Here is a 269895-nt window from a genome sequence, read left to right as displayed (position 1 = left end):
CCCTCCCTTCTCTGAACGTTCTTTTACTTAAGCGATAGGGGGCGATGAGTGGTCACCACCATAACATATTCAAGCCCGTAAAATTATAATTTGCGTAATATAATTTGATAGAACGTCTTGTGAGTCCGCACGGGTAGGTATCACCACCCTGCCTATTTCTGCTGTGAAGTAGTAATGCGATTCGGTTTGAAGGGTGGGGCAGCTGTTGTACTGTAATGACCTTAGAACCTTAGACTTTAGAACTTATATCTCAAGGTAAGTGGCGACATTTACGTTGTAGATGTCAGTGGGCTCCGGTAACCACTAAACATCAGGTGGGCCATGAGCACGTCCACCCACCTAAGCAATAAAAATGCTGTATCGCCTTCCAACAGAAATTTCAAGTCTACTAAGCCAATACAATCACTACAAAGTGGTACAAGCCTCGTTTGAAGAAGGGCATGTGCATAGTGCTTGGAAAATACTGGGAATTTGAACTAGCAATGTTCACTTTGAATTAACCTAAATTATAGCACGAAGTTGCCTATACGCAAAGCTCTTTTTAATTGTGAATACTCATGACTCATACAACATTTTGAATATTTTTTTTGTTGCCCGTGTAGGCAGACGAGCATACGGTCCACCTGATAGTGAGTGGTTACCGTCGCCCATGGACTTCAGCAACACTAGGGACAGAGCCAAGTCGCTGCCTACCGTTGAGTACTCTCCAAAAGCCTCGTTTGAAGAAGGACATGTCATTGTATAACGTGTCTGTGTCTAAGGGTGTCCCTGGTATGCCGATGTTACATGAGGCCCAGTCGCGTCACTCCCCAAAAGGTGGTCTATGGGTCGAGAGACACGGGGCCGAGTCGCACCACTTCTAGACACGTAACCACCGGTAGACAACCGGTGAACAGGAGACTCTGTGAGGAGGATCTCAGGGCGCCACCACTTACCGCTCTGGGAGACTCACGCCAACAAATGAAACAATTACAATATATATTACACTTGAGTTTATTAACTACAGATTTAATGATTATAATTGTTTACACAGAATAAATAAGTGGTACGGTATCTTTGTCAAATATGTGTCGGTAGGTATACCGAACACAGGAGAAAGAATTTAATGAAAGTGAGATTAAATAACAATATTATAAACTAAGACGGTATCACCAGTGGTTCACAAAATGACGATGAACGATTACTGGATTGCTTCCCCGCAACTGGGGTTGCTGGATCCGAGCCAGGTTGTGTATGCAGGTGTGTTTCTTTGTTCTACGGTAGTCAAGTACTTTCTGAATCGCCAAGCCAGAGCACCTCGCTTCCGGCAGCGTCCACTCAGAAAAGTACTGCGGGATCTTGAAGGTGATAGTAAGATCACGCTCCGCACCCTAACATGTACATGTAATGTACCAGTTATTAGGACCTACACGACAAGACAAAGTGGTGTTAACTTCGATTTAGATATAGGTTGTGGACACAGTGTGGAGAATAAATTATGAAACACTTACCCTAGTTGAATAAAAATACACCAAGGAACTGATAAATTGACTTTGGTAAATACGTAATACAACTTGCACTGCAGCTCAAGAGATGTTGATTGAAAAAGGCTTCGGACAAAGTGACTTGTCCTTTTATATTAATTGTCTTACGGTTCTCGAATGTTCCGCCTATAGTGCTGTGACAATCTCACCCTCGAACCACAGACAAGATAGCACGGTCACGCCCTGCAGTGTCGAATAAATGCACTACGCAGTGATTCATAATTATATATTTCCCCACACTGCGCCACGTATACGCTAGAGGGCGTTAATTTCAAAACAAAAAATTAATTTTAATTTTTCTAGCGTTACAATTGTGCTCGGGAAACACCATGGAGGGGAGATCATTCCAAAGCCGGATGGTACGTGGCAAAAAAGACCTCTGGAAACGCACTGCGGATGAAAGCAGTGGCTCCAGGTATTATGGATGAACTCTACTCCGGCTGCAGGCAGTGCGTGCATTACATGAATTATGAGTTCGAACAAAGCACTTATCTTCATTTTACCAATAATAGACCATATAAGTTTTTTTCTATGGCGGCAGGTCACGGGCACCACATGTGACTCACACATTCCTCTTCCCCTAAAAGGGAAGATATATAAAAACATTTACACACACTACATACCATGTATTTGACCAAATATTTACTAACAATCACGCCACGTTAACTGGTCCCATGCTAAGTTCGTAAAGAACTTGTGTTACAGGTACCAGATAACGGAAATAAATGTACGATTTTTATTATAAACATACATAATATATTTAATATAGATCCATAACCCTGGAAAATACATTTTTAATATTTATCAAACAAACATATTCCCTTGGCGGGATTAGAACCCGCGACCCCTTGTGTAGTGATCATGTCTCTTACCACTACACCAGACGGCCGTCAAGACCTTAATAAGGCCTGCCGTCTTGTATGGATCAGCTTGTTGGACCACTAAAGTGGCGGATGACAGGCGATTGCATGCAGCAGAGATGCGAATGTTGCGATGGATGTGTGGAGTAACGAGAATGGATAGAATACGGAATGAATATGTTAGAGGAAGTCTGAAAGTGGCACCTGTGACAGAGAAGCTGAGAAGTGCGCGTTTGGGATGGTATGGACATGTGATGAGACGAAATGAAAATGAGGTTGGTAAGAAAATGTTAACTATGATCGTGGAAGGATAGAGGAAGAGGTAGACCTAAGAAGAAATGGATGGATTCCATGAAAGACGATATGGGTAAGAGGGGAGTGAGCGAAGAAATGGTATATGATAGAAGAGTATGGAAGGAGAAAACATGTTGCGCAGACCCAGACCCCAGGTGACTGGGAGAAGGGCAGGATAATGATGATAATAAGTTTTTTTCTTTGCTACGCTAAACGTCGAATTTCTTAGAAATCGCTACCTCTTTATACTCGGACATATGAAATACTCGATTGTTTTTATCGTTAAAAAAGTAGTCTCTGGCGGTCGATATCGTTCAAAAAGAGAAATTAAATAATATAACCAAGAGTTCTGTACAGCTATTTAACACAATTCCAGAGTCTTATATAATGAAATGAGCGAGCATAATTCACGCGGCACCCCCTGAAGTGTAATAACATTCATATTGTTTAGTTCTATTCGACCGCGGCAATGTAAAATAGGAATGTGTATTTTACGGACGCAATTTTGTGGTACCGGGTAAAGTGTACCTACTGCGTAAAGTGACATTTGCAGGACTAGAATAATTTTTTTCACAAGTTGGATGAACGCTGGGGCTTTTGCGAGTGCAGTCTTGCGGATCTAGGTGTCGGGGCACACGATGCTCTCTCTTTCTTCTCTCACTGGACCACGTATCGCCATCGAGCCGAATACCGGGAATATTTCGTCCAAATTCCTGCCACCGGTGTTTTAGGGCCCGTCCATATGCCAGCTTGGAGACCGGCGAGAGACCCCGAAAGCCGACGTATAAGCTGCTCTATCCAAGTTCTGTGAATAAGTATCTGACTACTGGACGAATAACGTACTCATCAGCCTACACACCGGTGATGATCCAGTGTTTCGAAGCTCTAAGTTGATGGTGACGTCTAGGCGGGCTCTGGTCAACGAAAAGTCCCGAGGTCGAGGCCCCGAAGATCGGCAATTAGGCGTTTTGTGGGTGTAGAGCGGCGAGAGATGATGTGTAGCAGACGGAATGCATCGCCTTATCTCCACCTTGTCTCTGTGGCGGTAGCCATCATACAAGATGCCTGAATCTCGCTTACGATATTTTCAAGTTAAGCTCGCATATATACAAATTCCGAACAACAACATCCGGACTGTCGGTCTACCGAGCAAATATCACCCGCTCGGTGGAAGATCTTCCCTTTCATCGTTTAAGCCTTCCAAATCTCCATTGTGTTCTTCTTCGTTCGTGGTTCATTTGCAGATTATTGAGCCACGAAGAATTTTAACCGGTGCAACTCAGGCATATCCCGCTTACCGCTCCCAAAGTATGAGCTAAAGGCTGATAATTTCATACTGACCCAAAATCAGAGTCTATAGAGTCATTGAGACATGATATGTCAATGATATAACAGCCCTTCAATTCGAGTCTTGCTTAATCATCATTTGACACGGCAAAGCCCAGGTTGTTGCTATTTTAGTTCTAGAGCACACAGCCCTTTCTGGTTATAGCCTATATTCATATTGTATTCAGAAATAGATTTGTGAATGATCTCATTATTCTGCTTCAGGGCTGTGTGCACGTACAAAATACGGTCATCCCGCCACTAAAGATAAGTACAAAGAACAGTTAATACACGCTTTTATTTACACTAAGACGTAATTTACGAGCACTCCCGGAACTAGGGACGAGCAATTTATCGACTATAACATTGAGTAATGATGTTCGTTGTATTTATTCTCTTAGTAACAAAACATTCTACAATTAGTTTTAAAACTCATCAAAGTAAATAATTACGTTGAAGTCTTGTTACTGGTGGTAGGACATCTTGTGAGCTGCCGCACTGGTGTCTATATTTGCAGTGAATCAGTAATGCGTTTCGGTTTGAAGGGTAGGGCAGCCGTTGTAACTATACTGAGATCTTAAAACTTATATCTCAAGGTGGGTGGCGCATTTATGTTGTAGATGTCTATGGGCTCCAGTAACCACTTAACACCAGGTGGGCTGTGAGCTCGTCAACCCATCTAAGCAATAAAAAACAAAAAAACTCATCAAAGTAAATAATTACGCTGAAGTTTTGTTGCTGGTGGTAGGACGTCTTGTAAGCCGTGGCACGGGTGTCTATATTTGCAGTGAAGCAGTAATGCGTTTCGTTTTGAAGGATAGGGCAGCTGTTGTACCGTAAAACAGAGACCTTAAAATTCATGTTCCAAAATAGATGGTGGCATTTGCGTGATTGATTTCTATAGGCTTCTATATAATCACTTAACACCGAACCCGTGAGATCGTCCACCCAATTAAGCACAAAAAAATGTTTAATCAATACTATGTAATATAAAGTAAAAATAGTTTTTCTGATGTATTTGCGTCAAAGTGCGCCAAGGTGTAAATACCGCGGGTAGGTACGTTTTTTTGTTGTAATTAAATAAGCGGGTTCATTGCCCGTCCGGTAACATGAATAGCATCGCCCATCTTGAAGCTATGTGGTTTTGGCGTAGCACCATCCCATTTTTAAGTGGGATTATGAAAGGCGACAGGATAATGAGTACGCTACTTGCTACTTCGGCAGCTACGTGCTTTCTCCTAGGGTACGATTACTAACCGCACTGGTGTTGGTATTGTAAGTCCGCATGGTATCATCATCAGAACCTTTAAACGCAAAAAGAGTTGTAGTACCGATTTCCTTATTTCAGTACGTTTTTAATTCCTATAATAACTAGTCAGGTCATAAGTATTGTCACACAGTAAAAACTTTTCTTTTAGAATGCTGGCCAAAAAAAAGTTTGTTGAATTCGAATTTCGAATTGTTCATGAAAATAAAAATGTATACTTTTAGAATTTTACTCATTTTTAAATATGGAGTGGACGCTTAAAGAAGACCGTGTTGCAGTTATTGCGTTGCATCGTTGCGGTTACGCGCCAATTCAAATTTTTAACATACTGAAAATTTTGAATATAACCAAAAGATTCTTTTATCGTACCATCAAACGATACAATGAAGACTCTAGTGTAGATGACAGGTCAATAAGTGGTCGCCCTCGGTCTGTTAGGACTCCAGCAGTGATAAAAGCTGTGAAGGCGCGAATTCAAAGAAATCCCAAACGTAAGCAGAAACTGTTGGCCCTTCAGATGGGTTAAGGAGAACCACGGTGAAAAGGGTGTTAAATAAAGACTTAGGGCTTCGGGCATATCGAAGAAAAACAGGACATCGTTTGAATGCTCGTCTAATGGACCTGAGACTGAAGAGATGCCGCGCTTTGTTGAAGCGGTACGCGGGAAAAATATATCGGGAAATTCTTTTTTCGGATGAAAAAATTTTTACCGTAGAAGAGAGTTATAACAAACAAAATGATAAGGTGTACGCACACAGTAGTGAAGAAGCGAGCAACCGTATTCCGCGTGTCCAACGAGGTCATTTTCCATCCTCGCTCATGGTATGGTTGGGAGTTTCTTATTGGGGCTTAACAGAGGTACATTTTTGTGAGAAAGGTGTAAAAACGAATGCAGTTGTGTATCAAAATACAGTCCTGACGAACCTTGTGGAACCTGTTTCTCATACCATGTTCAATAACAGGCACTGGGTATTCCAACAAGATTCGGCGCCAGCTCATAGAGCGAAGAGCACAAAAGACTGGCTGGCGGCGCGTGAAATCGACTTCATCCGGCACGAAGACTGGCCCTCCTCCAGTCCAGATTTGAATCCGTTAGATTACAAGATATGGCAACACTTGGAGGAAAAGGCGTGCTCAAAGCCTCATCCCAATTTGGAGTCACTCAAGACATCCTTGATTAAGGCAGCCGCCGATATTGACATGGACCTCGTTCGTGCTGCGATAGACGACTGGCCGCGCAGATTGAAGACCTGTATTCAAAATCACGGAGGTCATTTTGAATAAACTTTAGTGTCATAAGAATCTATGTTTTGTTAAGTTCATTTTGGTATATGAATGGTTACATAATGAATAAACTTGTTTCAATTATTTTACATTAAACATGTGACAAAATTTATGACCTGACTAGGTATGTATATAATCTGAATCTCGGAAACGACTCCAACGATTTTCATAAAATTTAGTATACAGGGGATTTCGGGGGCGATAAATCGATCTAGCTACGATTTATTTTCGGAAAATGTTGTTTTATTCGTGTTTTCAATAATCAACTGTTCCCGACATCTATTGGCGAATAATAAGACTATTTTTCTTAATTGAGGGCAACTGACCGCTTTAAAGACAAAACAAGATGGCGTTATCAAAAAAAAAACCGTCGGTCATCATCTAGTATTTAATTAAATTAAATATAATTTACACTATTTTTCTTTAACGAATAATGATTGATACATTTATTTGTTTATAAACAAATATCTGTGTTGTTCTTAAATATCATGAAATACACAATGTATTCCTTATTTGTAACATTAACTTCGGAGATATTCAGTTGTAGTTCTTGACTTGTTAGACTGAGATGGCTGAACGCAATACTCTCAAGAGGGAGAAGGATGTAAAACTTGAATTATTCATACAATTCTGGCAGTACACGTTTCGAGCTTGGTTCACATTTTACAAATCTTTTATTCAACGCTTTCTGTAAGGGAGGCGAAATAACGCAGCTTTTTTCATTCATACTATTTGTAAGGGATACACGAAAGTTATTTTATTTTGAAGTGAAAACTTCTTTAGAATCGTTGTGATTTCAAACCGGATGCAACGGAAAAAACGACAGGTAAGAGACACAAATACAAAGAATGAGACAGAAATATACATACTATTTAATACAGCGCCATCTGTGAGATTTTTTAATACTAACGTGTGTATGAAATCTCTTGTAGTGAATTTTAATTTAGGATTATACGTGAAATTAAAATATCAATTCACAGAGGGCGCTACCTTACAATTATTTACTAATGACAAAATTTTACATATACTTAAGACGTTTAGGATAATTGTATTTTAATTTTGGAAGGTTTCACTTCTACCACGTGTGAATTGCACACATGTAATTTTATTTAGGGGATGTTTTGCTTACAAAATGTTAGGACACTAAAGCCGGCTTAGATTGCTGTGAACAGAATTCAAATCCGCACACCTCATGGGTAGGTATATCCCGCTGCTTTTCTACCGGTCATGCGTTATGTAAGTAAATTATGTATTGCATAGATTTATTTAATTTATTAATAGTGAACATGTTTCAATATTTGATATATTGTGGTAGATGCCTCTGAATATTCTTAATAATAGAACATCGCCAACATACCTGCCGTATTTTTTTCCGAATTTCCCTAGTTGGAAACGATTGTTTGGAATGATATCTCTTTTAGCGATAAGACCGACTATTGTACAAATTGTACCTGTTACTTTTAATGTTACTTATATTTTGATGTGTAATAAAATATACTCTTACTTTTTCTCTCTCTTTCTCTCTCTCTCGTTCTTCTGTATGAAGAATAGGATAGCCGTTTCACAACAAGTTAGCACTACCATTTTATCATTCAAGATAGATGGCGGCATCAACGGTGTGAAGTGTATCGATTCCAATAATTACTGAATACCAAGGGAGGGCTTGTATGCTTGTCTACAGTAATACAAAATAAAATAACAGTTGTAGTTTTGAAAATCAAATGTGAGAAATTCATTTTACGACAATACTTAATTATCGTAATCGCTGTGATGACTACAGGTAGCTACGGCTACTTAATATTATAAATACGTTTACGGAAGTAAAAATTATTATTAGAAATACCTGACTACCGATGCATTGTACGGCTTTAACTAAATGATACTGAGATTTTATTTGATATTGATATATTTATATTATATATATGTCGTGGATAACGACTTTTAGTTGTCGTGGATAACGACTTTTAGTAATATTAAGACGGTGGTTTTGATTATTATTTTAAATGATGAGATGTTGTTTTGATAAATATTACAAAATGAAGGGTAGACTACGTAACGCCACAGTATAAAATGGCGGTACGTGGACAGAGTCGTGGCAAACCTAAATTGTAAACACATCAGGTGGAACTCACACACTACAACCCCGAATGGCAGGCGGCTTGACGCGTTAGTCGATGATCTCGCCTTCGATATCGTCGCTCCGCTAACACCGACTCACTACCCGCTAAATATTGCGCATCGCCCGGATATACTCGACATAGCGTTATTAAAAAACGTAACTCTGCGCTTACACTCGATCGAAGTAGTTTCAGAGTTAGATTCAGACCACCGTCCCGTCGTTATGAAGCTCGGTCGCGCTCCCGATTCCGTTCCTGTCACGAGGACTGTGGTGGATTGGCACACGCTGGGCATCAGCCTGGCTGAATCTGATCCACCATCGCTCCCGTTTAACCTAGACTCTACCCCGTCTCCTCAGGATACCGCTGAAGCCATAGACATCTTAACGTCACACATCACCTCGACATTAGATAGGTCATCGAAACAAGTTGTAGCGGAGGACTTCCTTCACCGCTTCAAATTGTCCGACGATATTAGGGAACTCCTTAGAGCTAAGAACGCCTCGATACGCGCCTACGACAGGTATCCTACCGCGGAAAATCGTATTCGAATGCGTGCCCTACAACGCGACGTAAAGTCTCGCATCGCCGAAGTCCGAGATGCCAGATGGTCTGATTTCTTAGAAAGACTCGCGCCCTCTCAAAGGTCTTACTACCGCTTAGCTCGTACTCTCAAATCGGATACGGTAGTAACTATGCCCCCCCTCGTAGGCCCCTCAGGCCGACTCGCGGCGTCCGATGATGATGGAAAAGCAGAGCTGCTGGTCGATACATTGCAAACCCAGTGCACGCCCAGCACTCAATCCGTGGACCCTGTTCATGTAGAATTTGTAGACAGTGAGGTAGAACGCAGAGTCTCCTTGCCACCCTCGGACGCATTACCACCCGTCACCCCGATGGAAGTTAAAGACTTGATCAAAGACCTACGTCCTCGCAAGGCTCCCGGTTCCGACGGTATATCCAACCGCGTTATTAAACTTCTACCCGTCCAACTCATCGTGATGTTGGCATCTATTTTCAATGCCGCTATGGCGAACTGTATCTTTCCCGCGGTGTGGAAAGAAGCGGACGTTATCGGCATACATAAACCCGGTAAACCAAAAAATCATCCGACGAGCTACCGCGCGATTAGCCTCCTCATGTCTCTAGGCAAACTGTATGAGCGTCTGCTCTACAAACGCCTTAGAGACTTCGTCTCATCCAAGGGCATTCTCATCGATGAACAATTCGGATTCCGTACAAATCACTCATGCGTTCAACAGGTGCACCGCCTCACGGAGCACATTCTTGTGGGGCTTAATCGACCAAAACTGTTATACACGGGAGCTCTCTTCTTCGACGTCGCAAAAGCGTTCGACAAAGTCTGGCACAACGGTTTGATTTTCAAACTATTCAACATGGGCGTGCCGGATAGTCTCGTGCTCATCATACGGGACTTCTTGTCGAACCGCTCTTTTCGATATCGAGTCGAGGGAACCCGCACCTCCCCACGACCTCTCACAGCTGGAGTCCCGCAAGGCTCTGTCCTCTCACCCCTCCTATTTAGCTTATTCGTTAACGATATTCCCCGGTCGCCGCCGACCCATTTAGCTTTATTCGCCGACGACACGACTGTTTACTATTCCAGTAGAAACAAGTCCCTAATCGCGAAGAAGCTTCAGAGCGCAGCCCTAGCCCTAGGACAGTGGTTCCGAAAATGGCGCATAGACATCAACCCAGCGAAAAGTACTGCGGTGCTATTTCAGAGGGGAAGCTCCACACGGATTTCCTCCCGTATTAGGAGGAGGAATCTCACACCCCCGATTACTCTCTTTAGTCAATCCATACCCTGGGCCAGGAAGGTCAAGTACCTGGGCGTTACCCTGGATGCATCGATGACATTCCGCCCGCATATAAAATCAGTCCGTGACCGTGCCGCGTTTATTCTCGGTAGACTCTACCCAATGATCTGTAAGCGGAGTAAAATGTCCCTTCGGAACAAGGTGACACTTTACAAAACTTGCATAAGGCCCGTCATGACTTACGCGAGTGTGGTATTCGCTCACGCGGCCCGCACACACATAGACACCCTTCAATCTCTACAATCCCGCTTTTGCAGGTTAGCCGTCGGAGCTCCGTGGTTCGTGAGGAACGTTGACCTACACGACGACCTGGGCCTCGAATCTATACAGAAATACATGAAGTCAGCGTCGGAACGGTACTTCGATAAGGCTATGCGTCATGATAATCGCCTTATCGTAGCCGCCGCTGACTACTCCCCGAATCCTGATCATGCAGGAGCCAGTCACCGTCGACGCCCTAGACACGTCCTTACGGATCCCTCAGATCCAATAACCTTTGCACTAGACGCCTTCAGCTCTAGGAGCAGGCTTAAGGACCTCGGTAACCGTACTCGTCGAACTCGACAAAGAGTTCGCCGTGCAACCTAACCCATGAATCAGCTCGTTGAGTTTCTCGCCGGATCTTCTCAGCGGGTCGCGATTCCGATCCGGTAGTAGATTCATTCGCGAAGCAGCTACTCTTGAGTTGTTAGGTCTCCTTTGGAGGCGCTCGGGTAGCTGTTAGCAAATCCCACCCCTCCTGGCTGAGCCTTTGCTCGCCCACCTGTCCTGGTGAAACTGGAAAGGCCTCCGGGCCACCAGTAATCCTTCAATCATAAAAAAAAAAAAAAAAAGAGTCGTGGCATTCCGTGTCAGACAGTCATTCAGTCCGTATCAGACGGTCCGTCCGTCTCAGTCAGTCAGTCAGTCGGTCTGTCGGTATGTGCAACGAAACTGTCGGTTTACCCTGTCATTGTGAAAGTTGTGTGTGTTGAGTTTCAATAATTATTATTGAAAAGTTTTATTGACTAAACTGAGTTCAATCGAATACGAGCGATGACGGAACCTACCGCTCAGCCATCCCTGGTGCCGCCTACGACATATATTTGATTTTATTGATCTAAGGTATCTAAATAAATCATTGTTCTGACGAGGCTTGGGGGAGGCCTACGTCAAGCAGTAAAGTCTTTGGACTGAAAGATAGAAGATAGAACAAGGATATTTCATTTTATGTCAAACTAAAAAAAAAAGCACATTTACCTGTAGCCTTATACGATACACGGTAATTTTCACGAACTAATCCGAAAACTAAACAATAAAACCGATGTATTCCAATGAGTATGAATAATGAATGAGAAGTTTCAATATTTCATGAAATGCCTATTCGAGCCAGTGCTGATCGCAACTAATCGCCATTCGAGTCGTTGAATAGATACAGCTCTAGCGTATAAACACTAGCGACCCGCCTTCGCTTCGCTTCGGAAACATTACATTTTATTATTGTTATTTACGTATCGCGGGTGACGCCGCGGGGCGAAGCTAGTCTAAAAAAAGTAGCCTAAGTTACTCCTTATGTTATCAGCTACCTATTAGTTAAAGTCTCGTCAAAATTGGTCCAGCCGTGCTAGAGATTAGCCGGAACAAACAGACAGACAGACAAAAATTGTAGAAAATGTTATTTTGGTGTATGTACCGTAATATGTATATATGCATGTAGTAAAAAGTGGTTATTTCAATATTACAAACAGACACTCCAATTTTATTTATATGTATAGATTATCATTCACAAAAATGAAAATGGCTGACAACTCGGAAATAAATGAAAACGGAAACTAATAGAATTTACCTGAACACGAAACCATCGACCGGGTCTAACAGCCTACTTCCCCGAAATAATTTAGTTGAAATAAAATAATGTACACTAAAAATCGAATAATTATTATTAAACATTAACTATGATTGATTTTAAATTATATATTCCACTATGTATTATGATTCTTGTTACAATTGCACAATACTAGTTTCTCAGGCCTCAGCTCTAACGGACGAGTAATGGAAGTATTCAGCCATGAAGTGCAGTCCGCAGTCGCATTTAGGAATTTCTGTGAACTAAGGGATATTATGGATTGTACATATATATGTTGGAGACGGTCATTAGTTTAGTAGTTAGTCGTCGTGGCCTAAAGGATAAGACATCCGGTGCGACACCGTTGTTCGAATCCCGCAGGCGGGTACCAATTTTTCTAATGAAATACGTACTCAACAAATGTTCACGATTGACTTCCACGGTGAAGGAATAACATCGTGTAATAAAAACCAAACCCGCAAAAATTATAATTTGCGTAATCACTGGTGGTAGGACCTCTTGGGAGTCCGCACTGGTAGGTACCACCACCCCGCCTATTTCCGCCGTGAAGCAGTAATGCGTTTCGGTTCGAAGGGTGGGGTAGCCGTTGTAACTATACTGAGACCTTAGAACTTATATCTCGAGGTGGGTGGCGCATTTACGTTGTAGATGTCTATGGGCTCCAGTAACCACTTGACACCAGGTGGGCTGTGAGCTAGTCCATCCATCTAAGCAATAAAAAATAAATAAATAAAAAGTGGCTAAACGAGGCGCAGTACGGTTCCCGACAAGTGGCAGCGTGATTGCGGTGTCGTCAGGGCTCGTCTAGCTTTGTGCTGTGACGGGGCCTAGCCGATGGAGGCGCATAGACGCCAACACACTTGCCAACCGGCCTTCTTGAGGAGCGGTGCCTCCGTCCTGGGAACTGTCATTCGTTTTCGTTTTCTAAGCTCGATCACCATATTTGCCCCTGCGGTGTCTATAAGGTGTTGATAATTGTGGCTTCTCCGAAATATATAATATATACATATATATATTTTTTTTATGAACATGAAATCAAATAAAGTTATATTATCATGTCAACTACTCACAAAAACTTCAAATGAAGTACTACGAAGCATCCGTGACATACTAGATAAGACGCCGCTATACTTTTATCAAATGATTATAATTAAGTATTTCCTTATAATATTGGTACCCACTCTAGTATCAAAATCACACTACAGTATAATATAAAATAATTAATAATATATTTTTTTTCAAAAAGGAGTGCACGGACACAGGTCTCTACACCGTCCTTGGTTGACCAGTAGGGAATAAAGTCCGACAATGAGACAACAATAGGTTTCGAGAGATCCGATAACTAGACTCTACTTTTACCAAGTACTAACTTTCTTTGTGGAAAATCCGTACATATCTATATATTAATACGTGAAGCAAAAACTTTGTATCCCTTTTTACGAAAATTGCGCGGACGGAGGAGTATGAAAGGAGAAACCCCATTTTGGGCCTAAGCGTTACACGAATGGGATATGTACCAAAAAAGTCGTCTATTTTGCTTGATTAACCTATTGAAATCTTAGCTTCATTGACAATGGCCAAGTGTAGAAAATAAGTTGAATTCAATTTTTTGTTTTAAACAATCTTTGTAAACATCCGCAACACTTATTTCAATATACGTAACTAGCTCCACAAACGTGCGGATTAGAATTAGAGCATCCATAAAATAGGATCGATTTAGTGGAAATCGAGTGTAAAAAATAATTAATACTCTTTTGCTTTAGGATAAATGACTGTTTTTATAGGTATTTTAATCAATGTAAATAGAGTATGGCCATCGAATCGTGACACAACTACTTACAATGGCGGCAATTCAAAATATCTACAACTGACAACATTAAATATAGCATGAAAGGGTAGTTTTGCATTTTTATATTAATGTGACTATGCCATAGAAAAACACAAATGTATCAAATCGTGTTATGTTATCTTTAATGTTGCCAACTGAAGATATTTTGGATTGCCGCTATTTAGTTGTGCCATGATTCGCTGGCCAGACTGTAAACTTAATTTCATTGAATAACGTAACGTAAAGCACCAAAATCTACTAACAAAAATCATTAAAAGAAATAAATAACTGTGCCATTTTGTTATGACACGAAATCATGTCGGCAACTGCGGCAATTCAAAATATTTTCAACTGGCAATATTAAATATAACATGAAAAAGTCGATATGGTACTTTGAGTTTTTCTATGCTGTAGTTACATTAATAATTTTACTGGTGGTAGGATCTCATGTGAGTCCGCGCCTCCCGCCCGCTTATTTTTGCCGTAAAGCAGTAATGCGTTTCGGTTTGAAGGGCGGGGCAGCCGTTGTAACTATACTGAGACCTTAGAACTTATATCTCAAGGTGGGTGGCGCATTTACGTCGTAGATGTCTATGGCCTCCAGTAACCACTTAACATCAGGTGGGCTGTGAGCTCGTCCACCCATCTAAGCAATAAAAAATAAAAATGGCATGAAATAAAATGAAATGGAAAGTGATGAGATAATATGGGAGCACGAAATGATTTATATTTTATATAAAAAAGTTATCATATAAATATAGTTTTTCATATAAAAAAGATTTCATTAAAATTAAAATAAGACTGACCTAAAGGTCTTAGTTACTAGGTCATAAAATCCCTTAAAAAAATCATTTCGTGCGCAGCGCGTTTCGCATTACGTTGTTTTTAATTTTTGGCTTTCGTTCGTTTTCGTAAACAACCTAACGCGCGATTTCTCGTAACAGGTTCCATTTTTATTTTCAAGCAACCTGTTGCTGCAACAGGTTTCGTAAAAAATGACTCATCTTTAGTAGGAAACAGCCTCAAAAATATCGTTTTTATTAAAATATCTCGAACAATAAACATAACCTAAAATGTAAACATTGTCTGATTTTACCAATTTGGCCATTGCTGGGAGACCTGAAAATTGGGCTCATGAAACCTTCTTAGGTATTGTAACTTATGCCCAAATTCTAGCACTGTAACGCCAGGCCTAAGTTTGAATGGATTTCGGGTTTGTCCTTTCCACACTTATCTATACTAATATTATAAAGAGGAATGATTTGTTTGTTTGTTTGTTTCGAATAGTCTCCGAAACTACTGGACCGATTTGAAAAATTCTTTTTCCATTAGAAGCCGACATTGTCCCAGATGAACATAGGATACTTTTTTTTAAACTTTTTTTTTTTTTTTTGGTTTCATGTGTGTTTTAATGTTTCCGAAGCGAAGCGAGGGCGGGTCGCTAGTAGAGAATATAGAGAAGAAGTGCACAGTGCTAATATTTTTTTTAAATAATGAATAAAAGATACATTAAATCAATAAAGAAAACATTACACACACTACATACCATGTATTTGACGCACACACGCATGCATACTATTTATTGTCAAACTTTTGTTCTTGACGTCTGTTGTCAAATTGAGAATAGATTAAATATTGTTTGTCTTTGTTAATATTTTTATAGTGTAGTCTTGGCGAAATTTGTGATTATAGAAGTATAAAATACAATCATAATAGTGTACAAACTTACAATTCCAATTAATTATAGTCGAATTTCGACTACTGCGGGACCTCTAGTTACAATAAAATTGGCATTTTAGCGTATCGCTTGCATATAGAGCGCAGCGTTTAATCTACCATCGAAATATAATACCGCAAATGATATGTAAATCAGTTCGAAATCATTTCAATCGAATTCATTAAAATGTATTATCCAAATATATTCCCAGATGAGTACGAAAAATACACAGGTAAGTACAGAATAGATCTAAATTTATTTTTGTTCGCCCACAAATTCAATCAAGCGTTATAACAGTGTTACGTAAAATGATATTCCAACTATGTACAAGCTTGTATAATATGTATACTAGTATTTATGTTTAAGAATTCTAAAAATATTTTACATATTATATTGCGCAAACTAATTTAGGGCGACTAATCTTTTAGAAAAATAAATAAATAAACAAATTCTTATGTATTCTTTTTTTTTTTCTGTTCTCGTCCTTAGACAATCTAGGTAAAAAAAAAACGTATGTGTGTGTATGTATGTTCACCTAAAGCTCGAGGACCGTTAGCACAATTGATATGAAGATAATTTTTTTAATTGCTGGCAGACGAGCATACCTGATGGTGAGTGGTTACCGTGGTCCATGGCCGTCAGTGATGCCAGGGGCAGAGCCAAGCCGCTGTCTACTGTTTAATACTCTCCACAAGCCTCGTTTGAAGAAGGACATGTTATAGCGCTCGGGAGACACCGCCGAGGGGAGCTCATTCCAAAGCCGGACGGTACGTGGCAAAAAGATCTCTGGAAACGCACTGTGGATGAACGCAGTGGCTCCAGGTAGTATGGACGAACTCTACTACGGTGGCGGGCGGTGCGATGGTAAAAACGAGATGATGGCATCATCTCAAACAATTCCTCAGAGCCCTCCCCAGCCATGCTAGTGCCGGATAGGTTGCGTTGGTGGCAGTAATTTAATTAATTACAAGATGCCGCCTATCTCAACCTCCGAGGTCTTAAGCTGGTTTTTTTAAATGTTTTTTTTAAGATCGATGCTACAAATTCACATTAAATGAGAACTTGAGCAATACCAAATTATTATGTGTGGTTTTGGTTTACACAAAATGTTGATATAAGTTCTAAGGTCTCAGTTTAGTTACAACGGCTGCCCCGCCCTTCAAACCGAAACTCATTACTGCTTCACGGCAGGAATAAGTTGAATAAGAGTTAAATAAGAAATTAAGTTGAGACTGACCATAAATCACATTTTATAAGAATGCGTATAACTTTATACGCGAATCATCATCATCATCATCATTTCAGCCTATCGCCGTCCACTGCTGAACATAGGCCTCTCCAATAGATTTCCAGTGCGACCGGTCCATTGCCACCTGCATCCAACGAGACCCAGCGCTTTTTACTAGGTCGTCGGTCCATCTAGTAGGTGGCCGTCCCACACTGCGCGAATAAGAATATGAAACTAAGACAAGTAACCTACAATTGAATATTATTATTTAATATTCAGCAAGAGTACGTGTCTAGATCGCGGGGAGCGAGCCAAACGGCGGCTGGAATTTAACGAGGGACGAAGCAAACTGTAATTTGGTGCAGTTATCTCGGTCTCCTGTAACTCCCAACCTCGAGCGACTCATTAAATTTTACTCCGGAAACTTTTACTCGAAAGGTTTTAGGTTATTCAATAAACGGGTCTTTTGGGAGGTGACTGGATCAATTTTACACCCGAAGCCTTTGATTTGTTTAATTGAATATCTATAAACGGGAGTGCTATGTTTTTTGGATTAATGGCTAACTTCAAACACGATAGAGAGATGCCCATAGACACAAAACCCAATGAGTTTTTTGGCCGGATTTCTTAAGTGCGTCGCGATTACGATCTGGTGGTAGAATCGGCGAAGCATTACTCTTGCAAGGGCTAGTGTTAACAAATTCTCTCAGATTGACTTCCTGAGCCCATTTATCCCTCCGAGAGTAAGCGAAATAACCTCTTAGGCTACCAACGATTAGGTGGGGATAAAAAGATAGAGATGAAGCCTTTTATTTTGGTCTCCGGTTCGAATAGTCATGTGTTATAAGCCCACGTTTTATAGCTGTGGTTTTTTTGGGTTTTCAGATATCGCCGGAATTTTGTATAGTATACACGTTAAGGTTTCTGGGTGAACTGGGGTTCTGTTTAATAACAAAGCCGCATGTTTCCATTCTTCTTAATTCATAACCAGCCGTGAGCATTCGTGATCACGAGTACGTATAAGATCGTTTCGCAAGTTAAGTGACTAAGTTAAGAGCCTAAATTAGTCGAGCAGACAATCTCTTCTTTTACGTAGCGCTTGAAATAACAAAGAATCCTCGTGTAATAAAGAATACGAAATTGTAATAAAAACAGTGGAAGAGACAAACATTGTTCATCTGTATCTTCCGCAAACTGTTTGTGTTTCTATCTACTATTTTATTACGTAAGCTGAATAACATGATAAAAGTTATCGCATTGATATGATTACTAATAAATATAGATTTTTTTTTATTGCTGATATAGTTGGAGATCTTTTTTTGCGACGTACGATCCGGCTTTGTAATGTGCTCCTTTTCACGGTGTTTCCCGAGCGCTATGACTTGTCCTTCTTCAAACGAGGCTTGTGGAGAGTACTCAACGGTAGGCAGCGGCTTGGCTCTGCCCCTGGCATTGTTGAAGTCCATGGGCGACGGTAACCACTCACCATCAGGTATGCTCGTCTGCCTACAAGGGCAATAAAAAAAAAATAAGCTCACGGCCCATACTGAGTTAGGTGGTCATCGGAGTCCATAGACATAAGCAGCCTAAGTCTTAAGATATCTTCGAGGACAGGCAATGCATTTGCTTGTTTAAATATAATAAAAAACTTACCTACCCGCGGAATTGGTGGTAGGACCTCTTGTGAGTCCGCACGGGTAGGTATCACCGCCCTGCCTATTTCTGCCGTGAAGCCGTAATGCGTTTCGGTTTGAAGGGTGGAGCAGCCGTTGTAACTATACTGAGACCTTAGAACTTACATCTCAAGCTGGGTGGCGCATTTACGTTGTAGATGTCTATGGGCTTCAGTAACCACTTAACACCAAGTGGACTGTGAGCTCGTCCAACAATCTAAGCAATAAAAAAAAAATGCATTCTGGCTCAGTTGCATCTTTTAACACGTGTACACCGGGCATCTTACTTTCAGCCCAAGACCCTTTTATAATTTGAAAATTCCTAAAACCTTACTGCCAATTTGAAATTTAACATTTTCCACCAAATAATGTTGGATACACTTTTTATAGTACTTAAATTGGTGGACGATCTTATGGGTCGGGTTTTAAGTGATTACGGAAGCCCATAGACATATACAATGTAAATGCCACCACCCACCTTGAGACATAAGTTCTAAGTCTCAGTTTTTACAGCAGAACGATTGTCTCATCCTTCAAACCAGAACTGTTTCACGGCAGGAATAGGCCGGGTGTTGGTACCTACCCGTGCTATCTCACAAGAATGCCTAACACTAGTAACATAGCACACAGTCAGAGTACAAAAATTCTCTTAATTCTCAATTCTGTTCTCAATAAAATAAAGACTATCTCTTAATAAAATTCTCATTCGTGACATTATTACATTGTAGTTTCGAACAACTCAGAGTATTTCACGTCAACAGGATCGTTGTAGACAAAAGTATTGAGCAATAAAATGTTTAGCGACAGTAACAATGTCTCGGAGCCCGTAAAGAATTTAATCAAAATACTAAAGAACGCGCACTAAATTGTCGCCAAAAGCCTAAAGTTGTGAAGACGGGACTTAAAAGCAAACGGAAATAAACAAAACTCAATTAGGGTTCTGTCTATTCTTCGGCGCGTACTGTTTGGTACCGTAGGGTTCGTGGGATTGGAGTGGTGGACCTCGATGGGGTTTAGTCGGTAGTCAGTTTTGCGGGGCGGGTCCTACGTGGTTGACGCCGCACAGCGCCTCGCGCGCCTTTCTCGAGGCTTAGTCTCCTGGTAGGAATTGGAAGAAGAGGAGTTCCAAGGAAGGACATTGGTCTTTCTTCTTCTCTAGAGGCGCCGGAGTCCGCCATAGCCCGATCTGTTACCCCTCTCGACCGGGTATCAGTAAAAGGATTGCCCAGCGTTAAAAAACAAAGAGTTCTATCTATGAAATTGACAACTCTGTGTATAGTTTTACTTTATCACATGTGCTTCCAGTTGGCACAGTAATAGAGTTGTACTAATGAATATTTAGAGTTATCTTGTACTGTTAGCTGGGATTTACGGATTACTGTACATTACGTTGGTCGAGTCTAAATCCTACAGTAATAATACGACCGATTTCAACGAAGCATCATTTCGTGCATACCATAAATAGATTATGTTTAATTGATTGATTGATTGAAAATTCTTTATTGCACAAAAACATTGTGCAAAGGCGACCTTCTCTTTCAGTTAATCCTCGTTGATGAAGTGAAAGATTCAAGAAGTGCGTAGCTTAGAAAAAGATAATTTATAATACATCTATATATTAATACGTGAAGCAAAAACTTTATATCCCTTTTTACGAAAATTGCGCGGACGGAGAAGTATGAAATTTTCCACACTTATAGAGAATATAATATAACTTATATAGTAGACAGGCTAAAACGGAGTCACGATCCTCAGCAATGAGGGAGCGATGGAGAAGAAGAATAGAGAATATAGAGAAGAAGTGCACAATGCTAATATTTTTTTTAAATAATGCATAAAAGATACATTAAATCAATAAAGAAAACATTACACACACTACGTACCATGTATTTGACGCACACACGCATGCTTACTATAAAATACTATTGACAAGCTTTTGTTCTTGACGTCTGTTGTCAAATTGAGAATAGATTAAATATTATTTGTCTTTGTTAATATTTTTATAGTGTAGTCTTGGCGAAATTTGTGATTATAGAAGTATAAAATACAATCATAATAGTGTAAAAACTTACAATTCCAATTAATTATAGTCAAATTTCGACTACTGCGGGACCTCTAGTTTAATGAATTATAGTAGACATGAGTGAAAATAAACAATAATTGCATTACATAACATTACTATTAATGGTTACTGGTGGTAGGACCTCTTGTGAGTTCGCACGGGTAGGTACCACCACCCCATCTATTTGCGCCGTGAAGCAGTAATGCGTTTCGGTTTGAAGGGTTGGGCAGCCAGCCGTTCTAACTATACTTGAGACCTTAGATCTTATATCTGAAGGTGGGTGCCGCATTTACGTTGTAGATGTCTATGGGCTCCAGTAACCACTTAACACCAGGTGGGCTGTGATCTCGTCCACCCATCTAAGCAATAAAAAAAAACATTACCAAAATAAAAACATAGATATACATACATAATATAAGATATTAAGATAATAAGATATAATTATAAAAAAAAATAGAATTTATTATAATAGTACCAAAAGTATTTATACCAATCCGTATATTAAGAATAAAACCATATAACCTTATTAAAAATGTACTAAAACAAATCGAATAATTTGTTTCTAGACGATTTAATTTAGGAACGTCTTTTGTGAATTATTATGAGCTATTTATGAATGAATTTAGCCTGTGTTGTGTTTTTTATTTGTTTAGTCGGAAGTTTCTTGATTTCTCTCTAAAGCGAACAGTAAAGGAGATGAATGATCTGACAATTTTCTGGTAGTTCCTTCTATTACAAGAACAACGAGCTGGTTGTTCCTTCATTGTTTGAAATAAACTATTATCATTAAACAAAAGCCTGAAAACTTATTATAATTTTGTCATGAATGTTCTTTATTTATTTATTTATTTATGAGCTCATAGCCCATCTGCTAAAACATCACTGACGAAATGTCACCATCTGTCTGGAGTTATAAATTCGAATTTTTAATTGTCTAACATGACTAGATGACCATACTTACTCGTATGGGCTTATGATCACCGGATATTATTACAATAGGTTGAAACTGTTCTCTCCGTTGAATAACCATTTCTTTTAGACTTCTACGGACGAGCACATAAGCGGTAGTAAAAGCAGCGGCTCGGCTCTGTCCCTGGTATTGCTAAAGTCCATGGGCGGTACCCACTCGCCATGAGGTGGGCTATATGCTCGTCTGCCTACAAGGGCAATAAAAAAAAGTACGGTGTTAAATCTTAATCTAACAGAATTAGACACGTAGTCTAGACCTTACTCCGGGGTTGCAGTAAATAAAGGCAGCCGCAGTTTCGTATTAATCTGATCATTGTAGGAAAGCACTAACACAAGAAACTGTAGTGTATATTTTGCTTAGGACAGATGTTATTCCACTACAGCTGTGACTTCAATCCCATAAAATAAGGCAGTGTCAATGAGCTCTGTAACTGTTGAACGTGAGATGAGATTGTTTATCCAACACCACTAATATATTGTTACGCTGGTAAGAGCAACGCCATCTATCATAATCTAATAGCAGAAACGAATTTCAAAATAACTAGTAAAATCGAGAACACTCGAAAAGTACAACGCCATCTATTATCAAATAGCGGAAACACATATCTGGCCTTATCGAGAATGTTCTCGATAATTATAAAGATGTCGTATCAACTATAAAACCGTTGCAGAGATGACGCGAAGGCAGTTAGCAATTGGAACTTCTCGAAGCGAAACAGCAAACGGATCACCTAAAGCGAATTGAGAATTTTCACGTGCTCGTTAAATGTTCTAAGTGATAAAACAGTTTTAATTTGTATTTATCCCAAGCCTCAACGCGTAACAATATAATAAGTAAAGGTGGACCATGATAATTTTATCAAATCATACTTTTCTGGAAGGGTTTCCTAGCGCCACGTCACGAACATTTCAACTGTGGTTAAATCAATTATTAAGCATGATTACATGGAGATAGTCGGTCGCCAACAAATGTTTCCAGCCACGTCGGACTCAAGAGAAAGTTTCCGAAAACAGTATTCGGTCGCAAACCTAATTGTCAAAGTTAATATTATATTAACAGCTTGTCGTCAACTGTTCACTAGACAAACTAGTAGGAAACAACTTCTAGAGCCGTAATGAAGTATCAAATCGACTGCTTGCTCTAGGGGCTTAATTGATATCTTAAGAGTATGGCAGGATGAACATCATAAGTCCTGGGACCGATGGCACTCTCTAATGTCATCTTACACTCTATGCTTGTTGTATTTTATGACACAACAGTTCGATGATTTTTAATCTTACCCAGCTATTTATTGCCTATATCAACATTAGTACAATTTATCAATATTTTATTGTTAAGTTTTTTATAACACAAGCCATATGAAATATTCTAAAAACCAGCACTCAAAGGTTTTTTTTATATTCATTTACTCATTATTTCCAAATCCATTGGAACATTATAAATACGTAACTAATTCTGTCTGTTTTCCGCCCAAACCACTGAACCGATTGTAACGAAAATGGGTATAGAAACAGTATGAGCCCTGGAAAAAAAAAAGGGTAGCGTCAGTCGCATCGCTGAGAAAGGGTTTGTGTCTAAGCTATATTAAGTGAAGTCGATGCGGACGGAAAGCTTAGTTTCATCGAGAATTAATACTCTTGTTAAACATTATTACACATTGAGTTATTGGTACCTCAATCCAGGCTTTGTCTAGTTTGGAAACTTTGCATTATTATCATTAACTAATGGCCTCGCAGTGGTCGAAATTCAACTATCATTATGGATTTAAATTATAAGTTTGAACATTATTATGATTCTACTGTCAAAGACTATTGTACTTCTATAATCACAGGTTTTGCCAAGGTTACACGGTAGATAAATAATATTAAAAACAAACAATATTAATCTATTCTCAATTTGATCACAGACTTCACCAATAAACAAAAGAGGATATATAAGAGTGTGTGTTAAATACATAGTAGTGTGTGTAATGTTTATTTTAATTGATTTAATGTATTTTTTAAGCATAATTAAATGGTATTCTGCATTCCTTCTCTATATTCTCTATAGGTGTGGGGAATTTCATACTCCTCCGTCCGCGCAATTTTCGTAAAAAGAGGTACAAAGTTCTTGCTTAACGTATTAATGTATAGATTTGGGTTAGCGTGGTATGGACATGTGATGCGTCGAGAGAAGATGCACGTGACTAGGAGATGTATGGAAATGGTAGTGCAAGGTAGAGGGGGAAGAGGTCGGCCGAAGAAGGCATGGATGGAGTGTGTGAATGAATATGAGGAGTGAGTGTTTAGATGACGGCTGATAGAAGAGAATGGAAGAGAAAAAATAGCTGTGGCGATTCCACCTAGTGGGATAAGATGGAGAAAAAGAAGAAGAGTATTAATGTATAGATTATCTTTTGTGTCTGTATTTTATTTTCCCTGTTTGATTTTCAATTGAATATTTAATTTTGTAATTTGATGTACCATTTATTTCTACCAAAAACGGTAGGCAGCGTCTTGGCTGTGCTCCTGGCATTGCTGGGGTAGATGGGTGACGGCAACCACTCACCATCAGGTGGCCCGTATGCTCGTCTGCCTACAAGGTCAATAAAAAAGAAAAGTCTTTGCATTGTTGACCAAATAGAAGCGTAGCGTAGCGTTGCGTTATGAAATTAATTTAAAGCCGCCTGGCAACGGATTAAGTCTTGAGAAATTTAATTAAAAAAGATTTAAAGAAACCCGCAAAGGCTTGAGACCAGAGAGATTTATGTTCCTCACTAATTAGTTAGGCTATTGTGTTAAATATTTTGAACTAACTTCATGTTTGAGGATGGTTGTATAACAAAATGGTGTTTTTTTAAATTTTTTTTTATTACTTAGATGGGTGGACGAGCTCACAGCCCACCTGGTGTTAAGTGGTTACTGGAGCCCATATATATCCACAACGTAAATGCGCCACCCACCTTGAGATATAAGTTCTAAGGTCTGAAGTATAGTTACAACGGCTGTTCCACCCTTCAAACCGAAACGCATTACTGCTTCACGGCAGAAATAGGCAGGGTGTTGGTACCCACCCGCGCGGCCTCACAAGAGGTCCTACCACCAGTAATTACGCAAATTATAATTTTGCGGCTTTCATTTTTATTACACGACTAGCGACCCGCCCTCGCTTCGCTTCGGAAACATTAAAACACCCATGAAACCAAAAAAAATATATAAAAAAGTAGCCTATGTTCATCAGGGACAATGTCGGCTTCTAATGGAAAAATAATTTTTCAAATCGGTCCAGTAGTTTCGGAGCCTATTCGAAACAAACAAACAAACAAATCTTTCCTCTTTATAATATTAGTATAGATGTTATTCCTTCACCGTGGAAATCAATCGTGAACATTTGTTGAGGACGTGTATCTCTAAAAGTTATACATGTACAGCGTAGGAAACATGGAGTGAAAATACGATCTTGAAAATATATTCAAAGTTTGAGCATCGACGCTTCTGCGTATAAAATTGATTAATATCCGAATTTATTAGAGATGCCCCGGAGAGTGCCACCTGTCGATGCCCATATCGTGGTTGGGGGCGTCCGGATTGGGGTCGGGGTGCAGTTAAAGTACCTCGGCCTCATTCTGGACAGTCGTTGGACCTTCCGTGCTCACTTTCAGCATCTGGTCCCTCGTTTGTTGGGGGTGGCCGGCGCGTTAAGCCGGCTTCTTCCCAACATCGGGGGGCCTGACCAGGTGACGCGCTGTCTCTACACGGGGGTGGTGCGGTCAATGGCCTTATACGGGGCACCCGTGTGGGGCCAGTTCCTGGCCGTGGGGGTAGTGAAGTTGCTGCAACGGCCGCAACGCACCATCGCGGTCAGGGTCATCCGTGGTTATCGCACCATCTCTTTTGAGGCGGCGTGTGTACTGGCTGGGACGCCGCCTTGGGTCCTGGAGGCGGAGGCGCTCGCCGCTGACTATCAGTGGCGGGCTAACCTTCGTGCCCGGGGCGTGGCGCGTCCCAGCCCCAGTGTGGTCAGAGCGCGGAGGGCCCAATCTCGGCGGTCCGTGCTGGAGTCATGGTCCAGGTGGCTGGCCGATCCTTCGGCTGGTCGTAGGACCGTCGAGGCGATTCGCCCGATTCTTGTGGATTGGGTGAATCGTGACAGAGGACGCCTCACTTTCCGGCTCACGCAGGTGCTCACTGGGCATGGTTGCTTCGGTGAGTTCCTGCACCGGATCGGAGCCGAGCCGACGGCAGAGTGTTACCATTGTGGTTGCGACTTGGACACGGCAGAGCACACGCTCGTTGCCTACCCCGCATGGGAGGGGTGGCGCCGTGTCCTCGTCGCAAAAATAGGAAACGACTTGTCGTTGCCGAGTGTTGTGGCATCGATGCTCGGCGACGACGAGTCGTGGAAGGCGATGCTCGACTTCTGCGAGTGCACCATCTCGCAGAAGGAGGCGGCGGGGCGCGTGAGAGACGCACAAGCCCGCCGCCGTCGAGCGGGGGCCAGGGAGGCGGATCTCGCCCAAGCCCTGGCCCTCTAAGTGTTTCGGGTCCCCCTCATATATCGGTCTGGGGCCCGGCGAAGGGGGCCTAAGAAGACGACGTGCAAGCTGCTCTGCACGCGTTTTACGCAAGAGCATCCGGGTGATGGAAGGCCGACTATCCTCGACCCACGCTGGTTCTGACCCAGCGGGGTATTTCGTAGGATAACCTATTCAAACCGGCGCCATCTAGGCGGGCTTCGGACAGCCTGCCGACCGAGAGGGCTGGTGGTCGTGGCGCCGACGATCGCTGGCCCGGCGTCCCGAGGGGGAGGGTGATGGAGAGATGTGCTCCGCACTAAACGCTTCACTTTCCTCCCTTTGCCTCTTCATGAGTTCTGTCTCATGCGGGGTTTGGACGTTGGTTGTTGAGCGACAGGAGGTTTTAGTCGGTTCGACTCCGACATGCCCCACCCTCCATCCCCAGTGGAGGGTGGGAGTCCGGCGATTTCCTCCTGACCAAAAAAAAAATAATTATTAGAGATAAGTCATTGACCTCGAAGGAATACAAAATGTGCGTAAATTAATGCAATTTAAAATATGTTCTGTTGCACAAACTGTTGGGGTTATTTTAATGTTTTTCGTGTGCGACCGTGATAATAGTGCATCTAAGTAGCACTACTGGTACTTTTATCACATATTATTAATCTTTTAAAAGCAGCTTCAGAAAAATAATTTTCCATTTTTTTATGTGAAAATGAATTTCAGAGTTCTTATTCTAAGAGGAGTTTCTTCACATCGTTTACAGAGAGAATTAGATCAGATATAATACATTAATTAACACATTTTGCATCTTGCTGGTGGTAGGAGATCTTGTGAGTCCATACGTGTAGATACCACCACCCTGCCTATTTCTGCCGAGAAGTAGTACTGGGTTTGAATATTGGGGCAGCCGTTGTAACTATACCTTAGAACTCATGTCTCAAGGTGGATGGCGACATTTATGTTGTAGTTGACTATGGGCTCCGGTAACCACTTAACAGCAGGTGGGCCGTGAGTCCGTCCGTGGAGTCGTCTACCAACCTAAGAAATAAATAAAAAATAATTAAATAAATCTTTTATGCGATGTTAAAAAAAAGTGTGAGTGCATTTGCTACTAAAGAAACGAATCTACGAATCTACTACGTTTTTTTTTATTGCTTGGTTGGGTGGACGAGCTCACAGCCCTCCTGGTATTAAGTGGTTACTGGAACCCATAGACATCTATCTACAACCCATTAAGCATTAGAATAGTTATTTTTATTTAGAACTATTTAAAGTTATTTTTAAATTCACCATCAATAAAACGAAAAGTAATTTTTAATGTAAATAATGAAATGAAATACATTGCTGGGCGCCAGGGAGGAGTTTACAGGGTCTTAGTTTGTATTAAACTTCGCCAAAATGTTTTCAAATGTAAGTGACTAGCTTGGTGTCTAATTCAACCCATAATTCACCCTTCATACGAGCGCAAGACGACATTGAACTTGTTCACGACGCGTATTAAAAGTGTCTCGAATTAAATGAATTTTACTGACGTCATCTCAATTTTATTACCTTTTCACTCGATTGATTTTTTTTTCTTTCTTTATTCTTTATTTGTACACACAGTTAATATAATACAGTGATTGAGATAAGATATAAAAAATGGCGAGCCTAACTCAACAATTGAGCTATCTACCAGCTAACCGTTCTTAAAGAAGGAAAGCTTTATATGAGTGGGTAGATGAGTACAATCTAATCAATTTACTTATTGATACAATACACAATAACAATAATAAAAATAAACACTAATACATGATATATCAGACTATATATATACACAATTACACACAATTTTTTGTTTGTTTCAGATTTGAAAATTAAAAGAAGTGCCAAAATGAGTGGCCCGTGCCACCAATCTATGTGACGACTGGAACTGACTGTTCGCTATAGACACGTGCGCGTGTGACGGTGACTTGCATACAAAATTCCCCCGAAGAAAACCGTTACGATGGCCGATCCCGACGCTTTTGATGACGAGGTATTTCCATACACTTTTGATTTTGTATAGAAAATTCCGAAATGGACATATCATAGGTGTTACGGTAAATAAGTTCGTTCAATATTCATTTTTGTTCATTGGCTTTAATGTTCGTGCAGTAAAAAGAACGAATTGAAATTTATTTTTCAGAGTTATAAATAAAATGAAGATTGTGTACTTGGTACAAGTACTTGGGTTTCCGGTTAAACCGCTCGTTAAAATGGAACAAACATATTGAGGAATTAATCGAGAAATGTTCGAAAACATTAAAAAAATTTAAAGTTCTTGCCGGTTCAGGGTGGGCAGTACATCCAGATCATTTAAGACGATTATATATATCTATCGTTCGTTCTAGATTAGACTATGGCAGTTTCCTTTATGATAACGCAACTCTTTATAAAAAATAATAAAAGAAAACAAAAAAAATATATATATATAATTACTTAATTATATTCCTATTACTTCTTTAGACTGTTCAGAAATAGCATTACCCACGTTTGAGCGTTATGCTCGACTGCGTTTAATAATAAAAAAAACTAAAACAAAAAAATTAATCAAATAAGACTAAAAAAAGTACAAAGATAATATTCGCGTCACAGTTTTTCACTTCCAGTAAAAATATCATAACTAGCTAGCCTCATCAAGGTTTATTAAATGAGTACTTTTTAAATTCGTCAATTCAAAATTCGAAAATGATTATACTCTCAATATTTAAAACAAACCTCCTTTCTCGAGGCTCGAGGCAATTACCAATTACATCGATACTGATGTGTTTTGATAAGCCGTATATGACATTCGGTAGAGTTATGGCCGTAAATCAAATCGAATGTTTTAAAATTATGGTCCCATTTATACCTGTTAAAGCTTTATTGTTCTACGTTGATTTTTTTTAAATAACATTAACATTATTATGTATTTGTGTGTATATGTGAGTATCGACATGATTATTAACACACACTTGAACTGCATTTTTCTAGGCCCATTTTATTCTGGAACATTATGAAGTGACTGAATATAGTTGTGTGTCGTAACAGCGTACTGCGATCGCCAACACGCATGCCAAGCGTGGCGGTTAAGGCAAACTCTGCCTCCCAACATGGCTGACACAAATTAAAACCGGCTCCCAGTCCCCGGCAGCTTCGCTTGTTTTTGAGGTTCACGGAGATCCCCTGGATGCAAGCAGCGTAGCAACGGCCATTGTAGCGAGGCTTGGGGTAGGCTTATGTCATCCAGGGTGGCGCCGCGTGTCTGGTTGTAGTGCTGACCGCGGGAACAATCCTACTCTGACCCCGGATGGAGATCGGACGTCGGGTATAAGAGTGCAGGGGAGTCGTTTAGTGCGGTAGGGCCCTAAACATCCTTGGGCCCGCGGTCTGCTCACAACATCTGCAGATCGTCAAGTCCCACATACCCCGCGCGCCCCCTAGGTGCGGAGACCTCGTAGGAGGTTCGGTCCCAGGCCCGAAAAAAAGCCTTATGTCGTCCAGCAGTTTATAAGCTGAAAGATAGAAGATGAATACGGTTCAGTATATTCGATCGCACATATATTATTGACAAAGACTTATAATCCGGGTGTCGACTCGTATTTTTCTCTTAAAAGCCCCCAAGCTGTTCTAGAATTTTCAAGTCGAAGTGCTTTAAAGATAAAACTTCTGATGGGCTAATATCGGGCGATGCGACTATGCCGCCGTTCGTATAAGACATATACAATTTTATAAAGAAAATGCGCAACTATCAATATTAGTGTGCCAGTGCTTTTTTCCTACCTATTAGTTGGTAGCTGGGGTCTATTCCAACTACGTCCGGGTGAGTATGTGAGATCACGGGCCCAACCTAAGAGAATTTGCTAACACTGATCCTAGCAAGAACCGGGCTTCGCTGAATCTACTACCAGATCGGAATCGTGACTCACTGAGAAGATCCGATGAGAAATTGAGTAGGGCTTGCCTGTGCTCATAAGATTCATTTACCACCATCTTGCCTTTTTCCATCGCGAATCAGTCTTGCGTTGTCATTGGAACAGTGGGGTAACTTTTGAACTGTACAATAAAAACAATGACTCAGTGTCTCAAGGTGGGTGGCGTCATTCACGAAGAAATATTTTGTGGAATTTGACTTAACCATGAATTTAGTGATATAAAAAAACGATGTTCATTTCTTGACCCACTGGCGTTAATCACGGATGCAATGCGAGGATAACCTAAAACTTTGTAACTGTTTACAGTATTCAGTATTACCTATTTGACGGTGAGTAGTGTGGGCTTTTATTACAGGACGGGTCGTTGTCCATGGTTAATCACGTAAATAATTCTCGGTCTGCACTCTCCGGGCTTATTTAGTACGATTTAATAAACTATCAGCTCAAAATCAACACATATGAATCGGATGGAAATGGATTACTATTAGAACGCGGTAAGGTCGGAGCGAGTTTGGAGGTACCTCTGCGCGGTTAGGTCTTCGATCCAAAAGCGTCATTAAATTTATGGAGGGTAGAAGTAAGGAGGAATATTTCAATATATTATAAAGCATTTTTTTCTTAGATGGGTAGACGAGCTCACAGCCTACCTGGTGTTAAGTGGTTACTGGAGCCCAGAGACATCTGCAACGTAAATGCGCCACCCACCTTGAGATATAAGTTCTAAAGTTCTAAAGGTCTCAGTATGGTTACAACGGCTGCCCTACCCTTCAGACCGAAACGCATTACTGCTTCACGCCAGAAATAGGTAGGGCGGTGGTACCTACCTGCGCGGACTCACAAGAGGTCCTACCACCAGTAATGCGTCTGTTGAAAGGGAAGCCAATAAAGGTGGCGCCATAGTAGCAAGTGTAAATATTTTAATAACAGTGCCATAAACTATTATAGTAGGATATTAAATTAATAAGTGAACACTTCCTATGTAAATAATAATAAAAATAAATATAGTTGAGATTTTAAATACTACATTTTTTTTTATTACATAACTCACGAAAAATATAAAATCTTTTAACCCAGCATATTTCACTCTGTTTAAAACTGCTATATTCATATTGTTTCCACTTCCTACACTATTTTTTTTAATTTTTTTTATTGCCTTTGTAGGCAGACGGGCATACGGCCCACCTGATGGTGAGTGGTTACCGTCGCCCATGGACTTCAGCAATGCCAGGAGCAGAGCCAAGCCGCTGCCTACCGCTTAATACTCTCCATAAGCCTCGTTTGAAGAAGGACATGTCATAGCGCTCGGGAAACACCGTGGAGGGGAACACTAGCGATATTTCGGTGAGTCTTCCAACAATAACTTGCTGTTTTCAGGTGGACACTATTTCAAATTGACTCCTACACAAAATGGTGCGGCTTACTTCTATCCTCCATAATTAAATTAAGAATCACAAAGTGGCAATATTATTTTACCTCTGAAACTCAAGTGACATTAACAATGACAGTGACAGCGCGTAGTGCTATCAATATCCATGTCCGAAGACGTCTAAGTTGGTTCGGGCCTATCGAACATATTTACATATTGTTTTGATGTCGGTTCTCCTATGAAGTAAATAAATAATATTGGTATGCTGCTCGCATTTTCTTATTATAAGTCGAACAGATTTAGAACAGATATCATGTAAGATCCTCTGACTCGATAAACTACAGTCTTAGTACCTAGTACCTAAACTGAACTGTTGCCAACTAGAAATTTTACGAAGTGTTGATATGAAATCTTGGCAAAGAATATATCGTTAACGCATTGACCCTAAATTGTGGCTAGCTTAAGTAGGTACATGTACTTATTTTCTCTTCTCGGTTTGTTTAGACTCCCAATGACTAGTTGCTAGGCTTGTTTGTTCTAATTTATATATACGTGAAGCAAAAACTTTGTATCCCTTTTTACGGAAATTGCGCGGACGGAGGAGTATGAAATTTTCCACACTTATAGAGAACTAGCGACCCGCCCTCGCTTCGCTTCGGAAACATTAAAACACACATGAAACCAAAAAAAAAAAAAAAAAAAAAAATTAAAAAAAGTAGCCTATGTTCATCAGGGACAATGTCGGCTTCTAATGGAAAAAGAATTTTTCAAATCGGTCCAGTAGTTTCGGAGCCTATTCGAAACAAACAAACAAACAAATCTTTCCTCTTTATAATATTAGTATAGATATAGAGGAGAAGTGCACAATGCAATTTTTTTTTAAATTATGCATAAAAGATACATTAAATCAATAAAGAAAACATTACACACACTACATACCATGTATTTGACGCACACACGCATGCATACTATTTACTGTCAAATTTTTTTTCTTGACGTCTGTTGTCAAATTGAGAATGGATTAAATATTGTTTGTCTTTGTTAATATTTTTTATAGTGTAGTCTTGGCGAAATTTGTGATTATAGAAGTATAAAATACAATCATAATAGCGTACAAACTTACAACTCCAATTAATTATAGTCGAATTTCGACTACTGCGGGACCTCTAGTTGTATTTAATATCTATGCTCATATTGTCGAAAGAGTTATTGATGATTCTTTGTTTTCAAAATACTTTTGTATGATTTGACGTGTAATTTGAAATGGTTGTGTAGAGCCGATAGTTGTTGCATGGAAGGTTCTAGATTTATGCCAACCTCACAGAAAATACAGTTTGAGACTAAAACGACAATATTTGTTGTGATTACGACTGTCCCGCTCGCAATACGTCCTACCATTAATTAATGTCAAAATCGCTAAGCGGGAAACTAAAATATAGTGTCCAATTAAAGTGGTACACGTAAGCGATACCTTCAATAAAATGTACGTACTAATTGCCTTCGTTCGGCGACTTTCCCAATTACGTAGAGCTCTCTTGTGCAAGTATCTGTGGTAAAATGTGTGCCATCAATAATAGGGTTATGTGCATTAATCTTTACCGAAAATTTCTGTATAGAATTCATAGAACAGTTGAAAGAATATAATTAAAATTATTTTTAGGGTCTAATCTCAAATATTCGAAATGTCATAAATTGTAAAATAAGAATAACTAGAGGTCCCGCAGTAGTCGAAATTCGACTATAATTAATTGGAGTTGTAAGTTTGTACACTATTATGATTGTATTTTATAATTCTATAATCACAAATTTCGCCAAGGCTGCACTATAAAAAAAATTAATAAAAACAAACAATATTTAATCTATTCTCAATTTGACAACAGACGCCAAGAACAAAAGTTTGACAATAAATAAATAGTATGCATGCGTGTGTGCGTCAAATACATGGTATGTAGTGTGTGTAATGTTTTCTTTATTGATTTAATGTATCGTTTATGCATTATTTTCCATTGTGGTTGCGACTTGGACACGGCAGAGCACAGGCTCGTTGCTGCCCCGCATGGGAGGGGTGGTGCCGTGTCCTCGTCGCAAAAACAGGAAACGACTTGTCGTTGCCGAGTGTTGTGGCATCGATGCTCGGCGACGACGAGTCGTGGAAGGCGATGCTCGACTTCTGCGAGTGCACCATCTCGCAGAAGGAGGCGGCGGGGCGCGTGAGAGACGCGCAAGCCCGCCGCCGTCGAGCGGGGGCCAGGGAGGCGGATGTCGCCCAAGCCCTGGCCCTCTAAATGTTTCGGGTCCCCTTTATATGTCGGTCTGGGGACCGGCGAAAAGGGCCTAAGAAGACGACGTGCAAGCTGCTCTGCACGCGTTTTACGCAAGAGCATCCGGGTGATGGAAGGCCGGCTATCCTCGACCCACGCTGGTTCTGACCCAGCGGGGTATTCCGTAGGATAGCCCATTCTAACCGGCGCCATCTAGGCGGGCTCCGGATAGCCTGCCGACCGAGAGGGCTGGTGGTCGTGGCGCCGACGAGCGCCGGTCCGGCGTCCCGAGGGGGAGGGTGATGGGAGAGATGTGCTCCGCACTAAACGCTTCACTCTCCCCCCTTTGCCTTTTCATGGGTTCTGTCTCATGCGAGGTTCGGACGCGGGTTGTTGAGCGACAGGAGGCTTTAGTCAGTTCGACTCCGACATGCCCCGCCCTCCATCCCCAGGGGAGGGCGGAAGTCCAGCGATTTCCTCCTGACCCAAAAAAAAAATTAGCATTATTTAAAAAAAAAATTTAGCATTGTGCAATTCTTCTCTATATTCTCTATAAGTGTAGAAAATTTCATACTCCGCCGTCCGCGCAATTTTCGTAAAAAGGGATACATAGTTTTTGCTTCACGTATTAATTATATAAGAATAATAACGGTTGAGAATAGAATTAGCAGAGAAATAGAAAAATAGAATAGCCCTTTAAAAGTGGTTTATAATAGCTGTGTAAAATTCGCGAAGACTGAAGATAAAACTCTGTGAAAAGATATACACCTATTCCCAGATATACACACACGGTAACTGTTTGACACGATTTCCCTTTTACACCGCTTATAACTTCACGGATTCTGGCAATTTATCAAAGTGTATTATGGTTGCACATTCGCATATAAATATCTACATGTCGTTGAAACATTTCCGGGTGTCATTCACATGGCAATACTGATGGCAGTAACGTAGGACTTCTTGTATTGCGAAAGGTAATATACATTTAGGTAAATATGTACCATTAATATAACTATATATGTGTGTATCTATATATTAATACGTGAAGCAAAAACTTTGTATCCCTTTTTACGAAAATTGCGCGGATGGAGGAGTATGAAATTTTCCACACTTATAGAGAATATAGAGGAGAAGTGCACAATGCTAATATTTTTTTAAAATAATGCATAAAAGATACATTAAATCGATAAAGAAAACATTACACACACTACATACCATGTATTTGACGCACACACGCATGCATACTATTTACTGTCAAACTTTTGTTCCTGACGTCTGTTGTCAAATTGAGAATAGATTAAATATTGTTTGTCTTTGTTAATATTTTTTATAGTGTAGTCTTGGCGAGATTTGTGATTATAGAAGTATAAAATACAATCATAATAGTGTACAAACTTACAATTCCAATTAATTATAGTCGAATTTCGACTACTGCGGGACCTCTGGTATACGTAAATGCAAAATAGTTCAGGACGAAGCAAGCGAAAATAAGCTAATATTTTTGACTACGAGTGCGGGTTTATATATTGGAACTGATAAATTTTCAATTTTATAGCTTATTTAGAGTCTTTACGTGTAATCTGTGCCAAAAAACCTCGACAAGAAACTGAAAAGAAGAGAGAAGTTATATTTTTGGTATTAAATTGAAAATTAAAATATTTTATCTTGCACGAATTAATGTAACAGAGAAAAAAGGAAATTATGTTTTATTTATTTTCCAAAAACGAGATTGACGTGAGTTCAGCAAGGTTTTTTAAGATGTCTTACTTTTGGTTTTATTTAATGAATGACTGAATTGAGCACTTACGGGCAATTTATTTAATTTAAATAGCATATACGGAGATTTTATTTTACACACTTTTGTCACGAACTTATCTTCAGTAAAAATAGGGGGAATAGGTGTCATTATATCTATTATATCTATATCTATATTCTATATCTATATGTATAAAAATGAATTGCTGTTCGTTAGTCTCGCTAAAACTCGAGAACGGCTGGACCGATTTGGCTAATTTTTGTCTTGAATTATTTGTGGAAGTCCAGGGCAGGTTTGAAAGGTAGATAAATATGAAAATGCTCGGAATTAAATAAAAATAACAATTTTGTTTTTCCTTTCATGTGTCGCCCGTTGGACGGATTACTTTTGTTTGTTTTAAGTTTATTTTATACAAAAGTTTAGGTCTTTTATTTATCGAGTTTTTTTTACTCTATCTATTTGCTGGTAGTCTAAGCGTCTGTTCTAGCTATGCGGTGAGTTCACGAGGTTAATGTGCTAACATCGGCCCGAGCAAGAGCAGTGGTTCGCAGGATTTACCACCTGATCGAGACCGCGACCCGTTGAGAAGATCCGGCGAGAAACTCAGTGGGTTGTGTCTATGGGTTAGTTTTGTTGTCGTAATCCACGAGTTTGAAGTGGACGGTGATCGCTGCTTGAGGTGAACTCGTCTATGAACCACTTGCAAGATCCATAGTATTCATATGTCGTTTCACTCTTGTCTGAGCGGGCATGGTCGTCATCTAGCATCATTGCTGTGGGTAGATGCTATGCGCCTCACGAGCAATCGCCACTCCTCCCGGTTTGTGATGAGCCTGGTACAGTCATGCAAACAGCCGCCAATTGCCGACTTGATCTGGTCGGTCCATCGCATGGGCAACCTTCCACGCGGTCTGGTGGCTTCTACTTTGCCATGAACGACAAGGCGCTCTATGGAGTCATTAGAAACGTATTAAATAAAGGGCGATCTCGAAATTTTCAATCTGCCTATTTGATTAAATTCTTTTTTTTTTTAATACTTTAAGTTAGACTTATACCTCGGCACTAAATAGTTGATGAAAAGAAACGGTGTTATAGGCATTGTTTGCGTTATATTGTTTAGAAAAGTGTCATTTTGTTGGTTTGTTCCCCCCTATTTTTAGCACTATTCTTTATACACTAAAATTAATTGCGTAGGCTGCCGAAACTCATAGACATCATAACGGGAATTCTGCCACCTACCTAAAACATGATATCTAAAACTTAATTGTATGGTATGAAAACATGGAATGATCATAGAATAAAAGTATAGAAGTTGTAAGCAATTGATACTTGCCTTATACTTTGTATGAAAATTGATTACTTTACATTTTTTTAATTAATGTTTTATCTTTGTTTTTTATTGTTACTACTTCTACTACTGTCTACACAAAAAAACCGCAAATACTATACTCGTTATAATATTAAAAGCGAGCTGCTTGAAAATATCTAAAATACATGTAGACAGGCAAATGATTCCATTTAATAGATATTTTTTTAGATCTGAATTGAAAAGAAAATATTTGTAGTGAAAATGAAGGACAAACAAATTCTTTAACCTAATTTATTATTACAAAAGTAAAAAAACCCCCACGCAGATTTCTCTTCATGTAAGAGAAAATAGTTTTTCAAAGTACCAGGCTGTCATGCGGCCGTAAGAGGCTTTGCGTAAATCCGCCGAAGTCACGTCCTAAAATAAATCTTGCCGCCATACACTGTTTACCGAGACTTTCTCAACTTCGTGATGTCCTGGTAAACACGAGGTAAGCTACTGGTTTTACGATCAATTTAACTGTTCGACAGATGACCTATTTGATGTTTAGCTATATAGCTTTCTGAACTACCATGATAACGTTATCGCTAAAAAGAATGCCAAGCAGACATTTTCAAAATAAAGGTTTCAGAGAAATAAATATTGATGATCTTTAGATATTATGCGATCTTACTAAAACGACTATGACCTTCAAAGAATATTCGAGTCTGTATGATTACTGGACGAAGTTGAGGCCACTTATATAATATGTATCTCGCTATGACTATTATTTGACAACGATTTTTGTGAGTGCTCGCTCTAAAAACCTTACTTTGAGTACCAATAACAATATACAAAGTATCGTTACAATCAGATAAATAGCATAAGAACGCATAGAGGATATTCATTTTGATTTAACCACTAAACACATCATGAAGATTTGTATACACGTAAGGGAGTTCATATAGAGTCCCTTCTTTATTTCGCCGTAAAGTCGTGTTTTATGTAATTAACACCACAGTTGAAACAATATAAATTTTATTGTTGTAGCGGCATAAACAATTCTAATATTACATTAGTTATTAAACACATTATAAATTATTTTTACGTTTTAAATTTTCGGCGGTAAAAAGGTCCCGCGTCACATACTATATTCTTTTTCCCACATCTCGTGCGTTCCGGCTTATGCATCATACAAATGTGCGTTCATAAACGCCACACACGTATTCAGGCGTACATAAGAGCAATATTTACACAGTCGCTTTTAAAAGCTAGTATATATATTAAATTTATTTATACCGAATATGTTTTATTACGAAACTCCAATATTACCCATATTTTGGAACTTTGCGACCTATTTCACGATTATCCCCCTGGCCTTTGTGATCGTTCGCTTTGTTGTAAAGGAGTTTAAAGCAGTCTATTGTTTGTTTGAATTGCGCCGCCCATTTATATTTGTAACTTCGTAATCCATCGCTTTAGCTTTCTGTGTAGGTAGGAGAGATAGCGATAACAACACACCACACCACGAGGGAAAGTATTAATTCGTATCGAAAACCCAGAACAAACTAAATCCGAAAAAAGGATGAGGTATATTTGTATTTAAATTTGTGGCATTCAACTTATTATTGGTGCACAAAATAAATTACAATCATAGAAATTACAAGTTATAACAATCTGGATTGCAATTCAAAACGGGTGTATACAGAAATATTATATCAACTGAACAGATACCTAAATAAATACCTTGGGTGTATATATGCTTTTTTTTTTTAGTGCTTACGTGGGTAGACGAGCTCACAGCCCACCTGGTGTTAAGTGGTTACTGGAGCCCATAGACATCTACAACGTAGACGCGCCACCCGCCTTGAAATACAAGTTCTAAGGTCTCAGTATAGTTACAACGGCTGCCCCACCCTTCAAACCGAGACGCATTACTGCTTCACGGCAGAAATATGCAGGGCGGTGGTACCTATCCGCGCGGACTCATAAGTAGTCCTACCTCCAGTAAAATGCATGTATATACATACAGACATACGCTCGTACACACACCCAGCCGCGCGCACACATGCACTCATATGTATGTTACTATCTAATTAAATTAAATCTAATGTATCATTAACTGGACAATAATAATTCACTTTTATTATTTTAAGGGATTTTATGGCCTGGTAACTAAGACCTTTAGGTCAAGTCTTATTTTAATTTTAATGTTAACTTTTGTATATGAAAAATGATAATAAAATTATGAAATGAAATGAAGTTGATTATGATGAAGCATTGCATGAAATGAAATGAGATGATATGGGATGAAGTGTAATCTCAGTAACATGGTGGTCATTTACTGAGACTTCTTCAGTGGACTTTTTGCAGGATTCCGAGAAGTTACGTCCAACGGCTTTGTTTCATTTTCCCACATTTGTGCACTTTCACAGAAACAGTTAATAAATCACCGTTATTTAAAACATTTAAACCTAAAGAAACATTAAATAGACAAAATAAAACAAATCACACAACTTCCCGCCAAAAAGTCTTCATAATAATTCACATTTATATTATTCGTACAGATTAATGCCGCTTTCCTATAGCTGTGCACAGACTAACTAACCTACGCAAGTAATGTTTCATGATGCTAATATTTTACGATCCCAACTTTCATTCATGCGAATTAATTTCCTCAACAAATACATTACAAACGAAATTAGCGGTTCGGCTGGTATTTGTGGGACCTTGTCGCCGAGAACGTATGAGTTACGACCGGGTACCTGCCCGCAGAGAATAGGCGCTTGTTTGGAATACAACGAAACGGGTAATGTTTTGATTATAAATAGACCTTATTTATAATAATTTATAATTGTCATTTTCTAGAGACTAATGTGTGTTTATGAGTACGTATTGTAAGGAAACGAAGTAGTCTGTATAAAGTGAATTCTAGCGTCTTTTCAGTGAAGAAAGCCCATTATGTTTTCAGTTAATCCTGTATACGAAATGAAAAAACAAAGACAATCGAAGTCATTGAAATAAAATGAGAATATTCGAAGTCGTCGTGGCCTAAAGGATAAGACGTCCGGTGCATTCGTATCTAGCGATGCACCGGTGTTCAAATCCCGAAGGCGGGTACCAATTTTTCTAATGAAATACGTACTTAACAAATGTTCACGATTGACTTCCACGGTGAAGGAATAACATCGTGTAATAAAAATCAAACTCGTAATTACTGGTGGTCCTCTTGTGAGTCCGCACGGGTAGGTACCACCGCCCCGCCTATTTCTGCCGTGAAGCAGTAATGCGTTTCGGTTTGAAGAGTGGGGCAGCCGTTGTTAATCTTGGCCAAATCAGTGATTATAGAAGTACAATAATAATATCTTTGACAATATAATCATAATAGTGTACAAAGTTATAATTTGAATTAATTATAGTCGAATTTCGACTACCGGGGGACCACTAGTCCTTATTAATTGGGATCGCACCCCTAGTTTGTTTTTCAAGCCAGGACAACTTCTGCGGTCTTCGGTATTAGTATAAATATGTAGTTAGTATAAATAATTAAATAAATGTTAAAAAATTCAAGTGTTCGCAATAAAAACAGTCTGAATTCTCACCAGCCAGATATTAAATTTAAAATGAAATTTGTGAATGTTTTACTCAAAACCAGAAGCGGGCTCAGCATACAATACAGTAACGTGGCTACAATTATAATTATTTAGAAATGCTAACGCTGCGTACATTTACGCTATCTCGCGATGAGCAGATGGAATCATTCCCTTTTATTAGAACATTACTGAACAGATATTTTATCTTTAATTAGAGTTTATTATTACCATATTGTGAGTCCTAATAATTAGTTACTGTAGCTCACGGAAATCATAATGTGAAATTTTGTAAGCCAAAGTGAAAGATGAGGTTTGTTACTATCTATTGATTGCTTTTTGGCGAGACTGAGATAGTGCGATACGGAACCAAAATAAGCCGACTGTCTCTTTCTAAAAGCCGATGTGCAATATTCATCGCCGGGTACTGTACGGGCGTATCGAAGTCGTCGTGGCCTAAAAAATAAGATACTCTTTGTACTACTTGTCTAATTAGAGTTTGTTATTAAAATATTTTGTGTCCTAATAATTAGTTGCTGTAGCTTACGGAAATTATAATATGAATATTGTAAGCCAAAGTGAGAGGCGAGGTTTGTTACTATTCATTGATTGCTTCTTGGCGAGACAGAGATAGTGCTCTACGGCCGCGAAATTAGCCAGTCTCTATCAAACGACCGATGTGCAATATTCATCGCCGGGTACTGTACGGGCGTATTGAAGTCGTCGTGCCCAAAAAAATAAGACGCTGTTTGTACTCGTATTGAGCAATGCAACTATGCCGGTGTTTAAATCCCGCAAAAGGATACGAACTTTTCTAGTGAATTACGTACTTAACACACGTTCTCGAATGATTTCTACAATAGAGAAATGTCATGTTGTAACAAAAATCAAATACGCAAAAAAATGATATCTACGTATTACGTGTGGCTTGTTATTTGTTGTTCGTAATCGCGGGATATTTTACTCCGAACATATAAAAGTCAAACACACCATATCAACAACAACTATAACGTGTGCAATATAAAAATATAAAACACTAGCGACCCGCCCTCGCATCGCTTCGGAAACATTAAAACAAACATGAAACAAAAAAAAAAAAAAAAAAAATTATAAAATGTAGCCTATGTTCATCAGGGACAATGTCGGCTTCTAATGGAAAAATAATTTTTCAAATCGGTCCAGTAGTTTCGGAGCCTATTCGAAACAAACAAACAAACAAATATTTCCTCTTTATAATATTAGTATGGATATAGAGAAGTAAAGTAAACAACGCTAGACACTAGAAGATACAAATTAAAACTAAAATTACGTTTTTACATTCAACTTAAATGGACGCGCGCGAATCTTGTCGCATGACGTCACGGGACGCCTGCGCGTTCGGGAACTCCGATCGCGCCCGATGACGCCCGAAAGCGACCGAATGTTGCACGCTACATACGTATTACGTAAATACTACTCACCATGGCTCCTATGGTTACCGCAAAACGGTAATGCATTTCGGATTGAAGGGTGCGACAGTGGTTATACTAAGCGACTGTATCTTATAGTTGAAACGTAAGTAAGACTAGATGTAAGTTTCGCTAAATTTTGTTGCAACAACTTATTGTTGAAATACCGTTACGCGGATTATTATATTTTAATACAAAAATATAGTCACAAAAAAAAAACAAAATAACATATTCGATGGTTCAAGTGTGACAAAACCGGGAAGAAAACCTGGAAAAAGTTTTTTTTATTGAGCCTTATTTTGTGGCCCGGAGATGGAAGACATTTCTAGCTTCTATTCAGACGGGTGGATGAGCTCAAGGCTTCAGTCGCTAAAATAATAATATAAGCAGAGGCCTGTTGAGTTGGCTTAAGCGATTTTATTCAGAGCACCGCCTCTGTTCGGCATATTCCTTAAGGCCGACTGGTATCTTTTTTTTAATTGTTTTATTGCATAGATGGGTGGACGAGCTCACAGCCCACCTGGTTTTAAGTGGTTACCGGAATTCATATACATCTGCAACGTAAATGCCGCTACCCACCTTCAGATTTGAGTTCTAAAATCTCAGTATAGTTACAACAGCTGCCCCACCCTTCAAACCGAAACGCATTACTGCTTCACGGCAGAAATAGGCAGGGTGGTGGTACCTACCTGTGCGGACTCACAAGAGGTTCTACCACCGCTAAAAAAGTATCTATCGTCAACGCGATTTTTTGCGAATTTACTTTGTTCTACGATAGATACTGCTATATAAAAACGAATACGTTAATATGGAATTAGTTGAGAAATGCGTCACTCTCTTAATCGAGTTTAAAGCGACAAGTCACAAAAGCCAATTATTAAAAGTTATATAAGTCATATATTTGTAAGTCGTCGTGGCCTAAAGGATAAGACGTCCGGTGCATTCGTATCTAGCGATGCAGCGGTGTTCGAATCCCGCAGGCGGGTACCAATTTTTCTAATGAAATACGTACTTAACAAATGTTCACGATTGGCTTCCACGGTGAAGAAATAACATCGTGTAATAAAAATCAAATCCGCAAAATTATAATTTGCGTAGTTACTGGTGGTAGGACCACTTGTGAGTCCGAGCGGATAGGTACCACCACCCTGCCTATTTCTGCCGTGAAGCAGTAATGCGTTTCGGTTCGAAGGGTGGGGTAGCCGTTGTAACTATACTGAGACCTTTAGAACTTATATCTCGAGGTGGGTGGCGCATTTACGTTGTAGATGTCTATGGGCTCCAGTAACCACTTAACACCAGGTGGGCTGTGAACTCGTCCATCCAACTAAGCAATAAAAAAAAAATTTGAAACGTTTCGTTAAATTTGTTGGGACTTCCTTTTCCTTATTCCTTCCTCAATCCCCTATCCACGCCATCTGTGTTGACACTACAAAAAATACTACGCGCGTATGAAAATGGCGCTAAAAGTGTGTAAAAAAAAAACTAAAACAATATGGTGCCGGTGCAAAAACGAATAAAATTGTGATTTGTTGATCAATCAACACATATAAATCTCGCCAGTGAGAAAATTGAATAGTGCATCAACGAACTACAGAGTGAATCCTAAAACTTATCCTTTTCCCAGTCCCAAACATATCTAAATTCAAAACAAAATTTATTTAGGAACCATTAAGACTCCTGTTTCTCACCAAAGCGCAAAGCAAAAAATTTGAATCATGCCAAACAGCTATGGAGAGAAGCATGCTGAATTTAAGAAAATCAGATAGAGTACGAAACAAAGTCATTAGAGGTCGCACTAAGATACAAAATGTTTCAACTGGAATTCGGAAACTAAAATGGCAATGGACAGGACATACAATAAGAGGCATCGAAAAATGGAACAAAAGCATAGTGTTTTGGTACCCTAGAGATAGAAAAAGGAAACGAGGTAGACAGATTCGGAGGTGGGAAGACGAGATAAAGACGGTAGCAGGAAAACTATGGACAAGGAAAGCTCTAAGCCGAGTAGAGTGGAAAGAAACGGAGGAGGCCTTTGCCAAAGTTGGGCAAACAGACGAAGTTGTCGATGTCACCGACTCGGCAGAGTCGTTAATTTAAGTTTATTATTTGTAAATATCCTTTGCGTCTGAATAAAGGCTTTTATTATTTATTATTATTATTTAAGACTCCTGTTTGTTCGCAATTCAAATTCGGAATGGACATCAGATACGGTGCGTGCTAAAAGCGAAACTGTGTTTAGATGACGCTCAACTCGAGAAACATCTGCGGTCTTCAGTGAACGTTCAATGTATTATAAAATTTAATTTTAAGGCGCGAATTCGATGTTTCGTTCTCTGGCCTACCCTCAGTTATTTCGTTTCACATCCTTCGCATAAAAGATTTTATGTGGCTCGGGGAATATTATTGTCTTGGAAATTGTAGACATCTAAGTCAGGAAAAGATACGAAGCTCCCAAAGATTAAAATTTTTATTTATAACTAGCTGACCGATAAATAAAAGACCTAGCCTTTTGTATAAAATAAACTTACCAACCTAAAAACAAACAAAAGGAATCCGTCCGACGGGGGACACATCAAAGGAAAAACAAAATTGTTATTTTTATTTAATTGCGAGCATTTTCATATTTATCTACCTTTTAAACCTTCTCTGGACTTCCACAAAAATAATACAAGACAAAAATTAGCCAAATCGGTCCTGCCGTTCTCGAGTTTTACTTAGCGAGACTAACGAACAGCAATTCATTTTATATATATAGATAGATTATAATTTGCGTTATAATCGGAGGTATTGTAGGTACTCAATTATCCTGCTTTTTTCTGCAGCGAAGCAGTTATTATATGTTCCAGTTTGCACTAAGACCGTGATGTTTGCCGGCTATTATAACCCCTTGACACCCCTATTTTACACCAGGTTTTCCGTAATTTCTTCATAATATTATAACAAAAACAAAATATTGTTAAGTGAAAATTATCACACTTATGGACATTTGTATTAGAACTTTGGCAAAGAGGAGCCGTTGTCCAGTTGTCTAGTTGAAGGATCTGTTTTATCGTCATTTGAAGTTGAGCGATTGGCTACAAAATTATATAAAATGAACTTCATACCCCGCGTGACCTGGGTTCGTTCAGTCATTTATGAAAAAAGAAAATTGACAATGAATTATCCAGCAGGTTCATGATTTAGTCCATTCTAAGTCAGTATCGGAAACGACTTTGACTTTACGATAAGTACATAGTATTGGCTTGGATTATGGTTCCTTATCTACCAATAAATAGACGTGCTTTAACAAAAACCGACTCCATATAGAAAAAAAAAGATATTCCAAAACGTATTAATATACACTAAAAACAATCGTCATCGATATCGGTCGGCGTGATATTGAGTTATTGAGTTATTCATCTATTTGTCGCGCACGTAGGTACTTAATGCAAATTTAAGATTTATATGGTTTTCTCATGGATACCATTATCAGAACTGGACTAAATTGAAATGGGATCACACGGCAAGCGTCAGCTTTCTAATAAAAAAAGAATCATCAAAATCGATTCACACAGTCAAAATTTATGAGGTAACAAACATAAAAAAAACATACAGTCGAATTGAGAACCTCCTCCTTTTTTGAAGTCGGTTAAAAATAAGTCTTCACTTTGTTTGCGATGAGATTTGGTTTCCATATGTGTCTTGGGCTCCATGTCCCATAAGAATAGAGATCATCTTTATGACTCGAATACTTTTACATTAAATTATACTCACCAATAAAGCGTCTCCAGACATCATTTCAGACAGGACTATTCTGCTTTGGAATGAACTCCTTATCCTATTTTTGGAGAGCTGTCATGACTTTCATTGAAAGAGCTTGGGAACTATAGGTAGCAACTTTGCGGTTCTTCATTGATTTGGGATTACAGATACCATTGATGATTGATGATGATAACCTTGCACGACTACTACGTGTGCATATTAAGGTAGCCAAATAGGCCGGCATTAGTTGCATAAGGCTTAAAAAACAAAAATAAAAAGGTACCAAAAAAGGCCAGTGTAAGTTAGTTGCCCTATGGCTTAAAAAATAAAAATAAAAAGGTACCAAAAAGGCCAGTGTCAGTTAGTTGCCCTATGGCTTAAAACATAAAAATAAAAAGATACCAAAAAGGCCAGTGTCAGTTAGTTGCCCTATGGCTTAAAAAATAAAAATAAAAAGGTCCCAAAAAGGCCAGTGTCAGTTAGTTGCCGTATGGCTTAAAAAATAAAAATAAAAAGGTACCAAAAAGGCCAGTGTCAGTTAGTTGCCCTATGGCTTAAAACATAAAAATAAAAAGATACCAAAAAGGCCAGTGTCAGTTAGTTGCCCTATGGCTTAAAAAATAAAAATAAAAAGGTCCCAAAAAGGCCAGTGTCAGTTAGTTGCCCTATGGCTTAAAAAATAAAAATAAAAAGGTACCAAAAAAGGCCAGTGTAAGTTAGTTGCCCTATGGCTTAAAAAATAAAAAATTAAAACTCAGGAATATTTGTCCTCCGTAAAATCGTACTAAACTATTTTAAAGTGAGAGGCATCGAAAGTTCTCAGTAAATTGCTTTAATACGGAATCCATATAAACGCCGACCTCACTCGGCATCCTCGATCCAGGGTATCAGTATTTGCATATCGAGTAATTTAAGCCTTCTGCTCGGTTGCGGAGGAAAATCTAAGCATATTGCCGGATTCCGGCACGGATAGAATGGCCATGACAAAAATATCTAATGGATTATATAAATTTATTAGTAACTAGCCGTACTCGCCCGCTTCGCTGGGGATTTAAAATGAACATTATTATTTATTGTCATTATTATTAGGGAGTCCAACATCCATATAAGTATTAGCCTATCCATTAAGTACATGTATTTTTTACATGGATACCAAGTTTCAAGTCAATCGGATGCATGGTTACATCGGAACATCCGTAAAAACTACTGTAGATTTATATATTAGTATAGATGGGGCGTTTTGCCTCACTGGTAGATACTGTTCTTCAAACGAGGCTTGTGCAGAGTACTTATCGGTAGGCAGTGATTTGGCTCTGCTCCTAGTATTTCTGAAGTGCACGGGCCACGGTAACTATACACCATCAGGTGGGCTATAAGCTCGTCAACCTACAAGGGCAATAAAAATAAAATCTGCATATTACTGGTGGTAGGACCTCTTGTGAGTCCGCACGGGTAGGTACCACCGCCCCGCCTATTTCTGCCGTGAAGCAGTAATGCGTTTCGGTTTGAAGGGTGGTGCAGCCGTTGTGACTATACTGAGACCTTAGAACTATATCTCAAGGTGTGTGGTGCATTTACGTTGTAGATGTCTATGGGCTCGAGTAACCACTTAACATCAGGTGGGCTGTGAGCTCGTCCACACATCTAAGCAATAAAATAATAATAAAAAAATCTGTCCGAAGCAATCATGCGTTCCAGTTTAAAAGGTGGAACAGTCAGTATGCAATAAGTACAATGGAGCCGTCCACCTCATTAGAGTACTAGATAGTTGGGTGTAGTCTATGACATAATAACATATGTATAACACTATCTACAATAGGCATTTATTTATTTAAACAGAAATATTAAAAAAATAATACTAGAACAATAAACTTAAAAATAAAAACGTTAAAAACTCTATATATTAATACGTGAAGCAAAATCTTTGTACCCTTTTTTACGAAAATTGCGCGGACGGAAGAGTATGAAATTTCCCACACTTATAGGGAATATAGAGAAGGAGTGCAGAATGCTGATATTTTTTTAAATTATGCATAAATAATACATTAAATCAATAAAATAAAAACATTACACACACTACCATGTATTTGACACACACAAGCACGCATACTATTTGCTTATTGTCAAACTTTTCTTATTGCTTATAGTCTGTGGTCGTTATTTCAGAAATTATATAGAACAGACAAGGCTGTATGGGCTTAGATCCCCTTTCCTTTCCTAAAAAGGAAAAATTGTACCAAAAAAAAAGTCTGGTCAAATTGAAAATAGATTAAATATTATTTGTCGAAAGTGTAGGTAGTCTTGGCGAAATCTGTGATTAAAGAAGTATAATAAATAGTCTTTGACAATAGAATCATAATAGTGTACAAACTTTAATTTCAATTAATTGTAGTCGAATTTCGGCTACCGTGAGACCACTACTATAATATAATAACTAAAATATATTATTAAAAGGCGTCCCTTTAGGCAAGGTTCTGAAGATACTGACAGCTGCCTTGAACAAAGAATTAGTCTAGCTATTCAAAGGGGGATCTACAATTACCACTACTATTGTACATTATGAACTGTACATTCAATCCGTATTTGTTAGTTTTGTTAAATTTCATTTTAAAGATGACCTTTAGCAACAAAAGCCCACATGAAACCATTTTACGTGGCCCTAACTCGTGTCAGTCTAGCTCATCAGTTTCCGACAGTTTTTACTACGACATTGCTCCATCTATTGTGTGGTCTAACCCTCGTTCGCTTCTTGTAAAATGGATACAGATTCGTAATCCTTTGAAACCTTATTCCGTTCAGTTATCCGTTCGTTATGGTCTGGCAATTTCAATTTAATTATCACTATCGGTTTGGCTAGGGCATTCTTTTCCCTCGATTTATCATTTTAACTTTTACCACTTACTATGAAATTCATCTAACTTTTTCTCCAGATTCCTTCTTTAATTTAAAATGCACCCACATTTTTAAGTAATGTTGTAAGCGTGAATTTGTGTGCAAGTAAATTCTAATTTCGGACGTGGTGAAATTTTCTTTAGCTTTTATTGGTCTATTGGGATTAGTTTGAGCTGTTACTGTGGTTTGTTTTACTAAATTAGATTTATATTATAGTATATTCTTGTGCATGCTCTAAGTGTTCGGGTGGCAAGAAAGAGCGCTTCTTAACTTCTTTAGCTACGATTATGTATGAATATATACATGAAAATAATGAACAAGTGTAAGTATATCAGTGGTGTACCCATTAAACAAAATTGAAGTCATTGTGGCCTATAGGATAAGACTATGCCGATGTTTAAATTCGCAGGCAGTTACGAATTTTTCTAATGAAATACGTACTTCACGATTGACTTCCACGGTGAAGGAATAACATCGAGTAATAAAAATCAAACCCGCAAAATTATAATTTGCGTAATTACTGGTGGTAGGACCTCTTGTGAGTCCGCTCGGGTAGGTACCACCATCCTGCCTATTTCTGACGTGAAGCAGTAATACGTTTCGGTTTGAAGGGTGGGGCAGCCGTTGTACTATAGAATTGAGACTTATGACTCTTGTTTCAAGATGGGCGGCAATATTGACGTGGCTGATGTCTATGGGCTCCAACGACCGATTAAAATCATGTTGGCCGTGAGCTTCGTCCACCCGTCTTAGCAACAAAAAAAAACTAACGGAAAAGAGATATCGGCCAACAGTTTGGTATAAATTGTGATAAAAGTTACAGTTATTATCAGCAATAGCCCTAGTTTTCTCAGTTAAACCACGAAAAATAAGACATTCCTAGCCCTCGTTTGATATTCTGGGACAATAAAAAGTTGAAAATGCGGATTTTTTACTTAAAAAATAAACAAGTTCCCTCATACATACCTTTAGAATTTGTACGGGCGTAGTCGCAAAACTTGATACTAGTCAACTGGGCAAGTCTTCCATTAGGCTTTCGCAAACATCTTCTAGAAACTACAAGGTTAATACCTCCTTGAGATATGACGTATAAGTCGCGAATGGCCCTTTGAATTCCTACAGATTCCCTTTCAGAAAATCACACATTTAATGTCAAAGAGTGCGTTTATCGACTTCAATTGGCTCACAATGTTGTACAGTTTTAAACGCCCGTAAAGAACTCTTCAGTTCTGAATAATTACTGGCTGACCCAATTTCGGTCGCGCGTTCGAACGGGCCATGTGTGATCAAAGCCTCTGTATGCAGAAACATTTACCGTTATGGCGACAGTCTGCTGGTAGCATTATGATTGAACGGCAACGCAAACAAGGCTCTGAATTCGGGAATGCGTCGTTGAGATGAGAGGCTATTACGGAAATTACGCACACAAACGCTAATTGACGTTTTGTTTACTAGGCGTATTTGATGTGAGACGTTTATATGTATTTGTATATTTTATTTTTTACTGGTGGTAGGACCTCTTGTGAGTCCGCATGCCTAACCCTGAATATTTCTGCCGTGAAGCAGTAATGCGTTTCGGTTTGAAGGGTGGCCGTTGTAACTATACTGAGACCTTAGAACTTATATCTCAAGGTGGGTGGCGCATTTGCGTTGTAGATGTCTATGGGCTCCAGTAACCACTTAACAACCAGATGGGCTGTGAGATCGTCCACCCATCTAATCTATATATATATATAAAGGAATTGCTGTTCGTTAGTCTTACTAAAACTCGAGAACAGCTGGACCGATTTGGCTAATTTTGGTCTTGAATTACTCGTGGAAGTCCAGGGAAGGTTTAAAAGGTGAGAAAATATAAAAAGCTCGGAGCTATATAAAAAAAAACAATTTTGTTTTTCCTTTGATGTGTCCCCTTGATGTGTCTTTTATTTATTGATTGAGGCACTACGAAGTCTGCCGGGTCAGCTATGAATAAATAAATAAATAAAAATTTAAATATTACCCCAAAAGTCAAAACCAATACAAAATAAGGTGTTAATAAGAAAAAAACATTTAATTTTGTTGGTCACTTCACTAAGCTACAAGCTAGAATGACGGTAAAGTAACATTGAAGACAAAGAAACTGCAGAGTTTTTGTGGTTACGGACGAACGAAGTACTACTATTCGTCGATTTATTTAATTAATTTCTAATCTTTAGCACAAAATGTTTTACCCTTATATTTTCATTAAACATTTCTGACATCACCGCAACACCTAGTTTCCTATAATCAACTGCAGTTGAATTATACCCTCATAAAAAAAATATTGATCAATCCCTTAGTGGGTTAGTGTGTGGAGTTAATCAAGACGATGGTCGTGCGTTCAGGTATTCTCATGTGAGCATACCTTTAATATGGGTCGTTAAATATTGATATGTGACAAGAACCCTCCGCTCCCGAGAGAATCCATTCTGAGCATGGAGCTAAAACGCTGTAGCCTAAATTATATAAATTTATTAGTCGGGTTAAACGTTGTTACGGCTTGTTCTCGTCTTGCTAGGGAGACGGACGTTTTAACTTATCGCATCCCGCTGATAAGTCTATGAGTTAATGGCTTTATTGACATAGACAGGTAAATTAGGCGGAGATCTATTGTAGCCGATTCAGAACCTTCTTCTTCTTCAACCTAATGTTGAGTGTAGGTCTTTTCAAATGTACTTCTAAAAGTCTGCACTTTTTTTTATTGCTTAGATGATTGGACGAGCTCACAGTCCACCTGGTGTGAAGTGGTTACTGGAGCCCATAGACGTCTACGACGTAAATGCGCCACCCACCTTGAGATATAAGTTCTATGGTCTCAAGTATAGTTACGACGGCTGCCCCACCTTTCAAAACGAAACGCATTACTGCTTCACGGCAGAAATAGGCAGGGTGGTGGTACCTACCCGTGTGGACTCACAAGAGGTCCTACCACCAGTAAACGAAAGTTATTTGAACATGAAAGTAGTTTGCTTCAAAACGCCACGCTGGTCGGTGCGGGTTGGCGAGTCCACTTATTTTAAGGGCATTTAAGTTCTTGGGGTTTGTGTTAGCCCTATCTGCATTTTTTGCAGAGGTTGGGATATGTCACCACCGCCCGATGCTCGGCGTTAAATTTTTCCAGTGGGAAGGTCACGTCCATTCAACTCTCCTCCTTTCTTATCCGTGCTTGGGACCGGCAACGACGGATGGAGATACATGACCATTATCATCATTGAAGAGTATCGACCGCTATAAAATTTGTTCGAATCTTAACCATCTTTCAACAGAACTAATTATGTTGTGAGAGTAAAAAAGAAAGAGAGAGACAGACAAATAGTCGTCTCAACATAACACTCATCATCATTATCCTGCCCTTCTCCCAGTCACCTGGGGTCGGCGCAACATGTTTTCTCCTTCCATACTCTTCTATCATATACAATTTCTTCGCTCACTCCCCTCTTACCCATATTGTCTTTCACACAATCTATCCATATCTTCTTAGGTCTACCTCTTCCTCTATATCCTTCCACATTCATAGTTAACACTCTCTTACCAACCTCATTTTCATTTCGTCTCATCACATGTCCATACCATCCCAAACGCGCACTCCTCAGCTTCTCTGTCACAGGTGCCACTTTCAGACTTCCTCTAACATATTCATTCCGTATTCTATCCATTCTCGTTACTCCACACATCCATCGCAACATTCGCATCTCTACTGCATGCAATCGCCTTTCAACATAACCCTATAAGAGCTTAATCCTTTAATGTTGTCATTGTATACAGACGTGCATACGGCCATTAGGTAGTGTCAAGTGACCGCCGCAAGTTATTGACTTCAGCGCGACAAGCCATGTCGCTGTCTACAATATAATGACAAGGGAATTAGATGAATTTTTCTTAAATACCTTTCATAAAGATAATTTTCAGTATCTTCGACGATTTAAATGTTTAATTATAATCTATATATTAATACGTGTAGCAAAAACTTTGTATCCCTTTTTACGAAAATTGCGCGGACGGAGGAGTATGAAATTTCCCACACTTATAGAGAATATAGAGAAGAAGTGCACAATGCTAATATTTTTTTTAAATAATGCATAAAAGATACATTAAATCGATAAAGAAAACATTACACACACTACGTACCATGTATTTGACGCACACACCCATGCATACTATAAAATATTATTGACAAGCTTTTGTTCTTGACGTCTGTTGTCAAATTGAGAATAGATTAAATATTATTTGTCTTTGTTAATATTTTTATAGTGTAGTCTTGGCGAAATTTGTGATTATAGAAGTATAAAATACAATCATAATAGTGTACAACCTTACAATTCCAATTAATTATTGTCGAATTTCGACTACTACGGGACCTCTAGTCTTTATAAAAGTATCATTTATTTTAACCTATAGCTGTACAATGTTTTGCATGTAATTTAAAATAAGCGTTGATATCGTGCGACCTTCAAGAATCTTTTTAATAATTCAATTAGATTCGCTCTGAATGAATTTTTAATTTACGCATTAACTGCTCAGGGCAGCTCGATAATCCGAAAGCGGAGGTGATGGTTTTTACTGGATCCGAGAGTCAGTTAAGAACAATCTTCTATCAAATACTATCTCTATTGATAGAAGAGATTATTAAAACGAAACGCAATATTAAAAGTTAGTATAGTTTAAAAAAACACTGCTAGAAGTTTTGACATGGTTTTATTAGTTTGCTTTGGTATATATATTGTATGTAACGGAATCTTTGAATGTAATTTTTTATACTAACGATTAACTTGAAAATTTGCTTTTTTTATTGTTTAGATGGGTGAACGAGCTCACAGCCCACCTGGTGTTAAGTGGTTACTGGAGCACATAGACATCCATAACGAAAAGCGCCACCCACCTTGAAATATAAATTCTAAGGTCTCAAGTATAGTTACAACGGCTGCCCCACCCTTCAAACCGAAACGCATTACTGCATCACGGCAGAAATAGGCAGGATGGTGGTACCCACTCGCGCGGACTCACAAGAGGTCCTACCACCAATAAATATACTTCAAAAACCGAAGACAGGATAATCATTTTCTAACTACACTCTAATATCTTGACCAAAAGCAACAGAATTAAAGAAACAAAAAAAAAAGAATTTAATTCTTAGTTCAGTTCGCTAGCTAAGCGCTTTTATTAAAGTTTTAAAGCTACCATACCATTTTAGCTATTATATTATTTAAATATTATGCATTTGATACGTGGTGAAACTATTGCGTCAATACGAAATAGTTATTAACGGCCATCTGGTGTAGTGGTAAGTGACATGGTCACTACACAAGGGGGTCGCGGGTTCGAATCCCGCCAAGGGAAGATATTTGTATGGTAAATATAAATGTCTTTTCCAGGGTTATGGATGTATATTAAATATATGTATGTGTATAATAAAAAATCTTACATTTATTTCCGTTACCTGGTACCTGTAACACAAGTTCTTTACGAACTTATCACGGGACCAGTTAACGTGGCGTGTTTGTTAGTAAATATTTATTTATTATTATTATTATTATTATTCGGGTTTTTAATTGGAGCCAATTACGGAGAATACGTTCAAAGAAACATCCGCCACGGAGCTAACTTTAAGAGAAAATAGCGTTTGTTACAGACGTATTTTCTTTAAATTTATCTCTATACTTTACTATAAAAGCGGGAGACGTCTGAATTCAGCAGACTCCAATGTTTCGACGATAATATAACATTATACATAGTTTTGGATGTTGTTTCTATGCATTTCCATTTCGAAATAATTGCAAATGTTTTTCATTGCTTTAAATGTATCTCTTCAAATACATTTGTTTTTAATTGTATATGTGTTCAATTTATTTATCAAATACTAGCTGATCCGGCAGACTTCGTAGTGCCTCAATCGATAAATAAAATACCTAAACTTTTGTATAAAAAAAAACTTAAAAAAAAAACAAAAGGAATCCGTCCGTCCGGGGACACATCAAAGGAAAAACAAAATTGTTTGTTTTTATATAATTCCGATCATTTACATATTTTTTACACATTTTAAGGCTTCTCGGACTTCCACGAATAATTCAAGACCAAAATTAGCCAAATCGGTCCAGCCTTTCGCGAGTTTTAGCGAGACTAACGAACAGCCATTCATTTTTATGTATATAGATAGATAGATATCTAGCATCGCTTTCTCTGGTTCATTGGTTGACTAATAAGGAATGCCTTAAGTATTAAGACCGGCAGTGTAAACAAATAAATAAAGTGTATTGTAAAATAAAAATAAATGGAGAGTTCTCCCTCCTCCAATTCATGGACTCATAGATAATGCCTTACGAAGTGCGGCAATGTAAACAAATACATAAAGTGTGATCTAAAAATAAAAATAAATGGACAGAGGAATTCACGGTCCTTTGTTACGTGACTTACGGAGATTGTAGTAGGCGTCACAGCGTAAATGTCGCCACCCATCTTGAGCTACGCACGGGTAAGTACCACCGCCCTGCTTATTTCAGCCATGAAGCAGTAATGCGTTTCGGTTTTGAAGGGTGAGGCAGCCGTTGTAGCTTAGACCTTAGAACTCATATCTCAAGTCGGGTGGTGGCATTTACGTTGTAGATGTCTATGGGCTCCGGTAACCACTTCACACCATAACCACTGCTAAGTGGTTACCGAAGCCCATAGATATCGATAAAGTAAATACCGCCACCCACCTTGAGATAGGAGTTCTGAGTCTCAGTTTTAAAGTACACTGGTTTTCTACCTTTCAAACCTAAATAAATTACCGCTTTACGGTAAAAATAGACAGCGTGATGGTACCTAACTAAGCGGGCTCACAAAATTCTAATAATTGAGAATTGTATTTGTTTGATTGCGTTTTAACGTCTTTTAGAACTCATGACTGCTATGTTGCAAAAATTAGCGGATGCGAACATTCAGTATGCCATACCAGATGTGCAACTTTCGTCCGCGTCACAGCTGAGGATCGTGACCTGCCTTTTAATTAATTATCGTTTTCCATCTAGCCCGATCACAGGTGATCGTAGCTGCGTCTCGTGTTTGAACGTAAAGGCTTTAGGTGATTTGGTGTACGATGTGTGTGATGATAAGTTGTTCAAAATTATTGCAAATGTCTTTTTGCTAATGTGATTTACGTGGACACTTAGTTGTAAGTATTTTGGTCAAATTGAATTCTTTCGGTATTGATACGATATGCCAAGCATTTTCCGCCAACGCCAAAATTTTAAGGCATCAATTCCTCTGCTATACAAATACAATGCCACCAATAAAATACAATCCAATAAAACTCTAACAACTCTTTGCTATTTATTTTATTTTTTCATTCTAAACTTAATAACTATTGCCATCTACTTATATTCGTATTGTTCTATTTTCTTCTTCATAAGTTCTGCTGGCATCTTCATTAACGCTTTTCCGTATTTCTGAAGCAACTTCTTCTTTTGTTCTTCCACGCTTGGATCGGTTGTAGTCGATGTTTTCTCTTTGGCCAAATTTTGCAAATACGACTCATACAGGCTCATGTGGGGTATCACTGAGTTATCTTCGGCCGGTTCTAGAGGTACGTTTATTGGATCAAACGGTAAAGTGAGCATGAATTTGTTTGCTTCAGCAAAGAACTGACTTGTAGTTGAGGAGATTTCGGTGGTGTTAGAAGTATTGGTGGTAGACGCTGTGGTGGTAGATGGCTCTGTAGTTGTAGGTCTGTTTCCCTCGTCCCAGATGACAGAGTCGAGCCATCTGGAGAAGCTAGAGACTTTGGGAAAAGCGTGGGTTTTGGTGTAGACTGCGCATGTGTGTAAGAACGAAGATATCGCGATGAGAGTATCGTTTTGAATCACAGCGCCCCCGTTGTCTTGCTGAAATGGGAAATATCAGTTTAAAAATCGTGTACGAACCGAGCTTGCAAATGAATTATTTCTGTTCAAAATAGAACAGAAATATAATTCATTTTTGCGCAACTGCAACTGTTGCCTGCCACGAACAGGGCTGTCACTAAACGAAAAATTTTATAAAGCCTTTTAATATATTTTAATTTTTATTATCAAAATCAAATTTATTAAATATTTTTTGTTTTGTGTACGGTAGGTACTATCAATCGTTTATAGGGTAATAATTGATACTTAGCCCTAATGTTTCAATGAGGTTGGTAGCTCAAGCGACCACTTAACTTCGGGTGGAAAGTGACTTTCTTCACTCCTCTAACCCTTCTTAACCCTGGATGTGTTAAGAAAAATATAGTTCATTGTACATCGTACGTATAATTTGGGTATTCTCCATCCTTTTTTTTTTTTGGCACTCTATCTCGCTCACTCGTACAAATTTATTCAACAAAAATTCAAAACTTACTGCTGTTTCATTACAAGGGAGAATGATAAATGGAATAACTGAATTCACCTAATTGGAGTTATCGGAGATATTTTGGAGCAGTTATTGTTTTGACAACGACGAAATTGTCTCCCCACCCACCCCGTCACGTGAAGACCTCGAATAACAATGAACTTACTCTACAGAAATGTCTGTTTGGATCTTGAACACCTCCGACGCAAACATAATGGCCGGGAAGTAATCTGGCGTCTTCTTCGCAGATCGACGCGTCAATGATTGGCGCATTCACCAATCTAATGTGCTAAAAAGTATGATTTTCTTAGTTAATTAAGCGGTTTTCTAAATTCGAAGATGTTCATCATTCATTCTCCTGTCCTTTTTCCAGTCACCTGGGGTCGGCGCAACATGTTTTCATCTTCCATACTCCTCTATCATTTACCATTTCTTCGCACACTCCCCTCTTACACATATCGTCTTTCACGTAATCCATCCATTTCTTCTTAGGTCTACCTCTTTCTCTATATCCTTCCACATTCATAGTTAACACACTCTCTACCAATCTCATTTTCATTTCGTCTCATCAAATGTCCATACCTTCCCAAACGCGCACTTCTTAATTTCTCTGTCACAAGTTCGAAGATAAATTTGAAGATGTTATTAAAACATTTTCGTAATACAAAACTAATAAAATCAATTAAAATTTATTTATATTGATGATATTTGAGGCCAGCAAGGGTAGGACCTTCGTATAATACCGTCTCTCTTATTTACGTCGAGATACAGATATAAGGATCGGTTTAAAGGGTAGAGCAAGTGTTATGCAATACAATCGAGATATCAGATTCATGTCTCGAGGTGAGTGATGAAATTCGCGCTGTGATGTGGTATATTATTATAAGGTCTCGCAACCAATTAGCACCAGAGCCATAAGCTAATGCGCCAAATTAGTGCAACTGAAGACAGTAATATGTAGTGTTTTAATCACACTAGTTTCCGTCTAATAATCGATCGATGCAACCATTATAATCAACGACACCTCAGTGCTTTGATTCATTTTAGGTATTTTATTATCTGTTTTGCTATTGTTATTTAGAAAAAAAACACAATATATTTCTATTATTCTTTTATGGTCAACACTAAAGTTCATCAAAAAAACAACAAAAGAAGAAAATCGATTGATATACCCAAGAAAAAATATACTTTTTTTTTTACTATAAATATATCTATACTGGTATGTATGAATCTAGAAGAATTGTTTGTTAAAAATAAAATGTTTGGCATCCATGATGACGTATCTCGTTTTGCATGCCAACGTCTATTCAGGCCAATTTAACGAGTAGATAAAGTGTGTTTTATTGGACTGTTAATTTGTTTTTATGCCATCAGAAACTGATTCGTGATGTCGAGTTTTATGTTTTATTGTTTTCTATTTATATAATTTCGTATATTGTAGGTGGTCTGGACTTGAGTGGTTATCAGAATTCAGAAGGAGCCCAATTCGAAGGCATCTGTAATGCCGCGCTTTCTGACCAAACCTCCTGTTATCTCGGTCTAGATTAGCTTTAGGCTACCCGTCGGCTTATAGGACTGAAGGTAGGGAGGGCGACAAACACCGCCTCTTATATTTAGTAAGGTGGCGTCATTATATGATTTAGCGATAACCGGTTTTGTGCACCTAAGATAGGATCTAGGTTGAAGAGTGACAATGTAGCTGTCACAGGCGGCTTTATCTATGGTGCGTTAAGGGTATCCGTTGCACACGACAGCAGCGGTGTTCGCAGCGCCGGTCTCGGCAATTTTGAATGAATCTGCGCCCGTGCTATGACTTCGGGAGTTATAACTCAAGCCTACGTAAAAAGAGGTGGTGGTGGTAGGACCTCTTGTGAGTCCGCATGGGTAGGTGCCACTGCCCTACCTATTTCTGACGTGAAGCAGTAATGTGTTTCGGTTTGAAAGTTAGGGCAGCCGTTGTACTGAGACGTTAGAACTCATATCTCAAGGTAGGTGGCGGCATTTATGTTGTAGATGTTTATAGGCTACGGTAACCACTTGACATCAGGTGGGCCATGAGCTCGTCCACCCCCCTATGCAATAAAAAAAATGTGTATGGTACTGTTACGAAGATTTATAGAAAAGCTTTTTAAAAAAAAGAAATTTATTTCATTCTAATAATTAAACTATTTGAAACTGACAATTGAAATTAATTGGGACAAGTGTCACCGGAAGCGCGGTTAGAATTGAACTGCGTGATCTATCGGCAACCTAACTAAGCTGCATTACGTCGTGCACCTTACATTGCATTTTTGGGTACATTAAGAATATATAACCCATATAACGTACGCTGTCCGGTATTGAATTTTGATCGCGAGCTTACTAGCGGGCGCTAAGGTAATGATTAAGATGATGGTTCATAGACTTAAACTCTAGCCAATCAATAGTCAATCTAAACACAGGTTAATGTATAATCATGTAGACGAATTGGTGTTCGTTTTTGTGGTGGAATACCACGAGCGCATCACGCCCCAAGATATTTAAATATCATTTCATGTTTCCTATACTTTTCACCAGATAAAATGTACGGATGTCGTCAAAAAAAAAAAAACCAATTATTGTGACTCACTCCAGTAGGTGTCCAAGCAGTCATCGATGCGAGGTAGCCAAGCATTACTTCCTGATCTGGACTGGGCAGACGAGCTGCGTCCACTTGCGATCCAAACTCCAAAGGGATATCAAGCTTAACGGCTGATACTTTTAGATCAAAATTGTTTATGAGCAGTTTTATCTGAAAACAAATTGTTTGTTATTATTCATTGCACATATGGGTGATTCATTCATTAATGATCTACCTTGTTTTAAATGGCGATTGAAAATTATATGCATTTGAAAGCGCCACCATAGACTGTGAGATATGGAGTTCAAGTCTACATTGTACTAAATAACAATTGGATATTTTATATACAATACAATATACAATAACAGCCCACTGAGTTTCTGGCCGGATCTTCTCAGTGGGTCGCGTTTCCGATCCGGTGGTAGATTCTGCGAAGCACTGCTCTTGCTAGGGCCAGTATTAGCAACACTTCGGTTTGAGCCCCGTGAGCTCAGTTACACGTTAGGGTGAAGCTAAAATAGCCTCTCAAGGCTATCAGCATAGGCAGGGAAAAAAATACAATAACAATTGTATATTGTATTATATAGTACAATTGTTATACGAGTATTGTACAATGTAGACGGCGGTCTTATCTCTAAGAATTCGCTCTTAGCGATAAGACCGCCAATTCTACTTTTTTGTATTTAATGATTCGCATTGTTTTTTTTTTGGTGTACAATAGAGAATACTCTCTCCTCTTTCTCTCTATAACGCTTGCCCTCTTTTTTTTTTTCGGTTAGAGGGCTGAACCTCCTACGAGGTCCCCGCGCAAAAGGGGCGCGCGGGGTATGTGAGACTCTACGATCTGCATGGTGTTGTGAACAGACCGCGGGTCCAAGGATTAGGGTCCACCCACTAAACGACTCCCCTGCACTCTTACACCCGACGTCCGATCCCCTCCGAGGTCAGAACCCGGATGAGGTAGGGGGGTTACCGCGGTCAACACTACAACCAGACGGCGCGGCTCACCCCAAGGACGCCCAGCCGACAGAGCCTTCGAGGCGAATTGAAGGCTCTGAAACGTTGGCCGTCTCGGTACGGCAGCCCGACGCTTGCTCCTCCCTCGAATCCAAAACGCACGATTACTTCATGGCAGAATAATGTGTCTACTCATAAACACTTACTATACGCTATACCACTACTAAGTCAAAGGTTTAAATTGCAAATACTTCATAGTGTTCGGTTATTTTGTGACTTTATAGTTTTCCTATGACTGATTTCCCTATTATATGTACCCATATAAATGGGACATTTAAAAAAAAAGTTTCTTTAATAGTTCGTCTAGTAAATTTAATCCATGTTCTTTGTCTTCGTAGCTGCCGGTTGAGCATACGACACACCTGATAGTGTTACCAAGGCACAAGAACGTATAAATTTAAACTGCTAAATTTCTTTCTTCTGCTTCAAGAAAATACAAACATTGCGCGTGGTTCAGTTTGAAAGAAACATTTGAATTTTACGTGAACAATTCTAAGGTTCTTAGGCACTTACTAATGTTTTTAGTATAAAAATAATAGTTTAAAAAAAAAGTGTGTGTGTCCGCTCCGACGCACGACTGGAGTTTACTGGATATAAAAAATTAAACGAAACAATACGAGAAATAGTTCTATATTACGACAACACGATACACTACAGATTATTAACAAATTAACGAGACACAAAACAAACGACTAACAAATATATGAAAATACAATAATGAGAGAAACGCGCGATCAGTACGAGGCTTTGTGGCGGACTGCCGGCGCAGCAGCCCGGCGCGCATTTCGTGTGACATGCGCATAACGCATTTCGTGTGACATGCTAGTACGATTTTGGTCCCCATAATTTTCATACCCCGGGCCTATATATGTAAATCGATTCTAAAGGAGTAAACTCCAAAAAATTAACAATATACGCTTTTATAGAAAATCCAACTAAAAAATATTTTGATAATATCCTGAAAAGCACCCCACGCTTTTTTGGGGGTGCTTTTCATATTATCAAAATTCTACTCATATCTGTTCATAAAATATTTATAACTACTGATACCATGGACACCACGTTTTTTTTACAATAAAATCTTTTTTCTTACACTATTTTTAATTCAAATTTATTAAAATTTATTTTCTACTTTTAGTCGGATTTTCTATAAAAGCGGTATATTGTTAGTATTTCTAAATTTTTATTTTTATTTTTTTATTATTTAGTTGAATTTCAATTTTTTCAAATTTTTTTTCTTTTTCTATTTTTTTTTTAACATTCAATTGTCATCGGTCCTTAATAAGCATACCAAATTTCGTGTTAATCAGACGTTTTGAAGGGGGTCAAAATTATGTTCAAAGATTCCGTTACAAACATACATACTAACATACATACGTCCGAAGCTAATAAAAGCTTAAAAAGCTGTAATATGTACGTTAAATGATGCATACGGAAAGTTACGATTTTCTCCAAAGAGAATAAATAATAAGTCCGAATATGTTTCACTGCAAACAATCTGTTAGCAGTGTCCTGTTTCATTTTACTACGCTTCAAGTACCTCGTTACTTATGTGCTGGAAACTTTATATTGCCTTCTAGACTAGACAAGTTAGTAACAGTGATAAATACTCTGTAATTTCAACTGATTCATGGTGCTTTGTCTATATCTTTTGTGCGAATATCCAACTTAATATAAAAAAAAAAATGCTTTTTCATTTGCCAATATTTTAAGTTCAAAACCTTGGAAAAAAGTATTAAAAAAATATGCGTACATACATATATGTATGTCGGAGATACGCCAGCGTTTTCACACGTAATTTTTATTACAAAGAAAATACAATACGATTCTATCAAACGTTAATATTGCGTGTTAATTACAAAAAGCCATGTCTTGATTTTTGCACAATTAGCCATTTTGTGTTGATATTGCTTATATGGGTAGACGAGCTCACAGTCCACCTGGTCTTAAGTGGTTACTGGAGCCCATAGACATCTACAATGTAAATGCGCCACCCACTTTGAGATATAAGTTCTAAAGTCTCAAGTATAGTTACAACGGCTGCCCCAGCCTTCAAACCGAAACGCATTACTGCTTCACGGCAGAAATAGGTAAGGTAGTACCTACCCGTGCGGACTCACAAGAGGTCCTACCATCAGTAATTACGCAAGTTATAATTTTAGCTTTTTAGTTACAATCAGGGAATGGGAATGTATACGTCACCTTGTGGATAGTCCCTCCTTTGTTGTTGTAGGAACTTCCGGCTCTTATTGCGAAATTCCCCAAATTCTTGTGTGTCACGTACGATGATATAATGGCCCTGCGCGAAAATGGAAGTCGAAATTGTTATCACAATAAAAATATTTCATGCTGCTGCTGCCGTATTCTCTCGGTCGTGTTAACGAAATTGAAATTTAATATCAGAATGTGTTTGGAAAACAAATGTCCGAGGAAATGTACAATATAAAGCTTAATGTTTACAATTCTTGAACAGAACAACCAAGCTAATCTATATCTATATATATAAATGAATTGCTGTTCGTTAGTCTCGCTAAAACTCGAGAACGGCTGGACCGGTTGGGCGAATTTTGGTCTTGAATTATTCGTGGAAGTCCAGAGAAGGTTTTTTTTTTTTTTTATGATTGGAAGTTTACTGGTGGCCCGAAGGCCTTTCCAGTTTCACCAGGACAGGTGGGCGAGCAAAGGCTCAGCCACGAGAGAAGGTTTAAAATGTAGATAAATATGAAAATGCTCGGTATTCAATAAAAATAACATTTTCCTTTTCCCATTAATGTGTCCCCCGTCGGATGGATTCCTTTTGTTTGCTTTAAGTTTATTTTATAAAAAAGCTTAGGTCTTTTATTTATCGATTGAGACACTACGAAGTCTGCCGAGACCGCTAGTCTAAAATAAAATAAAATCGTCACTATTTCCTTTCTGCTATTCCTACTGTCTCAATTCGATACATGTCTATTACTCTCTTTATAAGCCCAATTATGTACTACCCGACATTGCTTGAAATTCTAATAAATTACATTCATTGCTAGAGGTATCGGGTTCAAAACTTCGGATGATCCTCCAAAATCTAGAACTGGGATCTTGGCGCATAAAATAAGACTATTTATTCCATTATTGCACTTTTATTGTTCTCAAATATTTTCTATTATAATAAAAATTAACTGACACTCTTTTTACGCCTTGGTTATTAAATCGTCTTCGCCATCTTGCTTTTCTCTGTCATTCTCCTTTCTCTTTCTAAGCGTTTTCTGTCACTCACGTCTTAACGCTCCGTTCCACACTATTTTCATACGTTTTTATTTATTTATTTATTTATGTACACACAGAAAACAAGACACAGTACAGAGTAATAGGAAAATTATGTACAAAGGTACGTTCCGTTCTTACCAATTCTACAGTTTTTCTGAGTAAATAAATTTTTATAGTCTCTGGTGACAAATATTGTACATCGTCCTTAGGCAAGAGACAACTGGCTAATTAAATTCCGGGTAACAAGAATAACTTTTACTCAAAATCAATCTAAATATTGCTCAAATCAATAGCTTTGTAGGTACAATTGTTTTGTCTTTTGCCGCGTGTTTTCGTATGTGTTAGAACAACCATTGTTTTTTTTTAAATATTATTCAACACGGTATCTATTTCAAAAGTACGTGACGTCTACACCATACAGACAATTCCGATCCGGTAGTAGATTCATTCGCGAAGTAGGTAGCTATTTTTGAGTTGTTAGGTTTCCTTCGGAGGCGCTCGGGCAGCTGTTAGCAAATCCCACCCCTCCTGGCTGAGCCTTTGCTCGCCCACTTCTCCTGGTGAAAATGTAAAGGGCTCCGAACCACCAGTAATCCTTCAATTATAAAAAAAATAAAAATAAAAACATAGTTCACAGTTTACTGAGTAGAGTTTGACACGTGTCGTGTGAATTGAATCACAGTGAATTGAAACGTGACTATTTCACAGAACGCTGCGTTTACTTATTATATGTTGTGTTGTCTGTCACTGGAAATGAAGACGGGCTGTGGAATTTATTGAACGTCGAGCCACAGAAATATAAATAGTATTCCAAATAAGATACTTTGCTCATGTATCATGCTTTATTTATTTATTTATTTATTTACTAGCGACCCGCCCTCGCTTCGCTTCGGAAACATTAAATTTTATTATTGATAGTTGAGTCCCGCGATGTTACCCACGAGTGACGCCGCGGGTCAAAGCTAGTCTACAAAAGTAGTCTTAGTTACTCCTTATATCATCAGCTACCTATCAGTGAAAGTCCCGTCAAAGTCGGCATACAGATCAAAAGCTAAAAAGATACATAAAAAACACAAGTAAAAAGAAACAAAATCTGGCTTGCAACATACATTAAGCCATGTGCGCACGACTAAACAAGACAAATGTGCTGAATTTGTACACAATGTTCCTTACAAATAACTATACGACAAAACAACACGATAACGAGCGAAAACTAATCTAACTTATAATGTAAGGAAATAATTTTATTCACAATATACATTAAACAATTACACTACTTAACCTATTATTAACTTGATATTGTTATTATTTTTCTTTACTTTTTTTTTCTCAGCTGACGCTGGTACGTATTTACTATTTACGGGCTTAAACCGAGTAAATAATAAGGAATAAATATTTTTAATGTCCGTTAGTTGAGTTTTCCCACATGTTTTCTATGATCTGTGAGTTTTCCTCTATTTCTAAAAACTTACGAACAATTCTACATGTATTTAATGTTAGCAGCTTTTTGTAATTGCGTGAAAGGGGTTTCAGGTTTGGGTTTCAGATCAAATAACTTCAGGCAGTGATGGAGGGGTGCATAGGTGCTTATTATTATTGTTATTATTAAAACTTTATTATTATTGATTAATATTATTGCTATTATTGCTTTACGCGCAATTTCGTTTGGAGCCTCTGGGTCTGCGGAGGGACTTCGGTTTCCTCTGTATTTTGTACCGTATGTTCCATGGGGAGTGCTCTGAGGAATCGTTCGATATGATACCGGCATCTCGTTTTTACCATCGCACCGCCCGCCACCGGAGTAGAGTTTATCCATACTACCTGGAGCCACTGCGGTCATCCACAGTGCGTTTCCAGAGGTATTTTTTGCCACGTACCATCCGGCTATGGAATGAGCTCCCCTCCACGGTGTTTCCCGAGCGCTATGACTTGTCCTTCTTCAAACGAGGCTTGTGGAGAGTATTAAGCGGTAGGCAGCAGCTTGGCTCTGCCCCTGGTATTGCTGAAGTCCATGGGCGACGGTAACCACTCACCATCAGCTGGGTCGTATGCTCGTCTGCCTTAAGGGCAATATAAAAAGAAATTAAATGAAGTAACTCAACAGCTGCCGGTTAACTTTGCATTGTATTGCGGATTCAAAGCAACAACAACTCAACACATATCTCCATTATAATATTGTATTTTAGTATTAGATATTGAATGTTTGTATGTATGTATGTAATAAGTAATTACCCGTGAAGAGTTTAATTATTTTATAAAATATGTTTATTAATTATGGGATATTAAAAGAAAACATTGTGCAAAATAGAATGTGATACGTGCTTCAGATTGAAGAACCTCCTCGCGATAGAAGTCATCGCAAAAATGACAGCTTTCTGAAACTATATTATGTTTTTTGTCCAGGTTCGATTTTTACACGTATATGTAAGATTATACGTTTATTAATAATATTTATATGTACTGAGGCTGCGGGAATTGAACATCGACGCAGTCGCTTGATACGAATACACCGGGTGTCTTATCCTTTAGGCCAAGACAACTTCATGTAATTAAAAATGTTTGAGTGTAATCCTTATATTAGTCAAGACTTATATTAGAAAAGTCGCACCTCCCGCCTTCAGAGCAGAGCTCATTCATATTATCTGGAACCGCTGCGTCATCCACAGTGCGTTTCCAGAGGTCTTTTTTGCCACTTATCATCCGGCTATGGAATGAGCTCCCCTCCACGGTGTTTCCCGAGCGCTATGAAATGTCCTTCTTTAAAAGAGGTTTGTGGGGAGTATTAAGCGGTAGGTAGCGGTCTGGTTCGGCCCCTGGCATTGCTGAAGTCCATGGGCGACGGTAACCACTTACCGTCAGGCGGGCCGTACGCTCGTCTGCCTACAAGGGCAATAAAAAAAAAACAACTTGATTCTTATCCATGCTTGATACAACAACTACACACAAATGTACTGTACTATGCAAAGCGCACAACAAATGAAAATCCAATTCTTTCATCGCTCTCAATTTTGTTATTCTTTTTTCTCATTATAGTTTCGTAATTATAAATGAATCCATACAAAATTAATATATTATATTCACTACATACATGTATACACATATTATTATCATCTATTATTACATTTGGGCGTTTGTTTGTTTTTCTTTGACTTGAAAACCAAGCAACAAAAAATATATATCTCGTTCCCGCGGGAAACGACACTGAAACAATTTTCATAAAACACGTTGCGGCAAACATCGTTTTTGAAAAAAAATATGACATTGAATGTAAACATTCGCGTCCTAATCTGTAGATCCGTTTTCTCGCATTAAAGCGTTAACCTCTTAAAAGCTCAACGGAGTTTATCGACGAGAAAACGACGTAAAGGACTTCCAGAAACTTCCTTGGTACCAATAAATTATCTACACCGTAGAAACAATTCACGAACTAAAGTTAGCCGTGAGAAGCGAACGATAGATTCTCTGGCACACAACAGACAAACGGATGTGTGTATACGAATCGAAATTAAACTTAATCTGTACGTTGTCTTCAATTGTAAACGAATGGAACGTGCCGTATTTGCCATGTAAAACTTTCCCATTTAATGGCTTTTTTGAGGGGGCACGTGGGGTATGTGAGCTTTGACGGTTTGCTGATGTTGCCACAGGCCCAACTATATTTTTAGGGCACTTCCACACCAAACCACTCTCCTTGCACTCTTTTATCCGACGTCCGACCTTTGCCCGGGATCAAAGTCCAGTCAGAGTAGGGAGGCTCCCGCGGTCAACACTACAACCAGACTCGTGGCGCTTTAAGGACGCCTGAACGATGGCTCCTTGAGGCGATCGTCGACAACCAACGACGCACGGTCTCCGTGGTACAACAGACCGTGAGGCCGCCAGAGAGATGCCACTGGTGTTCCAGTGTACCCCGCTGGGTGACAACAGCAATGCGGTACGTGCCGCCGACGTCTCTCCTCATCATATTGGTGCCAGCACGTTAAGAGACAGTATCGTATCTTCGACCCCCTCAGATCACCCCGTGAATATCACCTATTAAAAGACTGCCACAACAAGTACACACGGACCTCGACTGTCAAAATTAAAGTTAGGCTACCTCCCAATTATTTTGTAAAGGTCTTTTCATTATGAAAGCTTCAGTTAATATTTTAAGGCGGTCCGCTGGCTTCGTTCATGTGTTTGTTCGCTTAAAATATGTCGAGAAAAGTCCTCTTTACTGTCGGGTGCTCGTGAATGCCACTTGACAACTGGAAATCGCGATTCTATTGCGTTCGTGACTGCGGCGATTCTTCGGGAAAAAAAAGACATTTTCCATTTTGTCTATTTTTTAAAACCGGTACAGTTTTCCTCGGTGTTCGTTCGAAATTGTTATTCTTCTGAACTATCTAATATATTTTTAAACAAATTCTTTAAAAGAAAATGACGTAGATCAGAATTGGGTACAAGATTATGTCGAAAAAAGGTTCCGCCCTGATTTTCTGAATAGCTTTCAGTTTCAGTTCAGTGGATTCAGCGTTTTATATATTTTGAGTCTTTTGAGGTCTTTCTTGTGTACTTTCGACCGATTACTTGAGAGAACCGCAAAAGCGTATTTTTATCAATTGCTCATATAGGTGAACGAGATTACAGCCAATCTGCTGCTAACTGGTTCCCGTTGCCCATAGACATTAACAATGTAAATGCCATCACCCACCTTGACAGAAGAGGTGTAAGTCTAAATTCTATAATATAATTGTTGAGCCACTCTTTAAGCTTGCAAGCTCGCAAAGAAACTTTTTTCTTTTTTCACCATTTAATAGCTATAAATCACCCTACTATAATTATGTTATCTTGTTTCAATATCATGTATTATAACCAGTTTCGACTAGTTGTTAAATAAAAGCAAATTCAATTATACAGAGCGCCTATCTGTATTTTCCTATGGCAGAATTTGTCTTTACTTTTACGGTTTATTTTAAGCGTTTAGTATTTTCGAATCTTTTATAAAATTCTGTTTCCGTGTCGTCGTTTGGCAAATCAGATTTAGTATTATTGGAAACTAGCGACCCGCCCTCGCTTCGCTTCGGAAACTGTAATTTATTAATGATTTTTCCACTATTTAATGGATATTATTATACATATAATCCTTCCTCTTCAATCACTCTATTTAAAAATCTGCATCAAAATCCGTTGCGTAGTTTTAAAGATTTAAGCATACATAGGGATATAATGACAGAGAAAGCGATTTTGTTTTATACTATGTAGTGATTAGTAGTTCCTTCCAATCGTATTCCATCCAAAACGTGCTCGCAAATGACCGATTCGTTGATGCAGTAGTTAGCTCCTCTGACTGTTGCGCTGGGGGTCGTGGGTTCGATTCCCGCATCGGGTAAATAGTGTGATGAACAGCTTTGTTTGCTCTTTGTCTGAGTATTTATTATCTTTTTTTTTTTTTTTTTTTTTTTTTTTTTTTTTTTTTTTTTTTTTTTTTTATTGCTTAGATGGGTGGACGAGCTCACAGCCCACCTGATGTTAAGTGGTTACTGGAGCCCATAGACATCTACAACGTAGACGCGCCACCCACCTTGAGATACAAGTTCTAAAGTCTCAGTATAGTTACAACGGCTACCCCACCCTTCAAACCGAAACGCATTACTGCTTCACGGTAGAAATAAGCAGGGCGGTGGTACCTATCCGCGCGGACTCACAAGAGGTCCTACCACCAGTAATTACGCAAATTATAATTTTGCGGGTTTGATTTTTATTACACGATGTTATTCCTTCACCGTGGAAGTCAATCGTGAACATTTGTTGAGTACATATTTCATTAGAAAAATTGGTACCCGCCTGCGGGATTCGAACACCGTTGCATCGCTTCAACACGAATGCACCGGACGTCTTATCCTTTAGGCCACGACGACTTATCTCTATATGTTTAAACATATATGAGTATGTTTATCAGTATCTGGTACCGATAACCTAAATCAGGGAATCCTAAATTGGGGCCTGATGATTATACGTTTTTTTTCCTACTTATGCTTATAGCCTTGAGAGGACATTTCAGCTTCACCTCGACGTGTAGGTGAGCTCACGGGGCTCAAACCGGGAGTGTTTCTAACACTTGGCCCTAGCAAGAGCAGTGCTTTGCAGAATCTACCACCGGATCGGAAACGCGACCCACTGAGAAGATCTGCCGAAAAACTCAGTGGGTTGTGTCTATGGGTTAATTTACTCGTCGAGCCCTTCGTCGCAAGCAACCAGTTCGGGACGGTGACCGGTGCTTGAGGTACCTAAAAGCACCGTTAATAGATCGGAAGACTGTACGTGATTAGTTCCCAGTTATGTATTCTTCTTCTTCTTCGTCGCTTTCTTCATTGCTGAAGGTCGTGTCCCTGAAACTTGACCGTTGCCTGTCTCGTGAGCTGTTTCCATCTCGTCCGGTCCTCAGCTTCTCGAATGGCGGTTGCGACTGGCAACCCAGTTAGAGCGGTTACTTGTATTACTATTATTATAAATGTTCTTCTTCCAATTTCATACAAAGCTTCTAACACCACTTTCAATGTACCTACTATATTAGTTCTTTCTAATTAATGAAAACGAAATACAAATTGATATGCGGCTGTTAAAATTCTGAATCCACTTCATTGAACAGATCGTTTGGCAATTAGCCTACCCTAATGCCTTTGTAGGCCTTTATAGGCATTAAGCAAATTAAAATTATGCAAACAATACCGAGGGCGCCAATCCTCAATAAACGAATGCTTTACCTCTAATACTACTATCTGAATTAATTTTGGAATGATGCTTTCTTTTTATGTGTTTTTATTAATCGTTGCGGCCTATTATAATGCGATTTTTTTTAAACTTATAACCGGGAATAACCGGAGACAAGCCAAGCACGGTCATCTGGCCCCAAATCAGGATTTCAGGGACTGATTTACATACAGATACATTTTTAAATATATAACATATATAGAGATAGAGAGAGAGAGAGAGAACATACTTTATTGCCCACCAAAACACAATTAACATTAGAAAACAGTCAACAAGCAGATACATTTCTACAATAGGCGGCCTTATCGCTAAAAGCACGTTAAATATACACACAGACAAAAGAGAAAACAAACTTCTCGCTGAGCTTTTGCCCACCCACCTGTCCTGGTGAAACTGGAAAGGCCTCCGGGCCACCAGTAATCCTTCAATCATAAAAAAAGAAAACAAACCTATTCATCATACGAATGCTTGCGGCAATCAAACTTACCACCCTCAGCGCGACAAGTAGGGGCGCTAACTACAGTCAAATTTTTTTAATTATTCAAGTACATTTATTGGTGGAACAGCGTTTTGTATTGCATTTTTACCTGTAGCACGTAGATTTTAGATATTTGACGGATGTTTGAACGAAATTTTCATGATAAGTTTGCTTACAAGTTCAGAACAATAATATTGGGGTTGTCGGACTACCGAGCAATTTTATACGGTTTTTTTTTTATTGCTTATATGGGTGGACGAGCTCACAGCCCACCTGGTGTTAAGTGGTCACTAGAGCCCATAGACATCCACAACGTAAATGCGCCACCCACCTTGAGATATAAGTTCTAAGATCTCAAGTATAGTTACAACGGCTGCCTCACCCTTCAAACCGAAACGCATTACTGCTTCACGGCAGAAATAGGCAGGGTGGTGATACCCACCCGCGCGGACTCACAAGAGGTTAATCAGTAATTACGCAAATTATAATTTTGCGGGTTTCATTTTTATTACACGATGTTATTCCTTCACCGTGGAAGTCAATCGTGAACATTTGTTGAGTAAGTATTTCATTAGAAAATTTCATTAGAAAAATTGGTACCCGTCTGCGGGATTCGAACACCGGTGCATAGCTTCAACACGAATGCACCGGATGTCTTATCCGTCAGGCCACGACGACAATTTGCGGAGCTTTGTGGAGGATCTTCCCTTTGTGGCTACCCCCGCAGTTTGAACAACCGATATACAATGATAAACAGGCTTTGACCTCTCGTCTTTAAGCAAGTGGTGGTATTCACATCTAGCGACTCCAGTAACCAGTTACCATAAGGCGGGTTGTGAGCTATTTCAAACTTCTTTTTCCTGCTCTTATCCGATATTATGTCGGATCGGAACATAATCTCTTTATCCGTTCAGGCCTATCATACGTCACACCTTTGCAATCAAACTCTTCTCTCGCATATCCTCTTTCAACCAGTCCATCCAAGACTATTTAGGACGCCACCTCCACATTACCGTCTAATTTAGTGAGCTACTTCAAACATCTACCAATAAAAAATTATCATTAAGTAGATCGGTTGAAAATATACGGATTGTAACAAACACTTGTCTTCAAAATGGTAAAGTGATCTTAATTAGATAAAAGTACTTTTTACTAGTGGTAGGACCTCTTCTGAGTCCGCGCGGGTAGGTACCACCGTCCTGCCTATTTCTCCCGTGAAGCAGTAATGCGTTTCGGTTTGAAGGGTAGGGCAGCCGTTGTAACTATACTGAGATCTTAGAACTTATATCTCAAGGTGGGTGGCGCATTTACGTTGTAAATGTCTATGGGCTCCAGTAACCACTTAACACCAGGTGGGCTGTGAGCTCGTCCAACCACCTATGCAATAAATAAATAAAAGTTTATTTTTGTTGGTTTTTCTGTACATTCGTGTGTCTATTATTCGATTTAGTAGAAACTGTGTAACGCTGCTCTTGGAATTTCAGGAACGCGAGACGTTTGACGTAATTAAGAAATGAAAAACACAAAAGAGATATTTTTTATTTTTGTTGCAAAAACGACAAATTTCTTCTTTTTTTTCTTCCATTCTCATCTATCAGCCGTCCTTTCAACACTCACTCTTCTCTCTCTGATATCGCTTTTCACACACTCCATCCATGTCTTCTTCGGTCGACCTCTTCCCCCTCTACCTTGCACTACCATTTCCATACTTCTCCTAGTCACATGCATTTTTTATCTACGCATCGCATGTCCATACCACGCTATCTATGGTAAATTTATGGTACCTAATATTTCTGACGGCAATGCGAGGAGTACATTTCTATAATCTGTTCTCTTTGTCAATTTACTTTCTTTAAATATATTAACGCGTAATAATGTTGACTTATAAGTATCTGTGAGAGTGCACAAATAAACCATCGCTTGAAAGGCAAACGTGTCTAAGCGACTAATTTAAAGTTCAAATACCTGAAAAAAATTATATTTTAACGAATCTAGCTGTAGGATTGAAATGATTTTAATAGACCTAGAAATATTATGTTTTTTCCGCATCGAATATGGTTATTGCCTATCATTTATGTGCAAAGCAGTTATTGTCGCTTAGTCACGTTTGCCTTTCAAGCGTCGAAACAATAATGGATTGTCTGCGAAATTTCAAAGAGAAATATACTATAGCTAAGACGTAGCTCATAGAGCTCTTACAGAGGTTCATTGAAGTCTCAGTATATTCCCGACGTTTTACTGAATAACTTTATTACACTCTCCGCTTAAAACACTTAAAGATATCGTTTCAAATTAGCTCTATCAGCGCTATTTACATTCTACGACTGAAATATGTCCGTAATTTTAAAAGATCTCTGTGGTACAATTCTACTTTCGTTTGTTTTAATTTCGCTCACCTGTCAAAGCAATCCGACAGTGTGGCCAGCCAGTACGTATTAAGGATTACGGCACTGCAAATGTACGTCCCGTTCTTGATAAGGGTCCCGACATATGGATGCCGGTTTATCTGTGTGATCGCCGGTCCTATTCTCTCTTCGCTGTCGTATTTTTCTCCTGTTCGTTAATGAAACATAATTATAATTACTGGTCTTAATACGTAACTGGCAAGCTATCGAATACAGACATAGAAACTTTTGACATTGACATCGTATATTTTTTTTACAAATTTATTCGTATCGATTATCGAATGTTCGCAATTAAATATAAAGATATTTCGTAAATTTAATAATTCGATTTTGAGTCCGGATTAGTATTTTAGTTAAAGGTTGGGTCATCTTGTTACGCTTATCTCGTATTTAGGTTTCGGTTAACTATAATACAGGAGAAAATATAGTTTGGGGTCCCAAATTCCGAGGCTGCAGATTTCAGAATGACGGTAATACTACTTTAAACGTCCTACAATCAGAATTCAAGTTTGTAATTAAAGATGGAACGAGAGAGAAAGAGAGAAAGAAAAAAGAGGAAAGAGAAATAGTGAGAAAGAGAAAAAGGGAGAAAGCGATAAAGAGAGAAAAAGAGAAAGAGAGAGAGGAGTAGAAGCTTAGTAGAGAAATCATGCTGATGCCTAGGGGAGACTTGTTTTCAGGGACAGTATTATATAAGACAGTATAACTAAAAATCTTCACGCCTTCGTAAAACTTGTTTCAAATTTATCATCAAAGGTTGAAACATGAAGTGATAAAGTTCGTAAAGCTTACTCCAATTACAATCCAAAATTAAGGAACAAAATTAATGACTTCAAAATACAAAAGTTTGAAACTATTTCGTTTATTCACAGTTTGTCACCATCCTTTGTATATATTTTTTTTATTTTATTTTTTTTATTGCCTTTGTAGGCAGACGAGCATACGGCCCACCGGATGGTGAGTGATTACCGTTGCCCATATACAGGGTGTGTGATAATCGGTATAGATGTGGGAAGTATTGCCAAGAATTATCCTAACTTTAACAGAGAATATGTTTGTGTATCTTCTGAGATCCTAAGTAGATTTGATTATTAATACACAAGTCGTTCATGAACACGAATTAGTTTACTTAGAATAGTTAATATTCACTTTATTTCAACACCCACATAAGTGCATAGAATCTATATGTTCCCAGGAAGATATTTCCCGATCATGGAATAGCATTATGCATTAAAATGATTTTTTTTTTTATATCTGTTAATAAGGCGTTTGGCACACAATTTATTAAAACTGTCTACTTTATATATATATATATTTATTGCTTAGATCGATGGTCGAGCTCACAGCCCACCTGGTGTTAAGTGGTTACTGGAGCCAACGAGTATTTATGCTGTAAAGCGGCACACATTACTTGTTATTGTTAGAAACAATACAGACGGAAAATACATTAAACCAATTGTTGTCAATTGATTTGGCTTGTTCTCGCGGTAATTTTATTTATTATTAATATTAACTCTTTATATAACAGACATTATTAATTTGTTGTCAAATACAATAAGACGGTAAATCAAAAAAGCCTATTGTTGTCAATAGATTTAGCTTGATTACTCGTGGTAATTCTAATTATTATTAACTCTATATCTAATTGCCAACAAAAAGGAAGAAATAGTTTTATACCTGATTCTGCTTCTACTTCGCTATCAATTTTGCCGTTGACTAATACAATAATACTGGCAAAAACCACAAATAAGTGCTCGCAACGTCGCATTATGTTCGTAATTATTGTTTCTAACATAATTTGTGGGTTCTCGGCTCGATTAGATTGTTTGCTTTGTTACCACAGATCTATTTACGTACAGAAGTCTTAAGCTGTACGTATTTTTTGGAAGTGTTATGTTGTAGTACTATTTTTGTACATAAGATTCAGTTTCAATTATCTCTTTTCCTTATATTTAGACTTTTGTTCATCTTTAAGTTCTATAGCCAATAAATTTTATTGTATTTGGTGTTTAAAGATTTTCTATTATTTCTTAGCAACGATGACTTCAAGGTCGACTCCGTCATATAAAGTGATGACTATGCGTTCTAGAACTACTCCAAGTCATCTCAATCTCTGGCCATGGATCATTCTGCCAGGAACAAAATAAAAAAAAAGTTGAAAACTAAGTTTTTTTATTTGAACCGATTAAGTTTTAGAACGTAGTTGAAATAAGGCACAAAAATAAGAGATTCTCTCCAGAAAAAAAACAATGCATATTTTTACATTTCATTTCTATAACAATAACTAGATCTACCAGGAACGCAGCTAGTCGAGGATGTTTTGGCTTTAACGCGTAATGTTTGTGTCAACATCGATATAATCGGCAAAAGGAAATGGCGTACGATCGGAACAAACGATTCTCGCTTCGACTCAACGGGAAATATGAAAGTGAAAAACGTTGTCTGTCCCTTTTTATTCGCGGTTAAATGACAGAGACGTAGCATTGTTCATTTACACTCCCTCATTCGATTTAGGATTCATCTTTTTAGGTTGCAAACAGAAACGGTTTTGATTCCATTAGCTGCGTGTTTTCGATTTTCATATTTTTATGTGTACACAGACTTACACAATTTTCCCTATAGCAGTTTTTTTTTAATTTATTTATTCTTTATTTCAGTTTAAAAAAACCTATAACATTTTGTTAGTAAGAATTACTTGTAATCTATGTTAGTATCCACCTTTGTTGATTCTTGTGTTGAAACTTTTTTTGGTGCCCGTATATATGTGTGCATTTCACATTTACACTTACGTTTTCATTTACGAAATACGAATTTATTTGTTGCTCCAACATACGAGTAGGCATCGCCAACGTTCCCTATATCTATACCGCGGAGCAGCACTGCCTTTAGTTTTACAATTGAGACTTTATGCTGCTGATTAATAGCCTTTGCAGTAGGCACTCGAAAGGAGAAAAAAAAGGAATGATGTAAAATGTATATAATGATAGTTATGTGTTAGATTTTTTTAGTTACTAACATAGATTATAAGTAATTCTTACTAACGAAATGTTATGGTTTAAAAAAAAAAGAAAACTGAAATAAAGTATAAATAAAATTTATATCTAAATGTATACAACAATCACGTTATGATTTCTATGAGCCTCGGTAACCTCTTTATATGATTTCTATGAGCTCCGGTAGCCTCTTTGTAGCGGGTAGGCCGTCCGCTTCGATAATGCTCTAGAATACCCTAGATCAATAAATGAAATGCTTAAACAAGTTTATGTGCGAATAGTATTAGTTAACTTCACAAACTCTTCACTAAGCTATTTTTCTTTTTTACATTTGATTTGGTAACACACAAAAAATTGTCAGTAAGTGTATTCAAATAAACTAGATTCACTTAACATTATCGAATACTCCTGGAACGCAAATGGTTCGTGTAATGTCACATCCCTATTTCATGTTTCTCGAATATCATTAAACGACACCCCTGAGTTGATCACCAATATATATCTCGAGGGCAACTCGAGTTAATGACCCCTCGGCTCTTAATGGTGCGTTATCTTAACAGCCCTCCGTTCAATGAGGCGAGCCCTATTTTAGTGCTTGTTTTGTGATATTTCAGGTGAAGTGAAGTCTAGTTTAATGGTTGACAATTTAAAGTAAGAACTTCTTTTTCTTCTTGTCCTCATCCCTGATTATCTGGACTCAGCGCAGCATGTCCTGTTTTCATTCAGGCTAATAAAAAAACATCGTAATCTTTTCTCGCACATCCTCCTTCGCACAGTCTATTGAAGTCATTCCCGATCCTGCGGAAAGAATGGAAAGCAGTCGACGTCGCCCAAAACACGTCATCTCGGATCCTCCCGATCCACTAACGGTGCTTCTAGGTACTTCAAGAACCGGTCACCGTTCTCGTCGAACCCGTTCACGTCGCTTGCGACGAAGGGCTCGACGAGCAAATTAACCCACAGACACAGCCCACTGAGTTTCTCGCCGGATCTTCTCAGTGGGTCGCGTTTCCGATCCGGTGGTAGATTCTGCGAAGCACGGCTCTTGCTAGGATTCGTGTTAGCAACGTCATCAGGTTTGAGCGCCGTGAGCTCACCTACTAGTTAAGGTTACGCTGGAATAGCCTCTCAAGGCTACCAGCGTAGGTAGGAAAAAAAAAAACCATTGAAGTCTTTTTTTGATGCCCCGTATTTGGACATAACTTATCTGTCTACCTATTCTCATAACCAGGATCTTTTTGGCCACGTGATCATCCTCTCTTCGTTATAACATGCCCCTACCCCGATCACACTCAATATTTACTCTACAAGTGGTGCTAATTTCAAAATTCAAGAAGACTTTCAGAAGTCCTCGGTTCTTAATAAGTATACCAAATATCGAATTAATCCGACGTTTTGAAGGGGGTCAAAAACATGTTCAAAGATTCCGTTAGATACTAACATATTCGCGTATGGAAAAACCGACCCAATTTATTTGTATTTGGATTTAGTAATTTTTCCCTCTCTAAGCACCTGTCATTTTTGTAAATACTTTGACATTGGCAAAATCAATGCCAAAGGCGTTGGAGCCAAATTATCTAAAAGAAGAAGAAGAAGATACTAACATACATACGTCTGAAGCTAATAAAAGCGTATTAATGACATTCATCAACTATACGATTGGGCCTACACCGAAAACCCTTACCCTCGAAAATAACGCCAGCTCATCGTATTAATGTCGCTCGCCATCAAACACGGCGATATTCTATTCATGAGTCCTTAACCATGAGTACCTGGATCATCACTCACTCCGATCTGCAGCCCGCTTAGTTGTACAAACTATCGAATGCGGTGCTCTGTACCAAAAAAGCTTTCATTCCGCTATTGATCATCGCTTCGAGTCCTTTATTACGTAAACGTGACTCTGCCGAATTCGAGCACCAGATTTTAGGGTACCTCGGGCCGTTTGATTTTATTAAATCCGTCGTAAAGTTGATTAAGAATTTATTTTGAGCATTTTTTAATGTCTGTTCTGAATAAATTGGTGCTTTTTCGTTGCTCTAGACGGGCTGATGATGTACCAGAGTTTGTAGACACATCCTCCCCACTATCTGAAAAATGACCTTGAACTCTCATTTGCTCCCATTGTATAGCGACTATCCTATTTTAAATTGGAACACATCACTGCTTTGCTTCAGGAAAACGTAGATTTGTTATTGTTAGCCACTATTATCAGAAGTAGGAACATCGCAAACCCTATTTTTATGGCTACTGTAAGTAGACGAGCATACGATCCGCCTGATGGCGAGTAATTGCCGTATATAATTGATTTCATTAGTATATCAACACGCGATATTCCCAAAGAACAGAAAACAGTTGCGAAGTAAACCGATAATACAATAAAGCACCTTAAGCTTTAAAAAAATTAAAACAAACACTATGAAATCAATTGGATTGACACAGCGATACTGATTTCAATTGACGCTCCTACTCTAACGCTTCACTTAGTGCTCGCTGCACCAAGCATCCGGTCATCGGGGCATAAACAATTATTACCATTAGTGTTGCCACGGGCATAGCCGTCAGTGTTTGAACTCTGAATCGATAACTGCCTTCAGACGCTCCCGGAAATCGCACATTTCGGTGAACAAGGCATCTGCTATAAGCGCTATTTGTGAACATAGAAAACAATAGGACTTCGAAACAATGTATAGAGCTGTTTTAGGTAGGTAAAACAAGAAATGTGACACAAAAAACCTACGGAACGTTTTCAACGTTTTAATTTCCGTCGAACATTATACATTTTGTCATTCTTCGTCTGATCTTTAAGCGTTATACGTAATCCGATATTAAAATATCGAAGACAAAAAAGAAAAACAATTTTTTTTCAATCGTTTTTTTTTCTTTTTTATTTTTTTTATTGCATAGATGGGCGGACGAGCTCAAAGCCCACATGGTGTTAAGTGGCTACAACGTAAATGCCGCCACCCACTTTGAGATATGAGTTCTAAGGTCTCAGTATAGTTACTGTTATAGAGTTACTAGTATATTTAGTATAGTTTTTTTTCCTGCATGAGCTGATGGTCTAGAGGACCATGTCAGCGTCACCGGGCTAGTAAGGGAGCTCACGGGGCTCAAACCTGATGATGTTGCAAACACGAACCCTAGCAAGAGCCGTGCTTCGCAGAATCTACCACCGGATCGGAAACGCGACCCAATGAGAAGATCCGGAGAGAAACTCAGTGGATTGTGTCTGTGGGTTAATTAACTCGCCTAACCCTTCGTTGCAAGCGACGGCTTCGACGAGAACGGTGACCGGTGCTTGGGGTACCTAAAAGCATCGTTAGTGGATAGGGAGGATCTGAGATGACGTGTTTTGGGCGACGTCGACTGTTTACCATTTGGTCCGCAGGATCGGCTATGTTGTTACCAGCGGCCACAATGGGAGGGTTCTCGTGTCGTACCGCTTTATCGAAATGGCGCATTGATGCCGACTGTAGATACTTACTGATGGAGCAGTATAGTAGTGTAAATATTTACCATCCTTTTGTGGTACCTTCGCCACCACTTCGTTCCGTGTCTGATATTAAGAAACAAGAAGCTAAATAGTTACATTCTGATGTAGATATGCAGGCATGTACGTCTATATACATCAGAATGTTGTATATAAATCGGAATATTATATTCGAGGCGAACAGTGTGGCCTGCGGGTGACAACGGCTACCCGCGGCGCACATTCGCATTGTGAATATTAGCTGATATTGTAGACAAGTTGTCTATAAATTTGGATAAAGGCTCCCTTTGTCTATATTGGAATTATAATTGGGATAAACAAAAGCTTGACTAACTTTTTTATTTATTGAGACGGAACGTGGATAGTACGATTGCTAGTTGCATATACATGGGATTGGAACATGGGATGTTATGGCGAACTCTAGTGGATTCAGATTTAAGAAGTCGTCGTGGCCTAAAGGTTAAGACGGTGCATTCGTGTTGAGCGATGCACCGATGTTCGAATTCCAGGCGGGTACCAATTTTTCTAATGAAATAAGTACTCGACAAAATGTTCACGATTGACTTCCACGGTGAAGGAATAACATCGTGTAATAAAAATCAAACCCGCAAAAATTATAATTTGCCAATACCAATATAATGCCAGTGTGATAAAGCACCAAAAAGTACCGATCTTCCCACTTATATCTATATGAGCGACGATGAGATCACATAAAAAATCTACTTTTTGCTAAGATTTCCTTTTAAGCCATTTGAGGGGTAGCTATGCCATAGCAAAGCAATGATCAAAATGTTCCCTATAAACGATGAGTCTATGCATTTACTCCGTGATCTTAGAATAAGGATAAACCTCAAGCAATTAGACTGTTAGTTCTCATGTTCTGAGTACAAAGGGCACGCAAAATTGCCAATATTTTAAAAATCGTTCATACCTGTTTGTAGGATGGGACAGTTGTTGAGCAACAAAATTAAATTTATTTCACGTGTCGGTGTCTACGTCAATACCGGGCGAGCTATTGGCCGGGTGAGTTTTTACGTAAGTATGTACAGGAAAATGGAAATAAATATGTATATAAAGGAGCTGCCTATTTATTTAAACAGCATTTGTTTAATTGAGTCTCGATCACGGATCATATGATTTTGAAATAATTATGAAGGTTTTATTTAAGTTGTCTTTATTACCAAAATTTGTATTTTTAATTTTTTTTTATTGATGTTTGGACTAGCTCACAGCCCACCTGGTGTTAAGTGGATACTGGAGCTCATAGATATCTACAGCATAAATGCTGCCACCCACCTTAAAATACTCGTGGTAGGACCTCTTGAGAGTCCGCGCGGGTAGGTACCACCACCCTGCCTATTTCTGCCGTGAAGCAGTAATGCGTTTCGGTTTGAAGGGTGGGGCAGCCGTTGTAACTGTATACTTGAGACTTTAGAACTTATCTCAAGGTGGGTGGCGCATTTACGTTGTAAATGTCTATGGGCTCCAGTAACCACTTAACACCAGGTGAGCTGTGAGCTCGTCCACCCATCTAAGCAATAAAAAAAAAGAGTTCTAAGGTCTATCTAGGTACAGTTAGAACGGCTGCGGACTCACAACAAGTCCTACCATCAGTCATTACGCAAATTAAAATTTTGCTGGTTTGATTTTTATTACCTTCACCGTGGAAGTCAATCGTGAACATTTGTTATGTACGTATTTCATTAGAAAAATTGGTACCCGCCTGCGGGATTCGAACACCGGTGCATCGCTCGACACGAATGCACCGGACGTCCTATCCTTTAGGCCACGACGACGAATATTCTCTGAGTTTGTCTTCAGGCGTCAATTCTAGTTAATAGACTCACGCTGTCGCAGCGACTAATCCGCAACGTATTCCTTTTGACGGGTAATTTGATCGCATTTTTGTTAGAGAGATGTTTGCACGTGTAACTATGTACATCTCCATCGTACGCTTCGACTGATCTAAATCAGAATCGGATTGCAAATTTTCACCATTGATTGTTCCACATTAATGTGCTTATTTTGAGTTCACATTACCGCCACACGCGGTTAATTTATCACTTGTAACAGTACTTTGTATAAAAGCCTTTTTGTGTTGCGAATGAAAGTTGGGATAATGGTTTTCCGAGACATCTTTTTCATATCTTTTTGTCTACTCATTGTGAATGGCATTCGTTAGAACGGATATACTTGTTCTATGTGAAATAAACGACGTTTTAATTCACGGAGGACGTGGAGATACTTGACTTTGTTTTTGTTCAAGGCCTCGAGGACTTTCCTATTTAATCAGCCTAGACTAGAGGAATTTAATTGTTTTATTTTATGAATACTGCGTAGGTCTCCTTAAGCTTGGAGGACCTTGTCCCTCATCGTCTCCCTCTTCCTCTCTGGAGGTGCCAGAGTCTGACATAATCCAGTCCGTTACCCCCCTCGACTGGGTATCAGCAAATGGATTCCCTAGCGTTAAAAACAAGTCTCTTTAAGCTGATCTTCTGGTCTACACACACTGTGAAGAAGAGGAATAAACTTTCGCACGAACTTTCTGCTTGTAATGTGCGACAGCAAATTTCAGGCAGCAAATGATTCACTTAATTTTATTCTAATGGTAGGCAGTGACTTGGCACTGCCTCTGTCGTTGCTGACGTCCATGAGCAATGGTAACCGCTTACCATCAGATGGGACGAATGCTCGTCTGCCTGCAAAGACAATAAAAAAATCTCTGCCCCAAGATGGTCAAGAATATTAGTCCAGTTTCGACCTGAGCACAGGTATTTAATACTTTAGGGCTGTCACTAGATCCATATTAGTTGTAGTGAGTGGTAGACTTGGATATATTTAAATTATATAATTTATTTATTGAGTCCTACTATAAAAAAATGTTAAGGTTCCGTGAACAAATAACAAAAAAAGGAACGCCTAGGATTTTATGTGTTTGCGTGCTAAAAACCAGTTATGCCGCTACATGGAAATCTCAAGAATGTCGCCTTTCACCTTAAGAGCTTAAGTCGAAATCTCAACTTTACCAATTCGTAACGTGAGGTATTATAATAACTTTTGCGTTCTGACTTTTCCGGTGACCAGATTAAACAGGCTTATTAACAAACTGTGGTCCGACGACAGGATGAGATAGGCACCACAATTAATGCTTGGAAATTCTCTGGCTAAGCTCGGACGCGAGTTGTTGAGTAAAAGTTCGAGGATTTATATGAGTCCGAAAGGGTAGGTACCACCACCCTGACTATTTTTGTCGTGAAGCAGTAATGCGTTTCGTTTTCAAAGGCGAGGCAGCCGTTGTACTGTAAAAGCTGAGACTTAGAATTCATGTCCCAAGGGAGGTGACGGCATTTACGTTGTAAATGTCTATAGGCTCCGGTAAACACTGAGCCACCAGGTTTGTCGAGTATGTCGGTATGTATACGAGAACCCAAAAATATCCTGTTTGGCGCCCCACAAAAAAAACCTTATTTCATTTCAATGACATTATGGCGTTTAAGAACGCACCATTTTTCTATGATGCGTTAGCCAGAACGCACGGGAGGCGGAAAAAAGAAGATATTTTACCGCCAAAAAAATAAGACGAAAAAAATAATAAGTGATAACTGAAAATTATGTAAGCCGCTGCAACCTGTCGCTAGCGACGAAGGGCTCGACGAGCGAATTAACCCATAAACACAGCCTACTAAGTTTCTCGCCGGATCTTCTCAGTGGGTCGCGTTTCCGATCCGCTGGTAGATTCAGCGAAGCACTGCTCTTGCTAGGGCCAGTGTTAGCATCACGCCAGTTTGAGCCCCGAGAGCTCACCTACTAGTTAAGGCTACGCTGAAGTAGACTCTTAAGGCTATCAGTTTAGGTAGAAAAATAATAATAATTACGAGTGATTCAAAAACACGATTTTCACGCGAAATAAAGAAGGGGCTCTATTCGGACTCCCTCAACGTGTTAAAAATTATAGTCAAACCAGTCCCACTTTGCTGGCCGTTCATTGATTTAACTTTGATCTCACTTCTGTCAAGCTACATAGAAGCCAAACTAGATGTATTATTACATTACAACAATAACAAAAGAAAGTTTGGCGTATAGGATTCAACAAGTTTAAATATATCATCGAACGTATTAATATATTGATAGCGGAGGCGTTATCTGAATATAACTTTATGAATGACTAATTCAAATCCGGGAGGATAATATCAAAAATTATGCTAACTCTATGATTAACTAATTCATTGGTGGTAGGACCTCTTGTGAGTCCGCACGGGTAGGTTTTACCGCCCTGCCTATTTCTGCCGTGAAATAGTAATGCGTTTCGGTTTGAAGGGTGGGGCAGACGTTGTAATTACACAGAGACCTAAGAACTTATATCTCAAGATGGGTGGCGCATTTACGTCGTAGATGTCTTTGGGCTCCAGTAACCACTTAACACCAGGTGGGCTGTGAGCTCGGCCTCCCATCTATGCATTATAAAAAACACCAGTGAAAGGCTGTACTATAAAAATATTTTTGATTGATGCCGTACTTCCATTTTTGACCACTGTTTTTCTCTCTCTACCGGTTCTTCTCAATCGTTTCGCTCTTGACTGAGTGGTCCTGAGTGGTTATCATATACTGTTTGTTCGAGGGGGCAGACTTGACGCGTCTCACGATGTCCCAGCACCTCTTCCTACCAGTTACCATAGCATACCATTCAAAACCGATTTGATTTAAAAAAACTTGTATAGATGTTTCAAATATTTTACAGATATCATGATCACTCAAGGTAAATACTAAAGGATGTAAGCTCAGTCAAGTTTTTAACATATCCCCCATGTTTCCAGAAGCTGGTTGTGGGTGGTCCGAACCAGCGCAACTGGCGCGGCATCCTGATCGCATTACTGGTCATCGTGGCTGTCCTCGCCCTCATAGTCACTTCCGTGGTGCTTCTGACTCCTCCTGACGAAGGCCCGAGGGTCAAAGGCAGGAGGTTCCGCATCCAAGACTTGCTCAACAATGAATTGGAACCGATTAGATGGAACGGGACGTGGATATCGGGTGAGCTGTTAATGACTCTCTTCTTTTTCTCCACCTTATCCCACTAGGTGAGATCGGCACAGCTAATTTTTCTTTTCCATTCTCTTCTATCAGCCGTCACCTCAACACTCACTCCTCTTTCTCTCATATCGTCATTCACACACTCCATCCATGCCTTCTTCGGTCGACACCTCTTCCCCCTCTACCTTGCACTACCATTTCCATACATCTCCTAGTCACATGCATCTTCTCTCTACGCATCACATATCCATACTACGCTAACCGTCCCCTCTTTAATTTGTTGCTTACTAGGGCTACTCTCACACTTCTTCTGATATAATTCTGTTAATGACTATTGTTATTATTGGTACGCGTTGTTGTGTCGTTTTATTCAGTCAAAGTTAAGTGGCTTTTTTTTCTTTTTTTTTTTCACGTTGTCGTGGCCTAAAGGATAAGACATCCGGTGCATTCGTATCTAGCGATGCACCGGTGTTCGAATCACGCAGGCGGGTACCAACTTTTCTAATGAAATACGTACTTAACAAATGTTCACGATTGACTGCCACGGTGAAGGAATAACATCGAGCAATAAAAACGAAACCCGAAAAATTGTAATTTGCGTAATTACTGGTGGTAGGACCTCTTGTGAGTCCGCACGGGTAGGTACCACCGCCCCGCCTATTTCTGCCGTGAAGCAGTAATGCGTTTCGATTTGAAGGGTGGGGCAGCCGTTGTAACTATACTGAGACCTTAGAACTTATATCTCAAGGTGTGTGGCGCATTTACGCTGTAGATGTCTATGGGCTCCAGTAACCACTTAACACCAGGTAGGCTGTGAGCTCGTCCACACATCTAGGCAATAAAAAAAAAGTGTGTGACCATGAAAGCCGGCAATGTAAAGCGTACAGGCCCATTGACTACAATAAACAGTACAAGACAACATGTCACCACACTAATGAACTCTATGATCCACTTTCACGTTGAATGAAGAATATAACAAAAAAACTCAATTGAACATCACTAGCAAATACTAAAAAGAATACTTAACAACGAAAGAGGGTATTATGATAGATGATCATATAGCTTAAAGCACCATTCGAGCTAATCTTGTAGGGTGGGAAATTATATCGTCCCAAAAATGGTAAAATTTATATTTTGAAATACTATACAAATATGTTATCCACGGTGTTTCCCGAGCGCTATGACATATCCTTCTTCAAACGAGGCTTGTGGAGAGTACTAAGCGATAGGCAGCGGCTTGGCTCTGTCCCTGGCATTGCTGAGGTCCATGCACGTCTGCCTATAAGGGCAATAAAAAAAATTTAGACATAAAACTTAAAAAAATAAGTTGGATTTTATTATTTTATAAGTAAAAAAGCTACAGGAAAATCTCTTTGGTTATATTGTTGTCATTGTATCATGTATTGTGTTCAAAATTTTTCAAAAACAGAAAATGTTACAGGTAAAATAGTTTCCCGCAATTTTTCTAACGTTTTCCATCCAACATAATAACTGATTTTCAACTCAACAGCGATGATCAGAAAATACATATTGCCATTGGATCCGAGAAGTTCTCGAGTGCAGAAGTTAACTAGATGTCGAGCAGCGCAAATGTCTTTGTGACAGCAGCCTACAAATCAAATCAAATCAAATAAAAAAAAATTTTTTTTTTTTTTATTCAACATAAATGAAAGTACATACTTGTTGAACGTCAAAAGAACTACCACTACCACACTTTTAGCTTAAAAACGATTAAACCTTCGATTCGACATAAGATCTTTATGACCACTTTATTACCATTTCCCATTCGCACATTGTTCAACCGAATCTTTCTCGCTTCTGGTTTCTCGTGTTCTTTCTGTAGTGAAGAATGCATAGCCTACACGGTGAGACACTCTGTCGGCTTGAGTCTGTCACGTCGACACAGCGGCTGACTAAATGTCTTTGTGAGACATTTTGAGAGCACTGCCTGAAAGCACTTACGCTAGACATTCAGTGTTTGTCTCCTAGTCTCGGGGGCTTACCAAATATACCTACGTGTCAGAGAATATTTATTATATTCGTAACTAATACACTTTGGTGAAAGGTTTTTGATATAGACGAAAACCCGTATTGTCGATGATCGAATATTTGTCAATACAAGAACGAATGTATTCAATTATTTTTGAACTATTGATATTGCTCGGAGTGCGCTCTGATTAATGTTCAAGAATGATTTCCACGGTGATGGGACAATTACGGCACGGCTCCAAGTGGTCACAGCGATACAATTTTATTTATTTATTTTAACAGTATTTTATTTGTCATCTAGTTATTAATTCCTCTGCGTTTCCAATGAAATATATATATATATTTTTTTTATTGTTTAGATGGGTGGACGAGCTCACAGCCCACCTGGTGTTAAGTGGTTACTGGAGTCCATAGACATCTACAACGTAGACGCGCCACCCACCTTGGGATACAAGTTCTAAATTCTCAGTATAGCTACAACGGCTGCCCCACCCTTCAAACCGAAACGCATTACTGCTTCACGGCAGAAGTAGGCAGGGCGGTGGTACCTACCCGCGCGGACTCACAAGTGGTCCTACCACCAGTAGCATCCAATTGAAAGCAAACCAAACAGATTAAGTCATTTATCCATTTAAAAAAAAAAACTAAATTATTACTATCGAAAAGTCAATCTGATGCCACAAATTTTCTATGAGCACGCGATTCACATAGCTCTTGTTTTTTATTAACAAAGAAAATCAATAGAAATTACCGGCTAATGTTTGTGTTAATGGTTCACAGCATGTACGTTTGTGAAATGGGCGTTTCACGCAAAACCATTTATAAGAAAACGAAGCTAAATAGTCCTTAAAACGAAGCTACTAATTTTCGCGACTGGTAGGCACTCTCAAAACCTATTTTAAAAGTATTTTCTTGTTCCTGATTTGTGAACAAACTCATAGCTTCATCTGGTATTGAGACTATACGCATAATAAGATGAAAATCACCTCTTTGAGACCTAAAATCTAAATTTTAATTAGGATTGCGGGTGGCACCCATTTCGCTCTTCAGAGCAGAACCCATTATCACTTCGCCGCAGAAATAGGTAAGACGTTGCTAGCAGTCCTCACAAAAGCAATTGAGTTAGACAGGGAAATAAACACGAGAAAATGGAATATGCTGAGTAGTTTCGTATCTATTGAATAGTAGAAAAACGATCACTATAATATTCAAACAGATCATCATATGGCATCAAAACGTTATAGTTCAATCGTATGTAAGGTACTGGTGGTAGGACCTCTTGTGAGTCCGTGCGGGTAGGTACCACCACCCTGCCTATTTCTGCCGTGAAGCAGTAATGCGTTTCGGTTTGAAGGGTGGGGCAGCCGTTGTAACTATACTGAGACCCTTAGAAATTGTATCTCAAGGTGGGTGGCGCATTTACGTTGTATATGTCTATGGGCTCCAGTAACCACTTAACACCAGGTGGGCTGTGAGCTCTTCCACCCATCTAAGCCAAAAAAAAAAGGTGTAAAAAAAACATATCGGAACCGATACATACTAGGCTGCACTAAAAGTATCGGGAATGGAATATTTCCACTGTTCCTATCATATTAAAATGTTTTTAATTGAAAACTCCTTGGTTTTAAAAATCGAATACCATTTATTTATTTAAAAAAAGATTCTCGGTCTTGTCACGAGGTTTTGTCAAACTTGTTTAGTCGTTGACAAAATGGAATTGACTCGAGAAAATTCAAGAGCGATGATTTATTATGACTTTCGAAGTGGTTTAACACAAAAACAGTGTGTTGACCGGATGATTTCTGCATTTGGTGATGAAGCCCCATCCAAAACCACAATTTATCGCTGGTTTGCTGAGTTTCAACGTGGACGTGTCAAGCTCAGTGATGATCCCCGTCAAGGTCGTCCAAAAACTGCAGTCACCCAAGAAAACGTTGATGCTGTGCGTAAGCTGATTGAGGAAGATCGACATGTGACATACCGCGAAATTCAGGCAACTTTAGACATTGGCATGAGTCAAATACAAATAATCTTGCATGAACAATTAGGTCTAAAAAAGCTGTTTTCCCGATGGATACCGCATTCGCTCTATGAAGAGCAAAAAGCGGCTCGCGTTACTTTGTGCGTCAGAACTCTCGAAAGATTCCACGCAGGATCCTCAAATGCTGTATACAACATTGTATCAGGTGACGAATCCTGGATATACGCGTACGAACCCGAAAGAAAAAACCAGTCACGAGTTTGGGTGTTCGAAAATGAGTTAAAGCCAACAAAAATTGTTCGTTCACGGAGTGTTGCAAAAAAAATGGTGGCCACGTTTGTCTCCAAAACCGGCCATGTTACGACTATTCCTCTTGAGGGACAAAGAACGGTTAATGCAGAATGGTATGCTAGCATTTGTTTGCCACAGGTCGTTTCTGAACTCCGTAAAGAGAACTGCAACCGCCGCATCCTTCTCCATCACGACAATGCGAGTTCTCACACCGCGCACAGAACAAAAGAGTTTTTAGAGCAAGAAAACATAGAATTATTAGACCATCCGCCGTACAGCCCCGATCTAAGCCCTAATGATTTCTATACTTTCACACTTTCCCTAAAATAAAGAATAAATTGCGTGGACAGAGATTTTCATCACCTGAAGAAGCTGTGGACGCCTACAAAACGGCCATTTTGGAGACCCCAACTTCCGAATGGAATGGTTGCTTCAATGATTGGTTCCATCGTATGGAAAAATATGTCAAATTTCGCGGAGAATACTTCGAAAAGCAATAAATACATTTTTAAATAGTAATGTTGTGTCACTTCGTTAATTCCCGAAATTTTCAGTGCCGCCGTCGTAATGAACTATTATCCAAGCGTTTATTAGTTAAATTTCCTATAACAATAAATCTATATTTTGAATCACAATCAATTCCTATACGCACCATGGAGGATCATTTGAGAACGGCTTGATTGATTTGATTGATTTATTTTTCGTTGGAATCGTAAGTCTCGAGAATAGTTACGTCCGAAATATTTGTTTTTACAATAAGCGATATATTAGACGATTTCACAATTAAAGTAATAAGCAAATGTAAAATAACGCAATGAAGTGGTCGTGGCCTGAAGCGTGGCGTCCGGTGACTGGTTATTAAGGGCTGCGAGGGATGTAAGTGTTCATATCCCGCAGACAGATGCTAATTGATTCTAAAGAGATATACACTTCCACGATGAAGGAATTTTTTTTTTTTTTTTTTATTGCTTAGATGTGTGGACGAGCTCACAGCCCACCTGGTGTTAAGTGGTTACTGGAGCCCATAGACATCTACAACGTAAATGCGCCACACACCTTGAGATATAGTTCTAAGGTCTCATTATAGTCACAACGGCTGCCCCACCCTTCAAACCGAAACGCATTACTGCTTCACGGCAGAAATAGGCGGGGCGGTGGTACCTACCCGTACGGACTCACAAGAGGTCCTACCACCAGTAATTACGCAAATTATAATTTTGCGGGTTTGATTTTTACTGCACGATGTTATTCCTTCACCGTGGAAGTCAATCGTGAACATTTGTTGAGTACGTATTTCATTAGAAAAATTGGTACCCGCCTGCGGGATTCGAACACCGGTGCATCGCTTCAACACGAATGCACCGGACGTCTTATCCTTTAGGGCACGACGACTTCTAAAATTAAGGATTAAGGATTATTTAATTAATTAAGGAGCACCATCTTGTACAGGGGACAAGTTGATAAAGTGTCCGTCTGTAAACAGCGAGTTGTTGTTGAAAGACTCACCGACATAGCACTAGTGTAGGAAGGGGAAATTATATTTAAATACTAGCTGACCCGGCAAACGTTGTGTTGCCTTAAATAAGATTTCTAGGGAAATTCTAGTGTAGTAAAAAAAAACCTCATTCAACCACATAATACCTCATTATAACCAAAAAAAAATTATCCAAAAAATAAAAATTTTTAGGGTGGACAACCCTTATCACTTAGGGGTATGAAAAATAGATAGTAGCCGATTCTCAGACCTACTGAACTAAAAAAAACATGGCTGAAAATTGTATAGTGAGTAAGACAGGACCGGCGTCGTCCTCATCCCTACTACGTGATGTTTGCTGGATGAGTGGTGAAAAATTATATTAAGAATAAGGATACTAAGTTTTACTAATTTTAATTACTGTAGGCGTAACGTTAGGGTATCACTGACGTATCTATTACTCCTTAGCCGATTTTGGCCATAGCGAACACTTCAACCCATCGCCGTAGAGCTAACCTAAAATCGGAGTCCTTTATATGAAAGCGGTCATTTGTGCAGGATATATTAATGTGCGCAAGTGTACGCGCTACACACAGTTGCACATACTCATTTTCATCTTTATAAACCCAGTGGAACTGGGACCATCGTGTCTAATTCTACCGAAAAGTACTAGCTTAAGTTTGAACAACAACTCTGATAAAACACAATTGAGACTTCGTCTTCATGTCAGTGTCAAGACGAGGGGCGGCTGTCAGGTTTCGATGCATATGTGATTCACTTACCACTTTACCTAAAACCGGCACAAAACCGGCCCTGGGCACTTTTGCGTGTCAGATAATATTAGTTGGTACACATTTGGCTAGTCTGCCACATCTTCCCTCGCTACAATAATCTCGCGTATCCTGATGACCTAACGAGCCTGCAATGACTGAAGAAGTTGAAAAAAAAAGTTATTTGTAACAGTATTTTTAATAATATTCTGAAGGTAATATCAAAAAATCGCACTTAATTATTTAATGAATTTAGATCAGTATTTTACACACACCTTTAGTACCGTGTACCTGCGAAAGCCATGGAAACATGCGCTGACAAACTTTCAGCTTTTATAAAATAACGAAGGTCTGGGGCTCACGGGCTTTTAGACCATTAGAAAAGCTACGCCATCGGTAATTGTTTTAATTTAAAAATAGTCAAAAGAATGATTTAAATAAAACACGAAACGGATTGAAATCAATGGCCATATAAAAGTTTTTACCGCACAGTACAACAATAAAAGAATTTTATGATGCAATATGATTATTGATCACTAGTTTATTACGCAGATACTCGATAACGTGGTTTAGTATCGATATAAAGATTGTAATACGAATAAATGATTTGAATCGGTGCGTACTGCCCTGCTCAAGGTAGTGTGGAAAACACGACACATCTTTTGTTACTGGGACATTCATTATCCTATTATATTACAATACATATACTTATATAGGTACCACCGCCCTGCCTATTTCTGTCGTGAAGCAGTAATGCGTTTGGGTTTGAAGGCTGGGGCAGCCGTTGTAACTATACTGAGCCCTTAGAATTCATATCTCAAGGTGGATGGCGGTATTTACGTTGTAGATGTCTATGGGCTCCGGTACCTATTAAAACCAGGTAGCTGCTCCATGATAGTGAGTTGGTCCATACATGCAAACAAAATAGAATAAAAAAAAACTGATTTTAATTTTTTTTTATGTCACGTGCCGTCGTTATATATGTCATCATCATCATCTGAAGCATTACAGCCGCGAGTGGACCTTAGCTTGGTCCTGTAAGTTTCTTCAGTTTGTTTCCAGTGGCTTTCCTCCTCCAACTTGTCACCTCTAAGTTTCTGGCATACATGCATACAAGCACAATTAAGTTGTTAATAATTTACCTATCTTACAATTATTGTCACTTGTGGAAATTAGCAATGTCAAGGGTTCAGCTTTCAAATCAATAGCGCTCTAAGAAATGTTTCTTTCATGCCGCGATCAGTAGTTTCAAGAAATTTGCAAGAATCACAGCGAAGCGTGATCGGGTTTACTGGTATAATTTAATAATCACTGTAGGTGAATGCATCGGTTTGATTTACTGTTGGAGGATTTCTCTAGGAGTGAATGATTCTCTGATGAAAAAAATCAGTGAATGTGACCTCAAACAGCCATACACAGGAATCGATATGATAAATCTTATCTATATATATAAAAATAAATTGATGTTCGTTAATCTCGCTAAAACTTGAGAACGACTGGACCGATTTCGCTAATTTTGGTCTTAAATTACAGTCCAGAGAAGGTTTAAAAGGTAGATAAATGTGAAAATGATCGGAATTAAATAAAAATAACAATTTTGTTGTTCCTTTGATGTGTCCCCCGTCGGACGGATTATTTTTCTTTGTTTTATACAAAAGTTTAGGTCTTTTATTTATCGATTGAGGCACTACGAAGTCTGCCGGGTCAGCTAGTATGGTATAAAAAATAGAGAGCACTAAAATTTCTCACATTACAATGAACCTAAATGTCTCGCTATAGTAGAAGAACTATCATTAAAATTATGAAAAAACACAAGCTGGTATTAATTTACATTAGTCTACAGTATTAATTCATTTTTGTTATCTTTGGTTAAGATACTGTAACTATTGGAGTGAATAGATAGCAATTTGTGAATTTCACGAAATTAATTCAGACGAAAATCGTTGGAATTGTGGTTACCATCTTGAGAGTACTTCAGAGAATTTATCATCGGGACTTCATTGTTCAGTGAAGAGATCTGATTCTCTCAATTGTAATGGTACCTATTCTTACAAATAGCCTTTTTTTATTGCCGTATAGGCAGACGAGCATACGGCCCCCTGATCGTGAGTGGTTGCCGTCACTCATGGACGTCAGCAATGCCAGGGGCAGAGTCAAGCCGCTGCCTACCGTTTAATACTCTCCACAAGCCTCGTTTGAAGAAGGACATGTCATAGCGCTCAGGAAACACCGTGGAGGGGAGCTCATTCCATAGCCGGATGGTACGTGGCAAAAAAGATCTCTGGAAACGCACTGTGGATGAACGTAGTGGCTTCAGGTAGTATGGATGAACTCTACTCCGGTGGCGGGCGGTGCGATGGTAAAAGCGAGATGTCGGTATCATCTCGAACAATTCCTCAGAGCACTCCTCATGGAACATACGGTACAGAATACAGAGGGATCCGAAGTCCCTCCGCAGACCCAGAGGTTCCAAACGATCCGTAAGAATGTAGCCTTTCAATATTGCTACGTATTTGGGAAGAAGCAGATGAAGAGTTTATTATTTATTTTTCTATTACGAAAGTACATTCTCAATCGGTGGTGAAGTCCTGACTTTTGAAAAAGTTTTTAAGTTTGGGAATTGCGGAGGAAAATGATTGCGAATAATAAGGATAAATTATGGGAAATTAGTTGCAATAGCTTGGGAGATTCTGTTTACCAGTAGCTTTTGATTAATAGCTGGACTCACAGATTTTATTAAGACGCTTTGACCTTAATGTGACTTATGCGTCCATTTCTATGCTTACTTTGTTCCCGTAGGATGTTTTCTTTTTTTTAATGCTTATATGGGTGGACGAGCCCATAGACATCTACAACGTAAATGCGCCACCCGCCTTGAGATATAAGTTCTAAGATCTCAGTATAGTTACAAGTTATGCTTAGGGAAACATAATTTAAATACATAAAAACTGTGGTGACACAGTTAATCGGCAGCGTTAACCAATCAAAGCAATTGAACGTGAACCGATCAAATATTATAGTTTCGCAGTTTAGCAAAAAATTGCAGCAGAGATACTTCCTAATAAAGAAAAGTGATTTTTCATGATGCGCATGCAGTGTGACGTCACGCCACGCGCTTATTCACACAACACTACACAAGCGCAACGTGTGAATGTGTTGAACGCGAGCTACATGGTAGGCGGAGTGAGGGGTGTTAGGTTTTTTTCGTTACGGAATTTCATGATTCGGTCGCCGCGCTCAAGGCCCGCGATAAAAGCTATGCAATAGCTTAAAAATTAATTTAAAGTTTTTGACCATATACTTTAGGCATAGTTGTAGATTTTTTTTGTGTAAAAAATACCTTATTACAACTAACATAAGGTCTATTTAATTCTTTTATAAACTTTTGACAACGTCTTTACAGAGTATATTCGGTTGGATACCTACAAATTGAAATGCTTTTTATCGATATCGATATGTCGCTATGTCCTCTTTATGAATCGCTGTGCCGATTATATCTGCGAATAGAGAAATCTTTAGCCGTGAATATAGGAATTGGGTCGCATTTTATTAATCTCCGTATAGTGACAATGCGATTGAAGGAAGCGCGAATAAGGAGCTTTTACTGTACTGACACCAAATGCTTCCTCCTACCGTTCGACACAGGCCCATACTAAATGAGCTGGAATTACAGTTTGTCCGCCAGCACAGATTAATAAAAAACAGTTCACAGTCGAATCTTCTGGTCTCATTGTAAATGAGTGGTCAAAACTCAAATGTGCCTCTGTCTCCTTCACGCTAACAACCCACATACGTTCTTCTCTAAGCCGTGCTTAATTATTCATGGGTCGGGCTTAAGCGCCCCTTGCGAGTTCCAGTTTAAAACAACAACTGCTTTTTATTGTTCAAAAATTTCTCTTGTTTCGACAAAAATTTGTATTCGAAACAATTTCGAGCGCATAATTTCAGTTTATGTGTATTTTTACGGTTTAATCTCGCATTATCTATATATTAATACGTGAAGCAAAAACTTTGTATCCCTTTTTACGAAAATTTCGCGGACGGAGGAGTATGTAATTTTCCACACTTATAGAGAATATAGAGAAGAAGTGCACAATGCTAATATTTTTTTTAAAATAATGCATAAAAGATACATTAAATCAATAAAGAAAACATTACACACATTACATACCGTGTATTTGACGCACACACGCATGCATACTATTTCTTGTCAAACTTTTGTTCTTGACGTCTGTGGTCAAATTGAGAATAGATTAAATATTGTTTGTCTTTGTTAATATTTTTTATAGTGTAGCCTTGGCGAAATTTGTGACTATAGAAGTATAAAATACAATCATAATAGTGTACAAACTTCCAATTCCAATTAATCATAGTCGAATTTCGACTACTGCGGGACCTCTAGTTTTTTTAAATTCGCATATTTCGCATAGTATTTCTGATGTTTCGCCAGGTTTCGTGGTCACGGAGGACTAAGGTTGTTATTTGTCGATAAATTGAATATTGTTTTGACTACCGTTTATTTTTCTATAAAACATAATATATGTTCTATGACTCGTGAAAAGCAAAGGAAATACTAATTTGAAGATTGATAGATGATTTACCTCAAAAATGATGATTAATTCATTATGCCCGCGTAATTTCCCGCTTTTTTGGACTCGTGAAGTAAGTGAATGTAATATGATTGAGAAGATGGAAATAAAATATAAAGAAAACAATGAGATAGTTAGAATGAACAAGAGCGTATTTAAGACTGAGAAGTAAGTAACTATTAGTTGGCAACAATGGTAGCAATACGTGACTAGGGTCGTTTTTTTTTTACTGATAGCCTATACTATTAATTTATTTATCATTAATTATTTGTCTAAAACTTGCAATAATCAAACTTGCTATCAAAATCAGCGTGAACAAGTTTCTTAGCGCTTCTGTTAGTGCTTATACTTGTAGTTTGCATCATCCGTCCGTCTTATCATATTATCTTTATACTTAACTAGCGACCCGCCCTCGCTTCCTCATATAAACCTTCCTCTTTAATCACTCTATCTATTAAAAAAAACCGCATCAAGATCCGTTGCGTAGTTTTAAAGATTTAAGCATACATAGGGATATAGGGACAGAGAAAGCGACTTTGTTTTATACTGTGTAGTGAAGAACAGTTTCTACAATCACATGTCTGTGTGCCTCTGTATTTTCGTTGAAAATTTGCTGTTTTTGTTTTAGGTGACGAGTTTTTGTACCGCGACGCATGGGGCGGTATCAGTTTGATGTTCGCAGCCAATCAGACCTCGAAGACGCTGATGCCAAATTCAACATTTGTAAGTCAATTTTTTTATTTTAAGTTAAGGATATTTCAGTGAGTAATTTTTGTGGCGGTAGGGCGTTTTATTCGGCTATGGCCACCCACAGGCCTGTGAGCCTCATTGGAGGTTCGGCTTCCGGCCGGAAAACAAAAAAAAAAGGATTCCATCCCCTTTTCATTACCATTTAAATTGAGATGGGTAGTGCAAGCGTTCGTCGAACTAAGTAAAAAAAAAAAACTACCCACAGTTTACGGGGATATACGAATTGACAGTACAATTCACAATATGCACTCAGCGTAACCGATAAAGCCGTTGCCCTCACATCTATAGCCATTTCAATATCTGATTTTGTAAATTGGTCATATCTTGAATCTGTTTTTTTCTTTCTACTTTGGACTAAAAGTTTTTCCATTGACATGTTCTTGTTTTTCACCACAATGGCTTTTAATCATAAAGCTCTCAAGGAAATCTAGAATTTTTTCTCTTCTCTAGATCTTTACAAGAAAAACAAGAACATCAGTATTTTTTTATCTTTATTATTAAGTAGTTGCTTCAACGAAGTAACATTTGCGTACGTACCAGTCGCAAGGATTAAGCTTTTCCCGATTAAAGCTTACCCAAAGCGAATGTCAACTGTGCTTTGAAGTGGATACGAAATGGTTATTTGCGTAACGTGGTTTTAAATTGTGTACAAGAAAATAACCTTAATGTCCTCTTAGAGTTTAACTGTATCTGCCTATTAACTAAGTTAATGTCACAGCCTGGAGACAAGATCCTGTTAAGTACGCTATAAGAACGGATAACTTACCCTCCGGGTAGTTAAATACAGTAGATAAATTACGCATCGTATGGTAACTGCCTTCAGACCGTATTATTAACACAGGTAGCTTACCACCATTTTGTCTACTTTTGCGTATATGGCAGTTTTTTACTGGTGGTAGGACCTCTTGTGAGTCCGCGCGGGCAGGTACCACCGCCCTGTTTGTTTCTGCTGTGAAGCAGTAATACGTTTCGGTTTGAAGGGTGGTGCAGCCGTCATAACTTTACTTGAGACTTTAGTACTTATATCTCAAGGTGGGTGGCGCATTTACGTTGTAGATGTCTATAGGCTCCAGTAACCACTTAACATCAGGTGGGCTGTGAGCTCGTCCACCCATCTAAGCAATAAAAAAAATACACACACTTCTAACGCTAGAATTCATTGTTGCAAGAATGTGAAATATGTCAGAGCGACACCAATTTACCATATGCGCCCAGGTTTATCTCTCCCAGGCGACGTTCTGCATTGATCTGCAAAGACGCGAGCGCGATATTAACATAGCAGCTTTAAAGAAACGTATTTATTCTGCGCAACAAAATTACCAGTATTTCAGTAAAATGTATTGTCTGTTCTCATTAAAGGAATTGAGAAAGAAGGATAAAAATCTCTGAGGGATTCTTTATAAATATCGAGACTGGGTTTTAAAACGGTCTGGAAATAGAAATGCAAACTAACTATCTCGAATTCGAGATATTTGTAGAAATGTTGTATTTATTTATTATGTTGTTCGTTTTTGTTGAGCTTCGAAGTGACGTTTTGTTGATGTTTAACTTTTTTTTCGCCTGTAGCAGACGTAATTTTTTTTTACATTGCTGCTATCGTTGGACGTTGTCGCGGCCATCTCGCCTGGTGCTAAGTGGTCACTGGAGCCCATAGACATTCATCGCGTCAATTCCATCGTCCATCTTGAGACATGAATTCTTCTAAGTCTCAGTTTTTACAGTATAACGCAGCCGTTATACTATAGATAAACAGAGTTTTGACGGGTTCTTATCATGATTTTTAAATGGTACACGTCATTTCGGATCCTCCCGATCCAATAGCGATGCTTTTAGGTACCTCAAGCACCGGTCACCGCTCTCGTCCAACCCGTCGCTTGCGACGAAGGGCTCGTCGAGTAAATTAATCCACAGACACAGCCCACTGAGTTTCTTTCCGGATCTTCCCAGTGGGTCCCGTTTCCGATCCGATGGTAGATTCTGCGAAACACTGCTCTTGCTAGGGCTAGTGTTAACAACGTCACCAGATTAGAGTCTCGTGAGCTCATCTACTCGCCCGGACAATCTAGAATCTAGTATAAGGTTACTAGAATAAGTAGGTAAAAAAAAATGGTTTTTATAATACATGATTTCAATTTTGACGTCTCACTGATCTTGACCATGACGAACGACGCTAAAATATCTTAGCTCATGAAACGTCCCCCTAAGGGCTTCGGACTCCACCCGCTTTGTGCGGGGAGGAACCTAGGCGTGGGGCGGCGTGGTAGGTCGCGTTCCCCCGACCGCTCCGGGGGAAGGTGTAGCGCGGCGCTATCAATCGGGCTCTTGGCTCGTCGACCGAGGGAACCGGCGGTCGTGTTGCTGGCGGCCGTCGGTCCGGCGTCTGGGGGACGGCGGGATGGATGTAATGTGCACTGCGTAAACCCTGTCCCGCCGTCTCAATAGCTCCGACTGGGTTCCCACCCGGTCCGGGGTAGGGCGCCGGCGGTGAGCGGCAGGAGTTTTTAGTGAGGTTCGACTCCCACATACCCCACCTGCCGTGCGGGTGGGGATCCGGCGATTTTCTCCTGTTCTAAAAAAAAAAAAAAGCTCATGCAACGTAAAAGTCGTGGTTAGAACGAGTTAAATAGTTTATGTAAGGCGTTTGCTGTTTAGCCGTGTAAGGTAAAAAAAAATGGAGCGAAAAGACAATATTTACGTATTCTAAATGTCAAGCAAAAAATCTATATATTAATACGTGAAGCAAAAACTTTGTATCCCTTTTTACGAAAATTTCGCGGACGGAGGAGTGTGAAATTTTCTACACTTATAGAGAATATATAGAAGAAGTGCACAATGCTAATATTTTTTTAAAATAATCCATAAAAGATACATTAAATCAATAAAGAAAACATCACACACACTACATACAATGTATTTGCGCACACACGCGTGTGTACTATTTATTGTCAAACTTTTGTTCTTGACGTCTGTTGTCAAATTGAGAATATCTATATATTAATACGTGAAGCAAAAACTTTGTATCCCTTTTTACGAAAATTGCGCGGACGAAAGAGTATGAAATTTTCCACACTTATAGAGAATATAGAGAAGAAGTGCACAAAGCAATTTTTTTTTTTAAATAATGCATAAAATATACATTAAATCAATAAAGAAAACATTACACACACTACATACCATGTATTTGACGCACTCACGCGTGCATACTATTTATTGTCAAACTTTGTTCTTGACGTCTGTTGTCAAATTGGGAATAGATAAAATATTGTTTGTCTTTGTTAATATTTTTTATAGCGTAGTCTTGGCGAAATTTGTGATTATAGAAGTATAAAATACAATCATAATAGTGTAAAAACTTACAATTCCAATTAATTATAGTCGAATTTCGAGTACTGCGGGACATCTAGTTTATTTTAATTAGCATATCTATATTAGAAATTAAGGATGCCAAAAATATGTTTTATCGCTGCACAAACATCTATGCGCAAAGATTGAACGAGCAACTTATCCTGGCGTTGACTTTGTTATTTATTGTCGTTCCAACTCTGAAATATTGCTGAAGTTGCCGACGTATGAAATACTATGGCGAACTGTATGCAAAAAGAGTTCCATGACTACATTCGTAAGTTTTTCATGAATATAGAGAGAGTCGTGAAAATGAAGAAAAGTAAAAAAATATATTATATTATATAATATTTATTTCCTACTAGTTTTAGGGGCCTTTTGTGAGCCCGCGACGCATCACCCGGCTTATTTCTGCCGTGAAGCAGTAATGCGTTTCGGTTTGAAGGTTGGAGCAGTCGTACTGAAAAACTAAGACTTAGAACCCGTGTCTTAACCGTGTTGTTGATGTCTATGGACTCTGGTAACCACTTAACACCACACAGTAAGCTCGCTCAACCATCTTGGCAATAAATAATAAAATAGTAGTATATACTATTTATTGAGTAACATAGACCGGTTCTAGTTCTATTCACGTAATTTGATAAGTATCGGTTTTGTATATCTATGTTACATACGTACCGATATTTGGATACGTTTTTTGCCTATTCTTTTTAGTGATAAAAGTGTTGTTGATATAGTAAAAAGCGGTGGTAAAACTATGACGATTTAAAAGTGGCTGAAAAGCTCTCCTCCCTAGTTTACATACTCTAGCTCTACCTACGTAAACTTAATTATTGTAACTACCAAAATTGTACAACAGTGAAAGCTTGAAAACTGTATAAACGTGTCTAACGGCCATGTACGGATGGTAATTATTATATTATTAATGACGGTGGTTACCAAAAGATAATCTTTTTTATGAAAAAATTTTTATTACCCGAGAAATATCTCGGGGAATAAAAAACGGAGACTTTAAACTAAAAGCCCGTGTCTTAGCGTGGGTAGCGGCATTTACGATGCTGATGCCCATGGACTACGGTGACCAACATCACGTGGGCCGTCTAAGCAGTAAATAATATAATAATATTCTTAATAGCGTCACTGAGTCATTGTTACGTCATTAGTTTCCGTCTTGAATAGCACCGTCCCATAGTTTCTCATGATTGACGAGCAGCTTTTTCCGCCCAAAAAAATAATCGCATTTATTTGGGCATATTGTCATGCTTATGGGCTCCGATAGCCAATACTAGATGGGCTGTTAGCTCGGCCGCTTAGCAACAATAGACAATCATACACCAACATAAGTAACAACATAACCTTTTTTTTTATTGCTTAGATGGCTGTACGAGCTCACAGCCCACTTGGTGTTAAGTGGTTACTGAAGCCCATAGACATCCACAACGTAAATGCGCCACCCACCTTGAGATATAAGTTCTAAGGTTTCAAGTGTAGTTACAACGGCTGCCCCACCCTTCAAACCGAAATGCATTACTGCTTCACGGTAGAAATGGGCGGGTGGTAGTACCTACCCGTGCGGACTCACAAGAGATCCTACCACCATTTTTTTTTTTTTTTTTTTTTTCATAGCAACACAATTGACACAATGTGCAAATGTACGTGAAATTTATTATGAACTGTACAAAGCATTATAAATGTATAGTACAAAAATAGTATAACGTGTGAAATCCCCGCGTTATATGGGGGAATACCCGTGTTATAAGTGGGATTACTGTAGCGCAATCGGTGCATTTTTATTGTCTCCACACTCAACTACATAGATGTCCCAAGAGATAGGCCGCAAGAATATCAGCGCAGTGTCTGTGTACGTGGACATTGACCGTAGGTCTGGTCCGTAAGTTCAAAGTCGCTCAGCGTGCTATGGAATAGGGGTATGCTCGGAGTTTCTTTGATGGATCGAGTTAGAAATGATTATACCGTCAAAGAACCAAAGTAACCGACATAGCCCTAAAGATTAGCAAGCTGAAGTGGCAATGGGCCGGACATACGTGTCGCAGAACCGATGTCCGATGGAGCAGACGTGTTCTGGACTGGAGACCGCGTACCGGTAAGCGCAGCGTTGGGCGTCCCCCTGCCCGTTGGACCGATGACTTGCGGCGATATGCTGAGAGAGATTGGATGCGGAAGGCGGAGGATCGTTCATTGTGGCGGACTATGGGAGAGGCCTACATCCAGCAGTGGAGAGATACAGGCTGATGATGATGATGATGCCTATGTACGTCGCTAAAAAAACATAAACGACCTTACTAAATCCGCCTATTTCATTTCTATCTTAAACACTTTATCAGTTAATAGCTGAAACTGAGTAAGCTTAATCCATGAACGATTTCCCCTTACATCAGCAAGACGGAGCTTGTAAGAAAGGCCCAAGGTTGAACTCTACATTCAATATTGAGGCCGTCACTCACAGCCGAGCAAAATAAATTGATGTCCAGCCAACAAGTGGGACCACAATTCGTAACAAAAACAGAAGGGTGGTTTTTTTAATGCCAAACTTGATTTTATAATAAATGATTAATGTATATTTTTTTCTTCTTTACGTTTGCAGTAAAATTCTGATCTGCAATATTCCTATACAAACGAGTTGTAAGCTTATTGCCAGCTTGATTCAGTGGTTTTAATAATAAGATACTGTTTCATAAGATAACGAAGCCTTTATTAATAATCTTAATTAATATTTAGGTATTACTGGTGGTAGGACCTCTTCTGAGTCCGCACGGGTAGGTACCACCGCCCCGCCTATTTCTGCCGTGAAGCAGTAATGCGTTTCGGTTTGAAGGGTGGGGCAGCCGTTGTAACTATACTGAGATCTTAGAACTTATATCTCAAGGTGTGTGGCGCATTTACGCTGTAGATGTCTATGGGCTCCAGTAACCACTTAAGACCAGGTGGGCTGTGAGCTCGTCCACACATCTAAGCAATAAAATATATATATATACTATTAATGTAATTTTTTTAACATTTAAATGTGTGTATAAACAAAGAATGCGTTTGAGTTTGGGTTTGGGTGTGTATATTTTTTTCCTTATTATAATTAGATATATATCTAATCTATATCTTTTATATTATGTTTTCACGCTCAAAACACTGAATTTATTTTGACGAAATTCGGTATCGAAATTGTCCAAACTTTAAAAAAGAAAATAGGTTACCTTTCATTCCACTCCTGGACACGGGTTTCCGCCCACGCGATGCTCATTATAATTTACGTAGACAAAGCCGCGCTTTACAGTTAGTTTACATCAACTGGTTTGATTTAGTAATTCAAACATATAAGAACAGTTTCATCTTGCTAATAATAAACAATAACATATATAAAACTAAACTATATATTATTATGTTAACTATTGCTAATAGTGGCGTTTGCGTCCATACACGGTTTTTTGAATAAGAGTCAGTGTGTTGCGCAAACGAACACTCTGAGAACGTGGTCAATTAATGATAAAAAAATATGTTATTCTTTGTACGTCATTACAAAGTTAAGTCGTACACTGTGTGCATTGCTAATAAAAATCTTACGTTACGGACGTTTTTTCCCGGTTAGGGTACCCCTCCGCATCGTCCCATAAGGAACTTCGTTCCAAAAAAAATAAAACACACGCTCTTAGCTATATATTTTTTATTGCTTTAACGAAGTCTTCGTGACCTAAAGGATAAGACGCTCGTGCTATTCGTATTGAACGATCGGATTATACTGGTGTTCAAATCCTGCAGGCAGATACCACATATTCTAATAATATACGTACTTAACGGATATTCACGTGTAACAGTCACGATGAAGGAATAATAATAATTATTATTATTAATACTTTATTTCAGTTTTTTTTTTTTATAACCATAACATTTTGTTAGTAATAATTACTTATAATCTATGTTAGTAACTTAAAAAATCTAACACATAACTATCATTATATACATTTTATACCATTATATATTTTTTTTCTCCTACCAAGTGCCTACTGCAAAGGCTATTGATCAGCAGTCCCTCGATCTTGCTCGATATGATTCTCAAAAGATTGTTGCCACTGTCACGGACTCGACGCAATAACGATGCACTTCTCTTCCATAATAATTCACTTTCATAATGAAATAGTGTAATAAAAATAGATTCCGCCAGAATTGTAATTTTTATAATTTGTTTGTGTAATTTTTAATGTACCTTCTGTGTTGCCAGGTGCTGTAGAACGCCGGCTAAGGGGAATTCTCGCTTCATTGACTTTGTTATTGACTGTATTCGGAACCGATATTTTTACTTTAAATCGAGTGCTCTGAAAGGAAAATTTACGTTGATAATAAATGAATATATGTGTGTCGCAGAATGGGTCGATATCTACATTATTTATTACTGGTGGTAGGACCTATTGAGTCCGCACGGGTAGGTACCACCACCCCACCTATTTCTGCCGTGAAGCAGTAATGCGTTTCGGCTTGAAGGGTAGGACAGCCGTTGTATCTATACTGAGGCCTTAGAACTCATATCTCAAGGTTGGTAGCTAAGTTGGTATTATTTGTTCAATTGCGAAATGAAGTCGGAAACCCATCGCAATGGCAAGAGAGCGTAAAATCGGGCGTCATCTTATTTTGAATCGTGTTTCGTTGCTCCTATCGTATAATATTGCATGCATTGCATAAAATTTGTATTTATAAAGTGCTCTTATCAGCGTAACCAGTATCAATCTGTCAATGTACGAGAATATTTCAACGCAATTTTCTTAAACTCCAAGACGTCTGATAAGCTTTAAATATGCACACGTATCAACGACCGATTTATCTCATCTACTTACTCACTTTGACCTAAAATTCTGACCATAATAAAAATCTTAATGATTTTAATATTAGTATTTTTTTTTATATTACGAACGTCTCTATGTAATTATTAATATAAATTAATTTATTTTTATCAGATATTTAAGGATAATTTTACCGGGAATCAGCCAGGGAACCATTCTAGTTCACCACAATATCTTACCGGTATATTTATTGAGAAATAAATGAGCCATCAGTTCCTAAAACTTCTCAATTTATACATTAAAAAAGTTAAGTTGAAACATCGAATAATCACGCAACGTTTACCAGATACCGTATTAATAACGAGGCTTTAAATCCAACAAGCGGAAACATGGGACGCCATTATCTGATAACCTTGCATTGGTAGTAAAATTAAACGGACTATCGATATTCGGTTACGATTTTATGTCATTACGAGATATCGATTTTGATTTAATCGAGTCATTAATCAAATGTAATACTGTTTTGTAAATTTGAGTAATGTCATATCAGTATTGATTTTATATACGCTTTTCATCGTTCGAATTGGGAAGTTGTGTTCGCGTTAACTAAAACTACAAACCTAATAAGATTTGTTAGAGCCATGGCGCGGCGGTTCTTACTTTGCAACTAAATTACTGCTTCTCTGCAAACTTAGCTAGAAATTTAGTACATTCATTAAATGGCTCCTTGCAAGTCATGATTGTTTCTGTGCCTTGTCGCTAGATGGCACTATTCTCTAGTTTTTTGAAAATTAATAGTACACGTCAATGTTATGTATTTTAAGTTATATTTCAATAGTGGCAGTTTCAAAACAAAAGCGAAAAGGACAGATATTAATGCAGAAATTTCCATAATTATTAAATGTTGTAGGATCTTCATTATACTTCATCATATTACGTTTCGTGTCATATTCTTTGTTCGCGGCGTGAGCAAATTGAATTGTGTTAGTAATTAAGCTGACCTCGTGTTAAAAAGTACTTAGTGCATTCATTCGCAGCCCGCAAAAACGCCCGAACAAAGCAAACGAAATCATTGGTGTATTTTTTTTTCCTACCATAGCCTTGAGAGGCTATTTCAGCGTAACCTTAACTAGTAAGTGAGCTCACGGGGCTCAAACCGGAGTGATGCTAACACTGACCGTAGCAAGGGCAGTGACTCGCAGAATCTACCATCGGATCGGAAACGCGACCCACTGAGAAGATCCGGCGAGAAACTCAGTGGGCTTTGATGTATTAAGAACGCCTTAATGCATCAACGAATCCAAGATATTATTATTGTTATGCCACTGTTACCTGTTACTAGCGGCTTCGTCTACTTAATAGTCATATTCCTTGTACGGTATTATTGCATAAAACTATCCACGAAGCTCTGCGTTTGTATTCGTATTCTATGCGTGGACGTCTTTTAAGATCTGTAGGCTAGCTACCATACAATACAAGCTATGTCACAGATGCCTGAATCTCGCTTACGACATTTTAAAGATAAGTTAGATTTTGTGTATGTATTTTTTTTATTTATTTTTATTGCCTTTGTAGGCATACGATCATACTAGGAGTGGGTAATATCGGTTTTGCCGCGTATCGAATCGTATCTATATATCGAGTATCAATATCGGATATTGAATCTATATATTGATGGATGCTAGTAGATTTTCTCGATTCATGATATTTGAGATTTGAAACGATACGCTGATATAATATCGTAGTAGATATAGATTTAAGTCAACGTTATACGGTTGGTTTTCTGATATCAATTTATAATATGATTTTAAAGTAATAAAAAGAACATGAAAATAAAAATATCAAAAAAACTTTCCTTCATGCTTTTATCAGGCTTAGGACTGGCTACATTATTTTCAGTTTTTAGTATTTTGTGTCTTAATTTAAAATTACAAAATATACCAAAAGAGTATAGATTTCAAAAGTTTAATACAAACACAAGAAATAAACTCAATTATTTGGATTCAACTAAAAATAGAAAAATGTGTACTTTAAAAATCAAACACAAAAAACTTTTAAGTATTTATAAACACTTGTCCAAAAATTCTAGTTCAAGGTCAAAGCGCGTGAAATTAAATTCAACGATGCAAATAGGCTATACTGCATTCAAGTTAGGGTCGAAAGTTGAAACTTCTTTCCTAAATTGTATCCTGCTGATACGCTAAGAATAATCTACAGACATATGGACTTAAATATAAGGTTTACAATTGTATGGATAATGCCTGTTTCTGTTTCATTCATCACATGATATCCCTATCGTGCGCTCACTCACTCTGGCCGATTCGATACGAACCAAACGAATATTGCTGATATTCACGAATCGGTACGATATGCCGATGCGCATCACATCGAGCAATATCGTGTATCGGCTGATATCGATATATAGATTTCGTGCGGGGCGATATCGGATTCAACGATATTGCTGCGATATATAGATATTGAATCTAGATACGATTTATATCACCCACTCCTAGATCATACGGCCCACGGTAAGTGGTCACCGTCGCTCATGGACGTCAGCAATGCCAGGAGCAGAGCCAAGCCGCTGCCTGCCATTGAGTACTCTCCGCAAGCCTCGTTTGAAGAACGACATGTCATAGCGCTCGGAAAACTCGGTGGAGGGGAGTTCATTCCAAAGCCGGATGGTACGTGGCAAAAAATATCTTTGGAAACGCACTGTCGATGAACGCAGCGGTTCCTGATAATATGGATGAACTCTGCTCCGATGGCGGGAGGTGTGATTTATAATTTAATATAAATTTCATCGCACCTACCACTATTTACTCTGCACTACCTTTGGTTGACTGTTAGAGAATGCCTCACGCATTAAGTCCGCCATTGTACCTTTGTGCATGAAGTTGAATAAATAAATAAATAGGTTTATATTGTTACAGAGAGTATTAGAACCGGCAACGTTCACAGTATCCGCTGACAGACGGTTCCTGCTACTCGCTCAGAATATTCGAAAACTCCACCGACACTCCTACATCGCTAGATACACTGTCTACGACATACTGACCACGTGAGTATTACCTTTTTTTTTATTGCTGAGATGGGTGGACTGGATCCTATAGACATCTACAACGTAAATGCGCCACACACGTTGAGATAAGTTCTACGGTCTCATATAGTTACAACGGCTACCCCACCCTTCAAACCGAAACGCATAACTGCTTCACGGCAGAAATAGGCGGGGCGGTGGTGCCTACCCGTGCGGACTCACAAGAGGTCCTACCACCAGTGATTACGCAAATTATAATTTTGCGGGTTTGATTTTTATTACACGATGTTATTCCTTCACCGTGGAAGTCAATCGTGAATATTTTTTAAGTACGTATTTCATTAGAAAAATTGGTACCCGCCTGCGGGATTCGAACACCGGTGCATCGTTACATACGAATGCGCCGGACGTCTTATCCTTTAGGCCACGACGACTTCGTATGACGACGTCGACGACATGTATGATATAAAATAATATAATGTATGTATATTATGTTGTGTGATTTTGAACAAACACCCGAACATACTAAATCCCGAACTAGAATTCTATACAAATACACAATGTGAGCTAATAATTAAATTAATACCAGGTCTCGAAGCCAAATCGAGGCCAATTGAATAATATAATACTTCACACCAACTAACTCAATAATGTACCATCTCAGTATAGTTACAACGGCTGCCCTACCCTTAAAACCGAAACGCATTAGTGCTTCACGGCAGAAACAGGCAGGGTAGTGGTACCGACCCGTGCGGACTCACAAGAGGTCCTACCACCAGTAATTACTACTGCAACACCGACTCAGTCAAAACAGTCTAACAAATATAATGAAATATCTTATATGAGTGCGGCGAAAACTCACTTTTAACCAATTAAAACAATAAAGTAGAAGTGGTTATCTATACTTAATATTATAAAGCTGAAGAGCTTGTTTGTTTGAACGCGCTAATCTCAAGAACTACTGGTCCGGTTTGAAAAATTCTTTCAGTGTTAGATAGCTCATTTATCGAGAAAGACTATAGGCTATATAACATCACGCTAAGTCCAATACAAACGGAGCACCAATAAATAATCTTTCAAAATGGTTTTTTTTTTTCTTTCTATGTAAATGAAGTCGCAGGTAAAATTTAGCGTTATGCCCAAGTAACTAACTATTCCACGCGGACCAAGTCACGGGCAAAAGCTAGTAGTATAATAAAACTCGTCAACAAGAATATTCCCAATACATCCCTTTCCACTATGAAAGGTGGTAAATATTAATTTAACAAGTTACATGATGCCCCGTGGGAAATAAAGAAAACGGTTTGATAAAACTCGGGCGGGTTCAGCCCTATAATATACGGGGTGTATCAAAACTCTTCCCGATAGCATAGATGAGTGGTTATATCGGGAGTTACTCGATAAATAATACACGAAAAAGAATTGATGCGTTTCAATTTCAATTGGTTTGAAAGTTGGAACACCGACTGTATTGTCTAAAACATAGGGTTTACAACTCGTGTCTTAAAATGAGCGGCAGCATTTGCATTGTAGATGTCCACGTGCACAGATGAAAAATATTTGAGATCGAATCATAAAAATATACTAAAAATACTTATTAACACACAATGATATATTACACAAATAAAAAAAGTTGTGTGGTGTCGTGGGACACCGGATAGGAACGAAGTTCCTTATTATAAAATATTAATTTTAAGTTCTATTCGAGGTATAAAGAAAATAAAACTGGAGGTTTCGCAATAACCCACGGTCATTCGGTAACGTGCGAACTTATTGTGGTACATTTCATTCACGGTTGCTTGCATAAGAGTTAGTGTATTGCGCAAACGAACGCTCTGAGATCGTGGTCAATACCACGTTATTACAAAGTTAGGTCGTACACTGTGTGTATTACTAATAAAAATCTTACGTTACGGACGTTTTTTCCCGGTTAGGTTACCCCTCCGCATCCTCCCATAAGGAACTTCGTTCCAAAAATAAATTATGATTCCGCAAAAACTCACAGCGCTAACTAATAATTGTAACTAAGCTAATTAAGAGCTGCTACACAATGTAACGAAGCTACAGAACTAAAAACATTTGTTAATTTAAAATATTCAGAGCATATAACATAGAATATGCAACTGCAAATGTGTAATATTTTTAATGCTATTTTAATACAGCTTGTTTGTCGAGCCCTCACAGGACAACCATATCCTGATCATTTAAATGCATTGCGAAATAAATATCCACAAGAATATCCATGAGGAGAAGAGGTCGTACAACCAGTATTATTGACGAATAATTAATGATAGTTTTTTTTATTGTTACCTAAACAGATAAACAAACGAACTCACAGGTAAATGATTACCGTGCCCATAGACATTAAAAACATGAAAGATGCTAACTTACACTGACCAAGTACTTCAAGACTTAACATGTATCTCTCAATCGCCAATTAAATACGCTCAATACAATTGATGTTATTACACGATACTATTTCTTTATCTTGGGAGTTATAAGTACGTATTTCATTAGAAAAATCGGTACATGACTGCGGAATTTGAATATCGGCACAGTGGCATCGCTCGATAAGAGTATTCCAATCGTACTTTATAAATTAATCATATTTGAACGACAGAATTTCTTTAGCATAGTTAACATAGTGCGAAAGTGCATAGTGACAACAGTAGCATAACACGGCATGTTATGCTCTAAAAAAAACAAACATTCTACATTTAATTATTCTGTGCACACAGCCGGTTTGATTAAAAAGTTTTATTTTATCGTAAACGGACTGCAGTGCACTATGAATTGCGGTGATTACATTAAAACTAGCGCCGCGCAAATTTATTACTGTTTAAGTTTTAATGCGGTTACGTGTACATAACATCAGTTTTAATAGCTGCAGCTTATTTGTGTTATACTTTTTAGTGGCTCTAAATGCAGCTAAGGCGCGTATCTTCGCCCTGGTGGTAGTCAGTAGATCTTAGAGAAAACACTGATTATAAATCTGCGTCTGAAGTGATAAGTTTATTATTATTATTATTTACACCAGTAACCGATCTACTTAGTATTAAGTGCATATCAGAGTCCATAGTCATCATGTTAATGCCGCCTCTCCCCATAAAAACAGGAGGCTCACCTCTCAATCATATAGTATAATGATTATCCCAAGCTGCAAACCGTTACGTAATAATGCTTCGCTGCAGGCACGGTGGAGCTACCTACCCTTGCAGACTCACAAGATACTCTATCAGCAGGTTATTAACAGTTTACTTCTGTTCACCACTCTATTTGTTTCCTGCAAAGTTGTTACCCGTTTTATCGTGGGCCTTGACCACAGCGACCGAATCATGAAATTCCGTAACGAAAAAAAACCTAACACCCCTCACTCCGCCTACCATGTAGCTCGCGTTCAACATATTCACACGTTGCGCTTGTGTAGTGTTGTCTGCCCATCTCTCTCTCGCGCGGTCTAGCTTATGAGTGTGAAGGGGACAGTTAAGGTTTTGCTTTTATTAATGTTTAATATAGCGTGATCTTGTTTTATTATTGTTTTAATATTGAATTATCATTGTCTAATTATAATTGCATAAGTTCATAAAAAATGCTATGCAATAGCTTTACCGCGGCAGTTCCCGAGTGCCACACGTTTGTTTTTTATTATGTTTATTGGCTCTGTTAACCGCCGAGTATTAATCCAGGCGAGGTGAGGTGAAGTAAGGCGTGAAAACGACTGCTCAATCAAGTTGTTTATAAAAAAAATAGGCCACTACAAAAATCGGAACTACTTTTGGCCTCGGGCGTACTTTGCGAGTCGTTCGTACTTTAATAATTAATTACCACACAATACGCACGGTTTGGCCGACTCGTGTAGTTTGTCGGGTCGGGGTAAATTCGACTTACGCGATATGAGAAATCCCATTAGCCCATTGAGAAAACCCACTGAGTTTCTCGCCGGATCTTCTCAGTGGGTCGCGTTTCCGATCCGGTGGTAGATTCAGCGAAGCACTGCCAATGGTCAATGATAGCAAGTTCTCTCTCTTGAATTTGATTAACTTAGCAAATTTTGTTTGTAGCCACGTACTTATTGAAAAAGAGTAAGTCTTCAAGCAACATTGCCGATTTTTTACAGTCGTGAAACTGTATTTCGAACTGGTGGTGAATTCATGACTATTTCGAAAGGCCTACTTAAATAAACAACATTAATCTTTTATTTGACAAATAAATGGCGACTTAGACGAAGTTTGAACCCCGTAGAATAGAAGTGAAGGTGACCACGACTAGATTAATGAGTTGTTTATATGTAAATAATGAAATCTTAAAAACTTCGTATAGAAACGAGACTGTCGACGATTTGCTACCAGAAGGTTCTTGGTTACTTTGGTCATATTGCTCGGCGGCCACCAGACAACCTTGAAAGATTGATTGTGGTGGGCAAGGTAGAAGGGAAAAGACCCGCCGGCCGGCCACCAAACCGTTGGTCGGATCAGATAACTGCGCTCACTGGACTCTCTGTTGCGAACGCCCTGAGAGAAGCCGAAAACCGAAGCAAAAGAAAGCTGAGGGTACAAAGAGCCACGAAGGGCTTTCAAGGACACGACCTTCAGCAATGAAGCATTCGACTAAGAAGAAGAAGAAAAAGAACAAAATCTTTTAAACTAGCATTTAGAATTTTCCGTTCCATGTTCTTGTCGTCAGATACGATTAAGATATAATTTACATATTGCATATACACATTCGAGTATTGTGTTATCTATCGTCTAATATGTACATAATTTAATTTTATAAACTTGATGCTGTTGTAAATGTGAAAGTGTGTTTGTTGTTTGTTTGTGTTTTTTTTACGAAGCGTGACGCACGAAGAATGTATAGATATGATTTTTTTTAGAAGTGATTGATTTAGGTCAGAAGATTGACACTGTTTTTGTTCTGAATTTTTCTCTTCTGAAGTCTGAATTTTTTTTGTTCTGAAGTCTGTTTTCACTGGAAATTATTTTATTATCTTTAAAAAGTATGTGGCACATTAGAAAAAAACATTTGCTTGCAGCTTTTCCTTGAAGGATATTTCGGATACGGAAGAAGATTCTATACAGTATGTTTTTATTTTATTACGTCCAACAAATATACCCTTGACGCGTAAGTGCGGCCGTTCCCAAAACATTTAAACTTTTATGGTTTTCCTTCGCCTTCGCCGAGGCATACATAAGTAATTAAGGTTGTTTTACATGCCCACACAGCGTTCACTCGTGTTAACGTAATCATGCTTGGGTAATGTTAAACACGCCTTTGTCCTTTCTGGAGTTTTCGTAGCGTCTACCTCGACCTTTACACGTCTGGACCTTAAAATAACGCTACATCAGCGAATTATAAAGGTTATCTAAATATATATAAAAGTCGATGTGTATATGTTCTCTATAGACTCCGATATCGCTACACGGATTTCGATGAGATCTTCAGATCGAACTAGCGGGATATTCAATGAAGTTTGGTAAAAATGCACCTATTGGTAGGACCTCTTATGAGTCCGCACGTGTAGGTACCACTACCCGTCTAATTCTACCGTGAAGCAGCAATGCGTTTCGGTTTGAAGGGCGGGGTAGCCGTTGTAACTATACTGAGACCTTAGAGCTATATCTCAAGATGGGTGGCGCATTTATGTTGTAGATGTCTATGGGCTCCAGTAACCACCTAACACCAAGTGGGCTGTGAGCTGGTCCACCCATATAAGCAATAAAAAAAAGCGATCAATATCATATAAAAAGTGGGTGTCATATAAAGGCGAGTTTCTCACCTTGTTTCCCTACCTATTCACTGGTAGTCTAAAAGGCTATTCCTATTACGCCCGGATGGGAAGGTGACCTCACAAGCTCAACTTGAGAGAATTTGCTAGAACTAGTCTTAGCAACAGCACTGCTTCGCAGTGTCTAAGGGATCCTACCCCTTAGAATTCAGCGGAGTATGTAATGAACGAAAATGCCTTCTCCGATTGCAATATCAATATAGTTACTACATTAATAACAGATATTTACTAGTGACAGGTTGTTTTGTGTATTCATGCAGCGAGCCAGCTAAATGTTTCGGTTTTTAAATAGAATGTCTAGAAACTGGTGGCGGCATTCTCGATATTAGTGCTGGGTTGAAAACATGCCCAGTGAGCTTTTCGGCAGATATTCTCAGTGGGCCGTGATTACGACCCAGTAGTAGATGCAGACGTGAAACTGCTACCCTTAAACTGTTAAATCTTCTTTGGACATACGCGGGCGCTCTGTCAGCGGTTAACAAACCCTACCCTGGTGTAATTGAAGCTTCTGTCTTAAAATAAAAATTTCGGAGCATCGGTCTACCGGGACATTTCACCCCCTCGGGGAAAGATCTTCCCTTTGTCTTTGACATCCAAAGGTGAAATTCACGGGAAAATATAGGCCGGTGCTATTTTAGTCCGATACAAAAGGCCGTATAGTAAAACTGAAACATCTATATATTAATACGTGAAGCAAAAACTTTGTATCCCTTTTTACGAAAATTGCGCGGGCGGAGGAGTATGAAATTTTCCATACTTATCTATACTAATCTATACTAATATTATAAAGAGGAAAGATTTGTTTGTTTGTTTGTTTCGAATAGGCTCCGAAACTACTGGACCGATTTGAAAAATTCTTTTTCCATTAGAAGCCGACATTGTCCCTAATGAACATAGGCTACTTTTAAAAAAAAAAAAAATATTTTATTTTTTTGGTTTCATGTGTGTTTTAATGTTTCCGAAGCGAAGCGAGGGCGGGTCGCTAGTAGAGAATATAGAGAAGAAGTGCACAATGCTAATTTTTTTTTTAATAATGCATAAAAGATACATTAAATCAACAAAGAAAACATTACACACACTACATACCATGTATTTGACGCACACACGCATGCACACTATTTATTGTCAAACTTTTGTTCTTGACGTCTGTGGTCAAATTGAGAATAGATTAAATATTGTTTTTGATTATTAATATTATTTTATAGTGTAGCCTTGGCGAAATTTGAGATTATAGAAGATTATACAATCATAATAGTGTACAAACTTACAATTCTAATTAATTATAGTCGAATTTCGACTACTGCGGGACCTCTAGTTATATTAAATGTAACTGTCTCGAGTTTCGTCCTTTTAGTCTTGTCTGTGATCAACGCTAAGCCTCAGGGTACACGGTTAATCGGCAGTTTGAAAACACCTGACCCTTGCAATCGGATAAATCTGTTCAGATAGTTTAAGCGTACCGTAACAATTCGTATACCCGATTAACTGGCTGTCTATTAGCTGTCCAAATGGTTTAACTGTCGCTTCGAAGATATCTCTCGTTTATTAACGAATTTGATTTATTTATTTTTATTTCATTTTATTTATGTACACACAAAAAAGAAGACACAGTACAGAGTAATAGGAAAATTATGTACAAAGGCACTGCTTATTTCTTTAAGAAATCTCTTCGAGCAGACCTGCGAGAGGATTATGAGAATAATAATTAAAAGTGATGAGTGTGTGTGTGTAGAACAGCTAAAATAACAAATACAACATGAGAATTATAGTAATGCACATACACATAGTAAATATTGTTAAACTTGTTATTTAATTAATCACCCTTTAATGATTTCAGCATTTAAGCGGATTTTTTAAAATTAAATCTACCTTTACGATTAAATCTCACTTTTCTTTGTTGTCATTAAATCATTTTACTTTATTGTCATCATATTACTTCCCAGATTTATTTTTTATTGCTTAGATTGGTGGACGAGCTCACGGCCCACCTGGTGTTAAGTGGTTACCGGAGACATCTACAACGTAAATGCCTACGCGCAAATAAAAATATTTTATTCATCCGTGACCACGAAAACTGGTTTGATTGAATTATGTCTACGACTCATGAAATTCAAAGTAAATCGTAGAATTCCTTCTTAAAGAACGAAGCTTATTCAATTAAATTTATTCACACATATACCTAACTATCTAAATACAGCTTTTAATAAGTTAAGGTTAATCTATCCTAAAAGAACAAATCAAGCGGTAAAATAGGAAGGATTTACAAAATCACACCAAGTTTTTTAGATGACTGAAATTTCCCACACTGCCCTATGCAGCAACAACATACCCGTACAAAAAAATACAAAAAATAATGTGTTTACTCAACAATAACCAAGATGTTATGTTTAAAGTTTAAGGGAATATACAACTCACCTGGCATATGATTGTTGTCGCTCTTTTAAATCGGAGGTAGCCTGCCGATAGCAATTTCTATTCGACGCTTCTAAAATCAAAGCATTGTTTGATTGGTTAGCAAAATAGGTCTATAGAATGAACTCGCCTATTCAAAAAAAATATCCAAGCAGCAACAAAAATGGACAAGTGTAAACGATATCCACAATAAAGGTATTGTGTTAATGTATTGAATACTGTAAAAGCAAGTAAACAAAGGCATTGTTTCTTACTGTTTCCATTTCACCTTTTGTTCGGCGTAAAAATTATGTATAGCGTAGCGTCATAGCATCGCTGTTACGTAGCTACGTAGCACCTATACATTAAGTATCGTAGGAGTAAAGTAGCTGCGTAGCACGTAAATTATAAGTGTCGTTGTCGCTACGTAGCGTCGTAGCATCGCCGCTACGTAGCTACGTAGCGCCTATACATTAACGCCCGGTTCCAATATCCAAAAAACGAATCGTTTTATATTACGATCCGTTACAATATCTACGAATCGTAGGACAAAATAGTTCCTATAAAAACGACTCGTTTTTAAAATTACTGATGACTTGCTACTAACGGATGGGAGGGCTAACATAACGGTTCGTACTGCGTTTTGTATGGAGAATGTCAGTGAGCTGTCAAAACTACCACGCGTAGAGCATTTTTAAACGGTTTTATTTAGCTCGACCTGTACGGAATTTGTTTTTTATTTATTTGGGTCAAAATTAGAAATTGAAATTTAAGCACCTTCCCATTGTCAGATTGATCTGAAATTTGGTACACACATTTAATTTAGATGACAATACAATATAATAAAATCAATGACATTATAAATCTAAGATGGCCGCCGATACAAAATGGCGGATTACATATTTTTCCTTAAACCCCTCAATATGGGTATCAAATGAAAGGGCTACACTAGTAAAACACGATGATTATGTCAAAATTTAAAATTCAAGATGGACGCCGTTCCAACATGGCGGACTAGGTACATATTTTTCCACAACCACCACAATATGGGTATCAAATAATAGGACTACACTAGCAGAATACTGTCATTATGTCAAAATTTCGTATTAGGTGTTACAAGTTACAAAATGGCGTATTAGGTGGGGGCATGATTAGTCGTGTCGAGAACAGTTGCGTCCAAGATTGTGTGACGTTAGAGGGGCAGATAAAAAAAAATAGGTAATTAGATACCTCCTTAGTAAGCGGTAGCTATACCACCCAAGTTAAGGTAATAGGTTAAAACGTGCCGAGGACTGTATGGCATTAGGGTGGGTAAAAATGTAATGTCGTCAGCGCTTCCCCCTCAAGATTGGTTTTTTTACCGATTTTTATTTTTGTTTGCTTTTTTATTTATTGTTACCATGTTGTTCCCACGATTAAGGGGCATTTTGACGGTCGACCCCGCCAGAAGTCCAGCAAAGGGGCAAGGCTTTATATACAACAAGATGCGCCCAATCTTGAGGGGGAAGCGCTGACGACATTACATTTGGGTGGTATAGCTACCGCTTACTAACGAGGTATCTAATTACCTATTTTTTTTTATCTGCCCCTCTAACGTCACACAATCTTGGACGCAACTGTTCTCGACACGACTAATCATGCCCCCACCTAATACGCCATTTTGTAACTTGTAACACCTAATACGAAATTTTGACATAATGACAGTATTCTGCTAGTGTAGTCCTATTATTTGATACCCATATTGTGGTGGTTGTGGAAAAATATGTACCTAGTCCGCCATGTTGGAACGGCGTCCATCTTGAATTTTAAATTTTGACATAATCATCGTGTTTTACTAGTGTAGCCCTTTCATTTGATACCCATATTGAGGGGTTTAAGGAAAAATATGTAATCCGCCATTTTGTATCGGCGGCCATCTTAGATTTATAATGTCATTGATTTTATTATATTGTATTGTCATCTAAATTAAATGTGTGTACCAAATTTCAGATCAATCTGACAATGGGAAGGTGCTTAAATTTCAATTTCTAATTTTGACCCAAATAAATAAAAAACAAATTCCGTACAGGTCGAGCTAAATAAAACCGTTTAAAAAATACTAATAAAAACTTATGTATTTTGAAAAGAGTTTTATTTCTAAAGGATCTTTGTGACACAATCATTTGCATTAACGAAACGCAGAGGGATTCGTTAGTAAGCAGCGCGCCGACGGATGCTCGTAGGTAACGCGGCAAGTAAAATAGTTGTGGAACGCTAATATACGCCTACGTATTGGTAGCATGATTACGATTAGTTGTTATAATACAATGACGATTCGTTATTTTTTGGAACCGGGCATAAGTATCGTAGTAGCAAAGTAACTGCGTAGCGCGTTTATTATAAGTATCGCTGTAGCTACGTAGCTGCGTAGCACGTAATCATTAAATCATCGTAGCAGCTTAACGATGGCGTAGTGTAACTATTCTACATTGTATGTAGGATAAGTGCGTAAGGGAACTTATGGACACCAAAGCCTGAATGCCGTTTCCTACGTATATACATATACATATGGTTGGAGCTTCAATAGTATTATTTTATATCTGGTCTAGTCGTCAGTAGGAACACAAGGCTGCTACGCGGCTAAAAATATAGGATTTTTTTTGCCTTTTTTGGGTCACTTCGAAATCCCATTCTAAAAATTGGGGGTGGTAAATCGGTACATGATGACGATGACGAACCGTCTGTGGAATTCGAACTCTGCATATTATGGGCACTCGAAATCAAGTAACAGATCAGTCGCAGAGTCCTTTAGGCCATGTTTTATATTTTTCATTTAAACATTTTGTTAATTTTTTGCGTTTTTGGACCTAGTCTGGTAAAAACGACATACCGTCCGCCAGATTGTGAAAGGTCACCATCATGGATGTCAATGTCAAGAGCATAGCAAAGCCACTGCGTGCCACTCTAGTAAAACATTTATACTAATATATAAATCTACAGTGGTTTGTACAGATGTTCCGTTATAACTACTGAACCATGCATCCTATTGACGTGAAACTTGGTATCCATGCAGAAAATACATGTACTTAATGGATAGGCTAATATTTATATGAGTGTTGGTCTCCATACACACGTTGCGGGGGCGTTAATGATGAGAATCTTTGTGGGGGTGAGAAATAATAATGTTAATTTTAAATGCCCAGCGAAGCGGACGGGTACAGCTAGTATTATTATAAAAACGATACTAGTTATTACGAATGTAGCTTATAACATTAAATCTAAACTGTCATACATACGTTCTATCTTATAAAACATATTTCACTTTAAATACTGACCCACTTCCAATTGAGGCCTTATGCGTGGAATTCTCCTGTGCCAGGATGTTATTGTACCCAATATTCTCTGAATATCAGAGAATGCTTTGAACAACTACGAAATTGACTGTGTTAAAATGAAACTATGATGATGAGGGTGAATTATTAATGTTACTCGACATGATTGGGATTCCATATTCGTATATTTTTAAGCTATTGCATAGCTTCTATCGCGGGCGGAATAAGCGCGCGGCGTGACGTCGCACTGCCGCATGCACATCATGAAAAGTCTGCCCATCTCTCCCTCGCGCGGTCTAGGTTATGAGTGTGAAGGGGACAGTTAATTTTTTGCTTTTGTTAATGTTTATAAATATAGTGTGGTCTTATTTTATTGTTGTTTTAATATTAAATTATTATTGTCGATTTATAATTGCATAAGTTGATAAAAAATGCTATGCAATAGCTTTACCACGGCAGTCTCCGAGTGCCACACGTGTTTTTTTTTTATTGCTTAGATGGGTGGACGAGCTCACATTCCACCTGGTGTTAAGTGGTTACTTGAGCCCATAGACATCTACAACGTAAATGCGCCACCCACCTTGAGATATAAAGTCTAAGGTCTCAGTATAGTATCTTTTGAAAAGTATCTGGAGATGACGATAAAGGGAAGATCTTCCACGGAGCGCTTGATACTGCTCCGTAGAACGACGGTGCGAATGCTTCGATACTTATATATACTAGTATGTAAGCTTATCTTGAAAATGTCGTTAGCGAGATTCGGGCATCTGACTAATAATATCTCGTGTTCTATAATAGCTACTCTCCGAGAGACATTTTCATCTAAGGTTCTCTAGGTTTTATATACCATTAATTTTCACTTTAAGTCTCAAGGTCAGCATTTACAATAAATTTTCTATTGCATTTGACAGCAACAGAGTTCGCCATAAGTAAGGCAAATTATATACAGAAATAGATTTGTGTTGGTAAACAGATTATTAATGGAATTATACATATTATCTCTTCTAAGTACTTATAAGAAAATAATAATTTTAATAAACTTATCTATACTAATATTATAAAGAGGAAAGATTTGTTTGTTTGTTTGTTTCGAATAGGCTCCGAAACTACTGGACCGATTTGAAAAATTATTTTTCCATTAGAAGCCGACATTGTCCCTGATGAACATAGGCTACTTTTTTTTTATTTTTTTTTATTTTATTTTTTTGGTTTCATGTGTGTTTTAATGTTTCCGAAGCGAAGCGAGGGCGGGTCGCTAGTATGATATAAATACAAACCCTCAGTGGTTTCTCAAAATCGTACATCCCGTTTTTATGAGCACAAGTGGACGATATTTGTGACTTGCCGTTCGAAGGGTAAAGGGGAGAGAATTCTATATATGTACCTATGCAATAAAAAACCACAAGAGTGAGATTTGACTCGACTAGAGTACACTTTACTGTACACTATGTATGAAGCAAAATTATCCGGGACTGTCGCTAAACTTCATACTTGGTATTCAGAAAAATGTAATCCAGTCTCTAAATACAGTAAAACTCCTTATTCGCGCTTCCTGCATTCGCGTATTCACTATTCGTCGATTATTCGGGATCCAATCCCTATATTCACGGAAATATGCAAGTAGTCAAGCAAAGTGATCAGATAACAAAGCGATCCGGGTTTGCCACTAAGCTTCATACATGATGTACAGTAAAGCTTAATCTAGTCGAGTCTAATTTCACTGTTCTGTTTTTTTATTGCTTACATTGATGGACGAACTCATGGCCCACCTAATGTATAGTGGTTATCGAAGCATATAAACATCAACAACACAAATGCTAACGCTAAAAAAAACCTTGAGACCTGAGTTCTAAGTTTGAATTTTGAACAACCGCTACCCTTCAAACCGAAACATATTACTGCTTCAAGACAGGAATAGGCAGGCTGGTTGCATTTACCCGTGCGGACTCATAAGATATCTTACCACAAGTAAAAGACGCCTTTCTTGGCGTTCTTCAAGCAGAAACGTCATAAGTAATCGAACGTCTTTTGCAGTGAAGCGTATCCCCTCACGCCGCTGCCGGATGAAGTGGGAGGCGTTATCACCGAGGGCCCTGCTCTTCTCTTAGCCGCGTGGACTCCTAAGGGTCACGGGCTGATCACCGTGAAAGACTACGATATATACTACCGCCCGGCGCCGAGATCTTCCACTGGGTATCGGGTTACGGACACCGGCGTACCCGGTACCATTCACAATGGTGTACCCGATTGGCTGTACGAAGGTAAGAGCTTTGAATCGTTAGTAAGAATATCAGCATATTTTCGCTTCGATATAAACCTTTGTGTGTGAATTTTTATTGGAAAATAGAACATGCGGTAAATTGAATTATGGTGATTTCTTGAATTGACGTTCTTTAGGTAATTGAAATGTGGAATCCATCTCGTCTGTTTACGACCAAAAACCAACTATCGGTGGATTTAACTGGTGATATTAAACTCATTTACGCTGTCGTAGTATTGATGAAAAAAGCGTCCAAATATTTTATAGTTCAGTGATTTACTCGCCACCCGTTCCCATCTTTGTGACTCTTATATGAATAGGATCCTCAGCGTCTACCATACGATGAGATACAGGTAAGCCGAGGGAAAGTTATTGTGTCCTGAAACAGTGGCATTGTAATCAATGAGAAGGCAGTTTTTAGAAAATTTTATTTAATAACAATAAGGTATGATGACGCTTCGCTAGAAAATGCGAAATAGAATTACCAGAGTAAAGAGAATGTTAGATACTCGCCGTACCTCTGGTCAAAGTCAATGGTTCTCAAAGTAGCACCCCGCTAGGAAAATATTGCTTTATTTGGGGTCTGTGCGTGTGATTATCTCATGTGTTTAGTGTTCCATCGTGATTTCTTCGCTCAGCTCGTTGACTTTGAAGCAAATCAAGTTGGAAACAATTGGTATGCAGTCTAATAAGCCTAATTGTTTTGGAGGTAAGTAAAATGTGGATGTAAGGAGGTAAATATAATATTTTCAAGATTAGTGAGTTAAGGCTTTTGGAGTTAACCATTTTATTTGTTCTGATATAATACTATCTTTATTATTAAGATACATTTATTTAAATTTAATTATAATTATTATACAATACCTTCTATCGGTAAATGACCACCCGAAAACCTGTGAAATAATACGTAAATTTATTGCGAAAAACCCTAAAATTAGGGATCTAACAAACATAATTTTTTTTTTCCGACTTCAACTTTTTTTCGGAGAATTTCTTCACTACCTCTATTTTTGACAATATCTCCAACAGATGTCATCTAAAATTGTTATTCTTTTTATTATTATTGCATAGCTATAATATTCGACTAACTGCGCCTAAATAATTTTGTGGCCATTTAAATCCAATGATCAAAAAAATAATACAGGAAAAAAAAGCATTATGGAATGTTAAAGAAAAAATCGATTGCCTTTGGTAGAGGTGTATTCGATAAAAGCCACCATCACCATCCTCCTCCATGCGTCGTATTCCTCAGTTCTGAGGGTCATGACCTTTACTGAGCACTTTTGTCAGGACTATGTTCTTCCATTCACTTCTGTCCTCCGCGCAGTGGATAGCGACATTGATGCTGGATTCCAAAGTCGTCTTGATCTGATCGGACCAGCGCATGGGACTACGCCCCCTAGGCCTCTTTCCTTCCACTTTGCCGGTGATGAGAAGTCTTTCGAGATTGTCACCCTTTTTTCTCGCAACGTGACCGAAAAACTCTAAAATCCTACGTAGGCAAATGGTGGAGAGTCTTAAGGAGACGCCTAGTTCTTCCAGGATTGATGGGTTTGTCCGATGCGCCGTCCAGGGAATCCGCAGCATTTTCCTCCAGCACCATCACCATAATCCCCCAGAATTGCTTCTACTTTCACCTCAGTGCTAACATATTAGCATTTAGAATGCTGAACATGTAAGATCCCTTGTGACTACGAAATAGATCGTGCAAGTCGTCATAATATTAATACAAGATAATATTAATATAAAACTTTTCTCAATACTGCTGTGAGTTTGTCTCATTCTTGTTTCGTTAACCCACGTCCTTTGTTCAAGTGAAAAAAATCGGTTGTCTGTAAAGTCGGTTTACTGACGATAGTTGAACGTGACAACGTCATAAGAAAATACTGATGGAATGGTTTTTTACTCATCGTGAAATAGTTCTGTTAACTTATTGTTATAGTTTTGTCAATTATAGCATAGCCTACAATCGCTGCACTAGTGGACCGATGCTATTTATTTTAATGATGAAAGCACGAATATTCGACAATATATCACTGAACATATATTTAATATCGAAAGAATCATTACTTTTATCGCCGCAATTATCGTTGCTATAAGCAATTGACACGATATTCACTTTTGACTGAACTTCATACTTGACGAAAACATGTAAATGTATTATTGTATAGCAGCTGTCCACGCGGATGCATCGCTCACTCAAGTAGGAGAGAGACAGATGTCAAACGCTGCCGAACGCGGAGGCCGATTGTGCCTCTTTGTCGCTCGTTGCGCGCTCTCGCTTGCACTTCAAGCCTTAAATGGAACGCCTCAAAGCGAGGTAACGCCGCATGAGTCATGTTTTTTCGTGCGTGCAGCCGGCTCCATCGAATTATAAGACGTTGTCACGTCAAAAATATATCGTTTACATAATCGATGCCCTTAAACATTGAACATTTTGAAATAAAATACGGCTCGATTTAAGAATAAATACACCGAGAATATTATTATGACTTTTACAATCAGATATCATCTTCAAATAAAAGAAACATGTGCAGTTCAACTAAACATTTGAAGTATTGAAAAAAATATGTTGTTCGTTCTTTATTTTTCTCGTTGTCGTCAATTTTTCTGATGAAACAATGAAAAGAAATTAACAATTGCCAACGTTTAAACCACTACGTTTATCCACAGTGCGTTTTCAAAGATCATTTCTGCCGCGTACTAAACAACTTTAGAATGAACTTCCTGTGGCGGGTAGCCATCATGCAACGCAAGATATTTGACAGATGCCTGAATTTCGCTTACGACATTTTCAAGATACTTGTAAGGTAACTTATAAATAACTAACAATAGAATCTGTTATGCAATTTAAAGGAACAAAGGAGACGGAAAATCGTGGGCCAAAAATGTAATAACTTGGAATGTAGTCTAAAAAATTTGGCATATTTTTTTATATAAGAATATAAAAAATCACCTCAATCCTCTTTCTGGGACCGGAGAAAAATGAGAAAGTTAGTTTTTATCGGTATAAAGGTGTGATCGATTTAATTAATCGATTACAGGATTATAAAAAGAAAAACATTGCACTAGGTAATTAATGCAAAGTAATTAAATGAGCGATTTATACTTGTTGTATACAAGTGCGGTATACGCCGGATTTAATTGCGATTATATACATAAATGAAGAAAAGTCTATTATTACTTAGCAAAGTAATATGATTATCGATTTCAATTATTTTTTGGCGCTTGTTGGTTTTTTCTGCTCTACTCGTTTTGTATCTTCGGACTTCGACGCATTTTGAGTGTGTATCTATCGGGCTGTTTTTATATTTTCAACGATCACTGCTTTATTATTACGGATTCCAACTCTGCCAGCCTTGTACGACAATTGCTTCTACACTGGACACCGAAGATCGCTCACACGTTTGACTTGAAATTGTTGCATTGGATACTGTTGAAATTATGGATCGCTGTGTGAATTGTGGGATAGCAATTCCATATTCCATACCTGATATATATCATTGATATTCATTCATAATATGACATTTAAAAGATTATCCAATGGATATAATAAACATTTACTTATTCATAAATAAGTTATTATTCAGCTCATTTAAAGAGATTGTAACATAACCTAACTTTTACTAAATCTTTAATATCTCGGCTCTCAGATTGAGAAAACTTTTATAATTTTCAGCAAGGTACTGATAAATCTGAATCTATTAATTCATATTAGTTTCATCACGTTACATTCGGGCCCAAAAATGTATGTAATCGTTTCAGTCTCCTTTAATTATTATTAAATTATTTAGAAATATAGAGTCACCCTATCACCGCCAGTCTTTCTGCTCCTTGATAGACGGAAATCAACTTTTAATTAATATTGTTTTTATTGCTTAGGTATGTGGACGAGCTCACAGCCGATCTGGTGCTAAGTGGTTACTGGAGCCCATAGACATCTACAACGTAAGTGCACCACCCACCTTGAGATATAAGTTCTAAGGTCTCAGTATAGTTACAACGGCTGCCCCACCCTTCAAACCGAAACGCATTACTGCTTCACGGCAGAAATAGGCAGGGCGGTGGTACCTAAGCATGTGGACTCACAAGAGGTCCTACCACCAGTAATAGTAATAGATTTTGATGCTATCAGAGATTTCATAATCATCGGTCACACATCATTATATTTCTGTGTAAAATAGATTTGATTTCTAAGCACAATTGCTTCAAAATTATCACTAGTGAACGACATTTGACCCGCGTCAATGATAATGAATATTTCGTGTTTTAGAGGTTCCAAATATTTTATATAAGACAAATGTGATATCAATACTCGTCACATACGTTGGTATGAACTGACTCGGTAAGTGCTTTATACTAATAACTCTGTACGAATGTAATGAATTATTTTAACAATTTGTGATAATATTTAAAACTTATTAACAGTGCGTGCACCTCTGATGATAAATAACGCTTAGAAAAACTTTGAATTAATTGTTTATTGGACTCTACACACTATGAGACAAGGTCAAGTCAAGGTCAAGGTTTACTGGTAGCAAACGTCTTGCGACTTTGCTTATGGATCTAGTCTTACAAAGACAAGTCTCGACCAAGTCATTGAAAAATATGTCATTTTAAATTGAATGAAGTTTAAAATAAGTTGTTATAATTTTCGACGTTTCATATATATATATATATACAGTGCAGTTTTCTTGATTACCGTGAACCTAATACATATAAGATCCGCACGGGTAGGTACCACCACCCTGCCTTTTTCTGCGGTGAAGCAGTAATGCGTTTCGGTTTGAAGGGTGAGGCAGCCGTAGTTAAGCCAACTAAGCACCAAAAAAAAGAAGGTCAAAATCTACGTTATATTGTAAAAGTTATAACCTCAGATTTCGTTCAACTACAAATAATTAATTTTATGTAAACAGTAACGAGATGCGAATGTTGCGATGGATGTGTGGAGTAACGAGAATGAATAGAATACGGAATGAATATGTTAGAGGAAGTCTGAAAGTGGCACCTGTGACAGAGAAGCTGAGGAGTGCGCGTTTGGGATGGTATGGACATGCAATGAGACGAAATGAAAATTAGGTTGGTAAGACAATGTTAGCTATGAACGTGGAAGGATATAGAGGAAGAGGTAGACCTAAGAAGAAATGGATAGATTGTGTGAAAGACGATATGGGTAAGAGGGGAGTGAGCGAAGAAATGGTATATGATAGAAGAGTATGGAAGGAGAAAACATGTTGCGCCGACCCCAGGTGACTGGGAAAAGGGCAGGATAATGATGATGATGATGAGTAACATGTGAATTTTTCGTTCTTGCATAACAGGGCATCAATATGAAGTTCTTGGTTGTTTTTTCGATGTGCGTGCTTGCTGTCAGCGGCGCTGCTTTAGAAGTGGAGCTCGACTTTCTTTCCGGTCCAGTCAGCGCCGAAGAGGAGAGACTCATAAACTCCATTCTCACCGCTGACTTCGACACCGCCTTTGCTCAGACTCTGCAACTCCAGAGACAGTCGAAAGAAAACATCATCGAAGACGCCGTCACGAAACTCGTCAGAGGCAGCAAAAGGAACGTCTTAGACTACGCCTACAAACTATGGTTCGGTGAGGCCAAAGAGATCGTCAAAAACCACTTCCCAGTTCAGTTCAGACAGATCTTATCTGAGAGCGTTGTCAAGATTATCTCTAAAAGGGACAATCTCGCAATCAAACTCGGACAAGACTTGGACGCGGAAAAAGACAGGACAGCTTATGGCGATGCTAACGACAAAACAAGCGAGAACGTCAGCTGGAAGTTTGTTCCTTTGTGGGATAACAACAGGGTCTACTTCAAGATCGTCAGCGTTTTCCGCCACCAAAGCCTGAAAGTGGGAACGGATGCAGATAGTCAAGGCGACCACGGTACTTATGGCGACGACGTAGCGGACACCCACAGACACCAGTGGTTCTTGAAGCCCGCCAATCTCGAAGGCGATGTTTTGTTCTACATTTTCAATCGCAAATTCAATCAGGCCCTGAAGCTCGGTAGGGCGGTCGACTGCGATGGAGACCGTATCGTGTACTCTCACTACGGCAATGTGGATGGCCAACCAGAACTCTACGGCTGGCACATCTCTGAATTCAACTAAGCTATAGTAAATAAATTTTCAATTCAGTACTATTGATATATTGTTTTATAATTTCCATTCAACGTTACCCAATGTCCTGGTCTTAATAACTTTTCGGATCATGTAAATTACCCTGGTAAAAAGTATTAAATCTATTTATCCTGGTAGTATTGGTTAAACTCTGTTTGTACGAACATCCTTGGGCCCGCGGTCTGCTCCCAACATCTGCAGACCATCAAGGGCCACATACGCCGTGTTCCCCCTAGGGGCGGACACATTGTCGTCGTGGCCTAAAGGATAAGGCGTCCGGTGCATTCGTGTTGAAGCGATGCACCGGTGTTCGAATCCTGCAGGCGGGTACCAATTTTTCTAATGAAATACGTACTCAATAAATGTTCACGATTAACTTCCACGGTGAAGGAATAACATCGTGTAATAAAAATCTAACCCGCAAAATTATAATTTGCGTAATTACTGGTGGTAGGACCACTTGTGAGTCCGCGCGGATAGGTACCACCGCCCTGCCTATTTCTGCCGTGAAGCAGTAATGCGTTTCGGTTTGAAGGGTGGGGCAGCCGTTGTAACTATACTGAGACCTTGGAACTTGTATCTCAAGGTGGGTGACGCGTCTACGTTGTGATGTCTATGGGATCCAGTAACCACTTAACACCAGGTGGGCTGTGGGCTCGTCCACCCATCTAAGCAATAAAAAAAAGGAGGTTTGAAAGCAAAAAAAAAGTACGAAATTCCAATTAAATACAGAGAGAGAGAGGGAGAGAAAGAGAGAGGGAGAGAGAATACACTTTATTGCACACCAAAACACAATTTACATTCAAAAACAGTTATTAGACAGATATTAGATTTCTATACTCCATGATCTTTGGTTTTCGGTGTCAGCATCTATGTATGTATGTATTGTTGTCTGGTATGTGTTACGAAGAAGAACCTTTCGTTGAATATGGAAGGGTTTTATTTTTCATTCAAGGTTTTTCTTTCTTACCACTCGATTTTTTTCTGCGTATTAATGGCCCGTCTTAACACGCTCAAGAGACGGTGGAATCTTACCCCTTAATGTTAATCATCACAGTACTCTTATCATCTAAATTCATGTAACCATAAGAAATAACAACTATATGTGTGTATATATATATATGTCAGATAACTTGGACAAAGTGATTGTGACGGGCAAAGTAGAAGGAAAGAGACCCCGCGGCCGATTACCTAGCCGTTGTTGTGATCAAGTAACCGCTCTAACTGGGTTGCCAGTCGCAACCGCCATTCGAGCAGCTGAGGACCGGACGAGATGGAAACAGCTCACGAGACAGGCAACGGTCAAGTTTCAGAGACACGACCTTCAGCAATGAAGAAAGCGACGAAGAAGAAGAAGAACCATAGTCGCCACGCTTGGTGTGCGGATTGGTGAACAAAAAAATCTAATCAATGTTTTTTTTTACAAACGCCAATTTAGTTTTTTTATTGTATTTCAATAATAACATTTGACCTCCTACTGATTAAAATTTAATGTTTTGAAATGATCGTCTAAATGGTATATAAGGAAATGTAAACACAATTTACATGGGTATTCATTTTAGAGTCAGACACGAACCACTGCGAAGCATAGAAGTGAGTGCTATTTATTTGATAGAAAATAGTTTCTTAGAAGATTGATTTACCATTTTTTCTCTCTCTCGCTACTATTACATCATCCAAAGTTCAGATAAAACGATCGTCAACATTTTTTATTAATTTAACCTTAACAAATTCCGGCAAAGCTATACTGAGATTTTTTTTTTTTTTTTCTTTTTTTTTCCCTACCTATGCTGATAGCCTTGAGAGGCTATTTCAGCTTCACCCTAACGTTAGTAGGTGAGCTCGCGGGGCTCAACCGGAGAGTTGCTAACACTGACCCTAGCAAGAGCAGTGCTTCGCAGAATCTACCACCGGATCGGAAACGCGACCCACTGAGAAGATCCGGCGAGAAACTCAGTGGGCTGTGTCTATGGGTTAGTTCGCTCGTCGAGCCCTTCGTCGCAAGCGACGGGTTCGACGAGGACGGTGACCGGTGCTTGTGGTGCCTAAAAGCACCGTTAATGGATCAGGAGGATCCGTAATGACGTGCTTTGGGCGACGTCGACGGTTTACCATTCGGTCTACTGGGTCGGGTATGTAATTTCCAGCGGCTACGATGAGAGGGTTCTCATGTCGTGCCGCCTTCTCAAAATGGCGCAGCGATGCCGACTGTAGATACTTACTAAAAGAGTCGAGCTCCAGGTCGTCGTGGAGATCCACATTCCTAAGGAACCAAGGCGCTCCGACGGCTATCCTGCAGAATCGTGATTGAATAACCTGGAGGGATTTCAAGTTGGTGCGGGCTGCGTGAGCGAACACTACGCTTGCATACGTCATGACGGGGCGTATACAAGTTTTGTAGAGAGTTACCTTATTGCGGAGGGACAGTTTGCTTCGACTACAAAGCATTGGATAGAGTCGTCCTAGAATAAACGCGGCGCGGTCGCGTACCGTTTTTATATGGGGACGGAATGTCATCCCTCTGTCGAGGGTGACGCCTAGATATTTGACCTTCGAGACCCACGGAATGGGCTGGCCAAAGAGAGTGATGGGACTAACGGCGGAGGTGTTTGCGCGCCTACTACGGAGTGGGATGCTCGAAGTGATGTTCGGAGGGCGACCCCTTTTGAAGAGCACCGCTGCGCTTTTCGTGGGGTTGATGTCTATTCGCCACTTCCGGAACAACTGTCCCATGGTGGCTACTGCGATCTGGAGTCGCCGATGAAGCAGCGATATCTTCCTACACGAGTAGTAGATAGCCGTGTCATCGGCGAAGAGCGCTAGATGGGTCTCCGGAGACCGGGGTATATCATTGATATACAAACTAAATAATAACGGGGAGAGCGCGGAGCCTTGCGGGACTCCGGCGGTCAGTTGACGGGGACGAGAACGAGTTCCCTCTACTCGATATCGAAACGAACGGTTCGACAAGAAGTCTCGTATGATGAGCACGAGTCTGTCTGGCACTCCCATGTTGTACAGTTTATAAATTAAACCGTTGTGCCAGACTTTGTCGAACGCCTTCGCGATGTCGAAGAAGAGGGCGCCAGTCGGGATTTGTTTACGCCTATTTAGTCCTATCAGAATGTGCTCCGTGAGGCGGTGCACTTGTTGTACGCACGAGTGTTTAGAGCGGAATCCGAACTGTTCGTCAATGAGAATTTTTTTCGCGGTAACAAAATCCCAGAGGCGTTTCCTAAGGAGCCGTTCGTAAATTTTTCCTATCGTCGAGAGGAGACTAATCGGACGGTAACTAGAAGTTTCGTTTGTCGGTTTGCCCGGCTTATGTATACCGATAACGTCCGCTTCTTTCCACACCGCGGGAAAGATGCAGTGCGTCATAGCGGCATTTAAAATTGTAGCCAACATTGCTATCAGTTGGACTGGCAAAAATTTTAGCGCGCGGTTGTGGATGCCGTCGGAGCCGGGTGCCTTCCTAGGTTGGAGGTTGTGGATCGCTTCTCTAACTTCGTCAGTGGTAATGGGGGGGAGATTTTTTAACGACTCACCCGCTTTTTATCTTAAGCTGTTGTTGTTGGCATTCCAGGAAAAGTTTTTGGTTCCGTCAAAGTACGATAGGTGGCGCGGTGTTACAGTGGGACCGGGTTCCGCAACCATTTATACAGTTTAACAGAGACGAGTCAATTTGTTTTCAGGAAATAAACATTATGAAGCTCTTGTTGGTGTTGGCAATCTGTGTGCTGGCAATCCCCAGAAATTCTGGCGCCGTGAGCTTAGTGACTTCGCGTGACAGGTATTTACAAGTTATTTACGACGCAGTCAACACTGAAGACTACGGAACCGCTGTAACTTCTAGCGTGCATCTTAAGAGAGAGACGAGGGGGGACGTCATCGTGAACGCAGTCAACAAACTCATAGAAGATGGCAAAAGAAATATCTTAGAGTTTGCCTACAAGCTGTGGAAGTTTGATGAGGGCCAACAGATTGTCAAGGAGCTGTTCCCTGCTCAATTCAAACTGATCTTTTCCGGGAATCTCGTTAAAATCATCACTATTCGTGATGACCTCGCGCTAAAACTCGCTGGTGCTGCCGACGAACTAAACGACAGGGCCGCATACGGTGACGGCAGCGATAAGACAAGCGAGAACATCAGCTGGAAGTTTGTACCTATCTGGGAAGACAATAGGGTTTACTTCAAGATCTTTAACATTCGGCGTCGGCAATACTTGAAGCTAGGGGTGGATGCTGATGGTGAAAACGACCACGCTGTTTTCGGAGATAACTTTGCTGATACCCGCAGACATCAGTGGTACCTGAAGCCAGTCCAGCTTAACGGCAAATTACTGTTCTACATCTATAACCGTCAATACAATCAGGGCTTGAAGCTAAGTAGAACTGCCGACAGTGCAGGAGACCGACGTGCCTACTCGAACGCCGGCGAAGTCGATGGCCAGCCAGAGCTTTTCGGCTGGTCCATCGTTTCCTTTTACTAACTGTTTTGAAAATACACTTTACACCACTGAAAGTGAAAATTAAAATTGTTCGTAAAATTCTTGTGAATTTTTAAAACTGATATCAATAAAGTCACATTCCTAAGCCGTTGTTTTATTTTTGTTTAATTTCAATGGAACAGAACGGTAATTGGTGCTGGGCCGAGTGTTGTGGTTTCGATTCTCACATTATACAGATATTCGTGTAGTAAACAAGTTTGTTTGTTCTTTGTCTGTTTTTTTTTTCTTACCTGTGCTGATAGTCTTGAGAGGCTATTTCAGCTTTACCCTAGCATGTAGGTGAGCTCTCGAGGCTCAAACCGGAGGTGTTGCTAACACCGGCCCTAGTAAGAGCAGTGCTTCGCAGAATCTACCGCCGGATCGGAAACGCGACCCACCGAGAAGATCGGCCGAGAAACTCAGTGGGCTCTGTCTATGGATTAATTTACTCGCCGAGCCCTTCGTTGCGAGCGACGGGTTCGGCGAAAACGGTGACCGGTGCTTGTGGTACCTAGAAGCACCGTTAATGGATCGGGAGGATCCGTAATGACGTATCTTTGTCTGGGTGTTTAATATTTAAATTTGTATTCATTTGAACGTATATACTTAAGTATCTATAAGACTTTTTGGTTCGCATAGAATACATAATCTCTTAGTTTAGGGCCAGATGATGATTTCTCTTCAATAATTTATTTTCTAAATTAATACAGACACAATAATGCGATGTGATTTTGACAATATGACATTTATCTACTAAGTCGATTGATCGAGCTTTAGACAACTGGAAAGCTTATTTCATACTTTGTATTGCTCTAGAAGGGTAGGGGAAGTCCTGGGTCACCTAGTTTGAAACTACTGGATCCATAAGACATTCTAAATTGTAAACATTGACATCGTAGACATTGTAAACCAAATGGTCGAAATATTGCGTTAAATAGTTAATTAGTTACATAAAACTTTTACATTGAAACTATTAATTTACAATAAATAATACATACATAAAAATATACATAGATATGGATTTTTTTTATTTGCCTTTCATGTATGTGAAATCAATTTAGTCATTTAATCTAAGACCGTAATGACTTTAATGCGTATTACATCGTGCCTGTTTACTATGCGAAAAAAAAGAGGCTTGAAGGTGGATAAGCCATTTTAAAATGCATTCACGTGGTGCTGCCTATGAGAAGTCGTCGTGGCCTAAAGGATAAAACGTCCGGTGCATTCGTATGTAGCGATGCACCGGTGTTCGAATCCCGCAGGCGGGTACCAATTTTTCTAATGAAATACGTACTCAACAAATGTTCACGAGTGACTTCCACGGTGAAGGAATAGCATCGTGTAATAAAAATCAAACTCGCAAAATTATAATTTGCGTAATCACTGGTGGTAGGACCTCTTGGAAGTCCGCACGGGTAGGTACCACCACTGCGCCTATTTCCGCCGTGAAGCAGTAATGCGTTTCGGTTAGAAGGGTGGGGTAGCCATTGTAACTATACTGAGACCTCAGAACTTATATCTCAAGGTGGGTGGCGCGTTTACGTTGTAGATGTCTATGGGCTCCAGTAACCACTTAATATCAGGTGGGCTGTGAGCTCGTCCATCCAACTAAGCAATAAAAAAAAAAAAGAGATTTAGTAACCACTTAATACCTAGTCACCCGTGAGATCAAATATACTCACCTACGCAATAAAAACCAGTATAATGATGCTCCCTGCAGATCCAACCACGGTTCTGTCTTGTTATTCCCTTCCCACAAAACCAATTTCTATTCTCACTCCTTTACTGTGCACGCGGTCAGACCGTGGAATTCGTTGCCGGCTGATATCCGAGTTTGCAAGTCTGTTCTGTTTTTAAATACAAGGTCAAAAATTTTTATCGCTCATTAACCGAATGATCATTGTTCTATACTCTTCGTATATACTGTGTTACTTATTTATTTATTTATTTAGACACACCAACAGCAATACACACAAAACATTCAAGCTTAAAATTAACATGTATAAAATTAAGTACTGGTATGTAAGCCAGTTACAGGCATGTACAGCAATCTCTTATAACACACTATGACATGTTACAGCAATATATATATTTGAAAACAACATGAAAACAAGAGCTAACTACACACACTACTAACTTTACAGATTACTAAATAAGAAATAATGCACATATTTATATAGTAAAAAAATATAAACAAAAATTATAAAACTATAAAAAAATTAAAAAAGTCGAGCGCGGCAATGCAAAAAATATAAATACATAGAACAGACTGCGCAATGTAATCAGAATGACATTCTCTCATCAATTATAAGCAAAGGAGCTTGGATACTAGTTTATTTTTGAGACCAGGACACGTGTCGTTAAAAATGTCAATGCCGTCAATTAATGCACATATTTGGTTAAATTCACTGCAAATCTTTGATAAAGGGGAATATCTAAGGAGGTTTGTTCTACTTGCGGGAATATGGAAAATTTCAGTAATAGGATGCCGTGGGCAGTGGTATGGAACGCTAAAGTTGATTTTCTGAAGTAAGTGGGTACAATCTATGCTTCCAGAAATTAGTTTTTTTAGGAACATGATATTAATTATTCTACGACGGTTGCCGAGCGATATCATATTAAAATGTTTAAGACGTAGATCATATGTGGTACGGTAAGATATGCTAGAAGAATGGAATGCCAAGTGCCTAGTGAATGCACGCTGTACGCTCTCAATACGCTGCGAGTAAGTAGCGTAATGGGGACCCCAAACTACTGATGCGAACTCAAGTTGACTGCGAACCAGCGAGTTATATAATATTATTTTAGTGTTTGAGGACATAAATCCCTTAGTATTTCTTTTTAGGAATCCCAGCATTCTGGCAGCTTTAATAACAATTGTATCAATATGTGCTTTGAATGTTAATTTGTTATCCATCATCACACCCAAATCTCGAATTTCATTGACTTGCTGCAGAATGTCACCATTCAGTACATAACAGGATGTCATAGGGATTAGTTTTTTAGAGAATTTTATGTAATAGGACTTTTTTGTATTTAATGTCATTCCATTTAAATTACACCATACATTTATTCTATCTAGATCACATTGTATAAGTTCTGAGTCTGTTGGTAAAGTAACTGTTCTGTGTATTTTTAAATCGTCAGCAAAAAGACAAAATTGACTGTCGCGTATTTCTGAAGTTATATCATTAATAAAAGCCGAAAACAATACAGGACCGAGATGGGAGCCTTGTGGTACGCCTGAAATGGCTATGTAGTCCTGTGATTTATGACCATTCACCACTACAAACTGGAGTCTTTTTGCAAGATACGAACGAAACCATTCCAACAACGACCCACCAATCCCAAAGCCTCGTAATTTATTTATTAAACGAGAATGACAGACCTTATCGAAGGCACTAGAAAAGTCCATATAAATTGTATCTACTTCCAGACCTCTATCAATTTCTCGGCAGAGGTAAGACGTAAATGAGACTAAATTAGTTTCAACAGAGTGGCCTTTTCTAAACCCGTGTTGATGTTCAGAAAAAAAGTTATTTATATGCTGTGTAATAAAAGGATACTTATAATATTTTGTATTCAAATAAGTAGTAGTAATTAACAATATTTGCTATGTGTATGTGCATTACTATAATTCTCATGTTGTATTTGTTATTTTAGCTGTTCTACGCACACTCATCACTTTTAATTATTATTCTCATAATCCTCTCGCAGGTCTGCTGGAAGAGATCTCTTAAAGAAATAAGCAGTGCCTTTGTACATAATTTTCCTATTACTCTGTACTGTGTCTTCTTTTTAGTGTGTACCTTTATGGGTGGGCCCTAAAATTCCTTGGGCCCGCGGTCTGCTCTCAACACCTGCAGATCGTTGAGTCTCACATACCCCGCGCGCCCCTAGGCGCGGGGACCTCGTAGTAGGTTAGGCCCCCGGCCCTGAAAAAAAAAAGCCTCACACGATGACGGATTAGAGACCGTCAGCGTAACAATAACAATTCGTCTCGGTTGGTTGACTATTCGAAGTTCACCTAGCGACTTACTTATCCGATGAAATGATCTGCTGAGTCAAAACTATCTGAGATAGCTTCCTACCATTACTTGATTGTTTTTTCCCGAGATCTATAACTGTATTTTTAAAGCATAGATAGATGGAAGAGCTCTCAGCCCACCTGGTGTTAAGTGTTTACTGGAGCCCTTAGATATCTACAACGTAAATGCCACCACTCACCTCGAGATATGAGTTCTAAGCTCTCAGTATAGTTAAAACAGCTGCCTCATCCTTCAAACCGAAACGCATTACTGCTTCTCGGCAGAAATAGGCAGGGTAGTGGTACCTACCCGTGCGGACTCACAAGAGTTCTTTTTATATTTTTTATTGCTTAGATGGGTGGACGAGCTCACAGCCCACCTGATGTTAAGTGGTTACTGGAGCCCATAGACATCCACAACGTAAATGCGGCACCCACCTTGAGATATAAGTTCTAAGGTCTCAAGTTTAGTTACAACGGCTGCCCCACCCTTCAAACCGAAACGCATTACTGCTTCACGGCAGGAATAGGCAGGGTGGTGGTACCCACCCGCGCGGACTCTCAAGAGGTCCTACCACCAGTAATAGTATATATATATAAAAATGAATTGCGTTAGTCTCGCTAAAACTCGAGAACGGCTGGACCGATTTGAATTTTGGTCTCGAATTATTTGTGGAAGTCCCGAGAAGGTTTGAAAGGTAGATAAATATGAAAATTCTTGGAATTAAATAAAAATAACAATTTTGTTTTCCTTTTGATGTGCCCTCCGTCGGGCGGATTCCTTTTGTTTGTTTTAAGTTTACTTTATACAAAAGTTTAAGTCTTTTATTTATCGATTGAGGCACTACGAAGTCTGCCGGGTCAGCTAGTAATTAATACAAAGTTTCGTCATTGAGCGACAACATTAAGACGCTCCCTAAAAAAACACATGTTACAATATATTATTTAAAGTATCCGTTTACGTTATCTGGCATAGTGATTAAGTTGTATGATAAATAAAAAATTTGAACGGTAATTTAATGATCATAGCGGAAAGTTACATTAATTAATTGAGAAAACTAAAAAAAAAAAAGTCTAAACAAAACATCCAGATAAGCCCAAATAGTGTCTATTCATTTAATATAGAATTTTAACTCGCGGAATCACTTTCGGGAATATGTTTTTTAAGTAGTAAGTAAAGTTTTCAGAACGTGGTAAAACTAGTTTTTAAAAAAAATGTATTGTTTTTAGATTATTCAAAATAACAACTTCGTCAAATTCTTGGCAATGCTTTAGTGAAATGCACATAATTATTATTTCCGATACGCGTGTCTGACACTAAAATTTTTAACAATTTGATTTGCTGTTTTTTTATTATTATTTTTATTGCTTCGATGGGTGGACGAGCTCGCAGCCCACCTGGTGTTAAGTGGTTACTGGAGCCCATAGACATCTACAATGTAAATGCGCCGCCCACCTTGAGATATAAGTTCTAAGATCTCAAGTATAGTTACAACGGCTGCCTTACCCTTCAAACCCAAACGCATTACTGCTTCACGGTAGAAATAGGCAGGGCGGTGGTACCTACCCGCGCGGACTCACAAGAGGTCCTACCACCGACTGGGAATAATCATCTTTTTCATGGTATTTTCTTTTTCAATATTCAGCAGCTTACTGAAATTAAATGGTCCAAAGCTATCTTCAGGGACGATTTCCAGATGGATGAATTAAGGATTTCGAATTCAAACAATACATCCACCGTGATATCCTTAAAATTTTAGTAACGCAATCTTGTGTTGTTTTTTTTTTTTTTTTTTTTTTTTTCCTACCTATGCTGATAGCCTTGAGAGGCTATTTCAGCTTCGCCCTAACGTTAGTAGGTGAGCTCGCGGGGCTCAACCGGAGAGTTGCTAACACTGACCCTAGCAAGAGCAGTGCTTCGCAGAATCTACCACCGGATCGGAAACGCGACCCACTGAGAAGATCCGGCGAGAAACTCAGTGGGCTGTGTCTATGGGTTAGTTCACTCGTCGAACCCTTCGTCGCAAGCGACGGGTTCGACGAGGACGGTGACCGGTGCTTGTGGTGCCTAAAAGCACCGTTAATGGATCAGGAGGATCCGTAATGACGTGCTTTGGGCGACGTCGACGGTTTACCATTCGGTCTACTGGGTCGGGTATGTAATTTCCAGCGGCTACGATGAGAGGGTTCTCATGTCGTGCCGCCTTCTCAAAATGGCGCAGCGATGCCGACTGTAGATACTTACTAAGGGAGTCGAGCTCCAGGTCGTCGTGGAGATCCACATTCCTAAGGAACCAAGGCGCTCCGACGGCTATCCTGCAGAATCGTGATTGAATAACCTGAAGGGATTTCAAGTTGGTGCGGGCTGCGTGAGCGAACACTACGCTTGCATACGTCATGACGGGGCGTATACAAGTTTTGTAGAGAGTTACCTTATTACGGAGGGACAGTTTGCTTCGACTACAAAGCATTGGATAGAGTCGTCCTAGAATAAACGCGGCGCGGTCGCGTACCGTTTTTATATGGGGACGGAATGTCATCCCTCTGTCGAGGGTGACGCCTAGATATTTGACCTTCGAGACCCACGGAATGGGCTGGCCAAAGAGAGTGATGGGACTAACGGCGGAGGTGTTTGCGCGCCTACTACGGAGTGGGATGCTCGAAGTGATGTTCGGAGGGCGACCCCTTTTGAAGAGCACCGCTGCGCTTTTCGTGGGGTTGATGTCTATTCGCCACTTCCGGAACCACTGTCCCAGGGTGGCTACTGCGATCTGGAGTCGCCGATGAAGCAGCGACATCTTCCTACACGAGTAGTAGATAGCCGTGTCATCGGCGAAGAGCGCTAGATGGGTCTCCGGAGACCGGGGTATATCATTGATATACAAACTAAATAATAACGGGGAGAGCGCGGAGCCTTGCGGGACTCCGGCGGTCAGTTGACGGGGACGAGAACGAGTTCCCTCTACTCGATATCGAAACGAACGGTTCGACAAGAAGTCTCGTATGATGAGCACGAGTCTGTCTGGCACTCCCATGTTGTACAGTTTATAAATTAAACCGTTGTGCCAGACTTTGTCGAACGCCTTCGCGATGTCGAAGAAGAGGGCGCCGGTCGGGATTTGTTTACGCCTATTTAGTCCTATCAGAATGTGCTCCGTGAGGCGGTGCACTTGTTGTACGCACGAGTGTTTTGAGCGGAATCCGAACTGTTCGTCAATGAGAATTTTGTTCGCGGTAACAAAATCCCAGAGGCGTTTCCTAAGGAGCCGTTCGTAAATTTTTCCTATCGTCGAGAGGAGACTAATCGGACGGTAACTAGAAGTTTCGTTTGTCGGTTTGCCCGGCTTATGTATACCGATAACGTCCGCTTCTTTCCACACCGCGGGAAAGATGCAGTGCGTCATAGCGGCATTTAAAATTGTAGCCAACATTGCTATCAGTTGGACTGGCAAAAATTTTAGCGCGCGGTTGTGGATGCCGTCGGAGCCGGGTGCCTTCCTAGGTTGTAGGTTGTGGATCGCGTCTCTAACTTCGTCAGTGGTAATGGGGGGTAACGCGTCCGAGGGCGGCAGGGAAGCTCTGCGCTCGACCTCCCTGTCGACTAACTCGGTGTGTTCGGGGTCCGCGTGTTGAGTGCTGGTGGTGCACTGCTCTTGCAGTGCATCGGCCAGCAGCTCAGCCTTGTCATCGTCATCGAATGCCGGTGGTTGGCCTGAAGGGCGTACGAGGGGAGGCATAGTAGCGGTAGTTTCGGATTTGAGAGTCCTAGCTAGTCGCCAGTATGCTTGGTGGGAGGGCGCGAGTTGTTCTAAATAACTATGCCAATTATCGTTACGCGCGTCGCTTAAGCGGGAGTGGACTTCGCGTTGTAGACGACGCATCCGAATCCGGTTTGAATGCGTGGGAAGACGATCGTAGGCCCGGATTGCCGCGTTCCTAACTCTTAAGAGATTCCTAAGATCGGGGGACAGTCTGATGCGGTGGAAGCTGTCCTCCACATCGACTTCTTTAGAAGATCTAATAATCGCGGAAGATATGTGATCGGTAATGATGTTTATGGATTCGACGGTGTCCTCGGGGGATAGATTCGAATCCGGGCCGTAAGGGAGGATTGGCGGAGCGGTGTCGGCTAGGCACGTGCCCAGCTTATTCCAATCCACCATGGTCCTCGTAACAGTGACTGGGTTGTGGGGGCGACCGAGCTGCATAACGACAGGTCGGTGGTCTGAGTCGAGCTCTGACATTGCTTCGATGGAACGCAAGCGCAGAGTTACGTTCCTAAGCAATGCCAGGTCTATAGTGCTCGGACGGAGCGCGATGTTATACGGATAACATGTTGGAGTTGGGGGACCGACTATTTCAAAGGTGAGGTCGTCTATAAACGCGTCGAGACGCCTACCGTTGACGTTTGTACGATGGCAGTTCCACCTAGTGTGGTGGCAATTTAGATCGCCTGCCAGGATGACAGAGTCTCCCATGCCGAACAGTGACTCGATGTCACTGCTCAGAAGGGGCTTGTCCGGGGGGAGATAAGCGGATGCGATGACGATCGGCTGGTGTCCCGTCAGCGAGATACGGCACACTGACGCCTCGATATGTAAGAGCGAGGGAGTATCGAGAGGGACAACGTGCAGGGCCCGTCTATAGTAAATGGCAGTCCCGCCTTTGGAGGCGGTGAGTCTGTCATTCCTAACCATGACGTAGTTCGCGACTTTCGGGTCGCGACGCGAGGGCTTCAGACAGGTTTCCTGCACTAGTAGAATATCTACAAGATTATCGCGGAGGAATTCGAAAATTTGATCGCGTTGCCGCGCGAGTCCGTTAGCATTGTAGAATGCTAACGTAAGGGAATACGGTTTTTCTCTACCTTTTTGCGCCATTGATTACCGGTAAAGATTTTTATAAAGTGCGGGACACGGACTCGTATACGTCCATGTGATCGAACGCGGCGGCGAGTCTCTGTTCGGGGGTTACCGACCTACGTATCGCGTCTGCGAACGATCGCAGACGGTCGAAGTTAACAGCGGTGACGAAGTCGCGCACGAGCGCGAAGTCGTTGACGGCAGAGGGTTGCGGGGGGCGGAACGCGGGCGCGGGGCGAGGTGCGAGCAGGGGCTGGGGCGCGGGGCGTGTCGCGAGCGGGGGCGGGGATGCGGTTTGCGTTCCCGCCTTCGTATACGGCAGCGGCTTTTTCCACGCTGAAACCGTGGGAACTGCAGCCGGCACGAAGGCAGGTTTCGGCACTGAGGGTGCCGAAGTCTTTGGGCCGACGGTTCGCGGAGCTGGGAGGGTTGAACGCTTGCGCGGAGCCCTAGGACATCCACGGTAGTTCGCGGGGTGCCCTTGCTTAAGGCATAGGACACAGCTTGGAGGTTCGGTCGCGGTTTCCCTAACTCGCGAACAATCTAATGTGGCGTGATCGCCGAGGCACTTTACGCAGCGGGGGCGCGCGTGGCAATTACGAGCCGAGTGGCCGTAAAGCTGGCATCTGTAGCACTGCCCGGGAGTGCCACGTTTATGGGGGGCTTCGATGGAGACCCCGGATAGGCCGCAAACTGTCGAGAGGCATGAGATTTTCTTTTTTGCCTCCGGGGTTGGCTCCAACGCGACGAGAATCATATTATAGGGCTGCTTGCCCCGCCCACTGTGCATCCGATGCACACTAACTATAGGGAGTGACTGAGCGGTCAGATCCTCCTTTATGTAGTCAATGTCTAACTCCTTGGGGACTCCGCGTATCACTACGCGGAGCTCGCGGTCCTCCTGAAGAGCATAGGTGTGAAAACCTATGTTCTCCTTTCGGAGGTATGAAGAGAGGGCCCTATGGTCGCCCGGCGTTGCGACCTTTATCTGAATCCCATGCGCGACGTTACGCGCATGGGTGTAATTAATTTTGTTGGCCTGAAGGGCCTGGGACACGCGATTCCACGCTGTCTTCTCTTGAAGTATCAGCGGGGGCGGGGCAGCTACTTTAGGAGCGGGCGCGGGCTTGGGACGCGGCGGTGGAGTTACGCGGCGAGCGGAGTCCGACTCCGGTGTTACGACTACCTGCGGGCGGGAGGCGGTCGCGGATTTAGTCTGCTTCGTCGTGGAGCTCCGGGACTCCACGGCGCGAGAACGCTTTTTACCGCGCGTTACGGTTTGGAACCCATCCGAGGTTCCAGGCTGAGGGCTTGACGCGGATTCGAAATCCATCTCCGATTCGGTATCGGAGCCTGGACTCGAAACGATCGAGGTCGCGACGGACGAAGCGCGCGATGACGTAAACGACGCGGGCGCGGGGGTGGGGGTAGCGTTAGGCGCTATGTGAGCCGCATCGTCGGAACGTGCGCTCGAACTTAACGCGGCGGCGGGGGGCGCGCGGCGTGCCTCCGAGGCACGGTTGAGAAACGCGGCGACGGACGCGGGGGGGGAGGGATTGCCACGAGAGGCCCTATACCTAAGATACTCGGCCCTAATTGTCGGGTACCTTTCCCGGAGGAACCCGACAAAATCACTGTCACTAACACTTTCACTATTGTCTTCCATGCTTCGGTCTTCTTGCCCGGGGGGGGCGGCCCCGGGACTTTTGTTGAACTCGCCGAAAGGCGAGGCCCCGGATAGGATTTGTAACCCCCCTGTGCTGCAGGACAGCAAGGAGCAGGGGGGGGGAATGCCTATGCCGTGAAAACGGCAATCGGCGGGGAAAAGGAAAGGAACCCGCTCGGGCTGTATAGTGCTACAGCAGGCAGAATCGCGAGCGGGGGTCTAGTCTTGAAAAAGACTGTTGTTTTTGGGAAGGGTTAGGAAATCGCTAGCCTGTGAGTGCCACAGGAAGCTGAACGTAGCGATTGGTTTTGCCTTGAAAAAGGCAGTTGGTAAGGGTGGGTTCGCGGTTACAAAACTTTAGCGCACAAAAATGGACCTCGATACGCAGATCGCAAGCGACCAACGGATCGGCACGTCCGCACTACTGAATTGTACGCACGATGTATTCACGGTCACTACACTGTCGAGCACAACTGTGAGTTCAGAGACGCAGCTCGCAAGCGGGCCACGGATCGGAAAGCACGTCCGCGCACGACCGAGTCGTGAGCGAGAATGATTGTGTTGTGTTTTCCAATACTCAATTTGTATCTTTACAGCGTTACAGTGTAAGTCATGTTTTTTATTGTCAGTAATTTTTATTTCCGATGTTTCAAATGTAACACTTTTCGTGGTCACGGACACAGCTGAAGTCGTTTCAGTATGTGAACGTAGTTTTATTTACATCTACATACAATTCTAATGCATTAATACGTTTTATTTATTAAATTTTCTCAAACTACATAATAACTTTAAAACGCATTAAAAAATCGCTGTCAAAGACATAGACATAGCCAACTTTCTCTGATATGAGTGCACACGGGAAATTCAACAAACAGACTATTCAACTGTCAGTAACGTGTCTGGAAATGCTACAAAAATTATATGTATAAGACTAGCAGCCCGCTCCGGCTCTGCTCGGGGCCTTAAGAAAAATTTCAACGATATTTGACGTTGTTTTATTTTTTTAATAAAAGAACACTTATTGCGGCATAACTATAATAGTTAGACATATGCTGTCGCGACACTTTTTGTAAATAATAATGTGTTCTACAAAATCGTAGTACATTATTTTATTCTCTCATCAATAATTTTCGCAGGGCACACGATGTAAATAATATTTTAGGTATTTTTTTTACATCTTGGGTTACATTATTGGAGTTTTAGTAAGGATCCTTAGTTTTTTTCAAAAACGATTATAGCCTATATCACTCAGGAATAGTGTAGCTTCCAAACAGTGAAAGAATTTTAAAATCGGTTCATTAGTTTCGGAGCCTATTCAATACACACAAACAAACAAATCTTTCCTCTTTATAATATTAGTATAGAAAACTTGTTTATATCTAAGCAATATTTTTCTTATTAGTTATCAGCAACGTTTGACCTACGTGGGTGATAAACTAAGTTTTTTATGTTCTGAAGAAACATTCGAATAGTATATAAGGCGATGTCTGTGAACAATATTCGTCAAACATACCTCGGTGTCAGCTGCCTAGGTAAGCAATATTTATACTATTAGACCGTTCAATAATTACAAATAAGAACTAGCATCGTTCCGATTCAATTGATTCTTTTTTACATCATCATCATCATCATCATCAGCATATAGCAGTCCACTGCTGGACATAGGCCTCTCCAATTGCTCGCCACTGAGCATGATAGGCAGGCATTTGTAGGCAGCGGCTTGGCTCTGCCCCTGGCATTGCTGAAGTCCATGGGCGACGGTAACCACTCACCATCAGGTGGGCCGTATGCCCGTCTGCCTACAAAGGCAATAAAAAAAAAAAAAAAAAAAAAATTCTGGGCTTCTCTCATCCAGCTCCTACCGGCCACCCTGCACAGATCGACTCTCCACCGAGCCTGAGGGCATCCTGAACTACGTTTGCCAATTCGCGGTCGCCACTCAAGAACTTTACTCCAACGATTATCGGTTGTCCGGCTCATATAGCCAGCCCATTGCCACTTCAGCTTACTAAACCACTGTGCTATGTCGATAACTTTGTTTCTCTATCTGATCACCTCGCTCTGGATTCGATCCTTCAGAGAAACCAAGCATAGCTCTCACCATAGCTCTTTAAACTTGTAGACCAACAGACATATTACATATTTCCGTATATTGCATTGCAGGGAATCAAGGTGAAGTTTTTGGTGTTTTTCTCGGCTTGCGTGCTGGCGGTCAACGCCGGTCTTATTGATTTGGATATTAACATTCTGTCCGCTCCGACCAGAGCGGAAACGAGGCTCGTCAATGCTATCACCACTGCCGATTACGACACGGCTGTTTCTCTAATTCTGCTGCTCGAGAAACAATCGAATGGAAACATCATCGAGGATACCGTCGACAATCTCATCAGAGACGGCAATAGGAATGTTTTAGAGTTCGCCTACAAACTGTGGATCAGGGAGGGTAAGGAAATCGTCAAACACTACTTCCCGGTTCAGTTTAGACAGGTGCTATCCGAGAGCAACGTCAAGATCATCAACAAGAGAGACAATCTGGCCATCAAACTCGGTGCTGCGGTAGACTCAGAAAACGACAGAATCGCATACGGTGATGCCAATGACAAGAGCAGCGAGAACGTCAGCTGGAAGCTGATTCCTCTCTGGGAGAACAACAGGGTTTACTTCAAGATCTACAGTGTTCGTAGGCACCAATACTTGAAACTAGGAACGGGTACGGATGATGAAAACGACCATAGCGTTTACGGAGACGATCGCGCTGACACGCACAGACACCAGTGGTACCTGAAGCCCGCTAAGCTCGACAACCAGGTCCTGTTCTACATCTACAACCGTCAGTACGATCAGGCCTTGAAACTTGGCAGGAGTGTCGACAGTGACGGAGACAGACGCGCGTACTCAAGCTCCAGCAGCGTCGAAGGTCAACCCGAGCTCTTCGGCTGGTCTATCTCAATCCTCAACTAAACTAACAAAAATTTTGAAATTACTCATCACAACTACCGAACAACAATTTTTTCAATTTAAATATTCTTTATAAATTATATAATGTAATATTTAAATAAACAATAGAACATGAAAACGTATTGTTTCTTCCATTCACAAACAAACTAGCTGAAAGAAACCAGGTTTTCAATTAAGTCAGTTTATTATTTGATTCTTGGAGGTATCTAGTAATGTATGTATCTGATGGAATATACTATGTAAGTAAAGTAATGTATGTAATAATGTGTGTATGTATTTAGTAATGTAGGTAATGAAAGAACATTACTAAACACACGGCCAGAAGCCATAGCCATAACCAGAACACAGAGGCATTCTGATGGAAAGACTGATTAAGAGGGTGTAAGTAACTCGTCGGACAGCTTGTTTGTCTTGGATATTGCAACTAATTTAATTTGAGAATAGTAAAGAAGCATAGGAATTTAGTTATCAACCAGAACCTAATAAGATAACGATAAGACGCCCTGTGTATTCGAATCAAGCGATACAACTGTGCCGGTGTTAGAATCTCGCAGGCAGGTACCAATTTTTCTAATGTAATAAATACTTAAAAAATGTTGACGAATGACTTCCACGGTGAAGGAATAAACATCGTGTAAGAAAAATTCTAATTCTAATTTGAATAATTACTGGTGGTAGACTGTATTGTGAGTCCGCATGGGTAGGTACCATCACTGCCTTTTTCTGCCGTGAAGCAGTTAAGCGTTTTGGTTTGAAGGGTGGGGCAGCCGTTTTGCTATAACAGCTGAGACCTTAGAACCCATGATCAAGGTGGGTGGCGGCATTTACGTTGTTATGCCTATGGTCTCCGGTAACCGCTAAAAACAGGCGAGCCGTGAGCTCGTCCATTGATCTAAGCAATAATTTTTTTTCTAAGGGTTTTAGTTAATTGTACTTTTGACCGTTGTGTTCACTCTCCGATATATTATAGAACGCATGACGGATTTGCGTTATAAATAGGGTTGGTACTTCCTAGCTGACAGTAGGGGTTACTACAGTAACCTATTATAATTGCTTCTAGATACGATTTTATGATATGAAATTATTTATTCATCGTGGGAGTTATTTTACTTACGCATTGTCTTAGATTAGTTCGTATACAGCTCAGTTATTGTACCAGACCATATCAACACACACGTATAAGTATCCACCACGTTACAAGCGATAGTATATTTTACTTTAACATAATATATTTGGATAAAACTAGCCCAACTTCTCGAAATGAGCGCGGAAGTTCCAACGACCGTCCAATTCGAGACCGAGGTACCGTAACCCAGTCACCCCGACCTCGACGCGGACGCCTCCAATCACCAGGTGGGCCCCGGGTGGCGGCTCTCTCCGAGCCCTGTGAAACAGCAGGGCCTGGGATTTCTCGAGGGCCACGTCAAGGCCCAGCCTTCGGATCTTACCGACGACGAATGCCACCCCTGCGCAGGCAAGACGAGCAGGCTCTTGGTAGTCCTTCCCCCGGGCCACGACCAACGTGTCATCCGCGTACACACAACGCTTAGGCCGTGCAGGGCGCTCCTCAGAGCCCAGTCGTAACCGAAGGTTGTGGCGAAACCTACAGTTTTATTACCTTTATACTTCGAATTGAACTTAAAATTAATATTTTTATAATAAGGAACTTCGTTCCTATCCGATGTCCCACGACACCACACATCTTTTTTTTACTTTGTACGCACAAGAAAAAGATACAAGAAAACATTTTTTTGCACTTAAAAATGTATAAAGTTAAAATTATAAAATGAACGACATTTGACCCACTTCGGTGATAAGAGGGAGATTTTGTGCGGTATTATGTTTGTTTATCACTCGAATAGTATATAAGATGAGTGTGTTATGTGTATTCATTACAGACCTTGGTGTGAGACGACTAGGTGAGTAGCATTATCTTTCTTTGTTGTTGAATATTACAGTTCTTCGGTACAAAAAATGATTCGCAGAACATTGTGTTTTATTATTAGCTAATCTTAGATTTGGCGATGATAATAAAATTTAGATGCAGTTTATTTTTTTGTATTGTCCTTGTGGGCAAACGAGCATACAAGCCCACCTGAGTGGTTACCGTCGCCCATGGACATCAGCAGAGCCAAGCCGGTGCCTACCATTAAGATAGTCGTTGAGTCGCTTATTTTTATATGAGCGTGTACGTTTTACCTATAGTGTGCTCCGGAATATTCACTAATTAGAGCATTATGCTTTATTGTATCTAATATATAAAATTCTCGTGTCACAATGTTCGTTCCCATACTCCTCCGAAACCGCTTGACCGATTCTCATGATTTTTTTTATGCATATTCAGTAAGCCTGAGAATCGGCTACTATCTATTTTTCATACCCGTGATAAGGGTTGTCCACCCCTAAGATTTATTTTTTATTTTATGGACTTTTTTTTTTGTTATAATGAGACATTATGTGGTTGAATGAGGTATTGTTATTTTTATATTCCTTCATCGTTCACAGCGCTACATGCCTCTTTCACTTATCTACCACATCCTTACACACTTACAATAAGTTAGTTTTTTTTTCTACACTAGAAATTCCCTAGAAATCTTATATATGGCAAAACAACGTTTGCCGGGTCAGCTAGTTTCAATATAAAATAAAATGAGCCATCGGGTGAAGGCTAGCCGATAAAATGACACATTAATATTATTTTGTACGAGTATAGATGCATAAAAGGATAGTTTACGATAGGAAATTCATATGGCATTATGAAAAATAAAATATTAGTAATATTAAAAAACAGTCACTTGCGCATGGCGACGCGTCGTCACAAAGTGCCCATTACTAAATATATATGCTATCATATAGTGAGGTGACGCGTCACCACGGTATGGGTCGCCACGTCACCAATAAGTTTTATGTGCGACTATAGATGTTTCAGATGAAAAACAAATTCGAAAGTGCAATGGTCTTATCGCTAAGACCGATCTTTTCCAGACAACCGTCTGATGAACAAAATTTGCGTGATGACGAACTTATCTAAATTTCTAGTATTGAAAGCGCTAAATTTTTGTGGATGAAAATTTGGCCTTCTAAATCATGATCACGGATGCCCTCTGCTGGTTATAGGGCTCCCTCAAGGCTTGCTGGTTATAGGGCTCCCTCAAGGGTCGCAGTTATAGTGGGTCAGGTGAGCTAATAATAGACCCGATAAGGTGAATGCCGTCAACTATCTTAGGGCAAAATATTTCTAGTTCTGATTTGGTAATCACTTTGTTGGTACAAATTATTAAATAGACGCAGCTTCCACTATGTGCAACAAATATGTGGAGTGCGTCATCTTGCTCCAAGAATGTCTTGGTTGAGTTCTATATCATCCGAGCTTTAGGCGCTGATTCATGAGCAGCAGCAATGTTCCCAAGTACGCCTAAGTGTCCCATCTAACATCCATAGTACGTTTCACATTAGATTATTTGATTACCGATCGCCGTGGCTACGATGTTGAATTACGACGAGACCTCGTAGGCGATGTTCGACTTCTGCGAGTCCACTATCTCGCAGGAAAAGGAGGCGGAATGATAAAGGGAAAGCTCATCCCTTTCCGCACCGAGCCACCGAGCTGGGAGCCGTAGAATGGCTTTCACCCAACCTCAGTCCCTGTAAGGAGACAGTCTCCTTCAAGTGGCACCGCCCGGGCGGCCTCAGTAGCCGCTATCTCGTGGAAACCGGCGTCATTGGTCGTTGACAATCGCCTCGATGAACCATCGGTCTGTTTGTAGTATTGACCTCACTACTTTGCCACTTTGCCTGTGTTTTGACCCCGGGCGGAGATCGGACGTCGGATGAGAGAGTGCACGGGGAGTCTTTTGGTGGGTAACGTGCTCTAACAAACATCTGTGGACGGTCAAGACCCACGTACTGACGCTTTGATTTAGTTTCCTCATGTGGAAGTTTCTCATGAAAGGCCATTTCGAGACGTAGTTTTTCCGATAAGTGTGATTCCATCACTCGAAATCGGTACACTGCATGTCGTTACGAATGCTTCTAGAGCACTTAATCGCCTCCTTAAGCCAACATCTCTCGAAAGCATCCATGAAAATCGTACTCAATTTTACTTCTCTATATTTTGTAAGTTGCATTTTATTTTTACATAATATCATCGAAATATTACAGGAAATCAATATGAAGACCTTGGCGGTTCTCGCGCTTTGCTTGGTAGCTGCTAGCGCTACGCCTTCGATCGACGGGGACGACAGATACCCGATTCATGCACCCAGCGGTTATGAAGATATAGTTACGAACGCCATCATCACCAGAAACTATGAAGCTGCTGCTTCAATGACGGTGCAGCTCAAAAGACGTTCGAGTGGAAGATACATAACAATCATCGTCAACAGGCTGATAAGAGAAAATAAAAGGAATATCTGTGACCTCGCCTACAAGCTGTGGGATTACATGGATGAGAGCCAAGAGATAGTGAAAGAGTACTTCCCTGTTATATTTAGACAGATATTTTCCGAGAACAGTGTTAAGATCATCAATAAAAGGGACAATCTTGCCATCAAACTGGGCGATGCTTTAGATTCCGATAATGACAGAGTCGCATACGGTGATGCTAATGACAAAACAAGCGACAACGTCGGCTGGAAGTTAATTCCCTTGTGGGATGACAATAGAGTCTACTTCAAGATCTTCAGTGTCCATCGGAACCAATATTTGAAATTAGGCACACGTATTGACGTTGACAATGACCATGGCGTTTACGGAGACGATCGCGCTGACACGCACAGACACCAGTGGTACCTGAAGCCCGTTGAGCTCGACAACCAGGTCTTGTTCTACATCTACAACCGTCAGTACGATCAGGCCTTGAAACTTGGCAGAAGTGTTGACAGCGACGGAGACAGACGCGCGTACTCAAGCTCCAGCAGCGTCGAAGGTCAACCCGAGCTCTACGCCTGGTCTATCTCGATCCTCAACTAAACCTAATTGTACTTACTCAAGTATAAACATGCAATTTCCCATGACGATTCCCGGCACTAATAAAAACCCATAACTAATATGTCATCTTTTTTTTTTTAACTTACTTTTTTTCCCTTGTACGCAGACGAGCATACGGCCCACCTGAATATGAGTGGTTACCATCGCTCATAGACGTCAGCAATAAAACAACGTGATTGATTTGCGTCCTATGTAAATTTTATAATAAAAGCACACTATTGAACATAATAAATATCTATACTAATATTATAAAGAGGAAAGATTTGTTTGTTTGTTTGTTTCGAATAGGCTCCGAAACTACTGGACCGATTTGAAAAATTCTTTTTCCATTAGAATCCGACATTGTCCCTGATGAACATAGGCTACTTTTTTATTTATTTTTTATTTTTTTATTTTTTTTGGTTTCATGTGTGTTTTAATGTTTCCGAAGCGAAGCGAGGGCGGGTCGCTAGTAATAAATAAAAATGAAGATCTTTGAAAATTCCTTATTTTACAAGTTGTTTGATAATCGATCCTATCGTCACTATTAAATCAGTCAATAATTTTAGGTTATTTTAAGTTGAATAATACCATGTTATGTGCTTCAGTTATCTGGTATATAGCCGATGGAGATAATTTCAATGATAATTGAATTCATGATGTTAATATTGACGTCGATCGAATATTAGCGCACTGAATTGATTTGAATTGAGTTACTACGACTAAAACATAGAAAAAAATGTAATAAAACAATTATTTATTACCAAATAAATAAAAATTGATATAATTTTCTTGATCCTGTCTAACTTCAAATGACACACAAGTTGCCAGATTCACTTTCAAAATCTCAAGATTATATTTAAAAATCGAAAAATATTGTTATGTGCTGGGGTTCGGGATAAATAAATAATCCACCAAAGTACAACTTGAATCAGTATTTATCACTTAGAATACTCACAGAACACCTTAAAATTCTCAATTCACTTCTTCACGGTGATTCGTTCGCTGCGTTCGTTGCGCTTCGAGTAGTTCCAGTCACTGACTGACTGTTTGCCATTTTTGCAACGCTTTTGTAGCCAATACCACACCCCTAGAATTATCGAGAATATTCCACACATTTCTAGTATTGGGTTTCCGCTATCTGACAATAGATGGCCTTGTACTAGTAGCGTTCTACGTGCTACTAGATCCTTCTATATTCGTTCGACTATTCGGCGATAGATGGCGTTACTCTTACCGGCGTAACAATATTTATCCTACTGTAATGACGTAAGCCAGAGATATTACATTAAAATATTTAACACCCAAGAGACTATTGAGGGTACATTAATAATAATTCTTACCAAGTAAACAGCGGTGACACACGAGGCACGTAGTTGTTTATATTGTAATGAAAGTCCACTGTAGTAAAACATTGTTCTTATTGGCATAACCTAGAGTCGCATTGCAGTGTAATAGGCCATTTTACTCCCAAAGGGGACGGTTGCGTGGAGTCTGGCAGCTTTAATGGCGTAAATGAAACGATGCAAACAGAGGGGGTATTATTGTGACCATGGTTCTAAGAAAAAATAAGATTTCGAATAATTACCTAGCTTATAGGGACTGCAAGGTTCGGATAATCGTAAATAATAAGTATTACAGTTAGTAATAATTTCTCAGTCAATTTCATGACAATGATATTAAAATACATGAATCTAGAATTTGTGAACCGGATTAAACATATGTTGGAGAAGCGATGACAATTTTAAAATTATTAACTCTGGTTCGTTTCTTTTAAACTACGAAGGCAAAAGTTCTAAGCAGCTGCGTGACAAAATAATCACAGACTGAAATTAAAAAAGTTTTTGAAGCAGACAAAGAAGATACGACGGATAACCGAGCAATGATAAAGATGAGCTCACAGCCCACCTGGTGTTAAGTGGTTACTTACAGACATCTACAGCGTAAATGCGCCGCCCACCTTGAGATATAAGTTCTAAGGTCTCAAGTGTAGTTACAATTTTAATGTGCTCTCCTCAAAAATCCGCAGTAAAATGAGCAATCAATTCACCGACTTCACACAATCGTTCGCCCACACTTGTTGTCAAATTCATGAAATTTGAAGCTGTTTATTTTAAAAAGTAAAACCTAAATTTCTGTTGATTTGTAAATGTAATTAATTATTATGATTAACTTAGGACGAATCAACAGCAAATTAATATTAAAGAGTATCACAGAAAATCAATGTGTAAAATAGAGTTGGTGTGGCGGAATAAACGGCGTTGGTAACATACAGTATAAATAACAATATTTTGTTACCTGTTATTATAAACCAAAACAACATGCCTTAATAGTATTTTCTTCGTTTTTCGTGAATGGTAAACATAATTAAAGCTACTTTTACGGTTTGATATTATGTAAATTTCATTTTTAATTAATTCCAATGTTTCCAATATTTTTGTGGCGTTTATGAACGCACATTTTTATGATGCGTAAGCCGGAACGCACGAGATGTGGGAAAAAGAATATAGTCTGTGACACGGTACCTTTTTACCGCCAAATATTTAAAACGTAAAAATAATTTATAATGTGTTAAATAACTAAGATAATGTAATTACTTAGAATTCTTTATGCCGCTACAACAATAAAATTTATATTGTTCCAACTGTGGTGTTAATTATATAAAACACGACTTTACGGCGAAATAAAGAAGGGACTCTATATGGACTCCCTTATTTTAAAGTTTTTGTGATTACGAAATACTGTTAGGACGTGCATAGTTAGAAGCAGTTTAGCCGGTAAAAACTATTTATTTTTAGATGAACACATACGAAATTTGACAGCGTAACTACGGACTCGCGACTGATTAGTTCGCATAGACAATCATAGATGCGTTGCTCACAGTACTTTGCCTCATTAACAAATACTGATTTAAATAATATAGTCGTGATTAAGATTTCATTCATCAACATTCAACATGTTATACATGTTTAAAGTTTGGTCTTCGAATATGATAACATTTCAGTGACCTGAATTCGGATGATGCAAATTTCTGATAGCTTGAGAGTTCAATTATGAATTGTTTTGAGAGAGCGCCTTTGTGCTCGAATGTTCTAAAGTCCGACTGAAATCTAAAAGATAACAACCAAACTATTATATAAATGTGCGTACAAAGCGGCTTCCGATGCGCCTTTCTAAATGTCAATTAGTTTTATTTTAATGGTCAGCGACATGCGACAGTACGTAATACAAATGAAATTCTTATATGGATTGTCCAAAAATCTTCATAAGCAATGGTGCCTTTACACGGAGCGATCATTAAGATAAAGTCTCAGGTTGGCTCCCTAATTTACAATGCGCCCAACAAGTAAATTGTTCACTTCTAAGGCCGGTTTGAGGTTTTAAAATAAAAATTTCCTTCTAGATTTATTTGAAACAAGCGGCCCGCTTCGGCTCCGCTCCGGCTCCGCTCGGATCTTTAACAAAAATTTCAACGATATTTGACGTTTTTTTATTTTTAAAAATAAAAGAACATTATTGCGGCATAACTATAATAGTTAGACATATGCTGTCGCGACACTTTTTGTAAATAATAACGTGTTCTACAAAGTCGTAGTACATTATTTTATTCTATCATCAATAGTTTTCGCAGGGCACGCGATGTAAAGAATATTTTTACACCTTGGGTTACATTATTGGAGTTTTAGTAAGGATCCCTAATTTTAAAAAAAAAAGATTATAGCCAAGTCACCCAAGTCATTTCACCCAAGAATAGTATAGCGTCCAAACAGTGAAAGATTTTTTCAAATCGGTTCAGTAGTTTCGGAGCTTATTCAATACAAACAAACAAACAAATCTTTCCTCTTTATAATATTAGTATAGACGATCCATCTATTTTAAAATCTGCTGCTAATAAATATTATAATATATCTTTTCCAATTAAACTTTCGGTATTTATATCACTGCCACATACTTGTGTCTTCATGTCACTTTGAAGACATTAAGCTTTCATGTGGCTTATGAAATTTTGTATGTTTTCTTTATAACTGTTAATAAAGTGTTTTGAATCTCCACGGCTATATACATACTATCATCCAACTTGTTCCTGTCGCGAAGCAGATATGCATACCGAGTTTGTCGATAGATCAGCAGCTTTCAATTTAGTTGTCAAGATTATCTCTAAAAGGGACAATCTTGCCATCAAACTCGGATACGCCCTGGACGCGGAAAAAGATAGAACAGCTTATGGCGATGCTAACGACAAGACGAGTGAGAACGTCAGCTGGAAGTTTGTTCCTTTGTGGGATAATAACAGGGTCTACTTCAAGATCGTCCATATTTTCCGTCATCAACACTTGAAGGTTGTGGAAAAAACCGATGGTGAAGGTGACCACAGCGTTTATGGCACCGACTCTGCTGACACATTCAGACACCAGTGGTACCTAAAGCCGGCTAGCCACGAGGACAATACCTTGTTCTACATCTACAATCGTCAATGCAACCAGGGTCTGAAGCTCGACAGGGCAGTCGATAGCGATGGTGACCGACGAGTGTACTCGAGTGCTGGCGAAGTTGAAGGCCAACCCGAGATCTTCGGCTGGTCAGTCTCTGCGGTCAATTAAACAAATGACAATTGTGAACCAAACGCAGCTACCGAATGACAGTAAATATTAACCTAATAAAAATCTTGTTATTTGATGACTTTACCTTTTTCAACCTTTCTATCTGTATTCGTCCGTTTGAGGTACTGAGCAATAAGTTTTTTGAAAAAAAGCGTCACTTTCTTTATTCTTTCGAAAAATGGTATCCGTTTCCAGGATTTGAACTTTGGCGTTGTCACATCGACCAATGACTTGCGGACTAAATAATAATAATAATGGTTGGTTCGAAGTAAGTATCATGATATCAGTTGAATGGAATATATTAAATGTATTCAACTGATAATTATTTTTGACAAATGTATCTTTTTTATTTGATTGGTTTTGGTAATTTTAAGTATCTTTCAATGATACTATGTACACATGTGGACTTGTTGTTGTTGTTTGAAATAAAATAAATCATTCATTCATTCATTCATTCATTCATTCAATGCGAATACGTAGGACGTTTTATCTTATAGGCCGATGGTGGTGCGACATACATACCTACATCCCGAGAGAAAAAAGGCAAACCCTGCTTATATATCTACTCAAATACATTCCATACAATTCCTGCTTTCAAACTATATAAATACTGACTATTTATAACATTACAAGCTTTTGCTCTCGACTTCGTCCGCGTGGAATAGTTACTTTGGCATAACGCTAAATTTCACCTGCCTCTTCATTTACGTAGAAAATGAAAATATTTTTGAATAATAGAATGTTAAGGGGCTATTTAAGGTACCAAAATCACGCTTTTTAACCGACTTCAAAAGAGGAAGTTATCAATTCGACCATAGTCTATGTATGTTCACCGATTTCTCGAGAATGCTTGAACCGATTCTGATAATTCTTTTTTTCTTTTTTTTGTTCGAAATTGTAGACTTCCAGAATGGTCCTGTAATCATCAAGATCTGATGATGGGATCCTGGAGAAATCCAGAAAATTCTATAATTGTCAAAGCCTATCTTGAAGTGATTTGGGTATTTCAATGTTGTAATGAATAACGTATTTATTTGGATAAAGATTAATATCATCTTTATAAAAACTACTTCACAAATAATGCTTTATTTTAGAACAAATTTGTTTAACATAAAAAGTTATAGTGAGCCAACCTTAATATACACATATTATGCTGTCACGGACTTTTTTTTAAATCTTTTAAAGGGGAACCATTTTTCATACATTATTTTAGCGAAACTTTAACCGTTTCCGCAGCACACGCAGCGGAAGCTCCTAAAAGGAGAAAAAAAAAACCCCATTTTGAAACATTCTTTATTGGCGCTTCGCGTGCATTGGTCTTAACGTGATGTTATATAATTTATAGCCATCCTCAATAAATGAGCTATCTGATACTGAAATATTTTTTTCAAATCGGACCAGTAGTTCCTGAGATTAGCGCGTTCAAACAAACAAACAAACTCTTCAGCTTTACAATATTAGTATAGATTTTATCTATTTATAACAGCACCATTTTTAACTGTTCTATACTTTTGGGTTAAGGCTGATCATTATTGTTAGCTTTGAAATATAAAAAAAATATCAATTGTTTTAATTTCTACGCTAGCAAAGTCGCGATTGCGGCAATTACATAATACAAATCGATAGCTGGCCACGGCTTCAAAACGTGAAATCACCTTTTATCAGTGAAGTAGGTCAAATAAAGTTCAGATTTAACAAAAAACAATGTTGTTTAGAAATCAAACTAATTTCTAGATTCATCTATGAATATACACGCCTCCAACATTTTTCTAATCTGTATGTTTCAATTCAAATTATTTTCAATTATATATTTTTTTTTTTCACACCTAATCTGGTAACCTAGAGAGGCTATTCCAGCGTAACCGTAACTAGTAGGTGAGCTCACGGGGCTCAAACCTGACGACGATGCTAACACGAACCCTAGCAAGAGTCGTGCTTCGCAGAATCTACCACCGGATAGGAAACGCGACCCACTGAGAAGATCCAGCGAGAAACGTTCGACAAGAACGGTGACCGGTGCTTGAAGTACCTAGAAGCACCGTTAGTGGATCGGGAGGATCCGAGATGACGTGTTTTGGGCGACGTCGACTGCTTTCCATTCTTTCCGCAGGATCGGGAATGTAGTTACCGGCGGCCACGATGAGAGGGTTCTCGTGTCGTGCCGCTTTATCGAAGTGCAATTATTATACATACCGTATGAGGCTTTAAAAATATCGGACCCGAATTATTTCACATTTCACGACTCATAACACCAATCACACTTTTTCTTCTAAGCTTTTTTTTAGTTATTGCTTAGATGGATGGATGAGCTCACAGCCCACCTGGTGTTAAGTGGTTACTGGAGCCCATAGACATCTACAACGTAAATGCGCCACCCACCTCGAGATACAAGTTCTAAGGTCTCAGTATAGTTACAACGGCTGCCCCACCCTTCAAACCGAAATGGTCCTACCACCAGTAATTACGCAAATTATAATTTTCCTTTTACTGGTGGTAGGACCTCTTGTGAGTCCGCGCAGGTAGGTACCATCGTGCTGCCTATTTCTGCCGTGAAGCAGTAATGCGTTTCGGTTTCGTCAAAAATCTCAAACCATGAAGGCTCTATGTCAATTCGATGTACCTATTACAATAAAACGGCAATTTCATACTCTAACTCTCTAATATCTATATATCATCATCATCATCATCATCATCATCATCATCATCATCTATATAAGTAAAGCCACGGGCTAGTGATAAATTCCGATTATACTACCTCAGACTAGGCCGACAAGGGTTATCTGACGATAAAATTTTTGTTTTTGAAAACATGTTTGTAGTTTGTCTTATCAAAACGATGTGAGGTCTCTCTCATTATGATTTTAATTGTAATTAACGGTATCGTGTCAATATTTTCGTAACGTGGGCCTTAAATTGGGTCATTTTTACAGCGATTTTTTTTCTTGGAATTTTTTGTATTATCTCTATTTGAATAAGTCGAGGCGGGTAGATTAATTCACGACCCACGTGATTACGGAATCGGACGTCAATCGATCTCGCAAGGCGCATTGCATTTGAACATGTCCCTTTATGTCCTTCGAATGGGAAGGCAAGATATCTTTACGACAGAAACAAATCAGAATGTGGTGTTTAACTATGCCTTAGTTATACAATATATATATATATATATAGCAAACAAGTTTTTTTAATGGTAAAATGAGTTGATGAGCTCACGGCCCGCTTGGTTACCGTTAATGCCACCACCTATCTTGAGACGTGAGTTCTAATCTTTTACAGCACATGAGCTGCCCCATCCTTCAAACCGAAACGCATTACTGCTTCACGGCAGAAATAGGCAGGGTATTGATACCTACCCGAGCAGACTCATAAGACGTCATACCACCAGTAATGGCAGTAATCACGCAAATTATATTTTTTTCGGGTTTGATTTTTATTACACGATGCTATTCTTTCACCGTGGAAGTCATTCGTGTGAATATTTGTTAAACACGTATTTCTTTGGAAAAAATAGTACCTACCTGTGGAGCTCGATACGAACGCACCGTGTCTTGTCCTTTAGGCGACGGTGATTTCACAGATTTTCCGTTTTACAAGATTCTGAAAGAGTCGTTCTGTGTTCGTTAGTAATTGCACGTCAGAACAAATTATAATTGATCCTTCCTTGCGTGAGATACTTTCAATGCGACTTAAGTTGAAAAAAAAGAATTTATCTTTGATCTTATGATCAATTGATACAAGATTAAATAGATATATTTTCTTAGACAGTGTAAAGAACGTGTAAAAAGTGTACAAAAATTGGGTGTTCTTAAACATATTGAAAAGTATTTCGTAAAAAAAAATCATAATTACCTCTTTACCGTAAACCAATCTCCAGGGACCTCTGTTATCATATTTGTCTTTAAAAATATTCACACAAAACGTCTCTACATCACAATATGATTTCTGAAAGATTTTTTACTGGTGGTAGGACCTGTTGTGAGTCAGCGCGGGTAGGTACCACCGCCCTGCCTATTTCTGCCGTGAAGCAGTAATGCGTTTCGGTTCGAAGGGTGGGGTAGCCGTTGTAACTATACTGAGACCTTACAACTTATATCTCAAGGTGGGTGGCGCATTTACGTTGTAGATGTCTATGGGCTCCAGTAACCACTTAACATCAGATGGGATGTGAGCTCGTCCACCCATCTAAGTAATAAAAAAAAAATTTCTTTCATTAATTTTATTTTTCAGAGAACTGAAGCACGTAGGCTTCATATTTTTTTACAATTCACTATTGTATTTTAATATTTTAATTAAAAGCTTTCCCTTTTTTTATTAATTCGCCTTTACGTTTACCTCAACTTCTATCCCGATTCTTACTTGTGTTACTGGTCATGAGTTGTTTTCCCGAGCGGGTCCAATCCATCATCCTGGCTACTATTGCCGAAGCAGACATGCGCTTTGGTTTGAAGGCTGCGACCACTCTCATATAGTATTATTGAGCCCTGGGCTTTATTTCTCAAGGTGGACCACAACAGTCCCATTTAGACCCATTTAGACATTTTAGATTTAGACATTTAGACCTCAAGTGTCTTATCTATGTTTCTCTTCTTCGTCGCTTTCTTTATTACTAAGGTCGTGTCCTTGAAACTTGACCGTGGCCTATCTATGTTTAGACCCAATCAATCTATGCCCATTTTTAGTCTCTGAACTGTACATTCTGTGAATGAGCTGTACATTCCTCCGTGTTGTTTCTTGATCGCATTGACATATACTTTGCCAAACTATATCTGAAAAAGTTTTAAGCTGTAGGCACTAACCCAACCATTGTTTGGGATATGCTTATTAGCTTTTTTTTCCTACCTAAGCTGATAGCCTTGAGAGGCTATATCAGCGTCGCCTTAACTAGTAGGTGAGCTCACGGGGTTCAAGCCTGATGAAGTTGCTAACACGAACCCTAGCAAGAGCCGTGCTTCGCAGAATCTACCACCGGATCGGAAACGCGACCCACTGAGAAAATCCGGCGAGAAACTCAGTGGGCTGTGTCTGAGGGTTAATTTACTCTTCGAGCCCTTCGTCGCTACGAGAGCGATGACCGGTGCTTGAGGTACCTAAAAGCACTCTTAGTGGATCGGGAGGATCCGAAATGACGTGTTTGGGGCGACGTCGACTGCTTTCCATTCTGACTGCAGGATCGGGAATGTAGTTACCGGCGGCCACGATGAGAGGGTTCTCGTGTCGTGCCGCTTTATCGAAGTGGCGCATCGACACCGACTGAAGATACTTACTGATGCACTCTAAGTCCAGGTCGTTATGGAGGTCGACGTTCCTGACGAACCACGGAGCTCCGACGGCTATCCTGCCAAAACGGAATTGAATAACTTGGAATGATTTTATGTCAGTGCGGGCCGCGTGAGCGAACACTACGCTTGCATAGGTCATGACGGGGCGTATGCAAGTTTTGTAGAGTGTCACCTTATTTCTAAGGGACATTTTATTTCGCCTACATATCATCGGGTAGAGACGTCCTAGAATGAAGGCGGCACGGTCGCGTACCGTCTTGATGTGAGGGCGGAATGTCATCCCTCTGTCGAGGGTGACGCCTATGTATTTGACCTTCGGGGCCCACGGTATGGGTTGGTCGTACATGATGATTGAGTGAATGGCGGAGGTGGAGGTGCTGACGCGCCTAGTCGGATGCTCAAAGTGGTCAATTGTAAATTGTAAAAAAGTGGTAAAGTTATTAGCAGTCTTTGCCAATGCCCAAAATCACTCACTATCACATGGGCCATATCCATTTGTCTTCATGGGTAATAAGATACATTAAAAGAAAACCAAAGTAATATCAATGAACGATTGTAATTTTTTTTTTCAGTTTGCTCGTAATAAGCACGGTTCAAACGTTAAGCCGATAAACGCGGGGATGCTCTTGTAATGAATTTATATTAAATTATGTTAATTATTATGTAATTTGTACATTAATATCTTATAATGCTGTGTATAATGCACTGTTTAAGTTGAAAAGTTCACAACATTTTAGATTACAAAAACTTTTATGAATTTATAAAAAAAATATATTTATAATAAGATGTACAAAAGTTACACATGATTCATAATTTGTCGTCATGAGTCGCACAACTGTCTGCATCAATTGATAGGATCTCCACAGACTTGAAAATATTTATTCCCGTCAACGGTGTTTTCTGAGTTTTGACCAATCATTAGTCCCGAAGTTCTGTTATATTGTGGGATCAACTGATCGTATTTGTCCGTGTCTGCTGTATTTTATTGTAATAATCATCACCATCAGACCACAGCAGTCGACTACTGGACATAGGCCTCTCGAATTACAAGCCACTGAACGCGGTAATGGTAGACAGCGGCTCTGCCCTTGACATTGCTGACGTCCATGGGCGACGGTAACCACTCACCATCAGGTGGGCTGTATGCTTTTTAAATATTGAATTGTCATCGGTCCTTAATAAGTATACCAAATTTCGAGGTAATCCGAGGTTTTGAAGGGGGTCAAAATCATGTTCAAAGATTCCGTTACATACTAACATACATACGTCTGAAGCTAATAAAAGCGTATTAAAAAAAACTATCCTCGGCTTTTGTCATCCAGCTCTTGCCAGCCATGCCGCATGGATCGGCATTGCAACGAGCCTGATGGCATACTGCACTACTTTTGCCAATTCGCGGTTTCCATTCAAGAAAATGTTTACCTCAATGGTTATCCGTTCTCAGGCTAATATGACCAGCCCCTTGCCACTTCAGCTTACTAATCCAATATATTTACTATGTCGATAACTTTATCTCTGTGCTATTTCACCGTAACCTTAACTAGTAGGTGAACTCGCGGGGCTCAAGCTTGACGACGTTGCTAACACGAACCCTAGCAAGAGCCGTGCTTCGCAGAATCTACCACCGGATGGGAAACGCGACCCATTGAGAAGATCCGGCGAGAAACTCAGTGGGCTGTGTCTGTCGGTTAATTTACTCGTCGAGCCCTTCGTCGCAAGCGATGGGTTCGATGAGAGCGATGACCGGTGCTTGAGGTACCTAAAAGCACCGTTGGTGGATCGGGAGGATCCGAAATGACGTGTTTTGGGCGACGTCGACTGCTTTCCGTTCTGTCCGCATGATCGGCAATATAGAGAGAAACTCCAAGCTTAGCCCTCTTCATATCTTTTATGTATATTGTATAAATTCCAAACCTTATTTGCCTGAAACAACAAGATCAGGGTCATGATCTAAAGATATGGAATATTCTTGAAATTTTATTTTGAATTCTAAACTTTATCGTTCACACGTTGTGAACAACATTTGACCTATTCTATTGATAAATGAGTGATAAACTTTTATCTAACTTCTAAAATAGTATAAAAAGTGAACTACATCGTTGGGAGTATCGCAGACCTTAGTGAGAACTGACTAGGTAAGTTCCTTTATACATTACTTACATATTATGTACTAATAGTTCAAATGTTCTACATTGTTGCTGTGTTATGTCGAGCTAAAATATTTTTGAAGTCGTCGTGGCCTAAAGGATAAGACGTCCGGTGCATTCGTATGTAGCGATGCAACGGTGTTCGAACCCCGCAGGCGGGTACCAATTTTTCTAATGAAATACGTACTTAAGAAATCTTCACGATTGACTTCCACGGTGAAGGAATAGCATCGTGTAATAAAAATAAAAACCGCAAAATTATAATTTGCGTAATTAATGGTGGTGGGACCTCTTGTGATTCCGTACCACCACCCCGCCTATTTCTGCCGTGAAGCAGTAATGCGTCTCGGTTTGAAGGGTGGGGCAGCCGTTGTAACAATACTCAGACCTTAGAACTCATATCTCAAGATGGGTGGCGGCATTTACGTTGTAGATGTCTCTGGGCTCCAGTAACCACTTAAAACCAGGGTGGCTGTGAGCTCGTCCACCCATCTGAGACATAAAAATTAAAAAAGTTTGAAGTCGTCGTGGCTTGGGGGATAAAGCACCCGCTGCATTCGTATCTATCGATATGGCTGTTTCGGTGCTCAAATCTCGCAGCATGTACCTATTTTTGTAATAAAATACGTATTCAACCAATGTTTACGAGTGGTGTATGATTTGTGTACATAATTACTGGTGGTAGGACGTCTTACTAGCCTGCACGGATGGTACCACCACTATCTTCCTTATTTATGCCGTGGAGCAGTAATGCGTTTCGATTTAAAGAGCGGGCCATTGTAGTGAATACTAATACTTAGAACTCATGTTCCAAGGTGGGTGGCCACAATTGCATTGTAGATCTCTATGTACTCCGCTGATCACTTAACACCAGGTCCATAGACCAGGTCCAGGTCCATGAGCTCGCCCACCCACCTTATCATTAAAAAATAATTAGAAAATACACTGCCTCGTCCCATGGGTGTCGTAATAAGGATGCCAGCATAGAATTGATAGTAGTATTTTCTGAGTAATATAACAGCGCACCGCGATCGTCAATTGATATTTGCCGATAGCATTGTGTATCAGCACAGTTCGATTCCATGTCTTACATATTTCTTCTACAAAGCAGCCTGGCGATCCGGTTTGAAGAGTGGGGAGTGCTATGAGATAACATGGAGATTTCGACTTCGTACCTCTAAGTGTACAGCATTTACGTTTTGATATCTCCTTTTTTTGTATTGCGTAGACGTGTTAATGACCCCAGGGTCTATCTGGGTTAAGTGGTAAGACACAATACACAAAGCATAAGCGTTAATTGTATAGTATAATGTTGTCCGACCCTTCAAACTTAATGGTGATTTACTGTGTATACCTATGCGAGTTTAAACTTCCCGCCATCACCTTTTAGTATCTAGTGGGTATCTCAAAGCTAGCCAAACGCTATTAAATTCTGACCTAAGCAATGATTATGCAATATGAATTTCAGGTACGCTATCAATATGAAAACCTTGGCAATCTTTTCGCTGTGCGTGCTGGCTGTCAGCGCCGGCCTCATCGACATCGACATTGACATCCTGTCCGCTCCGGCAAACGTGGAAGTGGACAGGCTTTACAACAGCATCGTTACCGGAGACATTGACAGGGCCGTTGCTCAAACTTTGGCGCTAGAGGGACTTTCAAAGGGAGCTATCATTGAAGATGTCGTCGACAGGCTCATCAGGGAAAAGAAGAGGAACACCTTCGATTACGCTTATAAACTCTGGAGCAGTGATGGACAGGATATCGTCACACAACACTTCCCTATTCAGTTCAGATTGATCTTGGCCGAGAACCATGTCAAGCTCATCAACAAGAGGGACAATCTCGCCATCAAACTCAGCGCTGCAGTGGATGACCAAAATGACAGAACCGCTTTCGGTGACGCCAACGACAAGACCACAGACAACGTCGGCTGGAGATTTGTTCACTTGTGGGATAACAAAAAGGTGTACTTCAAGATCATTAGCATTGCCCGTAACCAATTCTTGAAACTGGGCTCTGCAGCTGACGACGCTGGTGACCACACCGCTTACGGGGACAACAAAGCCAACACCTTCAGACACCAGTGGTACCTGCAGCCCGCTTTTGTCGAAAAGGAAGTCGTGTTCTTCGTCTACAACCGCGAGTTCAACCAGGCTCTGAAGCTCGGCAGAGCAGTGGATTCGGACGGAGACCGCAACGTATACGGACACAATGGAGACGTGTCCGGCTCCCCTGAACTCTTCGGTTTCACTGTCTCTCCTCTGTAGAAAGCACCATTTATTAATTACAAAACAACCTTATCCAATAAAAATCAGAATACATTTTTGATGTTTTCATTTATTTAAAGCCCTTTAAAAGTTACGAAATTTAGTTCCACTTTTTTTTTTGTAACTTATTAGAAAAATAAACCGAGAGATACTTTTTGTGTATTCTAAAGAGCAGTAGTAGCAAATAATGTGTTAAATTCTTAAAAGTATCGAAAACCACATAAACTGTTTTAATTAAATTATAAGGGATATTGACTGAGAAATAACATGAGATAAATGGGAATATGCTATTATCAGTCGTGTCTGAGCTGCATTGAAAACTCCAAATGAGAAAACAATTGCACTAGGTACCTAATTTTTTATTTTATTACCTACTTGAAAATTACGCTGAAAAGAAATAAATTAAATTAAAAATAACACTGGTGCGGAAAGTGGATCGTAACTAACTAGACTTTAAATAAAACAGAATCTCATTCGTTAGTGGAGAGATTCACCCGCAAGGGTATAAATAAATGCTAAGAGTTTTTCCTTTTCATCAATTAATAATGTTATCCAAAATCAAAAATTCCAAAAACCTATAAGTTCGTTAAATTAATACTTAGTCGTGGCCTGTTTAAAGTAAGTTGGAAGGGTACTCAGTACTCAGGCGGGTACCAATTTTTCTAATGAAATACGTACTCAACAAATGTTCACGATTGACTTCCACGGTGAAGGAATAACATCGTGTAATAAAAATGAAACCCACAAAATTATAATTTGTGTAATTACTGGTGGTAGGACCTGTTGTGAGTCCGCGCGGGTGGGTACCACCGTCCTGCCTATTTCTGCCGTGAAGCAGTAATGCGTTTCGGTTTGAAGGGTGGGGCAGCCGTTGTAACTCTACTTGAGACCTTAGAACTTATATCTCAAGGTGGGTAGCGCATTTACGTTGTGGATGTCTATGGGCCCCAGTAACCAATTAACACCAGGTGGGCTGTGAGCTCGTCCACCCATCTATGCAATAAAAAAAAAACTTACACGAGTTCCTTAAAATAAATCTATATTATATACAAGTTTCCTTTTCCTGTTTAAAGAAACATAATTTGCGTTTAATGATATCGATGTGTGTACGTTTAGCTATGAAGTATCTTATACTCTTTCTAAATTAATAAAGTTACCGCCACCGATTTTGAGTAATGAGTAGAGGTTTGGAGCAGGAAGAATTTTGGAAGAAGATATCTGAAATTATTAAGGGAAATAATTAAGTCGCTTATCGGAGCTAAAACGCACAATTTTATTAAGACCCTCCGATTTTAATATAGCACCAATCGTCCCGTTAAAGAGAGACCTTGACTTATGTCTCATTGATAAATGTGAAGCGCATCTGTTACTTCATATTATTATAGTGCAATATTAGCGACATTTGACCTACCCCTTTGATAAATGCACGATAGACTAATCTGGCGCATGACGCTTAAAATGGTACTTATAAAAGATAAGTCGACTTCTAGAAACATCGCAGATCTTAACGTGGCCTGTCTTGGTAAGTATCTTGTTAATATATTTGTTTATGTGAGACCAGCTTGGGCCCAGCCAAGCGACAATTTCTGTCATTTCAAATACCATTTTATAAAATTACCAGGATAATCACAAGGAGCTTTCTTAATCCATATGCAAGTTTTAGTATAAAATTCCCTCGACATGAATTTCGATACCTTAACTTTAGTCTAGTCTACCAAATTTTAAAGTTAAGACCCCAGAGTTTCGATTCTCTAATTGCTCCTTTCATAAACATCAACATGGAACAATAGTATTCTATAAACTTCTATTTTTCTATAATTGTTAAGGGCACAATAGTTTTTCTTTCAGAAATCCAATGAATGCTTGAATGAATGAATACAATGAAATGCGACATCCTTAAAATTCATATTTCCTTAGACATACTAAAACTACATATTTAAGACACATATTTGTACTGTAATGGACAAATTAATACTAAGTATGTGTTGGGTGCATTGCAGGTGCTATAAATATGTGCGTGCTGGCTGTCAGCGCTGGTCTCCTCGACGTGGATGTCGATATTTTATCCGCACCGGATAAAATTGAAGCGGATAACCTATATAGCAGTGTCATCACCGGTGACATTGACAAAGCTGTGGTCCAAACTTTGGCGCTCAACCTACTTATAAAAAGGAGCCATCATCGAAGATGTCATTGCCAGGCTCATTAGAACATCTTCGACTGTGCCTATAAGCTGTGGAACGGTGAAGGAAAGGATGTCGTCAAACAACACTTCCCTATGCAATTCAGACTGATCTTTGCCGAGAATCATATCAAGATCATCAACAAGAGGGACAATCTCGCCATTGAACTCAGCACTGAGGTGGATCACCAAAATGACAGATCTGCATTTGGTGACGCGAACGACAAAACCACTGACAACGTCGGCTGGAGGTTTGTCCACTTGTGGGAAAACAACAAGGTTTACTTTAAGATCGTTAGCGTTGCCCGTAACCAATTCTTGAAACTGGGTACTGATGCTGACGAAGCTGGCGACCACATCGCTTACGGTGCCGACGTGGCTAACACCTTCAGACACCAGTGGTACCTACAGCCTGCCAAGTACGAAGACGACCTCCTTTTCCTCATTTACAACCGCGAATTCAACCAGGTGCTGAAGCTCGGTCGAGAAGTCGACAACATGGGTGATCGACGTTTGTATGGACACAATGGAGATGTTTCCGGTTCTCCAGAACTCTTCGGATTCTTCATTACTCCTTTGTAAAATAGAATAAAATAGTAATCGTTTGTATCAAAATAGTTATCAGATCATAAATAATTGTATACAGAAATAAAATATATAACCAAAACCTTTGATTTTAAAAATTCCACAAATCATTTCATTTTCGATGATATTGGATAAATGCATACGGCGTCACTCATATGTGGTTATATTTTATAAATACCGCTAATCTGTAATAATCTATATATATAAAAATGAATTGCTGTTCGTTAGTCTCGCTAAAACTCGAGAACGGCTGGACCGATTTGGCTAATTTTGGTCTTGAATTATTCGTCGAAGTCCAGAGTAGGTTTAAAAGGTGAAAATATGAAAATGCTTGGATTGCTTTTGTTTGTTTGAAGTTTATTTTATACAAAAGCTTCGGTCTTTTATTTATCGACTGAGGCACTGCGAAGTCTGCCGGGACAGCTAGTTACTAATAAATTATTGGACAATTTCATGCATCTCACCGATCTATTCCATTCGATTAGTAAGTTAGGTTAAATCCCCATCCATGAAATTAAAAATAAATACCTGAACTTATTATTCGTCATCTTTTAACGTCCGGTCTCACAGAATCAAGATAACAAATCTGACTTTCGGCTAAAATAGACAAATCAAAACTAAAACATAATATGGTTATTCGTATTGTGGTTTTCTTCATTTTTCATCCCTAAATCAAACTTCTCTTGTAATAAGGAATGGTGTGTAAAAGAAAAACGACCTAGTTCGCTTTGTCCTTTCCCGTGGTCCCTCTCCATGGTCGAGTGGTTTGCGAGACGCTCTGTCTATTCTTTCACTATCGCTCTTCCCAAATTTATTTCTTTTCTCACTGTTCTTTCTTGTCTTTCTTTCCTACTTTTCTCTCTAACCGTAACGAATCTATCGCGAGTTAAATTTTACTCAAAGCGCGCCTAAGGAAGTTTCACTTCAAAAACCTTCGCTATTAGTAACAGTCAGTTAAAAATATAAAGTGTGAGTAGACCTCGCATTCTTAGGGTTTTGGATGCAAGCTAAGTATAGAGGACACCCACTGTTCCTTATAGCGTCTTTAAATTTTATTAATGGCAACATCATTCCAAAAATAATCTTTGAATACAGCTTCTTACTTATAGTTATATTTACTATTGCAAATAAATTATTTACATACTCGATAACTGAGGATTTTATAAATAAATAAATTAATAAAATATTCTGACTGAATAAATCACTAGCTTATTTTATTTCATAATATAGTATTATCTTATAGTGGAAACGTTTTATTGAAACGAAATTTAAAGTCGGCGAAACGCATGCAACTAAACTCTTAACGTCCATTTGGTTCGACAATGTGCATTTGATTTAATAAACGAATTACGTCATACTTTTTGTGTACTTTTTTTACCCAAAAAAAATAATACCTAAAGCCCTGATAAAAAAAAACAGTCTTTTACATTACCTTCTTAGCTTAATGCCCACTAGTCGGTATAAAGTAGTTGATCTGTTGAAGCATTTTTTCTGAATTAAACGGCCCCAACGATTGTATTTAATATAAGTGCTTATAGCACACATTACCAGACAAGAACTTGTAAATCACGAATACCTGTTCTACAAAGATTCGGATACCGACGAGTCAGTGCAATAATCTTTGACCACTGGACCAAAAAGACGATCATATTGTAAAGCAATAATTGGGTTTTACTGCTTTAGAATCGATTTCAATTAAAAATCCCCAGCCACGAAAATTTTTTTGATCAGTAAGCTCCTGCCGCGTACCGGAGTTCACACGAACGATATTATTACACTATCGATTAATAGCATAAATATAAGACTTTTATAAAGTTTTATTTATTTATTGCCTAGATGGGTGGACGAGCTCACAGACAGACAACCTGGTGTTAAGTGGTTACTGGAGCCCCTAGACGTCTACAGCGTAAATGCGCCACCTACTTTGAGATATAAATTCTAAGGACTCAAGTATAGTTACAACGGCTGCCCCACCGTTCAAACCGAAACGCATTACTGCTTCACGGCAGAAATAGGCAGGGTGGTGGTACCTGCGGACTCACAAGAGGTCCTACCGCCAGTAAACATATGGTTTTTACAAAGTGAAAATTATTATTGTTTCAGAAGAAATTTTGGACAGTCGAACAGCACTGTGGATGTCTGCTGATGGTCACATGGTATTGTATGCAACCTTCAACGACAGCCTCGTTCATGAGCAGAAGTTCCCCTGGTACGGCGCCGCGCTGGACACGGATGACCCCGAAAAGGTACATCTTTGTAGTGTTGACTCAACAGAGCAAATTAATTTTTTTTATTGCTTAAATAGGTGGACGATCTCACAGCCCCTGGGGTTAAGTGGTTACTGGAGCCCATACACATCTACAACGTAAATGCGCCACCCAGCTTGAGATATAAGTTCTAAGGTCTCAAGTATAGTTACAACGACTGCCCCGCCCTTCGAACCGAAACACATTACTGCTTCACGGCAGAAATAGGCAGCAAGGTGGTGGTACCTGCCCGTGCGGACCCACAAGAGGTCCTGCCAACAGTAAACAAATTTAAAGTTACGACTACAAATCGGTGTTTTTGTTTGGCTTGTAATTTTCCAACGTCTTGTATTTTTATGGTATTTAAATCTAATATGCTCGTTAACGTTATTCAGATTTTGGGCGGATTTTCTCTATTCCATGAAAGATCCTTCTTTCGATTGAATTAGATTTTCGTTTTGGTAATTAATCTAAAAGCTTACTTTAAAGTTTACTTCACGGTTTTTTATATCAATATCCACCACAAAGTTTTTAGTATCTACTTCGTGTTTGGAGTATATTCTGGAACTTTCACTGCAATGGGTAATGAGATCTGAACTTCGTAAACGTGAAATGCAATGAAACCAACTGAAATGCTTTAAATTATGATTAAAATCGTTTCGTTACAACAAAATTTTAGAATAAAAAAAGTAGAAATATATGTGTAATGGCCAGTGATAGAAATACAATTGCTTTATGTTGATGTAGTGATGAGAAGATTGTATAAATTGACTAAAGAGGGTGGACGTTTCATAAAAACACCGATCTTGGAGGTCAATGCAGTCCTTGTGACATTAGATATAAGTTTCAAATTCGTTGGGACTGTTACTCTTCAAAACAGAACGCACGGTACATAGAAAGCTGTAGATTTCAATATTTTCACAGACATATCCAGAGATCAAGAGCGTGAGATACCCGAAGCCGGGTACCAACAACCCAACATTTACTTTAACAGTGGCGGATATCGCAGACCCTAAACATATAAGGACCAGACATTTGACGCCACCCAAAGTTATACTAGAACAAGGGTATGTATTAGTTATGTTTCCATATCGGAATCTTTATCTTTTTTATTTGCACTGCTGCCAGATTACTATCTACCTAACTATCGCTCAGTGATAATAGTAATTTTAGATGCGCAACCAATTCTATATATTTTTTATTTATTGCATAGACGTGTGGACGAGCTCACAGCCCACCTGGTGTTAAGTGGTTACTGGAGCCCATAGACATCTACAACGTAAATGCGCCACACACCTTGAGATATAAGTTCTAAGGTCTCAGTATAGTCACAACGGCTGCCCCACCCTTCAAACCGAAACGCATTACTTCACGGCAGAAATAAGCGGGGCGGTGGTACCTACCCGTGCGGACTCACAAGAGACTAGGAACCCAATTTAAGAATTGGAGCAACAGTTTATAGGAAAATACTATTTGTAGTGAACGGATAGATGAGCTCATCAGCCATAAGGTTGATGATGGTCGAAATGACCTTATGGCAAAATGATTAAAACAATTTGTATATTGATCACGAGATAATAGCAAGTGGTACTAGCTATCTATGAATAAAACTCGAAAACATAAAAATGTGAAAGGTCTTCGAACTCCCAGCATTTGCAAATTTTAGGTACAGATTTATTAAAAACCTGGCTTTAGTCTAAAACAAACCGATTTTATGGTTTTACATGACGAATCTATATTTACCTTATCTTTATTTTATCTTACCATTTATCTTACAGAGATTACTACTTCACAAGCGCTCAATGGGTGTCGTTGACTGAGGTATGCGTTGTTTGGCTCACGAGGGTCCAGAATCTGTCTGTCGTATCAGTCTGCAAGATCCCGATGTGGTTCTGTCAAGAGGTAAAGTAGCTCACCCATTAATATATTCTTATTAAGTGGTGTTTGTTTGAATAGCCACGTTGCCACCTCTAGGACTAAGGGATGAAAGTGTCATTTTAACTCATACGGTCGATCGCCGAAAAGAGACTTCTGAAAGCTAAGAGAGACGTTTGGCATTGGAGGTGAATTTCTGTTCGGAGTACGTCAAGAATCTTGTTAAAATTATAATGAAGGGAGATCGCATGGCTCTAAAAAAAACCAAGGCTTGTAACAGACAGTAAAATTGGAGGGAGAGTTGCAATCTCAATGGTAAAAGCGTATCAGGTTGCACTAATATTGTAATTTCTCGGTATCATCGTACTTCTACACCCTGTTTGTATCTGTTGCGATAGTTGTGGGATTCGGATCCGGGTATCGGTAACGGCTGAGAAGTGGCCTGCTGATCAACTCAAATAAAAATGAATTACAGGCCTTCATCTATTTGGTAGGGCCCTAAAAACATCCTCAGATCTGCGGTCTGTTCCCAACATTTGCAGAACGTCAAATCCCACATACGCCGCCTATGAGGTTGGGACCAAAACCCGGAAAAAAAATGTTTTTCTGTTTCAATAACGCCAAACATTACGAATATTGCTACTTTAATCAAAACGTTTGACTTTCTGTAGCCGTGTAATGTTTTTAGCACATTACAAATTTATTAATTATCTTTAAATAAATGATTAAATTTAAATCTTATACCTTTAAACGAGCAATTCTTGTAATATAATATATAATCTGAATCTCGGAAATGGCTCCAACGATTTTCATAAAATTTAGTATACAGGTGATTTCGGGGGCGATAAATCGATCTAGCTACGATTTATTTTCAGAAAATATTGTTTTCTTCTTGTTTTCAATAATCAATTCTTCCCGACATCTATTGGCGAATAATAATACTATTTTTCTTAATTGAGGGCAACTAACCGCTTTAAAGATGGCGTTATCAAAAAAAAACCGAACAAAGCTCGATCATCATGTAGTAAATGATTAAATCAGACTGCGTATTGGTTATTTGCCTGGTATTGCTGAAGACATCTCACCATCAGACCGGCAAAATGCTTATCTACTTCCGAAGGCAAAAATACACTGCAAAAGTATACGCCTTAAACACGCCACAATTAGGAACATGAGTAGGAAATTCGGAGAGGAAAGTACTAGTCGATCGAGAAAAAGCTGAATTAAAATAAAACAAACGTCAAAGTATTCTAGATTTCTCTTCTCGAAAATCAAATAAAAAAAATCACGCTTCAGCATGTTTTCAAAAGCAGAACATGCTGAATCGCTAACGGAAAGTCCAAATCGGAAACTAATTGAACACGCGGATATGCAATCTAACTGTGCATGAATGCACGTATGTATTTTTACAATCAGTTTGAAAGCGAAAGTATAAAGACGATTTAGGCAGCGGCTTGGCTCTGCCCCTGGCATTGCTGACGTCCATGAGCGACGGTACCCACTCACCATCAGGTGGGCCGTATGCTCGTCTGCCTATACGGTAATAATATGGTATTAAAAAAAAAAACGAAAATTTTGTTTAATTACATACAACGTATGAGTTCTTAACCTTGAGTGTAATAAAACATTACGGCTTTACTCCAGATATAAGAAAAACAATGATAGCTAGGCATATGAGCTTATAATACGCTCTAACAGTGACTACGCAAATGAAATTTAAAATAAATAATGGTTAAAAATACTAACAAAATACGCTTTTATAGAAAATCCAATTAAAAAATAAAAAAGAAATTTTAATAAATTTGAATTAAAAATAGTGTAAGAAAAAATGTTTTATTGTAAAAAAAAGCGTGGGGAGCATCGATCGATCAGTAATTATAAATATTTTATGAACAGATATGAGTAGAAGGATTATTTTGATAATATCCTGAAAAGCACCTCACGCTTTTTTGCAATAAAATCATATTTTTTTCTTACACTATTTTTAATTCAAATTTATTAAAATTTATTTTCTATTTTTATAAAAGCGTATTTTGTTAGTTTTTTTAAACTATTATTTAATTTTATTTTTCATTTTTTAGTTGAATTTCAATTTTTTCAATATATATTTTTTTAATATTGAATTGTCATCGGTCCTTAATAAGTATACCAAATTTCGAGTTAATCCGACGTTTTGAAGGGGGTCAAAATCATGTTCAAAGATTCCGTTACAAACGTACATACGTCAGAAGCTAATAAAAGCGTATTAATTACAAAAATTTGTTTATCCAGTCCTCAATTTTCAAATCCTAATAGGTATACCGAATATCGTCAAGCAACGAAGGCTGGGTCGAATCCGCACCGGCGCCATTGTGGTCTGCAGGAGGAGGCGCACTGGTAACGCTTGCCCCAGTAAGAGACGGCCCGGCTGGTCTCTTCAGACACATCGTGAGGACTGAACACAATTCACACGGACCAAGGGCGTTACCTCTGACTCATGGTAGCTTCGACGTCGTGAAATTATTAGCGTGGGATCATGCGAACCAGCACATGTAAGTGATGCTTGATTGGTGTTGCGTTATGGTAATTAAGCGTGGACTGTTTACTCTTGGCGGCTAGACTTGAAAGAGGGTTAAGTGTCATGGCGGATGTTGCTCGCTGACATTTTAACGGTCAGAAACTGAACACCTGGCTTTTTGAATTATTACGTATTGGCCTTTTCGAACATAGCGTCTTAGCACAAAATGGGACACATTATTTGCATTACCGATGTGAAAAGTTCTTGCAGGAGCCTAAGTATTGGCTCCTAAGTATTTAATATCTGATGGATCGTTGATCATATTTCATCCTGAGCAAAAACGAAAATTAGCAGATGAACAAATTATGTAAAACCAAAATATTATAACGTCACCAGTGAAATCATCCCTATCCCTGTGTAAAGGTCCTTCTCATTTGAACGGTAGCTTAATGTGTATGCATAGTATGTCTTGTACCTACTCCAAGTTGAGACTTCAAACTGACCAAGGTAGTATTTTTAGTCTATAAGCTTCGGAAGTTACATCACTAAAGGGTGCTCCGAGCTCTTCTATCCGACTAGGAAAATAAAAATACTGTGCGACTTCGTTCGTTAACTAGTTCCGATCCAAAATACCACAAAAGTAATGCAACTTTAAGTGAGCTCAGATCAAGTTAACGATTATAGCCTGTTAGATTATTATTAATCAGAATATATAAATGTGTATGTAGATATGCGACTCGGACCTTTTGGAGTTTTTACTGGTGGTAGGACCACTTGTGAGTCCGCGCGGGTAGGTACCACCGCCCTGCCTTTTTCTGCCGTGAAGCAGTACAGCCTTTCGGTTTGAAGGGTGGGGCAGCCGTTGTAACTATGCTGAGACTTTAGAACTTGTATCTCAAGGTGGGTGGCGCGTCTACGTTGTAGATGTCTATGGGCTCCAGTAACCACTTAACACCAGGTGGGCTGTGAGCTCGTCCAACCATCTAAGCATTAAAAATAAAAATAAAAAAAGGTTACCGAAACTAATTCCACATCACTCGACCTTAGGTTTTTACGCAAAATGTTGACTTGTTTCATACGAATTGTAGTATTTATGAAACTGACGCAGATTGTTCTAAAATAGATATTACCTCGGCATACCAGAAGGCAAACCAGGGCAACAGCATTTATACAGGGTATCGTCTGAAGCGCCCAGACCAGGCTCACCGCAAAAACTGCCTTACTGCGTCACTTGCAATTCACAGGTAAGCTAACTTAAAAAATAGTGTTTTTTGCAGAAACTATTTTTTTATTAGCACCAAAGAATCTTGTATAATATAAACTCGGTTATTCATTCAAAATCCGGATATTCTATACGACAATAGCCTTTGAGCTTCTTACCTCCTTCGACCTTCCTTCGTTTTTCGACAAAGACAAAAATAGTCCGAGATATTCGCCAATAGTACCAATAGTATTCTTAGTAGACTTAGAAAGTCACGCCAAAATTAATTCAAGCCACATTTTTATAAGATTGAAATTCTTTTGACTTGAGAAAAACAATTTCGAACTATCGGTTTGTAAATAGGCAAGACGTGTACACCGACTCTTCAATTATTTCAGGTTCTACAAAATAAGCGGTAACTGTATTAAGTTTAAACTCGAAAATACACTCTGTGTGCTCTTGGATTAAAGTTGAAACTCCAATTGTCACAATAAACAGCTTTGTGAAATACATTGAAATGAAAGTAGTTTTGTATCACTTCTACTGTAGACTCCTTCTAACTTTATAAACTTTTTAATTTTACAAAAATTTCAACGATATTAGACGTTTTATTTTTTAAAATAAAAGAACACTTATTGCGGTATAACTATAATAGTTAGACATATGCTGTCGCGACATTTTTTGTAAATAATAATGTGTTCTACAAAGTCGTAGTACATTATTTTATTCTATCATCAATAGTTTTCGCAGGGCACGCGATATAAAGAATATTTTAGGTAATTTTTTATACCTTGGGTTACATTATTGGAGTTTTAGTAAGGATCCCTATTTTTTTTCAAAAAGATTATATATTGCCTATGTCACTCAAGAATAGTGTAGCTTCCAAACAGTGAAAGAATTTTTCAAATCGGTTCAGTAGTTTCGGAGCCTATTCAATACAAACAAACAAACAAATCTTTCCTCTTTATAATATTAGTATAGAAAAAAACTTGATGGATATTTAGGAAGTATTACCTTATGTATTTACAATTGTAATTATTCATGTTCAGTAGATTTATGCGCTCACACATCAATATCAGCTACGCGTATTCACTATCAGTTATTAAGGGCCTTTCGAACTTCGTTTGCAGAAAATGGAAATATAACTCACATTTAAAGTCAGTATTGTACGTGCTGAAAATTGGAAACTCACTGTAGGCAATCCTTACAGGTAGCAAGAAAATATTAGGTTTTATGAGAGTAAAATATTCGAGGAATCCAAATATAGGCTTTGGCGGTAATGCGTCCCATATGTTAAATATCGCCACAAATTCTGCCAGAAAATTACTATTACTCTTCTTGTTAAATTTACTTTGTTTAGGCTCAATTTTAGATCAGAGTTAATATCTATTATTAGGTTAGCGTAGTATGGACATGTGATGCGTAGAGAGGAGAAAACGGTAGTGCAAGGTAGAGGGGGAAGGAGTCGACCGAAGAAGACATGGATGGACTGTGTGAATGACGATATGAGAGAGAGAGAGAGAGAGAGGAGTGAGTGTTGGGATAACGGCTGATAGAAGAGAAGGGGATAGAAAAATTTGCTGTACCGACCCCACCTAATAGGATAAGGTGGAGCCAAAGAAGAAGAGTTAATATCTTTTTTAAAGAAATTTGGTATTCGTGGACCGAATGTAATTGTTTTTTTCACGTAAATATTTCTAGCATCAATTACAAAGTGAAAAAGTATAGCTTTAGATCCTTGTGGACATGTAGAGTTTATTTTATTACAGTTTTAAAAAAAAAATACGTTTCTCACAGCCTTCTCCATCAATAAGTTTGGAGTATTACGGTAATTTGGCGTCATCAGGAGAAAGTAATTGGGACAACGATTGGGACGAGGAACTACCAACCACTTCACCTTCGCCCACTAAAAAGAAGAAAAGGCGACATCCAGGTATATTCATTGTTTGTTTAAAATAACTAGTGGTCACCTTGTGGTCGAAATTCGACCACAATTAATTAGAATTATAAGTTTGAACATTATTATGGTTCTAATTTCAAAGACTTATACTTCTATAATCACAGAGTTTGCCAAGGCTACATACACTATAGATAAACAATATAAATCTATTCTCAATTTGACCACAGACTAACAATAAACAAAAGATGACAAATACATGGTAGTGTCTGTAATGGTTTTTTTATTGATTTAATGTATTTTTTATGCATAATTAGAAAAAAATATTGAAATTCTGCACCCCTTCTCTATATAAACTTGTGAAAAATTCCATACTCCTCCGACGGCGCAATTATTGTAAAAAGGGGATTATTTTTATTTCTTCCTACCTATTCTAGTAATCTCGAGGGGTTATTCTAGATTCAACGAACTAGTAGGTAAGCTCACGGGGCTCAAACCGGGAGTGTTGCTAACACTGGCCGTAGCAAGAGCAGTGCTTGGCAGAATCTACCATCGAATCAGAAACGCGACCTACTGAGAAGATCCGACGAGAAACTCAGTGTGCTGTGTCTATGGGTTAATTTACTCATCAAGCCTTTTGTCGCAAGCGATGGGTTCGGCGAGGACGGTGACCGGTGCTTTCTTACTGGCGGTAGGACCTCTTGTGAGTCCGCACGGGTAGGTACCACCACCCTGTCTATTTCTACCATGAAGCAGTAATGCGTTTCGGTTTGAAGGGCGGGTCAGCCCTTGTAACTATACTTGAGACCTTAGAACTCGTATGTCAAGGTGGCGGCATTTATGTTGTGGATGTCTACGGGCTCCGATAACCACTTAACATCATGTGGACCGTGAGTTCGTCTACCCATCTAAGCAATAAATAAATAAAAATACAGATACATGATTCATGGACGCTAAGAATGGTCTTGAACTTGTAAGGTATATATAGTTCCTGTACTTAGTGCCGACGTAGCCTAACCAAATACACTTGTTGTCGCTCAGAGGGTGTGCCGCAGAACTTGCCTTGTTTGTATCACGAGGCACACTTCAGTCCAACGGCGGCGTATTTCGTGCTGGAGTGCCTCGGTCCGGGCGTACCGACGTCAAGCCTCCACAAGACCGCGCTTCCGGAACCAAGACTCGTCATGCACTTGGAAAACAACACGGTTGTGAAGGTAAGATTCGAGTATACTTGTTCTTGGTAATGCTTGGTAATGTAATTGTTCTATACTCTTCGTTTATACTGTGTTACTTATAATATTTTGTGTGTACGTGCATTACTATGTGTATGTGCATAACTATAATTCTCATGTTGTATTTCTTATTTTAGCTGTTCTACACACACACACTCATCACTTTTAATTATTATTCTCATAATCCTCTCGCAGGTCTGCTGGAAGAGATTTCTTAAAGAAATAAGCAGTGCCTTTGTACATAATTTTCCTTTTACTCTGTACTATATCTTCTTTTTTGTGTGTACATAAATAATGCGACCGAAAATCTTAGCAAGCAATAACACACACTGCACATTTATTTCAAGTTGCCGTTAAACAGTAATAACTGTCCTTCAACAACCTGGTTCCGCGGAAGTCGGGCTCAGTCCTCGCGACCGTAAAATGTAATAATGTACTACGACTTTGTAGAACACGTCATTATTATTTACAAGAAGTGCCGCGACAGCATATGTCTAACTATTATAGTTGCAATAAGTGTTCTTTTGTTGTACTGTTAAAGCTGACTTAGAACTTATGTCTCGAGGTAGGCGGCATTTACGTCGTAGGTGTCCATGGGCTCCGGTAGCCACTTAAGACCAAGTGGGCCGTGAGCTCGCCCACCCACCTAAGCAAAAAAAATTTTTTTTTTGAACATAAGATTTTCTACACTTTTGTAACCGGTAACCCGGAAACTAGATCCGCGAATACATTTCGTTTATTTCATACAAAAATATTATATTAATGTACTCTTTTATGTTCCGAAACAAAGGAACCGTGCTCCACAGAAAAAACATGTTTCCCTTTCAAACAAAAATCTTAACCCAAGAGATTCAATAATACAATTTGTATTATTGAATCGAGCCTAGGCATTACTGCACATCAGGGTACGCGATCTGAGAAAACCTTTTTGTTAGTTGAAGATGTCAAATCAAATCAAATCAAAAAGATTTTTATTCAATATAAATGAAAGTACATACTTGTTGAACGTCAAAAGAACTACCGCCAATTCACAAGAACTAGCCTCCGTCCTGAGAAGAATTGGCAAGAAACTCAGCGGGCATGTCTTTTTTTTTTTAAATATTAAATTATTATTTATTTATTTTTTAATATTAGTTTTTTTTTTAAATTTGTTTTTTTTACAATGAGTATTTTAACGTAACAATTACTACAATATTGAAATGCCCGGAGCCAGCAACTCATTCCCACTTTGTGCAATCTTCTAGATAATCATTGACTTTATAGTAGCTTTATATAGCTTTATTGCACAGATGTTCTTTAATAGTTTTTCTATAATACCTATGTATATGTAGGTTCTGAACATCTTGTGGGATTTTGTTGTACAGGCGCACAGACAAACACCCGAATGAATTTCGTATCTTATGTAACCTACTCATCGGCACAACAAGCTTGTGTTTGTTCCTAGTATTTCTATTATGTTTGTCCGACTTTTTAGGAATCTCCTCAATATGTTTACGAACATACATCAAATTTTCAAAAATGTACTGGGATGGCATAGTGAGAACTTTAATTTCTTTAAATTTCTCCCTCAGGGATTCCCTTGAGTGCATGTTATAAATAGCACGTATAGCTCTTTTCTGCAGAATAAATATCATTTCTACATCGGCCGCATTGCCCCATAGCAAAATGCCATAGGACATGACACTGTGGAAGTAACTAAAGTAAACTAAACGAGCCGTGTCCGCGTTTGTTAACATTCTAATTTTTTTTTCTGCGTATGCTGCAGAGCTGAGCTTACTCGCCAATTTATGAATATGAGGTCCCCACTGCAGTTTGGAGTCCACTGTTATACCAAGAAATACGGTTGACTCAACAAGCTCCAATGATTCCTCAGAAACAATTACATCACTATCCACTTGTCTCACATTTAAAGATGGTTTAATACATTTTAAAGTAAATTTAATACATTTAGTTTTCTTACTATTCAATAATAGGTTATTGATACGGAACCAATGAACCACACACGAAATCGCATCATTCACTTCGTCATAGACTTGTAATTGTCGTTTAATTTTAAATAATAAAGATGTATCATCTGCGAATAATACGACCTTCTGTCGGGACTCAATAAACCTAGGTACATCGTTTATATATATTAGAAATAAAAAAGGACCCAAAATGGAACCCTGAGGTACACCCATTTTCAACAAGGTGCTTGAAGATCTATTACCTTTCACATCTACTGTTTGTATCCGTCCTGATAAATAGGAAGTAATAAGTTCCAATGCACCATCCCTAATACCATAGTGATGTAGTTTCCTCACCAATGTTTCATGTTCAACACAGTCAATGTAATTGTGTAATTGTCAAATGTAATTTTGTTTTCCCTGACATTGATGGTTCTATTAATTATTAAGCTCAGAAGTGCAATAAATCATGACTATTTTTCTAAGATCTTAATAGAGCTCTTACACTTAATATTCTACTTTTTTCTTTTTTTTTTTCCTACCTAAGCTGATAGCCTTGAGAGGCTATTTCAGCGTAACCTTAAGTAGTAGGTGAGCTCACGGGGCTCAAACCGTAGTGATGCTAAGACTGACCCTAGCAAGAGCAGTGCTTCGCAGAATCTACCACCGGATCGGAAACGCGATCCACTGAGAAGATCCGACGAGAAACTCAGTGGGCTGTGTCTATGGGTTAATTCGCTCGTCGAGGCCTTCGTCGTAAGCGACGGCTTCGACGAGGACGGTGACCGGTGCTTGTGGTGCCTAAAAGCACCGTTAATGGATCGGGAGGATCCGTAATGACATGTTTTGGGCGACGTCGACTGTTTACCATTCGGTAAAATCTTAAGTATTTGGAGTTTGAACGGTCGGTTTGTTCATTTGTCGTCTATTTTATGTACATAATGAGAACGATCAGTTCGTTCTTTGTCGTCTGGTTCGTGTCCATCTTTTAGAAAAGCATTAAAAGAACTCCCTGCCGCCAGGCACGTCCGCCCTCATTCCATATCTTTTCTTTTGTTTCTTTTCGAATTCTTATCAAGTCAATATCTTAGTCTACGTCTAGTCGTTGTAGGTCTAATATCCTGTCAAAGAGGTTGCACGCCACAACACAGGCTTTTATACAGGTCTTATATTTTTTTTTGCTTTGGTTTTAATAGGAGCGACTGTCGTTGATAGCGCTGCCCACACCGAGAACGTTCTCGGTTCATTTGTCCAGCGGTCACCAAGCCCGGGTACGCCTGCTTCTACCACCGGGTCTTAGAGAAGACGAAGTTACCAAGTACCCTCTGGTGCTAAAAGTGTAAGTTTTATTTGCATTTATGCATTTCTTTCATGTTTCATCGAATTACGTGTGACGGTTTGCACAAAATATGTGGATTCTGTCATAATTTTACAAATATACTAGCTGGCCCGGCAAACGCTGCTTTTCCGTATAAATTATTTCTAGGTAAGATAAATAACCTAGATGCCGACTGCAGCGCCATTTGTCGGGCTAATTTGAGAATCTAAACCATCCAGGGTGCCACCCAAACGGATACAAAAAAAATCATTCAAATCGGTCCAGCCGCTTAGGAGGAGTTCAGTGACAAACACACGCACAGAAGAAATATATATACAGATATATTAAGCCAGAATCTATTCTATCTGAAAGAATTCTATCCATAAAATCGTTTACATGTCGAAATATATCTTTTGTTTGTGATTGCCTATAACACTTTACCGCCGTCAGTCAAATACGACCTAAGCGAAAATCGATTTGTCAAGTCATTGACAGTATAAATTTTAGATGTAAATTTTCAAAGGCGGTTTTGTTTGGCAGGCACGGAGCTCCAGGTAGCCAGCTTGTGACAGAGCGCTGGGCTGTTGACTGGGGGTCATTGGCCGCTGGTGCCGGGGCCATTGTGGCTACAGTTGACGCCAGAGGGGCTGGCGGCAGAGGGTTAGGAGCTCACCATGCTCTGCATAGAAGACTGGGGACCGTAGAGTTGCAAGATCAACTGGAAGTGGCCGAGTTAATATTTTTTAAATGCCCATTTTTACAGTGCCAAATTTGGAAGTGCTAGTAGTGTCTTATCTATGCCAGTTCTGTCTATGTTACTAGAAATTCATTCTTAGTAATGGCTAGAAAGATATCAGAGGCTTTTTTTTTATTGCCCTTGTAGGCAGACGAGTACACGGCCCACCTGATGGTGAGTGGTTACCGTCGCCCATGGACTTCAGGAATGCCAGGGGCAGAGCCAAACCGCTGCCTACCGCTTAATACTCTCCACAAGCCTCGTTTGAAGAAGGAGATGTCATAGCGCTCGGGAAACACCGTGGAGGGGAACTCATTCTATAGCCGGACGCTACGTGGCAAAAAAGACCTCTGGAAACGCACTGTGGATGACCGCAGTGGCTCCAGGTAGTATGGATGAGCTCTACTCCGGTGACGGGCGGTACGATGGTAAAAATGAGATGACGGTATCATCTCGAACAATTCCTTCAGTTTGCAGTAAGAATAATTTGATAAATAATCAGTACAGTCCTCAGTACAGTCAGTATGCAGCAAAAAATGCTTTAATATAGATAAGTAGAGATTTAACTAAGGATTTTTATTATTATGCTTGGCCTAGTTGCGTATACGTCTTATCACGGCCTAATTTCGAATCCTGAGACAGATTTAAATAATTTTCTAATAACCGTTGCAAATGGTAGCTCTGCTGCTGGGACTTTAGGATGCTAATCCAAAAGCACTAAAACATACCTTAATATACAAGTTTGTATTTGATGTAATATTAAATCAGGTATCTTCGCGACTCCCTGCACTTCATAGACGCCCGCCGAGTGGCGGTGTGGGGGCGGTCGCACGGCGGATTCCTGGCGACAATGGCCCTCGCGAGCACGCCCAGCGTCTTCCACTGCGGCATCGCCGTCACGCCTATCGTGCGCTGGCGCTACTACGGTATCTACCTCTTTACGTTTATAATCGCCTGGTACTTTGAATTTAAAAACTTATTTATTAGTACAATTAAGACCAAACTTAACACTGTCAATGCCAATAGCCGTTATCAATAACGGTAGGCAGCGCTTTAGCTCTGCCCTGGCATTGGTGACGTCCATTACCGACGGTAACCACTCACCATCAGATGGGCCGTAAGCTAATCTGCCTAAGAAGTAATTTAAAAAAAAAACAGGCCATTAACCGTGAGCACTAATCGCCACGTTCTTCGTGTGGTGACGTCATTTGTGGTGAGTCCGGATACGACATTTTCCTCGCATTTGAGAATTTAAAATATCACTAAAAGTTACGTACTGCTAAGGAATAAACATATGAAGTGTGTACAATTTAACAGTTTCACATTTAAAACCTAAACACAAATGTAGAAATACCTTAATATTTTCTTCGCCTAGCTCTAATTAATTTAAGCAATGAAACATATTTGAAAAATAATACTGAATGATACTTCTGGTAGTGCTTATAGTGAGCTTGTAGGAATAGGTACCACTACCCTGACAGTTTCTGCCGTGAAGCAGTAATACATTTCGGTTTGAGGTTTGGGGTAGCCGTTGTACTGTAAAACTGAGACTTAGTACTCGGTCTCTGGGTAGGCGGTAGTATTTACGTCTATGTCTATGGGCTTCGGTAACCACCTAACACCAGGTGGGCCGTGAGCTCGTCCACTCATCAAATCAGTTAAAAAAACATTCCTTTTGTTTTATTACGTATACAGCGTCAGCATACGCTGAGCGTTATATGGGCTTTCCAAACGCAACGGGCAACTACAGAGGCTACGCTGAAGCTGACGTCACCAAGCAAGCGGCGGCCTTACACGACAAGATGCTGCTGCTAGTGCACGGCACGGCAGACGACAGTGTCCATATACAGCAGACTATGGCATTGGCAAGGTCATTGGCTGAACAAGGCAGCATGTTCCGGCAGCAGGTAATGACTTATAATAATTTAAATGTCATGTAATTGATTTCGCCTAGAAAAAAAATAGTTCCTAATCTGTTTGCATGCCGCTGAAATTTTTGTTTAAAAAGAAGGAAGGTATCAAATAACGTATCTGGTAATCTTACCTTTGAAAAAGTTTAATATTGTTACGCGCTGGAGTTCGGGATAAATAAAATTCCACCAAAGTACAACTTAAAACTGTATTCAACACTTAAACACTTCACAAACACTTTAAATTTTCTATTCGCTTCTTCCGCTTCGCTTCAGGTGATCCGTTCGCTGTTTCGCTTCGAGTAGCTCCGATTAGTAACTAACTGCGTGCCATCCCTGCAACGCGTTTATAGTCGATACCACATCCCTAGAATTATCGAGAATATTCCACACATCTCTAGTATTGTTTCCGCTATCTGACAATAGATGGCGTTGTACTTCTCGAGCGTTCTAGGTGCTACTAGACCCTTCGATATTCGTTCGACTATTTGGCGATAGATGGCGTTACTCTTACCGGCGTAACAATATCTATATCTTGCCCAGATGGGTACATAAGCTCACAACCCATCTTATAAAGTCGTCAGTGTAGCCCATAAACATCTCCACGTAAATATCGTTCACCTAGAGACCTCGGGCAAGCAATAACAGTTATCCGCCTCCAAATCTATCTATAATACGTGATGCAAAAACTTTGTACCCCTTTTTACGAAAACTGCGCGGACGGAGGAGTATGAAATTTCCCACACTTATAGAGAATATAGCGAAGGAGTGCCGAATGGTAATTTTGTTTTAAATTATGCATTAATAGTACATTAAATCAATAAAAAAAACGTTACACAAACTACCATGTATTTGACACACACCCATATGAATACTTCTATGTTTATTTTCAAACTTTTGTGAGTCTGTGATCAAATTCAGAATCGATTAATATTGTTTATTTGTCTACAGTGTATGTAGTCTTGGCGAAATCTGTAACTATAGAAGTATAATAGTCTTTAACAATAGAACCATAATAATGTTCAAACTTATAATTTAAAATAATTATAGTCGAATTTCGACCACTGCGGGACCACTAGTAACAGTTACGTCACAAATAAAGCAACACGTTTATCTCCAGATTTACCCGGATGAAGGTCACAGCTTAGAAGGCGTGAAACATCATTTATACCGCACGATGTCTTCGTTCCTCGACGACTGCTTCAGGAAGCAGGTTCCACCCGAGACCAAGGCGGGACTCAGGAACGGCGGAAACCTTGACTGAGATACGTGGAAAGACGAGGAGTTGTGCTCTTGGTGAGATTAATGTTGGAAAGCTACCTTAAAAATTTCTTGCTCAATTTGTAGTCAGTAAAATGGTATTTTAGTTGTCATTTTACTGGTAGCATAGTTTTCTGCCCGGCAACCGTTAGATAGACTTCGGATATACTGTAGCCAGTAGCATAGATAATACTTTACACTTAATATTTAAGAAGTAGGCGAGTAGGAAAGTGCTCACAGACGATTTAACGTAGCTCCATATCAAATGATGCCTACGTCGTATCACCTGACGTTTGTTTGTACCAGCCAGTATTATTTTCAATTAGTTTTTATATATAAATGCGTGCTTTGGTTATTTTAAATTTTGTTTTTCATTACCTTCCCGATCCTGCGGACCGAATGGAAAACATTCGACGTGGCCCAAAACATGCCATTTCGGATCCTCCCGATCCACTAACGGTGCTTTTAGGTACCTCAAGCACCGATCATCATTCTCGTCGAACCCGTTGCTTGCGACGAAGGGCCCGACGAGTAAATTAACCCACAGACACAGCCCACTGAGTTTCTCGCCGGGTCTTCTCAGTGGGTCGCCTTTCTGATCCACTGGTAGATTCTGCGAAGCACGGCTCTTGCTAGGGTTACGGGTTCGTGTTAGCAACGTCGTCAGGTTTGAGCCCCGTGAGCTGACCTACAAGCTTTGCGAATCTAGAATAACCCTTCGAGGTTACTAGAATAGGTAGAAAAAATAAATAAATAAAATATTCATTCATTGTGCTTTGTAAAATTGACCTGAAGCTTACCTTTCTTACACTGCTTCACGTCAGATCTTTTTTGAAGGTATTATACAAAACAGTAAACTCCAAGTGGCTGAGCGCCTAGTACAACCAGCTCCTTCATTGAATCCATTTGAATGATATGATTGCCGTGTCACAGTAGAATGGAGAGCTTTCATACCAACAATCTATTACATTAAGGGGACCATTTGAGTGGTACCCCATGTAGACAGAAGTTACCAGAAGAATAGGGTAGTTAAATTAGAACCACAAAGACCTATTCACACGGTCTTGATTGGCGAGTATTCAAGTATTTATATCATTGGACCTCGAGCCATTGATAGATAGATACACCTTAAACGACTTTTGATATCTGATAGTTTTATAGGCTCTGCGGCTCTTACATCATTCACATGTTTGATGTCCTATTCTCAGGCAAAGCTATATTTAACATTAAGCTAATTTTTGATTATTTTTCAGGTAAAAATCACACCGTCGTCAGAAACAGAGTTTTGGTAGTTTAAATAAAAAAAAAAGGGGAAAGGTAAAATATTCATTGATCTTCACGAGATTATAACGGAATCAATGAAAATGATTTGAAAAATTTTAACAGCTTAGTCTCGTGTCTAATTCCGTTTTGGATTTTATCTAATAAAGTTTCTAAAACTATCAAATAGTACAATGTTTTGCCATATCTTTGAACAAAAAAAAACCTTCTAACATTATTCATGTATGTACATAGCACAAAATTTTGTCTTTAAATATCAAACTTGATTGCACCTTTTAAAGTATTTAGGAGCGATTAATATACAACTAATGTCTTCATTTTAATACCTACTAGTCTTCTTTTAATATTCAATACATTATTAACTAGTCGAAGATATGTATAATTATTTAAAGTTGAGACTTACAAAACATATAGGTTAAATAATAATCGTACAAAAACAAAACTAAAGTGGAATTTCCACTAAAGTGATCTAAAATGTCAAATCGCTCAACGATATGCTTAAGTCAAAATTAATAATATAACAAAATTAGAGCTAAGACCTATATAAGTATTATAAACTAAGTATAAAATATGTGGAAGTGCTTTCCACTATCTATCTCTCTCATACTCTCGAATTTAAGCGAGATGGATAATGAAGTGGTGTCAAAATATAAATCGAAATCGAAGTCCGCCTGCGGTTTTGAATCCTTGAAAAAGGCTTTAGAGATGAGAGAAAAAACCTTCGTTGAAAAAATGTGTGATAACGTTATCTCGCAACGCTATTTTTAATTTTCGCACTACCATCATACTGTCTGTATCTGTTAAAGTTAAAATGCACAGCTTACTTAAATTCTAAAGATAAATAAAGAAATAAACTTGATAGAGAGCTCTTGGGCTACCCAATGGCGGAGGCAATTTTACTTGATACCGCTGTATTTAACTCTAATATTCTTCGATAAATTCTTGAGCGAAAATAGAATATGTTTCAAACATACTATTTTCGAGTTCCATACATACGAAACGAGGTTATGCAGACGGTGATTCGACGCAGGCACAAGCTGCATATACAAGGTGGGCCAAAAGAAATCACCCTATTGGAAGATGCTCTTATTTTTGCAAATGGCCGCCAATGTCAATAAGCTCGAGACCCTCAAGAACAACATTCGACACGAATGAGAGAATCTGTCGCCCGAAGTTTTTTTTATTTTTATTGCTTAGATGTGTGGACGAGCTCACAGCCCACCTGGTGTTAAGTGGTTACTGGAGCCCATAGACATCTACAACGTAAATGCGCCACACACCTTGAGATATAGTTCTAAGGTCTCAGTATAGTCACAACGGCTGCCCCACCCTTCAAACCGAAACGCATTACTGCTTCACGGCAGAAATAGGCGGGGCGGTGGTACCTACCCGTGCGGACTCACAAGAGGTCCTACCACCAGTAAAAGTTCAGTTCTTGCCGAAGTGATGAAAAATGCCATAAAACGAGCCCGTAAAGCAATCAATTGTGACGGCGCCCATTTAGCCGATATCATCTTCTCGACTTGACCAATAAAATTCTAAAGGTTCAAATAAAGATAATCAAAAAACAGAATCGAAGTTTTTCATTTAGAAAAAAAAATGAGAGCCAAACAACATCGGATGACTTCCCTTTGGCCCACCTTGTACAAACGCAAAAATAGCTTTTGTAAGTGATCTATATTAGCAACTTCTTATAGAGATGCTCTAGAGTAAAACAAATGATACTTTAGTGTCGTTAAAACGAAAAATTAACGTAATATAAATTTAAACACTAAACAATCAAAATTAGTAAAAAATGCTCAACAAAAAATTACTTTTCCAATAAACGCTAATTATAAATAACGTTAACGCTACTCTGCTTTTTAATCGACACGTTGAGATCAAAAATGGAAAAATAAAATCAGTATCAATAATAAAAATTAAGTAGTTAGCATTTAAAACATTCTCTCGTATTTTGAGGCTGACATTACCAATAGATTACTAGTTACTACCATCTTAGTAAAAAATGATGGAATTGATAGTCCTGTAGTCACTTTGTGATCTTATTAGTAAATTTATTACTAGATTATAAAGTAAGTAATAAGTGGGCGAATCAGCGGCTCCATTCTTTGTGAAATCGATAATGGCTAGGGCGCTCACTCGTCATATATTTGGCGGAAAAAAAATTCAACTTATTAATGTAGGTAGGATAAACTTTCAAATAGTTGCGGACGTTCTCTGAGGGCCAAAGTTGAATTTCGTTTTGTCTAAGTTCACTTTGGGAGGCGCACGTCTTTATACATGCAAAAAGATCGCTATGCTTGTCACTATAGATGAATCCCATTTTATGGCATTTACTAAAAAACTCGATGATAATTTTCGTTAAATAAAATATTAATACATAATTTATACGTCACAGTATTAAAAACGTTTAACTAATTAATTTCTAAATAATTTATTTCAATTATTAGCTTCAAGGGATTAAAATTAGAGCACAATTTAAAAGGTAAACGGTAATTTCTAAACGAGAAATAATTTTACAAAATAATTAGAATTCTTTCAAGTTTTGGTTAGTATAGTACTAGTTATTTTAAACGCGTTTTCTAATAACATAAATCACCTTTGATTATAAAATAATATATAAAAGGCCAAATTAAATGGTACAGCTTTGCTCTCAAAAGCTATCGGTACCTTTCAGATTTACGTGGACAAGAAACAAGTCTGGCAAAGCACGATTAAAACTTAATCAGTATTTTTAACTTTTAGGTAAAAATTGCTCATTTTCATGACATTAAAAAAAAAGGTTTGTCTTCAAATCATTATTTAAATTGTATAGTAAAAACTCTATTTAGCAATTAATAAAATAAAATTTTATTAAAGACCAATAGCTCGTTAAATATTTAATAAACCAATAATAAAAAAAAAAACTTTTAACTTAGTAAAAATTCTTTGAATTTAGTAAAATTTAGATCATTAATTAGTCTTTAGTGGTTTCGAAAATGTAACTTTTTTAGTAAAATTACGTATAGTGTAATAATAATAAAAATAAAAATAAGCACCATTCCGTGTAGCACGAATATTAATGCTTTTTTTCTCGAAATCACTTAAAATAATGTAGATTTATTTACAATAATAATAAAGTAATTAACAAGAAAACCTAAGTGCCAAACAAGCCTTTTTCGGCATTAGCAAATAGTGTTTTAATTGGAATCACGAAATAAACCGAGCGAAGGGGTGTTTGTGATGGGTTTTTTTTGTTGAATTAAATTACTTTTAAGCGGAAAGGAGTATTTTACTTAGGATTTTCACATAGCGAATGATTTTGTAATTTGTTAACAAATAACTATGGTGAATCGATTGAAAATTTTAATGAAATGTTTTTTTTTTCTTTGCTTAATTCGTACAAAGCATTTATTTCAACATATTTCGCATTTGCGGTTTATCGAATTAGCTAAAATTAACATTATTACCTTAATTAGAATAAAAAACGCTTATCGTTAATATAAATCGAATATTCACTTCCTGTTTTAGATATAATCTACAATACTATCAAACTGAAACTACATTAGGGACACACGGACCACACCTTTTAAGCCTCGCCATATTAAAACGGCAAGAAATCAATTTATCTGTAAATTTAATTGACTGCTGTCAAATAAAATGAATGTGCCTGTCGTAAAAAGATTGTTGTTTTGAGCCACGTAATAGAAAACAGAGAGCGATATCGTACTACGAGTATATTGTATTTTTAGTATATGTAATAATAAGATAGAAGATCGGAAACCTAAATCGCGCTAATGACGTTTTCATGACAAATTTGCAACACAAGCTCCTAATTAACACAGCGACCTCAATGTAACGAGATTATAGGGAAAAAAGATGGAAAGATCTTCCATCGAACAGGTAATAATGCTTCGTGGATGGAATATTTCGGAAAAAATTGGATTAGCGCGATTGAGATTTTGTTGTACTTATTCTTGCCTATGATAGCTGATAAATAACGGTGGCTGAATTCATGCAATTGTATTCTCACTAATAATTAGCGATATGGACGCTACGTGTTGGATCCTGTTAGTATTACAGCTATACATATCGGAGACGTGCCAAAATGTATGACTAATGTAGTTTCAGGTTTAATTTCTAATGTAAATAAATATCTTTTAAATGAGATCGTAGGTAGTGAATTAATAACGCACAGATTGTGATTTTTGCCTTATCAATGTTCTCGGTGAAATATTCGTTCCAATTATCTTTGCATTGCTAATATAATAGTAGTATTGTAATCATTATTGATTTTATATATGAACTAGCGACCCGCCCTCGCTTCGCTTCGGAAACATTAAAACATACATGAAACAAAAAAACAAAAAAAAAAGTAGCCTATGTTCATCAGGGACAATGTCGGCTTCTAATGGAAAAATAATTTTTCAAATCGGTCCAGTAGTTTCGGAGCCTATTCGAAACAAACAAACAAACAAATCTTTCCTCTTTCTAATATTAGTATAGATTGAATTGTGAATTATCAACCATCATATTTTTAAGACCGCCAAAAATATGTTATCTAAGTCACGCTTTTTCATAGGAACTCATGTTTTCGCCCCTCTTTGAAATGGGACTTGTGAATAAACCTACATAAAAAGCTTTTGTTGCTATTTGATCCTAAAAAAAACCGTTGTTATTATTATTAGCTTACCTAAATATACTAATCTCCAAGAAATTGTATGTCTTCCAATTATCAAATGAACTTAAATAAAAAGAATTATTGGCAATGCAAAGATGAGACCAAGTTGTGGCTATAATGCCTCTATGTGATTAGATGTTATTCATTTGTTGTAATTCACGTCTAGCTCTAAGATTGTGTAACCTCTTTCTATAAGAATAAGATTCAAAATGGCGACTCGTGGTTGCAGTTGACAGTGATTTAACTGACAAATGATAACTATCCGTTTTCGTGTTACGCTAAATCAATAGAGCTTCTGTCAAAAATATTAGGCACAAGGAAATCGGTTATTTTGATTATGCTTTTTTTTTTGTCTCTATTTTCTTTATGGCATTTGCCTTTGAAGGTATCAGCAAAACATTTCCTCGCTGATTTTCTCGCCGAATCTTCTCAGCGGGTCGCGATTCCGATCCGGTAGTAGATTTATTCGCGAAGCAGTTGCTCTTGAGTTGTTAGGTCTCCTTCGGAGGTGCTCGGGCAGCTGTTAGCAATCCCACCCCTCTTGGCGGAGCCTTTGCTCGCCCACCTATCCTGGTGAAACTGGAAAGGCCTCCGGGCCAACAGTAATCGTTCAATCCTTAAAACAAAAAAAAAAACATTTAGTTACATACGCTTATTTCTTTCGGTAATTCATTACCATAAAATAGCACCATACGGCGTATTTCCCTTGCTTCACAATCAGATAAGTCTTCAGCCCCACGAATTAACGCAAGCGATTCTGGATGTTTTAGACATCCGAAGATAAGTTTTAAATTTCTATGTAAACAAATAATTTGATATTCTACCTATATTAAAAACTATTCAAACCTGCCCGAATCAAGCACAAAATACAACTCTGACTAAAATAGAATAGAACTACTAAGACTAAGATAGAAGAAAGAACAATACCCATAAATTATAATCGAAAACTACATACCGGCCGCACCTCTTCCGTTTTCAAAAAGGGGAGCGACATTAATGTTTAAAAAAAAATTATCTAATCTCACCTGAACCTGTCCGTTTGAGTATGATTTTCTTAAAATAGGCAGGTACATAAATAGTACACGATGAAAACAATGCTTTGCAAATAATTATGTAAAAACACGACCGGCTTTCCCACCATAGTTTTTTTGCGATTGACTTAGACACTGGGATGCGTCACTGTTTCGCGGCAGAAATAGGCGTGACGGTAGTCCCTTCCTCGGAATACGCCAATCCTTCAACGCCTCGACAATATGTCAATTATAAAACTTATAGTCAAACCGTCGCCATTTTGAATCAAGCAAGCGATTTGTGTGTATTAATTAACACGTTCTAAGTAATTTCATTTTGATTTTGGGGATTTAATTTCATTTTTATTTTCGTTTGAAACGTTTAAGATTATGTCACATTTCTATTTCATGTTTATTTACGGTCTGATCCTAACTCCACAGAAAGTTCACGCGACTTGTTAGGAATCTTTTGTGAATCTTATATTGAAATTGTTCAATATAATTGACTGTAATTCAGTGGAGTTAACTCTAAATTACACAGCCAGTCAGGAATTAATAAAAAATACTAGTTTCAATTAATTTTAAATTATTAGTTTAAAAAATAGAAACGGTGAGAGTTTAGTATTGTTTTGTAAAAAGACAATAGTGAATTCTCACATATTTCTATTTATTCTATTACTGTTTTTCATACACATCATTTTCTTGGGAACTACGTGACTGGCTTGTCATCTCAAATCGTTAAATTGACGTTTCTTTCTTTATTGTTTTTTTTTCTTAAACATATTCAAAATAGTTTTTAAATACCAAAATTATACCTATCTATGAACATGTAATATATGTTTTGCATTTGCCCATCCCAATTTTAAAATCACTTGTAAATAGATACGTATTCTGTACACAGTTTTGATCTATTACGGATACCTACTTGCTTGGTTTGAGGCTATGCAGGTAAAAAATGTTAATAATCAATTTTAATGGCAGCGCGACATTAAAATTATTTTAATTTTTATTTCTGAAACAACATTGTCGCGGCAATATGTGAATTAAGATGAAGACGTCTCTAAAACTTAGTAGATTAAAGCTAATTGCATTCTTAAATAAACTTTTATGAAATTTAATTCAATTAAATTTAATTAAGTTTTTTAATTTTTATTTAAATTTAATTAAATTATTATCGAAGAGCAGCACTTAACGTTACAAAATAAATAATAAACAAAACCATTGACTTGTTTTTTTAATGTTCCGCTGCCACCAACAATTTAATATTATCTAATTTCTAAATAAATTGTTATTGCTTCAGATTTTATTTACTATCTCGTTAACTTCATCCTCGATACACCATGTATTGTGAGATCAATAAATAGATATCATTAAAACTGTATCGTGTTTTATTTAAACTCATTCAGCTATCATCGACAAAAAAATGAATAGACAGTTTGAAAGAGAAAACGTTCTTGTCTTTACTGCAAAGGTTGGGCACACGCAGAAATCAAAGACAGTCTGTGAAGATATCTATCTGCACGTATTCAGATCACGCCTTAATACTAGTAAAACGAAAACTTACTTAAATCTATGGCTTTGCGGGTTAAAGTTACCGTAAGGATCTTCTGACTTGAAAAAGGATCCAGTTTACAATAGTGTTGTAATTCTAAGGGCGTATTTCGGGTCCACAGTGTTGCTGGGAGAGAAATTAAAAAATACCAGGGGATTTGCAACCCTGGTGTAAGGTTTAAGGGGTCTAGAAAAAACTCCTGCCGCTCACAGTTGGTGTCTAACCCCGGACTGGGCCGGAGCTCAGTCGGGGTTATTGAGACGGCGGGACAGGGTCGACGTAGAGCATATTACATCCATCCCGCCGTCCCACAGACGCCGGATCAGCGGCCGCCGGCGACACGCCCACCGGTACCCTCGCTCAACGGGCCTGGAGCCCACCTTGATGGCACCGCACTGCACCTTCCTCCGGAGCGGTCAGGGGAACGCGGTCTACCATCACCCGGCTTCCTATTACGCAAAGCACGCCGCCCCACGCATGATTTCCTCTCCGCCTAAAGTGGGTAAAGCCCGAAGCTCTTAGGGGGCCGGGTTACAGATGGGACCCCGCTCCCGACCCCCTGCTCGTCGGCGGCGGATTTCTGCGTAGTGATGAGAGCTTTGCCTCACTCACCCCGCCAAGGCTTAAGGGGTCTAAGGGTGCTTTAAGTGGTATTAAAATGTTTTATTTCAGCCTTTTAATTAACATCGGTAACTACGTGCTTCGTCATCATGCCATTTCTTTTTATTAAGTCACTGAAGATAGCTTGACGACGAAATAAAGTAAAATAAACACGGTCACAATGCAAAGGAGTACTCCGATGGAACATACAAAAAGTGTAAACTTTTCAAAGGAAACTAATTAAAAAAGCAAAAACTAATTCAGAGTGAATAATAATTAGGTGATGAAACATTTTTGAATTCAGAAGTCGAATAGATATGGCAACATTACTTGAAATATAGGAAACAAATCGGGCACAATGTCACGTCCGTGACACGGCTCCAGAAATAGCCTACGAAGCGACAGGGCAGACGCGAATGAGCTTTTCATATGAGCTTCAAAGTAAAAACGAAATACTGTCGAGCGCAACAGTGCTGTTCAATAACGGATAACATTGGGAACTTTTTCTTTTAGTGCCATTTTTCCCCCTTATCTAAGGGGCTATTCCGGCTACGCTCAGAATAGTAGGTGAGCGCACGGGCTCAACCTGAAAGAATTTGCTAATACTGGCCATAGCAAGAGCTGCTCCACCCGTGACCACCCTTTTGTATCACCTTCGCACGCACGATAGCAAGAGCACTGCTTCGCTAAATCTACCACTGGATCGGAATTTTAACCAACTGAGAAGATCCTGTGAGAAACGTGGGTTCTGTCTATGGGCTAGATTGTAAGTAGAACTCTTCGCACGAGTTCGACCAGAACGGTGGCTTCGGGCTTCGGGTGGGTGGTTCGAACAGAACAGTGGATGATGTTTGGAGAGCCTAAAACCACCGTGAGTGAATCTGAAAGAGCCGGCAAGCTATGTTTTGAGAGTCCTTGCGTTGCATCGTCGCCAGTGTCGAATATGTATTTAATCGAAGCGGTCACGATAAGAAGATTAACGAGACGTGCCACTTTGTCGAAGAATAATATTTAAAAAGATTCAGCACTCAACCTCCAGACAACCCGGAAGTTTAATTTCGACTATGTGGCGTTTGCATAGTATCGGACTACCGTAGATCCCACAGTTGTACAGATACAGATCTACAATTGTCCAAAAGGTAACCTTTTGTAACATCTACGGTTCAAAGATTTCAGTAAAGATAGCGTTAACCGAATATTATACCTAAACTAGCTTTTGCTCGCGACTTCGTCCGCGTGGAATAGTTCACAAATAATGCTTTATTTTAGAACAAATTTGGTTAGCATAAAAAACCGTTATAGGTTATCATTTAAAGGGGAACAATTCTGTCATACATTATTTTAGCGAAACTTTAACCGTTTCTGCAGTGCACGCAGCGGAAGCTCTCAAATGTTAAAAATATCCCCAATTTTGAAACATTCTTTATTGGCGCTCTTATCTTAGCGTGATGTTATAAAGCCTATAGCCTTCCTCAATAAATGGGCTATCTAACACTGAAAGAATTTTTCAAATCGGTCCAGTAGTTCCTGAGATTAGCGCGTTCAAACAAACAAACAAACTCTTCAGCTTTATAATATTAGTATAAATAATGCGATCGCTGATCATCGCATACGCCGACCAGATATGAGACATACCAATCCCGCATATATGTGTACCACCATCCGGCCTATTGCTGAAGCGAAATGACCATATTACTACATCGTATTCAGACTTTAATGTAACCACTTCATAGATTGGCCGCAAACGTATTCTTGTATAGTCTATATATATAAAAATGAATTTCTGTTCGTTAGTCTCACTAAAAGTCGAGAACAACTGGATCGATTTGACTAATTCCGATCTTGAATTATTTGTGGAAGTCCAGAGAAGGTTTAAAAGGTAGATAAACATGAGATCCTTTCGTTTGTTTTGAGTTTATTTTATACAAAATTTTATCTTTTATTTATCGATTGAGGCACTGCGAAGTCTGCAGGATCAGCTAGTTTATCTATCTTATACCTTTAAACAAGAAATTCTTGTATAATATTTACTGGTGGTAGGACCTCTTGTGAGTCCGCACGGGTAGGTACCACCGCCCTGCCTATTTCTGCCGTGAAGCAGTTAATGCGTTTCGGTTTGAAGGGTGGGGTAGCCGCTGTAACTATACTGAGACCTTAGAACTTATATCTCAAAGATGGGTGGCGCATTTACGTTGTAGATGTCTATGGGCTCCAGTAACCACTTAACACCAGGTGGGCTGTGAGCTCGTCCACCCATCTAAGCAACAAAAAAAAAATAAAAAAAAAATCTGAATCTCAGAAACGGCTTCAACGGTTTTCATAAAATTTAGTATACACGGGATTTCCGGGGCGATAAATCGATCTAGCTACGATTTATTTTCAGAAAATGTTGTTTTATTCGTGTTTTCAATACAACTTTATCGATATCAACTCTTCCCGACATCTGTTGGCGAATAATAGTACTATTTTTACTGCTTTAAAGACACAACAAGATGGCGTTATAAAAAATAAAAAATAAAAACGAGCAAAGCTCGGTCATCATCTAGTAAAAATTAAAAACCAAAACCTCTGGAACACTTTTCTCTTCAACTGTACATGTGAGCAGTCACAAAGGCCGGTGAGTCTGCTCGACTGAATGTTACCGCTTCACAAGTTCAAGGCTTCGGCCGAATACATACATGACACTGTGCCCGGTTTTTATTTCCTTTTTTTTATAGCGTAGATTGGTGGACGTACTCACGGCCCACCTGATGTTAAGGGGATACTGGAGCCCATAGACATCTACAACGTAAATGCCGCCACCCACCTTGAGATATGAGTTCTAAGGTCTCAGTATAGTCAGTATAGTTTGTGTGAATTATATTTTGTTTGTACTCGGAACTGGAATGTGGAGCAAAGCGCATCTGCGATTTCCAATTTTTCGTGAACACTCTAATATTTATCGATGTCGTAGATAAAAACTATAAAAAATATAAGGTGTTAAGAATCGAACTTTGAATAAACGCACGGATTTTCCCAAACACGAAACCGCGATTCATTGTGAAATACATTCAATAAAAATAAAATAAAAACGGGATAGAATGATTTGCTAATAGTTCCAAATTCAATTTCTTTTTTTATTTGTTACATTTTTACCCGCGCGGACTTACAAGAGGTCCTCCTATCTACCACCAGTAATTACGCTAATTATAATTTTGCGGGTTTTGATTTTGATTACACGATGTTATTCCTTCACCGTGGAAGTCAATCGTGTACATTTGTTGAGTACGTGTTTCATTAGAAAAATTGGTAGCCGCCTGCGGGTACCACCGCCCTGCCTGTTTCTGCCGTGAAGCAGTTATGCGTTTCGGTTTGAAGAGTGGGATAGCCATTGTACTCTTAGGGCGAAGCTAAAATAGCCTCTCAAGGCTATCAGTATAGGTAGGAAAAGAAAAAAAAAAGCAGACAGGAGCTTTTTTTAAAAGGAAATGCGTACTTAATTCGTGTTCAAGGAATCGTGTAATAAAAATTAAAGCCGCAAAAATATATAATACTAGCTGACCCGGCAGACTTCGTAGTGCGTCGCGCTCCCGATTCCGTTCCCGTCACGAGGACTGTGGTGGATTGGCACACGCTGGGCATCAGCCTGGCTGAATCTGATCCACCATCGCTCCCGTTTAGCCCGGACTCTACCCCGTCTCCTCAGGATACCGCTGAAGCCATAGACATCTTAACGTCACACATCACCTCGACATTCCGATAGAGGCACCCGTCACGTGCGGACGTGCTCATCGTCCACTCGATCGCCCGGTCTTTGTTCGCCCGGCTTTTGTTAGCCCGGCCATTGTTCGCGCGGCCTGTGTTCGTGATACATCTGCCGACCAAGTGTGTTTCCTGGAAGCTTTTATTTGTTTTGTTTTAGTTATTTTTGTGTTCGTGGAACATTTGCCGACAAAGTGTTTTCCTGCAAGTATTTATTTGTTTTGCTTCTTTTTGTAATTTCTGTTTTGTTGTGCTTTTTCTTTGTCCTGTAGTAATCGCGCCGCATTGCCACCTGTGTTCAATAGAACCGCTCAGGTCCGAGAAGTTGGGGCCTCGCCGCAAGGCGAGTGTTTTCAAGACCCGGGGCCGCCCCACCTGGGTACTCAGCGATCATGGACGCTGTATTCGTGGAATTCCTCCGACTTCGTCACCCACAGCTCGCCTCAGAGTTTCTGGCTTTCAAGGCCAATCACACTGCGAGCTCTCTCGAAGACTCCGCCGTGCTCGCTGCTCCTGCGTCGCCTATACCTGCGTGCAAAGCGTCTACATCGAGCACCGCAGCCTCCGTCGTGCCTGCCGTTCCCGCGTCGCCTATATTGGCGAGTAAAACTACTGCGTCGTCCGCCGTGGCCACCGTTCCAGCAGCGCGATCATCCGCGGCCTCCGTCGCGCCCTCCAAAACTCCTGCTTGTAGGTCACCTGCGCCCGCCTCCTCGTCCTCCGACTCTGACTCGGAGATGGAGGTCGACCTCGCCCCCGCCTCATCGACGGATGGATTCACCCTGGTACAAAAGGGTAAGAAGCGTGCCGCGGAGTCTCGAGCTCTCGCGGCCGCTAAAATTAGCAAAGCCGCGAACGCGTCGCGCCCCCGCCCTCAGACTCCCGTTGCGCCTCCAGCCCGTGCCACTCCGTCGCCGCGACCGGTGGCGCAATCTAAAACTCAGACCCCTCCCCCGGTTATCCTTCAAGAGAAGGCAGCTTGGGACCGAGTTTCCCTGGCCCTTAAGGCCAAAAATATTAATTTTGCCAGCGCCCGTAATCTCGCCAACGGGATTCAAATAAAAGTAACGACACCCGACGACCATAGGGCCCTCTCAAGTTACCTCCGAAAGGAGCGTATAAGTTTCCACACTTATACGCTCCAGGAGGAGCGCGAACTCCGCGTTGTCATACGTGGAATCCCGAAGGAGCTAGATGCCGATCTCGTCAAGGCAGATCTGATAGAACAAGGCCTACCAGTAAATTCCGTGCACCGCATGCACACCGGCCGCGGTAGGGAGCCATACAATATGGTTTTAGTCGCCCTCCAGCCTACCCCCGAGGGTAAGCAAATTTTTAACATTCGGACCGTCTGTAGGCTCTCCGGTATTGCCGTCGAAGTCCCCCATAAAAAAGGCACTCCTAGTCAGTGCCATAACTGCCAACTGTACGGGCACTCTTCCCGTAACTGTCACGCGCGCCCCCGATGTGTTAAGTGTTTGGGCGATCACGCCACGGCCCTCTGCGCTCGCGACCAAAAAACCGCGACGGAACCGCCTAGCTGTATCCTGTGCCGAACACAAGGTCATCCCGCGAACTACCGTGGATGCCCCCGAGCCCCAAAAATAAATCGCCGCGTCGCCCGTCAAAACCGCCTCCGAGCTTCCGGCCCAGACATCAAAGCCACGGTACCCTCTGTGCCGAAGGCTAAGCCTGCTTTCGTGCCGGCGTCGGTGCCCAGCGTCTCGGCTTGGGCTAAACCGTTGCCGTACACGAACACGGCTACAACTCTCTCCCCCGCGACTCGTCCCACCCCCGCGATACGTCCCTCCCCCGCGACCTGCCCTCCGACCGCGTCCGAAAATCTCGCTCTAGCGATTGACTTTTTTCAGTCGATCAACTTTGAGCGTGTTAACGCTTTGGGTGACGCCATTCGCGCCGCCTCCACTGCACAACATTTCATCGCCGTTGTGCAAGAATACGCTGACGTATACGCGTCGTTAAATACGTACGTCCTCCCCTCACTCCGCCGGTAATCAATGGCGTACATTAGTAGAATAAAACCCTTATCCGTAACAATAGGATTTTTTAACGCTTACGGTCTCGCAAATCAACGTGATCAGGTTTGTGATTTTTTGCGTGACCATCAAATTGACATTTTCTTAGTGCAGGAGACCCTACTTAAGCCCGCGCGCCGTGACCCTAAAATCGCGAACTATAACATGGTCAGGAACGACAGGCTCTCTGCCCGTGGTGGTGGTACCGTTATTTACTATAGAAGAGCCCTGCATTGCGTCCCGCTCGATCCTCCCGCGCTCGCTACTATCGAAGCATCAGTGTGCCGAATCTCACTGACGGGACACGCGCCGATCGTTATCGCGTCCGTTTATCTTCCACCGGATAAGATCGTTCTAAGCAGTGATATTGAGGCGCTGCTCGGTATGGGGAGCTCTGTCATTCTGGCGGGCGACCTAAATTGTAAACACATCAGGTGGAACTCACACACCACAACCCCGAATGGCAGGCGGCTTGACGCGTTAGTCGATGATCTCGCCTTCGATATCGTCGCTCCGTTAACCCCGACTCACTACCCGCTAAATATCGCGCATCGCCCGGATATACTCGACATAGCGTTATTAAAAAACGTAACTCTGCGCTTACACTCGATCGAAGTAGTTTCAGAGTTAGATTCAGACCACCGTCCCGTCGTCATGAAGCTCGGTCGCGCTCCCGATTCCGTTCCCGTCACGAGGACTGTGGTGGATTGGCACACGCTGGGCATCAGCCTGGCTGAATCTGATCCACCATCGCTCCCGTTTAACCCGGACTCTACCCCGTCTCCTCAGGATACCGCTGAAGCCATAGATATCTTAACATCACACATCACCTCGACATTAGATAGGTCATCGAAACAAGTTGTAGCGGAGGACTTCCTTCACCGCTTCAAATTGTCCGACGATATTAGGGAACTCCTTAGAGCTAAGAACGCCTCGATACGCGCCTACGACAGGTATCCTACCGCGGAAAATCGTATTCGAATGCGTGCCCTACAACGCGACGTAAAGTCTCGCATCGCCGAAGTCCGAGATGCCAGATGGTCTGATTTCTTAGAAGGACTCGCGCCCTCCCAAAGGTCTTACTACCGCTTAGCTCGTACTCTCAAATCGGATACGGTAGTAACTATGCCCCCCTCGTAGGCCCCTCAGGCCGACTCGCGGCCTTTGATGATGACGAAAAAGCAGAGCTGCTGGCCGATACATTGCAAACCCAGTGCACGCCCAGCACTCAATCCGTGGACCCTGTTCATGTAGAATTAGTAGACAGTGAGGTAGAACGCAGAGCCTCCTTGCCACCCTCGGATGCGTTACCACCCGTCACCCCGATGGAAGTTAAAGACTTGATCAAAGACCTACGTCCTCGCAAGGCTCCCGGTTCCGACGGTATATCTAACCGCGTTATTAAACTTCTACCCGTCCAACTCATCGTGATGTTGGCATCTATTTTCAATGCCGCTATGGCGAACTGTATCTTTCCCGCGGTGTGGAAAGAAGCGGACGTTATCGGCATACATAAACCCGGTAAACCAAAAAATCATCCGACGAGCTACCGCCCGATTAGCCTCCTCATGTCTCTAGGCAAACTGTATGAGCGTCTGCTCTACAAGCGCCTCAGAGATTTCGTCTCATCCAAGGGCATTCTCATCGATGAACAATTCGGATTCCGTACAAATCATTCATGCGTTCAACAGGTGCACCGCCTCACGGAGCACATTCTTGTGGGGCTTAATCGACCAAAACCGTTATACACGGGAGCTCTCTTCTTCGACGTCGCAAAAGCGTTCGACAAAGTCTGGCACAATGGTTTGATTTTCAAACTATTCAACATGGGCGTGCCGGATAGTCTCGTGCTCATCATACGGGACTTCTTGTCGAACCGCTCTTTTCGATATCGAGTCGAGGGAACCCGCTCCTCCCCACGACCTCTCACAGCTGGAGTCCCGCAAGGCTCTGTCCTCTCACCCCTCCTATTTAGCTTATTCGTCAACGATATTCCCCGGTCGCCGCCGACCCATTTAGCTTTATTCGCCGACGACACGACTGTTTACTATTCTAGTAGAAATAAGTCCCTAATCGCGAAGAAGCTTCAGAGCGCAGCCCTAGCCCTAGGACAGTGGTTCCGAAAATGGCGCATAGACATCAACCCAGCGAAAAGTACTGCGGTGCTATTTCAGAGGGGAAGCTCCACACGGATTTCCTCCCGGATTAGGAGGAGGAATCTCACACCCCCGATTACTCTCTTTAGACAACCCATACCCTGGGCCAGGAAGGTCAAGTACCTGGGCGTTACCCTGGATGCATCGATGACATTCCGCCCGCATATAAAATCAGTCCGTGACCGTGCCGCGTTTATTCTCGGTAGACTCTACCCCATGATCTGTAAGCGGAGTAAAATGTCCCTTCGGAACAAGGTGACACTTTACAAAACTTGCATAAGGCCCGTCATGACTTACGCGAGTGTGGTGTTCGCTCACGCAGCCCGCACACACATAGACACCCTCCAATCCCTACAATCCCGCTTTTGCAGGTTAGCTGTCGGCGCTCCGTGGTTCGTGAGGAACGTTGACCTACACGACGACCTGGGCCTCGAATCAATTCGGAAATACATGAAGTCAGCGTTGGAACGATACTTCGATAAGGCTATGCGTCATGATAATCGCCTTATCGTTGCCGCCGCTGACTACTCCCCGAATCCTGATCATGCAGGAGCCAGTCACCGTCGACGCCCTAGACACGTCCTTACGGATCCATCAGATCCAATAACCTTTGCATTAGATGCCTTCAGCTCTAATCTAAGGGGCAGGCTTAGGGACCCCGGTAACCGTACTCGTCGAACTCGACAAAGAGGTCGACGTGCAACCTAACCCATGCATCAGCCCGCTGAGTTTCTCGCCGGATCTTCTCAGCGGGTCGCGATTCCGATCCGGTAGTAGATTCATTCGCGAAACAATTGCTCTTGAGTTGTTAGGTCTCCTTCGGCGGCGCTCGGGCAGTTGTTAGCAAATTCCACCCCTCTTGGCTGAGCCTTTGCTCGCCCACCTGTCCTGGTGAAACTGGAAAGGCCTTCGGGCCACCAGTAAACTTTCAATCATAAAAAAAAAAACTTCGTAGTGCCTCAATCGATAAATAAAATACCTAAACTTTTGTATAAAATAAACTTAAAACAAACAAAAGGGATCCGTCCGACGGGGGACATATCAAAGGAAAAACAAAATTGTTATTTTTATTTAACTCCGAGCATTTTCATATTTATCTACCTTTTAAACCTTCTCTGGACTTCCACAAATAATTCAAGACCAAAATTAGCCAAATCGGTCCAGCCGTTCTCGAGTTTTAGCGAGACTAACAAACAGCAATTCATTTTTATATATATAGATTTATTGGTACACTGGTAATCGGGCGGGTTGTGATCTCGTTCGGAGAGAACCCAGAAACCTTGGGCCCTAAAACATCCTTGTGTCCGCGGTCTACACCCAACATCAGTAGATTGTCAATTCCTGTATACCCCGCGCACCTCCTAGGCGTGGACACTTCGTAAGGGGTTCGGACCCCTACCAAAAAGAAAAAAAAATCTACCAACCTGCCTATTCCTGCAAAACAATAATGCGTTACAGCTTGAAGGATAGGACATCTATACTTAATATTATAAAGCTGAAGAGTTTTTTTTTTTTTTTTAACGCTCTAATCTCAGGAACTTGTGGTCCGATTTGAAAAATTCCTTCAATGTTAAATAGTCCATTTATTGAGAAAGATCTCACATCTTAACGTAATTGGCGGCATTCAAATTATGATGTCTATTCGTTTCGGTAAGCACATAACATTAGATGGGCCGTGAGTGGGTTCTATCTTCCATCGAACTGAAACTATAAGGAAAAACACAAGGATACAAACACAGCGCTTGTTTTAATTATATTAGGCAACGGACGTTGTATGTTTAGAGATAGTAGACTTAACCTTATCTTAAAATTTGGTGTCGAGGCTGCGTCTCATTTAATCTAAACAAAATATTACGTTTGGTCGCCACATCTCCCTTGACAACACCGTGTCAGGTCATCAGAAATTATAAAGCATTACATAATACGTTTTTATGAACTTAATTTTTTTTTTTTTTTAGTGTTATGCTGATAGCCTTGAGAGGCTATTTCAGCTTCACCCTAACGTGGATGGGTGAGCTCACGGGGCTCAAACCAGAGTGTTGCTAACACTGGCCCTAGCAAGAGCAGTGCTTCGCAGAATCTACCACCGGATCGGAAACGCGACCCACTGAGAAGATCCGGCGAGAAACTCAGTGGGCTGTGTCTATGGGTTAATTCGCTCGTCGAGCCCTTCGTCGCAAGCGACGGGTTCGACGGTGACCGGTGCTTGTGGTGCCTAAAAGCACCGTTAATGGATCAGGAGGATCCATAATGACGTGCTTTAGGCGACGTCGACGGTTTACCATTCGATAATTATTTACTAACCGTATATCGAAGGGTGAAAGGCTATCGACATTTTTGCAACTTTACATGAGAACCATTTAAAGCCGGTAGGAGATACCACTGCCCTGTTTATTTTTAACTATACTATACTGAGACCTTAGAACTTATATCTTAAGGTGGGTGGCGCATTTACTTTGTAGATGTCTATGGGCTAAAGTAACCACTTAACACCAGGTAGGCTGTGAGTTCGTCCACCTATCAAAGCACACAAAAAAAATCTAGTATATTGCAATATTTATTAATATGTAAAAGTTATTATGGGATCTCATAAATATCGCGCTATATTAAATCAAAGAGTTTTAACTTCGATATAAAAATCCGACTTAATTTTACTCTAGTAAGTTTGTATTAGATATTTACGTTATAATTAAAATAAAACATTTTTGACCTAAAGATAACTCCACCCGTAGATGTGTGTTATTTTCCATTACTAGAAAAAAGCGACCGAACAAACAACAAGAAGTCATTATTTTTCAGCGAAATTTAACTTCATGGTTAAATTTCATTTTAATCTCAATGAATTGAGCTAGCTACCTGGTCCAGCTATAAAGTTCTGTTACAAATGAAAATGCATTTTTTTTAATTAGGGTAACCTAATATTATTAAAATGTATACCTACATATTTATTAAAGTCTCAGTAAAAAATAAAAATAAAATATTCTATTCGGAATGGGCACCTTTTTTTTTATGATTGAAAGATTACTGGTGGCCCGGAGGCCTTTCCAGTTTCACCAGGACACGTGGGCGAGCAAGGCTCAGCCAGGAGAGGTGGGATTTGCTAACAGCTACCCGAGCGCCTCCGAAGGAGACCTCACAGCTCAAGAGTAGCTGCTTCGCGAATGAATCTACTACCGGATCGGAATCGCGACCCGCTGAGAAGATCCGGCGAGAAACTCAGCGAGCTGATTCACGGGTTAGGTTGCACGGCGAACTCTTTGTCGAGTTCGACGAGTACGGTTACCAAGGTCCCTAAGCCTGCTGCTAGTGTTAGAGCTGAAGGCGTCTAATGCAAAGGTTATTGGATCTGATGGATCCGTAAGGACGTGTCTAGGGCGTCGACGGTGACTGGCTCCTGCGTGATCAGGATTCGGGGAGTAGTCAGCGGCGGCAACGATAAGGCGATTATCATGACGCATAGCCTTATCGAAGTACCGTTCCGACGCTGACTTCATGTATTTCTGGATAGATTCGAGGCCCAGGTCGTCGTGTAGGTCAACGTTCCTCACGAACCACGGAGCTCCGACGGCTAACCTGCAAAAGCGGGATTGTAAAGATTGGAGGGTGTCTATGTGTGTGCGGGCCGCGTGAGCGAACACCACACTCGCGTAAGTCATGACGGGCCTAATGCAAGTTTTGTAAAGTGTCACCTTGTTCCGAAGGGACATTTTACTCCGCTTACAGATCATGGGGTAGAGTCTACTGAGAATAAACGCGGCACGGTCACGGACTGATTTTATATGCGGGCGGAATGTCATCGATGCATCCAGGGTAACGCCCAGGTACTTGACCTTCCTGGTCCAGGGTATGGGTCGTCTAAAGAGAGTAATCGGGGGTGGGAATGGGCACCTTTAGCCCATACGGGATCTTAATCTGTTTGGCCACGAATCTATGGATTTATGCACTGTTTCCAAGGGAAATTTGGCCATTGCTTGCTCCAAAGATTTTGAGCTATTGCATAGCTTCTATCGCGGGCCTTGAGCGCGACGACTGAATCAAGAAATTCCGTAACGAAAATAACCTGACACCCCCACTACGCCTACTATGTAGCTCGCGTTAAACACATTCACACGTTGCGCTTGTGTAGTGTTTGTGAATAAGCGCGCGGCGTGACGTCGCACTGCCGCATGCACATCATGAAAAGTCTGCCCATCTCTCCCTCGCGCGGTCTAGGTTATGAGTGTGAAGGGGACAGTTAATGTTTTGCTTTTGTTAATGTTTATAAATATAGCGTGGTCTTATTTTATTGTTGTTTTAATTAAATTATTATTGTCGGTTTATAATTGCATAAATTGATAAAAATTGCTATGCAATAGCTTTACCACGGCAGTCTCCGAGTGCCACACGTGTTTTTTTTAAAAGACTCAATGTCGCCGTGTCGTTTAGAGCAGGTCATGTCCTCTAAAACTGACCATAATTTTAAGTCTAAAAGGTGAGGTCTGGGCTAGATGAGGGCCACTCTTCAGCTCTTATAAAGTCCGGAACGTTTGTTTCAAACCAGGCTTGGGTAGTTCGTGCCTTGTGTTTAGGTGCAGAGTCCTGCTGGAAAGTCCACGGTATAGTTTTAAAAAGTCTATTGCTGAGACATTTCACAACATGATCCAAGATTGTATCTTGATACACTTTGGCTGAAGATTTCACTCCTTTTTCACAAAAAAAGTAGTTTTGTGACTCCTTGATAAGACACGCCTCACCAAATCATCACTGACTCAGGATGATGACCACGTTGTAACTTTCCGACCACTTGAGCAGCTTCTTTAGAGAACTGTGAGCGTACACTTTATCATTTTGCTTATTGTAGTATTCTTCAATCGTGAAAATTGTAAATATTTATTTAGGGTATGTCCTACATATCGACGATAACCACCAAGCTTCAGGTCTTGTTTTATAATACGCGACAGAGTCCTAGAATCTTCATTTCTCGTGATAAGATTTTTTGCTTCCTACTGGTGGTAGGACCATTTGTGTGTCCACGCGGGTGGGTACCACCACCCTGCCTATTTCTGCCGTGAAGCAGTAATGCGTTTCGATTTGAAGGGTGGAGCAGCCGTTGTAACCATACTTGAGACCTCAGAACTTATATCTCAAGGTGGGTGGCGCATTTACGTTGTGGATTTCTATGGGCTCCATTAACCACTTCACACCAGGCGGGCTGTGAGCTCGTCCACCCATCTAAGCAATAAAAAAAAAAGAATAATAATGAGGTTTCGGCGAATTCTCGCTTTAACAGCATTAACAGCCTTTATAGTTCTAACAGCACGCGGCCGCCCCGACCTTTTCTGGTCTTCGACAAAAGTGTTGTTGTATCTATTGATGTTGAACAGACGGCTGACACCAAGCTTTTGTAGTGTCTGGAATATGACCGACGGCTCCGTATCCACTTTGTGTAAGGCGATCACTGAAATTCTATTTTCTTTAACACCTATTCCATATTATAATATGATAATGAACACGAAAAAATACGTGAAATGGCGCAAAATCGAAAGAAGTTTTTAAAATAATATACAATAACATACACATACAAATTCAAAATAATTAAAAAGTTGAACAAAAGAAAAGTTTTTATGTAACAGTATTTATCGCCAGACTAGTTATATATTACTTTTACGTGTTTCGGTTTTACTATGTATGAATTTTATATCACGCATTATTGCTATTAGCAAATCGCACCCCTCCTGGCTAAGTCTTTACCCGCCTACCTGTCTTGGTGAAACTGAAAAGGCCTTCGGAACACCACTAATACTACCTTTTTTAAAGACAGTAGTTCATATGTTCCCAGTTCCCATTTTTGCGACAGCTGTTAAATATATACATGGGTGTCGGAGAAGCCACAATTATTAACACCATCATCAGACATCATAGGGTGATGATCGAGCTTAGCAGACGAAACGTATGACAGTTCTTAGGACGGAGGCACCGCTCTTCAAGAAGGCTGGTTGGTAAGTGTAATGGCGTTTACGCGCCTCCATCGGCTAGGCTCTGTCTAGCAGGAAGTTAGCTGAGTTCCGACGATACCGCAATCGTGCTGCCATCTCTCAGGAATCGCGGAATGAAGGGATAATGAAGGAATTACAGCTGCCCCGGAGTCGCATACTTGCATCTTGTGATTGGTGGCCAAACAGACTCTTGTCAACAGCACCCTCTGACCTCTTCCAGTAGATAGCAGATAGCCTTCAAATAATAATGGTAACAGTTCCCGATCTTGCAGACAGAATGGAAAACAGTCGATATCGCCCAAAAAACACGTCATTTCGGATCCTCCCGATCCACTAACGATGCTTTAAGGTACCTCAAGCACCGGTCATCGTTCTCGTCGAACCCGTCGCTTGCGACGAAGGGCTCGACGAGTAAATTAACCCACAGACACAGCCCACTGAGTTTCTCGCCGGATCTTCTCAGTGGGGCGCGTATCCGATCCGGTGGTAGACTCTGCGAAGCACAGCTCTAGCTAGGGTTCGTGTTAGCAACGTCGTCAGGTTTGAGCCCCGTGAGCTCACCTACTAGTTAAGGTTACGCTGAAATAGCCTCTCAAGGCTATCAGGTTAGGTAGGAAAAAAAATATAACAGATAGACGAATGTATGAAAAATAGAATTTCTGACCTTTGACTGTTGTTTTGATAACAAAGTTTGTCGCAGACTATAAGAAGACCACGGTGTATACTGTTTCCATTGTAGTTCCAACCCTTCGTTGAACAGGTTAGTTTTACCTTTAGTTTTATTACTGTGTTAAAAGTTTTACCATTTGTATAAATTACTTATCATACTAAAGCACAAATGACTTCCATTATAGAAATAACACCGCAGAATAAAATCAAGCTCATATATTTGTCCAATCTTTTATCTACAGTAGTAATATAAAATGATCACCGTCGTTTATTATTTCCTCTATATTTCAAATGCCTCAAATTCACCGTCTTGGTTGTGCCCACCTGATATTATTGTAGTCTCAAATCAACTTTTGTTTACTAAATTATTTTTAAGTATTATATTATAAGCACTATTTATTGTTCAAGATGAACAATAATGGTAACTTAAAAATTATTATCATTGTATTGAGATAATTCGAGAACTCGTTAACATTCAAAATTCTAGTAAAAATTCGTTAATTAATAAATGCTATTTGAAATGCACCTTTAAATGTTGAGAATAAGGGAAATGATAATTGCACTAAAGAAGACTTAATTACCATGTCACTTAATGAAATCTGGAACATTGGTTTTATTACAGCTATAGGGCTCAAAGAATTTGCTGTGATTTTGATGTGTGCACTGGCTGCTAATGCCAACATCAGTATCGATGATACTGGTAGTACAGTAGCAGCTACCGTCAGTAGCACCGACTCATCAAGCACTGAAGCAACTGTGAGTGAGAAGATCAACTCATCTTTGGCATCGAGCGACATTGCTAGTACCTCCGCTAAGAACATCGAAGATGAGCTCTACAACGAAGTCGTCTCAAGAGATTTCGACAAGGCCGTATATCGAACCGCGCTATTGTATGGAGCAGGACACGACTCTATTATTTCGAATGTCGTTCACCGGCTCATCAATGACGGCCAGTCCCAAATATTTGATTACGCATACAAACTCACAGCTTCCAGGGGTACATTCATTGTCCGAGCACTTTTCCCTATTGAGATACGAATGCACGAAGACCTGCTGTTCGTTAAAATAATCAGCTATAAGTACGATTTTGCTCTCAAATACAGTCGTGGCGTAGACTTCGCCGGCGATAAAACAGCCTATGGTGATTCTGACACCAGTACCAGGTTTAAAGTTACGTGGAAGTTTGTTCCTTACTGGATAGGCGATAGAGTATACTTCAAGATTCGTCCAATAAATATTGCGTACTTTTTGAAGCTTGGGAATACGAGAGACAGAGACGGTGACCACGGAGCTTATGGATCTACTAACCACGACACAGACAGGCACTTGTGGTATGTCAAGCCAGTTAGACATAATGGCAAGCTCCTGTTCTATATCATTAACAAGGAGTACGACGAACTCTTGAAGCTCGGAAAATCAAAGGACTGGGATGGTGATCGTGTAGCCTATGGGCACTCGGAAAAGGACTTTAACCCAGACAAATTCGCTTGGTACATTAAATTGATATAAGTGTATTTCAACAAAACTATTCCATGTTTCCCATGTATATAAAATAAAATAAGTTTTGAATTCAATTGTTGTTTTTAATGGATGGTGTCGGTGATACCCAAATGAAGAGGTCGCGCGGAAACGGGATGCGGGGTTACCCGAACAAAACGTGATGTCGGACAAATCGCCAAGATTACTCTCTCGATTACGCTGGCATAGTCTCTCAAGACATGGGTAGGAAAAAAAAGTCGCCAAGATAGACGCGTATGCAACACCAACATAAGCAATAAATGGCAGAACTTAATGTAAATGAAATATAAAATAAAATTATAGTAAACAGTAAAATATTATAATACTAGCGGACCCGGCGAACTTTGTTCCGCTACACGGTTTGTTTCACACACATCAACCGGTTAACTTCAAACTAGTTTTCAATTTTCATTGAATGTGATTTACCTTAATTAATTAATTAATAATTTAATTAACCTTGCTCGTTCACGAAGCCCGCTATAGAAAGCAGAGTATTAAATACACTTGACATTGGCGAAATCTAAAAGGAAACGCCATAAACCTAAGAGATAGATAAATATAACCATCCAACGTTTAGCTGTCAGTTGACATCAAGCGGTCAACTTCAAAATTCTACTATAATTACCCATCACTCATAGAATATATTACGTTTAGCTGTCAGTTGCGTTTTGTTATTCCATATCAGTTGCGTTTTGTCATACCACGTTTTATGTCACGTCCCATGGGAATGTGATAAAAAGTATCCTATGTCTTTCTCCTGGTTCTAAGCTACCTCTTCAGCAATTTTCAGCCAAATCAGTTCAGCCGTTCTTGAGTTATAAATAGTGTAACTAACACGACTTTCTTTTATATATATGTCGTGGATAACGACTTTTAGTTGTCGTGGATAACGACTTTTAGTAATATTAAGACGGTGGTTTTGATAATTATTTTAAATAATGAAATGTTGTTTTAATAAATATCACAAAACGAAGGGTAGACTCCGTAACGCCACAGTATAAAATGGCGGTACGTGGACAGAGTCGTAGCATTCCGTGTCAGACAGTCATTCCGTCCGTCTCAGTCAGTGAGACTCTGGCAGTCAGTCAGTCAGTCAGTCAGTCGGTCTGTCGATATGTGCAACGAAACTGTCGGTTTATCCTGTCATTGTGAAAGTTGTGTGAGTTGAGTTTCAATAATTATTATTCAAAGGTTTTATTGACTTTTTATAAACTGAGTTCAACCAAATACGAGTGATGACGGAAACTACCGCTCAGCCATCCCTGTCTTGTGCCAACATATATATATATAGAAGATTATCATTTTGTTTAACCCCATTCATTCTCGCTCACGACTCGGTCGTGCGCGGACGTGCTTTCCGATCCGTGGCCCGCTTGCGAGCTGCGTCTCAGAACTCACAGTTGTGCTCGACAGTGTAGTGACCGTGAATACATCGTGCGTACAATTCAGTAGTGCGGACGTGCCGATCCGTTGGTCGCTTGCGATCTGCGTATCGAGGTCCATTTTTGTGCGCTAAAGTTTTGTAACCGCGAACCCACCCTTACCAACTGCCTTTTTCAAGGCAAAACCAATCGCTACGTTCAGCTTCCTGTGGCACTCACAGGCTAGCGATTTCCTAACCCTTCCCAAAAACAACAGTCTTTTTCAAGACTAGACCCCCGCTCGCGATTCTGCCTGCTGTAGCATTATACAGCCCGAGCGGGTTCCTTTCCTTTTCCCCGCCGATTGCCGTTTTCACGGCATAGGCATTCCCCCCCCCTGCTCCTTGCTGTCCTGCAGCACAGGGGGGTTACGAATCCTATCCGGGGCCTCGCCTTTCGGCGAGTTCAACAAAAGTCCCGGGGCCGCCCCCCCCGGGCAAGAAGGCCGAAGAATGGAGCATGAAGATAGTGCTAGTGATATTGTCGGGTTCCTCCGGGATAGGTACCCGTCAATTAGGGCCGAGTATCTCGAATTTAGGGCCTCTCGTGGCAATCCCTCCCCCCCCGCGTCCGTCGCCGCGTATCTCAAACGTGCCTCGGAGGCACGCCGCGCGCCCCCCGCCGCCGCGTCAAGTTCGAGCGCACGTTCCAACGATGCGACTCACATAGCGCCTAACGCTACCCCCACCCCCGCGCCCGCGTCGATTACGTCATCGCGCGCTTCGTCCGTCGCGACCTCGATCGTTTCGAGTTCAGGCTCCGATACCGAATCGGAGATGGATTTCGAATCCGCGTCAAGCCCTCAGCCTGGAACTTCGGATGGGTTCCAAACCGTAACGCGCGGCAAAAAGCGTACTCGCGCCGTGGAGTCCCGGAGCTCCACGACGAAGCAAACTAAATCCGCGACCGCCTCCCGCCCGCAGGTAGTCGTGACACCGGAGTCGGACTCCGCTCGCCGCGTAACCCCGCCGCCGCGTCCCAAGCCCGCGCCCGCTCCTAAAGTAGCTGCCCCGCCCCCGCTGATACTTCAAGAGAAGACAGCGTGGAATCGCGTGTCCCAGGCCCTTCAGGCCAACAAAATTAATTACACCCATGCGCGTAACGTCGCGCATGGGATTCAGATAAAGGTCGCAACGCCGGGCGACCATAGGGCCCTCTCTTCATACCTCCGAAAGGAGAACATAGGTTTTCACACCTATGCTCTTCAGGAGGACCGCGAGCTCCGCGTAGTGATACGCGGAGTCCCCAAGGAGTTAGACATCGATTACATAAAGGAGGATCTGACCGCTCAGTCCCTCCCGTTAGTTAGCGTGCACCGGATGCACAGTGGGCGGGGCAAGCAGCCCTACAACATGATCCTGGTAGCTCTAGAACCCACCCCGGAGGCCAAAAAGAAGATCGCATGTCTCACGACAATTTGCGGCCTATCCGGGATCTCAATCGAAGCCCCCCATAAACGTGGTACTCCCGGGCAGTGCTACAGATGCCAGCTTTACGGCCACTCGGCTCGTAATTGCCACGCGCGCCCCCGCTGCGTAAAATGCCTCGGCGATCACGCCACATTAGATTGCTCGCGAGTTAGGGAAACCGCGACCGAACCTCCAAGCTGTGTCCTATGCCTTAAGCAAGGGCACCCCGCGAACTACCGTGGATGTCCTAGGGCTCCGCGTAAACGTCCGACCCACCCAGCCCCCCGAACCGTCGGCCCAAAGACTTCGGCGCCTTCAGTGCCGAAACCCGCCTTCGTGCCGGCTGCAGTTCCCACGGTCTCGGCGTGGAAAAAACCGCTGCCGTATACGAAGGCGGGAACGCAAACCGCACCCCCGCCCCCGCTCGCGACACGCCCCGCGCCCCAGCCCCTGCTCGCACCTCGCCCCGCGCCCGCGTTCCGTCCCCCGCAACCCTCTGCCGCCAACGACTTCGCGCTCGTGCGCGACTTCGTCACTGCGGTCAACTTCGACCGTCTGCGATCGTTCGCAGACGCTATCCGTAGGTCGGTAACCCCCGAACAGCGGCTCGCGGCCGCGTTCGACCACATGGACGTATACGAGTCCGTGTCCCGCACTTTGTAAATCTTTACCGGTAACCAATGGCGCAAAAAGGTAGAGAAAAACCGTATTCCCTTACGTTAGCATTCTATAATGCTAACGGACTCGCGCGGCAACGCGATCAAATTTTCGAATTCCTCCGCGATAATCTTGTAGATATTCTATTAGTGCAGGAAACCTGTCTGAAGCCCTCGCGTCGCGACCCGAAAGTCGCGAATTACGTCATGGTTAGGAATGACAGACTCACCGCCTCCAAAGGTGGGACTGCCATTTACTATAGGCGGGCCCTGCACGTTGTCCCTCTCGATACTCCCTCGCTCTCACATATCGAGGCGTCAGTGTGCCGTATCTCGCTGACGGGACACCAGCCGATCGTCATCGCATCCGTTTATCTCCCCCCGGACAAGCCCCTTCTGAGCAGTGACATCGAGTCACTGTTCGGCATGGGAGACTCCGTCATCCTGGCAGGCGATTTAAATTGCCACCACACTAGGTGGAACTGCCATCGTACTAACGTTAACGGTAGGCGTCTCGACGCGTTTATAGACGACCTCACCTTTGAAATAGTCGGTCCCCCAACTCCAACATGTTATCCGTATAACATCGCGCTCCGTCCGAGCACTATAGACCTGGCATTGCTTAGGAACGTAACTCTGCGCTTGCGTTCCATCGAAGCAATGTCAGAGCTCGACTCAGACCACCGACCTGTCGTTATGCAGCTCGGTCGCCCCCACAACCCAGTCACTGTTACGAGGACCATGGTGGATTGGAATAAGCTGGGCACGTGCCTAGCCGACACCGCTCCGCCAATCCTCCCTTACGGCCCGGATTCGAATCTATCCCCCGAGGACACCGTCGAATCCATAAACATCATTACCGATCACATATCTTCCGCGATCATTAGATCTTCTAAAGAAGTCGATGTGGAGGACAGCTTCCACCGCATCAGACTGTCCCCCGATCTTAGGAATCTCTTAAGAGTTAGGAACGCGGCAATCCGGGCCTACGATCGTCTTCCCACGCATTCAAACCGGATTCGGATGCGTCGTCTACAACGCGAAGTCCACTCCCGCTTAAGCGACGCGCGTAACGATAATTGGCATAGTTATCTAGAACAACTCGCGCCCTCCCACCAAGCATACTGGCGACTAGCTAGGACTCTCAAATCCGAAACTACCGCTACTATGCCTCCCCTCATACGCCCTTCAGGCCAACCACCGGCATTCGATGACGATGACAAGGCTGAGCTGCTGGCCGATGCACTGCAAGAGCAGTGCACCACCAGCACTCAACACGCGGACCCCGAACACACCGAGTTAGTCGACAGGGAGGTCGAGCGCAGAGCTTCCCTGCCGCCCTCGGACGCGTTACCCCCCATTACCACTGACGAAGTTAGAGACGCGATCCATAACCTCCAACCTAGGAAGGCACCCGGCTCCGACGGCATCCACAACCGCGCGCTAAAATTTTTGCCAGTCCAACTGATAGCAATGTTGGCTACAATTTTAAATGCCGCTATGACGCACTGCATCTTTCCCGCGGTGTGGAAAGAAGCGGACGTTATCGGTATACATAAGCCGGGCAAACCGACAAACGAAACTTCTAGTTACCGTCCGATTAGTCTCCTCTCGACGATAGGAAAAATTTACGAACGGCTCCTTAGGAAACGCCTCTGGGATTTTGTTACCGCGAACAAAATTCTCATTGACGAACAGTTCGGATTCCGCTCTAAACACTCGTGCGTACAACAAGTGCACCGCCTCACGGAGCACATTCTGATAGGACTAAATAGGCGTAAACAAATCCCGACCGGCGCCCTCTTCTTCGACATCGCGAAGGCGTTCGACAAAGTCTGGCACAACGGTTTAATTTATAAACTGTACAACATGGGAGTGCCAGACAGACTCGTGCTCATCATACGAGACTTCTTGTCGAACCGTTCGTTTCGATATCGAGTAGAGGGAACTCGTTCTCGTCCCCGTCAACTGACCGCCGGAGTCCCGCAAGGCTCCGCGCTCTCCCCGTTATTATTTAGTTTGTATATCAATGATATACCCCGGTCTCCGGAGACCCATCTAGCGCTCTTCGCCGACGACACGGCTATCTACTACTCGTGTAGGAAGATGTCGCTGCTTCATCGGCGACTCCAGATCGCAGTAGCCACCCTGGGACAGTGGTTCCGGAAATGGCGAATAGACATCAACCCCACGAAAAGCGCAGCGGTGCTCTTCAAAAGGGGTCGCCCTCCGAACATCACTTCGAGCATCCCACTCCGTAGTAGGCGCGCAAACACCTCCGCCGTTAGTCCCATCACTCTCTTTGGCCAGCCCATTCCGTGGGTCTCGAAGGTCAAATATCTAGGCGTCACCCTCGACAGAGGGATGACATTCCGTCCCCATATAAAAACGGTACGCGACCGCGCCGCGTTTATTCTAGGACGACTCTATCCAATGCTTTGTAGTCGAAGCAAACTGTCCCTCCGAAATAAGGTAACTCTCTACAAAACTTGTATACGCCCCGTCATGACGTATGCAAGCGTAGTGTTCGCTCACGCAGCCCGCACCAACTTGAAATCCCTTCAGGTTATTCAATCACGATTCTGCAGGATAGCCGTCGGAGCGCCTTGGTTCCTTAGGAATGTGGATCTCCACGACGACCTGGAGCTCGACTCCCTTAGTAAGTATCTACAGTCGGCATCGCTGCGCCATTTTGAGAAGGCGGCACGACATGAGAACCCTCTCATCGTAGCCGCTGGAAATTACATACCCGACCCAGTAGACCGAATGGTAAACCGTCGACGTCGCCCAAAGCACGTCATTACGGATCCTCCTGATCCATTAACGGTGCTTTTAGGCACCACAAGCACCGGTCACCGTCCTCGTCGAACCCGTCGCTTGCGACGAAGGGTTCGACGAGCGAACTAACCCATAGACACAGCCCACTGAGTTTCTCGCCGGATCTTCTCAGTGGGTCGCGTTTCCGATCCGGTGGTAGATTCTGCGAAGCACTGCTCTTGCTAGGGTCAGTGTTAGCAACTCTCCGGTTGAGCCCCGCGAGCTCACCTACTAACGTTAGGGCGAAGCTGAAATAGCCTCTCAAGGCTATCAGCATAGGTAGGAAAAAAAAAAAAAAAAAATGTTTAACCCTGAACAAAAACCTGACATTAAGTTAACCAGTGGACCTGTTACGGGGTGGATCCAGGAGCTCTTTATAAAAAAAGGAAACGGTGACTGGCACTGAGTTTATTTTATTAAAGAAGTAGTACAAATGATATCTGTTTCCGCTACTCAAGCCAAATCTGTTCTGCCGCGCTTTAGCAATACATCGTCTTTATGTAGAGACAATGCAGCCAAGAATGCCTTAGTCTCCATTATTATTTCTATTGCGTTATTATTGAGGGGCATATGTAACAGTACCACCGCCCCGCCTATTTCTGCCGTGAAGCAGTAATGCATTTCGGTTTGAAGGGTGGGGCAGCCGTTGTAACTATACTGAGACCTTAGAACTTATATCTCAAGGTGTGTGGCGTTGTAGATCTCTATGGGCCCCAGTAACCACTTAACACCAGGTTGACAATATAGTATGTAAAAGTTATTATGGGACCTTGTAGATAGACCGCTATATTAAATCTCTTGTCAATGCTCTTATCAACAGCACCCTCTGCTGACCTCACCCAGTAGATAACACATAGCCTTCAAATAGTAAAGTAATGGTAACAGATAGACGAATGTATGAAAAATATAATTTCTGGCCTTTGTCTGTTGTTTTGATAACAAAGTTTATCGCAGACTATAAGAAGACACCAACGTATTCTGTTTCCATTGTAGTTCCGACCCTTCTTTCAATAGGTTAGTTTTACATTTAGTGTTATTACTGTTTTACAAATTTGACTGTTTGTATAAATTATGTACTTATCATAATACCAAAGCACAAATAGCTTCCATGATAGAAATAACACTGCAGAATAAAATCAAACTCATATCTTTGTCCAATCTTTTATCTACAATAGTAAGATAAATTGATCACCGTCGTTTATTATTTCCTCTATATCTCAAATTCCTTAATTCACCGCCTTGGTTGTGTCCGTCTGATATTACATTAGTTTCAAGTATCTAGACTTTTATTTACTAATTGTTTTTAAGTATTATAAATACTATTTATATATTATTTAATGTGAATAATAACGTTCCTTAATTTACCGCCTTGATTGTGTCCGTCTGATGTTATATTAGTCTCAAGTAGACTTTTATTTACTTATTGTTTTTAAGTATTATAAACACTATTTATTATTCAAGGTGAATAATAATATAGACTTAAAAATTATTATCATTATATTGAGATAATTCGAGAACTCGTTTCAGAAGTCGTCTTCTCGTTTCGAGAAGATTCAAAATTGTAGTAAAAACTGAGAATAATCGAATTGTTAATGCCACTAAAGAAGATTTAATTACCATGTCGCTTAATAAAATTTGGAACAATGATTTTGTTACAGCTATGGGTTTCAAAGAATTTGCTGTGATTTTGATATGGGCACTGGCTGCCAGTGCCAACGTCATTGTCGATGATACCGGTAGCAGTACAGTAGCAGCTACCATCAGTAGCACCGACTCACCAAGCACTGAAGCAACTGTGAGTATCGAGAATATCAACTCAACTTTGGCACTGAGCGACAGTGCGGCTAAGAGCATAGAAGATGCGCTCTACAACGAAGTCGTCTCAAGAGATTTCAACAAGGCCGTATATCGAACCGCGATATTGTATGGAGATAGACATGACTCTATTATTACGAATGTCGTTAACCGGCTTATCGATAACGGCAAATCTCAAATATTTGATTACGCATACAAACTCACAGCTTCCAGGGGTACATTCATAGTCCGAGCACTCTTTCCTTGGGAGATCCGAATGCACGAAGATCTGTTCTTCGTTAAAATAATCAGCTACCCGTATAACTTCGCTCTAAAGTACAGTCTCGGCGAGGATTTGGATGACGAGAAAATTGCCTACGGGGATCCCAATACCAAGACCAGGTTTAGAGTTACGTGGAAGTTTGTTCCTTACTGGATAGGAGATAGGGTATACTTCAAGATTCGTCCAATAGATATTGCGTACTTCTTGAAACTTGGGAATACGATAGACAGAGACGGTGACCACGGAGCTTATGGATCTACTAACCACGACACAGACAGGCACTTGTGGTATGTGGAACCAGTCAGACATAAAGGCAAACTCCTGTTCTACATCATCAACAAGGAGTACAACAAACTTCTGAAACTAGGCCAATCAACGGACAGCGATGGTGATCGTAGAGCCTATGGACACTCCACTAGGGACTTCAACCCGGACAAATTTGCTTGGTACATTGACCTGATTTAGATCTATGTCCATAGAAATAAAACTAAGCTTCAAAACATGATGTGTTTTAATTTATCTAATATTAAATATACTAGATGACCCGGTGAACTTCGTATCACCTACATACAACCTACAAGACAAACAATCAAATATATTTAAATATACATAATAGTAAGCAACAAAGGAATTAAAAACTGACCTGTGTAGAAAAGATACATTGCAGAAATGTTAAAACAATTACACAGATACTTTTATATAAGATGTGATAAAACGCTATCAATCGTTATTATCGAAAAGTCAAAAGTCATTAGTGTTAAAACTTCCCTGGCCGTGGGGGTAGCGAAGCTGCTGCAACGGCCGCAACGCACCATCGCGGTCAGGGTCAGGGACAGGAGGTTTTAGTCAATTCGACTCCGACATACCCGCCCGCCATCCCCAGTGGAGGATGGGAGTCCAGCGATTTCCTCCTGACCAAAAAAAGAAAAAAAAAGTGTTAAAACTATTCATTTTTGAATTCTGATGATGTTCGTTGTAAATATGTTTTATCCAGTTGTTTGCTTAATTAATACGCTTTTATTAGCTTCAGACGTATGCATGTTAGTATGTAACGGAGTCTTTAACATGATTTTGAACCCCTTCAAAACGTCTCATTAACTCGAAATTTGGTATACTTATTAAGGACCAATGACAATTTAATATTAAAAAAAATTATTGAAAAAATTGAAATTCAACCAAAAAATGACAAATAAATAATAGTTTAAAAAAACTAACAAAATACGCTTTTATAGAAAATCCAACTAAAAAATAGAAAATAAATTTTAATAAATTTGAATTAGAAATAGTGTAAGAAAAAATGATTTTATTGTAAAAAAAACGTGCCGTGCATGGTATCAGTAATTATAAATATTTTATGAACACGACCGACGAGAATGATGACAGGTGCTTGAGGTACCTAAAAGCACCGTTAGTGGATCGGGAGGATCCGAAATGACGTGCTTAGGGCGACGTCGACTGCTTTCCATTCTGTCCGCAAGATCGGGAAAATAGTAATGAACACGCACTAATTCAAATGATTCACAATTAAAGATGTTATATAACTATCAACTCCACGTTAGTATGATGTGAGACGACCTTAGAATGATGTGAAAATACTGTATCTACAAATGTTATCGCTGGGTCGAACAGAGTTGAACTTGACCTATTTAAGTTGAAGATTAAATAATTATTACACCACAAAATTACAAGATGAATTTATCAGCTCAGTTGTTTTCTAATTAGAGTTCATTGGCTGCTTTGTTTTGTTTGTTTTAATTGCTTTTCGGTTTTTACGTAATTTTAAATTTAATGATTTAATTTAAATAATTGATAATCTATACTAATATATAAATCTACAGTGGTTTTTACGGATGTTCCGTTATAACTACTGAACCGTGCATCCGATTGACTTGAAACTTGGTATCCATGTAGAAAATACATGTACTTAATAGCTAATATTTATATGAGTGTTGGACCCCTTACACCAGTTCCGGGGGCGTAAATGATAAGAATCTTTGTGGGGGTGAAATATAATAATGTTAATTTTAAATGGCCAGCGAAGCGGACGGATACACTTAGTTATTTATAATTTGACTGACTCGGTGGTGCGGGAGTTAGCGCCCCTGTCTGTTGCGCCGGGAGTCGTATGTTAGATTCTCACATGAGGCAAACATTAGTGGGATGAACAGGTTTGTTTCCTCTATATCTGGGTGTTTGTTATCTATATATATATAAATTTAAACGTATCTAACTATATATATCATAGCGCACGTTCACGTAGTAATGTAATACAGAAACTAAAATTTAATTGTCATTGTCGCGCCGGACAAATGAGACAACCAAGAAAACAGAACTGTAAAAGTTCCTATATTTCTCAGTAAAGTGAACGCACTTTTAAATTCCTGGCGTCGTAATATATATATATATATATATATATGCTATAAGCTGACAGGGAGGAAGCGAACGGGAGATCAAGAGAAGGACTCAAATGGCCAAAGCTGCGATGAGCAAGCTTACACGTATTTGGCAGGACAGAAAAGTCTCCAATGCTACCAACATGAGACTAGTCCGGTCGTTGGTTTTCTCGATTTTCCTCTATGGTACAGAGTCGTGGACGATTCGAACAACAGAGCGGTTCTAGTAGTCGTCGTGGCCTAAAGGATAAGACGTCCGGTGTATTCGTGTGTAGCGATGCACCGGTGTTCGAATCCCGCAGGCGGGTACCAATCTAATGAAATACGTACTCAACAAATGTTCAAGATTGACTTACACGGTGAAGGAATAACATCGTGTAATAAAAATCAAAACCCGCAAAATTATAATTTGCGTAATCACTGGTGGTAGGACCTCTTGGGAGTCCGCACGGGTGGGTGCCACCACCCCGCCTATTTCTGCCGTGAAGCAGTAATGCGTTTCGGTTCGAAGGGTGGGGTAGCCGTTGTAACTATACTGAGACCGTAGAACTTATATCTCGAGGTGAGCTGTGAGATCGTCCATCCATCTAAGCAATAAACAAAAAAAAAATAGTAGCGTTCGAGATGCTCCGCGTACCGTGGACCACTAAGAGAACAAACAAATCTGTCCTCGAGCAACTTCGTATAGAAACGAGACTGTCGACGATTTGCTACCAGAAGGTTCTTGGTTGCTTTGGTCATATTGCTCGGCGGCCACCAGACAACCTTGAAAGATTGATTATGGTGGGCAAGGAAAAGACCCGCCGGCTGGCCACCAAACCGTTGGTCGGATCAGATAACTGCGCTCACTGGACTCTCTGTTGCGAACGCCCTGAGAGAAGCCGAAAACCGAAGCAAATGGAAGCTGAGGGTACAAAGAGCCACGAAGGGCTTTCAAGGACACGACCTTCAGCAATGAAGTATTCTACTAAGAAGAAAGCGGTAGGCAGCGGCTTGGCTCTGCCCCTGGCATTGCTGAAGTCCATGGGCAACGGTAACCACTCACCATCAGGTGGGCCGTATGCTCGTCTGCCTAAAAGGGCAATAAAAAAATAAAAAAAAGAGAATAAGCGGACTCGACGCGGAAACTTTTATGAATAAGTCGTAATAATCTGGACTGTTTTGATGATTAAAAAATAAAAACAGTTATTACAATATTGAATTGTGAATCTAAGCCATTCTCGAACACAATGGAACACACAAAAAAAATTTCGTCAAAATCGGTACAGCCACTTAGGAAGAATTCACTAACGTCCACAGGGACAACAGAAATTTATATATTGAGATTTGTCCAAATCTCTATTATTGGTAGTAAATATAGGATCTCCGAAAATAGGTAAACAAATGCATATACATTTATAAGGTTTGATAAGGCCGTACTGTGAACACACGGCCAACAAGGGGGATAGATACCATTATTCTGCTTATTTTTATCGCAAAACAGCTACTTCAGAATAAAATAAAAAACACGTGTGGCACTCGGGGACTGCCGTGGTAAAGCTATTGCATAGAATTTTTTATCAACTTACGGAATTATAATTAGACAATAATAATTTAATATTAAAACGATAATAATAAAATAAGACCACGCTAAATATGAATTTTTATAAATATATAAAAATTAACAAAACCAAAACAACTCCCCTTCACACTCATAAGCTAGACCGCGCGAGAGAGAGATGGGCAGACTTTTCACGATGCGTATGCAGTGCGACGTCACAAACACTACACAAGCGCAATATGTGAATGTGTTGAACGCGAGCTACATGGTAGGCGGAGTGGGGGTGTTAGGTTTTATTAGCGTTACGGAATTTCTTGATTCGGTCGCCGCGCTCAAAGCGATAAAAGCTATGCAATAGCTTAATAATACTATACTAGTATATTGCAATATGTATTAATATGTAAAAGTTACCTCCTAGATAGCCCGCTATATTAAATCAAGGTGTGTTAACCTCGATATAAAAATCCGACTTAATTTTAGTCTCGAAAGTTTTTAGTAGGTAGATAATTGTGTTTTAATCAAAATGTAATAACTGAAACTAAAACATGTTTGACCTAAAGATAACTTCACTCGTGGATGTGTGTTATTTTCCATTTCTAAAAAAAACTATTGAACAAACAACAAGAACTCATTATTTTTCAGCGAAATTGAACCTTATGTTAAATTCGTTTTAATATTTCCAGTTTATCGTATATTTACGTTCAGTAATTACCAGCTATAAATAAATATCATGATGACTTACTACTTACATAATTACCTATATTTTGTTCGATTTCGTGGTTTAAATCTTGAAATCTTTCGCCATTATGTCCTTTATGTGTGTAAGAACGCGACCAACTGAAAGCGGATTTTTCACTAACCATAGCGAACACGAGGGCATTTTGGAAAAAAAAGGCAAGTAAGTCCATATTTCTTGAAAGCTACGTATCTTGGTTTTACAATGTGAGAATTTTATCCGGTAGTAGATGCATACTGCCCTTAAGCTGTTAAGTCTCCTTCAGAGACTCTCGGGCAGCCATTTGCAAATTCCATCCTTCCTGGCAGAGTCCGAGCTCACCCACCTATCGTGGTAAAACTGGAAAGGCCTTCGAAACACCAGTAATACTAATACTACTTTCCTAAAAAAAAGTAGTTAGACATTTTCATAGTTCACGATTGACTTCCACGGTGAAGGAATAACATCGTGTTATAAAAATCAAAATTATAATTTGCGTAATTACTACTGGTAGGACTTTTTGTGAGTCCGCACGGGTAGGTACCACCACCCTGTCTATTTCTGCCGTCAAGCAGTAATGCGTTTCGGTTTGAAGGGTGGGGCAGCCGTTGTAACTATACTTGAGACCTTAGAACTTATATCTCAAGGTGGGTGGCGCATTTACGTCGTAGATATCTATGGGCTCCAGTAACCACTTAACACCAGGTGGGCTATGAGCTCGTCCACCCAGCTAAGCAATAAAAAAAAAGCTCATTTGCTCCCATTTTTGGGACAGCTGTTATAGAACTCAATTGAGTCTACGTGTCTCATGGTAGATGCCGATGTTCGCTTTATGATAAATTACGTAAAATATCTCTACTTATGTAAGAATACCTATATAAAAATGAATTGCTGTTCGTTAGTCTCGCTAAAACTCGAGAACGGTTGGACCGATTTGGCTAATTTTGTTCTTGAATTATTCGTGGAAGTCCAGGGAAGGTTTAAAAGGTAAGAAAATATAAAAAAGCTCGAAATTATATAAAATGAAACAATTTTGTTTTTCCTTTGATTTGTCTTTTACTTATCGATTGAGGTACTACGAAGTCTGCTGGGTCAGCTAGTTTTAAATAAAAATTGAGTTTTTTAACTTGTTTAAACTATTTTCGAAAATTAAAACTGATCTTGTGCAATAATAACATGCTAATTTCTGCATCACTGTTTGTGATGCAGACATTGATGCAATATACAATATACATTTCTACGGCTCCTTCATACGAACAATGATAGAAGTACCAATGAGTAGGAAAATTTTACCTGTATCGTATGATTGTTGTCCGAACAGACTCTTATCAACGGCATCCTTTGACCTCATCCAGTAGATAACACATAACCTTCAAATGCTAATGTAACGGTAACAGATAGACAAAATTCATAAGAAATAGAATTTCTGGCCTTTGACTGCTGTTTTGATAACAATATTTGTCGCAGACTATAAGAAGACCGCGACGTATTCTGTTTCCATTGTAGTTCCGACTCTTCGTTGAACAGGTCAGTTTTTCATTAATAGTTCAGTGTTGTTATTATTATATTTTTTTCACGTTGAGACGCGAATTTTGAGGTATCAGTTTTTACAGTACAACGGCTCACTACTCTTAAAACTAAAACGCATTACTGCTTCACGACAGAAATAGGCGTGTGCCCGTGCAAACCCACAGGACGTCCACATTCATTTAACATATTGTTGTATCAAAATATCTACCATTATTATCTATACTGGTCTGGCGAATACGGAGGGTGACGAATGGTTTCTAATTGCAGTTCTTGTAGAGTTAAAACGGTTTCTCGTGCTGTATGAGGTCTCGCGTTATCATGGAGCAATAATGGTGAAGATCGATTCATGAGTCGGGGCTGTTTCACTGCAAGTTTTGCTATCATTGTTCGGCTTCCGGGAGGGCCGTTCGACCGTGGATGCAATACTTCGCGTGCGGGCCCTCTCGGACGAGGCTGTCTCACGGGGTGGGGTGGCGCTAGCGGTGTCTCTTGACATCGCCAACGCATTTAGCACCCTGCCCTGGTCCGTGATAGGGGGGGCACTGGAGAGGCATGGAGTGCCCCTCTACCTCCGCCGGCTAGTTAGCTCCTAACTTAGGCATGGGATGGCGTGGTAGGCCGCGTTCCCCCGACCGCTCCGGGGGAAGGTGTAGCGCGGCGCCATCAATGCGGGCTCTTGGCCCGTCGACCGAGGGAACCGGCGGTCGTGACGCTGGCGACCGCCGTTCCGGCGTCTGGGGGACGGCGGGATGGATATAATATGCTCTGCGTAAACCCTGTCCCGCCGTCTTAATAGCTCCGACTGGGTTCCCGCCCGGTCCGGGGTAGGGCGCCGGCTGTGAGCGGCAGGAGTTTTTAGTGAGGTTAGACTCTCACATACCCCACCTGCGGTGCGGGTGGAAATCCGGCGATTTTCACCTGTGGAAAAAAAAACAAAACAAAAACATTGTTCGGAGTTCAGCACAGCAGACATATGCCGTTATGACCAGATTGGAAGAAACCTATAGTGAATAACACTATGGTGACCACCAAACAGTTACCATTACCTTTTTATTGGTAAGCTTTGTTTGACCTGGGTACAGCCATTGCTTTTTTTGCTTATGGTTATCGTAAAGAATCCACTTTTCATCACATGTCACAATTCGATCCAATATTCCTTCATTTCTGCATCGATTCAACAAAGCAACACAAGTTTCAACACGCGTTTTTTTTTTTTTTTTTTTATTATGATTGAAAGATTACTGGTGGCCCGAAGGCCTTTCCAGTTCCACCAGGGCAGGCGGCAAAGGCTCAGCCAGGAGGGGTGGGATTTGCTAACAACTGCCCGAGCTCCTCCGAAGGAGACCTAACAACTCAAGAGCAATTACTTCGCGGATGAATCTACTACCGGATCGGAATCGTAACCCGCTGAGAAGATCCGGCGAGAAACTCAGCGGGCTGACGCATGGGTTACGTTTCACGTCGACCTCTTTGTCGAGTTCAACTAGTACGGTTACCGGGGTCCCTAAGCCTGCTCCTAGTATTAGAGCTGAAGGCGTCTAATGCAAAGGTTATTGGATCAGATGGATCCATAAGGACATGTCTAGGGCGTCGACGGTGACTGGCTCCTGCATGATCAGGATTCGGGGAGTAGTCAGCGGCGGCAACGATAACGCGATTATCATGATGCATCTATAGCCTTATCGAAGTACTGTCCCGACGCTGACTTCGTGTATTTCTGAATTGATTCGAGGCCCAGGTCGTCGTGTAGGTCAACGTTCCTTACGAACTACGGAGCCCCGACGGCTAACCTACAAAAGCGGGATTGTAGGGATTGGAGGGTGTCTATGTGTGTGCGGGCCGCGTGAGCGAACACCACACTCGCGTAAGTCATGACGGGCCTTACGTAAGTTTTGTAAAGTGTCACCTTGTTCCGAAGGGACATTTTACTCCGCTTACAGATCATGGGATAGAGTCTGCCGATAATAAATGCGGCACGGTCGCGGACTGTCTTTATATGCGGGCGGAATGTCATGGATGCATGATCCCAGGTACTTGACCTTCCTGGCCCAGGGTATAGGTTGGCCGAAGAGGGTGATTGGGGGTGTGATATTTCTCCTACTAATGCTTGAGGAAATAAGCGGTGAGTTTCCCCTTTGAAATAACACTGCGGTGCTTTTCGCTGGGTTGATGTCTATGCGCCATTTTCGGAACCACTGTCCTAAGACTACGGCTGCGCTCTGAAGCTTCTTCGTTATAAGGGACTTATTTCTACTCGAATAGGAAACAGTCGTGTCATCGGCGAATAAAGCTAACTGGGTCGGCGGCGACCGGGGAATATCGTTGACGAATAAGCTAAATAGGAAGGGCGAGAAGACAGAGCCTTGCGGGACTCCAGCCGTGACAGCGCTTCGACAAGAAGTCCCGTATGATGAGCACGAGACTATCCGGCATGCCCATGTTGAATAGTTTGAAAATCAAACCGTTGTGCTAGACTTTGTCGAACGCTTTTGCGACGTCGAAGAAGAGGACTCCCGTGTAAATTGGTTTTGGTCGGTTAAGCCCCACGAGAATGTGCTCCGTGAGACGGTGCACCTGTTGTACGCATGAGTGATTCACACGGAATCCGAATTGTTCATCGATGAGAATGCCCTTGGATGAGACGAAGTCTCTGAGGCGTTTGTAGAGCAGACGCTCATACAGTTTGCCTAGAGACATGAGGAGGCTAATCGGGCGGTAACTCGTCAGATTATTTTTTGGTTTACCGGGTTAGTGTATGCCGATAGCGTCCGCTTCTTTCCACGCCGTGGGAAAGATACAGTTATCCATAGCGGCATTGGAAATAGATGTCAACATCACGATGAGTTGGACGGGTAAAAGCTTAATAACGCGGTTAGATATACCGGTGGAACCGGGAGCCTTGCGAGGACGTAGGTCTTTGATCAGGTCATTAACTTCCATTGGGGTGATGGATGGTAACGCGTCCGAGGGTGGCAAGGAGGCTCTGCGTTCCATCTCACTGTCTACTAATTCTACATGAACAGGGTCCGCGGATTGAATGCTGGGCATGCACTGGGCTTGCAATGTATCGACCAGCAGTTCTGCTTTTTCATCATCATCGAACGCCGCGAGTCGGCCTGAGGGGCCTACGAGGGGGGCATACGTACTACCGTATCCGATTTGAGAGTACGAGCTAAGCGATAGTAAGACCTTTAAGAAGGCGCGAGTCCTTCTAAGAAATCAGACCATCTGGCATCTCGGACTTCGGCGATGCGAGATTTTACGTCGCGTTGTGAGGCACGCATTCGAATGCGATTTTCCTTGGTAGGATCTATCGTAGGCACGGATCGAGGCGTTCTTAGCTCTAAGGAGATCCTTAATATCGTCGGGCAATTTGAAGCGGTGAAGGAAGTCCTTCGCTACAACTTGCTTCGATGACCTATGTAGAGGTGATGTGTGAAGTTACAATGTCTATGGCTTCAGCGGTATCCCGAGGAGAAGGGATAGAGTCCAGGCACGTTTCTTTCTGCAGATCGGTCAAATCGTGAGGCACCCATTTTTTTTTTTTTTAATTTGTGGCAAATGAGTCAATATTGTTGGTAAGGTAACGTTAACCCATGCCGCTAATTCCTGGGTAGTTTGGCTCGGACAAATATTGCGAGCTGTTTCTGCAGCATTAGTTCCGCGTCGGAACTGTTATTCAAAAATCATTAAAATTTTCGTTATCCACCTTTCTTGTCTAAGCTGAATAAAAAAATAATAACTGATAGTCGATAATTGAATGTTGCACATTTTTCAAAAGAAAAACGTCACCGGTATCATTTGAAAAAAGTTTCACTCAAAAATCTCAAACCATGAAGGTTTTATGTCAATTCGAAGTACCTATTACAATAAAACGGCAAATTCATACTCTAACCTCTACTATTTTAAATATCTATAATCACTATTAATACCGGTATAATAATAATCGGTATGAGCACTATTATTCAACGGGCTCTCATCAAGACTATTGAGAAAATTCTATAAATTTATTGCCTACTCAAGGAACCTTACTTACAGTAATGATGTGAAGAGGTCAGGACCGTTTGGGGATACCTCCTAATTTCAAGTTCCTAAATTCACAAACTTGTATTATACCTCAAATATACTTGAATATACGAATTATTTTAAATCTAAATTATAAACACACACACACACACACACACACACACACACACACAATATTCAACAGGTGCCTACCACGACTTTTGACCAAGAGAAATATCGGGAAAACGCGCTTAAAACTAATATTTAGTATTAACTAATATTTACAACGCATGATATAATTCATAATGCATAATATCATAATTCTAATATAGAATAATTATTCTAAATACCAAGCCAATTAATAGAATGTCGAATATTGGTTTTGTTACAGCTATGGGGCTCAAAGAATTTGCTGTGGTTTTAATGTGTGCGCTGGCTGCCAAGGCCAACGTCATCGGTAGCAGTACAGTGGCAGCTACCATCAGTAGCACCGACTCACCAAGCACTGAAGCAACTGTGAGTATCGAGAATATCAACTCAACTTTGGCAATGAGCGACAGTGCGGCTAAGAACATTGAAGATGCGCTCTACAACGAAGTCGTCGCAAGAGATTTTGGCAAGGCCGTATATCGAACCGCGATATTGTATGGAGCAGGACGGGACTCCATGATTACTAATGTCGTTAACCGGCTCATCGATAACGGCAAGTCCCAACTAATTGATTACGCATACAAACTCACAACTTCCAAGGGTACATTCATTGTCCGAGCACTCTTCCCTTCTGAAGTTCGACTGCACGATCTGCTCTTCGTTAAAATAATTAGTTATAAGTACGACTTTGCTCTTAAGTACGGTCTCGGCGTAGACTTCGCGGGGGACAAAACAGCCTACGGCGATTCCGATACCAGCACCAGGTTTAGAGTTACATGGAAGTTTGTCCCATTCTGGATAGGCGACAGGGTATACTTCAAGATTCGTCCAATAGATATTGAGTACTTCTTGAAACTTGGGAATACGAGAGACAGAGACGGTGACCACGGAGCTTATGGATCTACTAACCACGACACAGACAGGCACTTGTGGTACGTTAAACCAGTGAGACATAATGGCAAGCTCCTGTTCTACATCATCAACAAGGAGTACGACGAACTCCTGAAACTCGGCCAATCAACGGACAGCGATGGTGATCGTACAGCTTATGGACACTCCGAGAAGGACTTTAACCCAGATAAATTCGCTTGGTACATTAAAATGGTATAAGTGTATTATAAAATATAGCATGTCTGCCATGGATATACAATTAAACGTTTTGAATCAATTGTTGTTCTTAATGGATGGACTAATAATTCATCCATGCACATATAATTGCGCACTTGTCTGTATTGTCTGTCAAATTGACTGATTTGATGCCTTTTATACTGTAAGTTAGCTTAGCCGTCGGACTTTACCGCGGAGACCGACCTCGTTGGTCGTCGACTATCGCCTCGACGACCCGTGTTTAGGTGGTTACTGGAGCCCATAGACATCTACAACGTAAATGCGCCATCCACCTTGAGATATACGTTCTAGGTCTCTAAGGAAACGCATTACTGCTTCGCGACAGAAATAGGCAGGTTGTGGTATCTACCCGTGCGGACTCACAAGAGGTCTTATCACCAGTAATTACGCAAATTATAATTTTACGGATTGATTTTTATTACACGATGTTATTCCTTAACCGTGGAAGTCAATCGGGAACATTTGTTAAGTACGTATTTCATTAGAAAAATTGGTACCCGCCTGCGTGATTCGAACACCGGTGCATCGCTCGATACGAATGCACCGGACGTCTTATCCTTTAGGCCACGACGACTTTTTTATAAACCGCGATTAGAGTTGAATGGCGCCTTACTACTATCAAAATTAATGTTGAAGGTGCTACAAAGTTTAAATAGTTATAGTGGGGAAATAGATCCGGACTGGAATTGTACGTGGCAAAAAGTCTTTTAAAAAGGCATTATTGATGAGCGCAGTCTGTCCAAAGTTCGCTCTCTCAATTCGTGGGCAATATTATTCTTTGCTTATGAACTTTAAAACTAAACAGATTGTTGATTTCACGCAGCGCTTCCAAAAGATTTAATTACTAAAAAACATAACCAACAAAGTACCTAAAATTTCATAATACAAAAGAGACTCATAGTCGTCGATTACGTGTTTCGATCAGTCAAGAACATTTTACAAAAATCAAAACTTTTTATATACAGTAGACTCTCGTTAATTCGAAACTTGAGGGACTCTTAAAATATTACGAATTATCGAATGTTTGAAATATCAAACGGTTCGAAATTTGTGAGAGAAAATAAATAAAACTTCGAATTACTAAGTATTGATCAATAATTATTTATTAACTGCTATTCTATAACGATGAAACAAGTTTAGAGTGTACATACATACATGTACCTGCATTCGTATACATACATAAACCTATTCATAATGTAACTTAATTAATGTTTCGAAAGAACTCTGTTATACTGGTTTGCTTCAAAACACATTGCTGCTCACTCAGACTGCTCAATAACTTTTTTTAAGAGAAAAAGTGTTAATTGTTTATTAACTTTAGTCTATTCTAAACATGTAAATATTCTGTGTAAATTTTTATCTGCTAATAATATTTATCTCTAAAGTAGTTAGTCTAACATATATTTGTTTGTGCTCTTCTTAAAACCACAGATTCGCGTATGGAAAAACCGACCAAATTTATTTGTATTTAGATTTAGTAATTTTTTCCCTCTCTAAGCACCTGTCATTTTTGTAAATACTTTGACATTGGCAAAATCAATGCCAAAGGCGTTGGAGCCAAATTATCTAAAAGAAGAAGAAGAGAAAAAGTGTCTGAAATGCTTTTTCTACACTTTCGTTTCGTAGACAAAAGCGTTGTAAGGTATCGATTGAGGATCGTGCTCCCTTAACTGACACCTCTGTTAAAGGTTCTGATGTACCGTCCTCGTCTTCATCGTTGCTTTTTTTCATTCGTATCTGTCGCAGATAAAATTTCGCCATCGGTTCGACCTCTCTCTCTCTGCAACTTTGAATTGTCGAGTGTTGGACGAAGATTATTTCGAATTAACGCGTCGTTTTATTATACGGCAATGATTTTTTCGTTCTAATTACCAAGTGCATAAAAATGTATTGATTTAGTTCGAAATATAAAGAGATTTTGTAGGGAACTCATGATAACTTTGAATTATAGAAGGTTGGAATTAACGAGAGTCGACTGTATAATGCTATTTTTACAAATATACGTAGATATAAGTTATTGAAAATACTAAAATCAACAACTGACCTGTTTATATTAAGATCCGTACTGGACTAATAAACAGAGTTTATAGGCCACTAATCTTAATCTTTGTAAAGTGTCACCTTGTTCCGAAGGGACATTTTACTCCGCTTACAGATCATGGGGTAGAGTCTACCGAGAATAAACGCGGCATGGTCACGGACTGATTTTATATGCGGGCGGAATGTCATCGATGCATCCAGGGTAACGCCCAGGTACTTGACCTTCCTGGCCCAGGGTATGGGTTGTCTAAAGAGTGTAATCGGGGGTGTGAGATTCCTCCTCCTAATCCGGGAGGAAATCCGTGTGGAGCTTCCCCTCTGAAATAGCACCGCAGTACTTTTCGCTGGGTTGATGTCTATGCGCCATTTTCGGAACCACTGTCCTAGGGCTAGGGCTGCGCTCTGAAGCTTCTTCGCGATTAGGGACTTATTTCTACTAGAATAGTAAACAGTCGTGTCGTCGGCGAATAAAGCTAAATGGGTCGGCGGCGACCGGGGAATATCGTTGACGAATAAGCTAAATAGGAGGGGTGAGAGGACAGAGCCTTGCGGGACTCCAGCTGTGAGAGGTCGTGGGGAGGAGCGGGTTCCCTCGACTCGATATCGAAAAGAGCGGTTCGACAAGAAGTCCCGTATGATGAGCACGAGACTATCCGGCACGCCCATGTTGAATAGTTTGAAAATCAAACCATTGTGCCAGACTTTGTCGAACGCTTTTGCGACGTCGAAGAAGAGAGCTCCCGTGTATAACGGTTTTGGTCGATTAAGCCCCACAAGAATGTGCTCCGTGAGGCGGTGCACCTGTTGAACGCATGAGTGATTTGTACGGAATCCGAATTGTTCATCGATGAGAATGCCCTTGGATGAGACGAAGTCTCTGAGGCGTTTGTAGAGCAGACGCTCATAGAGTTTGCCTAGAGACATGAGGAGGCTAATCGGGCGGTAGCTCGTCGGATGATTTTTTGGTTTACCGGGTTTATGTATGCCGATAACGTCCGCTTCTTTCCACACCGCGGGAAAGATACAGTTCGCCATAGCGGCATTGAAAATAGATGCCAACATCACGATGAGTTGGACGGGTAGAAGTTTGATAACGCGGTTAGATATACCGTCGGAACCGGGAGCCTTACGAGGACGTAGGTCTTTGATCAAGTCTTTAACTTCTATCGGGGTGACGGGTGGTAACGCATCCGATGGTGGCAAGGAGGCTCTGCGTTCTACCTCACTGTCTACTAATTCTACATGAACAGGGTCCACGGATTGAGTGCTGGGCGTGCACTGGGTTTGCAATGTATCGGCCAGCAGCTCTGCTTTTTCATCATCATCGAACGCCGCGAGTCGGCCTGAGGGGCCTACGAAGGGGGGCATAGTTACTACCGTATCCGATTTGAGAGTACGAGCTAAGCGGTAGTAAGACCTTTGGGAGGGCGCGAGTCCTTCTAAGAAATCAGACCATCTGGCATCTCGGACTTCGGCGATGCGAGACTTTACGTCGCGTTGTAGGGCACGCATTCGAATACGCTTTTCCGCGGTAGGATACCTGTCGTAGGCGCGTATCGAGGCGTTCTTAGCTCTAAGGAGTTCCCTAATATCGTCGGACAATTTGAAGCGGTGAAGGAAGTCCTCCGCTACAACTTGTTTCGATGACCTATCTAATGTCGAGGTGATGTGTGACGTTAAGATGTCTATGGCTTCAGCGGTATCCTGAGGAGACGGGATAGAGTCCGGGTTAAACGGGAGCGATGGTGGATCAGATTCAGCCAGGCTGATGCCCAGCGTGTGCCAATCCACCACAGTCCTCGTGACGGGAACGGAATCGGGAGCGCGACCGAGCTTCATAACGACGGGACGGTGGTCTGAATCTAACTCTGAAACTACTTCGATCGAGTGTAAGCGCAGAGTTACGTTTTTTAATAACGCTATGTCGAGTATATCCGGGCGATGCGCGATATTTAGCAGGTAGTGAGTCGGGGTTAGCGGAGCGACGATATCGAAGGCGAGATCATCGACTAACGCGTCAAGCCGCCTGCCATTCGGGGTTGTGGTGTGTGAGTTCCACCTGATGTGTTTACAATTTAGGTCGCCCGTCAGAATGACAGAGCTCCCCATACCGAGCAGCGCCTCGATATCATTGCTTAGAACGATCTTATCCGGTGGAAGATAAACGGACGCGATAACGTTCGGCGCGTGTCCCGTCAGTGAGATTCGGCACACTGATGCTTCGATATTAGCGAGCGCGGGAGGATCGAGCGGGACGCAATGCAGGGCTCTTCTATAGTAAATGACGGTACCACCACCACGGGCAGAGAGCCTGTCGTTCCTGACCATGTTATAGTTCGCGATTTTAAGGTCACGGCGCGCGGGCTTAAGTAGGGTCTCCTGCACTAAAAAGATATCAATTTGATGGTCACGCAAAAAGTCAGAAACCTGATCACGTTGATTTGCGAGACCGTAAGCGTTAAAAAATCCTATCGTTACGGATAGGGGCTTTATTCTACTTATATACGCCATTGATTACCGGCGGAGTGAGGGGAGGACGTACGTATTTAATGACGCGTATACGGCGGCGTATTCCTGCACAACGGCGATAAAGTGTTGTGCAGTGGAGGCAGCGCGAATGGCGTCGCCCAAAGCGTTAACGCGCTCAAAGTTGATCGACTGAAAGAAGTCGATCGCTAAAGCGAGATTTTCGGACGCGGTCGGAGGGCAAGTCGCGGGAGAGGTACGAGTCGCGGGGGCGGGACGAATCGCGGAGGAGGGAGTTGTAGCCGTGTTCGTGTACGGCAGCGGTTTTGCCCAGGCCGAGACACTGGGCCCCGCCGCCGGAACGAACGCTGGCTTAGCCTGCGACGCAGAGGGTGCCGAGGCTTTGATGTCTGGGCCGGAAGCTCGGAGGCGGTTTTGGCGGGCGACGCGGCGATTTATTTTAGGGGCTCGGGGGCAACCACGGTAATTCGCGGGGTGACCCTGTGTTCGACACAGGACGCAGCTAGGCGGTTCCGTCGCGGTTATTTGGTCGCGAGCGCAGAGGGCCGTGGCGTGATCGCCCAAACACTTAACACATCGGGGGCGCGCGTGACAGTTACGGGAAGAGTGCCCGTACAATTGACAGTTATGGCACTGGCTAGGAGTGCCTTTTTTATGGGGGGCTTCGATGGCGATACCGGAGAGCCTACAGACGGTCTGTGTGTTGAAGATTTTCTTACCCTCGGGGGTAGGCTGGAGGGTGACTAGAACCATATTATATGGCTCCCTACCGCGACCGGTGTGCATACGGTGCACAGAATTCACTGGAAAGCCCTGTTCTAACAGATCGGCCTTGACGAGCTCTACATCTAACTCTTTAGGGATTCCGCGTATTATAACGCGGAGTTCGCGCTCCTCCTGGAGCGTATAAGTATGGAAACTTATACGTTCCTTACGTAGGTAAGAAGAGAGGGCCCTATGGTCGTCGGGTGTTTGAACCTTAATTTGAATGCCGTTCGCGAGGTTACGGGCATTCGTGAAATTTATATTTTTGGCCTTAAGGGCCAGGCAAACTCGATCCCAAGCTGCCTTCTCCTGAAGGATAACCGGGGGAGGGGTCTGGGTTTTATTTTGTGCCACCGGACGCAGCGACGGAGTGGCACGGGCTGGGGGCGCAACGGGAGTCTGAGGGCGGGGGCGCGACGCGTTCACGGCTTTGCTAATTTTAGCGGCCGCGGGAGCTCGAGACTCCGCGGCACGCTTCTTACCCTTCTGTACCAGGGTGAATCCATCCGTCGATGAGGCGGGGGCGAGGTCGACCTCCATGTCCGAGTCAGAGTCGGAGCACGAGGAGGCGGGTGCAGGCGACCTACGAGCAAGTGTAGGTGTTTTAGAGGGCGCGACGGAGGCCGCGGATGATCGCTCAGCTGAAACGATGGTCACGGCGGACGACGCAGCAGCTTTTCTCGCCAGTATAGGCGACACGGGAGCGGCAGGCACGACAGAGGCTGCGGTGCTCAATGCAGAAGCTCTGCACGCAGGTACAGGCGACGCAGGAGCAGCGAGCGCGGCGGAGTCCTCGAGAGGGCTCGCAGTGTGATTGGCCTTGAAGGCCAGAAACTCTGAGGCGAGCTGTGGCTGGCGAAGTCGGAGGAATTCCGCGAATACAGCGTCCATGATCGCTGAGTACCCAGGTGGGGCGGCCCCGGGTCTTGAAAACACTCGCCTTGCGGCGAGGCCCCAACTTCTCGGACCTGAGCGGTTCTATTGAACACAGGTGGCAATGCGGCGCGATTACTACAGGACAAAGAAAAAGCTCAACAAAACAGAAATTACAAAAAGTAACAAAACAAATAAATACTTGCAGGAAAACACTTTGTCGGCAAATGTTCCACGAACACAAAAATAACTAAAACAAAACAAATAAAAGCTTCCAGGAAACACACTTGGTCGGCAGATGTATCACGAACACAGGCCGCGCGAACAATGGCCGGGCTAACAAAAGCCGGGCGAACAAAGACCGGGCGATCGAGTGGACAATGAGCACGTCCGCACGTGACGGGTGCCTCTATCGGAATGATTACAAGTCATAAGACACGTCGATACACGACCGTCACAAGCGAGCGAATGACTCACCGAAGTGTGGGCAGTCGATGCGCATATTCGCCTTATTCGTGTCCTTTTAAGTGTGTCCAAAAACCGACAAGTCGACGGATACGCGTATTTGCTATTCGTCCTTATGTGTTATGCTCACGAATAAAGCGAATATTGGCGAATATACTCTCCACACTTCGCCGTATGCGCGTGAATAGCTCGCATAACGAATAGCGAATAGCGCAGTGTGGTTCCGGCATAAAAGTAATATGCAGAAAAGAACAGATTGTAATAGGAACTAAATATGTCATAATAAAATATTACGAAAAAATAATTTGTTTTCAAGTAAAACACAGGTTATGTGTACTGTAGTAAACAACACTGTATACACTACGGAGTATACACTATAGGTATCCGAGCTCAGTGTAGCGAGAGAGATGGCTTAGCGCCGGATCGAGTGGGAGAGAATCGCACAGTCGATTGCGCATAGCGACGCGTCGCCACGGCATGCGTCGCCACGCCAGAAATCGGTTTTACGTGCGGCTATAGATGTTTCACATCAAAAACTGCCATTTCTGCCGCGAAGCAGTAATGCGTTTTAGTTTTAATGTTGCGGAGCCGGTGTACTGTCAAAACTGAGATCTCAGACCTCATATATCAAGGTGAAATAAAAATTTAAAAAATAATAAAACAGAAATATTAATAAAAAAACTAACCTGCTCAGTTCAACGAAGGGTCGGAACGGAACTACAATGGAAACAGAATCGATGGCTTCTTATAGTCTGCGACAAACATTGTTATCAATACAAAAGTCAAAGGTCAGAATATATTTTTCATACATTCGTCTATCTGTTACCATTTCTTTACTATTTGAAGGCTATGTGTTATCTACTGGATGAGGTCAGAGGGTGCTGTTGACATGAGTCTGTTCGGCCTGATCACAAGATGCAGGTACAGGACAGCTGTAGTTCATTACCGTTTACTGGTGGTAGGACCTCTTGTGAGTCCGCACGGGTAGGTACCACCACCCCGCCTATTCCTGCCATGAAGCAGTAATGCGTTTCGGTTTGAAGGGTGGGGTAGCCGTTGTAACTGTACTGAGACCTTAGAACTTATCAAGGTGGACGGCGCATTTACGTCGTAGATGTCTATGGGCTCCAGTGACCATTTAACACCAGGTGGGCTGTGAGCTCGTCCACCCATGTAAGCAATAAAAAAAACCAGTAAATATCAAAATGAAATTTAACATAAGGTTCAATTTCGCTGAATAATAAAGAGTCCTTGTTGTTTGTTAATAGTATTTTTTCTAGAAATTAAAAATAACACACATTCACGAGTGTAGTTATCTTTAGGTCAAATATGTTTTGGTTTGAATATAACGTAAGTATCTACTACACGTTTACGAGACTAAAATGTTGTCGGATTTTCATATCGAGGTTGATTCAAAATAGCGGGCAATCTAAAAGGTTCCGTATTAAATTTAACATATTATTTTCACACATACGTAGTTGAGTTACTGAGTTTTTAAATTCCTTCATGCATTGCAACAATTGCATTATTTTAAGGTGAGCGGCATGTTTCGTACTGTAACAGATTTTTTCGTGTTTCTACATTTTATTAGTATCGAGTATTAGGCAATAAATCTTCAAGACAACACAAGTCTTAACTTAGGCGCAGTAAGGTTCGATCTCGCCTGTAGACGGCCAACTAGCCAACCAGAAGCTTGCTGAGCAACCCCTCCAAACCTACGGGCAGCGATCGCCGTCGCATAGTACACATAACACACGCGGTCTGCGGCAGACATTCTTTATTACAAAAAAACAAAAATTATCCAACGCAAGTCACGCGTAGCCATTAGAACCAGCGACAATCGTTCATCGTGTACCAGTCAAGGGACAGACGGTCCCACCTCCGGAAACGACGCTGAGCCCAGGGAGCGCGAGGCAGTGGAAGGAAGATGAATCTGTAAGTCTTCAGGCACTTATTTCGTTCCTTAATGTACAATACATATTGCAATATTCTAGATTGTTTTATTCTGAAGTGGCCGTTTTGCAATAAAAATAAGTAGGACAATGATACCTCATACGCATTTTTTACCTATTTTCGGAGATCGTTTATTTACTACTAATAATAAAGATTTTTTTTTTTTTTATTGCCTTTGTAGGCAGACGGGCATACGGCCCACCTGATGGTGAGTGGTTACCGTCGCCCATGGACTTCAGCAATGCCAGGGGCAGAGCCAAGCCGCTGCCTACTATCTAGATTTGGACAAATCTCAATATCTCTTTTGTCCATGTAGACGTTAGTGAACTCCTCCTAAGCGTCTGTACCGATTTTCACGGTTTTTTTTGTGCTTGGGTTCGAGAATGGCTTAAATACAGAATTTCAAGTTGTAATAACTTTTTTTTTAATACATCAAAAAAGTCCAGATTATTACGACTTATTCATAAAGGTTTACGCGTCGTGTCCACTTGTAACATATAAAAATTACGAGGCCAGGAATTTAAAGCTGCATTTATTAATAACTAGCTGACCCGGCAGACTTCGTAGTGCCTCAATCGATAAATAAAAGACCTAAACTTTTATATAAAATAAACTTAAAACAAACAAAAGGAATCCGTCCGACGGGGGACACGTCAAAGGAAAAACAAAATTGTTATTTTTGTATAATGCCGAGCATTTTCATATTTATTTACCTTTTAAACCTTCTCTGGACTTCCAAAAATAATTCAAGACCAAAATTAGCCAAATCGATCCAGCCATTTTCGAGTTTTAGCAAGACTAACGAACAGCAATTCATTTTTATATATGGAGATAATAGATAATAATAATGATAACCGGGAACAGGTGACGCACGGTCATCCGGCCTCAAATTGGGATTTCATGTGTTATGATGTACATAGTTATATACGTTTAAATATATATGTACATATATAGATAACAAACACCCGGATAGAGAGCAAACAAACCTGTTCATCACACGAATGTTTGCCCCATATAGGAATCGAACATACGACTCCCGGCGCAAAGAACAGGGGCGCTAGCTACTCCATCACCGAGTCAGTTAAATTGTAATAATTATCAATAAATTTAATTAAATAATAAAATTCAAAATTACATACGTAAAAACTGAAAGGCAATTAAAACTTACAAAAAAAAAACACGCCAATGAACTCTAATTAGAAAACAAATGAGCTGATTAATTCAAACTTGTAATTTTGGTGGTGTAATAATTATCTTATCTTCCACTTAAATAGGTTAAGTTCAAACCTGTTCGACCCAGCGATAACATTTGTAGATAAATTATTTTCACATCATGCTAACGTCGTTTCACATGATACTGATGTGGATCTGATTGTTGTTAGAATTGTAATTATACAACATCTTTAATTGAGTGTATTTTAATTAGTGCGTGTTCGTTATTATTTTTATGAGTCTATGGCGATGCGGCGATTTATTTTTGGGGCTCGAGGGCATCCACGGTAATCCGCGAGGTAATCCTGTGTCCAGCACAGGACGCAGCATTTTTCGATGGGCGATTTCGTCGCAGCTTTTTGATCGCAAGTTCAAAGGGACGTGGCGTGATCGCCCAAACACTTGACGCGCGTGACAATTACGGGAAGAGTGTCTGTACAACTGACTATTATTGTGGCACTGGGTTGGAGTGCCTTTTATGGGGGATTTCTACAGTTATTCCGGAAAGCCTACAGACTGTTTGGACGTTGGAGATTTGCTTGCCCTCGGGGGTATGCTGGAGGGCGACGAAAACCATATTTTATGGCTTCTCCCCGCGTCCTGTGTGCATGCGGTGCACGGAATTGATTAGCAGACCTTGTTTTTTTTTTTATTGCTTAGATGGGTGGACGAGCTCACAGCCCACCTGGTGGTAAGTTGTTACTGGAGCCCATAGACATCTACGACATAAATGCGCCACCCACCTTGAGATATAAGTTCTAAGGTCTCAAGTATAGTAACAACGGCTGCCCCACCCTTCAAACCGAAACGCGTTACTGCTTCACGGCAGAAATAGGCGGGGTGGTGGTACCTACCCGCGCGGAGTCACAAGAGGTCCTAGCACCAGTAAAAGATCGACCTTGACGAGGTCGACATCTAATTCCTTCGAGATACCGATACCATAAAATAAAGATAATATAGTAATAGTAAAGATAGATAAAGAAGTTAATTTTTAAAGACAAAACCGTTTGTCTATCTAATTTAATTATTATTGACTGCTGACCCGGCAGACTTCGTAGTGCCTCAATCGATAAATAAAAGACTAAACTTAAAAAAAACAAAAGAATCCGCCCCCGACACCCGGGGACACATCAAAGGAAAAACAAAATTGTTATTTTTATTAAATTCCGAGCATTTTCATATTTTTATCTACCTTTTAAACCTTCTCTGGACTTCCACAAATAATTCAAGACCAAAATTAGCCAAATCGGTCCAGCCGTTCTCGAGTTTTAGCGGGACTAACGAACAGCAATTCATTTATATATATATATAGATTGTCGCTGCAGCCAGTGCCGTCCCCGGCGCAGTTGAAAGCACAACGAACCCAAGAGTTGACAGCTCTACCAATGAACTTCCGTCAGCGACGAACAACGAACGTCATCGTCTAGAAGATAGGTACTTGAAGCTGGGCTACAAGTACTACTACATGGACCGCGACGGCGACTATGAAGCGTATGCTTCCGCAAACTCAGACATAGACAGGCACCTGTGGTCCTTCCAGCCTGTGATGTACAACGGGGAGCTCTTGTTCTTCATTATCAATCGTGCGCATTTCCAAGCGCTGAAGCTCGGCCAAAGCCTATATCACGGTGATCGCAACCTTTACGGTCAAGGTGGAAACTTTGCCGCCCACCCTGAACTTAACGGCTGGACTATCCAAGTTCCAAGAGACAGTTTCAATTTTGTAATTATCAGGGACGGGAATTTTTATTGAAACACAACATTTTTGTTGAAATTCTTGCCTTCGATGACAACATACTGCTCTATCTCTTTCTATATAAAACTACAGACTAAATTCATTTTTTGTTGCTCTTTTAATACAAACTCAAATAATTTTATGTGATTTTTTTGTTTTAGTATGGTGTTGTACATAAATCAAATTTTATTATTACGAATGTCGTTAACCGGCTCATCGATAACAGCAAATCTCAAATATTTGATTACGCATACAAACTCACAGTTTCCAGTGGTACATTCATTGTCCGAGCACCTTTCCCTTCTGCGGCTCGAAGATCTGTTCTTCGTTAAAATAATTAGTTTTAAATACGACTTTGCTCTTAACTACGGTCTCGGCAAGGATTTCAAAAGAGACAGAACGGTCTAAGGCGATTCCGATACCAGGACCAGGTTTAGAGTTACATGGAAATTTGTCCCTTACTGGATAGGCGATAGGGATAGGATTCGTCCAATAGATATTGCGTACTTCTTGAAACTTGGGAATCTAGAAATACATAAAGTCAGCGTCGGAACAGTACTTCGATAAGGCTATGCGTCATGATAATCCCCTTATCGTTGCCGCCTCTGACTACTCCCCGAATCCTGATCACGCAGGAACCAGTCACCGTCAACGCCCTAGACACGTCCTTACGGATCCATCAGATCCAATAACCTTTGCATTAGACGTCATCAGCTCTAACACTAGGAGTAGGCTTAGGAACCCCGGTCACCGTACTCGTCGAACTCGACAAAGAAGTCGACGTGCAACCTAACTCCTAACTCTTGAAACTCGGTCAATCAACGGATAGCGATGGTGATCGTACAGCCTATGGACACTCCACTAGTGACTTTAATCCGGATAAATTCGCTTGGTACATTGACTTGATTTAGATCTATGTCCGTAAAAATAAATCTAAGCTTAAAAACACAATATCTTTTAATTTATCTAACATTAAATATATTTGAATAATCACAGAAATTTAATTTCCGCAAAATCTAACTCGCACAGACCACGACTGAGCAACTTCAAATATAGTCAATTTTTTTAAAAATAAAATCAATTGAATTTCACAATCCAGTGACGGCCATACATAAATAACGTTTTAAATGGCCAGTATTGTGAAACGGTAACATTATATATAGGTTAATAATAGTTATTAATAATTCATAATTACTAGTTCTCTCCATGTCAACTCAGCAAATAGCAAATAATGGAAAACATCCAATTAGCAATTAATAGTTAAGAAATGTGTTATTCAAAGTTATATCTTAACTGAATACAATTAGTATTATCAATTCCTTTGCCATGTTTACTAGTAATTTTGAAAGATTTAGTATTTTAGCAAGCTTGTCTGTTTGTCTGTGCACTTGTGTACAAGCATCCTCACTTTTACACTGCTAAACTTATCACAAATTACCTACCGTTTCCAGTAAGTCGTCCAATGACTGAAGCGAGATATGTGGTGTTGGAAACCAATCATACTTTTCGGAACGCCGTCTTCAATATGTTTGAAGTGAAACTTCTATAAGCGCGTTGAAAATAAAATTCAACTCGCGACAGATTCGTTACAGCTACAGAGAAAAGATACCATTTAGGACGAGCGAGAGTGAGAAAATAGACAAAACGTCTCATAAGTCACTCGATCGTGGAGAGAGGGAGAAAGCGAGCTAGGTCGTTTCTGTTATACAGATTCTATTTACGAGCGTCTGCCACTAGATTCCTTGTTATTAGTTTTTCATTGTTCCTGTAGATGGCAGTAATATATTAACTATCTTGTATTTTATTTTTAAGGAATTTTGAAGGATTTTAAAGAAATAAATTTATTTTTCTATATATAACTTAAAATATGTATATATAGATGGTGAAGAGTTCGTTTCTCTTATAGACGACATTTCTTATTACAAGAAAAAATTGATTTAAGGATGAAAAATGAAGAAAACCACAATACTACACATCGCAAAAGAAGTTTCACTTCTTTCACGTGCACCAAGTTGCACGCGCACCATTTTTTTTAAATAAACTTATTATTATGCATATAGATTTTTTATCTCGCCGGAGTACGCGTCCGAAGCTGAAGGTTCTTTTTTTGATTCACAGGTACAGTTGACGTAAGCGGGATTATTTGGGCAAGGACACTTATTTTCCTACTTAGGTACATTACAAAAGGATTATAAAAGGCAGTCAGATAATAAAATAAATCATTTCTAATGCTGTAAAAGGTCTCGTAACTACCAAAGGCTGTAAATAATATGCTAAACCAAACTAATTCGGGCAGTTGACAACGAATTGTGATTAAAAGCTAAAACTCGGAGGAGTCTTCAAATCAATACAATTCAGACGTTTCCACGGGCAGCTAATAGTATAATATAATATTATAAATAAAACGGCGGCCTTTAACTTTGCTTTCGATAATAATAATTAACTATTAGTTATTTACGCAGCTCATAAAACGAGACCGATCGGAGTTTGTTTATCATTCCCGATTGAATCGTAACATCAGCAGGTCAGTTGTTGATTTCAGTATTTTCAATATGTTACATACGTATATCTAAACAGAGCATCATATTTAAAAAAACAAATCAAGATTTCATAGAGTATTTTTTTTTTGTTGTAATTGGATAATCGACGACTATGAGTAATTTTTATTTAAAGAGATTTTAGAGATTTTGTTCGCATCAAGGGGTGTTGTGTTTTGGTATTTAAACGGTGATATTATCATACTATTCTATTCAATTTCACAAGCTTTTTTTTTAATTGCTTAGATGGCTAGACAGGCTCCCGTCCCACGTGGTGTTAAGTAGTTACCGGAGCCCATAGACAACGTAAATGCCGTCACTCACCAAGGTCACTCAAGAGATATGAGTTCTGAGGTCTCAATTTATACCATACAACGGCTACTCACCCTTCAAACCAAAATGCATAGGTACCTACTTTACGGCAGTAATAGGCAGGGTTGTAGTATATACCCGTGCGGACTCATTCGACGTCCTATCACGAATAAGAAGAAGCAAAGAATAAAATTGCCTACGCATTGAAGCAAACGCTGGTTCAAATTGGCACAAATCAATTGATTAGAAATATAAATTAGTTAACTAATTAGTTTAAATAAGTCGTCGTTGCCTAAATGATAAGACGTCCGGTGCATTCGATGCAACGGTGTTCGAATCTCGCAGGCGGGTACCAATTTTTCTAATGAAATACGTACTTAACAATTGTTCACGATTGACTTCCGCGGTGAAGGAATAACATCGTTTAATAAAAATCAAACCCGCAAAATTATAATTTGCGTAATTACTGGTGGTAGGACCTCTTGTGAGTCCGCACGGTACCACCGCCCCGCTTATTTCTGCCGTGAAGCAGTAATGCGTTTCGGTTTGAAGGGTGGGGCAGCCATTGTAACTATACTGAGACCTTAGAACTTATATCTCAAGGTGTGTGGCGCATTTACGTTGTAGATGTCTATGGGTCCCAGTAACCACTTAACACCAGGTGGGTTGTGAGATCGTCCACATATCTAGGCAATAATAAAAAAACATTATATCATATTAATACGTTTATGCCAATTATTTCATTTTAACATCGCACCGCCTATCACCGGAGTAAAGCTTAGCCAGCCAACCTTGGACCACACACAATGTGGTCTCGCCTTGTCACGGCGGTGGGGCTTAAGCGTGCACCCCGAATTCTTTGAGCCGGCTACTCCCGAATATCGAAGGGCCAGATCAGGTTGTACGCCGCCTCTATGCGAGGGTGGTGCGATTAATGGTCCTGTACGGTGCGTCTGTATGAGCTGAGCCGCGCAACCGGGCCGCTATGGTTTGGTTCCTACGCCGGCGGCAGCGCACCGTTGCTATCAGGATCATCCGTGGATACCGTCTCCTTCGAGGCGGCGAGTGTGTTGGTGAGGACGCCGCCGTGGGAGCTGGAGGCGGAATCACTCGCTGCCAATTATCGGTGGTGCAGTGAACTTCGTGCTCTGGGGGTGGCGAGTCTACCGAATAGTAAGCTGCGGGCGCGGAAGGCCCATTCTCGGCGGTCTGTTCTCGAGTCGCGGTCGAGACGGTTGGCCAACCCCACGGGGGATCTACGGACCGTCGAGGCGCTTTACCCGGTCTTTGATGACTGAGTGAATCGTGGCGGAGGACGACTCATCTTCCGTCTGCTGCAGGTGCGAACTAGGCTCTCCTCACTACGTAGAAATCCGCCGGCGCCGAGCAGAGTCCCATCCATGACCCAACCCCCTTGGAGCTTCGGGCTCCACCCGCTTTGTGCGGGAAGGGACGTAGGCATGGGGCGGCGTGCTCGGCACGCTTGCCCGTAATACGGAACTGATCGATGGTACCGTGTTCCCCGACCGCTCCGGGGGAAGGCGTAGCGCCACGCCATCAATGCGGGCTCCTGACCCATCGACCGAGGGAACCGGCGGTCCGGCGTCTGGGGAACGGAGGGATGGATGTAATATGCTCTGCGTTAACCCTGTCCTGTCGTCTCAATAGCGCCAACAGGGCTCCGACCCGGTCCGGGGTAGGGCGCCAGCTGTGAATGGCAGGAGTTTTTGGTGCGGTTCAACTCCTACATACCCCACCTACCGTTCAGGTGGGGATTTACTGGGGGTAGGACCTGTTGTGAGTCCGCGCGGATAGGTACCACCGCCCTGCCTATTTCTGCCGTGAAGCAGTAATGCGTTTCGGTTTGAAGGATGGGGCAGCCGTTGTAACTATACTGAGACCTTACAACTGATATCTCGGGGTGGGTGGCGCATTTACGTTGTAGATGTCTATGGGCTCCAGTAACCACTTAACATCAGGTGGGCTGTGAGCTCGTCCACCCATCTAAGCAAATCTGGCGATTTCCTCCTGAGGAAAAAAAAGCCCACCTAGAAATACTGCGTTTGTCTACGGTTCGGTTTTCGAGATCTTTTTCGCCACGCACAGTTCGCGTCTGGAACGAACATCCCTCTCCACGGCGTTTTACGAATACTATGACGTGTCTTTCTTCAATCGAGGCTTGAAAACAGTGCATGCGGTAAATAGATGATCAGCTACGCCCGCTGATATTGCTGACGTCCATTAGCTTCGGTAACCAGATACCTTCAGGTTTACCCAGACACCTTCTTGGCCATTTACTCGTTCTACCCTCTGACGACATAAAAAGGTTTAAACAGAATTGCTTTTGCTGTAAATAGATGTCGGTGCAGGTCACCGGAGCCCATAGACAGCACGACGACAGGCCAAAAATTTAACTAGGACTCTAACTCTAATTCTAATTAAACGTGTATTAATCAAATTAGAAGTTTTAATATAATAGTTTCATGTAATCGTTCTAAATATTTTTTTAAATCAAGTATACTTGTAAGATCCAGGAGTATTGCAATTGAAAATTTTATTTACGTTACAGATATGGAGCTCAAAGAAGTTGTGCTATTAATGTGTGTACTGGCTGTCAGTGCCAATAGCATTGTTAATAAGGAAGCCACTGACAACATTGCAGCCGTTGAGACAGTGAATTCGACCAGCATCATCAGCACCGTAGACTCAGTAAGCACTGAACCAACCGTGACCCTCGACAACACCACCAGCAATCAGTCACCTTCCATGAGCGTCGTCAGTAAGCAGCTCGAAAATAAACTCTACAATTTTATCGTGGCAAGGAAATTTGATGAAGCTGTCGAGAACACCATTTCTTTGTATGGCGCAGGCGGGTGCAATATCATCGAACGGGTCATAGAACGGTTGTTCGACGAGGGTCAATCTATAGTATTTGATTACTCCTATAAATTCTCAATCTCCAGAGCCGCGTACATCGTAAGTAGGTGTTTCCCTGCGGTTATTCGAATCCACGAAAGCTTGGTATTCGCGAAATTGATTAACAAGAGGGACGGGTACGCTCTTACGTACAGTAACCGGGTGGACTCTGATGGTGACCGAAGAGCTTTAGGCGATCACAACACCAAAACCAGGATAGGTATTGAGTGGTCGTTAGTCGCACATTGTTCGGGAGACAGGCTTTATTACAAGATGCGTCCTCTAAGAATAGCTATGTTCTTAAAATTAGGAAACAGTACAGACGAAGACGGCGACCATACCGCTTATATATCTCACGACGACAGCACGAACAGGCACCTGTGGACCATACAACCAGTGAGGCACAATGGCGAGCTCCTGTTCTACATCATCAACCGGGAGTTCGACAAGCTTCTTAAATTCGGTCAATCAACCGAACACGACGGATACCGCATTGCTTATGGCCACTCGACGAAGGACTTCAACCCGGATAAGTTCTCGTGGTACATTAAAGTTATGTAATACTATATTGTTTTTTAATAAAGGTAATTTTTAATAAAAATACTTAATGTCCGTTGCACACTTACACAAAGTAGGTATGGAGCCAAATGCAATTTTCAAAACTCTCCAACGCATGGTATTAGTAAAATGTTTGTGCACCGGGCTATTAATAGGTGCAATGAGACCTCCTCTGCTTGTGACAGAAAAAGATCTGGCCGTCCACGTAGTGTTCGTACGAAAAAGGTGGTCAAAGGTTTGAAGTCGTCGTGGCCTAACGGATAAGACGTCCGGTGCATTCGTGTTGAGCGATGCACCGGTGTTCGAATCCCGCAGGCGGGTACCAATTTTTCTAATGAAATACGTACTCAAAAAATGTTCACGATTGATTTCCACGGTGAAGGAATAACATCGTGTAATAAAAATCAAACCCGCAAAATTATAATTTGCGTAATTACTGGTGGTAGGACCTCTTGTGAGTCCGCACGGGTAGGTACCACTACCCTGCCTATTTCTGCCGTGAAGCAGTAATGCGTTTCGGTTTGAAGGGTGGGGCAGCCGTTGTAACTATAATTGAGACCTTAGAACTTATATCTCAAGGTGGGTGGCGCATTTACGTTGTAGATGTCTATGGGCTCCAGTAACCACTTAACACCAGGTGGGCTGTGAGCTCGTCCACTCATCTAAACAATAAAAAATAAATAAAAAAAAACCAGTAAGGGATAGAATTCGAAGAAATCCTGTCCGAAAGTAAAAGATTTTATCTCGGGAGATGAAGATAGCACCTAGAACCATGTCGCGTATTTTAAAACATAACTTAGGACTTGCAGCCTATAAGAGACGTACTGGTCATTTCTTAACTGATAATTTAAAAGAGAATAGGGTGGTAAAATCGTAACAACTACTGAAGCGGTACGCAAAGGGAGGTCACAGAAAAATTTTGTTTACGGATTAGTAATTTTTTACAATCGAGCAACATTTTAACAAACAAAATGATCGTATTTATGCTCAAAGCTCTAAGGAAGCTTTCCAATCAGTCGACAGAGTGCAACGTGGGCACTATCCGACTTCAGTGATGGTTTGGTGGGGTATTAGCTATGAAGGGGTGACTGAGCCATACTTTTGTGAAAAAGGTATCAAAACATCGGCACAAGTGTATCAAGATACCATTCTTGAGAAGGTAGTGAAGCCCTTTAACAACACCATGTTCTATTGATAACTGGCCTTAACGTTTAAAGGACCGTATTGCAGCAAATGGAGACTACTTCGAATAAGCTTTTTATACTTTAAATTGTTTTATATTTATGTATTAAACTAACACACTGTAAAAGTAATAAATGTTATTTGCAATAGATTTTTTTTCCTTTGTCTCAGTATTTATGGCAAGACTAGGTATAAGGAACAGGTATTTCCTGACAGCTGGAGAGAAGCTTTAGTTGTTCCAATATTAAAACCAGGAAAAATATCAATTTTACAAACTAGTTATAAGCCCATATCCCTAACCTGTAATCTATGCAAAATACTTGAAAAAATAATAAGTAAAAGAATCAGATGGTGTGTAAAATCGAATAAGTATTTTTCACCATTTCAGTATGGATATCGTCAATTTCGATCAACAGTGGACCATTTAATGAATATTGAAAGCGAAGTACTTGATAGCCTTGCAAATAATAATTATATTGTTGTAGTAGCATTAGATATTGAGAAAGCTTATGAAATGGTTTGGAAACAGAGTTTTAAAAGCATTACAAGACATTGACATTAACGGAAATGCCCTAGCCTTCGTAAGATCGGTGAGATCCTCCATCGGATCGGAGCCGAGCCGACGGCAGAGTGCCACCATTGTGGTTGCGACTTGGACACGGCAGAGCACACGCTCGTTGCCTGCCCGCATGGGAGGGGGGGGCGCCGTGTCCTCGTCGCAAAAATAGGAAACGACTTGTCGTTGCCGAGTGTTGTGGCATCGATGCTCGGTGACGACGAGTCGTGGAAGGCGATGCTCGACTTCTGCGATATATAGTATATCGCGCTTTAATAAGACAAAAAATTGATTATGGCTCTGTGATTTATGATTCTGCAAAAAAAATGTTCACTTGATGCCTTGGAAACATCAAAACACCGCTCTTCGATTGAGTATTGGTGCGTGCAAAACAAGCCCGATTAAGAGCATCTTAGCTTCTAACGCTAGAAAAATTTAATTTAATTTTTTAGTAGAAATTAACGCCATCTAGCGTATACGTGGCACAGTGTGGAGAAATAAAATAATTTTAAAACGCTTAGTAGTTCTCTCACTTGACGCTGCATGGCGTGACTGTGCGATCTTGTCTGTGGTTCGAAGGTGAGATTAGCACAGCACTATTAGGCAGGATCTTCGAGAACCGTCAGACTATTGCTATAAAAGGACAAGACACTTTGTCCGAGCCCACTCCGCGATAATCTCATCGACATCCTTCTGGTGCAGGAGACCTTCCTAAAGCCCTCGCGTCGCGACCCCAAAGTCGCGAATTACGTCATGGTTAGGAATGACAGACTCTCCACCCGCAAGGGCGGGACTGTCATTTACTATAGGAGGGCCCTGCACTGCGTCCCTCTCGATACTCCCTCGCTCTTACATATCGAGGCGTCAGTGTGCCGCATCGCGCTGACGGGACACCAGCCGATCGTCATCGCATCCGTCTATCTCCCCCCTGACAAACCCCTCCTGAGCAGTGACCTCGAGACACTGCTCGGTATGGGGGACGCGGTCATCCTGGCAGGCGATTTAAATTGCCACCACACTAGGTGGAACTGCCATCGCACGAATGTGAACGGTAGGCGTCTCGACGCGTTCATAGACGACCTCACATTCGAAATATTCAACCCCCCGACCCCCACGTGCTATCCGTACAACGCCGCGCGTCGTCCGAGCACAATAGATCTGGCACTGCTGAGGAACGTAACTCTGCGCTTACGCTCCATCGAGGCAATGTCAGAACTCGACTCAGACCACCGACCTGTCGTAATGCAGCTCGGTCGCCCAGTCAACCGAGAACCAGATATGAGGACCATGGTGGATTGGAAGAAGCTGGGCACGTGCTTAGCTGACACCGCTCCACCAATCCTCCCTTGCGGCTCGGATTCAACTCCATCCCCCGAGGATACCGTCGAATCCATAAACATCTTCACTGATCACGTCTCGACGGCGATCATAAGATCTTCTAAGCAAGTCGATGTGGAGGACTGCTTCCACCGCATCAGACTTTCCCCCGATCTTAGGGACCTCGTAAGAGTTAGGAACGCGGCAATCCGGGCCTACGATCGATATCCCACGGATTCAAACCGGACTCGGATGCGTCGCTTACAGCGGGAGGTCAAATCCCGCTTAAGCGACGCCCGAAACGAAAACTGGGATAGTTATTTAGAAGAACTCGCGCCCACTCACCAAGCATACTGGCGACTAGCTAGGACCCTCAAGTCCGAAACTATAGCCACTATGCCGCCTCTCGTACGCCCCTCAGGCCAACCACCGGCTTACGATGACGATGACAAGGCAGAGTTGCTGGCCGATGCACTGCAAGAACAGTGCACCACCAGCACTCAACACGCGGACCCCGAACACACCGAGTTCGTCGACAGGGAGGTCGAGCGCAGAGCTTCCCTGCCGCCCTCGGACGCGTTACCCCCCATTACCACTTCCGAGGTTAAGGAGGCGATCGATAGCCTACAACCACGGAAAGCTCCCGGCTCCGACGGCATCCGCAACCGCGCGCTAAAACTGTTACCAGCCCAACTGATAACGATGTTGGCCACGATATTAAATGCTGCTATGACGAACTGCATCTTTCCCGCGGCGTGGAAAGAAGCGGACGTTATCGGCATACACAAGCCGGGCAAACCGAATAACGAAACCGCGAGTTACCGCCCCATCAGTCTCCTCCCGGCGATAGGCAAATTATACGAACGGCTCCTTCGTAAACGCCTCTGGGATTTCGTATCCGCGAATAAAATTCTTATAGACGAGCAGTTTGGATTCCGCGCCAGACACTCGTGCGTCCATCAAGTGCACCGCCTCACGGAGCACATCTTACTAGGGCTGAACAGGCGGAAACCCATTCCGACAGGAGCCCTCTTCTTCGATATAGCGAAGGCGTTCGACAAAGTCTGGCACAACGGTTTGATATACAAACTGTATAACATGGGAGTGCCAGACAGACTCGTGCTCATCATACGAGACTACTTGTCAAACCGTTCGTTCCGATATCGAGTCGAGGGAACGCGTTCCCGGCCCCGTCACGTCACAGCCGGAGTCCCGCAAGGCTCCGCCCTCTCCCCGTTACTATTCAGTTTGTATATCAACGATATACCCCGGTCTCCGGAGACCCATCTGGCGCTCTTCGCCGATGACACCGCCATCTACTACTCGTGTAGGAAGAAGGCGTTGCTTCATCGACGACTTCAGACCGCAGCTACCACCATGGGACAGTGGTTCCGGAAGTGGCGCATCGACATCAACCCCACGAAAAGCACAGCGGTGCTCTTCAAAAGGGGTCGCCCTCCGAACACCACGCTGAGCATCCCTCTCCCGACTAGGCGCGTCAACACCCCCGCCCCCGCCGTTCGCCCAATCATGATGTTCGACCAGCCCATACCGTGGGCCCCGAAGGTCAAATATTTAGGCGTCACCCTCGACAGTAGGATGACATTCCGCCCCCACATTAAGACGGTACGCGACCGTGCCGCCTTCATTCTAGGACGTCTCTACCCGATGATATGTAGGCGAAGTAAAATGTCCCTTAGAAATAAGGTGACACTCTACAAAACTTGCATACGCCCCGTCATGACCTATGCAAGTGTAGTGTTCGCTCACGCGGCCCGCATACACCTAAAAACATTTCAAATTATTCAATCCCGTTTTTGCAGGATAGCCGTCGGAGCCCCGTGGTTCGTCAGGAACGTCGACCTCCATGACGACCTGGACTTAGAGTCCATCAGTAAGTATCTTCAGTCGGCGTCCATGCGCCACTTCGATAGAGCGGCACGACACGAGAACCCTCTCATCGTGGCCGCCGGTAACTACATTCCCGATCCTGCGGACAGAATGGAAAGCAGTCGACGTCGCCCAAAACACGTTATCTCGGATCCTCCCGATCCACTAACGGTGCTTTTAGGTACTTCAAGCACCGGTCACCGTTCTCGTCGAACCCGTCGCTTGCGACGAAGGGCTCGACGAGTAAATTAACTCTCAGACACAGCCCACTGAGTTTCTCGCCGGATCTTCTCAATGGGTCGCGTTTCCGATCCGGTGGTAGATTCTGCGAAGCACGACTCTTGCTAGGGTTCGTGTTAGCAACATCGTCAGGTTTGAGCCCCGTGAGCTCACCTACTAAAGTTAGGGTTACGCTGATATAGCCTCTCAAGGCTCTCAGCTTAGGTAGGAAAAAAAAAAAAAAAAAAATCCGAGCCCTTTTTCGATCAACATCTCTCGAGCTGCAGTGAAAGTATTCTTACGCATTTACCTGAGTCAATTAAATAGTTCCTTGGTGTATTGTATCAAACCAGGGTAAGTGTTTCATAATTTATTCTCCACACTGTGTCCACAAACTATAACTAATTATAAGCTAACATCTTATGTCTTATCGTGTGGGTCCTAATAACTGGTACATTATATGTATATCAGTTAGGGTGCGGAGAGTGACCTTTAGATCACGTTCACGATCCCACAGTACTTTTCTGCGTGGACGCTGCCGGAAGCGAGGTGCTCTGGCTAAGCGATCCAAGAAAGAGTACTCGACTACGGTAGACCAAGAACACACCTGCATACACAGCCTTGCTCGAATCCAGCAACCCCAGTTGCTGGGAAGCGATCCCGTGAACCTTTCATCGTCTTTTTGTTAAATTGGTGAAACCCTCATTGTTTCTAGTAATTTAATTTTAAACTAATTTTCTTTGATAACTTTCTCGTGTGTTCGGTATACCTACCGTCACACATGTAACCTTGTACCTGACCGCTAAATTATTATTTGTAAACTATTATAACAATTGTAACTGTGTTATTTGTATTGAATAAACACAACAGTCTTATATTGTAATTGTTTTCATTTATTGGTGTGAATCTCCCAGAGCGGTAAGTGGTGGCACCCTGAGATCCTCCTCACAGAGTCTCCTGTTCACCGGTTGTCTACCGGTGGTGACGTGTCTAGAAGTGGTGCGACTCGGCCCCGTGTCTCTCAACCCATAGACGACCACCTTTTGGGGAGTGACGGGACTGGGCCTTTTTTTTTTATTGCTTAGATGGATGGACGAGCTCACAGGCCACCTGGTGTTAAGTAGTTACTGGAGCCCATAGACATCTACAACTTAAATGCGCCACCCACCTCGAGATATAAGTTCTAAGATCTCAGAATAGTTACAACGGCTACCCCACCCTTCGAACCGAAACGCATTACTGCTTCACGGCGGAAATAGGCGGGATGGTGGTACCTACCCGTGCGGACTTCCAAGAGGTCCTACCACCAGTGACCAGCCTCATGTAACATCGGCATACCAGGGACACCCTTAGACACAGACACGTTATAAGCTGAAGCTGGAGAAATGCCACTAGGATTTAGAAGGAAGGAGCTTGTAATTTCATATGCTATAAACATACTGTCTCAACCTGAAAATCCAACATACTACATAGGTGGCACTGAAAATTTCGGGAATTAACGAAGTGACACAACATTACTATTTAAAAATGTATTTATTGCTTCACAACATTACTATTTAAAAATGTATTTATTGCTTTTCGAAGTATTCTCCGCGAAATTTGACACATTTTTCCATACTATGGAACCAATCATTGAAGCGACCATTCCATTCTGAAGTTGGGGTCTCCAAAATGGCCGTTTTGTAGGCGTCCACAGCTTCTTCAGGTGATGAAAATCTCTGTCCGCGCAATTTATTCTTTATATTAGGGAAAGTATAGAAATCATTAGGGCTTAGGTCGGGGCTGTACGGCGGATGGTCTAATAATTCTATGTTTTCTTGCTCTAAAAACTCTTTTGTTCTGTGCGCGGTGTGAGAACTCGCATTGTCGTGATGGAGGATGATGCGGCGGTTGCAGTTCTCTTTACGGAGTTCAGAAACGACCTGTGGCAAACAAATGCTAGCATACGATTCTGCATTAACCGTTCTTTGTCCCTCAAGAGGAATAGTCGTAACATGGCCGGTTTTGGAGACAAACGTGGCCACCATTTTTTTTGCAACACTCCGTGAACGAACAATTTTTGTTGGCTTTAACTCATTTTCGAACACCCAAACTCGTGACTGGTTTTTTGTTTCGGGTTCGTACGCGTATATCCAGGATTCGTCACATACATTGATACAATGTTGTATACAGCATTTGAGGATCCTGCGTGGAATCTTTCGAGAGTTCTGACGCACCAAGTAACGCGAGCCGCTTTTTGCTCTTCACAGAGCGAATGCGGTATCCATCGGGAAAACAACTTTTTTACACCTAATTGTTCATGCAAGATTTGTATTTGACTCATGCCAATGTCTAAAGTTGCCTGAATTTTGCTGTATGTCACATGTTGATCTTCCTCAATCAGCTTACGCACAGCATCAACGTTTTCTTGGGTGACTGCAGTTTTTGGACGACCTTGACGGGAATCATCACTGAGCTTGACACGTCTACGTTGAAACTCAGCAAACCAGCGATAAATTGTGGTTTTGGATGGGGCTTCATCACCAAATGCAGAAATCATCCGGTCAACACACTGTTTTTGTGTTAAACCACTTCGAAAGTCATAATAAATCATCGCTCTTGAATTTTCTCGAGTCAATTCCATTTTCTCAACGACTAAACAAGTTTGACAAAACCTCGTGACAAGACCGAGAATCGTTTTTTAAATAAATAAATGGTATTAGATTTTTAAAACCAAGGAGTTTTCAATTAAAAAGATTTTAATATGACAGGAACAGTGGAAATATTCCATTCCCGATACTTTTAGTGCAGCCCTCGTATTACTACAATAAAACAACAGCCGTAGACACAGAATACGAACTTCAACCTAATTTACTGCATTACTTTTACGAATCAGAGCATCCAAATATTTAAACGAACTCAATCTTAAAATCCCAAAAATATTTACTAAGAAACTACTCTCATCTGGTCCATGGGAAAACTTTGAATTCCCCATTAACCTTGGACTAGCTAAAAACAAAAAAGACAACAATCCTCAATGCATATATAAAAACTCATTCTATGAAATTAATAGTAGATATACTGATTGTAAGATTTTCTATACTGACGGGTCAGTTATGAGCGGAAAATCAGGATGTTCAGTAGTGTCTGGTGATAATTGTTATCGATATAAACTAGGAGATTTTAATTCCATTTCTAGTTGTGCAGGAATAGCTATTCTCAAAGCCTTGGAGTTGATACATAGTGAATCTAACACAGATAAGTTTGTAATATATACTGATTTAAAATCCTGCTTGACAGCGTTACAAATTCAAATAATACGAACACTCTCATTAAAGAAATTCAGCAAAAAATTATAACTACAAATTCGAAATTATATGGGTCCCAAGTCATCAAGGGATAGTTGGCAATGAAAAAGCAGATAGTGAAACGAGAAATGCAATTAATGAGAATGAAAGGTATATAAATAAATCAACTCCGGTGGAATTACAAAAATAGTGTGTGAGTTGAGATCATTATTGGAAAATAAACAATACAACGACATTATTTAATATTAGAAAATCGATTTTTGACAAATCTCCTAGTTCATACACCTGTAGGAAAGACCAAGTCGTTATCACCAGATTGCATACTGGGCACACAAATATGACGCATATCCATTCAATCCCTAAAACAGATAGAAATAAACGCAAGTGTGGACACGACCTTACTGTTTTGCATCTATTAGTAGAGTGTACAGCATTTGACAATAAAAAAAGACTATGTAAAGTTCCGAATAACTTGAAAGGCCATCTAAATCAGGATGGATGTCTGCAAACCATAATTTTTTAGAAAATGTTAAATTTTATAAACTAGTGTAGACTACTGTATTATGTAATGTAAATAGCCAATAGTGGTCGCTAATGACCTTTTTTTTTTTTTTTCGGGTGGAGGGCCGAACCTCCTACGAGGTCCCCGCGCAAAAGGGGCGCGCGGGGTATGTGAGACTCAACGATCTGCATGGTGTTGTGAGCAGACCGCGGGCCCAAGGATTTTAGGACCCACCCACTAAACGACTCCCCTGCACTCTTACACCCGACGTCCGATCCCCTCCGAGGTCAGAACCCGGATGAGGTAGGGGGGGCTACCGCGGTCAACATTGCAACCAGACGGCGCGGCTCACCCCAAGGACGCCCTGCCGACGGAGCCTTCGAGGCGAATCGAAGGCTCTGAAACGTCGGCCGTCTCGGTACGGCAGCCCGTCGGGCCGCCCAGACGGTGCCGCTGGTGTCCCGGAATACCCCGCTGGACCAGAATCAGCCTGCCGGGTCGGGACGCGATACACCGTCGACCGGTCGCTCTATTCACTCCACGGCAGCGCGCTAGAGTGCTGGTAGCGCGCCGCGCGGCCTGACCCCCTCAGGTCGCCCCTTAACCTTTACCGGGGGGAGGCCGCTACCTACAGGGGCCGGGACGTACGGGCGTATTCCCGCCTCCGGCCCCCGGCTCGACGGCGACGGATCGGTGTGGAAAGGGAAGAGCTCTCCCTCTCTCGCTCCGCCGCCTTCTTCTGAGATGGTGGACTCGTAGAAGTCGAGCATCGCCTTCCAGGACGCGTCGCTGCCGAGCATCGTAGCCACGACGCGCGGCAGCGAGAGGTCCTCTCCAATGACCGCGACGAGGGCGGCGCGTTGCTCGTCGAATCCAGAGCAACGCGCCAATGTATGTTCCGCTGTGTCTTCCTCGTCGCGGTCCGCGCAGTGGTGGCACTGCGCTGTCGGTGGTCGCTAATGACCTGAGGTGTTAAAAGGCAACCTAAAAAAAATAAAAAATAAAAATGAATTGGTTTAATAATATTCAAGAATAATAACTCACATGTACCATCGGGGCGCTACGATGCGAATTCTAAAAGAACTTTGTGCTTTTATACCCTACGATAATAGGATGTTATCATAAAATGTCAAATGGCATCATAATAATTTTATTGTATTACGCTTAATTTTGTTCACGTTTTTACGTAGCAGTTATCAGACTACTGTTTCTATGAGCGATTATTTTCAATGATTAACTGAAGAATATAAATAATTTATATAATAGCGGTTAAAGTATGAAACTGCTGTTTTATTGTAATAATAAATAAATAACCTTTATTTGATCTTGCTACATTGCTTCTTAATATGTTAAATTTATTTATGCTATAATACTATGTTTAATTACTAGCAAGGTCCCCAGGTTGGGTAAAGGCCTCCTCCAATAATGACCACTTCTCTCTATCCTGTGCTAATTGCTACCACTCTGTGCCAGCTGCTTTTTTATTTCGTCCTCCCGGCGTGTCGAGGGTTTACTCTCTTCCTTATCCTTGAGGCGCTCTCAATATGGTGGTTCTGTAAGTCCATCGTTTATCTCCTAAGCCTCGCTATATGACCGGCCCATTTCCACTTTATCTTTTGGCGTAGTTTGAGGCATTATTAGCTTTTGTTATTTCCCTTACATATCAGATAGTCTGATCTTATCTAGTTTTTTATTTTTTTATTTTGAGCATGCTTCGCACCGTTCTTCGTTAACAGGATGTTATTCTTTGCTTAACTTTTGACGTAAATTTCCATGTTTGTCATCCATGTATCAAGCAAGCATGGTAGGAGGCTAGAGTTCATTGTCCTAGTTTTCAGTTTTATTGACATGTTACTTTTGAAGATTTCTTTCAGACTCTAAAATTTGTTCCATGTTCGCCGTACTCTTGTTTTCTCTAATTTGTTTTTTTCCTTTTCCTAGATAGTTATATTTGTCTGTGTATACTAGCGGATAATCATTGACTGTTATCTGTTTTTGATGAGAGAGAGAGAGAGAGAGAGAGAATAAACAGTGCTATACATTAAACACAAAAAAGTACAATTGGCGGTATTACCGCTAAGAGCGATCTCTTCCAGACAATCATCAGGTGGACAAGAATCATTTGGAAACTAACTACGCGCGGTGTACCATTCCAGTGAACTAAATATACACATATATACACATACATATAAATACACACATACATATCTCTGTAAATATACATACAATTAATACAAAGTATTATAATATAATAATAATAATAAAATAAAAAATTTAAGTTTGCTTCTTTACACATAAATAAGAATAATCAATTTCAATATAAAAGATACTCAAAATACCTTTAAAACATATACAATTTAAGTAGATACCAATTTCAGAAATCTACCTTATCACATATTAAATTGGTTGACTAATATTTAAAAAATGCTCCTTAATGAGGCGTTTGAACGAATTTAATGTTTCAGCGTCGTATACGTACCTGAAGAGCATTCCACAAACGAATAGCTTGAACGGTAAAGGAATTATCGTAGAACCTTGTCGAATGCACTGGCATCATTAATTGCATGTTGTCCGTTGATCTCAGGGATATGGTATGTGTATCCCGAATAAACTCAAAGCGTCTTTTGAGATAAGAAGGAGAAGAAGGATTAAATAGAACAGTATAGAGCAAAGAAAGAATATGAGCATTCCGACGAAGGCGAATTGGCAGCCACTTGAGCTTAGCGCGAAATTCTGAGACGTGATCATATTTTCGTAAGCCAAATATAAATATTAAACATAAATATTGAACACGCTCTAGTTTATTTAATTGTGCTTCGGTGATATCGGGATAGCTAACATCAGCATAATCAAGGATGGGGAGAAGAAGAGATTGCGCAAGCGCAGTCTTGGTGGCAGTAGGGAGAAAATTTCGCAGACGTCTTAAGGATCATGCAGCCGCATGAATCTTTCGACAAGTTTCTTTAATTTGTAGTAATAGAGTGGTCTCTGTTGTTCCTGATACTTCTCTATAGTGAACTCTTAGGTATGTATATGGTCTATCGTGGAGAAACCCTTCTGGAAACCTTTTATTGTAATAGGTACTTTGAATTGACATGGAGCCTTCATGCTTCGAGATTTTGGAGTGAAACTTTTTTCATATGGTACCATGACGTTCTTTAAAAAATATGCAAAATTCGATCATCGACTTTCAGTACAATACTCAGTGGATCAATGACGCAATCGAGCAAAACCGAGAAGCCAAGGTGTATCTGCAGCGTCTTGGTAAAAGCCACCTTACAAAACTGACCACAAGGGATGGCCAACTTCTCGCCTCCAAACCGAAGATTCTCAAGGAAATTGGGGACTTTTACGGACGTCTCTATACTTCCAAAACCACCAAGCCTGTCTCTGACCCAGCAGATGTCCGAACCACACTATCCTGCCACTACACCGACGAGCTGCCACAGATTAGTGTAGACGAGATCGGGATGGCTCTTGAAAATCTTAAAAACGGAAAAGCGCCGGTAGAGGATGGTGTTACTTCTGAGCTCTTGAAAGTAGGAGGTCTTTCTGTTATTAGGGAGCTCCAGAAGCTCTTCAACACTGTCCTCTTTACCGGTAAAACTCCAAAGGCGTGGAGCAGGAGCGTAGTTGCCCTTTTCTTTAAGAAAGGAGATAAAACACACTTTTAAAGAATTATCGCCCCATCTCGCTCCTGAGCCACATCTACAAATTGTTTTCGAGAGTCATAACGAATCGTCTTACTCAGAGACTTGATGACTTCCAGCCTCCGGAACAGGCAGGATTCCGAAGAGGATTTGGTACCGTGGACCACATTCACACAGTTCGGCAGATTATACAGAAGACTGAAGAGTATAATCTGCCACTATGTCTGGCGTTTGTGGACTACGAGAAAGCCTTTGACTCGATCGAGACCTGGGCTGTTCTGAAATCTTTGCAGGGGTGTCAAGCTGACTGGCGATACATCGATGCACTAAGATGCCTGTACGATGCCACGATGCTACAATGACCGTCCAAGTATAGAAAGACCAGACGAGGCCAATCCAGTTGCGCAGAGGTGTAAGACAGGGGGATATTATATCCCCGAAACTGTTTACAAACGCACTGGAGGACGTCTTCAAGACTCTGGACTGGAACGGACGCGGCATTAACATAAACGGCGAGTACATCTCACATCTTCGCTTTGCCGATGATATCGTCATCATGGCGTGATCGCTGTAGGACCTACAAGAAATGGTGCACAGTCTTAATACTGCATCCCAACAGGTTGGACTCAGAATGAACTTGGATAAAACCAAGATAATGTTTAACGGAAACGTCATTCCGAGACCAATCGATGTTGACGGTACACCTGACGGTACTACCCTACAACTAGGTAGAAACAACTTTGAGAAGGAAGTGACCAGAAGGATTCAGTTGGGCTGGGTCGCGTTCGGGAAGTTTTGTTAGGTCTTTTCATCGCCCATACCACAATGTCTGAAGACAAGGGCTATAATCCGCGCGTCCTACCCGTGCTTACCTACGGAGCCGAAACGTGGAAACTGACTGTGCGACTAGTCCACCAACTAAAAGTTACTCAGCGAGCTATGGAGCGAGCTATGCTTGTTTTGTCATTGTGAGACCGAATACGCAATGAGGTCATTCGAGCAAAAACCAAAGTGATCGATATAGCTCGCAGAGTTAGTAAGCTGAAGTGGCAGTAGGCTGGTCACATATGTCGCAGAACCGATAGCCGTTGGGGTAGACGTGTTCTGGAGTGGAGAACGCGAACCGGCAAACGTAGTGTAGGACGCCCTCCTGTTAGATGGAGCGACGACCTGCGTAAGGCAGCTGGCAGTAACTGGATGCGTAGAACCGAAGATCGGGTTCAGTGGCGAGCTTTGGAGGAGACCTATGTCCAGCAGTGGACTGCCGCAGGTTGATGATGATGTATGTATCATAAAGGATTCACTTTTCATCACATGTCACAATTCAATCCAATATTCCTTCATTTCTGTATCGATTCCACAAGGCAACACAAGTTTCAATACGCCTTTCTTTCTATACATCACTCAAATCATGAGGCACCCATTTTTCATATTTTTTTTATTTTATTGATTTGACGCAAATGAGTCAATATTGTTGGTAGGGTAACGTTAAACTATACCGCTAATTCCTGGGTAGTTTGGCTCGGGTCAGCTGCCACCATCTCTTTCAATTCATTTTTATTCCCAAAATTTCCATCACGAAAACATTTAAACCCAAATCGCACAGTACGTTCATTAGCAGTCCCCTCTCCAAATGCAACATTGATATTGCGAGCTGTTTCTGCAGCGTTAGTTCCGCGTCGGAACTCGTATTCAAAAATCACTCGAATTTTCAAAGTATCCATTTTTCCTGTTTAAGCTGAACTAAAAAAACCAACTGAAAGTCCATAATCGAATGTTGCACATTTTTTAAAAGAACCTCATAGGTACCATTTGAAAAAAGTTTCACTCAAAAATCTCAAACCATGAAGGTTCTATGTCAATTCGAAGTACCGATTACAATAAAACAGCAATTTCATAGGTACTATAACCCCTATCTATATATTAATACGTGAAGCAAAAACTTTGTATCCCTTTTTACGAAAATTGCGCCGACGGAGGTGTATGAAATTTTCCACACTTATAGAGAATATAGAGAAGAAGTGCACAATGCTAATATTTTTTTAAAATAATGCATAAAAGATAAATTAAATCAATAAAGAAAACATTACACACACTACATACCATGTATTTGACGCACACACGCATGCATACCTATGAGGGAGCTCATATAGAGTCCCTTCTTTATTTCGCCTGGTCGTGTTTTATGTAATTAACACCACAGTTGGAACAATATAAATTTTATTGTTGTAGCGGCATAAAGTAATTACATTAAATTAGTTATTTAACTCATTATAAATTATTTTTATGTTTTTCATATTTGGCGGTAAAAAGGTAATGCGTCACAGACTATATCCTTTTTCCCACATCTCGTGCGTTCCGGCTTACGCATAATAAAACGCCACACCACCCCCCTACGGAGAAGGAGAATCCGCAGAAAAAGAGAAAAAATATCATAGGTCGAAAGGTTTGGAGAAGTGGACTCTGCGACCTGACCGGGTGGTATATTGAGGTGTATGTGTAGGAGTAGCAGTTAGAGGTGCCGAAGGCACGAGTGGACATGAAGGGACATTAGTAGCATCCGGTTGCGCTGGTTGAGGCACAGAAACCCGCGGTGCTGGTGCTGGAACGAGATCTACTAAAGAATGCTCGACGAAAGCTGGCTTAATTCTGTCGACACTGACCGTCACCTGTTTCCCTTTTACATCAATCGACCACGTTTTTCCGTCCTCGGCTCTAGATATAACTCTATGAGGACCAGAGTAAGGTGGTTGCATTGAACGTCTAACCGAATCCTCCCTGAGCATGACATGAGAGGCAGTGGAAAGATTTTTAAATATGAAAGGTGATGGTTTAGTGTGTGAGGAACATGGAGTGGGACGCAATTTAGACATACGCTGTCTTAACTTTACGACAAAATCCGTCGAGTCCTCGAAGCCAGAAGGACCGGGAGGTACTAACAGTTCCCCTGGAAGCGTTAATGTTTCTCCGTAAAGCAATTCCGCTACTGTTGCTTGTAGATCTTCTTTAAAAGCCGAACGCATTCCTAATAAGACCAAAGGTAATGCATTCAACCACGAATCATCATAACACATCAGAGAGGCCTTTAATTGTCTATGCATGCGCTCCACGAGCCCATTGGCGCAAGGGTGGTAACTAGTAGTGCGTATACGTTTAGTACCACATAAATTAGTAAGGCGTCTGAAAAGGTCCGACTCGAACTGTCGTCCCTGGTCGGTAGTGATGACAGCAGGTACTCCGAATCGAGCAATCCAACCGGCTACAAAGGTGCTCGCCACTTCTTCTGCTGTTATTCCGTGCATAGGCCAAACTTCGGGCCATCGAGTGTAGCGATCCACAGCAGTCAGGCAGTATTGGAAGTCAGAACAAGATGGAAGAGGGCCTATGATGTCAATATGGACATGCTTCAGTCGAGACGTAGGACTGGAGAAATGTCCAAGTGGAGATTTTATATGCCGCGTCACCTTACTTCGCTGGCAAGCAACGCAGGTTTGGCACCAATAACGGCAATCTTTGGCAATGCCAGGCCACACGAAACGGTCTGAGATCAATCGAATGGTTGATCTAGTACCAGGATGGCTAAGATTATGTAGCTGAGCAAAAATCTTCTTTCGCATAGGTTCCGATACAAATGGGCGTGGTCGCCCTGTTGACATGTCGCAGACCAAAACAGTGTTTGTGCCAGGAACTACGACGTTCTCTAGTTTTAGAGAAGAATTCGCATCGTTACGATACTTTTTCAATTCGTCGTCAAGTTTTTGGCAAGCGGAGAGAGCAGAATGGTCAGTTTCAAAACTAACAGCTTCGATGCGGGACATGGCGTCCGCCACCGTATTGTCCTCCCCTTTTATATGGACAATGTCCGTGGTAAACTGCGAAATAAAAGACAGTTGATTTAACTGTACCGGAGGAAGCCTTTCGCGACGTTGCGAGAACGCATAAACTAATGGCTTATGGTCCGTATAAATCGTTACGTGCTGTGCGGCTAGGAAGTGTCGATAATGTTGCACACTCTCATATACCGCAAGAAGTTCTCGGTAGTATGCTGGCCACTGGCACTGTCGGGGATTCAGCTTTTTACTAAAGAAACCCAGGGGTTGCCAAGCATCACCGACTTTCTGCTGAAGGCAGGCACCAACGTGAGAACTGGAAGCGTCGGTGAAAAGCCCTAGTTCAGCGTTAGGCAAAGGGTGTGCCAACAGAGCTGCAGATGACAAGCTATCTTTACAGGCATTAAAGCATTCTTCGAGCTCAGGTGTCCAAGTGATCGGTGTGAGACCTTTACCTCCAGTGGCCACGATCGCGTTGACTAGCGGTGCTTGTAACTTGGCCGCATTGCGCAGAAATCGGCGATAATAATTAACCATCCCAATGAAACGACGGAGTCCTTGTACAGTCTGTGGTAGAGGAAAATCTTTTAGAGCTTGAATGCGCTCTGATGGTGGTTGTGTTCCGTCGGCGGATATTCTGTTTCCGAGAAAAGTAACCTCAGGAGCACCAAACACGCATTTTGCTGGATTAATAACGATTCCGTAATCTTCAAATCGCTTGAAAAGAGTACGAAGGTGTGCAGCATGTTGAAGAGCATCACGGGAATACACTAATATGTCGTCAACGTACGCAAAGCAAAAATCGAGACCTTGGACAACTTCGTCTATAAATCTTTGAAACGTTTGGCCTGCGTTGCGCAGACCAAAAGTCATGTAATTAAATTCGTAGAGTCCGAAGGGTGTTATGATGGCGGTTTTACAGATATCCTCAGGCGCAACAGGAATTTGCTGATATGCCTTAACGAGGTCGATGGTACTAAATATACTACACCCAGATATGTTATGGCCAACGTCATCGATATGGCGAACTGGGTACCTGTCAGGTATGGTACGTGAATTCAACGCACGACAATCGCCGCAGGGTCGCCAGGTGCCGTCGCGCTTAGGGACCATATGAAGTGGAGAAGACCACGAACTTTTCGAAGGTCTGGCTGTCCCGCACTGTACCATATCATCAAAAATCTTTTTGGCCTCTTGAAGTTTTTGAGGTGCCAGACGTCTAGGACGACAAGAGACTGGGGCGCCGTCAGTGGTTAGAATATAATGAACTGTGTTATGCTTCGGCTCACGAATAAGTCCTGGTGGCTTCGTAATGGACGGAAATTCCGCAAGAAGTGCACTAAATTGGGATGACGGAGCGCAGACAACTTTGACGCTGGTCTGGTCTAAAACAGCGACGGCAGCAACGCATGACAATCCGGTAATGCTATCGACGAGTCTCTTACTGGCACAATCTGGCAACAACCGATAGTGCGCCAGAAAATCGGAGCCGATGATGGCAGTGTTGACGTCAGCGATAATAAATCGCCATTGAAATGTGCGGCGTAGCCCCAAATTAAGCGCCATTTCTATGTGACCAAAAGTGCGTATCTCACTACCATTGGCAGCCGCTAACGTATAGTTTGAACGTACCGGCTTATTTGCTAACCACTGGTATGGGTAACAGGAGAGGTCGGAGCCTGTGTCTATTAAAAAACGGCGCTTGGTTGCGCTTTCGGTGACAAATAATCGGCGACTCTCCTTTAAGCAGTCAGACGTCGCCATCATTGACTGCTTTTGTCGTTTTCCGAAGGTGGCGGCGGCGTCCAGGTACATGGTTGAATACACTTAAAAGCTTTAGTATTAAATTTCGTATGGTAAAAGCACATTTGAAGCTTACCAGGCGTTTGTGAGTGTCGTCGCTGGTTTGAGAAATCCCGGGTCCTATTTCTACCGCGCTCTGTAGTAAGCACAGCAAGCTGACGCGTGACCTCATCCAGACGCCGTGTGATATCTTCTAACGACGGTGGTGAGACGGCAGACGTGCTTGCTGAGAAAACAGCAGATGAATGAGGTGCGACCATAGCAGGCGAAACTTCCAAAATTTTGTCCGCTAGCTCAGCGACTTTATCCAGCGAGAGTTCTGATTGGGCGGCCAAAATTGCTTGGAGATGTTGTGGGAGGCGACGCATCCATAGCTGGCGAAGCAAATTTTCATCAGTGAGGGTGTTTCCTGCCAATGATCTAAGATGACGTAAAAACTGCGAAGGACGGCGGTCACCCAATTCAACATCACTGACAAGTTGCCGGACACGATGCTCCTCAGACGTGGACAACCTACGGATCAACTCGGATTTGAGGTAACCATATTTGTCCTCAGGTGGTGGTTGGAGAATAATGTCCTCTACCTCCCCAATAACTCGGGTATCTAACTGAGCAATCACGTAGTTAAATTTAGTTAGGTCAGCGGAGATGCCTGAAATCGAGAACTGTGCCTCTACCTGAGCAAACCAAATTGCAGGCCGATCAGGCCAGAAGGGAGGAAGTTTTATGGCTACTCTGCATACTGAGGTAGGTTGAGGAAATAATGGGTCTGTGGGGGGGTGGGTCCGTTTTATCGATGCCTTGCATTTTAAGTTTTTGTATATCAGCCTTTAGGATGGCATTTTGTTGTTGTAACAGTGTATTTTCTTCTCTTACTAATTGTTCGTTTGTCTCCATTACTTTTACAATTGTAAAAAAAAAAAAAAAAACTAAGCACTTATACAATGTAACAACTTAAAAAATAATAATAATAAGTAAAGAGGAAATTGAAAATTAATGATTATGGTAAAAGATGGCAAAATACGAACAATAACAGACACAGTAAAACAATGAAATAAAATTATAGTAAACAAGAAAATAGAAATTAGTCAAATACAGATGTGATGTTAGCACCGACTTACATTTCCTGACTTAAAAAATTAAATTAAATGACATTACTTTAAAACATTTATGTAGATAAGACCTAAAACTGTAATTATTTTGCCTCGTAAAAACAAATATTTCCTTACTACTAATCGTACAATAATACCTTAATATTATTATTAACTACAATGTTATACAATGAATTGGCGGAGCAATGAAGGCCCGTTAACAAAATATGATTAACTATTGTTACAAAAGGAACCTTTAAATTAAATAAAAATTTTGTTTTTCTTGTTTTTTATGTCGACAAAGACAAAGCTGTTATATATGCAATTATGTAACAAAATTAAAGTTACAGTATAGGCGGAGAATATGAAGAAGTATTAAGATTAAAATAAAATAAAAAATATAAAACACTTCACTGAGTTAATCAGAAAACACAAAATGTTGTGGAATGCCGCACCAGGTGTTTAACCGCTTGTACTTGATCACTCTGCTGTGCGCGGCGATGCTGCGCCAAGTGTATATGGTTCGTAGACGATCTTGCCTGAATGCTGTGCCAGGTGTATATAGTTTGTACTCGACCTTGTCTGGATGCTGCGCCAGGTGTATATGGTTTCTACTCGATCTCTATTTGTAACGATCGATCACGTCGGGGTCACCAATGAGGGAGCTCATATAGAGTCCCTTCTTTATTTCGCCTGGTCGTGTTTTATGTAATTAACACCACAGTTGGAACAATATAAATTTTATTGTTGTAGCGGCATAAAGTAATTACATTAAATTAGTTATTTAACTCATTATAAATTATTTTTATGTTTTTCATATTTGGCGGTAAAAAGGTAATGCGTCACAGACTATATCCTTTTTCCCACATCTCGTGCGTTCCGGCTTACGCATAATAAAACGCCACACCTACTATTTATTGTCAAACTTTTGTTCTTGGCGTCTGTTGTCAAATTGAGAATAGATTAAACATTGTTTGTCTTTGTTAATATTTTTTATAGTGTAGTCTTGGCGAAATTTGTGATTATAGAAGTATAAAATACCATCATAATAGTGTACAAACTTACAATTCCAATTAATTATAGTCGAATTTCGACTACTGCGGGACCTCTACTTATAATAAATTGTTATCAAGCTAAAAGTCAAATGTCACCTAAATCTAATTAGTTTGGAGTTAAAAACAGTCTGGTTACGAGAACATTTATCGAACGTAAACAATGTTATTATACATGTTATTACGAAATCATAACTAAAATTTTAATTTTTTTTTTTATATGCCGCAAAAGTCGATGGGCAATTCCAAAACTTTTTCCTTAGAGAAACGGCGCCATCTATGTGTTCGAAATGTATTAGCGGTATTTACATAACATATTGCGCTGGTAAACAAAAAAACATGTTAGGAATTTGATATTTTGCTGCTACGAGAGCTATCGTGCAACCCGTCGCTTGCGACGAAGGGCTGGGCGAGTAAATTAACCCACAGACAAAGCTCACTGAGTTTCTCGCCGGATCTTCTCAGTGGGTCGCGATTCCGATCCGGTGGTAGATTCTGCGAAGCACTACTCTTTCTAGGCTTAGTGTTAGCAACGTCGTCAGGTATGAGCCCCGTGAGCTCACCTACTTGTAAGCTGACGCTGACATAACCTCTCA

General features: G+C 40.6%; 8 protein-coding genes and 5 pseudogenes across 12 annotated transcripts; 12 read left to right on the top strand and 1 right to left on the bottom strand.

Annotated features, from left to right (window-relative positions):
• Window positions 1-28181: 28181 nt before the first annotated feature.
• On the top strand, window positions 28182-194355 carry Dpp10 (Dipeptidyl peptidase 10). 2 transcript variants are annotated; one of them, XM_089736021.1, is made up of 18 exons: window positions 28182-28351; window positions 84774-84984; window positions 96707-96801; window positions 107891-108018; window positions 121519-121745; window positions 170014-170156; window positions 171081-171223; window positions 171935-172058; window positions 174327-174562; window positions 175652-175772; window positions 177527-177662; window positions 178668-178840; window positions 182001-182143; window positions 182663-182854; window positions 183627-183784; window positions 184554-184765; window positions 185889-186064; window positions 187282-194355. In XM_089736021.1, the coding sequence occupies exons 1-17, from the start codon at window positions 28322-28324 to the stop codon at window positions 186030-186032; spliced, it is 2616 nt and encodes an 871-aa protein (XP_089592147.1). In that variant the 5' UTR covers window positions 28182-28321; the 3' UTR covers window positions 186033-186064; window positions 187282-194355. The 2 variants fall into 2 exon arrangements, with proteins under 2 accessions (XP_089592147.1, XP_089592146.1); XM_089736020.1 differs by having other exon boundaries at window positions 84771-84984.
• On the bottom strand, window positions 55723-75321 carry LOC149500725 (trypsin 3A1). Its single transcript, XM_089735725.1, has 6 exons — window positions 75148-75321; window positions 73462-73618; window positions 62791-62887; window positions 59581-59742; window positions 57139-57261; window positions 55723-56491 (listed from the first exon to the last, which is right to left on the bottom strand). Exons 1-6 carry the CDS (start codon window positions 75263-75265, stop codon window positions 55982-55984), a joined length of 1167 nt encoding a protein of 388 aa, XP_089591851.1. The 5' UTR covers window positions 75266-75321; the 3' UTR covers window positions 55723-55981.
• LOC114242456 (microvitellogenin) lies at window positions 121611-134495 on the top strand. Its single transcript, XM_089736024.1, has 2 exons — window positions 121611-121745; window positions 131571-134495. The coding sequence occupies exons 1-2, from the start codon at window positions 121719-121721 to the stop codon at window positions 132366-132368; spliced, it is 825 nt and encodes a 274-aa protein (XP_089592150.1). The 5' UTR covers window positions 121611-121718; the 3' UTR covers window positions 132369-134495.
• LOC149500723 (microvitellogenin-like) lies at window positions 121613-151102 on the top strand. Of its 2 annotated transcripts, none has more exons than XM_089736022.1 (2): window positions 121613-121745; window positions 150040-151102. In XM_089736022.1, exons 1-2 carry the CDS (start codon window positions 121719-121721, stop codon window positions 150847-150849), a joined length of 837 nt encoding a protein of 278 aa, XP_089592148.1. In that variant the 5' UTR covers window positions 121613-121718; the 3' UTR covers window positions 150850-151102. The 2 variants fall into 2 exon arrangements, with proteins under 2 accessions (XP_089592148.1, XP_089592149.1); XM_089736023.1 differs by lacking the exon at window positions 121613-121745 and adding an exon at window positions 147670-147797.
• On the top strand, window positions 125521-128452 carry LOC114242455 (microvitellogenin pseudogene; annotated as a pseudogene). Its single transcript, XR_016324836.1, has 2 exons — window positions 125521-126089; window positions 127066-128452. The product of XR_016324836.1 is annotated as a microvitellogenin pseudogene (transcript).
• On the top strand, window positions 135037-145996 carry LOC149500724 (microvitellogenin pseudogene; annotated as a pseudogene).
• Window positions 154895-156416, top strand: LOC149500722 (microvitellogenin pseudogene; annotated as a pseudogene).
• On the top strand, window positions 162478-165197 carry LOC114242454 (microvitellogenin pseudogene; annotated as a pseudogene). The gene is made up of 2 exons (XR_016324837.1): window positions 162478-162861; window positions 164342-165197. The product of XR_016324837.1 is annotated as a microvitellogenin pseudogene (transcript).
• On the top strand, window positions 167161-168092 carry LOC114242453 (microvitellogenin-like). Its single transcript, XM_028173614.2, has one exon. It carries the CDS (start codon window positions 167422-167424, stop codon window positions 167905-167907), a length of 486 nt encoding a protein of 161 aa, XP_028029415.2. The 5' UTR covers window positions 167161-167421; the 3' UTR covers window positions 167908-168092.
• Window positions 194356-210290: 15935 nt separating the features above from the next.
• LOC114242444 (microvitellogenin) lies at window positions 210291-211243 on the top strand. The gene has a single exon (XM_028173582.2). It carries the CDS (start codon window positions 210291-210293, stop codon window positions 211215-211217), a length of 927 nt encoding a protein of 308 aa, XP_028029383.2. The 3' UTR covers window positions 211218-211243.
• Window positions 211244-219189: 7946 nt separating this feature from the next.
• LOC114242442 (microvitellogenin) lies at window positions 219190-220083 on the top strand. Its single transcript, XM_028173580.2, has one exon. It carries the CDS (start codon window positions 219190-219192, stop codon window positions 220069-220071), a length of 882 nt encoding a protein of 293 aa, XP_028029381.2. The 3' UTR covers window positions 220072-220083.
• A 10099-nt stretch (window positions 220084-230182) lies between these two features.
• On the top strand, window positions 230183-231107 carry LOC114251434 (microvitellogenin pseudogene; annotated as a pseudogene).
• Window positions 231108-248017: 16910 nt separating this feature from the next.
• On the top strand, window positions 248018-248923 carry LOC114248887 (microvitellogenin-like). Its single transcript, XM_028182316.2, has one exon. The coding sequence runs from the start codon at window positions 248018-248020 to the stop codon at window positions 248921-248923; it is 906 nt and encodes a 301-aa protein (XP_028038117.2).
• The last annotated feature ends 20972 nt before the right edge of the window (window positions 248924-269895 follow it).

This window comes from Bombyx mandarina, chromosome 20 (genome assembly GCF_030267445.1).
Source record: "Bombyx mandarina strain Sakado chromosome 20, ASM3026744v2".
NCBI classification, from domain to species: Eukaryota; Metazoa; Arthropoda; class Insecta; order Lepidoptera; family Bombycidae; genus Bombyx; species Bombyx mandarina.
The sequence above is the reverse complement of the archived record's forward strand: the minus strand, read 5'-3'. Positions and strand labels throughout refer to the sequence as shown.

What these genes read in the sequence shown, in the direction of transcription:
- Dpp10 (XM_089736020.1), top strand. Translation starts at nt 28,322, where the DNA reads ATGGCCGATCCCGACGCTTTTGATGACGAG. An exon ending in AAAGTTATACTAGAACAAGG is followed by an intron (nt 171,224 to 171,934) that starts GTATGTATTAGT and finishes TTTATCTTACAG; the next exon opens with AGATTACTACTTCACAAGCG. An exon ending in GATCAACTGGAAGTGGCCGA is followed by an intron (nt 182,855 to 183,626) that starts GTTAATATTTTT and finishes ATATTAAATCAG; the next exon opens with GTATCTTCGCGACTCCCTGC.
- LOC149500725 (XM_089735725.1), bottom strand. Translation starts at nt 75,265, where the DNA reads ATGTTAGAAACAATAATTACGAACATAATGCGACGTTGCGAGCACTTA. An exon ending in AAGGAGGGACTATCCACAAG is followed by an intron (nt 59,743 to 62,790) that starts GTGACGTATACA and finishes ATTTGTTTTCAG; the next exon opens with ATAAAACTGCTCATAAACAA. An exon ending in CAAACAGACATTTCTGTAGA is followed by an intron (nt 56,492 to 57,138) that starts GTAAGTTCATTG and finishes TTCCCATTTCAG; the next exon opens with CAAGACAACGGGGGCGCTGT.
- LOC114242456 (XM_089736024.1), top strand. Translation starts at nt 121,719, where the DNA reads ATGGTGTACCCGATTGGCTGTACGAAG. An exon ending in ACCCGATTGGCTGTACGAAG is followed by an intron (nt 121,746 to 131,570) that starts GTAAGAGCTTTG and finishes ATTTGTTTTCAG; the next exon opens with GAAATAAACATTATGAAGCT.
- LOC149500723 (XM_089736022.1), top strand. Translation starts at nt 121,719, where the DNA reads ATGGTGTACCCGATTGGCTGTACGAAG. An exon ending in ACCCGATTGGCTGTACGAAG is followed by an intron (nt 121,746 to 150,039) that starts GTAAGAGCTTTG and finishes GAAATATTACAG; the next exon opens with GAAATCAATATGAAGACCTT.
- LOC114242453 (XM_028173614.2), top strand. Translation starts at nt 167,422, where the DNA reads ATGCAATTCAGACTGATCTTTGCCGAGAATCATATCAAGATCATCAAC.
- LOC114242444 (XM_028173582.2), top strand. Translation starts at nt 210,291, where the DNA reads ATGTCACTTAATGAAATCTGGAACATTGGTTTTATTACAGCTATAGGG.
- LOC114242442 (XM_028173580.2), top strand. Translation starts at nt 219,190, where the DNA reads ATGGGTTTCAAAGAATTTGCTGTGATTTTGATATGGGCACTGGCTGCC.
- LOC114248887 (XM_028182316.2), top strand. Translation starts at nt 248,018, where the DNA reads ATGGAGCTCAAAGAAGTTGTGCTATTAATGTGTGTACTGGCTGTCAGT.